At 35.5% G+C, this 288,358-nt stretch overlaps 21 protein-coding genes and 2 long non-coding RNA genes across 29 annotated transcripts; 15 read left to right on the forward strand and 8 right to left on the reverse strand.

Moving 5' to 3' along the window:
- Positions 1-4,069: 4,069 nt before the first annotated feature.
- On the forward strand, positions 4,070-10,314 carry LOC136797672 (N-acetylgalactosaminyltransferase 7-like). The gene is made up of 6 exons (XM_067054260.1): positions 4,070-4,393; positions 4,704-4,890; positions 6,809-6,993; positions 8,104-8,274; positions 8,844-9,005; positions 9,448-10,314. The coding sequence occupies exons 1-6, from the start codon at positions 4,099-4,101 to the stop codon at positions 10,248-10,250; spliced, it is 1,803 nt and encodes a 600-aa protein (XP_066910361.1). The 5' UTR covers positions 4,070-4,098; the 3' UTR covers positions 10,251-10,314.
- A 6,444-nt stretch (positions 10,315-16,758) lies between these two features.
- Positions 16,759-56,309, reverse strand: LOC136797671 (regulator of telomere elongation helicase 1-like). The gene is made up of 30 exons (XM_067054259.1): positions 56,147-56,309; positions 55,302-55,509; positions 55,028-55,118; positions 54,530-54,611; positions 54,136-54,196; positions 53,413-53,482; positions 52,992-53,076; positions 52,684-52,749; positions 51,916-52,045; positions 51,530-51,574; positions 51,033-51,105; positions 50,722-50,822; positions 50,251-50,309; positions 49,469-49,546; positions 46,587-46,680; positions 44,147-44,282; positions 42,970-43,210; positions 41,607-41,762; positions 40,177-40,263; positions 39,281-39,441; positions 38,180-38,303; positions 31,488-31,919; positions 30,008-30,097; positions 29,371-29,436; positions 28,648-28,729; positions 21,998-22,066; positions 20,319-20,419; positions 19,129-19,246; positions 18,340-18,380; positions 16,759-17,394 (listed from the first exon to the last, which is right to left on the reverse strand). Coding segments are annotated over exons 1-29 (3,210 nt in total). The 5' UTR covers positions 56,249-56,309; the 3' UTR covers positions 16,759-17,394; positions 18,340-18,378.
- A 411-nt stretch (positions 56,310-56,720) lies between these two features.
- Positions 56,721-58,190, reverse strand: LOC136797676 (phosphatidate cytidylyltransferase, mitochondrial-like). Its single transcript, XM_067054263.1, has one exon. The coding sequence runs from the start codon at positions 58,101-58,103 to the stop codon at positions 57,111-57,113; it is 993 nt and encodes a 330-aa protein (XP_066910364.1). The 5' UTR covers positions 58,104-58,190; the 3' UTR covers positions 56,721-57,110.
- A 1,049-nt stretch (positions 58,191-59,239) lies between these two features.
- Positions 59,240-73,087, reverse strand: LOC136797677 (PITH domain-containing protein GA19395-like). Its single transcript, XM_067054264.1, has 3 exons — positions 72,861-73,087; positions 59,932-59,975; positions 59,240-59,750 (listed from the first exon to the last, which is right to left on the reverse strand). The coding sequence occupies exons 1-3, from the start codon at positions 73,035-73,037 to the stop codon at positions 59,357-59,359; spliced, it is 615 nt and encodes a 204-aa protein (XP_066910365.1). The 5' UTR covers positions 73,038-73,087; the 3' UTR covers positions 59,240-59,356.
- On the forward strand, positions 68,184-69,764 carry LOC136797675 (uncharacterized). Its single transcript, XM_067054262.1, has 2 exons — positions 68,184-69,428; positions 69,723-69,764. Exon 1 carries the CDS (start codon positions 68,231-68,233, stop codon positions 68,951-68,953), a length of 723 nt encoding a protein of 240 aa, XP_066910363.1. The 5' UTR covers positions 68,184-68,230; the 3' UTR covers positions 68,954-69,428; positions 69,723-69,764.
- Positions 73,088-75,457: 2,370 nt separating the features above from the next.
- On the forward strand, positions 75,458-77,509 carry LOC136797678 (dolichol-phosphate mannosyltransferase subunit 3-like). The gene is made up of 4 exons (XM_067054265.1): positions 75,458-75,619; positions 76,058-76,087; positions 76,486-76,563; positions 77,250-77,509. The coding sequence occupies exons 1-4, from the start codon at positions 75,500-75,502 to the stop codon at positions 77,301-77,303; spliced, it is 282 nt and encodes a 93-aa protein (XP_066910366.1). The 5' UTR covers positions 75,458-75,499; the 3' UTR covers positions 77,304-77,509.
- Positions 77,510-80,515: 3,006 nt separating this feature from the next.
- On the reverse strand, positions 80,516-135,580 carry LOC136797681 (beta-1,3-galactosyltransferase 6-like). Of its 7 annotated transcripts, XR_010845283.1 has the most exons (8): positions 135,318-135,580; positions 128,580-128,779; positions 126,847-126,893; positions 122,187-122,309; positions 119,370-119,500; positions 116,062-116,142; positions 114,501-114,631; positions 105,338-105,418 (listed from the first exon to the last, which is right to left on the reverse strand). XR_010845283.1 is itself a non-coding variant. In XM_067054267.1 (2 exons), exons 1-2 carry the CDS (start codon positions 106,008-106,010, stop codon positions 104,579-104,581), a joined length of 1,230 nt encoding a protein of 409 aa, XP_066910368.1. In that variant the 5' UTR covers positions 106,011-106,092; the 3' UTR covers positions 104,247-104,578. The 7 variants fall into 7 exon arrangements, 1 of the variants encoding a protein (XP_066910368.1); XR_010845281.1 differs by lacking the exons at positions 105,338-105,418; positions 128,580-128,779; positions 135,318-135,580 and adding exons at positions 80,516-82,067; positions 127,329-127,418; XR_010845280.1 differs by lacking the exons at positions 128,580-128,779; positions 135,318-135,580 and adding an exon at positions 127,329-127,418.
- LOC136797622 (uncharacterized) lies at positions 108,962-110,812 on the forward strand. Its single transcript, XM_067054209.1, has 2 exons — positions 108,962-109,469; positions 109,719-110,812. Exons 1-2 carry the CDS (start codon positions 109,080-109,082, stop codon positions 109,860-109,862), a joined length of 534 nt encoding a protein of 177 aa, XP_066910310.1. The 5' UTR covers positions 108,962-109,079; the 3' UTR covers positions 109,863-110,812.
- LOC136797680 (uncharacterized) lies at positions 127,146-133,654 on the forward strand. The gene is made up of 2 exons (XM_067054266.1): positions 127,146-128,997; positions 132,926-133,654. Exons 1-2 carry the CDS (start codon positions 127,216-127,218, stop codon positions 133,016-133,018), a joined length of 1,875 nt encoding a protein of 624 aa, XP_066910367.1. The 5' UTR covers positions 127,146-127,215; the 3' UTR covers positions 133,019-133,654.
- Positions 135,581-136,772: 1,192 nt separating the features above from the next.
- On the reverse strand, positions 136,773-153,832 carry LOC136797682 (zinc finger C3H1 domain-containing protein-like). The gene is made up of 28 exons (XM_067054268.1): positions 153,691-153,832; positions 153,155-153,295; positions 152,509-152,971; positions 152,197-152,328; positions 151,754-151,905; positions 151,499-151,579; positions 151,263-151,327; positions 150,984-151,125; positions 150,674-150,783; positions 149,595-149,762; positions 149,064-149,168; positions 148,707-148,734; positions 148,342-148,414; positions 147,896-148,070; positions 147,581-147,692; positions 147,303-147,436; positions 146,299-146,571; positions 145,851-146,080; positions 143,452-144,024; positions 142,446-143,233; positions 141,318-141,613; positions 140,528-140,733; positions 139,930-140,221; positions 139,225-139,325; positions 138,777-138,878; positions 138,468-138,507; positions 138,067-138,129; positions 136,773-137,766 (listed from the first exon to the last, which is right to left on the reverse strand). Exons 1-28 carry the CDS (start codon positions 153,812-153,814, stop codon positions 137,632-137,634), a joined length of 5,304 nt encoding a protein of 1,767 aa, XP_066910369.1. The 5' UTR covers positions 153,815-153,832; the 3' UTR covers positions 136,773-137,631.
- Positions 153,833-159,634: 5,802 nt separating this feature from the next.
- On the forward strand, positions 159,635-179,498 carry LOC136797685 (eukaryotic translation elongation factor 1 epsilon-1-like). Its single transcript, XM_067054270.1, has 5 exons — positions 159,635-159,801; positions 167,983-168,162; positions 168,596-168,691; positions 169,127-169,186; positions 179,366-179,498. Exons 1-5 carry the CDS (start codon positions 159,685-159,687, stop codon positions 179,429-179,431), a joined length of 519 nt encoding a protein of 172 aa, XP_066910371.1. The 5' UTR covers positions 159,635-159,684; the 3' UTR covers positions 179,432-179,498.
- An 83-nt stretch (positions 179,499-179,581) lies between these two features.
- On the forward strand, positions 179,582-182,812 carry LOC136797683 (angiopoietin-2-like). Its single transcript, XM_067054269.1, has 2 exons — positions 179,582-180,779; positions 181,868-182,812. The coding sequence occupies exons 1-2, from the start codon at positions 180,413-180,415 to the stop codon at positions 182,476-182,478; spliced, it is 978 nt and encodes a 325-aa protein (XP_066910370.1). The 5' UTR covers positions 179,582-180,412; the 3' UTR covers positions 182,479-182,812.
- A 2,181-nt stretch (positions 182,813-184,993) lies between these two features.
- On the reverse strand, positions 184,994-190,401 carry LOC136797686 (transaldolase-like). Its single transcript, XM_067054271.1, has 9 exons — positions 190,260-190,401; positions 189,706-189,829; positions 189,227-189,266; positions 188,974-189,041; positions 188,542-188,673; positions 187,462-187,522; positions 186,700-186,944; positions 186,415-186,482; positions 184,994-185,524 (listed from the first exon to the last, which is right to left on the reverse strand). The coding sequence occupies exons 1-9, from the start codon at positions 190,324-190,326 to the stop codon at positions 185,355-185,357; spliced, it is 975 nt and encodes a 324-aa protein (XP_066910372.1). The 5' UTR covers positions 190,327-190,401; the 3' UTR covers positions 184,994-185,354.
- A 3,218-nt stretch (positions 190,402-193,619) lies between these two features.
- On the reverse strand, positions 193,620-195,029 carry LOC136797634 (cyclic GMP-AMP synthase-like receptor). The gene has a single exon (XM_067054219.1). It carries the CDS (start codon positions 195,027-195,029, stop codon positions 193,620-193,622), a length of 1,410 nt encoding a protein of 469 aa, XP_066910320.1.
- A 1,397-nt stretch (positions 195,030-196,426) lies between these two features.
- LOC136797687 (ubiquitin carboxyl-terminal hydrolase 47-like) lies at positions 196,427-214,064 on the reverse strand. The gene is made up of 33 exons (XM_067054272.1): positions 213,651-214,064; positions 213,246-213,420; positions 212,898-212,994; positions 212,710-212,788; positions 212,185-212,251; positions 211,835-211,914; positions 211,531-211,590; positions 211,245-211,334; positions 210,957-211,010; positions 210,730-210,771; positions 210,363-210,460; positions 210,100-210,148; positions 209,866-209,961; positions 209,602-209,681; positions 209,178-209,229; positions 208,935-209,008; positions 208,482-208,650; positions 207,251-207,355; positions 206,781-206,879; positions 206,177-206,285; positions 205,265-205,380; positions 204,880-204,999; positions 204,156-204,333; positions 203,547-203,638; positions 202,718-202,801; positions 202,255-202,335; positions 201,351-201,466; positions 199,949-200,067; positions 198,972-199,108; positions 198,415-198,462; positions 197,997-198,127; positions 197,540-197,611; positions 196,427-197,008 (listed from the first exon to the last, which is right to left on the reverse strand). Exons 1-33 carry the CDS (start codon positions 214,032-214,034, stop codon positions 196,933-196,935), a joined length of 3,429 nt encoding a protein of 1,142 aa, XP_066910373.1. The 5' UTR covers positions 214,035-214,064; the 3' UTR covers positions 196,427-196,932.
- A 7,952-nt stretch (positions 214,065-222,016) lies between these two features.
- Positions 222,017-223,789, forward strand: LOC136797688 (uncharacterized). The gene is made up of 4 exons (XM_067054274.1): positions 222,017-222,439; positions 222,684-222,850; positions 222,991-223,088; positions 223,343-223,789. Exons 1-4 carry the CDS (start codon positions 222,111-222,113, stop codon positions 223,568-223,570), a joined length of 822 nt encoding a protein of 273 aa, XP_066910375.1. The 5' UTR covers positions 222,017-222,110; the 3' UTR covers positions 223,571-223,789.
- Positions 223,790-226,757: 2,968 nt separating this feature from the next.
- Positions 226,758-228,740, forward strand: LOC136797689 (uncharacterized). Its single transcript, XR_010845287.1, has 3 exons — positions 226,758-226,873; positions 228,081-228,179; positions 228,381-228,740. It is a non-coding gene; the product is annotated as an uncharacterized lncRNA (long non-coding RNA).
- A 6,191-nt stretch (positions 228,741-234,931) lies between these two features.
- LOC136797635 (sepiapterin reductase-like) lies at positions 234,932-235,564 on the forward strand. Its single transcript, XM_067054220.1, has one exon. It carries the CDS (start codon positions 234,932-234,934, stop codon positions 235,562-235,564), a length of 633 nt encoding a protein of 210 aa, XP_066910321.1.
- On the forward strand, positions 235,563-237,662 carry LOC136797690 (sepiapterin reductase-like). Its single transcript, XM_067054275.1, has one exon. The coding sequence runs from the start codon at positions 236,526-236,528 to the stop codon at positions 237,333-237,335; it is 810 nt and encodes a 269-aa protein (XP_066910376.1). The 5' UTR covers positions 235,563-236,525; the 3' UTR covers positions 237,336-237,662.
- Positions 237,663-238,015: 353 nt separating this feature from the next.
- On the forward strand, positions 238,016-246,725 carry LOC136797719 (prostatic acid phosphatase-like). Its single transcript, XM_067054304.1, has 13 exons — positions 238,016-238,166; positions 238,420-238,515; positions 240,469-240,561; positions 240,846-240,932; positions 241,328-241,402; positions 241,633-241,731; positions 242,208-242,297; positions 242,659-242,782; positions 242,943-243,034; positions 243,239-243,342; positions 243,461-243,571; positions 244,460-244,533; positions 245,814-246,725. The coding sequence occupies exons 1-13, from the start codon at positions 238,062-238,064 to the stop codon at positions 246,050-246,052; spliced, it is 1,389 nt and encodes a 462-aa protein (XP_066910405.1). The 5' UTR covers positions 238,016-238,061; the 3' UTR covers positions 246,053-246,725.
- Positions 246,726-247,065: 340 nt separating this feature from the next.
- Positions 247,066-256,493, forward strand: LOC136797720 (lysosomal acid phosphatase-like). The gene is made up of 12 exons (XM_067054305.1): positions 247,066-247,221; positions 247,898-247,990; positions 248,438-248,530; positions 248,762-248,848; positions 249,377-249,451; positions 252,686-252,790; positions 253,371-253,457; positions 253,743-253,878; positions 254,120-254,217; positions 254,847-254,953; positions 255,264-255,433; positions 256,028-256,493. The coding sequence occupies exons 1-12, from the start codon at positions 247,123-247,125 to the stop codon at positions 256,174-256,176; spliced, it is 1,299 nt and encodes a 432-aa protein (XP_066910406.1). The 5' UTR covers positions 247,066-247,122; the 3' UTR covers positions 256,177-256,493.
- A 3,327-nt stretch (positions 256,494-259,820) lies between these two features.
- Positions 259,821-263,927, forward strand: LOC136797721 (testicular acid phosphatase homolog). Its single transcript, XM_067054306.1, has 7 exons — positions 259,821-259,941; positions 260,963-261,058; positions 261,714-261,806; positions 262,263-262,349; positions 262,645-262,719; positions 262,956-263,063; positions 263,805-263,927. Exons 1-7 carry the CDS (start codon positions 259,846-259,848, stop codon positions 263,910-263,912), a joined length of 663 nt encoding a protein of 220 aa, XP_066910407.1. The 5' UTR covers positions 259,821-259,845; the 3' UTR covers positions 263,913-263,927.
- Positions 263,928-283,149: 19,222 nt separating this feature from the next.
- On the forward strand, positions 283,150-286,067 carry LOC136797623 (uncharacterized). Its single transcript, XR_010845276.1, has 3 exons — positions 283,150-283,239; positions 283,813-284,010; positions 285,863-286,067. It is a non-coding gene; the product is annotated as an uncharacterized lncRNA (long non-coding RNA).
- Positions 286,068-288,358: the final 2,291 nt, after the last annotated feature.

Here is a 288,358-nt window from a genome sequence, read left to right on the forward strand (position 1 = left end):
CAAATTTGAGCGAAAAATCGACGGTGCATTTTCTTGTAATTTTTTACCATTTTCAGGCACAATTTGGTCAGATTTTTGACAATTTACACCTTTAGAGTGAAATTTTTCTCGTATTTGCTGATTTCGACTCTTACAGTTCCCTTTGGGAAGCTTGGAAAATATACCGTTAAGGGTCGCACGTATGGTATGTCATTTCTTGAGTATCCCCAGTAATCTATTGTCAAGTTTTAATTTCTTCTTACTTTTTAGTAATTTTATACAGTTTCAGTTCAACTTTTTCGCACTAATTATAATATAGTACTTTCTACTAAAGTGATTCTTTAATTTAATTGTAATAATTTTTTTTCCTTTCACTATTTCCAATAATAGATATTTTAGGTATCATTCCCCAAATAAATTATAAATTTCTAACAAAATTTTCTGATCAAATAAACCTGACTTTACCTGATTAGACTGTTTTGTTTTTTTTCATTTTTGGGACTAAAAGGAGTTTTTTTTACCAAGCAGAATATTATTATAGTTTTTGTACAGCCAAAATTTTTGTAGAATTATTCCTGACTCCATTGCAATCAATCTGAGGAGCCTCTCTGTCTGTAATTGTTGTATGTACTTAATGAGATTTAATTATTTAATTGTTTTTCGTACTTAACGACTTCCTATGGTCATCAATGACGACACACTGAGAGATATTCAAAACTTCTTTTAAATGTCAATTTTGTAAACGTGGAACGGATTTGTTTACATTTCGTGTTAAATGTCTGGATCTAAACAGACGAAGTAAGATTTTGATTTCTAGGTTGATTTTGGTTATATGTTTTGATAATTTAAAAGTTTTTAAAAGTTTTTGTTTTTGTTTTTCACGAGCTTTTTCACATTGGGTTGACACGGATGTGCAGCAAGATTGGTCAAAAAGAGGAAAAGAACAAACATTTTTTGCTTATATCAGCATAATATAACAATAGCAAGACACTGTCTTGATATGAAATATATGTCTGATATGAAACGGAACACTAATGTAAAAATAAAACCTATTGCAGAGTTTTAAAATCTGGATTTATATAAGAACTGTTTGGCTTTACATACTTTGCTATATTCTGCTGCTGGTATTTTCTAAACATTTTATAGCCGATAGTTTTCATATTTGTGTCTTATCCTTGCTGTCTTAAAACGTTAAACAAGCCATCCAACGCTGAAATGACCATTGATGTTTATTACGTTTTATAAGCATTCAAAACGAGTATTAAAAGTTCACGACATTCATATAATGTCCATAACTTCCATAAAAAGTTAATGGGTTTTAATTTCTGACAAAATATCTAAAATATCTCCTAAAGTCTGTCTCGAAATAATTTGCAGCTGGAGAAAAAAATGGCTGTAACTTTTGATAGAATTCGAATCAAGTTGTGATTTTGTGCTCGTTAAAAAGATATTCGTTAGTGGAATATTATCAAGTAAAAAATTTGAGAAAAAAAAAGGAAAATGAAAATGAAAAATGAAGAAGAAAAAAATCAATTTCTTGTAGAAATGTGCTATAATTACCATTTTCACAGGAGTGATTCTTCAATCTTAAATCATCATCACTGTCAAAAAGTTTTTCAAAAATATTAATTCAATCAGAAGATATCAAACAAAGTTTATTGCTGGTTGACTCTATAAACACTATAAAGTAGTAAAAAACGACAAAAAAACAGCCTTTTGTCGATCAACCAGCAATAAACTTTGTTTGATATCATTTGATTGAATGAATATTTTTGAAAAATCTTTTCACACTGATGATGATCTAAGATTGAAGAGTCACTCCTGTGAAAATGGTACAGCACCTGACCCCGAGAATGTAGGTGAAATTTGAATCAGACCTGAAAGATGTAGATTTGAATTTTTAAAAACAATGAATGTTTTCAATGAAATTTTGAACCTCCAAAATTCTTTCCCAGGGGTTAGTTTCATTACTTTTGATAGATAGGCTAATTTTTTTGGTCCTTGAAGTTGACTCCCATTTTCGTTATAACCCCCAGAATGTAGGTTTGGTTTTATGGCTTTAAATCTAGTAATAGTAAAATGTTGATATTTTTTCAAATGGATTAATTATAACAGCAAGTTTTAGAAATATTTTGTGCCAAAACAATATTCTAAAGAGCTTTTTGTTATTTTGAAAAATGGATTTTTTCGCTTTTTAACCCCCAGAATGTAGGTGAAAAGATTTGGTTGTTGAGAGCAGAATTTCAGTATTCATCAGAAATTATTAATTTCTAAGAGAAATTCATACTTTAGAAGTATACTCTGACAAAAATTTAACAAAGATATTAATTTTATGTGCTACAAATGAGAGAAAAGTAAAGTAAAAGAAAGAGAAGAAAGAAGAAGAAGAGACAAGAAAGTTGTTTTTTATTTTGTAGGTTGAAAATTTTTGTTTTAAATATGTGGAATAATGTAACTACTAACCCCTGCCTCATAGCCCCGTTGTGAAACTTTCTCACAACGGGGACAAAGATTTCTACTAAAGTCCCAATGTGGATAGAAATTCTATTGTTCCGAACTTAGGCAAGTTTTCTAATTGGGGTTGGGTCCCAGCGGGTCTGGGATACGTCGAAAAAGCTCAAAATGTCAACATCGATCATCTCTCAGGCAGTACTTTCATGTTATGAAAGTACAACAAATAAGTTTTACATAATTTGACAAACTTTTTGTGTCGGATTATGAAGGCCCAAAATTGAAGGTCAACTAACCCCAAAAAGTAGGTCAAACATTTTCGTCAAAATATCTGACTTAGAACAATAAATTTTGAAATGGACTGTTTTTCCCATTTCCTTTGTTCATTAGGAGTAAGAAAATACCCTATCATCATAACTTAATTCCAATAGATTTCGATTTAGAGAAGATTTATTTAAAAAATGCCTCAATTCAGGTTGTATCCGATCAACTTTGATTCAGATTTCCGTTGGAAAAAGCTAATTCAAGTCTAAATTTTATGTCTATAAATTATAAGTAATATGTAACAGCAGGCTCTGATACAACTTTTTATGAAGTTGAACTATCGTTAGGGCTACAACGCTAAAAAATGAGAAACCTACATTCTCGGGGTTTGCTACATTCTTGGGGTCAGGTGCTGTAATTATACCACATTTCTACAAGAAGTTGATTTTTTTCTTCTTCATTTTTCATTTTCATTTTCCTTTTTTTTCTCAAATCTTTTACTTCATAATATTCCACTCACGAATATCTTTTTAACGAGCACAAAATCGCAACTTAATTCGAATTCTATCAAAAGTTACAGCCATTTTTATCTCCAGCTGCAAATTATTTCGAGACAGACTTTAAGTTGACATCCGTGAAGAATTTTATATTTATATTTATTTTTTAGAGAAGTCAGGAAGAAAAGACACTTTTTTTTTATTCTGCTACTGGCAGTTTCATGCCACTTTGGTCAGGCAACTATATAGGGGGGGGGGGGGGGGGGTGTTAGGACTAATTTTTTAAGCCCATTTGTCAAAAGTTGCCTTTGGGTATAAAAAGAAGAAAAATTCATGTAAAAATCCTGTGCTTTCAAATGAGGGGTCACTTCACTATGTTTTGAAAAATTTTGAAATTTCGATTTTGCTGGCGGAGCCACGGTGGCACCCTGCCCGTGGCAACCTTGAAAAGGGTACCACAGGGTTTTAACATAATTTTTTCTTCTTTTTATAACCAAAGGCAACTTTTGACAAATGGGCTAAGAATTTATGCTATTTTTGCAAAATAAACACCCCCCCCTACAACTAAACTTGATTAACATTTAACTTTCTTCCTGACTGACATAGCCTTACTTATGTATCGAGCACTTCAAAAAAACTGAAGAAATACTTAAGGACTACTTAGACTACACAATATATTGGTGAGCAATATTCGTTTTCGGACCGTAATGTACGGAGTGAACAACATGGCCTCTATTATAAAAAGAGATTTTCTTTCTGTAAACAATCCTCCTTATTGTTGGAATATTGCAAATCTAGCTGACAATATATTGCAGACACCTTTTCAATATATTGCCGGCATTCAGCGATATATTATCAATATATTGTGTAGTGTATTTAGGCCTTTACATATATTTTTTAGAGAATAATGAGAACAGTTTACATAACATGGCGGAGAGTTCTCCCCGCGGTTTGTTTTGTTTTGTTCATAATAATCCTCTGTATCGAATATCGATCAACCACTGTTGAACCTCACGACCTTATTGTCCGAAAAAGCAATCATTTTCCCGGACAGTTGACGATGAAACAAAAAACAACTTTTAATGAGGACGGCCAGTTTGGGAATTTTGAAGTTGATGAGAAACGACGGAAGGGACCTGGTGAAGCCGGTAAACCTCATCGCTTAAGACCTGATCAAGAAACTGAAGAAAACCGACTTAAAGGTACCTTACAATTTAATTATCAATCTATCCTCATAAAATTAATCTTAACAAATTGTTAATTTGAAAGGGTTTCTTCGAGGTATGGTAGACTAAATTTCTCTTACCCAAACAAAATCCGTTGAAATACGGAAGAGATTAAAAAGGTAAATTCTATCAACAAATCCTAAATTAGCTATCACAATAGACCTTATGCATTGTGGGATTGTTTCGGGAGTATTACAATAGAATTCCCTCGAGGAATTTCTAAGAGATTTCTATTGTTGAGTCTTCAAACAAAAGCTATTTGACTTATTCAGCATCTCTATTTCAGGTGTTTACGGTTTCAACCAGTTGGTTTCTGACGAAATTTCATTGGATAGAAGTGTACCTGACATGCGCGAAAAAGAATGTAAACATTGGAATTATCCCATAGACCTTCCAACGGCTTCTGTCATTTTCATTTTCCATAACGAGGGATGGAGTACTTTATTGAGATCTGTACATTCCGTTATTAACAGGTATAATGTCAAGAAATCTTCTATCATAGCAGTGTTACAATAGAGTCACACGTCACATCTACTAACACTACGAGTTTCAAGCTGAATAATGTTCAAGCATGCCAGTGCGTCCAACCCCACAGTGTAGCCTAGAAATCTAAGCTAGTTTGATTCAGTCACCAGGATAAATCTGATGGTATACCACAGATTTTCGCTTATTCCCCGCTGCTTCCTGCGAGTTCCCTCGATTCCCCTCGGATTTATGTTTCTCTTGTCAGAGATCTTCCGCCGCCGCCTGCGGGTTTATTAGGTTTTCCTGCGGGTTCCCTCGATTCCCCTCGGATTTATGTTTCTCTTGTCAGAGATCTCCCGCCGCCGCGTGCGGGTTTATTAGGTTTTCTTGCGGGTTCCCTCGATTCCCCTCGGATTTATGTTTCTCTTGTCAGAGATCTCCCGCCGCCGCCTGCGGGTTTATTAGGTTTTCCTGCGGGTTCCCTTGATTCCCCTCGGATTTATGTTTCTCTTGTCAGAGATCTCCCGCCGCCGCCTGCGGGTTTATTAGGTTTTACTGCGGGTTCCCTCGATTCCCCTTGGATTTATGTTTCTCTTGTCAGAGATCTCCCGCCGCCGCCTGCGGGTTTATTAGTTTTTCCTGCGAGTTCCCTCGATTCCCCTCGGATTTATGTTTCTCTTGTCAGAGATCTCCCGCCACCGCCTGCGGGTTTATTAGGTTTTCCTGCGGGCTCCCTCGATTCCCCTCGGATTTATGTTTCTCTTGTCAGAGATCTCCCGCCGCCGCCTGCGGGTTTATTAGGTTTTCCTGCGGGTTCCCTCGTTTCCCCTCGGATTTAAGTTTCTCTTGTCAGAGATCTCCCTCCGCCGCCTGCGGGTTTATTAGGTTTTCCTGCGGGTTCCCTCGATTCCCCTCGGATTTAAGTTTCTTTTGTCAGAGATCTCCCGCCGCGTTATTGTTAATACGTGATTGTAGATATTATCATAGAATGTTATTTAATTTATATTTTAAGGAATTTCATGAAAAAAAATTAAACAACTGTTACAGTATTTAATTTCATTTATATTTTCAGAAGTATTATATTTTTGTTCTGGAAGTTTGATTATGCATTAGAGACTTTGAATAGTCAAAATACAAACGCATCAAGATTTGAGTGTCCAAACAGTTTACTGAAATTCATTAATTTCTGATATTTCGATAATTAAAGATTTATAAATTACCCGCAGTGAATCTGCAGTGAAATTTGGAAACCCGCAGGCGGCGGCGGGATTCGAGGTTTTGATAACTAAAGATTTATAAATTACCCGCAGGGAACCCGCAGTGAGATTTGGAAACCCGCAGGCGGCGGCGGGATTCGAGGTTTCGATAACTAAAGATTTATAAATTATCCGCAGGGAACCCGCAGTGAGATTTGGAAACCCGCAGGCGGCGGCGGGATTCGAGGTTTTGATAACTAAAGATTTATAAATTACCCGCAGGGAACCCGCAGTGAGATTTGGAAACCCGCAGGCGGCGGCGGGATTCGAGGTTTTGATAACTAAAGATTTATAAATTACCCGCAGGGAACCCGCAGTGAGATTTGGAAACCCGCAGGCGGCGGCGGGATTCGAGGTTTTGATAACTAAAGATTCGAAAAGTTGCTATAGCATATTTTAAGTCAATCCGCAGGGCTCTGCGGGAAATATTGGACTATCTGTGCCTAAGTGAAGTTGTGACTGAATAACTATTCCAAGGCAAACTTAAAATCCGTAAATATGAAAAAATCTTTAAAGCGCCGAAAATGCTATATTGTCATTAGCCGTGTGTCCTAGCCTTGTGAATACGGGCTTAGTTAACTAGGCTACATACAGTGATGTATTTTACGTCACTTGACCTTGTATAGCACTTTGGGTATTAGAACTCTAACTATGTTTCTTTATCTTTCAGAACACCTGCTCAGTTTTTACACGAAATTGTTTTGGTGGATGACAAATCCGAAATGCAACATTTACACGAACCGTTAGATGAAGAATTACAAAAACCTTTTTATCAATCGAAAGTGAAAGTGGTTCGCAACAACGAACGTGAAGGGTTGATCAGAGCCAGAAATAATGGAGCAGTTATCGCTTCAGGTTTCATTTTTTTTACTTTTGCTCTATACTTTCATGAGGAAACATGCTAAAGCTGGCTTATCATAGTATACTGTTATACTCTAGCACTCTTCAAAAATCCTTAAAGTGCTCAGCCATTCAGAAAAGGAAAACGATAGTTCACCTGAAGTAGACTATAATCACTTAAAAGTGAGCGGGCTGGCACTTGAAACCTTTGAGTAACTTGCGAAATTTATACTTTAATCGTAGAAATTTTAGCGAGATTAATTTTAGCGCATATTAGCGAGTCAGGAAAATCTTGATTTTTTTTGGATTTATTTTAGCGAATCACGATTTCAAAAAATTTCGCGTGGATAAATTTTAGCGAATACTCGTCTGACAAAAATTTCGCGTGGATTAATTTTAGCGAGGGCAATGATTTTGAGGAAAAAATAATGTGTTTTAATACAAAAATCAATATAGTCACATGTCTTTGTAACACAATTCTTGACTAAGAACAGAAAAACTTGGAAATTTACGCCCATATTACTAGTTTTTGAAAAAAATATGAAAATGATAACAAAATGATAAAAAATGAAAGAAAAAACATACTGGATTTATTTTAGCGAATCAGCTTTTCAAAAAATTTCGCGCGGATGAATTTTAGCGATCTGTCAATTCGGTGCGTTTTAGCGAGATTTATTTTAGCGAAAATAGGGAAAACTCGCTAAAACGCTAAAATTAGTCTCGCTAAAATTTCTACGATTAAAGTAACCCTTTTTGTCTTTTTTGCGAGTATCGATCCCAAATTTCAGGGGAAAATCATATCAATCCCGGTTATTGTTTGACTGGTAATTAAGATAAGTTCTCGCAAGCTAAATATAATTAAATTGGAGGATTTTTTGGAGGCAAATAGGATGGACACTCAATAAGGCAAAAATGGGTCAGGGATGTGCAGCTGTAAGTCCCAGTAAGGTTACCAATAAAAAAGCTTTTCTTAAGGGCAAAAAACCGGCATCAATTGTGTTTTGTTTTTTAAAGCAATTTTTCTACATAATGAGCTAGAATCCTAGGCAACCCCAGGGATGACCCAGAAATTGGAGCTGCTTATAAAAAAATGTGTAATTCATTATATGTATTCTTATTTTTCAGGTGAAGTTTTAGTGTTCCTTGATGCGCACATAGAAGTTGGCTTGAACTGGCTGCCACCTTTACTAGGACCAATATATGAAAATCCAAGAACTCTTTCCGTTCCCATTATCGATGGGATCAGATGGGATGATTTTGCTTTGTACTCAAACTATGGAAATGGATATTCCAGAGGTATCATCGTAATTTCGAATTTCGGAACAGGAAAAACACTCACTAACGAATTACGAATCCTAAGCGAAAGCTAAAGAATATTATCTATAATTATCTACGGCTCTTGAAAGCATTTTTGGTCATTTCGAGATAAATGTGACATGGTAACTATTCCCAGGTCACTGTAGTCTGTACACAGACCCGATGTCTACGGCTAACTTCAAAATTCATTGCCGTGAAGATGGTCTGTTGTCATTGTCTTTTCTGATTTGAGATTTTTCAAACCGACCGCTGCGAAGGAGTGTTGGTAAGAGAGGGGAGACGACGAGAGAAGCGTTGCTATTAACAAATCTTACTTCATCGCAAAGGTTTCCATTTTTCCACGGGGATTTTTTTATCAAACAGACAATGCGTACAGAGTGTACTACAACGATAAGCGTGAGATACACTCTGGATCTGGTACAGAGTAAATTCACTGCCACTGTTTCTTTGCTCTTATGGTGGAAACCTAAATTATGTTTTTATAGATCAAGAATGTTTGCTTTCATATAATACTGGGCTAAAGTTTTTCCTATTATTGTTGTTTTTAGGATTATTCGAGTGGGGCATGTTATACAAAGAGGGTCCATTACCTGAAAAGGAGAAAAACAAAAGACAGCGAAAAAGCGAACCTTTCGATTCGCCAACACATGCAGGTGGCTTGTTCGCTATTCGTAGAGATTGGTTCAAAGAGTTGGGATGGTATGATCCAGGTAATTCCATTCACTTTTTGACCTTTTACCGATAATTTCCATACTGCAGACAGCTAGAATTTCTTTGAATAAATAGTTTTTTTTATGTATACAAAAATCCAAAAGTTGGCTCGGAAATGCTTAGATGGAGAGATTTACAAAGCTGAAAAATGCTTTGAGGGGTGCGAAATCCTAATCAAAATTTTAGAGAAATTTCGAAAATCCAACCAAAAACAAACAAATTCTGAAAATGAAGGCTCAAAGTAATGTTTAGCATATGCTTAAATTTTTGCCATATATGAGCCTAGATATGCTTATCAGCGCAATGCTTATAAAAAAAACATGTACATGATCAGGGGTTCCACTTGGGGCCTTCATCAGGGACAATGTTAAAGATGCTGGACCATGTAAATGTTTTCTTTACTCTCAATACTTTTGTTCAACGTTTTGTATTTTCTTTCAGGTTTACTGATTTGGGGTGGAGAGAACTACGAGTTGGCTTTCAAGCTATGGCAATGTGGAGGACGTTCAGTGTGGGTGCCCTGCTCACGCATAGGTCACGTTTATCGTGGTCATTCATGCTCTTCGTGTCATTCAGGTGATTTGGGTAAAAAATGGGGAAATTACCCTCTGGCATTACGTAATTATAAGCGTTTGATCGAAGTTTGGTTTGATGATAAATATAAGGAATTTTTCTACACGCGTGAACCCTTGGCACGATTTATCGATCACGGAGATATTTCTGAACAGTTAGCTTTGAAGAAACGAATGAATTGTAAATCTTTCACTTGGTTCATGAAAGAAGTTGCATATGATGTTTTATTCAAGTTTCCCGAACTGCCTCCGAACAAACACTGGGGTGAAATCAAAAACGCTGAAAACGGCCAATGTATCGATACTCAAAATCATGCACCACCTGGTGAAATTGGAACATCTGGTTGTCACGGTCTTGGTGGACCGCAATTGTTCCGGCTGAACACAAAAGGACAACTCACTTCAGGAGAATGGTGCATTGTCCATGCTCCAAATTTCCAAAAAGGACATAAGGAATTCCACCTGATTGTGAGTCGCTGTAAATATGGTTCTGTTAACGGTCCGTGGTCATACGATGAAGAAACGCTTTTCTTGAAGAATAATGAAGAGAATAAATGTGTAGCTGTAGACAGTGTGACCAGGAAACTTGTTATGGAGCGCTGTAATCACCAAAAGATCAATCAACAATGGAAATTTAGCGAAATTAAACCACATCGGAAAACTAATTTCTAATAATTGGTTGCGCGGTAGCAGCAAACAGGGGTGGTTGGTTAGATCAAACTCTCTAAAAAGGTCAAATATTCTTGGACCTCCTGCTAGAATTTCTCATTTGGGAACACCTCGAAATGTTTGTCCAACCCCATGGATAGATATGCAATGCCCCATTTGTAGCCTTTGAAAACTGAAACTCAGGTTATATTTGTATCATCGAAACGTTGCGGAAAATCAGGTATTACTTTTAAATATACAAAGTTGAAATTTCGATGAGGAGCTTAAGTAAGATCACCCTTAAATTGGAAGTATCAAAAAAGTTGTGAGCAAATCTGTGACTTTGATGAACGAAGTTCTTCAAAAATTTTTGAAAATCTTTCTCAAAAAATGCAACCTGGTGATTCTAACATATTTTTGCGATCCTAGCCAGTACTGTACCGCAGTTTATTTATTGTCGAATCTGTAGGTATTTATTTATCGTTTTTTTATATTTAGGGTAATTTTTGATAAAAAATCTAATTACAGTATTTAAATGCGTAATGTTAGAAAAATCCACCATCTAGTATAAATGAAAGTTACCTATAACGTCAAAAGCCTTTAGTTCCATTGAGAAATTTTTAGCAGGCAGGGAGAAAATTAGGGGGATAGAAAAAATTCTCTTATTTGGGATTTAGGCCCAGTGAAACAATTATCTTTTTATTCTAATTTAAGATTTTAATGGTAATGTTCTAGTAGTTTTATAGTTAAGAAGTAAAATTCTTCAACAGCTTTTGAGTGATTTTGAATACATCTATGTTTTCCGTCTAATGATCATTTCAAATCATAACACAAAGATATAAGCAGTTTGTGAAAAAGCTCCATAAACATAATCACATCTATAATGAAGATTTTTTGATTGTCCGACATTACTACAACCATAACCGTCTTTACAACTCGTTACACCGACCCCGATTGCATAATCGTCGGGAAAACAAGTCGGCGTAGCATCACCGATACACCCGATACGAACAATATGAGTTGTAGTCGGTGGTTTCTCGTTCGGGTTTGCTTTCTTAGCATTACAAACGTCCCCTAAATTTAAGCCGCACCAGCTCATTCTCTGCTTTGAGAGATCACACGATTTACCGATCGCTTTTAAGAACGTCGCCATCGTGTATTGTTCTTCGACAACCACACCAAAATGGTCTTGAAATAATTTCCGTAAGTTCGTATCTTTCCCATGAGTCATAGGAGCACAATGAGAATCGTGTCCAGAAAAACACAATAAAAGTACATTACTTTTGATTAAATTCCAACCAATGTTTTTCATAGATACTGTGGCCTTTTTGTCGGCGGCAGTATTTTCGTTTAATGTCTCATCGCTAGACCAAAGGTCGGAAACAGGGGACCATTCTGTAGCTTGCCCCTTGACACGGGCTACCAGAGTCCAGCCTCCAGCCAGCGGAGGCCTATCATCATCACTGTCTCCTCCCCCTTTGATGAAACGACACCACGTCTAAGATGGAGAGCAGATATGAATGAATAAAAATGTAGTCTGTTACAAGATGTTTCTTGAGTGGACCCTGGCAGCCCGGTATGGTCTACTGGCACAGCAACGACTTTGCATTCTCGTTATAATCTTCTTCACCACAAACTGTAGGCAAACCGTCTCATCAATACACATATATGAAAGCTGTTTGATCGAAAGCTCCGTAATTTGGCGGACAACTCCAATGCATACTCGGCGTTTTCGGTCCAACTCGGTCGCACCCGTATCCATCTTGACAACTCGTAACTCCAATACCTAAAGCAAAATCAGCCGGGCTACAAGTTCTTGTTTCAGCTCCTATACAACCGATTCGGACGATATGATTAGTCGGATTCAAATTCGGATTCATATCCTCAGGATGACAAATATTTGCCAAGTTTAGTCCACACCATTCTTTTTTCATATTAGAAGTATCGCATGCTTTACCGAAAGCTTGTAATAAATTTTCGAATTTCCAACGTTGTTCCGTCACAATCCCATACTCCTTTGCGAAAAGTTCGTTAAGGCGCATGCCCAGATTGTGCGAAAAGATGGCGCAATCCTTATCAGGACCGTTATAACAAAGTCTAATAGCATTTGTAGTCAGTAAGAACCAACCGTGGTTTTTCATAGAAGAACGTTCACACGTATCAGCAGCTGTATCGTGATTTATAACACTGGTATCGGCCCATGCGTTTGAGACGGCCGTAAAGTCGTTGCTAGTGCCATTAACACGTGCCACCAGGGTCCAGCCACGTTTGGCATTATTATCAAAGTCACAATATGTCTAAGAGAAGGGTGAATGTTAAAAACATACTTTGATAGAAGAAGGGTTTCATTAAATAAAACTACACAAAAATCATGGTTTAAAAAAAGCCAAGAAATGTTTAGAGACAATTTCAGGATTTATGTTCCCTCCGTAACCGGAAACTCTCAAAAAAGCACAAACTCATACGAATTACTTTAGGCGTACAAACTTTCGCGAACAGAAACTTTCACGAATTTTCGCCTTTTTCGCGAAAGTAAATGTCTTTGCAAAAGTTTCTGCTCGCGAAAGATTGTGCACCTAAAGTATAGAGAATTCGAGCCGCAGATTTCTTTAGAGGGTTAAGCAAACTGAAAAAAGGATGTTCGATTTAGAGAGTGTAATATATCATCACCCCTTTCTAACCTTAAACTTTACACCGTTGACCATCAACCAGTAAGGTCCACTTCGTGAATTTGGATCCTTTTCATAAACTGCTTGACAACTAGGTAATGGATTGCCTTCACTGAAGAAAAGAAATAGAGGTTTTTCATAATTTACTATGTGGCGTAATTTCCGCCATTATGGAAGCAAAAAGTTCGAATCTGCGAAGGTCGGTTACAAAAGCGTCAAAAAGTTTTCGCTCATGTCGCACGAAAATGGAGACCGGCCTTAACTCTCAATGCATAGGTCTATTTCTCGCAAATATTACAAAATCATTAGTTTGAGGTCAGGTTTTGTCAATATGATTTAAATTTAAACATTTAAACAAAATAACCATTAAAATTTCAAAACTTACGTTCCGGCCACGCCAATTGGTTTGAAGGGCGGGGGTGGTGCTTTCTAAAAATGAAAAGAAAAAAGATATTGGTTAGTGGTGCCCTTATTGTATTGTCCGGTTTGTGTAAAGATCGAAATAAAAATAGAATTAATAAAAATAGCATCTCTTCTCGACCGCTTTTTATGGCTTTTTTGGACTAATTCATGATATCAATGTCTAAAAAGTCTGTCCACAAATAAGCATGCATAAATTTTCAAGGTCCTTGTAAATATCCCCTTGAGGGACAAAATATTGTGACAACTATTTAGGAAATAAAAATTGAAGGTATTGATATCACGTATCGATCCAAAAGATTTTCGAAATACTTTACAGACCGGAAATACTGGGCACATCTGTTCGGTAAAATACAACGGTGTTACTTCAATAAAATAAAGATAAAATATAAACAAGGTTTTAATAAGGGTCTATTTACATGTTAAAAAAATATTGAAGAGCCACAGCATTTCCATGAAAGAAAATTTAAAGAGAAGATGAATTTTCGGTATTTTAGTATTTCTAGCAAACAATAAAAATCACAAACTGTACAAAAATAAATCAGATCGTTAGAAGCAAACTAAACTAAAAATTAAACGAGCACGTATGACCTTTATTCACGGGGAGTAAAAGACCTGTGTAAAACAGGCGTTGAACCAAAACAAAAATCTGATTCAAAGTTTCAATATCCTTCTTGGCTGGGGTTAAGCTCAGCCAAAATATTTCACCGTCAACATTTTTTTATTTTAAATTGTTCAAGACTCCTTCTTCTGCTTTTTTAACTCTGTCCATTAGATCTAACGTCGCGAATTTCAATTTATCGCGGACACTCAATATCGACTTCAGCGACTCCAAAGTAGCCGGGTCGACGTTCACCAAAGCCTGTTGTTGGGTAGGTTGCCTAGACAACGACTTATTTTTCAAAAACGAAGTCAGAGAGAATTTCTTCTCCGCACTATCATCGGCTGCCGTTTGTTTCTTCAAATCCATTTCTTTATTATCACCCATAACGGCCGCGTGGTTTTCAGGCGGGCTAGGAGCGGCCGCTGCGTTTGAAACACCATTATTAGATATCTGTGATGTAGGATTAGTATTAGTTAAAGGGCGTTGTCGAGAAGAGGAACGTTTTTTAGATTGTTCTACCTTTTGACAAATCTTCTCCAGATAATCAATTCTGTTTGATAGTGTGTCCAACATGTCAGGAGTACATTCGAAAAGCCCGTTCACCTATGGAAAAACAAGGTAGATAACAATCGAATTCTTTCTCTAATTCAAACTAATTCCAATAATTTTGAACTACTGCCCTCACGGGGAATCACTCCTAAAATACTCTCTATAATCCGAACGAATTAGAATTTGGCGTTTGAGTTCGATTTAGCGAGATTAACTGTCCGTCGTAGAGCGTCCGTCATTCTCACCTTAGATTAAGGATATTTAATATAATCTTCCAGCTAGTATAGCTCTGTAATTAATAACGGACTTTTAGTGCCAACAAGACCTTTGAATAATGGATAGAGTTTGATCATACAAACCCCCATTTGATGGAAGTGCTACGTCACTTGTAAACAGAAGTAATAATACCTGCGCGGAACACGTTCCTGGATCACCTTTAGCTCCTTGTGGTCCAGGTTGACCTTTCGGTCCAACTGGACCCATCGGACCCTAAATAAATAAAACATATCAGAATATGAAAAAGGAAGCTCTGTAAATGAGCCACCGGTGGTTATACGGGATATGCATCACTAAAGTGTCCTCTAACATTACGTCACTTTTACAATAGCTGATTAGTTGCAAGTTGCACATTGGAAAGTTAGGCACATAATTTAGGTGGAGTCACTGCAGTGGTGCATATCCTGAATAGGCATTTCTATGAAAACGAAAACACACACGAAATGAAGAGAACATTTCGTTTGTCCAACCAACAAATCTCAACGTAGATTGTACATTTTTACAGTTTAGAGCTATAGTATATTTTCGCAACATATAATTTTACAAGTTAAAAAAAAAATTCGTCAATCAGCGTTGTGAAAACTTTTTCAAAGTTAAAAGTAGTAAATGGTAAATTCAGCGTATATTTTTACACTGGAAATTAGTCTGAATCGTAGCAGACGACCTCTGAAAAGGTGCCTTGATAATTCACTTGATCATAATGATACCCAGGGGGACTCAATTTGCTTTTTAATTGTTTTTGTACCCCTTTGAGAGACTTTCGAGGGTGCGAAAACGGGACCCTCATAGCTCGCACATACCCGGCACCCATTGTGCCGAAGTAATGACCGGGTAATGATAGCAAAAATGTTTAAGCAAACAAGATGGCGAGACAGTCAAATATAAAGATTACCTTGTTTCCAGCCTTGCCGTCCTTTCCATCTTTGCCTTTCAAATGAAGATGAAGTGTGTTGTGGTCGGATGGAAACGGACTGTACAATGCTTGTGACTAAAAGAACAAAAAAAAATTATATACAAAGGTATCCTTTTTGTTTACAACCAAGCCAAAAGTCAGTGGTCAAAGCAACATTGTCTGGCTTAGACAGAAATGGACACAAACAACAAAATAGGCAATATTCTTCAATTTCAGGACGAAAAGCCTCTCTTTGTTCCTCGCTTCGACGGAAATCTGTCTACAGATTGTACACTGAAAAGTAACTCCTAAAGAACACTGATCATTTACCGATGAAGGGAAGGTCAATCTCTTAGTAAGTAAAACCAGGTGCCCCCGACTCCCCATGGTTAAAAAAGCTTGAAATATGTGAAATTTTGTTAAACACGCGAGATCACCCACAAAGCCCATAGTGTGCAAGGGGGTTCCAGGTCCCACCTAAAAATTTAGGTCCCACCTAACCCTAAAATTCCCACCTTCAATCCAAACTCCCAGATCCCAGCTAAAAATGCTATCCCCACGAAAATTATACTAATTCGATTAACTAAACAAAAATTCTTACTGTTTAAAAATAAAAAGGAGAAAAGTTTAGTATATTAAAAGAATTATTTATAGAATATGAAATTTAAAAAAAATTATAATTAAATTGGAAATAAGAAAAAACTAACATGAACTTTTATCAAAACACCAAAAATCCCACCTAAAGAAATTAATCCCCACCTTAACTTGTTTCTCCCACCTAAAACCTGAAAATTTCCAAATCCCACCTGGAAATTTCCGACCCAAAACACCAACCCCCCCCCACTATTCTGGGGGGGGGGGGTGCACACTATGAAGCCGCTGTTCAAATGATCATGTTTATTACTCGAAGCCTCATAACTAAAAAATGTGATTACTAAATTTCCATTCAACCAAAGCAAGGGAAGAAACCTTGGTGACTTGCCGGAACTACCCAGAATTAAATTCCCAGCAAAAACTCATTTTAAATAACAAGATTATCAAAAAACGTACCAATGTTGTCAGCTGCATTTGTTGTCGGTTATTGCCTTTCTCTTCAGAACGTGTTTTTGGTTGAAGTAATTCAAATTTATTACCGTTGGCCTGAGTAGCTCCATCAACGACTGGAACAAGATTCAAATTACCGTCCACTCCTTTCATCAGCGTATAATACGTCGCTCTCTTACCGGCCGCTTCAAGTTCAACTTTCTCTCGGCCGACATTAAATTCCTCTTTAACTAAATTTGGTTCATTATTATTATTATCATTATTATTACTACGTTGCTTAGATACTATATTTGCTAATTCGTTTATATCGAACGCATTCGATTTTGATTGTTCCGGTGTTTCAACTGTACCTCTGTTTAACAAACCAGATAAATCAGGGACATTGTAATTTCCATTTTTATCCTGTTCCAAATCTAAATCAAGTGGTTTATGATAGTTCTGTACGGTGGGTTTATTTTGGTTAGATTGGATTGCTGTTAGTAGGGACTGTATGTCCACGCCTTGTGATCTTGCATTGCTATTGGCTGAATTGTCTGTATCAGAGGTCGCATGACCTCCACTGAATAAATCCTGTAATGTGAAACGCTTACTACGCTCTGTATTATATATGTTTTGTCGTTTGCCATGAGAGGTTGATAGATTGTAGACAAGTGTTGGTAGAATGATAGCTATGAACAGCTTGGTTAGCCTTTTGATGTACATAATTTAATTGACCTAAGGAAAATGAACATATATATGTTTACGGTGACATAACGTAACGTAGTTTGGGACCGCAGTCGAGGGCGACCCGAAGGCTCCCTTTTCGTATAGCTGTCTACCCGAAGGTAGGGGAGGGCGCCACTCTTTTCCCTGGATTTCTCCACTTACCCTTGATCCGTCTCTTTAGTTGCTGAGCATCAAGCAGAGAGGTACCAAGTACCATTTTGGGAATCTTTGGTATGACCCGGCTGGGGATCGAACCCACAACCTTGCGCACCGTAGCTGGATGCTCTACTTTAATGTTACGGTCGCTAACGTAAATATCTTATAAATGTTTATAGTAGAGTATCAACATTAGCTTCAATCTTAGGTTTGTGCATGTCTAGCAGCTTATTTTTGCACTGATCATAAAATCCACAGATTGTTTTGGTGAATTTACAAGGCTATTTTACGCCTTAGATTCATCCAAAGTCTGAGAATGACTAAAATTTGAAACCAAAGTTGTGTCACTTAAGTTATAATGCCAACCAATATTTGATCATAAGGTTAAATTTTATCTCTACAATCAAGGTCATAATATTTGAGAAAAAAGGGAAATCCACCGGGAAGTTTTTGAACCACAATCAATTTGTAAGTGCTCTAAAGTAGGTTGGAAGGGTAGAGTTTTAACTCTGAGTTTTAACATGAGACTTAAGACTTCCAAAAGTTCAAAAATAGTCCAATAAGACTCAGAATATAGCCTGGAAGTTTGCCAACCCCTCCCAAATTGAAATATTCGATTAAATTAAAAAGATAGCCAAAAATCGACTTTCTCGCCAGAACTTTAAATCTTGAAAAACGTTAAAATAACCAAAATTCTCAATATATTATGACCTTGATTGTAGATTTCCGAAAGGGGAATACCCCAATTACAGATACTTCCTTTGAAGATGAAAAAGGGGAAATGAACGAAAAACGTACCTTAAAATCATAACGACAACTTTCTACCAAATCCATTCATTCTAAAAAATGATTAAAATCGAATGTTTAAAAAATATATTTAAATCAAAGTTAACATCGAATTTTAATAAAATATTTTTCTCGCGTAAAAAATCTTTAAAAATCAAGCGGTCACACACTATAATGCTCATTTTGAGTATAAGGCGAAAATTTATTCTTAACGGTTGATTAATTTTTAAAAATGGTTGAAACCGTTCGAGCGAGTCCTTGCGAACAAAAACGAACTCTTTTGTTTGCCGAACAATTACTTTTATGTTTTCTTTTGTTCAGATATAATCAAACAATTAAAGGACAACGGTGAAATTAAATCTTGGTAGACATATTTTTTTATAAGAATATCCAAAATTTTTAAAGCCTTGGGATGTTCTTAACTTTCTGAGTTTTAACCCTAAAAATGTTCTTAAAAATTTCACCATTATGTGAGTATTTTTGTCCATTTTGCTAAGAAATCTTTAAAATGTTCTTAACATATTGGCCACCGAAGCCTCAAAAAACAGCGAAAATAAGAACATGTCAAAAACATTTTTTAGGCTTAAAACTCAAAAAGTTAAGAACATCCGAAGGCTTTAAAAAATTTTGGATGTTCTTATAAAAAAGATGTGTATACTATTAACTGTTATTTGGAGGTGAAAAATTCAAACGGATAGCCCATCCAAACCTTGCTATTCATTTCGCTATCAGTAAATAAAGAAGAAAGTATATCTGCTTTGTTAAAGCGAATGAACCATTAAATAATTCGAAAAAGCTTACATAATTTGAATTGTGTAATATCAACACCATAAAGTCCAACTTGACCTTCCATAAAGCATTTCTGTAAGTTCTTCCATGAGAATTCAACACCACATTTTGGACAGGAGAGTTCCTCTTCCTGAAAAAATTAAATACCCACTGACCTTTATATATCCCTGGACCAAGTTACTCAATGCCGGCCAAGCAAAATATTATGATAAATATTAGGTTGGTACCCGCGGAGAGAGCACTAGTTTCTTATTTCACTTGCCCACTAACGAAGTAGCGCCGTTTGTCGGTAAGCAAAGTATCAAACACTAATGACTTCTTTACGGGTAGTAACTTTCAAAAAACTTCGATCAAAGATAGCGGATAGAACTTGGTCCAGGGATATATAAAGGTCAGTGTAAATACCGCACAAGGGAAATGTCACCAACAAGCAGACGAGAATGAATGTTTTTTATATTACAACATTGTTTCGAACAACATTAATCTTCTTGGCCATGAATACACCTTTTCGACCGTAGCCGCCAATTGCCGCGCGGGCATTTTCTTGTCCGCTTTATCCCACTAAACTTGATCCAATCCTTTTTTGACACACGTTTCTATTGTCTATAGGTGCGAAAAAAGGTTTTAGTGGGATAAAGCGGACAAAAAAATGCCCGCGCGTCAATTTGTGGCTACGGTCGAAAGGTGTATTCAGAGCATATACTTGAGAATATGCTAGCTAAGACCATGAAATCTCACGCGAAATGACACAAACTTTACCGTATAATGCTGTAATAATGATAACATTTTAAAGATTATCTATCAGGTAACTTTACCCCCCCCCCTTGGGCACCCGATCTGTAAACCAACGTATTGCGGAAAAAAAGTTTGTGCTTCAAAATTTACAGCTTACATTGCAAAGAAGATTTAACAAAATTTTATACCCTATCTGATGGTAACGATACACCTTTTCGACCGTAACCGCCAATAGCCGCGCGGGCATTCTTTGTCCGTTTTACCACCCTAAAACCGTCCCAGTCTTTTTTTCGCACCTATACGCAATAAAAAAAAGGTGTAAAAAAAGGATTGGGTCGAGTTTAGGGTGGTAAATTAAATAATAAATTGGCACGCGCCTGACCGCGCGACTAAGAGTTGAAAGTCCACAAAATTAACCCCTGCAAAAAATCTCATACAGTGAAGTTGAGTAATTCAAAACTTCATACCTTTTTGAGAGCGTACCAACAAGGATAACAAGCCATATGGGAGCACGTTGCTATCGTGTATGGACGATAAGCTTCTTTTAAACAGATTACACATTGTGCACCTAAGCAATGTGGATTGAAATGGGCTCTTCCAGAAAATGTCCGTACATGGGGGGGGGGATGGAGGATATAGTGTCCGGGGAGTAGTGAAAAATCTACAAAATTTGACTTGTCCGGGGGTAACCATGCTCTATTTTTTGGTATCTTTGTTGCTCTCTTTGAGTGTAATTTTGAATGTCCAGGGGGTCAACTGATGCTTGTCCGGGGGGTTACACCTGCTGTCCGGGGGGGGGTCAAAAGTCACAATGTCCGGGGGCAAATTTCCAAAAAATGTTATATCCTCCACCCTCCATCCACCATATTCAATTTTTTTCTGGAAGAGCACAATGTGGATAACACTCCAAGTGGAGAATCTTTTAAAATAATATAATCTTTCATCTGCGATTTCAATTTACCAATGAAAAAGATACTAAAGTTTGTCTCAATAAATATATGCAACGGAGATAAAATAGGCTTTAACTTTTGATAGAATTCGAATTAGACATTGATGCGTATTAGCAATGCCCCAAAAAATTATATATGAAGCAACTAAACAGGAGATACTGCCGCTGCAGTTCAATCAAGCAGAATGGCTAAGATTCAATATAATCAGCAAGGGAAATTAGATAGCGGTTTTGTGCTCGTTGAAAAGATAAACAGGAGTGGAATATTATCAAAAAGAAGAATTACAAAGAAAAAAAATATTTTGTCTCCACTGTAAATTATATTGAGACAGACTTCAGAATATACTTTAATTGGAGTAAATTCAGCGAGATTGGAATTTAAGATTTCGTAAATTTTAACATGTTTAACAAGTCTTTTCGCCAAATTAAAATGTTTCAAAAATTTTTCAACTGTAAGGGAATTTTCAAATCCGAATTTGTAATCTGGAACTCTAATCCAATCAAGGTAAAGATTCGTTGAGTGACGATAGCGAGTTTATGTATTTGCACTTTTGAGGACGGCAGAGTGACTGAAGCGATTCCTTTAGTTTTAAGCCGCGAAATCGAGGACGGTAAAAGTGCTTCTTAACCGCCGTCCTCAGTTGATCAGGATCTAGACAAATCAGAAACTAACCGTCTCCGTCGCAAAAACACACGTTTTTTTTATAAGAACATCCAACATTTTTAAAGCCTTGGGATGTTCTTAACTTTTTGAGTTTCAAGCCTAAAAATGTTCTTAACATGTTCTTATTTTCGTCATGTTTTTTAGTATTTTTGTCCAAATTCGATGTTCTAGAGTCTCCAAAGCCTTAAAACTTGTTCTTAACATTTTGACCTTCGAATCCTTATGTTCTTCTATAGTTTGTTCTTATATAAAAAACATGTACATAAACTCGCTAATGTTTTGACGATGAACAGCTGGAACAATATGGCATTAAAATATATTTACCAAAGAAAGAAAGTCAAGTCAAGGCAATTATCATCTGAATATCATTTATATTATTTACAGCCATCATTTTATAAAAAAAATTATTAAAAATAATCAAAAGTGACAGAAAACAGAACATAAAACTAAAGATATCGATACAAAAATATACAAAAGGTTTTGCAAAAAAAATTGACACAGCTGGAAAAATATTTTTAACAATTTTTATTTACCTGTAAAATTCTTGCATGTTTCTACGAACATTTTTTTGTCATTTTCTTTGCGAACAAAGCAGCTAAACCCTAAAAAAGAAGAAAGTTTCATCAACCTTGTGTAATAGGAAGCCTCGCTCCTTATAGAGGTTTTCTCAGTTAATTTCTGCCATTGTGGAAATATTCGAATCTGTAGAAGCGTTCCTCTACGCAAATCGAACGTTTGCTTCAATAAAATAGCGAAAGTTAGTTAACTTGAAAAACATGAAAAACCTATATCAGCCCTTACCGGCGCGGTCAGCATTTGAAGAGATTGGTAATGAATTTATTTCCACTCCACCTCAGTGATTCAGGGAAATGCATTGTATCTTACAATGAACAAAGTATTAGCGAGAATTTGCTTTTTGAGGCAGCCTAAAAATGCCGTGCGCCGAAAAAGGTTTTTCTTGTAAGTCCACCACTAGTTTCTTCAAACGTAAACCGCGCTGTTATTTATAATATAAGGGTTGATATGTGTATAGTCCTGGAGTCGTTTATAATTCGTGTAATACAGTAATATAAGTGTTAATTGATAATACGATAATTGTTACCGGATAATTTATAGTTTGTATATAGACTAAATATCAATTATTACAAGAGGTTCGGCTTAACACCTAACAAAGTTGAACGGGGCTTGACTTGGGTGAAAAACCTTTGTCCTCTAAAGATTTTTTAATAAACTTTGCATATTTCCCACCGGAAAACCTCTTTTTCGTAACTAGATTTAGTTTCGTCTGTAAAAATAACATTAAAACGGAAATACCAAAAATATTGGAGATCTCGAGAAAAAAACTAAACTTGCTCAAACAAGCAAAGGTTTAAACCCACGGAACATGTCACAGATTTTCTCACACAAATCATACAATACAGTATGATAAATCTTTTTATAAGAACAATTTTATAAGAATAACAACAGACCAAAATTTGTTGGAACAGAACTAAGAGCAGATTAAGAACATTTTGAGCAAGCGACTTTTACTGATTTTATATTTAGGTTCTAGTAAAGTATCTTAAAAAAAATATCTTTTATCAAAAAAAAAATCAAAAGAAATATGATTTAACAGGTAAGAGAAGAGTGAGTCAAAATTCATCGTTCCTTAGAAAACTTGTAAAAGAGGAAAATTTAGCCAGGATAAGCGTAGGAGTCAGGTCATTTTCTCTTCCTACACTTTTATTGACATGTTTGAAAAAATAATCTTTTGATTTCTGTTGACCAACCCATAGAAAACCCTTAAAGGTGTCTAAACATTTACTTAAACAATCCGAAAGATGCACCATAGTAGATTATTTGCTGAAAATTCTGAGAAAACTATGAAAGCCACCATTTTATATAGTGTCATGTTGCATGGTATATAAATAAGAATTTCTGATCAATTGCTGAGTTAAGAATCATTGATTATTATATTGGTGCATTTCTACACATGTGAAGATTTATTACACGTGGATAGATGGCTGCTGTCAATCGTTTCCACTTGCCAAGTAATGTACTGATGCTTCTATTGATATTATTACATATCCAACCAATTCTCAACCAAAAACTGCAATTGAATATCTTAGGGCTGTTTACTACCACTGGCTGCTCACCAGGCAATGAATTCGAATGTCAAAACGCGTTATCCAATCAAAATTCAATGATAGAAGTCCACCGGCGTCAAACATTTTGGTTTGACGCACCTCTTTGCTTTAAAGATATTCAAAACAGGTCCGACTTGTTAATAGACACTGTTTTACCGCTCACAACAGATGAAAAACAGCATTACGTCATCAAAGATTGCGTTAACAAAAATGGTAGCTTCGTCAGGTCGAGTGACAGGATCGTGATCCTGACCTACCTCTCATTTCAGCTTACAAAACTGGTAAGCTCTTTAATTCTACCTTTAAACTCAATGGATATGGTGCTTGTCAGTATTACAGACAGGCCGATGTACCCGTCCTACTATATCGACCACCCGTTGGCTATCTATACCTATGAGGCGGGGTTTGGCGTTGAAATGCATAATCTACACTCCGATACTAAAACAAAGTTAAACGTTTCCTACTCGGCGATCATCAATCTACACTCAGGGGAAAGTCCAAGTCACATCGTAAACCCCAAGGGTGAAAACCCTTGTAAAGGAAACCCCTCTTCGTCTGCATTTTGTCTTTACACAAACATAAACCCGACCGATTGTTACAAGGAATTAACGATCAATGTTAATAATAAGTCCGCAATCGAAGAATCACGCAATCTGACTCAAGAATATGGACTATCATTTGTTATTTTGGCCGGCGATTCCCGGTCTATTATTCGCTATCAGAAGAAAGTCGATGGACACAGGGTGAAAATGAACGGAACATTTTATCTCCCATACATTACTCAATTCAAAAATATTGACATCTATCAAAAAGATGTTGAAGATTTATCTTACCGTGAAAATAATCTACTTAGTAACTTTCCAGGATCTTTAGCGTTGAATTCGTTCATGTACGACGCGCTAGATTTTCCAAATGCGCTATTGCGTGATTTAAGGAATCAAAGATCGAACAGAGTTCTGTGGAAGCGTTTACTCAAAAACCAACATTTTTACTTCTTTTGGAGAATGTGGTTAAGATATGATAAAATTAAAATTTATGTACAAAGTTATGAACGTGGGGATGAAATAACATTAGATCTACTTTTAAAGATCTATCGACGGTCTTGGTTGTTAGAAGATGGCTTTAAATATTTGATGCGTCAAAAAGAAATGATATCACCTTTGACAGATTTCTGGAAAAAGACTTATTATATCGAAAATGTGAGCCCGCAAAAACTTTTATCCCAATGGTCATATAACCCGAGCAAGGCACTGGAATCGAGACCGTACTGCGATGAAAAAATACCAAACTGTACAGCAGGTTATGAACTCGTTCACTCATATTATAAAGAACAAGATTGGAGTCAAAGTTATGGCTGGCACTGTGTTCAATGCAAACCAAATTTCTACAAGCCAGTTGCCAACAACAACCAAAAATGCAAACAATGTTCCTATCCATATACTGTTAATAAAAACCATACTGAATGTTACAACCCTTTCAATGACGTCACTCTTCAAATAACCAATCAAACGATGATGTTTATCATTGCTCCTGCTGGGATTTTTACATTAATGACTTTACTTGCAATGGTACTGTTCTTGATCAAACGAGAATCCCCGATAGTGAAACTAGCAAATCGTAAAATGACTATGATTCAATTAACCACCCATTTTCTGTTGTTCACTTTACCCATTTTTCTTCACACGCACGCCCTATCACAACCTATATGCATAGGGCGTCAGTTGTTCCTTGGTATAGCTTTTAGCATCACGCTTTCAATCAACATATCAAAATCTCAAAAACTATACATGATTGTGACCAGTAAAGTTAGAATGTCCAAATCGGAGGTTCTGATGACGAACGCGTCAGAATGGATTATCATATTGGTTGCCTTGGTGATAAACATTCTTTTTCAAGTGTTATATTTCATGCAAAATGGTTTCAAAGGTGTGACCGTAGTCAGCAAGTACTTTGATTTGAGTGTCACCAAGGAATTATACTGTAGCAACCAGAATATGATTTATGTACAACTTCTCATGGCTACAATCCTCTCGCTTTGTAACGGAGTCCAAGGCTTCAGAGCACGGAATTTACCGTCTCGTTTCCAGGAGGCCAACCATGTGATCTATTCCTCATTCATCTCCGGTATCGTTTTTATAGCAGCTACCCCCGTATTTTTCACACAGCAATCGATGGTCGACCGTAGCTTTTTGATGTTGTTGATTACGACAATTTTCAATGTAACTCATTTTGTGTTGCTATACGGCTATAAAATGTTTGTCATGGTGTTCAGACCACACTTGAACACTAAAAAGGCTATCAACAAACAACGGATTCAAGTAATCGAAAACAAGAACGCATGTTAAACTGGATTATTAGTTTATCACTGATTGTTTTTATTTTTTCATTTTTTCACCTATCACCATAATACTTTAACGATTTTTTCGGCGACCCAAAAAATATCTGCAATCTGATTGGTTATACAGAGTACAATATATCTTGTATTTCACATGTACAAAATATAAATGGACAAGTTGCATTGTAGCGGTAGAAGCAATCTAACGTCAATTTGCTACAAAAGTGTCCTGTGCTTTTTTCCAACATAAAAAGTGCATTTTTTAGGTCACCAATAAACCAGTTATCAACCATTTGCTCGTACAATACAGAAATATTTCACTCGTTCCGGATTTTCCGTATATTTTCCTCGCCTTTATTATACGGAAAAAACTCGTAAAATATTTCTCATATTGCACTCGCAACTGTCCGATAACTATTACTTAACATATTTTCATTCTCTCAATCGAGCAATCGTCTAAGTATTATTTCTTCTGTTTTCCGATTGCTTTTTAAAATTGAGTTTAAGAAAATTTTCCATTTGTACATAACGATTCTCAATGAATTCGTCTTAATAAAAAAGAGGAATAAATTTCAAGAAACCCAGCATACCCTAAAGAACGATATAGTAATATTCTAAAATATGAGGCTTTGAAAATTAATGTACTTCATTGGTGCTCCACCTAAGCATTCGCTTTTCCAGGTCTGGAGCAAATAGAAAAAGGGATAGACTCCCTCACTCCTGGCTCCACCGACAGCCACTCATAGGCGTAGCGAGAGATACCCCGCTAAATTTATGAGGGAGTGCAGACGGTTATGACATACCCATTATCTTTTGATATAACAAAGACAATAATTATAGTGTCGTAAAAACTGCTCTCACAGGGGGGGGGGGGGGGTGAAGCAGTTAGTACAAGACATCATGCCTACTAACTGCTTTCTCGGAAGAAGTTAGTAACACCACCACCTTGGTACACTTAGTACAGTTAGTACTAACTGAATTTAGCCTTGAAAAAGGCTTTTGACCTTCATAAATTCAATAAAATCAAATAAAATAAAATTTAATATCTTAAAAATGATTCAATTTTCCATAGCTTTCAATAGGAAAAAACAAAATTTTAGAAAATCAAATTTCTATTGCAACCAGCAAATTGTTTTTAAGATTTAAAAAATTTTTTTTTGGTAAAATATGGTCCTTTTTTTTAATTTTCTCACAAAATCCTATTTTTACACAGTTAGTACCAAAATTTGGCAAATTTTTAGCAGGGGACCACCCTTTTTTGCAGTTAGTACACCTGAGTACTAAGTGATTTTATCCAATTCATATGGCACACCACCACGGTACTAACCGGCATGATGTCTTGTACTAACTGCTTCACCCCCCTGGCTCTCATCCATAAATTTTGCAGGGTATCTCGCTACGCCTATGGCCCACCATATGAATATACTTACTTACTTTCTTATTTTATTCTTATTTTGTTTGTAATTAATCGGTATGCTTGATTACTTTACAGAATGAGAAATTATAATGATTTTAACTTTCTTTATACAAAATTATTTCGAAATATTCATTCTAGCCACGATGGTGAATTTACTCCAAACAAAACAATAGTTTTACAAAATACTCTTGATTCTGGTAGATTTTAGAAATGCTAAGTGCTTCTTTCCTTGCAAGTAGATTAAAAAATGGCAGTTTCGATTCGATTTGTTTTCAGAATAAATACCATTAAAATAAATACCATTTTTTACCTCTTTTTCTTGTAGTAGCAAAAAATTTCTTGAAACATACACGCTTTTTTTATAAGAATAGTGTACTTTGGATGAGAGTCAAGTATTCTTAAGAAATTGCCCAAATTGAGGGTAAAATATTCTTAACGTATTCTTACTTTTTTAGACTTAACTTCTATACAAACACGAGAAATGATAAATTTGAGAGTTTGAGACTTTTGATTACACATTGGGAGCGAAAATTATATTTAAACATCAAAGTTTAACGTCTAACGAAAGAAACAGTTATTTCTGTTAACCAAATACAAAATGACTGTATTCTTATCAAACTCTGTGAAACTCTAGAGGGTATTCTTAGATTTGGCCAATTTTCACACTGATATTCTTATAGAAGATATCTTATACAAAAAGTGTGTATCAAAATCGTCTTATGTAATTTTCCTTTGAAAATACAAGATTGTATTGTTCCAAATTTACAAAAATTTACCAAACCAACCAAATTAAAAAAAATTATACTTCAAAATTTAAGCTAGACTATCCTTTATCTAATAAAAGTATTTTCAGGGCCGTTCAAGAATTCATTCGGTCTCAAGAAGCCAACAAACGTGCGAACTTTTTTTGGATCACCCGGTTGAACGTTGTTTAAGGTAATCATTTTTAAAATACATTTTCCTCTACATAATTTCCCTCGGAAAATACAGGGAAATGTTTAAATTATGTTCCATGTGTTGTACAAGAAAATATATCATTGCTGATTTTTCTTGGAAAATACAAGAAATCGTTTATATATTTATATTAAGTTAAAAAAATACATTTGATTTGCCAAAATGACAGCGAGAGAAGCGAGCTTAATTATCATGGTAAAGAGTCGCCTCGGACGACACCGGGACGGCTAGTTTTTTTATAATTCGCCCTAAATCTCAGTCATATTATTTTTCGGTAAATAATTTTTTTGCGGTAATTCAAGAGATTACTTTTTATATAAAACGATGTATTCAAGAAAAAATGATCATTACCTTTGAGTATGGAGACGTGTTCTAAGTTTTCACGATCCAACAAGTCTTTTAGTTTATCCAATAAAATTTTGATGTTTCCGCTCTATGGAAAAGGAAAATATGGTAACACAGAATTCTAAAAAACAGACTGGAATTGAGGACTACTTGAATCAGATTAATTTTAGCGAGATTCCATTATTCTTGCGAATGAAAATTTTCGCTTGGCTTTAATTTCCTAAATTAGCCAAAAATTGATTGAAAGTGGCCCTGAAAATGTAAAAAAAAGATTAGCATATTTACAGTATATCTTACGCTAAAAATATGATTATATGAAAATCTTTCACGGATTTCATTTCGCAAGTCAGAGATCTCACGCCATTTTGCGAATTTTATTTTCGCAAAAATGGCAAAAATTTGCGAAAACGCGAAATTAAATCCAAACATTAAGAATAGGTAAGTTAAGAACATTAAGGACTCTAAAACACTCAAGGAAAACACAAAAAAAGTCACAAAAGGTGAAAATGAGAATATTTAATACTTCAAGAACATTTTTAGGCTTAACTCTCAAAAGGCTTTCGAAGGCTTCTTTTGAATATTCTTTAAAAACCTGTATGGCCAGTGAAGCGAAAATCATGCATTAAGGATCTTTGAACAAGAAACGTGACTTTGAGTGTTTTTCTATATTCTATAACAATAGACTAATAATTGTTTTGTGTAGAAAAGTATACTATGGGAAATACTTACCTCTTTATAAAGTTTGAGGGCATGACCGAATTTTTCGTACCTCCCATGGTCAAGCACTGTTTTAACCTGAAAGAAAAGGTTAGATAAAAATGGTTTTTCATGGGATAAGATAAGATAACAAGACCTTAGAAGGAAAGCGCATGTTTACAGCGGTCAAAGCAAGAGACGGGGAATGGTTTTTAAACAGCAAATTAGCACCATATTCTTGAAACTTTCGAGAATTATGGAGAATTTTGAGACGGAGAAGTCTCTTTATATACTTCGCTGAGACGCAAATCCGTTTGAGACACAAGAACTTTTAACACTGTGTATACTATCTTAAGGGCAGAAATTTTAGCGGGAAGAAATTTTCGCGGAATTTAACTTAGCGCCTCACAGCTCAATATTCAAAAGTTTCGCGGGAATTTAATTTCGCGGTTTTGTTTAAAATATGGCCTTTCTTGCCCTTAAAAGACCAATTTTATGGATGATTTTCGAAATCTTGAGGATATTTGTGCTTTGCGGAATTTATTTCGCGGTGGTAGATAGATAAATAGAATTGTTGTCAAAAAAGCTGTTACGACTGATAAGAGACCGGGGAGATTGGAAAGGGCGCAAATAAATCAAATCCTAAAGCGTTAAACATAGAACAGTATACTTTTCGGAGGTATTGTTTTGCATCAGTTACTGTCTCTGGTACCGTTACCGATGTTGTTTTGGTTACTTTTGATGCACCATCTTTCGGCTTCTAAGAAAGAAAATATCAATACTTTTGAAAAAATCTACAAGATACTGTTATGAAATGAAATGCACCTTTCGACCGTAGTCGCGCGGTCAGACACGTGCCACTTAATTATTCAATTATCTCCCTAAACTCGATCCAATCCTTTTTTGACATTTTTTTCTTTTATAAAGGACTGGAATGGTTTTAGTGGGATAAAGCGGAAAAAAAAATGCCTACGCGGCTATTGGCGGCTATTGACGACTATGGTCGAAAAGGTGTATTAGGTGGCACGTCCTGTGCGTCCTAGGAAATTATTAAGAAAACAGTACTAGTATAAGTTGGTGCTGTCAATGCTTTGGATAAAAAAACCAAACGTACTGAAACCATTACGATATCTTACACAAAGAACTTTTTACTCCTAAAAATTAGAAAAATAAGAACAACCATATCTCAGTCAAAATATATTGATTCTTATATAGTCGAACGTGCTCAACGCACTGGGCTCAACTTCAGTGGCTACAAATTATTCATAGGCCCAATTGTAGACCCCCAGATATTCACCCAAGGAACAAGTGTGGAAAATTTCAGCCAAATCCGACCATTTTTGAAGTCTCCAGGCTGCCTCAAAGTTTTAGCCTCGTCCCCAGGCCCCAAAAATCAAAATTTTTAAAAAATGAAAAAAAAAACCCAGATATTCACCCAAGGAACAAGTGTGCCAAATTTCAGCCAAATCCAAGCATTTTTGAAGTCTCCAGGCTGCCCTAAAGTTTTTGTGACAGACAGACAGACACAGACACACAGACATTGCCAGATTGTAGCTCAACTGAAGTTGAGAATACACACCTGTCTCACATCCCCGGTGGAACTTTTTTCCTCAGTGGGGATAAAAATTCCTATTGAAATCCCTATGGGGATAGAAATTTCATTGTTCCAAGGTTATAAAATCCTGTGGGGATGGGTTCGGAGTGCAATTTTTAAACATGGAATTTCGAATGAGGACCAAATCAAAGTCAATTTCCAGTGGGGCTGAAATCACAGGGTTTTTTTCCCACTGGGGAGGAAATTTTTGTCAAACTTTCCAGTGGGTCTGTGACAAAAGGGTGTTTATATAAAAAGCGTTTAGTGTCTTTTGTATTTGAAAGGAAAGGAACAATAGGCCTCAAGACTGATTGTACCCTTATAACGGCGTCTCGTAAGACCTAAAAACCGCCAATTTTTAAACCCATTCAAAGCCGTTAACAGAGCGCGGTGGTCCTGATTACCCTGTTCTGATCGCAGACTTCTACAAAACCGCAGGGAATATAAGGAGCACGAATCTGTTAGTGGATGCTAGAAGCCTATGATTACCCACGATTCCTTTCGACCGTGAAATAGCCTACAAGACAAAGAAAAAAAAATACTGGGTCCTACTTACATTTCCAACGATTTTATATTTTTTCGTTTTCACCACAGTACTGTTGGTAGTTGCTCCCGTGGAAAGATTTGTACTACTTGTTTGCAGCGTGGAAAAATATGTGTTATTTTTATTCGCCGTTACTGCTCTATTGTTATTATTCGTTGTAGATGTTGTATTAAGCGAGTCAAAAATACTTGATTTTCCTTCCTTTTGATCAGATAATAACATCAAAGAGGTCGAAGCACTTCCCTGGTGCTGTCCAGCTTTGTTCGGTAGATTCCCAAAGAAACTGTTAGAAGTATTGTTGGTTGATTTATTGAATCTCGGTAGTTTTGGTTTTTGGTTCATACAGCAATCATCGTTGTTGCCACAATTGTCAGTATTTCCGGACGCTGTTTGGATATCGTCATGTTTGCGCTTTTGTTTCCCACAAGGCTCTAAAAGACCCATCTGAAATGGAGAATAAAATTTTTACCAGCAGAGTAACAACAGCTTCTTAGAGGAATTAAGGCTGAAAATAGCCAATAAATTAAGCCATCACTGCATTTTTCTTTTAGTTTTTGTAGCACGTGATAGTTCAGTAGAATATGGTTTCACCTTGAAAAAAAAGTTACTGAACTTGAAAGAGTTAATTTTCAAGTTTTCAAGACCCTCTAATTCAAAACCGAAAAACGACGATGACAATTGTGACGTCAATAAAAGAAATTTATAAAAATTGACGTCAAATAATAAGTTAGAAAAACAAAAACATCCAAAACTGCAGGTGGAGTTCAAACATACTCTTTCACAGCAAAAACTGTGCTTGCAATGCAATTTTCATTCTTCTTTTACTTGACTCATTTTCGAGGAGGACCTCAAAGTAGAGGCTTTCGGAAGAAGAAAAGGGGACAGAGGTGGGTAAAGTGAGTGAGTTTAAAAATACTCTTTCACAGCAAAAAGCGTTCGTACACATCAATTTTGGTTAGTCTTTTCTTCTCCCTCTTAAGTAGTTTGAAAGGAAGACCTGAGAAGACAGAGTCGTAAGAACTGCAAGAGCGAGAAGAAAAGGGGACAGAGGTGGCTAAAGTGAGTGAGTTCAAATATACTGTTTCATATCAAAAAACCGTGCTTACAATGAAATTTTGGATGGCTTTTCTTCTTTCTTGTACTCGACTCATTTTCGAGGAGGGCCTCAAAGTAGAGGCTTTCGGAAGAAGAAAAGGGGACAAAGTGGGTAAAGTGAGAGAGTGTAAACATACTCTTTCACAGCAAAAAGCGTGCTTGCACATCAATTTTGGTTAGTCTTTTCTTCTCTCTCTTAAGTAGTTTGAAAGGAAGACCTGAGAAGACAGAGGTCGTAAGAACTGCGAGAAGGAGGAGAAAACGGGACAGAGCTGGCTAAAGTGAGTGAGTTCAAATATACTGTTTCAAAGCAAAAAGCTTTCGTGCACATCAATTATGGTTAGTCTTTTCTTCTCCCTCTTAAGTAGTTTGAAAGGAAGACCTGGGAAGACAGAGGTCGTAAGAACTGCGAGAAGGAGGAGAAAAGGGGGCAGATGTGGATGAAGTGAGTGAGTTCAAATACAATCTTTCACAGAAAAAAGCGTTCGTGAACATCAATTTTGGTTAGTCTTTTCTTCTCCCTCTTAAGTAGTTTGAAAGGAAGACCTGGGAAGACAGAGGTCGTAATAACTGCGAGAAGGAGGAGAAAAGGGGGGGGGGTAGAGGTGGGTAAAGTGGGTGAGTTTAAAAATACTCTTTCACAGAAAAAAGCTTTCGTGCACATCAATTTTGGTTAGTCTTTTCTTCTCCCTCTTTAGCAGTTTGAAAGGAAGACCTGAGAAGACAGAGGTCGTAATAACTGTAAGAAAAAGGAGAAAAGGGGGCAGAGGTGGGTAAAGTGAAAGAGTTTAAAAATACTCTTTCAAAGCAAAAAGCTTTCGTGCACATCAATTTTGGTTAGTCTTTTCTTCTCCCTCTTAAGTAGTTTGAAAGGAAGACCTGAGAAGACAGAGGCCGTAAGAACTGCAAGAGGGAGAAGAAAAGGGGGCGGAGGTGGGTAAAGTGAAGTGAAAGAGCTCAAAATTACTCTTCAAGAGGGAGAAGAAAAGGGACTCAGCAGTGGTGGTCTAGTGAAGGGGGAGGGGGATCAACTGAATCCTTTCACAGCTAAAAGTTTAGATTAGCCTGACCTCTGAGTGTTACTAAAACTAAAGTATGTCCAGATATAATTGGCAGTGGAAACAAGAAGGCCTGTAACTTTTGAAAGTCAAATATAATTATGGAATTTTTATTTGCTTGTTTCAGAGAATCAAAAGCGCTATATTTGAATGTATTTTTGGTTGAAAAATTCGCGATTTTCAGCGGTTAAATTTGCGATTGCAAAAATTGAGCTTTTTTTCTACTTATGCTATAACGTTTATTTTTACACCAGTGGTAGTTCAACCTTAGGTTAAGAATTTTTTTTAATTTCAAGGCGAACAGAATAGTCCTTCGGAAGATATGGGACCCGAAATACCCCTTGGTAGCACTTTTCTGTGAAATATCGTATCTCCAACTTATTACTAAAAACGGGGGTTATGTTATCTTTTTTGAACAGTGCAATTAAAAGTTGGAAAGTGTTGGTGCATTGGTATTATTGGTATCATTGATTATTTCAAAACTAAGTGAAATCACAGTATAATTGTTTTTATTGAAAAGATAAGCATGAACTTATATTGCCTTTGCTATTTTTAAGGTATTAAAGGACTTTGCTAATTCCCGAAACACTAAACACAGTTTGGCTATGAGGTCATTAAAGAGATCGTTAAATGTGTTATGATCGAAAAACTGTTTTATCATGTCACTACCCCCGTTTTAGTAATAAGTTGGAGATTTGATATTTCACAGAAAAGTGCTACCAAGGGGTATTTCGGGTTCCATATCTTCCGCAGGACTTCTTTGTTCGCCTTGAAATTTAACAAACTTCTAAACCTAAGGTAGAACTACCACTGGTGTAAAAATGAACGTTATAGCATAGGTAGAAAAAAAGCTCAATTTTTGCAATCGCAAAGTTAACCGCTAAAAATCGCGAATTTTTCAACCAAAAATACATTCTAATATAGCGCTTTTGATTCTCTGAAACAAGCAAAAAAAAAAGTTACAGGCATTCTTGTTTCCACTGCCAATTATATCTGGACAGACTTTAGCCACACATGGGTCAAATTCCGTTTTTTTTTCGGTTTCCGATATGAAAAATGACGTGATTTTGACCCTACGCATACCAAGAATACGTATAAAAATTAATTTTAAAAACAAATGGTTTTTTCGAAAATTCCCTTTGAACGTTTAATGTTAGACACTTGTATAAGTATTTTAAGGGCAATTCACCACCACATCACGCAGTTTGTTTTTGTTTTCATTTGCCTTAGTTATTCAGACAAAATCGCACGGATTTGCCTCGGTGTTACGCGCATGTTGTTTGTGCCTTCTCTCTCATCAGTTCTCATAAGTTTGAATTAATTTTTTTTCCAGTCGAGGTCACGTGATACTCTTTATCTCGATCACTCCACCTCAATTGGAAATTCCCGTATGCACCCTAGTAATCGAAGTTTTAGAAAAACAATAAAAAACCGTGTTATGTAAAGAACGACAAATTTCATAAAAAACGACAAATTTCACCATCCACAACACCGACCGAAAGTGACTGTACCACCCTACGTATTCATTCCTCTTTGTTTACCACGGGAATTAACTACATGGTTAAAAAAAAACATATCAATGCAGTATTCTTTAGAGGAACAGACTGTGTAGTGACAAATTACCCCTTTAAGATACGCTTTACGAAAGATAAAGGTATATTATTATGAGCTGAAATGCCAAATTTCGTATGACAAAATTTAAGATTTCTTAACTTTTTGTGTTTTAAGCCTAACATGTTCCAATTTTCACCATTTTGTGAGTATTTTTGTACATTTTTCTAAAATAATACACGTTTTTTTATTAGAACCCAGTTTATAAGAGCATTTAGGCTGAAATTCGTCGAAAAATTAAGAACATTGTAAGAACAGCCTCAGTTTGGAAAAAAGTGACAAGAAACTACAATGTTTTCCTCTTTTCAAGCAGTTTAACCGAACTTAGGCATGGATTTTCTAAAATCGAGAGTCAAATATTTAGGCAAATTTTAGGTGTTCTAATAAAAACAAGTAATACTTTAATGGACCTACCTATTTATAAAACGAATAGTTAGAATTTAATGGAAGTAATGTATAATTTTAAATTTCGATTTATATATCTATTGGAACGGAGAAAGCAATTAAGAAACGCATCGATGTTTAACGGTGAAAGAAAAATAATATCGACACTTTAATCAATCATTCAGAGAAAATTAAAACTGAGAAAATCTCAAAAAACCGCTTTTTTCGGGACATTTCCGGTTCTAGCGGCCGGAAAAATTTCTTTTTCGAAAATTGGGGCTCTGTCACATTTTGGGCATTGCCATTTTACATCATTGTGCAAAAAATCATGAAAATCTGTCGAGTATAAGTTGAAAAAATGAAGGAAAACGTTTTACACGGTTTTCGGCTGTTTCCGGCGATTTTTAAGGAGTTCCGGATTCAAAGGATGATTTTTTTTGGAAATCAAACGATGCTAAGTTTTTGGGCATCATCATAAAGAACATTTTTCTGTAAAGAAACAATTAAATAAGTTGAAAAAATGTGACGGAAATGTGAAAAACGACGATTCCGGCACATTTCCGGTTCTACAGACCTGAAAAAATTTTTTTTCGGCAAACGGTTTTCGACACCTTTTCGGCAGTACTAATGTGCATCTATGTGCAAAAAATCGCAAAAAACTAATGATAAAATCTCGAGAAAATCTCAAAAAACGCTTTTTTCGGGACATTTCCGGTTCTACCGGCCGGAAAAATTTTTTTTTCGAAAATTGGGCTCTGTCACATTTTGGGCATTGCCATTTTACATCATTGTGCAAAAAATCATGAAAATCTGTCGAGTATAAGTTGAAAAAAATGAAAACGAACGAAAACGGAAAACCGTTTTACGCCGGTTTTCGCCTGTTCCGGCGATTTTTAAGGAGTTCCGATTCAAAGGATGATTTTTTTGGAAATCAAACAATGCTAAGTTTTGGGCATCGTCATAAAGAACATTTTTCTGTAAAGAAACAATTAAATAAGTTGAAAAAATGTGACGGAAATGTGAAAAAAACGACGATTTCCGGCACATTTCCGGTTCTACGACCGGAAAAATTTTTTTTTTTCGGCAAACGGTTTTTCGACACCTTTTCGGCAGTACTAATGTGCATCTATGTGCAAAAAATCGCAAAAAACTAATGATAAAATCTCGAGAAAATCTCAAAAAACCGCTTTTTTCGGGACATTTCCGGTTCTACCGGCCGGAAAAAAATTTTTTTCGAAAATCGGGCTCCGTCACATTCGAGGGTTTATAGTAATGCACCTTTGTGCAAAAAATCAGAAAAATTGAATGAGCCAATCTCGAGAAAAGTTGGTAACTAACTAACTAACGAACACGGGTTAATTTATAGGACCTCCACCCCACCGGGGTAGGTCCAAAAAACGTGTAGTTGTTTTAGGGTCCACAAAGCCTAATATTTTGGCCATCCAAGCCTTAGGTTCTTATTTAGTTTTTTGTTATAAAGAACGCGTACAGTACTGTAATTACGAGAGTTTCTTTTAAGTGGAATTCAGTTAATTCAATGGAATTCAGTTAATTCAAAGTTAATTTAAGCAAATTTGGCTGATCTGTTCAATTCTGGTTACTGGTTATGTTCTTATGATGTTCTTATAAAAAAACATGGAAAGCGCACTTACTTCCTTCAAAATCTAATACATTAATCGAATAAACAACTTGTTTAAAATGAAAGAAATGAGAAAGTCAACTTTTTACCACAAAATGTACTTTTGTAATGCAAGCGATATTGATACTGTTATCAAAATTGTCAACCACAACAAGTAATTTCCTTTCGGTTTAAACCACAAGTAGAAGTTTGTTAAAAATTGTTCAGATGTACTCAGTTCAGATTCAGAATAAATTATTGTGTACTTATCAAAAGTCTAGAGCAGTTGACTGCTTGCACTAGGCAGACTCGGAGTACTAGCTTGAGAAATTTAGCTAGTAGCCCTGTCTGTCTAGTGCCTGTAGTCAATTGTGAAGGATGATACTCTAATAAGTCGATTGTGAGAAAAGCAAGGGTGGCGATTCCGATACTCCCCCTGTAAGGGGTGGGGGTATCGGTCTGGCAATTCGTGTTTTGCCTTTTTTTCTTAAAGGTTTTGTAAACCCTACTTCATACTACATATTTTATCAAATAAAAATTTTCAGCTTCCATTGTGATTCAAGTAGGCATATAGTAATCTGGGCAACTCTAATCTAATTTTTCCACCATTTCACAAAGATAACAAGTGAAGTTCATAATTCTATCCCACATGGGTATTTGTACAGGGATATCCTGCGGGTCAATACAGTATAACATTTCTTCATTAATACTTTTTCCGTTAGTCAAAAGTAAAAAAAGAAAGAAAAAAACTGACACAGGTTAAATTGTCAACGGAAATCGGGACAACCCTTCCTATCCGTAACGTCAGTGCCTAGTACGATAACTGGCATACCATATACCCATGGGTTTTGTAGCGGGAAATCAGACTTCTTTAAAAGCTTTAGCGTGGGCGGCCACCACCCCACCGTCAGAATATCAGATAACCAACTTTAACTTACCTTTGAAGGAATATCTTTGAAAAAGAAAACCAAATCACGTTGCGCTTGACCGAAATCTTTATATTCACGTATCTGTTTCTTGATCCATGTCGGTAAGTGGGCTTTGGAGTCTGCGTATTTAAACCTGAATGTATGAAGGACGAGGAAAGAATATTTTCAACCGAAAGTCTACAAGCCAATCTAATACAAATTTTTCTATAGGCTGCTGGTAAGTTACAAACTTAACTCAATGAGGTTGAGCAAAATCTTCAGGGTTCAGCTAAATTTAAAATTCCAAATCATTCGAGTATATTAATTTACTGTATATCATCATCGGCACCGTGTGTTACGAATACGAGGTAACAGTGTCAGGTATCCTACAATCAAAGTCATAATATTTGAGAAAAAAGGGAAATTCCCACGATATCTTACAATGACAAACGATTTGGAAGCACTCTAAATTAGGTTGGACGGGTAGAGTTTTAACTCTGAGTTTTAACGCTAGACTTAAGACTTAATACTTAAAGTCCAAGAATGGTCCAATAGGGCTCAGAATATAGCCTGGAAGTCTATAAACCCCTCCCAAATTGAAATATTCGAATAAACTTATCAATTTGCCAAAAAACGATATATATTTTGACCTAGCCTGGAGATCCATGCTATGATTTCTTATTATTCTATATACTGATGGCGAAATATATAGCATGGTATGGGCTGAGAAATTGAAGTTTATAGATCCTAATAATGATTGAAATGACAGCCAATAAAATTTTGTTATTGTTTTACTGGTCACACTTTCTTAGAGAAAGCACAAATTCCGAAATTTGGATTTTATTTTAGTAAGTGAGGACAGCGCTAAATTCGAATTTCTCACTGTATTTCCCACAGGTCATACCCGTCCTGCATACATCAGATTATAGAAATACAGGACGTGTCTCCTGTCTAATTTTGAACGAGATTGCATCATAGGATAGAAAGTAATGTCCTAATAGGGGCCTTTTTCAGAAAGGCTCTTTATATTTCCTTCTAACTTGGAAAGAATTCTCTTCATATCCCTACGCTTCCTTCAATACCTTTTCTGCCAAGTCAAATTCAAAGTGTAGTAATAGAGTTCAAAAATACCTTTCATCACAGAGCAGGATTGCACCATAATCATTGCGATGTCTTATAACACGACCGATAGCTTGGTTGACAGCTCTCGAAGCTTGTTGTTTGTACCATTCACGTCCTTTGATGCAAACTCCTTCTTTCTGCTCGTCCAAATATTGCATCTTCAAAACAACCTGACCAATAGCGCAAAGTACTATTAGTGAATTCCAACCTCGTCCCCGTGTATCCCGGGCTATATTTACGTTACTGATTGACGCCAGAGAATTATATAGCACTATCAGTAAGCATCAAAAAGCTGATAATACACAGGGAACGAGGTTGAGTGCATTCAACAAATCCACAGTTCTTAATGGCCTGTGTTCACTTGCGTTATTTTTATGATCACGAATGCTCATCGTAATACTATTAAGGTGATTTCTCACAAATAGTTGTACTTCGTAAATCATTTGCACTATAATCTTTGGCGATTGCGCTTTTAAACACAAGGTATCGACGCTATTTGTAAAGAATTGAGGCAATTTCATTTGTCTAATCCAGCGTAACGGTTGAAAAAAAAGTTGAAGTACACTCAACATTTCTTTTCAAGCGTGCGCGATTTTGTAAAATTATGACGTAATCTTTTCTACAGAAGCTAAAGTCAAAAGTATGATTGCTAGAGCAAGCTTATAGAGTACTTAGAATACACCTTTTCGACCGTAGCCGCCAATTTCCGCGCGGGCATTTATTTGTCCGCTTTATCCCACTAAAGCCGTCCCAGTCCTTTTTTCGCACCTACAGACATAGAAAAATGCGTCAAAAAAGGATTGGATCGAGTTTAGGACGATAATTAGATAATTAAGTGGCACGCGCTTGACCGCGCGACTACAGTCGAAAAGGTGTATACAGGAAACAATTTTTCACACAAATACCTTGGGATCATGTGATGGTGGGAAAGGGAGGCCGGTTATTATGACACCACGCCCATTCGAATCTGCAAAATCAAGACCTTCGCTAACCTATGAATATAAAATGATGAAGAGCAAGATTTCAAAATTGTCATGGTTCAGATTACACGCTTGGGGACACGAGCAGTTTTTTTCGCGTTGGTGCAATGCAACATGCTCCATCCCACCAACCTGAAACGCTTTCTCGTGTCTCCAGCCCATTTTTCTTTCTACCAATAAAAGTTAAATCTCACTTTTGTCTCAGGGACAAAATCAGCGTGTCTTTTGGGCATTTCCCTCACTTTTTGTCCCATGAAACAAAAAAAGAAACCATGGGACACACACTTCTTTTCTTGTGTTGGTGGGATAGGCCATGTTGCTTGCACCAACGCGAAAAAGCTTCTCGTGTCCCCAAGCCTTAATAGCTTTTCTATCTTGCAAATTTCCCACTAGAAACCGGCCAAATTCGCATAAACACCCTGAAAAAGGAGTTGTACAAAACCCTTATAAGAATTCTGCATTACACTTTAAAAGGAGGCTGGACAAAAAAAGATCTGTCTTTCGCACCCCTTGGGAATTAATTGTCCTCTAGCTCTTCAAAATTTAGCGAACTTTGTAATTGACGCCCACTGGCAAATTTTCAGAATTGGTACTTTACGTCATTTTATGAAGAAGGGTAGCATAGTGCGGAAAGGGGTCTGACCCCCCCCCCTCGTGGCATCCCCCTAACCTAGAAAAAAGCCTATCCCCCAAGGATTTTGAACAAATATAGCTAACAAATATATGGTGAAATATCTTTAGACAGAGAAAGCGAAATAGTAAAAACTTCTTTCTTCTTTTTGACTCAGACTACTCTAACAGAAAACTTGCTTTCATGAAGACCAACTTTCATAACAGTGATCATAATCTACAACATATATGTAAGCCCCCCTTCTTTTCCCTTCCTTGGTTGCTATCCCCCCTTTTTGATGAAAATTTCTGAACCCCCTTCTTCATTCTTTCGGAAGGTGTTATCCCTCCTTAAGAAGGGGGGGGTCCGAACTATGGTATTGTACAGGCTTAATGAACAAAAAGTGGAAAAGAACAACCTTTTCATCGACGGACTACGAAGGGGCTGTTCCAGAAAAAAACCGTTCATGGGGGGTGGAGGATGAATTGTCCAGGGGTATTGAAAAAATACCAAAAAATTGCAATGTCCAGGGGGTAAATTCCAATGTCCAGGGGTAATTTTTTGTGTCCTCAGGGTTGATTTGATGTTTGTCCAGGGGTATAACCAGTGTCCAGGGGGTTAAAAATCAAAATGTCCAGGGGTAATTCATGAAAAAAATAATATATCCTCCACCCCCCATGAACGGATTTTTTCTGGAAGAGCCCAATGTATGGTACATGCCAAGTGAATGAAACAAGGATCAAACCTTTCCACGGCAAACAGCAAAGAAGATAGCTCCTTTCAACGAAGGGTCTTGAACTTTCTGATAGAATTCTTCCATCGTATCACTCAGACCTTGTTTCCGCCTCGGCTCAATAAATAAACCTTTACTTTGGCTCAATCGGTTCCAGATGCCAGCTTCCTGGAATGAAACAAATGAAACTTGAAATAAAAAGTAATCAAAAATGATATTGATAATTTGTATCGGCAAAAAAAATAGCTTTTGAGCACTGTGGATCGGTGGGTTGCTAAAGTGAAATACAGTGGAACCTCAAATTAGCGGACAACATCAGGGAAAAGGATTAGTGTCCGCTAACTAGAAGCTTTTTAGAAACTTTTTAATTATGGCTATAAATTTGGAATAAGGTTCTATTAAGGGGTTAAGTATGTAGTAAACTTTTCTAGAGACCTTTGAACATGGAAGAACAAGAGAATGATAATTTACATGCAACAATTTAGTTTTTATGAATCATAGTAGTCTTGAGATTCCTGTAATTTATCACTTCTACGACGTAAGCAAATTTAACGACTGGATAAAGAGAGTGCTCCAAACGTCTATAAGCAATTTGTTCAATGAAACTTTGAAGTGTTTAAGAAATAAGTAGTTTGGATAAATCAATCTTGTCTGTGACCAGTTTGACCGTCGATGTCAGCTAATTAGAGAGGGAAAAAAAGTAGGGTTTTGGTCATTTCATGCAAAAAATTTTGTCCCCTAATTGTAATTGAGCGTCCGCCTTTTGGAAACTTTTTTATGAGGATATGACTAGGAAATGGCCGGGGAAAATATTGTCCGCTAATCAGAAATGTCCACCTTTTAGAGTGTCCGTTAATTGGAGGTTTTATCGTAATTTTTAAAAAGAAGACCCAGTAATGAGTGTTCCTAATTTTGTTTGACAACGTGCATTCTTTAGGTTACTAATACAAACAGAAAATATACTTAGAATGGTTGTTTTTGTGCAAAAACCATTCAGGAAAGATTTTTTGAGATGACCAAGATGTATACAAACATTTAGATTGAATCTTTTCCGAAATCATTAATTCCGAGGAAGATTTCAAATTTTGAGCTCCATTCTGGGGCCAGTTATATATAAAATAAGAAATTGATAAAAAAAATGTGAAAGAAGCACTAAGTTAGCCTGGGAATCCAAGCGTTAAAATTTTTCCACAGTCTAGCTTATGATATTTTTGCTGCTTGTTTAACGCTTGGCGTAGGTAACGCGCCTGCAGGGGGATTTTTCCCTGCAATGCAGGTTCAATCTGATTGGCCAGAGCTTTGCGAGGTAAGGTGTTTTTTGTTTTTTCTAAAATTATGAGCTTGGATTCCCAGGCTAGCACTAAGTATATAATACCTGCCATTTGGCAATTACCATGTCCATCACTGGGTAGGATGGGAAAAACACCAACAATCCATGCGGTATAATGCGCGATAAGTTGACAACCGTATTGCCAAGACTCAATTGATATTCTGGCGTTGAACGAAATTTGTATGAAGAGTTAAGTTTCTTTCCGTCTGGTCCTTGAGGAATTATACCAACAAACACTTGATGTTGTTTTATGACATGGTCATTTTCAAGTTCAACGTTGAAAGGGCTAAGATATTAAACATATATAAGATATAAGAATTAAACGCTTTTTTTATAAGAATTTTTTTTCATTTCATCATGGATATTCTTAACTTTTTTTGGGTTTATTAAGAAACTTTTTCTTTTCTTTGATGCGTATAAGAAGCGTAAAAGTCGACAAAAAACAAGCAAAAAAGGGCTATGAAAATTTTTTCTCTGCGTACGTACATTTTCCTTTGACCCCTCCCCTCCTCCTCCCCCTCCCCCTGTACGCAAGCATACGCTTTTAAGAAGACCCCCTCCCCCCTTAGTGCGTACGTACTATGTGGACGGCCCCCTGGTGCGCCTCGAGCGACACTCTCAAATTTTATTGATATGACGTTCTAGCCTCTCGTTTATGTACGTCATCAAAAGTAAAAAAAATATTTGTTCTTTAAGAAGGGCTCCTATAGATTCTTCCCGATGACCCAGAATTTTAAGTTTGCCTTTCCTCTTTACAATGACAAAAGAATTCATCGAAAGTTCACATTATTTTGGACCATCAAACCGTTATACTTTTTTCTGGGTCACCCGGTATATTTCGAAAATGACCTCACTCAGGGTCAAGAGAATGAATTTTGATTTGAGTATTAAAAAAGTATTTAAAACACAATTTTTAATCTCCAAGCATATGCTCAAACATCAGTTTTTTCAACTCTTCTCGTGCCGCACGAGCACAAATGTTGAGTGATTCTTTTGTTTATTTGGCTTATCAGCAGCAGAAGCACGCTTCCTTAATATATCATATTAAAAGACATAAAAGACGACTCTTTTCATCATGAAAATTAAAAGTATTCTTTGAGCTATAGTATTTTGAAAAACTTTCAGAAAATTGCCCACAAATTATCCCATGAGCTGTCTTTAAAATGCCTTTGGCAGCAAGCTCCTTTAATATATCATAAAAAAACTAACTTCTGTTACTTACACTTGAAGTTCGTATTTGAAGGAAGGAATTGGGGAAAGTGTACCACTGGTCAAAATCAACGATCTTACTCCTTGATCCATCAAATCTCGCATTGTTAACCCAGGGTTGAAACACCAATAACTTAATGTGCGAGCCGCTAGAAAAAAAAGACAAAATAAAACGAAAATATATCTCCTATTAGACGCGATCTATCACTTGCTAAAAGAGAATAATATATGAAGCGCCCACTTCTGGCTGAGCTTTCCTTATTGATGACGCTGAGTCCAGTCTATTAAAAAGCCTTAAGTGGACCTCGGGCTAGATAATTCTAAAAAAATGGTTGAGCCTGGAATAGGTGAAATAGGCATTGTTTGAAGCGTTAACAGTGTTTGTCTCAAACTCTACCGCTGCTCACTTTTCCATGTACTGCCAGAACCCGTGTTTACATATTCCCGTGATTAGTTTTAAACAGATTCCGCAATAATAACAATGACAATGGTTCAAATGTTTATAGACTATTAGTGCATAAAGCAGTGTCTAATGTATTTAAGTTTTACTGGTAAATGTTACTTTTAGGGTACTAACTGCTATGAGGGATGGTTTCAAGTCAGTCAAATGTTACTATTAGGGTACTAACTGCTAAAAAAGCTGGTCTTCTCCAAGTCAATAAGCTTTTAAGAGGCTACAAAATCAGGTTAACTCTTTAATTCATCATGATTTTCGTTATGTTACGCTCGTCAGCAGCTTATTGTTTTTAGTTTCGCAGCATTGCAACGTCTTCTCAAGCTTTGTACCCAGTCGTTTGTCAAACGATGCAAAAAATTTTATTTTAAATTCGCTTTTATTTCTTGGGCTTTATTTAGACCTAATATGTTGAGCAGACTTTTAATTTACATGTTGGGCTTTGTATTTGTTATAAAATCAAATAGAAAAAAATTAGAAAGGTTAGTGTCTAGGGTACTAACAGGTTTCAAATAGTGATTAACTTGCGTGGCAGCCACTCAAATCCACTAAACAGGGCAGAATAGGGGGGGGGGGTGTCAACCTGTGAATAGCCAAATGCAATTAGTACTGCGGGGTACTAAGTGCAAATAGGGGTGGTGTCAACCAGTGTCAACCTACCAGTAGTCAAATGCACTTAGTACTGCGGGGCACTAAATGCAAATAGGGGTGGTGTCAACCTGTAAATAGCCAAATGCACTTTATACTTTTGGGTACTAACTGCTAAGGAGTGGTGTGTGTACTCTCAAATTTTCAATTTTGCAGTTAGTCATCATGATGTCTGGTACTAATTGTATGACCCCCCCTCCATTTTCGATTTTCAAGTAACACTGAACCGACATAAATAATTAAACGCAAACAAGCTAGATGCTGAATGGACCTACCTGATGATGAAAGTTAGATAGCAATGCAAGGAGAAAAATGAAAAAAAATCAGTCAGAAAACATAGCGTTTAGCGAAAATGCATAACACAAGAAATTCATCATTGATTGATGGTAGGGGGAGAGGGAAGGGTTGTAGGGAAAAAATAAATAGAAAGTTCTGGTCGCAAAAATCAGTTTTATTGACAATTGAATCATGCTTGATGGTGAGCATTGTTATCAATAATGTTTTTGTGTGAAAAACATTATAGAAATATAAGGAAAAAATCCAACGAAAATCTGCAAAAACGGCGATTTCCGGAATTTTCAACCGGAAAAAAATTTTTCTCAAAAATCGAACTCGGCCATGTTTTGAGCATTGCAAATAAGCATCTTTCTGCAAAAAATCAGAAAAACTATTGACAATTGAATCATGCTTGATCGTGGACATTGCTATTAATAATGTTTTTGTGTGAAAAACAACGAAATATAAGGAAAAAGTCCGATGAAAATCTGCAAATACGGCGATTCCCGGCATATTTCCGGCATTTTCGACCGGAAAAGATTTTTTCTCAAAAATCGGACTCGGCCAAGTTTTGGGCATTGCTAATACGCATCTTTGTGCAAAAAATCAGAAAAAACTAATGATGAAATCTTGAGAAAATTCCAAAAAACCGGTTTTTCCGACATATTTCCGGCATTTTCGGCCGGAAATGATTTTTCGAAAATCGGGCTCCGTCACATTTTGGCCATTGCTATTTTGCATCTTTGTGCAAAAAATCAGAAAAAACTACACGCTTTTTCTTTTATAAGAATAACTTCTATAAGAATATCAGGGTGAGATTTCGGGTTTAAAACAATAGGCCTATTGTTTAGAACAATAGAAAAATAAGAATAATGCTTACCCTCAACCAAAGTACGCTATTCTTATAAAAAAAAAGCGTGTAATGAGCCAATCTCGAGAAAAGCTGGTAACAGACGAACGGACGGACGAACGAACGAACAGAGAGAGGTTAATTCATAGGACCTCCACCGGGGCACCCGGAGGAAGGTCCAAAAAATAAATCGTAGGATGAATTGTACAAATGCTGTCCGCTTACAATCTGATCCAGTAGTATATTTACTGCTCGTCCAAACATTTACTGTTTTTTGTTTTGATTTCTCCTCTTTCTTCTTTTCAACCTGTATATGAACCTAAAATGGCGAAAATATACATTTTTTACTTTCCCTCAATTCACGGTATCTGGCACCCAGATGGTGAAATTTTCATCCGACACGCTAATACTCTGAAGGTCGGGAAAATATTCAACATCTGGAAGGTTCAGGAAGGTTTAGATTACGGAATTTCGTAATACCGTGTCAAGGATTTTGCAGTCTGGTAACCAAGCCCTCGTTTTCGGGGATTGGCCTGTCCAACCAAAATATTTTTAGGTTAACGCGCAAGGGTAGTTGAACCCGACTGGGGATGCGGAACATCAAAGGTCGACTATCATTCCTCACCGATGGGTCAGAATAACAGACAATTTTCAGTCTGTCTTCACAACATGGGGTGCTGACGAATTGTATAAATATATTCCAAAATAATTGTTTTATAAAATCCTATATGAAAACCTATATATAAGTATAAAGGACCTTCTGTAAAAAAAACAGAATGCTTATTATTCGTATTACCATTGAAAGTACATAAAAACAGAATGCTTATTATACTTATTACCATTGAAAGTACATTTACACATTTACACGTTAAATATAGATTCTGAAAAGAATTTTGCCGCCTGATTCGTTTTTATTGGAATAGTTTTATTGAGAGGCTTTTGAGCTGACAAAACACATTGACGCTTCTTTCAAGGTTGTGTTTCTTCAAAAACACCAGCTGCGTAAGGTCGCACTTATCATTTCATCTCTCCGTTCACTGCGTTCTAGAAACAAGGTTCTCACATCTCTATGGAGTAGATGGACTACATTAGCCTTTTTTTTTAATCTTTAACCGGGGTATTCTCATTGCTTCGCCCTTAATAAGTCTTAAAATATCATAATATTTTTGATAAATGGCTCTGACATTTTCTTTTCTCTACAATAGACAACGGAAACAACATCTTGCAGGCGTTTCTAGGCAAAACAATACGAAATAACAAAAGGAAACTAGAAAAGCTGCATTTTAGGCTACGTGGAAAAAATGATAAGTGTTAAATGAGGAGATAAAGCGAATAAAAGAAACAACAGAAGGCACTAAAAATACCAACTCTTTTAGTATTGGTATTGGTATAAGAAAGCACTTTCTTACAGCTGATTACTTTATTTCAGCCTTTCGGTTTGATAAGATAAACATGAAGTGTTCATTTGATGAAGGCATGATAACAAACAAATTCAAAGACCAGAATGATACAATTTCACGCGACATTCAAATGCTATGGAAGCCTCATATAGTGTACATGTCAACATTGCACATCCTAATTGGCATATTTCTTCTCCTTTCAAATGCAGCTGCCATCGTTGGTATCATCAAAACAAATCGTCCTATCAAAGTTCCTCAAAAGATCTTCGTGTGTAACTCAATATGTGGCTTGCTGACAGGGATCACCGTTCCTGCTTTCTTCTTCACAAGTGTCCTGGTGCAGAACCAATGTTTCATTGAATCCATCGTTGAGATTATCTACAACACTGTCATGGTGTCCGAAACTAAATTCTTAATCACCTTTTCAGTGGCACGTCTTATCGGCGTGAAACGCCCTTTCTACCAAATCACCCATGAAGCAATCAACAAAATTGTGGGCGTTCAACTCACAATAGCCTGCTTGGCAGTACCTGCAATATCTTTATTCTTAAATGAGAACTCTACAATCTATTGGGTCATACATGGTTTCATGACACTGGCACCACTCGGCATTCTCACCATTTTAGCGTCGCTTTTAATAGTCGGTTTGATGGCCAGACAAAGGATGTCCACAGCAAATAATAATAACATTGCCAACAACGCTATTAATAACTCAAATCAGGTCGACTATCATAGAGTCAAGAAGCCCGTTCTAAGAGCCCTTTCCATCCAGATAGCATACATTGTTTGTAAACTACCAATGACTCTCTTTTTATTCACAATGACGGCACACCTGCCCGAAAACGACCAATCAAAACTTTCCACGCAAATACAAAAAGAAGAGTCAGTTCGAGCAGAGATTGTTGCGCTATTCTTCTATATGCTTTCTGAGTTTTATAATGGATTAAACTCTTGTCTATACATGATCCAAAGTAAGGATATTCGTCGGTATTATTACAACTTGTGTTTGAGAGTTCAACGGAATCGAGTTCATCCATTTAACAATCAAGCAAGTGCTTCATAATAGTTTTAATATCAAATATCAAAGAAGGACCTAGCCTGGGGACCACTTCGATAACCTGGACGGGACTGATATATGGTTCGGTGTAATATGGCAGACTTTATTTTTTAACTTTGCCTGAGCACGCAGCAAATACATACCACTAGATCCAGGTCCTTTTTGGAACAAAACAAAACAGAAAACCATGACGAATTGACCAATTTTTTGCAATTTAAGATGATTTATTTAAAGTTTTTATCATAATATCGAAAATTTTGAAGGGGTTTGGAAATATATTCTATTGTTTTGGTGGTGGTTTACGCGCAAGGGTAGTTGAACCCGACTGGGGATGATGGTATCCGATGGTATATTGGTCCGCTCCTTTAGAGCTTTAGCGTGGGCGGCCGCTAATCAGCCATAGGAATATCAGATAACAACTCAAGCATATACTACCTGATATAAGACCTTTTAAAGGGAATGCATATTGGTAGGAAGGTACACTGCAATACAGTGCATTTACTGACGATTGGGTTAGCATGAAACAGCATGTAGCGTTTGTCTGTTAAATCATTATTTCAAGATATTTCACTCGAATTTATTGTAATATTTCTTGAGCATTTTGTAATTTTATTTATTTCAATGTATTACGTTGCATAATGTCGTCGTACCTTATAAAATTTTCTGGTCGTGGATAGATCGTTGTTAGATTTCGAGATATCTGCATCAGTAGAGCGAGAAAACATCGTCTAAACAGAAAAACAGAAATGAAAAATTGAGCAGTAATCACTGACCTTTTTATACCCTGGACCAAGTTTCTCAATGGCAGCACTACTCAATAACGGTGTAAATGCATCGAGAGCGCTAGATCTACTTTCCCTCGAAAACTTTTGATGATGTAGCGCCGTTATACGTTAATTCTTAACAGTGCAATGGCTTCTTTACAGGTACCATTTCAAAAAAAACTTCAATCAAAGATGGCAGATATAGCTTGGTCTAGGGATATATAAAGGTCAGTGGCAGTAATCCTTTGTGGTAGTCGGGTAGTGAAATGGTACTCAGTCTAGACTTACTTGACAACCAAGACGATAGAAAAGAACAAGACGACAAAAGAACATCGAGTTTAAAGGCCCTAGTCCTTTCAGGCGTCATTTTTTGAAATATTGCGATAGATTTTACTTTCAATCTGGCGTTTGTGTGCAAACTACACGGCTCACGCGTAAGAAATAAGTGGTTTCATTTCCCTAGTCCCTTCGGGGCTTTCAACTCAACAACAAGGAAGAGGTTAGGAGCATTATAATCTACCTTCACGATCGTTAACGAGTTTCATTTCATACTTGATTAGTAATAAAATAGAACAAATGGAAACGTATAAACCTTTTCTTATCAATTAACCAGAGGGGTAGTAAAAATTGATATTGACAGGCTATAATGAGAAAGGTTTACAATTTACCCTTAGAACAGTTCCAAACTTATCCAACGCATAATTCTTCCCTTTAAAAGCTTTCGATTCTAAAAATAGTAGATGGGAAAGGTTGAAAGTGATGACGAGATATGAATTCTCAATCCTGATCATCTTCCTTTACTTACTAGGATAATCTCATAGACTGACAAGTATGCCATGGCCTTGAAATTATGGGTAATTGGAGATGATTTGTAAAATATTTCACTGACCAGAATGAAACTTTTGATAAAATCACATATTGACCGATTGGCTCGTTCAATTTGACTGAGATTTGTCCTTGAGGGCTGATTTGTCAAATAAAAGTAGCTAGTAACAGCAAAAAAAATTTGGTCATATAAGTATTTACTACTCAAAAATTTTCGTCGTTTAGGGAATGATGATGGACAAAGGGTTAAAAGAGATGTTTTAACACTTTTAAACACATAGATAACTTTATGCTTAACATTGTTTGAACTATACTTGTTCCTGTTAATACACCAGTGATTTTGTCAAGCGAATCCAGAATCTGGTCTTTAGATTGTTCGTTGACTTTCAGTTTGCTCAGCTCATCAAAGAGAAATCTAAAAAGTTAAGAACCTCATTATTCTATAGTGACATGTGGGTCTGAAAACCTTGCAAAAGTTGGAGTGAAAGAACTACTTCTACCTAACCATTTTAAGAATTTGTACAAGACACTTTCTTTGAATAGATTATGTATTGCTTTCGGACATTAAATCAATCAGATGCAAAAATGTGGAAAACAACCTGTTCAATAAAAAAACAATGCTTACGTTGCACTTTTAGTGGCACTGCCATCTTTCAGAGGAACATTCAATATCATTGTTTCGATTTTCAAAAATATTGCTGAAATTTTGAAAATAAAACACACAAGAATTAAAAAAACTCTTGCTGAAGTCACCAAAAACTATATACCGTAAACGTTGATCGTATTATATACCTTCGTTAAAAAAAAACAAAAAGCGATCTCAATATCCAACAAATGAGGAAAGTGAGTTCTCTATTCATCTACAATCTGTGATTAAAATTCTGACCATTTCTTAGAAAATCCCCCCTAAAAACTTGTTGATGAGAGGATTTTGTGGGTCCGGTGGCATGCTTCAGACCTGTCAACATTGATATTAGGGGGGGGGTATCTGCCACAATATTTAATCAGGAAATGCAGATGGGTACGATGCAAAAAAAATGCGCTCTCTTTAAATCAATTTAAATCAAGTGTTGGCAAAATAAAAATGTTTATGGGAATTTGTTGGTAAAAAAAACAACTTACATTTCATATGTGAAGCATCTTCGGCTGTCAAATCAGTTACCGATGCTACAAAAAGAATTGAAAATTAACACTACAAAGCGAAAAGAAAGTTTACAATTCTTAGAGGGATTTTCTAAGAGGTGCATTCTATACCCATTAAAAAATGATGGGGAAGCTATAAAGAGGCAGTTACCTTGGTAATCGTTTTGAGACAAAAGGAAGGGCTCATTCATGACATAAGCATTTTATTAAAAGATACATTCAGCAGGGAAATCATTACAGTGTTTCCGAAATAAGTGCTCGGGCGCTCTTTGGAAGGCGCTCATTGGGGAGTGGCGCAAAATGGATGAAATATGAGAATTATTGGGAAGTTTTCATCAATGTTCCCTTCAACCCCTTCATGGTACCTTCATCTAACACTGTGTTATCTTCTTCAGCTTGCATTAGTAATTCAACACATTGTTGGCAATCTTCGATACAACTCGCCAAATCAAATGATGTCAGATCAAAAGAAGCATTCGACTCACACACACCTTCCTATGGGATGAAAGATTATCAAAAGTGAATCTTATGATTTTGAGTAATTTGTCAGCATTAGTGAACTAATGGGTTAAAAATTATATCCATTTTAAAATAATAAATCTCTGACTATACACCGATTTAGAGGCTTGAATCCAGGCCCATAGTGTGGAAAGGGGTCAGATCCCCCTTCTTAAATGACCCCCCCCCCTTTCTTGGCACCCCCCTAACCTTTAAAAATGCCTATCCCCCAAGGATTTTGGACAAATATAACTAACAAATATATGGTGAAATATCTTAGAGAGAAAGCGAAATAATAAACTTCTTTCTTCTTTTTGACTCAGACTACTCTAATAGAAAACTTCCTTTCATGAAGACCAAATTTCATAACCTGTGCTTGAAAATAATCTACAACATACATGTATGCCCCCCTTCTTAAACTATCCACCCTTTCCTTGCTATCCCCTCCTTTTTCATGAAAATTTCTGTGCCCCCCTTCTTAAACTTTTCGGAAGGTGTCACCCCCCCCCCCCCTCTTAAGAAAGGGGGGGCGAAAGGGGGTGCGAAAAGGGGGAACGAACTATGAGACCAGGTCTTCTATTAAAAGCATTATTAGGGTTATAACTTGAGAATTGTCAAAAATAAAAACAACGTACGACATTATGTGCTTCGTCTAACAAGATGATGGTATTTGTGAGGTCAATACTGTGCGCTGATCTTGCCTAAGTAAAGAATGGAAACAAAACATTTATCATATGCATGAAGGTATACAATGTGTAAATATGTTCATGCAGGTTCATGTTTCAATTTTTGATTATCTCTACTTTTCAAAACCTTCAAAGAACTAGAACTAGGTTTCTTCAAAAAAAAAGGATCCACTAGAAAGGGATTGTCAGCACCACTTTTTCCGTGGATGATGACGAGAGCAGAAAATAAAATAAAAAGACAATGTAGATATTTTAACCTTGAAATCTAAGACGTAGTTATAAGGCATGAAAATGAGATCTGCTTCTTTCCTCAATTCTCGTGACATGTAATATGGACAAAATCTGAATGAAAAATCAAAAGAAGATAAATTACTGTTATGTATATAAATTGCGAGGAAATTATTTTTATCATTTTGGACTACATTCTGTACAACTATGCATTAACATGTTAAAGGGACATAAAAGTAGCAAAATTTAAACATTGCGCGATTCAAGGTGTCATTAAAGAGAACAATTAAAATCATGTGTACAAAACAAACTTGTAAAACAATTGAAACAATCAAAATCAGCCATATTTGTTTTGATTTTGTATCCCGCTGCATACGGTTTGTTTACAAATTTCGTCAGTACTTTTATGTCCCTTTAAGAAAAGAAATGATTAAGTTATGGGAGACAAACCGTTTTTCATTGCCCAGGTTAACCAAATCTTCTATATCCATAATTTCGTTTGGAATGACAGTTTTGGAAGCTAAAGAGAGAAGATAATATAGTTGGATGAGAACTTTTGCATACCATATAATATATGGGGCCGTCCATATAGTAAAATGTCGAAAACCGAGTACCCCCTCCCCCCTGTACGCAAATAACTATACCCCCTAAGTACGTATTTTTTCATTCAAACCCTCCCCCTCGGTTGAAGAAAATTTCGAATTCAAATTGTTTTGTTCGGACCTTTACTTCACATATGAAACCCAATGTTTATTAAGAAACTTTTTCTTTTCCTTGATGCGTATAAGAAGCGTAAAAGTCAACAAAAAAAAAGCTAAAGAGGGCTATGAAAATTTTTTCTCTGCGTTCGCACATTTTCCTTTTACCCCTCCCCCCCCTTAGTGTGTGCGTACGCCCCTATAAACAAATTACAAAATGGATAAAATTTATCAAGCGCGCTAGGACAAAAATAAAGCAAATTGGAGGTTTTAAGAGGGTATCTAGAAGGACAATTTCAAGTCCCCTGACATTTAGGCCCCCCCTCCTTAATCAAAATTTGAAGAGTTTTCCCTTGTTCATCCCAATCAACCCGCCTTTTTTATTAGACACCTGAGAATATTGACTCATAACAGTGTGTTTCTGGGTATAACAATAAATTGGCTGGAAAATAAATTAAAATTTCTGAATCCTCACCTTCAATATTGTTATAGTAAAAACATGTTTTGTTTGAAACTTTTGACCTGCACATGTGTACCTTAAAAGTGACCAAAAATTTCATATTGTAAAACGGACATCAGAATATTTTTGAAATAAAATAAGTTTTTGACTACATCAATTATAATGGAAAGTGACTAAAAGAGGGTAAAAGAGAGAGAACCTCACCCTTAATTTCAATTTTCAAATCTTCCTTTTTGGGGGCTGAAAGAGTGACATGGTTATATGATTATGTGCCTGACAAACTGGTCAATTTTTAGTCAAATGCTAGAATTCTTTCGACTTTTTGGTGAGGTGTTTGAAACTTCTATGGATTCTTTGACTGAAGAGCTTGGATAATCTAGCCTAATGCTTTACCTCTACAGAGTCTTACTTTTCCATTGTGGTTTTCTTCTTTCATCACTTCAGAATTGATGCACATCTGATCACGTGACCCAAGTACACAAATCTTTGGTCTAGGGTAACAAAATTGGTTACATTTAAAAGTAAAGTATATTACAATTTTTTTTAATTCAACTTCAATCGTGCTAGGCTATAATATAAACCAACATAAAGAAAATTAATTATGATGGATTTTCCTGCCTTTATAGTGTAAAACCTGTGGATTTTTACATTTTTTGAAAAATATTTAAGGTTTAAATCATAATTATTCCAACGAGATATTATTTTGAAATATTACATTTTTCCTCGAAAGTAATGCTGTTTAAATAGAACTAAGAGCCAAATTTTTTAAACTTCACTGTTCGAAAGATATGAAATAGTTTATTGGGTTATTCCAGAAGTAATTTGTACACCCTTTCTTGAGAAGTTCTATTTTGGGGGTCACACCTCCTCAATATAGGGGGTACAGACTATTTCTGGATTATCATACGTATATCTTGTATTTTTGAGTTCAGAAACAGCTTGTGAAATCTGTGAGTGAGTGCGTGATGCATAAATGATCTTTGGAATATCTGCAAAGCCTGTAAAGTTAGAAAACAAAAGTATGAAAAGATTCAAAAAAAGTAATTTGCATTAAGTTCCGTTCTGCTTTGATTGTAAATCTATTAAAATGCAAGGAAAATAATAACTTTACAAGAAGAAGTAGCCAAATATTCTGCACTAACACCAGGCCATCAGCTAAAATACAAACAAAATTAAAAAACCTCTCGTCCATGATCCTTCAGGATTCAATCCTCCAGCTGCATCATTCAACAGTGATCCTAATTCCTGTTCAAAAGCTTTGTTTTTAATGGTCCCAACTCTCTCCAATTGCAACCTTGCAGCATAAGTTTCTCTCCAGGCAAGTGTGGCACATAGTAAACAAAGTGTTTTTCCAGTACCAGTGGGTGACTCCAAAACACCATTGAACCCCTATGTAATACATATAGACCTTTTCATAAATTACGTCACAAACATCACTTGCCTCGTTTTGAAATTATTGCCTTATTGCCATCAAATTTTATTGCAACTACTTTCTATTCATATAAAAATCATTTAATGTCTCAAGGGATTTGATCACCTTGGAAATTGTTTGAATACGAGGTAAGTGATGTTCGTGATGTAATTTATGAAAAGGTCTATATACAAAACACAATTAATAAAATTTGTAAAGGCTTGTTACCAGGCCCAGTATTTATAGTACAACAATTTATCAAGGACCATATTTTTATAAGATTCCTATCCAACATATTAAAACTTATTCAATTATAAATCAGTAATATCATGGGAAAAAGGTGTACCAATAATTTGAAAATATAAATGTTTGGGTAGATAACTCTAATATGCATAATGCTACCTGAGAATGTTCACTTATCCTAAAACATGTTTTATTGCACTATATTGAAAGGAAAAAGGATTTTCATGTTTGGGTAAGTTACGCAATTTTCGTCATTATAGGCGAACATTCAAATCTGTAGAGGCAATCCTTTACGCAAATAAAACGTTTACTTCTATAATTATGTAACTCGAGACTTACATACCTTATTGGATACAAGTGAAAATGAATTACCTTTTGTAAGCATTGAATGACTTTTTCCATGTATTTCTTTTGACAATCGTAGGGTTCAAATGGAAAATCGACATCAATACCACAAATATCAACATTCACCATTTTTTCCTAATTATTCCAAATCTGCGTTAATTTCAATTAATTATATCAATTTGTATTTTCTAAATAAAATTGACAGGTATTCGACTTTAAAGTGTTTGAAATTCAAATGCAAAGTATTAGATTTTAAGATAAGATTAGAATTTTTAGCTTTGTTATTTTGCCTTCTGAGTGACTCAAAAAAACTTCAAAAGTTTGATGTATAGCTGTGTACCTGTGATGTGAATTAAATTTTATTTCATTTTTATTAAAAACTGTTGTTTTCATTATTTCAAGGACTTCTATGGTAAAATTAATGATCCAGGCTGAATTATATAGGTATTAGATGGAAAGTAAAAGATCAGTAAATCTAAAAAATGTAATTAGTGTAAAATGTTAGAAATGCTCAATTTGACACCCCCTCTTTGATGTACTTTGGAATCAATTTTGACTTTAAAAGCTGAACTTTTGAGCCATTGAAAGATTTAAAAAGATATAAGCCAAGTTTGCCTTTCTTCTTCTGTAAAATGTAAAATATTGTAGAAAATGAGGCACACCTATCAAACTCTTAATCAAATACCTAATTACTCAATTTTCTCAATCTCATATATTTTGGAACATTTCCATCATCAAAGTATAATTTCCAATATAACCGAGTCTAATATTAAAATTGAGTCTTGTATGCAAGTTTTTTAGATTGTGTAGAAAAGTTAAAGTAAAAACATATCGAAATATTCAATGAATAAATAAGGAATTTTGAAGAGCTTGGTCCATTACCAGCTGACGTAAGTGTAAAAAAAGCATTCAAAATTATTCTAATTTATATAACAAAATAATTACAAAATCTTTGTTTAAAGCATTCTCCTTAAAATTATATCATCAACAATCATTTTCTAATCAATCCTTTGAACATCTTTTTCATTTTCTGGCCACCGTAATAAAGTGATTTTTGGACACCGGCCGTAGTTGAGTTTTTGATAGTCTGTGTTGTACTTGAACTTCTGACAATATCACTAACAGCTTTGGCAAATGATTCTTTGATTTTCTCATTTGACAAATCAATAAATCGTTTCTGAAAGTCCTTTGCTTTGTTATTTAGATTCAAGTTTCTAAGAACTAATGTATTCAAATTCTTAGGAAGTTCTTGTAAAAGCTCAAATCTTTGAAGTGGGTCCATATCTTGTATGATAGAAGAATTGTTCACATTAATATTAGATATATTTTTCAAAATAGGGTCGTAGAGAGTATGAAATTTTTCTATGTTAGGGGTCACAATGTTTCTCACTTTTCCTTTATCTTCTCCCACAATCATCCTTGGATCACCCGTGTAGGAGAGACTGGCAATCTTGATGAATAACTCTTCCATTGAACATTTCTCATCCAATAAGAATATGGAGGTCAAAACAGCTGATTTAAGATTTGCTGAAAACGGTTTTTCAATAAGAGGGTTATCCAAACCTTTCAAAGTGTAAACTGGTTTGTGAAGCCTACCAGCTATATACAGGTCTTTCCATTCCAGTAAATCATCAACAAACATTTCCATATCAATGATACCATACTTAATTAAGCGATCATCAAATTCAACACATGTATTAAAAAATACACCAGCTCCAAAACTTCTTTGATAATCAGAAAGCCCTTTTGGTCCAAGGCGTTTGACTATGGAATAATGGTCAGGGTATTTTTTCAGGGTTTGTTGGTGCCATGAAAATGCATCATTTACAACAAATATGAAATCAATCATATTATCTTTGATAGACTGGTGCCCACTTTGTTTGAATACACCTGATCCATATGCACAAGCATAACGTATACCAGGAGAGAATGCAGATACAACATTTGAAAGATAATTTTTGGTTTCTGAATCTACAATACTCATTTTTCTAACCTGAAGGAAAAAATAAAATTATCATTTTTTGCCCTACAGAATCGAAAAATGAATTTTGACTTGATGCTTTTAACTATGGTTCAAATTTAAACAAGCAACATGCTGAACGGACCTACCTGGTGATCAAAATCAGATAACAATAGGACAAATAGCAAGAGAGTAAGAAAGTGTAATGAGCAGCTTGAATATAGGCACTTTTCTGCCCAAATTTGCTCAAAAAATTATTTTTTCGAAAATCAAGCTCCATCAGAAATTAAATATTACCATTTATAGCACTATGCAAAAAATAAGAAAAAAACACCAAGCCAATCTCGAGAAATGCTCATTTTCCCTAAATAGGACAAAAGGGAGTTTCCCCAAATAAGAAAATCCGATTTTTACAGCCAAAAAATTATTTCCGGAAAAAACAGCTTGAGTTACGTTTTAGAGATACTTGCCTTTTATCTTTGTCCAAAAAAATTTGAAAAAACTAATGAAGCAATTTCACACCAGAAAACCCCATTTTTAGGCACATTTTGGCCCAAATTTGCGCCAAAAAAATTATTTTTTGAAAATCGGACTTCATCAGATTTTAAATATTACCACATTACATCAAAGTACAAAAAATCAGAAAAAAATATCGATCCAATCGCCAGAAACGCTCTTTTTCCCTAAAAATGACATAAGGGAATTTCCCCAAATAAGAACAACAGATTTTTACGGCCAAAAAAAATTTCCCGAAAAAAACTGCTTCAGTCACTTTTTAGAGAATCTTGCTCTCCATCTTTCTGCCAAAAATCAGGAAAAACTAATGAAGCAATTTTGCACAAAGTCCAAAAAACCTTATTTTAGGTAGTTTTTGGCCCAAATCAGCCCAAATTTGCCCCCAACATTTTTTTTTCAAAAATCGGGCTCCGTCACTTTTAAGGCATTGCTATTTTGTATCATTGTGCAAAAAATAAAAAAAAACTAATGAGCCAATCCCGAGAAAAGCTTGTAACAGACGAACGGACAACGGTCAAATTAAAGGACCTCCCGGTAGGTCCAAAAAGAATACATCAGATATCATATCGACTTGCTAGATATCAAACCTTTATACACTCTAATAGAGTGCGGGTCACCCAATATAAAAAATTTCAAAATATAAATAAATTTTCCAAACAAGGAATATGCCCCAAAGCTGGGCATCACAACACAGCTGAAGACTGTAATAAAGCATTTACTGTAAGTACAAAACAAAAAATCCAGATGTAATAAATAAATCCCTAATTTACAGAATGAGAGGCTGGGTTATAATCAGCAGATTTGTGATCAGCTGGATTTGCTTTAGCCTCGTAATTACATATTGTTACACCATGTTTATGTGCTTTCATGAAGTCTCCTTTTAATCCTATATAATAAACTTTTGATGTCTCTTCGCCAAAATTAGTAGGAAAGTGAATGCTCAAATGTTCTACATTAGCAAACCTTGCAATAGTTGGTATATATTCCAAAACACCTTTATGATCAGGTTGCATGTCAAATTCTTGGTCCGCTTTTCCACTAGCATCATCAAAAGTCATGTTTGGTCTGTTTTTGAAAATTCTCATTTTTGATGGATGATAGGAATCTTCGCCACCCACGACAATGATTCCTTTCAGCTTCACTGATCCTGTAAAACTATTCATAAAATTTAAAAATGTAAACAAGATTGGAAAAATTTTTTTTGATACAACAAATTAGATTGAAAGATAAAAGACAATTTGTTACGTCAAAGAATCAATTTGACAAATAATTTGAATTTGAACATTATGCTTTTTTGAAATTCATAAATGAAGCACTTACAGAAATAAAAACTTACGGAATATTGAAAAGTAGTTCCTCATCACAGTCACTCTCAACAAGCTAAAAGTAAAAAATAATGCCATGTATTTATTGTATGTTATGATTGGTTCAAATAAAAATAATACAAAGTTATCAGTATCTCTATATATAAATTTAATTCTAAACTCTAAAGATAAGATGATCATATCCTGCATTGTGAAAGTACTAATATGGGAATTAAATCAAAAGTAAAATTAACAGTATCCCTATGACTTACCAATAATTAGTATATTATTACATAATAACTCGTACAATTCGAAAATTGCACTCGTGATTTTTTTGGTTCGAATTTTCCTCGTCCTTTTGGGCTCGGAAAATTAACAACAAAAAAATCACTATTGCAATTATTTTCAAATTGCACTCGTTATCATGTGATTACGAGCTAATCGCACAATGTGTTTCACTACTTTTCCCCGTTAGAAATGTAAATTACACTGAAAGTTTTATATTTTTCTCTTCTCTTTATGTTTTTCTTTTATTGTTGTTTATGGATTTTCTTTCTCACAAAATTAATTATAAACGTTCGATAAAAAAACACATTAAAATCAACATTGGCGCGGTATTGAAGAGTGTGATTAACGATTAATTGCTCTCTACAGGATGCAATTAACGATTAATTGCTCTTTTTGAAGACGCGCCAAATAAGAAAAAATAACTCATCGTGCTATTACTGTTATTATCATTAGTTGTAAAACCTTTTTCATTTATAATAATTAATGATTTTACTCAGACATGACAGTTCATTGAATAACAAATTACTAACGGTATAATTACTTGCGTCTACAAATGGGATAAAATTTCTCACAATGGGCTTTTTTAAACCCCTCTGGAATTTTGAATTTTAGAAGGATTTAAAAAGGTACACCCATGGAATTCCAGTTATTTTTGTATCTCCCTATGGAATTCTGCCACATATCAAACCTTACCCCTTTGGAACGGAAATGGGCCTCCTCAACAGGGGGTATACGGTTTTTTTCTGGAAAAGTCCAATGAGAGGTTTTAAATTTGACTACGCTTTCTAAATTCTGATGCCCTAGATAACTGCTATTGGAAAAATCCAAGGTTTACAATATTCCCCATCAAAGTTGAACAAAACAAATCATTGAAAGGACAACAAGAATGCAATTTAACAATCACTTCTTTTGAAAAAAGATACTGTTATCCGACTTTAAAGGGCAATTCGTCGCCAAATAAATAACACTGTCTGTTATTGTTTTTCTAAAACTCAATTACTTTTAAGGGTGCATAGTGAAAATTCAATTGAAGCGGGTAATTGCGATAAAGAATATCACATGAGCTTTGACGGGAATAACTAAAAACAAACTTATTAGAACTGATGAGAGGGAACAAAAAATAATTTTCCTTTTTACAGAAACAAGCATCATCAGTGCTGCAAATAATGCCTGGTGACCGGTAAATACCGGTCATTTCGTAGTTTCTACCATTTGCCATTCTGAAGCTCAGTTTTTTCATATTGTCCGGTTAAAATTTGAAGACTAGAGGCTTAGATAAATGCTTAATAGCTCTTCAAATTAATAAGGTAATAGATTTTGAATTAAAATAGGTTTTTAGCCAATCTAAAGGTTATTTTAGACAAAATTTTCTAAATGCTCAAATCATTCTCTATGCTCAAAAAATTACCGGCCAAATGAAATTTCCTTATTTGCAACACTGACCATGCTGAATGGACCTACTAGATATAGCTAGTTGGAAACATGCTGAGTCAAAATCAAAATGCTTTAAAAATAAAAAAGAAAAGATAACAGCATAGCATAGAGATGTGTAAGCTTGAAAACATGATGCAACTTGTTTCACGTTGAAAGATAAACTTGAATGAAACAACTTCCACAAATCCAAAATTGGCCCAAATTTGCTTAAATGTTAAAACTTTTTTCTTTTGAAAATCTTGAATTCTCACATTTTAAGGATCTGTAAGGATTACCAATTTGCATAATTATTTAAAAAATCAGAAAAAACTTGTAAAGTGACTTTTATCAAAATATATTTCTAAAACAAAAATAAAAAGTACAAAATTTAATTTATAAATCATGAAACAAAAAATTTGTTGCACCTTGGAAATAGTGTTTATTTATTATATACTCACTGTAACTTATCTCATTGTGCCATTAGGCTAGGCTAGCTAGACTAGGCTATATTTATTCATTTATTTTATTTTAGTATGTTAGGCACACCTGGTTTCCATGGCCTCATTTTCAGTATCATGTCACAGTGTGAACTCAGTCTATTTAAGGCCTCACTTCAGTCACACCTCAGAGCTACCATTTTGTGTCATGTCATGCTGACTGACCATAATGGCATCATAATTCATAAGGCTCTAACCTTAAAGTAAATTTCAATTCAATGTGTCAATGTTCAACTCAAGTCAATCAATAGTCAATTCATTCACAGCATTTTTATATTGGCTACCTGGTAGGTTTCATTTCTTGTTCTTGTTCTTTGGCAGCCATCTTGTTTTTGCTTTTAGGCAGCCATTTTGTTTTGTTCTTTCAGTTCACACTGATAGATTAGGGCCTTGCCTTGACATGATTCATAGGTTCAGTATTTCATTCAAGCCTTTATTTTCATTTTTCAATCAGACTTATACTTTTTCATTTTTCAATCAGACTTATACTTTTTCATTGAATTCAGACATTTTCATTTTTGAACTTAGACTTATTTTTATAAACACAACACTCATAGACCTTTGTTATTTATTTCTACAGTTTGAACACATCACATCAAAAATCAATCAAAGATTACAAACAAAGTTACAAACAGCGTCAATTCCTGTAACGCCACATTCAAACAGAACGCATTGAACAGTTACCAACGTTTCAACGATTTACATGTCAACCAACCGGTCAAGACGCACTATCAAGCGCATTGACTACTCACAACTCAACTCAACCGGTCAAAGAGTCTATTTGACGCCAACTTCAAACGACGAAATGTCTCAACCCGATGAGTCGTCTAACCCAAACACAAGTTCTCAATCAATTAATCAATCGTCTCGTTCCATAGAAGATACAGAACTAGATGCACACGTTTTAATGCATGAAGCACTTGACCTGATCGATGAAAATCCCATCATTGCCGAAAATGCAGATCACATCTCAGTCACCATCCAGCGACTTCAAGCCCTACGAAATAAATTATACCGTCTTGATGGGATCTTGAAGAAAGCCAAAAGCAACCCTGAATTATTACATGAGATTAATGCCACCCTACTTGCAATCAAGGAATACTTCAAGGATTCAAAGAACCTCAAACCAGATATCAAATCAATTCAACCCACTCTGGACGTCACCAATTTCAAGGAGCAATCCAGACGTTTTGCAATCAGTGAGTTGAAAAGAACTATAAATGAACTTAAAAAGGATTTTGATATTACCTTTAATGATTTAACTGACAATGAACTTATCCAGTTAAAAGCTGAACTATCATCAAAAGCTGAGAAAGTCGACAAAGCTGCAGAGAGGTATGAATCTATTCTTCAAACACCAGTCTCAGAAACCAAGGACGTAACTGAAATTAAGGACCTTGGTGAACAATACGATTCATTGCTGAAATCCAAGTCAAGCTACACCACTCAACTTCTCAAACTTGTGAAAGACCGTGACGTCTACAAAGTCAAGTCTTTTACTGAATCAAAACTGAACATTCGCCTCGAAAAATTTTCCGGCTCAAGTGATTCCAGTATCGATTTTTATACGTTCAAATCAAACTTTGTTAAGCTTCATGAGAGATCTACACCTCGACATTTGCTACCTGACTTGCTCAAAAACAACTATCTCAAAGACCCTGCTCTGAGCATGGTCAAAAGTCTTACCGATATCGAGAGTATCTGGGGACAACTTCAATTTGCCTACGGAGACGTTAAACATCTACTGACTAGGAAGTTGAATCAACTCAACACCATCGACAATATTTCAAAGATCAAGGGCGCAGACAATATTGCGTTCGCATTGAGCAAAGTCATCAACCTCATCAAAGATCTCATTCTCATCGCAGATACTCACAACATCCAGGAATACCTCTACTATGGGGACGGTATTCAACGCATCTACGCACTACTCGGAGATTCTCGCCTATCAAGATGGTTATCAACAATGGATGAAAGCACCTCACCTCACGTCATATGGAAGAGATTGGTCGAATTCCTAGAGAAAGAACTGAAGCTACAACAACAAAAGGTGATCATCATGGGTCCATCAGAATCCTCGTCAAAAAGACCACCATCAGACCAATCAAAGTCTAAGCAAGATTCATCCAAAACAAATCGACGAGGAGGATACAATTCCAACCCGCCATCACCATCAATCACAACATGCACCATCTGCAACTCAGCCGATGGATCAACAGATCACATATCAACATCTGGACCAAAAGGAACACGACTCATCCAGTACCACACCTGCAAGCAATTCGTGGAACTGACACCAGCCAAACGTCTTTCACTACTCAAAGGGAAAGGCTACTGCTTCCAATGCCTCTATCCAGGGGCTGACATATCAACTGGCAAACACAAAGAGGGACGCTGCCAACACGATTTTGTTTGTCCACATCAATCCCACGACAATGACATCCCAAGAAGACATGTTCTTGTATGCGAAGAACATAAGGACACTCAAGCCAACAAAGATGTTTTGCAGAAGTACAAGGAACGTTGCACTAGAAGTCTGCGGCTACCAACATTTGCCAAGGAGATCAGCCTGTCATTCATGAATGCCTGCTTCAAATCAAACCCAATAAATGATGTTGACGTTCCTCAAGGTATCTTCTTATTTCAATCAATCCTGATCAACAATCGTCAATATACAATCTTCTTCGACAATGGCTGCTTTGATTTCATTGTCAAGCACTCTGCAGTGAAATCTCTCGGACCGCTGGCTATTCAAGAATCATCTCGATCCATCGAAATCAGTGGTGTTGGTAACACCACAACTCACTCGACCTATGGTACGTACAATGTCAAGATACCCATGCACAATGGTCAAATGGCATCAATGTCTGGCACATGTATGGAAGAAATCACTGCTGTCTTCCCACACTACACACTCGATGAACCATTTCAAGACATCCAAAGATCATATCAAACCTCTGGTCGAGATTCAAAGACACTTCCCATCCCATCATCAGTAGTTGGAGGAGAAGTGCACCTCATGATCGGTATGCGTTATTTACGTTATCACCCTAAGATGATACATCAACTTCATTCTGGCTTAGCAATTTACGAATCTCCATTCAAGAACGTCAACGGTGGTAGAGGAGTGATAGGAGGTCCGCATCCTATCTTTACCAGCATCCATCGGTGTTTCTTTGCTGACAAACCAGGAGCTTCAGCATTCTTCACCAGCCAACTCCGATTGTACAACTCTGGTTCAAATTTTGATCCTGACGTATCATTATCTGTCCTGCCTTCTCATCCAGGAAAGCATTTTGACACATCAGAATCAGTTGGCTCAGAAATAACCTATCGTTGTGTCAATTGTAGAAGCTGCAAGGACTGCAAGCAATCAAGCCATCAAGAAGCAATCAGCATCAGGGAGGAGATAGAACAAGAAATCATCAATTCTTCCATCACAATTGATACCAACAATCAGACCATCACAGCAAAACTGCCATTCATCGAAGAGGCTGATGTCAAGCTCACCCCAAACAAATCAATCGCACAGAAGATCTACTACCAGCAGCTGAGGAAACTTGACCGCAACTCTAAAGACAAGGAAGATATCCTGAAGTCTGAAGCAAAGCTACAGAGCATGGGCTTTGTGGATTATGTCAGCAACTTATCAGAAGACATCCGTCAATCACTTCACGCAAACTCAATTCAAAACTTCATCCCATGGCGTGCAGTTTGGAAATCAACTTCGCTCAGCACACCATGTCGTATTGTATTCGATGCTTCCTTCCCTACTGCATCTGGTTACAGCTTAAACGACTGCCTTGCCAAAGGAAGCAACAATCTAAACAAGCTGCAAGAAGTACTTCTACGCTGGTCAACTCATAAAATTGGCATACATACCGATGTATGCAAGATGTACAACACCATCCACCTCAACCCAGACCATTGGTGCTATCAGCGTTATATTTGGCACCAAGAACTTGACTCATCAAAGACACCAATGGAAAAAGTGATCAAAACACTAATCTATGGAATCAGATCCAGCGGAAATCAAGCGGAGCGAGGACTTCGTCAGATTGCCTACTTATTTCAAGATCAATATCCTGAAGTTTATCGCATCGTCAATGAAGATGTTTATGTCGATGATTGTCTAACAGGAGAAGAATCAATCAAGATCGCCCATCAGCGTGCAGATGAATTTGAATATGTCATCGGTCATGGAGGCTTCCGTCTCAAAGGAGTCACTTTCACTGGCGAAGATCCGCTACCAGACCTCACTGATGATGGTGAATCAATTATCGTTGGAGGATTGAAATGGTATCCAAAGACAGATGAGGTATCACTTAACATTTCTGAACTGAACTTCTCCAAAAAGACAAGAGGCAAGAAGAATCAAGATCGATTGAATATCATTCCTGAAAAACTCACACGCCGTCAATGTATCTCAAAGGTTGCAGAGATCTACGACCTCACTGGCAAGATCGCACCTCTTGTGGCTGCAATGAAGTTAGACCTCCAACAACTAAACCTACGACAACTTCAATGGGATGATGTCCTGCCCAACGAGCTGCGACAAGTATGGCTCAATCATTTTGAAACAATGCAAGAAATTGGATCCATCCGCTTCAAACGATCAATCGTACCCAAGGATGCTGTCGATATGCAAATCGAAACTCTGGATTTTGGGGATGCAAGTCAAAGCTTGGTATGTGTTAGTATCTATGCACGATTCGGTCTCAAAGATGGCTCTCATTCCTGTCAACTTGTCTTCTCACGCACAAGAACTGTTCAAAAGACATCATTACCAAGAGCTGAGTTGTATGCTGCGTTATTGAATGCATACACAAGTGAAATCGTCAAAAGATCATTCAAAGGACTTGTTGTATCATCCAAGAAGTTTACAGACAGTCAAATCGCATTACATTGGATCAGTAACGATCAAAAGCCATTGAAGGAATGGGTCCGGAACCGTGTCATTGAAATCAATCGTTTTTCATCAAAGGACCAGTGGGCCTACATTCAATCGAACGACAACATTGCTGATCTTGGTACAAGACCAGGAGCTCAAATCAAGGATGTTGACCAATCTTCAAATTGGATCAATGGATTACCATGGATGCGGTTGCCATCATCTCAATTTCCAACACAATCTGCTGACCAGTTGAAGCTAACAGCCCAGCAACAATCAGAAGTTCAAAAGGAGAAGTCATTCCATTATGTCTCCTTCACATCCGAAAGCATTCTCAATGAAATGAAGAAACGGTATGAATATTCCATGTACCTTCTGGATCCAATGAAACACAAATTTACAGTTGTTATCAGAATCATGGCTTACGTTATCCGTTTTGTAAGAAATTTTGTCAAGCGAGCTCGAGACAAATCAGAGATTGTATCATCACAGAATGTATCATCACAGAAGAACAGCATTATTCTGACCAATGAAGAAATCACAGATGCTGAGATGTACTACTACAGAAAGGGATCAGATGAAGTACGTCATTTCACTTCCAAATCAAAGTATGAGAAGATTTCAACCGACAAAAATGGGATCTTAATCTACACAGGCAGAATTCTTCCAAGCAAAGGTGTATCGATTGTTGGCGCATTCACAGATATTATGAAGGATCTATCAACCGATTCATTTTGTGTACCATTGCTGGATAGATATTCACCAATTGCGTATAGCATCTCAATGGATATCCACTGGAATCATTCCACCGTCAAGCATTCCGGCATCGAAACAACCCATCGGTATGTTCTGAAGAAAGTTCATGTCATCGAAGGGAGATTGCTCATCAAACACATCAAGAGAAATTGCCATAGATGTCGATACCTCGCTAAACGCACTGTGGAGATGGCAATGGGACCAGTATCATCCTTCAATCTAACCATTGCTCCCTCATTTTACTACACACAGTTAGATCTGTCTGGACCGTATCAGTCATTTTCACCAAGTCACAAACGTACTACCGTCAAAATATGGCTTATAGTATTTTGCTGTTGTGCTACATCTGCAATCAAAATAAAAGTCATGGACGATTATTCAACCACCTCTTTCATACAAGCATTCACGAGATTTTCATGCGACCATGGCTATCCAAAATGCCTATTGTGCGATGAGGGTAGTCAACTTCTGAAGGGATGCAAGGAGATGCGTATCAATCTCCATGACCTGAGATCCAAGTTGATGCAGAACCTACACATTGATTTTGATGCATGCCCTGTTCAAGGACACAACATGCACGGAAAGGTTGAACGTAAAATCAAGGAGTTCAATCAATCAATTGAGAAGAGCCTTCAAAATCATCGCCTATCTATACTACAATGGGAAACACTCAGCTCAAGTATCGCAAATCAAATCAATAATCTTCCTATTGCCATCGGTGACATTACAGGAGATTTCGAATGTCTAGATTTGATCACCCCGAATCGTCTCTTGTTGGGTCGTAATAACGAACGATGCCCTGACAACACCATTTTCTGCGACAATCCAACCAGAATAATGAAGGAAAATCAAAAAATCTACAACTCATGGTTCGAAGTTTGGTTGCTAGTTCATGTGCCCAAACTTATGAAACAGTCAAAATGGTTCAACAGTGATAAAATCAATATCGGTGATGTTGTAATTTTCACCAAACGAGAGTCAACGTTAACAAATCAATATACCTATGGAATCATCAAAAGCCTGGAGTTCGGTGATGACATGCTTCCGAGAAAAGCAGTTATTCAATACAGAAACGAAAACGAGGATATCATGCGAGAAACGAATCGTTCAGTACGTGGTCTTGTTATTATTCACCCTATTGATGAATGTGATTTTATGGTCGAGCTTGGCGAAATGGCTAAGAATGTGGACATGAAATTTGTCAATTAAATTTTTCCCTTTTTGGTGGGGAATGTAAAGTGACTTTTATCAAAATATATTTCTAAAACAAAAATAAAAAGTACAAAATTTAATTTATAAATCATGAAACAAAAAATTTGTTGCACCTTGGAAATAGTGTTTATTTATTATATACTCACTGTAACTTATCTCATTGTGCCATTAGGCTAGGCTAGCTAGACTAGGCTATATTTATTCATTTATTTTATTTTAGTATGTTAGGCACACCTGGTTTCCATGGCCTCATTTTCAGTATCATGTCACAGTGTGAACTCAGTCTATTTAAGGCCTCACTTCAGTCACACCTCAGAGCTACCATTTTGTGTCATGTCATGCTGACTGACCATAATGGCATCATAATTCATAAGGCTCTAACCTTAAAGTAAATTTCAATTCAATGTGTCAATGTTCAACTCAAGTCAATCAATAGTCAATTCATTCACAGCATTTTTATATTGGCTACCTGGTAGGTTTCATTTCTTGTTCTTGTTCTTTGGCAGCCATCTTGTTTTTGCTTTTAGGCAGCCATTTTGTTTTGTTCTTTCAGTTCACACTGCTAGATTAGGGCCTTGCCTTGACATGATTCATAGGTTCAGTATTTCATTCAAGCCTTTATTTTCATTTTTCAATCAGACTTATACTTTTTCATTTTTCAATCAGACTTATACTTTTTCATTGAATTCAGACATTTTCATTTTTGAACTTAGACTTATTTTTTATAAACACAACACTCATAGACCTTTGTTATTTATTTCTACAGTTTGAACACATCACATCAACAAAAATATCAATCAAAGATTACAAACAAAGTTACAAACAGCGTCAATTCCTGTAACGCCACAAAACTAATGAAGCAATTTCACACAAAGTCAAGAAAACTCCATTTTTAGGCATTTTTGGCCCAAATTTGCCCATAATATTATTTTTTCAACGGGCTCCATCAGATTTTGAACATTACCATTTTACATCATTGTGCAAAAAATCAGAAAAAAATACCAAGGCAATCACGAGAAATGCTAATTTTCCCTAAAAATGATAAAAGGGAATTTCCCCAAATAAGAAAATCTGAAGTCTACGGCTAAAAAAATTTTCCTGAAAGACCTTTGCCTTCTATCTTTATGCAAAAAATCTGAAAAACTATTGAAGCAATCTCACACAAAGTCCAATAAAACCCTAGCTATTTTTAGGCACTTTTTGGCACAAATTTGCTCAAAATTCTTTTTTTATATACGCCTTTCCCAGCAATTAGTGGAAGTACCTCATTTTAAGCATGTTCTTTTTACTACCAAACGAGCGAGAACAAGTCATAAAACTTAAATATTGTTAAGATAAAATGACATACTTTTTAACAACTTTTTTCTACATCATCTTTTTGAAGCCTCTCTGCAGGAGAATGTGTCTTTCTATAAGGAATTTTATAACATTTCATGGCAGATTAAAAAGACGATCAGAAAACGAAACCTTCTTCATTTTTTATTTTTGCATTTATGCCAGTTTGCAGTGTGTTTGCTCAAAATCTCGGAAAAAGTCGAGTGCATGTGCAAAATTTGAGATTTTTAGGTGCAAGTGAAGACAGGCTTTTAACCCCAAGGGCAGAGTTCCGCTATTTTCTCCTCAAGTGCAGCTAATTTTAGCAATTTTTTGTCATTTTGGGCCAAATTCCAAGGTATAGGTGCACGTTGTTTGGACCAAAGTTTATCAGTTGTGCTCTTCCAGTGCGGAACTTGGTATTTCTGAATTTTTCCTCGAGTGCAGCCTTGCATACTCTGCAAACTGGCATTTATGGGTAAGAATAAAATTTTCGGAAGATGCTTTATTTGATATGAGGATACCCATTTCCGTAAAATTGCGTTTCCCCATGGTTGCGAAATGGTGGCTAAGGGTAATTCTTTTGTTCATTTGCTATTTTCTTTTGTTCTATGTGACATAAAGATGCTTCAAAAATCAAAGTACTTCCACTAACTGTCCGTAATTGGCAAAAAAGATGCATGCGAATTATTTTGGTGCTCTTCACCGTTTGGTCTCTGGAGGTAAACAAACCCATTTTTGCCTGTGTTTCCAGGAAAGTTATACCAGGCTTTGTCACTTTTTGGGAACTGTTGGTTTGCATCACTTTGCAAAGTGTTTGGGTAAACGAGACAAAACTCAAAAAAGAGGGGGGAGAAAGTGCCTACTTCACAACATTAAAAAAGAACGACTAATTTTACCATCCACAACCCCACCCGACCGAAAGTGATTGTACCACCCCCTACCTACCGTCAACTGCTCTAACTTGAGACCATTGGCTGAAACATGGGACTGGATATCTGGCCTGTATTTTCACTTACTGTTAAATCTCTTTGACAACAAATTTGTTTTGATAACTCCACCAAGTTTATCAATCATACTTTCTGTCATAACATGTCACAATAAATCTGGTTGAAAACCTTCTGTCAGGTTTCATTCCGTACGTATTTTATCCACGTGGTGAACCGGTTTCCCCGATTTCCTGATAATTAAAAATTGGAACTTTCCAGTGGGCGCGATTGGGCGTACCACCATCGCGAAATATTTTTCGTGAAAATTTACCGTATTCTGTAATGCTAATATAATCTAGATAGGAAACAAATATTAAATTTGATTCTTTTTTTGTTCGTATTTCTAAATTTCAAGATAAAAAGAACTATCTACGAATTATTTTCTTTAACGGGCGTTGAATCGACATTGACATATTTAATGATGTCATAATCAATGCCGTGCATATTTTGTCAGCGCCGTGCATATTTTGTCAGCGCCGTGCATATTTTGTCAACATCCTTTTCATTGGATAAATACCACTAAAGTATACAAGATAAGTAAACATAAATTTATCGCCCGCGAGCACGGCCTAGCTAAGCACACCTCTCTTATTCATTATCTAAGAATTGAAGTGGGCAAAGATTACCGCGCGGGCTGATAGCGGACAAAGGTTTTTTGAAGATATTTTCAGTTACAATCCAAGGTAGAACAAACTAAACATAGAAAGGGGGTATTTTTAAGTGCTCTATACGATGATCGGTATTTTTTTTGAATTCTATGTTCAGATTTTCTACCCAGCCCTGTTGCTATGTCCGCGCGCCCTGTTGCTAAGACCTTTGCTTGAAATCGAAAGCGAAACCAAGATTATTTAGCGCACACTGCTGTTTACGTAATATCGATAAAGTGAAATGAGGTCCTGACTGAGCGCGCCATTTTTTGTTTTCATTCAAAATGACCGGATGACGCCGATTGGGGAATTAGAGAACGCCCGCTGTCTATCGCTAGATGGGATTAACAAATAACAAGTGTGTAAGTTGCGGTGCGAGTGACGTCAAATGCTCCATCGTTTTGCCACTAATTTGGTCTTCTTCGTTCCGGACATTTGCGTGTGTGTTCCACTACGGAACAACTTTCATATTTCAATTTAAAAGCCTACTCGGTGCAAAAGAGAAATATTGTGTATTTTTTAATACGTCGTTCATTAACTCAAATCAAATGACTTTGGAGGTTCAGTGAAATGGTGGCCGAATTGCTGTCCAATGTTTTTTGTCAGATAGTCCCAAGTTAGAGCAGTTGTCGGTACGTGTATTCATTCTCTTTGTGTTTTGCGTATAATATGAATAACGACTAACAGTTTATGAAATAAAAATATACGCATGCGTTTTAACTTTGTTTTGAAAATGAAACAATAGAAGCAAAGTAGACACTTTCTCTATAGTGAAAAGCTGGTGTTTTGATGCGCTTACGTGCGATCAATATATTGCACTTTGTGTGTTTACAGTATAAATAGTAAATGTTGGAAAGTAAGCATAGAACAAAGATATGTACATATCGGACAACTTGTATAAAAAATTTTTTTTTCAAAGTTCAAATTATTTTATTTCAAAAACTAAAGAAATACCTGTGTTGTATCTAGTCTCTTGTCCCATGGTTTGAAAACCACTCTTCCCGATCCCTCTGAGCATTCATTCAAGCATTGTACTCTTTCCAAATCAATCTTAGTGAAAAGAGTGTAGAGATTTCCAAGTTCGTCTGGTTTGGTTTCATGGCGATGATCATGCCCACATTTCCCCGCCATGTTGAATTCGAGTGGAGAAAAGCTGGGAAAAATTCACCGAAGAAATAAGATTTTCGATTTTGCTCGAAGTTGATTTTTAAGAATCTTTCTCAGCTTTTTAAAATCTGTCTTATGGGAAATTCCCTTGATAAATTTTTTCTTCCGCGGAAACCGGTCTCTTGGAAACGATGACCGCTTTTCAAATTTTCTCCTTTTCTAAACCTCTGATAAAAACTGAATCATGGTACACAAAACAAATTTGAACGTGGTGGAATTTCTACTTGAAATTGAGTGGGATCAGACAGTCAGATTGGTATATGAAATTCGAGGCAGACTCTTTTCGAGAAGAAGCAAAGGTATCTCTGCTTATTTTGAACATTTGAACTTATCTTTTTATCTTTGTTTTACCAAGATCAGAACTGGATTTCAGAGGAATTGTTGTTGTTAACTATCTATATTTTATTGCTTTTCACTTTTCGCCACTTCTTTTTTTACCCTCCTAAAAGTGCCTAGTTAGGGTCCCTAGCTAAAAAAATCCAACTCTGACTCTTTGTCTTTGTAGGTAGTATACAGTACAGTAGAAGAAGATTCCGTAAAAATGGATTGCCCGTTAAACCATGCCTTCGCCCGAATTAGAGAATTCTGAACCCCTTGAAATCCCTAAGCAATTTCAACCGGGGCGGGGAGCGGGCGTAAATTATAACCATGCAATTGCGCGCTTACGCCCTCGGAACATAAGCGTGCAATTGAGAGGATTTCCCAGACTGTCAAAGTTGCCACGCGTAACGGGAAAAGACCGTTTACTTTCAAAACATACCTACCCACCTCCTTTATAACGGTCTTTCATGATTTGACCAAAAGTTTACCAAAGTTTCCATTCCCGCTAAAATCAAAACAAACCGCCGGCTATAAAGGTCGCCATTTTCGGAGGTTTACAACGGCCGAATTCCATCACAATTTTTAAACGGTATTTGTTTTTAAAACTTTAAAACTCCCAAGGCAAGAATGTTATACTCTGAAATCACCCCTAAATATTGCTCAGGAAAGGATTTTGGATAGCGTGCTAAAGGAAAAAGCGAAGAAGTGAGAGCTACCGTAAGCGGTCTTTGATTTTTTCCTTGGAATTTTTAGTGAAATTTCATTTTGGTCATCAATGTCAAAGCTAACTCTCAACATTCTGATATACCTACCCATTAACGGTCTTTTCCCGTTTCGCATGGCGACTTTGAATATGGACGTCGCCCCTAAATAATAATAATATACTCAAAAGCAATAATACCTCAAAAATAATAATACAATTCTATTTCCTTTATGTATGATGAAACAGGTTATATTATGGCAGCAGAGCTGAAGTACTACACCTTAATTTAAACTTCCCACAGAAATGGCCCTAGAAAATGTGCGCTCCACCATCCACAGTTGTGTATAAAATTGTTTGGGAGGTAAATAAACGCGTTTTTACCTGTGAGGGGTTAGGAAGAGTGGGTTTTCAGCTTTTAACTTTTGATGATAGAGATCCACCGAATCAAATTAAACGATGATCAATGGTATAAACATAATTATGCATGACATCACTTTTATGATTAGGAGATATACCGTGAAATCGGGTAACTTGCATCAGTGGAGGCTAACATGCATAGCCCGCAAATCCATGACCTGGCTGGTCATTAAAATACAAAGTTAAATCAAAACAAACCTGATTTACAAAATTTGCAGGCTGTAAAATGTATCGTGAAGTTGGGTAACTTGCATCAGTGGAGGCTAACATGCATAGCCCTCAAATGAATGATCTGGCTGGTCCTTAAAAAATACAAAGTTAAATCAAAACAAAAATGGTAGAGTAGAGCTGTGAGCTGAGCTGCGTAATTCATTTGTTTTGAAATTTTGCTGCTTTGATTGGTCAGGCCCTCACTGTATCTTTTTTTGGCAAAATAATATATAAAAAATATATGCTATTATCGAATGAAGTTAACGTGTTTTATTTCAATACTAATAGTTTCACGCTGTGGAGACAATCATCAGTTGAAAATAAAATTTTAAAAAACTAGAGTTCGTTTTAAATGTTTACAAACAACAATGTACTGGCTTCTTTTGACAACAATTGATGTCAGTCTTTCAAGTCGTGTTGTTTTAGTGTGAACTTGTTCACGTGGCGAAGTTCACGCGGCGGCAATTCAAAATTAGTTTGTTTCTGGAATTCAACAGCTTTAGAAAGAAACCTTCCAGACTAGGGTTTTTCTCCTGCATGGCGACAGCAAAAAATAAGATGTGCTGATGTGATTAGGGGTGTTGCTTGGGAGGGGGGAGGGCTCTTAAAAAGAGGTATTTCTGTCTCAAAATTTAATCAATAAGATATATACCAAGGAAGTTTCCTTTAAAATTTTGTGTACAATCTCTCTTAGAAGATAGACTTTGCTTTGGTCACGTTTAAAGGATTTAATAAGTATGCTTCTTTTTTTTTCTTCAGAGAAAAATAAATAAAAATGACTAAGTTAATGCAATGGTTATTTTTGTTATCAATCTATGGAATTTTCTATGTCACAGCTCTCACAGAAACATTACCATTAAGTCTTACTGAAAATGGAAAATTTGTTGTAGCTATTGTAAGTATTATGATTTTTTTTTAAATATTTTTATTTTTCTTGAATCTGCTGCAATAATGACTTTTGGGTATCTAAAGTAATATAATAAGTTTAATTATTTCTGCACAAGGCCCGTTCAGTGTGTCAGTCTAGAAAAAAGTGGAATAGATTTTTTTTATGTCAAATTTCTGAAAACTCGATACTCATCGGAGCTTAGAATAGTAAGTCCGATTGCATAAAATTGATTTTGTTTATCAATATATATTAAATTCCCAGGGTAATCAAAATTAGTTTTTAAATGGAAATATTAAGTAATTAGGTCATAAATTTTCATGTAAATGACGAGGATTTTGATTTGTATAAGTTTTGTTTTGTTCCGCTTTTTCCATGCACATTCCATGCAGTATAGTATAGTTCAAATAGAACATTTTCTAATCAATTCATTTTTTCTCTTTTCAGTCTCCAATTATCCTTGTTGGATTATTTGGTGTAAGTAATTTTCAAAAAACTTTACGTGGATTAATTTTCGCGATTTTCGTGAAATTTAGTTCCTCGCGAAATATTTAAAATCTGAGTATTTGTCAAAAACCCCTAGGAAAATGAAAGGAAATTAGGTAAAATAGAGGCTAATTTGCGAACTTTAATCCACGCGCGAAAATTTTAGATTCTCAATTTGCGAAAGAAGTGCACGCGAAAATTAATTTGATCCATTTAACGCTTTAACTTTGAAACTATAATTTCACTGAATCAATCTCAGCGTATATTAAATCGTGATGTATATTCTTTAATAAAGTACAAGTGCTAACAATTTTTATTCTAAAAAATCTTAGATGTAACGTGAAGACATAATTGAATTATCTGTAAATGTTTTTCTCTACCTCTTTTAGATCTATTCAGTGTTTGTGATTTTATATCGAGTTGCAACTTTCAATGATTGTGAAAAAGCGGCAGAAGAACTCAAAAAGGTTAGAAATTGAATATGAACCCTTTTAAATTTCAAGTGATCAATTTTGAATGAATTTTTGGTCAGAATTCTTAATATTGCTTCATCTTGAAATTTCTTAATACTGATTCCCTTGAGGACGCTACGGACCGAGTCTGAAACATGTCGGGAAAAATCAAAATATAATAGCCGCATTCTTTTTCACCGTCCAGCATACTGTTTCATCTTGTTAATATTTTGAATTTATTTTTTCCCCATGGACTTTGTTTGAAACATTTTCGTTTTGGTTTTGGTAAATGTGATAAATGCCTCCCCCTCCGTTTGTTAATTTTCGACTTTTTCCAACTACAAGTTTTTTTTTTATTAGAACATCTAACATTTTTGAAGCCTTCGGATGTTTGTAACTTTTTGAGTTTCAAGCCTAAAAATGTTCTTAACGTGTTCTTATTTTCCCCATCTTTTATGTATTTTTTTCCATTTTCCTAAGAAATTGACTGTTTTAGAGTCTGCAAAGCGTTAAAATGTTCTTAACTTGTTCTTAACATTTTTTCCATCGAAGTCTTATGTGAAAAACGTGTACGGTACATTTGTGTACGTGTACGGCATTTGGTATATATAGGTTCTGTTCCGCTATTTTCAGGATACGCTATATTTTACCAACGTTTATTAGATACTCAAGACCATATTCCTTTTTCTTTCATTTTTTAGCAAATCGTAGAAGCAAAGAAAGACTTATCATCGAAAGGACTTAAATTCGACTAAACTTTTCTCGATTGGTCATCTTTAACATTATTACTATATTATTATAGCTACAATTTTTCAATTTTGTATATAACCAGTATAAGTATAAATAGGGTCATTTTAGGAGTTTTTTTTGTCATTTTTTTACGTTTTTGGTGCAATTTTTTTTTTACTGTTTAAGATTTCCTAGAAATTGATGTCAAAATAAATACATTAGTTAAATTCTATTTACAATTTTAGTCTTCGGTCTGAATGTCGTCCAAATAAATATCGGCAGTGTAACCTTGATTTTGATTTTTGCCCGATATTTGCTGCTTTGTAGAGTTGATATCTTGAAGTGCTTTAAACTTCCGACTGTGAGCGGTAGGTTCCTGGAAATTCGAACTGGTGTCGAATAGGTTTAGGTGCAAAGAAAATATTATGATAGTACTCTCGAATTCTCCGACAATTTACAATATAAATCAAAGAATTTAATCCAAAGAAAACCATACCAATACCAAAAATCCAATCTGAGATAATCAAATATTTAAGATATTCATTTGAGTCACTTTCAATATCTCTTGTACTCAAATTGGTAGCAATATAAAAACAAAATACACATGTAGGTAAAAAGCATACAATGTAAGTGATTTGTAGTAAAGTCACTCTTTTGATAGGTTTCCATTTCCGTTCTTGGTCAACAATGTTCCCAGAATTGACTTTCCTTGATCTTTGAAATAAGGTGATTACAAGAATAATTGTTAATATAGACCCCACTATAATAATAAAGCCACTATTGCAACCAGTGGCTAACCAAAAAGCCTCATCTGTATTGACACCTCCATAGTAAACGACACAAAGTTCTGCAGCTGGTACAATAATTGAGATTGTAATCTCAAAAAGAATTATGATATTCATAATCTTTGTTTTGATCTGTGTTAAAGGGTATTTTACGGAAATGAGCCGAGTGAATGCTAGTGTGATTAGAAAAATTGAATCTGCTAGCGCCAGAATTTCCAGTATGGTAACAACGATAAATTCAGCCATGCAGTTGTCGTTGTTAAAAATCTTAAAGTAAGCATAGATAGGTAGAGTCATACCAAACAATAATCCACAAACTGACGAATGTAAAAACAACTTTTGAGGGATTGGAAAGTTTCTTCTTGTTTTGTAAAATCCGTAAATGACAATAATGTTTGATATGATGAGAAATATACAGAGGAATAAATAAAATGTAAATAAAAATCCTCTTTGCTGTTTCCAGAGCTTTTGATTATCTCTATGTCCAAAAGTATCATTATGTATATGAAACAAGTTGACTAATTGTCCATCCACTATTGTACACTTCATTTTAAAAATCGTAGTTCAACTTTAATGTGTGTAGTGGTAATTCCTATCTTCCTGAACTTTTACTTTACATTATAATTTTTCTCCTTATCAATTCTTACACTTTGAGGTTAACTCATATTTCAAAATTTTATGAATTGACTAAAATTACAATTTCATACTTCAGAACACTGACTGAAAATTAAATTATTGATATTTCATTTTCGCCAAATCTTACCTTGATTTATTTATACTTGAATGAATTATTGAAAAATAAAATAAATGAAAGAAATTTTTGTTTGAAAGTTTTGTATCATTCTTTAATGAATTCAATGTGGAAATTCTATAAATTTTATATATTTTGTTTATATTTTGTTTACAAATTAATCTGAAGATATTAAGAAATACCGACATCAAACTTTTTCAACTCTGATATAGTTGTCGACCATCGAAAAATTGAAGTAAATGAGTAATTTTTATTTTACAAAACACCCCTGTTTCACAGAACAGCTGGAAAATTTAGCACAAATTTCGTCCCCGGTGGGGAATACCCTGGAATCTCATAGAACAATAGAATTTCTATCCCCATTGGGATTCTTATCCCCACAACAATGCATTTATTGTTCAATAGTTTTAAAGTCTGTCTCAAAAGTTTGTAGACACTTAAGTTTTTTGACATTTTCTCAGCACCCATTCATGCTATGTTAGAAAGTTATACACCGTTGGAAAGATATTTCCAATAATTGTATTTCAAAGATTGCCTGATTGCATGACCTACGGATTTTAAAGTCTGTCTCAAAAGTGTCCACATACTTTAAAAGCCGTTGATGGTCTTGCAATCAGATTAATTCTTTAATATTTCTGAGAAAAATTGTATCTAAAAATATTTTTTCTGTCTTAGAAATAAATCATTTTAAAACATTTTTTGACTAATGTTCTAAGTCTGTATAACCAGCGGCTAGTTCGAAACACGGGTCACGGGTCCGGGTCACGGGGCACGGGTTACGGGTCACGGGGTGACGGGGCAGCTCAGATCAAAGTAATTCAAACAGAAAATGTTTTAAAAACACTAAAAATTATCGAAAAAATCAATTTTGAGGTATTTTATCCACGTATGACTATTTAAAACGCTAAAACCTAACCACGTGCTTTCCACGTGCTTTCGAAGTTTGCATCGTGTATAATGCAGACCAGAAAACACCGCAACATATTACATACATATAATAAGCTTATATTATCAATAATACACTTTTAGTGTTATATGCATGTTATATGTTATACGTAAGTAATATACATATTACAATTCCCATCGCCTGAAAAGCGAGCTTTCTCAAGAAAATGATAGTACGGCTATTGTTAAATCATATCTCATTATATCCCCTCCATCACCTTGAGTATGAATATAATTTTAATGGATAATAACGTAGAAATTATAGTATTTTATAAATGTGTCAATATTTTTCACCTACCATTATGAATTTTTAATAAAAATGACGTAATTATACTCATATCTCTAAAACCACTATCTTGCAGCATCTAATCGTTTTAAAACATGTCAATCTATATCCAGTCACATGATTAGCATCCTATTGAGTATGAAAAAACATTTTGCTGTAAATTGGTTCAGAGGCCTTATATTTCATGATTTTGACAATATTTTTGTCATTCAATATCATTTTGTCAAAATTTGTGGGTGACATATTATTTAAAAATTTTCATGATAATACTATTCGTATATAATTGTTTCAGACATACTATACTAGTAGTATTATGTGTTATGTAGTACACGTGTTATGAATTATACGTCATGATATCGTTATATTTTTTCCGGTCTGTAAATTGTATGCCCCGTGCCCCATGCCCCGTGACCCGTACCCCGTGCCCCGTAACCCGTGACCCGTGACCCGTGTTTCGAACTAGCCGTATAACCAGTGTCATTACATGTCATTGCAGCCGATCTAACCAATGGACTGGAATTTTCGTTCATGCATTGTACTGTACGCAAACTTATAAAATGTGCAACTCATATTCTAATCCATCAATCAGCAAAACTGAAGTTTTGTTGGTGTTGGGTACAAGATGTACATGCTACCCATTTTCTGGTGGCGTTTGAACGGAATTTCTCGTAAAACATTTCCTACAACAAACAGTCAGCTGTTTCTTGATAAATGCTAATATCTTATCGTCCCATATGATATACACCAACGAATTAAAACCACTGTACGCAATACAAATCGAATAAAACGCACTAAAAGTTAACAATTTTCTCGATAATTCACTTTGGGTTGGATAATTCGTCAAGCTACCGAGGCTAAAACACATATTACACATTGGTACGTTAAAACAAACATACAGAAAATTTAGCAGCAATAACCGTTTTACTGCTTTTCGGTTCCGATTTAAATGCGCTTGATTTTCGGGAAACGATTGTATTTTGTAACGTAGGGTATACCATAGTATAGCCATGAGCATTACACAACATAACATGCATAAAGATAGAAATATCCCTAAAGAAAGCCAGTGTATGCGATAATAGAAGGACGAGAAAGTTCCATGATACAGATAAAAAAATGTAGCTCCGGTTGCTAAGGAGATACCAAGCCCAACAACCAACATGGTATATATGAAGCGCGGATTCGGTTTTTTTAACGGAACACTTAAACACATATAGCGCACTATACCAATTACGAGTAGAATGGAAAAATCGAATGTTAATAGGAATATTAAGATTGAGTCAGTGATAGATTCGTTTAAACAATGTTTTGTGAACAGCCCGATACAGGAGTTGACTGGCGATATCGCACTGGTGCAGATTCCAACACAGGACGAATAGATAAACAAACGTCTTGGCATAGAAATCACGCTGCTCGTTTTTCGTATCCCAATAATAATTAACGAATTCGTGATTAAAAGAAAGACTGAAATTATGATTCGAAATGGTCGCTGTAAATTTTGTTGATGTGTCCATGATTTTCGATGCGCTACAAGCGCTAGATGTTCATCATGTGGCTCTTGTGTTGAGATATTGAAGAAAGCGTGCATCAGTTTGTCACTTAGACAGCGCATTGTATTTGTGATGGTGAATGAATAGTAATAACGAGGAAATTGTTCTTCTTTTGCTCGTGTCTGTTGGTTTCAAGTAAACTGTTATTTGAAATCGTGCTGTTGATGTTGCATTTGCTTTAAGTTTGGTTTTCGAGCTTCTGATGCTTGAAATGTTTGATAAAACAATGATTCATAAACAGAAGCACAGCATTAACATAGCCACCACTGTATCCTTGATATTCGAGAAAAAAATGAAGTATAGGCGTCACCCCTGCATCACAAAGTCGTATTTATCAATTGTTGAAGATTGATTCCAGTATTGTCCCCAGTTTCGGATATTTTCTCGGTTTCCAACGGTGAATAACATTAATTTTTTGTTTTGATTCCAACTGATAGTGAATTGTAATTGATCTGTTCTCCCTTGCTTCACCTGCCCTATAAAAATGAAATGGAAGATATCCTGAAACTTCTAGAAATAAATACGTCCCTTGTAGCCAGCATCAAACAATTTTCTAATTTTAGTGGTGAATATTCTTGGACGGAAAGGTGGTGTTCGGTGTACTGTACTGGCTATATCATATGAGAAGTTTACCAAAAATCGAATATCGATGAAAATAATATACTTAGCGTGAAATAAATTCATCAAAAATATGATCTAGAAGAAAACTTTAAATTGAATAATACACGCTTTTTTTATAAGAATGGTTTTTTTCCATCTCATCATGGATATTCTTAACTTTTTAATAAATACACACCTGAAGCCTTACTGGGGAAAAACTGACAATTTACAGTTAAAATTGCTCTGTAAATGGCATTCTTAGATTTTGTTGTCTAATTCGATGATGGTGATATTCTTACGATATTCTTAACTTTTGGCCATTGTCATCATTATTCTTATAAAGTGTATTCTTATAAAAAAACGTGTATTGTCATTTCCATGTGAAAATTACTTTCTTTGGATTCCCTTTTTCTAATTAACGTATATTTCATTTTACAATATAATTCTAAGCCAAATAATTTTTATTTTTATCGTCTGAGTGCTAACTGTTAAAGGCGTGGTTGGAAATAAAAAGTTATGAAATGGGGGGATTGTAGTACCCCTATCATTTAATTTAGAACCAGCTGAAAATTTAGAAATCATTAGCTAAATTAATGGAAAGAAAGACACTTTACTAGGATACTAGGAAAATGAAAATATGATATTTTTTTAGGACTGTATCACAAGCAATATCACTGTCTTATTTTTACATGAAGATTGTACATCTTATATCAATTTTCCAAAGCAGAATTCAGGACATTATTTGACTACAAAATAACTGAAATCAGTTCCATAGATTTTCAGAATTAATCCTCAAAGGATAAAAGTCTGTCTCAATATAATCTGCGCTTGTTGAAAAGATAATCAGGAGTGAAATATTATCAAATAGAAAAAAATTCGAAAAGAATTTAGAAAATGAAGATAAAAAATGCAAAACGAAAAAGTAATTTCGTGCTTGATCGTGCATAATATGAATCGTGATAGGATCACTATTTTCATGTGAAAGAATTCCCAAAGTTTAAAATTCCAAAGTATTTTATTCAGTCAAAAAATACAGCGAAAAACTTTTGTCTTAATTATGAAAAGTGCTCTCTTTTACTGCTTTTCTATTGATACAGACTTAAGTAAAGGTGCCCAATTTCTAAGAAATTTCAAATACACCGTTTCGACCGTTGTTGTGCGGGCACTTTTTTGTCCGCTTTATCCCACTAAAACCATCCCAATCCTTTTTTGACGCATTTTTCTATTGTCTATTGATGCGAAAAAAGGACTGGGACGGTTTTAGTGGGATAAAGCGGACAAAAAATGCCCGCGCGGTAATTGGTGGCTACGGTCGAAAAGATGTATAGCCTAAGGAAATGAGAGTAAAAAACAACCAACTAAAAACCAAGACACAAATTTTTTTCCTCATTTAAAAAAATTCACACGAGAAAAAATAAGTACAAACTAACTTGTGTAATATTTGAAGCCGTTTTCAAGGGCAATCTAAGAGAAATCCAAGTTAAGCTTATTATTCTTTTGGCACGAAAAGGCTTTTTGGAGGGAAAGGAAGGATGGAGTCAAATTTCTAAAGAAAAAACAAACTATCTGAAAAATGTTATACATTGCATCTCTATGTGTTATGTTATGCCCCTGTCTCGAATATTGCTTTCCTCTCCGACCCAAGAGTAAGAATTTTATCCCCAACTGACAGCCAGAAGGTTAAATGAAAGGATTAATGAGATGAGGGTGTTAGTGCCCATCTTTTCAAACATAACCATCAGATTTCGAAATTTCAAATGTTCGTATCCTTAATACTCATATTATGAGGAACACCAATAAATTGATGACTGAAGAAAGAAATTTCTCTTCTGAAATGTTGTGGCAAGCCTCACTGACGTTTCAAACCAATTTTATTCAGGTAGTACTTTTTGATGTCTTTTGAGAGATACATGTAAATCATGGAGTTCACTGCACAGTTACAACTGCTTAGAGGAAACAGCCAACAAGCTAGGATGGTTTCATTTACCACAGATTTCAAATTCAGATGCAATGGATCTAGAATGCCGAAACCATGATAGAAACAAAAACCAGCTAACGGTAAATTGGTGATTATATATACAAAATGAATCAAGCATATTCTTTTAACTGCTTTTCCATGCCTACCAACTGATCTCTGGTTTTTGAATTTTTGGTGTTGTCTACGTAATGTAAAAATCAAAACGACAAAAAGAGCTGACCCAATGGTAATACATATTGAATAAAAACTTCCAAAAGAAAACCAATAAATTTGGAAAATCTCGATAGGTGAAGATATTGAGGAAAATGAGTAGTTTCCAAAAGTAGCCATCACGGATGCGATTAAAAATTCAAATAGAAGTATAATGAAGACTAATTTTCCGCTGATTCTTGTTAAAGGTGATGTGATTGAGATAAATCGAAAGATTCCAATCGTAGCTAGTAACATGAAATCGTAATTTAGGAAAGTCATCAAAATAGCATCTCCGATAACTTCGTGTAGACACTTTCGAGGTAGAAATTCGGACATTGCATAGTAAAGTTGAGTTAAACCTGTAGCCAACCCGCAACACGATGAAATCAAAAACATTTTTTGAGGAAGTCGTAAAGTTTTGTTAGCCTTCAAAATACCCCAAATTACTAACAAGTTTGATGTCAGGATAAGGCAAGTGTTCATAAAGTAAAATATCTTGATGTAGATTCGCTGGTCGTTCCATTTCTTATTTATTGCGTTCGATTCATTGGAAGTTAGGTTGAACAAAGTATGGATTGAATTATGATAATAACAAGCCATTCTAATTCATAGATTCATAAACAGTCAGAGCTGAGTAAAAATTTAAATTTCAGCCCCTATTTTTGCTAATGTCTAAAAAACGAATCTTAAAATTAATTTTTGAAAGACGCATAGATGGGTTGGGCTGAAAAAGCAGAATGTATTTATTATAGGGAAAAGATCGATATAATGAAAATTACTGAGTTTGTGTTTTCATATCGTTCATTTGAATATTTTCGTTAATTCAAAATTCAGAAATTGATTTTATTTAAACACTCGCAACTTTTTCCGTTCATAGTTATTTTCTAATAGACGATATCGGCTTAATGTGAAAACTTAGATTTGACCTCCGAAAATTGCCCACAATGCTTTGCGCGGAAAAAAGTTTCACGGTGAAATTTTTCCGCACAAAGCATTGTGGGGAATTCTCGGGGGTCAAATCTGAGTTTTCATGTAAAGCCGATATCGTCTATTCGTACCCCAAACGAAAATAACATATTTATTTCAACACCAAATTTCGTATATTTTATAAAAACATTCTATAAATGTTTTACAAATAGATAAAGCATAACGTTGATCTAGTGATAAGCTGTAAAGAAAACTTTCTAAATAATTCTTTTGTTTTTAAAAAGATTTTGATTTCCCAAAGGAATTAGTAAGGTTGAAAAACGTTCACAAAGCTGTTCCTTAGAGACAAGTAGTTAAAAGATAATTGGAGGTTGAAACGTAGAATTCCCATGAGGTCTCGTCATTACCATATTCTTATGAGTATTGAAATAAATTTATCAAATATGCGAACACTAACAAGGGCGACCTGAAGGCTTACTCTTTTTTTAGCTGTATAAAAAGGTGAGGGAAAGGTATCACTCGGGGAGGGGGGGGGTACTACTGCCTTTTTTGGAAAATTTGGGGGAATAGCTAGAAAATTTGAGAACATTTTGGAATTTCAGTTCCATTCAGGGTTACTTTTTTCTCAAATTTCGGCAAAATATTTGAAAAAACGAGTCACACGTAGGGTCCATTTTTCGAACCTCAGCGGAGCACCCCCGTCGGTCGGCAAGGGTAGTATCACTCCTTTCCATGTATTTATCCACTTACCTTTGATCAGTTTTTTTAGTTGCTGAGCATCAAGCATAGAGGCGTCAAGTACCATTTCGGGAATCTTTGGAGATCGAAAACACAGCCTTGCACACAGTTAGCTGGATGCTCTACCTGTCATGCTGCTGCCACAATTTCCATAAAAATTATTAAAAATAGATACACATTTTTTATAGCAACCAGGTTGCTAAAGGCTCGAGCCCTGAAATTAGCCATTTTTCCACTATCTCGTAAAGTAAAAGCTTTTCAGATAGTCTGAGCATGACAAACGACAGCCCTTGACCCAATAATAATTTCGTAATAATATTAGACTTAGTCAAAGCAAATTTTTCAGAAAATGAGCTAGAATAATAAGGAATCCCAGCCCTGACCAGAAAACTGGAGTTGCTTATAAAAAAAATTGTATATCTTCACTACAAATGATTGAATTGAAATTTTCTCAATCACATTTTCAAAAATGGGAGAAATTAGATATGAAGGCTTTACCAAACTACCAATAGCTGGCTTATTATGTTTATATTTTGGTCAATACATGTCAAACATATCTAGGCTGCATGCATCCCCAAATTAGTTTTTCCTGACTGTTTTATGAAGTATGGGAAAACCGTCGAAGAATTTTTACATATTTTCAAATTGTGAAATTGAAATTGTTTCTTGTGTATTGTATGTGTGTTTGTTTGTTTGTTTTTTCTTGTTTTGTTTTTGTTTTTTTTTTTTTTTTTTTTTTTTTTTTTTTTTTTTTTTTCTTTTCTGTCTAAAGAATTAGCATTAGCATCGGAGGTATTCATTTCCTACTTTTCTTTGCCCTGTGCAGTCCTCCCGTCGCGGCACGCCGAACCGGGTTCTCGACCAACTTACGATACTATTCTTTTCAGTTTTTGTGTGATTTTTTCTATTTTTATGTAAGATTGTGTTTGTTACAAATGTTTGTTTCACCTGTAGTGTACGTGGGATAGTTGGTACAGTGTGTCTTTCTGCCCTTTTACACTGTATTTTGTTGTAGTGTCTGTTTGTTGTCTGTTATTTATTTGGAAGCTGCTGGTCAGTTCCTTTTTACTATGTTTTCCGAAGGCGACTGAGTGTGGGCCCTTAAACACGTGGAAAGTCACTATGCCAGTCACAAGTCTGGGACTTCGGGTTTTGTTTTGTTTATGTATCTTTTTTTTTTTTTTTTTTTTTAATTTATTTGATGTGTTTGCTTTTGTATTTGTCCCCATTTTGTATGTATTTTGATGAACTTACGGAAGTGTGTTTATCAAAAAGGTTTTTTGCAATTCATTGTTTCTCCACCATTTACTTCTATCTTCATTTGGATTAGGTTTTTCTTTCACATACCACTATTTAAATTCCCTTTAACTTTTTGCTAAATTACCCTCTGTTTCGGAATGATTAAAAAATAAAAAATACCAAAAAAATCGTAAATATACACAATTAACAAAAATATTCTTAACTTTTTTTCCTTTTTATCAGTTTGAGTTATTTATATATCAATACTTTTCTTTTTCTAAAATGACAGATATTACATATCTTCACTATATATATATATATAATATCAAAACTTATCAGAGGGGATGTGTGCAGCCTAAAACATATCTAACTTGAATTTTCCAATAAGTAGCATCATTGTGGAGTGAACTAATTGACCTTAATTTGCGCCTCTTTTGGCTACGCTACCATTTTCAAAAGACATCCCGAGTTTAAAACTTAAGCAAATTGAGGGGTGCTGAGAGGACTGGGGAGAACCAAGATAAGACTACTGAGAATGGACCAATGAGATAAGGAATCAGCTTAAACGCTATATTAGCATGGGCTGAATCAGTTATTGACTTCTGGCATATCTAAGCGCAGTAGACGATGCTATCGTCCGTTAGAGGGTCAGTAAACGCGGGTCAGAGCTGTTTACGGGAAAAAATCAGCGGTAGAGTTTGCAACTGTACACACCTCCGCCACTGCTTACTCCGCCCCTGCCTAACCGCCGTTTTAAAATTCATCCCGCCTCTTAAAACTTCAACAAAGATACTTTTTTCCAAGGTATCCTTTCCCGAACCTTAGAAAATGAAAATCTAAACTTTGAGGCCAAAACGGCCATTGTAATGCAAAACCCATTTCAGTAGGGGTTCCACAAGGATCCATCCTTGGGCCATTACTTTTCAACATATACCTAAGAGATCTTTTCTATTTTCTAAATGATGCGGTTCTAAATTATGCTGATGATACAACACATTTTTCAGTAGCAGACTCATGGGAAGAAGTTGAGGAAGAACTAAATACATCTGCCTCCATTATATTTGAATGGTTATCACATAATCAAATGAAAGGAAATGCCGAGAAAACCGAATTCATTGCTAATGTGAGGTTGATGATGATGAATAGTAAACGATAATGAATAATGCAAAGGAGGTTGGGACTGAGCCAACACGATGTTAATGAACTGAAAAATGAATAGACATCAATAGAGTGGGGCTCAGGCCCTCGAGCTCAGACCTCTGAATAGGGCGAGAGATTATGAGTGAGAAAAGGAAAGAAATCAGGGACTTGAAAAGGGGAAGTCGAAGGAAAAGGACTTGAAAAAGGAGAACTTGAAGGAGAAGGACTTGAACAGAGACTATCGTTAATTACATGCCAGAGTTACTAAGTTATTTGATGTTATTTACGTTACGCTCATTTGATATTTATTGCTTAATTGAAGAAACAGAATTGATGTTGATTGAAATCTATTAGCGTACCTTTACTACGTGTCCATAGACTTATCCCCAATAAGGGATACCCTGATCGAAGGAACAGTTAAGTGATCTGAGAGGTCCCCTCAATACCTAAAGGGAGACCCCAATCGCCTAACTTCCCTTCGTCACACTGGAGGTGAACCAGAAGAACTCGCTTCGCAAGAATCAAAGGTCCAAAAGGAGAGAGCTACATTACACCAAGAAACGAGAACAGTAAGAGATTGTAGTAGAGTACTACTTAATTACACCACAGAAACTGAACTATTGTTGATTGGTAGTTTGGTTGATTTCACGATTAATAAGGACACGTTATTTTGAAAAAGGACACAAGAAATTTTACATCAGGGAATATCAAAAACTATCAAAACGAGAATTTTACACAAAATCAAATATTTAGAATTGATCGAGGAGAGAAATATAAACATTAAATCCTCGCTTGGCATCAATTATTCAAGGACCTGAAGGAAAGTTGGAAAGAACTGTTAATCAAGCATCTTTGATTACATTTGATTCAAGTCAAACAAGATACGAACACTTGCATAATTAAAAGATTTACGGCGGTTGAAGAAGAAACAAACTTTTCATTGAAGTGCCATCAAACAGAAGTTGAATGCATAAATAGAAATCAGGAAAGTACAACAACTGCAGGTAATACTTTTATTCAACCGATAAATCTGAAGAACGAGAAGAGGAGCGGTGAAAGAAAAGCAAGATGGCGAACGTGAGGAGAAGACTCAATAACACGCCGGTGCCAATCGACAGAACAACGCCAAGACTGCCAGCTCCGCTGCGTCGAGCACATCGAGACATCCTCGACACCTCTTCTTCGAGTGACGAACACATTTACGAAGAGCCATACGCAACCAGCTCGAACGACAGCGTTGCCCCAAGTGGAAATGGAAGAGCAGTAACCCACGTTTTCAAGATGAATGGCCTCCAAGTGACCTTGGACAAAATACCTCAATTCAACGGGACGAGCAACGAGAACATCAAGACGTACCTACAAAAGTTCGAGAACATTGCGACCCTTGGCAAATGGAACTACCAAGAACGCCTAGATGCACTAACGGGTTACGGTTTGCAAGGTCACGCCAAGCACTTTTACAGTGCACTGTCAGACGACGTGAAAACATCGTACCAACGGATAAAGGATGCGATGCTGGACTATTTCTCGTCGCCTGACACGAGAATGTCAAAGAAAGCGGAATTGGCCAACTTGAAGCAAGAAGGATGCTCGACTCTAGACGCATATATAGACCGTGTTGAAGATCTAACGTATCAACTGGATTACAACGGAGAGCAGAAGCTGGATGCCCTCATCGCCGGACTGAAGGACGACTTGCGAACGTCAGTAACACTACAAAGATTTAAGACCTTCAGCGATGCAGTGGCCTACGTTAGACTGGAAAACGCAATCAAACCAAAGGATAAAGGCGATTCTGCCAAGCTAATCAAAGAATTGACTGAGAAAATCGACAAATTAACAGCAGGCACAGCTGACAAAGTATGTACCGTCCAATCTGCCAATGCACCACGAAAACGAGTATCGTTTGATGACTACCCCGATGACGGAAGAGACTTGGACGATAAAATCTCCGAACTGCTCGAACAGAAGCTACAAATGGTGGTACCTCAGCCAATCAACACATTTGGCCATCCAAACTTTGCATCAACAACAGACGCAATGAGGGAGATCGAACGAATGAAGAATGAAATCAAGGACCTCAAGCGACGACGAAACAGACCCCCTCAAGATAGGAGAATTGGCTTCAAAACCAAATATGAGAGAACGGTGGATGGGCAGCCAATTTGCAACCAGTGTAGGAGAGTTGGTCACATAAGCAAATATTGCCAAGAAATTCAAGGAGGAGGACCAAGACAGTATGATCGGAGGTACGATTATCAACAGTATACCGACTATCGAGGCGGACGATATGGCAACCATAATTATACCGGGAACAACAACAACAACAACAACAATAATAACAACAACAACAGCAACGCCCTTATGTACAGACAGGATAGTGGAGGTCGAGACCCAAGGATCCCGATCACTGACGGGCGCCGTTACATGGCAACCCGAACGCCAGCAATAACAGGTCCAACACCTCAGCAACAGCACCATCAGCAGCGCCAACAAGTCCAATACCTGAGAAATGAGGCAAATGGTAAGAGTATCACATACCCTAGGAAGAGAGATTCATTCAACTTGATGGGGCAGCTGCAAGCAGCCGATCGAGATCACCAGATGGATGCGCCGCCACCAATGAATTTCAACCAAGCAGCCATTCCCGATCTAAATGCACCTATCTCTCCTGAGGACGCAATTAACTATGGTAGTGAGGAAATCCCTATGTTTAGTGACGAGGAGCCCAGCGTAGACATGCTGAAAGAATTCCAAACTCTTCGGGAAGTCGACGTATTACCAAACCTCGACGTTAATGAAATTGCTGTCTGCATAGAGGAAACCCATATGACCCCAGGAAATAATAATGATTCCCTTCCCGGTCTAACTTCTGATAGCGATGACTCCCTTCCTAACCTTAGTGGTCCCCACATTACATCCCAACTCGTTGAGTACCTACCCCCTGAAACAGCTCTAATGGACATTGGTACACCTCCAAACCTTAGTGGTCCCCACGAACCTTCCAGAAGTTATGAAAGAGACACAATCCCTGGGCTCTGCTCCAACTCCTGTTCCACTGAGGGATCCCTGCATAACTCATTTGCGGAGATATTAATAAACGACGACAATGGAATGAAACGAATCATGGCTCCATGGAAAGAGGTACCGTTAGACGAACCTTTCATCCCAAAAGACATGTCGGAGAGGAGGAACGAAGAAGATATTAGTACACCACAGTCGGTCCTCAACGTAGTTCGGGGAACAGAAAGGACAAATTCATTCCAGACAGGAGGTCCTGCTCAACCAGAAGAGAAGAATTCAGACAAAAAGAAAGACGGTTGTCGAGAAGAGCCACCATGCGGTGAAAAGACATCAAAGTCACAGGTGACAGTTACGTTTGCAAGTGGCACAGCGACGTCAGTCCGCATTTGGGGAAAGCTCTTGGGACGATCATGCCAATTCTTAATTGACAGTGGTGCAGCGATCAGCGCTATGAGCAACGACCTATGGAAAGATATCAAACAGTATGTACCGATGAAACTTTCATCGCAGGATCTTCCGAATCTGGTCACAGCCAACCAAGGAACACTAGAAATACTCGGAAGCATCTCTTTACCCTTGGAAATTGAAAAGGAACTTTACCTAACAAAGATGTATGTCATTAATGGTTTAAGCTATAATGTGGTGTTAGGACACGACTTCCTTGATGAAAACAACGGCACAATCAACTACAAAGACCGGAACCTGACATTGGAGATCAATGGGCCCGAAAAGGCGGGAGGTAACAACAAATACGAGCCCCTGCCAATACGAATGTTAACCAGCAAACCTCAAGAAATTGAAGTATTTTCGAGAAAGAAGAAGACTATACCGGCTTGGTCAGAAACAATTTGGCAATTCAGACACCACTTCCCGACGGGCGATGATTACATTTTTGAGCAATCAGAAGAGCTGAAAGTAAAGACGTCGATTTCGATCCAGCCAGCCATTCTCAGAGGAGAAAGCGGGATCATCACATTGAGAGTGATAAGTACCAACCGAGATCCAGTGGTCATACCAGAAGGATCGTTGCTGGGTACGATGTCAAAAATCAAGACAATTGCGCCGATGATTCAGATGGATGGTGATGAAGAGGAGGAAGACACATTGGACGAGGACGCAACACAGAGAGGAATGGGCAATAAAGAACAAGAAATGGGAGATCGAGGACAAGGAGATGACAACACGTCCAGAGCTTCCAAAGTGAAGATAAATCCCGAACTCAACCCGGAGCAAAAGCAAAGACTTCAGAAATTGATGAACCGATACGAAGACACGTTCGCTTCTACTATCCAGGAAATAGGGATCACGCCGATGGTTAAGCATATTATTCACACAGGTGATGCGGCTGCTGTTAGACAAAGACCGTATCGAGTGACGCCGAAGCAGCGAGAAGTGATTGATAAAGAGCTGGATCAAATGCTGGAACGAGGATTGATCCGCAAGAGTGTCAGTCCCTGGGCGTCAGGATTAATTGTTGTGCCAAAACCTTCAGGAGGAGTAAGAGTATGCTTCGATTATCGAGCAGTAAATAAAGTTACGACGCCAGACAGTCACCCCCTACCCCGAGTGGATGACTTATTGGATCACCTCCAAGGTGCAAAATACTTCACGAAGATCGACTTGAAAGCAGGATACTGGCAAGTCCCAATGGAAGAATCCTCCATCCCGAAGACCGCTTTTTGTTGTCATCGTGGTCTTTTTGAGTGTTTGGTGATGCCTATGGGAGTTAGAAACGGAAGTGCGACTTTTCAAAGACTCGTAGAGGCAGTGATGGCAGACGAATTATGGCACTTTGTATTGGCTTACCTGGATGACATCATCATTTTTAGTGCAACCTTCGAGGAGCACGTCGAACATCTACAACGTGCATTTGATAAACTCGCCAACGCAAACCTCAAAGCTAACCCTGGAAAATGCGACCTAGCAGAGACGGAGATTGCGTTCCTTGGCCATATCGTAACTCATGATGGGGTGAGACCAAATGAAGAAAATACCAAGAAGGTGAAAGAATTCCCTCGACCGAAGAATGCGAAGCAGATGAAAAGCTTTTTAGGCCTATGTAGTTACTATCGCCGCTTTGTGCCGAAATTCGCAGACTTATCGGCACCACTGTTTCATCTCACCAAACTAGGAGTCAAGTATGAATGGACACACGAATGCGAGAAAGCCTTCCAACACTTAAAAGACATCCTAACGTCTGATCCGGTTGTCGCTATGCCAGATTTTACAAAAAGGTTTTATCTTCAAACAGATGCATCCAACACTGGAATCGGATGGACTCTTAGTCAGAAGCATGATGGAATGGATAGAGCTGTGCACTACGGAGGAAGAGCGTTAAAGCCAGCGGAAAAGAATTATCCAGTAATCGAGAAAGAAGGTCTAGCCATAGTAGCAGCGGTGAAAAACTTGCATAATTACCTGGCAAACGATCAATTTACTATCCTGACCGATCACCAGCCCTTAGAATACATGCTGAAGACACGGGACCGATTCAATAAGATGATTCGATGGGTTCTTTACCTACAAGCCTATGATTTCGTTATTGAATACCGCCCCGGAAAGGCAAACGGAAATGCAGACGCTCTATCAAGAATCCCATGGGAACAACTTCAAGCTGAAGCAGCAAAAGATCCTATTCAAGAAAAGAAGTCTACCAAAAATAGGAAAAAAACGGAACAACCAGAATCAAAAATAGAAAAGGAAGAGGTATTTTTCACCCCAAATACAACGGTGGAAGGAGAAGATGAATCAAACGTCATGAAATATGAATCAGAAGCATTCAAGGAGAGAAGCAAACTCGAGCTCGACGAGAGAAATTTGAATAATTCATCTCCATGCATTATAGATGAACAGAAAGGAGAGAAACAGAAGTTCTCGGCAATCACAGAGAGCCCCTTTGATAAGGAATCGATAATCAGGCATCAAAAGGCCGACCCACAGCTACTAGGAAAAATGGAATACCTCGCAGACAAAGTTCTACCCGAGGACTCAAAAGAAAAGAAGGAAATTCTTCGCGATATCGATAACTACCTCATTGATGATGGCGTGTTATATCACGTATTTAGTCCAAAGATTGCAACAACAGAAGGGACATGGAAACAACTGGTTATCCCAAAGAAGTATCGTGCACAAATTCTGCAACTCAACCATGATGAACCGGCCTCTGCCCATTTTGGATTTGCAAAGACAGCAGATAAAATCCGCAGACGATATTACTGGCCCAATATGCTGACAGATATCCAGACTTGGGTGAACACATGTATTATTTGCCAACAAGACAAAGGAACAACCAAAAAGAATGCACCTTTGTATCCAATCGCGACAGGAGAAGTTTTTGAAGCCCTTCATTGCGACGTTGTCGGACCATTTCCAAGAACGGATGCCGGTAACAGGTACGTAGTCGTATTTATCGAGCGCTTGACAGCCTGGCCCGAAGCGTTTGCAGTGGCATCAACCGAGGCAAACGTAATAGCAGAGCTGCTGCTTCACCACATCATATTTAGATTCGGAGTACCGAGGCATTTCGTGACAGATCAAGGAAAGAATTTTCTTTCGAACCTGATGGCAGAAGTCTGTAATATGCTGAACATTAAACAAATAAAGACCACTCCTTACCACCCCCAATCCAATGGTATCGTAGAGCGCCTCAATGGAACGTTGGTAAAAGGAATCTCACACTTTGTAGCCTCCAGACAAAACGACTGGGATCAATATCTGCCATCAGTGCTTTTCGCTTACCGAACGAGCGTCAATGAATCGAGAAAGGAGTCCCCATACTACCTGATGTTTGGGAGAGAAGCAACCTTACCATCTGACTTACAGTTCAATCCGGGTAAGAAGCTATCACCTCAAGTGGAGGATCATCGAGCTCGAATAGTCGGTCAAGTGCAGATGGCGCAAAGGATAGCCAACGAAAATCTGAAGAAAGCTCAACGCAAGAACAAGCATTACTACGACCAGAACGTGAAAGGTAAAGAGTTCAAAGTAGGAGACGAAGTATGGTTACACAACAAGGCCAGACAGAAGGGACTGAGTCCAAAATTGATGGCGAAATGGATTGGACCATTCAGAATCACAAAGAAGTTGTCGGAGGTAAACTACGAATTATCTGATCCGCTCAACAAAAGAAAGCCAACAGCAGTTCACGTGAATAGATTGAAATCATTCAAAGATCCTAACTTCCGAGTGATGGAAGATGAAGATAAAAGCAGTGACGAATCCGAGGATATTGAAGGCTCAGAAGACATAGGAGGGGAACCAGAAGAGGAGAAAGACGACTCAAGTGAAAACAGTTCCAATCAAGAGAACCAAAACGGTGGAACCGAAGAACACGAACAAGGAAACAGTAGTCAAAATCCGGACCAAGATGGTGCAAACGGAAGAATTAGCCAATCTCTCGATCCAAACGATGACGAGAAAGGAGAACAAGAGGAAGAAAAGATGTATATGGTCGAGAGAATACTGAAAATGAAGATGAAAAGAAGCAAGAGATACTTCTTAATCAAATGGCAGGATTTTCCCGAAGAGGAGAATACATGGGAACCAGAAGAGCATCTAGACAGAATTTTGGTCGAGCAATACCTCGAATCTCAAACGCAAATGAATGCAATAGCAGTTACAAGGAATCGAATTAGAGGACCGAGACCCTACATGAGATGGTCAATAATCATGTTATTGGCAATACTGCCCATAGTATTCGGATCCAGACTAGGTAACCTGTACGACTGCACAGCAACGACACCGATGGGAGTATACGAATTTCCAACAATTCCAGATTGTACCCATTCAATGAACAAAGATTCGAAATTGATCACCAAAGAAATGGAAGTATTCAAATATTCCCCCAACATAACGCACTTCCAAATACACTATTGCTCTCTATATGAGACCACCTCAATTTGTGATTGGAAACCTGTCGTAGCATGGAGCAGAAAAAGGGCATCAAAAAAGGAATCTGAAGAATCCGAAGAGACATTCATTAGCCCAGCGGCATGCATCCAAGCGTACAACAGCCGCAGCTTCAATGGAAACCCCCTGGAAAGAAGAAGTGGGAGCCGATTGGTCAGCACTCACCCGAATGGAAAAACCGCAACTTGCAGATATTGGAGAAAAGTCACGTTGGAAATCAAAGAACTGACGATCCGATCATTCCCAGCACAAGTGGTTGGAAGATCAAAATACATCGAACAACATTTGACGCAAACAAGATGTCCCAGTAAGATACCAAAAGGGCAAACCTATGGGGTTTGTCACATGAAAGACGCTACGAAAGCTGCGTTGGTATGGAATGATCCGCATCATCCCGCCCAGGATTGGCATTCTCTCGGGAAACACGAGATCAACCAGATGGAGGACAACATCGTTATACCATCCCTCAGGATTGGAGGATCAATACAGAACACGTACGGTGAAACCGACTCGACGTTGCTATTGGATAACGGTCTGCTACTAAAAGACCCTATCATGAAAGAAAACATGTTCGAAGCACTGAAAAATATTGTCACGGACTACGCGAAACGAATGTCATCAGATGTACTTGGTCCCATACTACAAGCCCACATCATGCGAACCTTGATCAACCAGAAACAAGATATCATAGCGGAATGGGAAAGGACGTGCTTCATACAGCAAGAAGTCACGAGAATTCAACAATGGATGATTGAAGTATTTCCAACAACAGCCGCGCGATGGATTCACCAGGAACGAGGGGTGATGGTACACCTCATTGGTGAGGCAATGCAAGTTCACAGATGTTTGAAGATCTCGAATTACCGGTTAATAACAAGCCGCAGAATAGGAAATTCGTGCTATCATGACATTCCAGTGAAAGCACCTTATCACGAAAAGATAAAATTCTTGCGACTAATTGACCGCCACGTAGTTGAAAAGTCCCACAAGATCAATTGCTCTGAAAGACCACCAGTCACTTATCTCCGAAACGAGGAAGGATCATACGACGTAATTGACAAGGAAGGAAACATAACCAAGGTGATCCCAAAGAAACAATTCAAAGGAAGGAACTTCGTGAAACTACCTAAGATAAGAGGATGGGATCCGAGGATGATACGAAAACCACCACAACATTTGGCACCCTACTCTATGCTGAATATATTCTCAGAGATACATGACGCAATGGAAGAGGTGAAGCAACTTCAAATGCAACATGGGAATGGAGACTTATTAACTGGCATTGGAGTCGGTTTAGGAGGAATCCTTGAAGGTGCTGCAAGTGGGACTAGTCAAATCATTGGAGCACTAGGAAGTGGCATACAAGGAGTGTTAACAGGAGTAGGTAATCTAGATGAGAAGATAGTCACTTCCCTAGGTTCAGCGGCTAGCAACATCATCACATCAACTGGCGACGCTGTTGAATCTGCCGGAAAAGGGATCGGAAACCTGTTCAATGTATTTGGAGGAGTCAGTGGTACAATCAAGTGGATTATTATTCTATTCCTCATTGCAGGATTTGCGTACTTAAACAGAGATTCGTTAATAAAGATCTTTAAAAGAAATGTCAAACAGAAATTTACACCCGAAGAAAGCAAAGCAGGCGAACCAAAACGACTCCATCATGAGGACAATCAAAGAAGACATCGCGAGAGACGCTCCCATCACAGACATCACCACGCGAGACGATTGATGACGGAGACTGTCAACAGACAGGAAGACGGAAGTGCAAACGAAGAAGAACCGTCACAGAGAGATGTATTCACGTACGTGCATCATAACAAGAAACGTGGACACTCTCATAAAAACAGAGCAAGGCGAGGACACGTACTTGCGGTGTCAAGCCAATCAAAAGGAGATGAAGAAAAGAAACATGGAATCACAACCAGAGTTTACCTGTCAATAGAAGGTGAGACAAAACCATACATGGCACTAATCGACACTGGATCAACACACTCACTTCTAAACAAAGATATCTGGGACGCTGCAGAAATAGCACCATTTCTAACACACGTTACCGACACAACGTTGAATTCCATAACTGGAGAAGAAATAGAAACCACAGGAAGTGTAATCATTCCAACGAGCATTGTAGATCCGAAATCACTAAAGAATCAAAACTTCCTGGTAGTCCCCGGTATCGAAGAAGAAGCGATAATTGGGACAGACATCTTAAGTGCTGAGAAAGCCATCATCAATTTTCAGGAGAAGACCATTACAAGCGGCAACAAGAAAACAATTTTCCAGAAAAGTAGCAATCGAGAAGGAGTATCAAAATGCTGGATTGGCCTGGGAATTTTAGCTGCGATAGCGATTACGGCCTTGGGTACCGTTTACGGGTTGACCTTTATGAAACAAAATGTACACGAAGGAAAGGAAATTGACGGAAATCTCACACGAAACTTTGTAGAAGTCCCAACTACCCTCATGATCAAAACCGGAAAAGTATTATCAAAATGGACCAAGCACGTGGTTGTGCTTGAATTCCCGCTGCCCAAAATACTATACCCTTTCCTGAAGAAGACAGACACGAGAATGGTATTGGGAATAATTGTAGGTAGCGGACAAAGGGTTAACGCAACGGAAGAGTTCCAGAGGCTCAATGCAAAATGCCGTTTGCGGATACTCCATTGAATAAAAGAAGCAACGAAGAAAATGTAAATAGATGTAAATAACCTTAATGTTTTGATGTTCGAAATTGTGTTTCAAACTACAAACTAAACCGCACTTATATCACTATGGTAAAGACTCATTAATTTTAAAAGAGTTGCAATCATGGTAACCGAAGTACCGCAAAAGTTTGTACTATATGTATTGTGACGAAACAAAGGAAGCGGTGGAGGAAAGGAAATAACAAACGAAATTTTTGTGAAGTATATAAAAGAAACAAAAAATCATTATATTTCACGGTTCAACATTCTGATGGTTGGCAAGATGGTGCTGCGATTGTCCACGCTCAGCTTTCAAGCACTTCTGGCGACAGGACGAGTAAATCTAGAAATCAAAATGGATAAAATTATGTCACAGAAGCAACAGGCCATGCTGTTAAAGAAAATACTAGTCGACCTCATGATGAGCGATCAATCAAGAAAGAAGGAAAGATGGTTGAACTACACCATCACAAGAATTCGCTTTCAACTTATACAGCTGAAGATAGCGCCCTGTATCGAACTGCAAAGGGATATAATAAACACAAAACCCCAACTTATTCTTTCGTATTTTGGAAGGATGCACAGTGAGATAATCTTGACAAGACTTAGAAGAAGATCACCCAAAGAAGCAAGCAGTATCAGGGAAGAAGACCGCCGACTAGATATCTTAATACGTTTGACAACAGAAGAATACAGAGCTGATTATCTTCGACGAATGGGATTGAGGAAAGAAAAATTCGGAGCGTTTACGGTGTGGAGATATGAGAAACCGCCTCCACCACTGCAACGAGGAGCTCCCGTACATGAGCAATGGCCGGAAGTATTGCAAACAAAGGAAAACTTACCGAGCTACTCAATCACTTCGGCTGAATCCGACAATTCCAAACAATTCAATTCGTCATCCCAATCGGGCTCTTCTTGCTCAGCTTTAATCTGAGCCCAACGCTCGGACGGACTTACGGGGTTGTTCTTCAGTTTATTCCCTGAAAAGTAATGAAAAGAAACCATCAGGAACTGTAACAAGAATGTTATTAGTGAATCATAAAATGAAGATTTGTATATAAAATTTGATTAGAATTTTTCGATTAAAATTTTTTTTGTAGTATTTTATTTATTTGGTTCAATGATCTGGTATCAGAGAACTTTAGGACGTTTTAATATTTAATATTTGATTGTAAATTAATATAGAATTTTTCCACTTACGTTCGATGTTGTCTTCCTTATTATAGGATTTCCGAGGTGGCAACCCATCCCAAGGAAGCACTGGCCAAAATGATGACGGTCGCACAACCTCGGGCTCCGTGGGGAAGCACGGCGCACGGAAAGGCTCGTAGGAATCGGGGAATTCCAGAATCAAGGTGAAACCTATTATTGTCTCGACGACCGGCCGCGGAAGATTGATACCGGAGAGGACACTGCGCATCTCCTGCAACCGCAACGCCAATCCACCAGTAACTAAAGAATTCGTTCCCGTGGCCAGTCGCAGCGTCGAATAAATCATCCCCTCATCCATCCAGCTAGCCTTGTCCTCCGTGGCCGCGATCCACGATCGATGGGATATCTCTTCGGTGAAGAATAACTGCCGGGGAGTTCGTTTCCTCTTGATGGTAGGGAACGACAGCGCAACAAAAAAAAGGTAGAACATTTTGAAAAACGATTGATAAATTATAAAATCGAGTCCAAACGAACGATTAAAAACTCAAGAAGCAAATGAAGCTCACTCAAACAAAACGAACTTATCATCCCAAGTGAACGGATGAAGACTCAACCAACGTTGAATAGTCAACACTCACGGACGCGCAAGAATGGCGTCTTATCAAAATCATCACAATCCGACAATTGAAATGGTAAATTTAACGGTAGTGCACTACGTATCAAAAATAACTTTTGAATTCAAAATTAAAGAATGGATAATTGAAATACACATTCAGCATAATGAAGAATGAAATGCTGTTTATAGCGAACAGCTGAAATTATAACCTGGATCCAGAGACTATTTTCGAAGAAATCACGTTCGGCCGGCTTAAGGGCGTGATTTCCGATTGAAACATGCATATGGTAGATATGAATTATAGTATTATGAATTGTTTAAACTGCAGTATTATGAATGAATTATTATGAATTACCGAACTATGAAAAACTTATGAATTTTTACAATGCGCATTGAAAGAAATAATAAAGAGACTGAAAAACTATCTTACGTTGGTAGATCATTAACTATCAACAAATTGACAAAAATTTTTTAAAGTGACGAGGACGTCACTTGTCGAACGTCGGAGATGTGAGGTTGATGATGATGAATAGTAAACGATAATGAATAATGCAAAGGAGGTTGGGACTGAGCCAACACGATGTTAATGAACTGAAAAATGAATAGACATCAATAGAGTGGGGCTCAGGCCCTCGAGCTCAGACCTCTGAATAGGGCGAGAGATTATGAGTGAGAAAAGGAAAGAAATCAGGGACTTGAAAAGGGGAAGTCGAAGGAAAAGGACTTGAAAAGGAGAACTTGAAGGAGAAGGACTTGAAAGAGAACTATCGTTAATTACATGCCAGAGTTACTAAGTTATTTGATGTTATTTATGTTACGCTTATTTGATATTTATTGCTTAATTGAAGAAACAGAATTGATGTTGATTGAAATCTATTAGCGTACCTTTACTACGTGTCCATAGACTTATCCCCAATAAGGGATACCCTGATCGAAGGAACAGTTAAGTGATCTGAGAGGTCCCCTCAATACCTAAAGGGAGACCCCAATCGCCTAACTTCCCTTCGTCACACTAACAACATCGATAACGAATTAAGTATAGCAATTCAAGATCAGTGGGTTTCAAATAGCAACACATCTAAGATATTAGGAATGACTTTTGACAACCATCTCACATTCGAAAATTACATCGATGCTGTAAAAAGGCAAGTCAAAAAATAAGTGCTCTAGCGAGAATAGTCCCTCATATGAATCAAGCTAAACGACAAAAACTAATGAATGCATTTTTCAAAAGTCAGTTTAACTATTGTCCGTTAGTTTGGATGTTTCATAACCGCCGCCTAGAAAATAAGATAAACCATCTGCATGAACGATGCTTAAGACTAGTCTTCCCTGAAGAACTTCTAGAGAAAGAAAATTCAGTAGCTTTCCACCATCGTAATATTCAGCTTCGGGCAACAGAGCTATTCAAATGCAAATCAAACATTTCAAAGCTAAATGAGGGAATATTTGTTCATAATAAAAAGTCTACGAACACACGACATCAAATGTTTTTCAAACCTAGAAACATCAGAACAGTGTTCCATGGTGAGGAGTCTCTATCTTATCAAGGCCCAAAAATATGGGAATTAGTTCCCCAAGAATTTCGACATCTTAATGACCTTAAGGAATTTAAAGATAGAATTACAAGCATTGGAAACCAACGTTATGTCCATGTAGAATATGTAAAGTGTACATTGATGGTGTCGGCTTTATTTAAGAACTATATAAGTTGTAAATAGGTTGACTTGTATTAGCCTAGTAGCTACAGTCGACGCTCTCTAATTCGATCTTCGAGGGGAATTGGATTTTCATCGAATAAGGGAACTTATCGAGTAAGGGAGCGTCGTTTATGAGAGTTTCTTGTTGACGGGGACTTTAAATTTCATCGAATAAGGGAGCCTATCGAATAGTAGAACGTCGAATTAGAGAGTGTCAACTGTATTTGTTTTTATGTCAACGATAAATAACAATTACAAACAAACAAACAAACAAACAAACAAACAAACAAACAAACAAACAAACAAACAAACAAAGTAGTCTTATTGTGTAGCCGATAGGATCGTCTATAAACGCAGCGGCTCAAACTCAAACCAAAGAAATGGAAGATTCAAGTGGTGATATTACGAATGATTGAATAAATGAACGAATGTAAACGAATTTCTTCTTTTATTTTTAAAACATATCGTTTATACCCATGCACTTTTACATCACATACTAAAACCTAGATTTCACAAAAAACTATTTCATATTAGAAGTACACTTTGATCATACAGTGTGTGGCCCCCAAAACGGCGATCAAATTTGAAATTTCTCTCAAATCTAGAGGAAAAGAGATGTTACAAAACTTTTTGCTGCATGAAAACCTTTAACATCTCTACTTTATTTCCTGGAAGTTCTTTTTCAAAATTTTCAATTTCAACAATATCTTTCAATCGCTTAAAGATAGGTAGCTTTTTTCTAATGGCCCCCAAAACGGAGGTTTGAAATTTTAGCGATTTCTCGAGATATCTTTAAGATATGAATACAAAATTTTGACCATAGTTTTGAAATATGATTTAGAGGGTTTTGGGCATAAATTTATTTGATAAAATTTTTACAGTATACCCCTGTTTGTCAAAATGCAGGTTTGGGGCCCCCAAAACGGAGGTGTAGTCAAAATCAAATTATTAGGCCCAGTGGTAATAGCGGGGAAAACTATGAACATATTTGTGTTTTCCCTTAAATTTACGACCCGATGGATGTAAAAGTTATGATTTTTATGAAATATTTCAAGATTTTCGATATTGCAAAGTCCAAACTGAAAAATTAGAAATTTTCAAATTGACAATTTTGATTTAACGACGTCTTAATTAAGTTTTTGAAACAAATCTCTTTTGAAAATAGTTCCATTCATGTATGGAATAAGCTGTGAAAATTTTAGAAAAAAAGCTTAGCTAAAACTGAAAATATTAAGCTTTAAAGATATTTTTCTCCTATATTTTGCAAAAAAATGACAGAATTTGCCGTTTTTGCTATCTCAGCGAAAATTTTTATATATAATGTTAATTTTTTGTTATAAACTATTAACTCAAGGTGATAGGAATAGAATTCCAAGATTTTTTGCTTTTTCTCACATTTAGAATTTTCGGTTTTGTCAATGCTGATTCTAGGGCTCCAAAATACTGGTTGACCTTCAAGATGCTATATCTTTTACCCAGCCTCTAAAGTCACAGATGTATTTGCATTTTCTGAACGGCATTAGGTGTAGAAAGTTTCCTATACCCCGTTTTCATAACTTATTTTCAATATCCAAGGAGCTAGAGTGAGTTATATGCAATTGTTATCTAATTTTAGTGTTGAAATATTTCCTTTAGACGCAAATATGTTATTTTGAATCCGTCTCAAACCATCAAAAACATGCTCATTTTTAGTATAACCATCATTCTTTCAAAATAAACAAAAATCGTTTAATTCTGATAAATCTACAAGTCAGAATCTTCATTTTAATGAAAACCTCCGTTTTGGGGGCTGTCTCCGTTTTGGGGGCTGTCTCCGTTTTGGGGGCCATATACTGTAGTGATTTTTTTTCACATGTCTGAAAATCCGAGATTCATCTTCTCCGATCAACACAATTTTAAACAAATTTAAACAAATCTTTAAGGTTTCTAGGGGCCGTATGGTACGGGCAGTAAAGGGGAGAGAGGGTTTAGCGAAAGCGTACGTCTATTGTTTAAATGACGTCATTTTTATTGTACTCTGCGTACAGATATTTGGAAAATCTTTGCGTACGTACTATATGGATGACCCCGTACGAGAGGCTTAAACGGCTTTGATATAAACTTTTTTTAAAGGTTTATTATTCTTTTTCTGAGCTTTATTGAATGAAGACCCAAGACGTCCGACATACATTCCATCTTTAGTCTGATGTTTTCTAGTATTCCAAACCGGTTTTGTTATACATTTTTTGGGTCTGTATTGCCAAATTCCCAAACTGTTCCAATCAAAAGAGAATGTCGAAGGACAACTTCTTGTTAATCGATCAATCGAGTATAAGTCTTTGGGGCCTAAATCACTTTTGGTTTTCCAAAAATTTAAAACATCTTTAGGACTTGACCCGTGTATCGCTAAGTAATCTCTACAAACGTAACGACGATCTTTTAAAGTTGGCATTTCTTGAACAACTGGATGATGGTGTATCCGGTAATCATGACGTAATATATGACCCATATCGAGTGCTTCAAGCCACATGGCAATCATTTGGTCTGCAAATGGATGACACCATAATTTGTTTGGTTTTTGGTTTAGAAAGTCTTTTATGACGTCATAAGAAAACATGATAACACTCTCCTCAGGTCGTGTTAAGAATTTTTCACAATGTATCCAACCCCAGTGAAATCGTTGTAACGGCACAGGAGGTAATTGCGTGAGAAATTCGGACAAACAGAAGAATACATCATCATCCATTCGAATGACGTAATCAAAATAGTAGTTGTTAATAGCGTAAAGCATGTGGTAAATAAACCGGTATCCGAATTCGACTCCACCAGAAAGAGGCTGGAATAAAATGTCGCCATGGTGTTTTCGTTCACGTTGCAATTGTAAATGGAATTTAGACTGGTTGTTGCCGGCGTCAGTGATGAAGAAACAGGCTAGTGTGATCTAAAAAGAGAGAAAAAAGAATCATTGGTCTTGGTAGTTCCTAAGAAATTAGAAATTTTTTCAATCCCCCCCTAACAAAAATAACTAAAAAAGAGAGATAGGTTTTCTACGAGTGCATAGATTCCTCTGAATGTACTTGAAAAACAACACTTCAGCGTAACCCTATCCTAAACTTTCTCGTCGCTTTGACACTACTTAATACCTTTTCGCTGCTGAAACATTCTTTCCACCACGTCTTTCTAATAGCATCTCTACGTTGGACACGACCAGGGCCTGAGCTCACCAACAAAAACAAATTGACACGTCTCAAAACCGCATCAACATGTTCCACATTAAAACGTCTGTATATTGGATTGGATTTAGTCATATTACGAATCTCTCCTGTCATGAACGCTAAATCTGTCTCAGTAATAACAGTTCTAATGTCAGAAATTTTGTCACTCCTCAAAGTCCAAGATTGGATCGTTGAAACATGTTTTTGAAATGTTGAAATGACATGATTTTGGAATATTGTAGAAACAATGAATAGTATGAGGCATTGTACTACCACGAGAAATACCACAAAACGACAGAGTACTGATATCTCTACCATTTGGTAACTTTGTGGAGATAAAACTCTCCAACAAAAAAAAGGTTTTACTCAATGTAAAAAAATACTGCAAATCCTTCCAGACTCAAACCCTCAAACTAAAAAGAGAAAACCAAACCCCCAGTATTCTTTGTTGAATCAGCCATTTTCTTTTCTTTCATTCAATTTTCAACGAAATCCGATTCATATAATTCAAACGACGAAATTTCAATAATTTATCCCGATTCAACTGTCAGGGGACTGACATGGTAATATTGAATACATATGATAGAGTTATAATATTTGTATGCGGGTGTGCCAACACATGGCTAGCCTTAAAAAGTATCATACCGCATGTAAGGGATTGTAGAAAGCTCAGTCTTCTAGCATCGCCAGTCGGCCACTCCACCTTACGATACACACTATTTTTTATAAGAATATCTTCTAGAAAGAATATTAGGGTGAAAATTGGTCAAATCGTAAGGATACCCTAACAATACACTCTAGGGTGAATTTCACAGAATTTGATAAGAATACAGTCATTTTGTATTTGGTTAACAGAAAAAACTGCTTCCTTTGTGCTTCCGTTGTTAGAGATAAATTGAAGCTTTGAGGAAGAAATGTAATTTTAACCCAAATGTTCACTCAAAAGTCCAAAACTCTCAAATTGATCATTTCTCATGTTTGTAAAAAAGTCCAGTCTAAAAAAGTAAGAATACGTTAAGAATATTTCACCCTCAATTTTGGCAATTTCTTAAGAATACTTGACCTTCATCCAAAGTACACTATTCTTATAAAAAAAGCTTACATACAGGGTGTCCGGAAAAAAGTATCGAGTTCGAACATTACATATATACCAACAAAATAATTGTTTTTACAACAGTCATTATGATTAAAAAGAATTAACTTTCTTTACAATTTTCATGACGTTAACCCTTAGCCCACGCGGGACGCACATGTGCGTCCGCGCCTATATACGAGGGACGCGTATACGCGTCTTTTATATGTATGGTCATTTAAGCAATGATATTTAGTTTTCTGTTGTTGTGAGAATCAAATGGTTATGATATTTGAAAAGAGCGATAAATTTCCATTCCGGAAAGTATAGGTTTCAAAGGGTTAGGATGAAGTGCGCAATCAAAACAAACATTTGAAAAACGTTCAAATTCAAGATGGAGGCGGTGAAATGACTGTTATGAAAGTTAGAGGTAAGGATTTGAGATTTCTTCAAGTATTTTGGCAGTTTTAGTGCAGAATTTTTTTATCCTTCAACACATCAATGTCTTCTACTGCTGTTCTGTAAGTTTTTTATTTGTTTTTCACTAAAATAGCTTTTGAAAAAATAGATTTTCATTGGCCCATATTTTGCACTTTTTTTCGGTGTCGTAAAATGTAGTGTTGAACCTTTTGAAACTTTGACTGAGATAAAATGCAGTATAGGAGTTATGTTATGGCTCAGAAGAAAGCAGATAAATTTTCCTTTTCAAAGATATATAACTTTTTAGCTGAAGTTGTTTTGTTTAAAAGTTATACCGGTTTGCGTAAAAGGTGACTTTTTATGAAAAACCACTGCGCGCTGTAGAGTCAAAAACAGCGGTCGACAGCGGAGTCAAAGGGTTAAAGCTATTGAGAATTGTTTTTTTTTGTTACAAAAGTTATTTAAAAAAAAAGATGTCTCATGACCAGAGAGAGAAACTTTGATAAACATTGCAACTCTAGTGAAACACACACAAAAACTTCTTCCAATGGAAGTGGTACGACTCGATACTTTTTTTTCGGGACACCCTGTAAAGTGGCATAAACTCTTATAATAGAAAGCCAAACAAGTCTCCGTAACTCGTATTCTTCATACAACAATAGACGATATCAGCTTTCCGAATTCTCCCCGAATGATTACCCATGATGCATTGCACAAAAAAATTCACGGACAATATTGACTTACTGAATTTTTTTGCGCAATACATCATGGGTAATCATTCGGGGAGAATTCGGAAAGCCGATATCGTCTATTTAGCATTCTCCTGTCATGATCAATTTCGGGAAATGTCTAGTGTAAGCGCTATGGGTCTAGGAGGGACATGGAACAAGCTTTATCAAAGTCTGTCTGAAAATTATGTGGACAATTTATTTTTTAACAGTTTCTTAGCAGCCATACATATATGCTGTGTTAAAAAAATTAAACACCGTTGGAAAGATATTCTCAAGAAGAATTATCTAATTGATCGAGAAAAAAAATTAATCGAAATTGATGAAGAACATCGAGATAAAAAATAAATTTTTTCTACTGGTTCAAAAATCATGATATGCCCTTTTTTATGTTACAGTATTTGAACCTCGCTGATTTCAGATTTGTGTCAGGAACCAACTGACTTGAGAATCAACTACTGACTTCGATATACTTTGTGTATAATTTTTACACTCTAAGACTTTGATCTTTCATAATAATTTCTCTCTTCGTGTGCGTGTAAATAACTTCTATTGCTTTACTTTGGCTTCTAACACTGTTTCACTGAATTAAACTATAAAACTTTGATGCATGATCTTTACACTTGTGGAGTTTTATTTACTACCGTATCCTTGAGTATAATTGATAACAAACAATCATTGCAAGTTTGATCTTTACATATGTACACGTTTTTTTATAAGAACATCCAAAAATTTTGAAACCTTGGGATGCTCTTAACTTTTTTAGTTTTAAGCCTAAAAATTTTCTTCATATATTCTTATTTTCGCCATTTTTTGAGTATTTTGTCAATTTCCCTATGAAAATCAGGTGTTTCAGAGCCTGCAAAGCCTTAAAATGTTCTGAACTTTGTTCTTAATATTTTGGCCATCGAAACCTTATGTTCTTATAAAAAAACGTGTAATTTCAGCAGATAATAATCACGATCGGAATATCATAATTCTCGATAAAGCTTTGGCTTATATTGAATTTTAACAGATAATAACCAAGGGCCAGAGAAGGTGTTACAATATTGATATTGATGAAATTTTGCGTTTGACAAACTTTGATGGTTAAAAAGCGCTGAGAAATTTTGCTGCTGGGTATTCTGAAACAGTTTGGGAATTTCATTCCACGCTATTATACATGCAATGTCTCTTTTACGTGGAAATAAAGTGGTTCGAACGGTTACAAATTGCTACATCCTTTGTAGGATTGCCAGATTTCTGGTATGTGGTGCCATGATTTTAATCACAGTTTCAACAATTTTTAAAACACAATCCATATCAAGTATCTCTATAGAAATTAATATCATGAATGAGTCCAAAATGACTCTAAAAAATCCTTTAACCTCCTTAACTCATGAGATTCGTAACATGACTAAATCCAATCCAATATACAGACGTTTTAATGTGGAACATGTTGATGCGGTTTTGAGACGCGTGGATTTGTTTTTGTTGGTGAGCTCAGGCCCTGGTCGTGTCGAACGAAGAGATGCTATTAGAAAGACGTGGTGGAAAGAATGTGTTAATACAAAAAGGGTAATTGATAAACAATCCTCATTTTACTTAGCCAGTCCTTATTGTGTATCCCTGCTCTTTTGATGATATGAACCCTCCACACCACTACGCCGTGCTCTTTTAGCCAATAATAATTAATTTGGAAATTTGGTGACACGGATGGTAACAACTGGTTGCTTCCTTTCATAAAAAGTCATTATGGAACTAAATATTTCACAAATCCGATAAAAAGCTCAAGAGCTCAGTAGTTCATATCTTCTTCACTTTTAGATCACACTAGCCTGTTTCTTCGTCACTGACGCAGTCAACAACCAGTCTAAATTCCATTTACAATTACAACGTGAACGAAAGTACCATGGCGACATTTTATTCCAGCCTCTCTCTGGTGGAGTCGAATTCGGATACCGCTGTTAACAACTACCATTTTGATTACGTCATTCGAATGGATGATGATATATTCTTCTGTTTGTCCGAATTTCTCACGCAATTACCTCCTGTGCCGTTACAACGATTTCATTGGGGTTGGGTACATTGCATACCAGCAATAACACGTCCAGAGGAAATGTTTATGATGTTCTCTTATGATATTATAAGAGATTTTCTAAACCAAAACCCAAACAAATTATGGTGTCACCCCTATGCAGACCAAATGATAGCATTGTGGATTGAAGAACTCGATATGGGTCACATATTACGTCATGATTCACGTATACACCATCATCCAGTCGTTGAACAACTACCGAATTTGAGAAATCGTAGTAAAATTTGTGGAGATTATCTTGCAATACACGGATCAAGCCCAGAGAATATTATACATTTCGGAAATACAAAAGGTCCAATGACACTGCAAAAAGACATAAAATCGATAGACCAGTTCTCGAGAAGTTGCTTAACAAATACATCGTTCGATTGGCAAAATTTCGCAGATTATTGGAAATACAAGCCGAAGAAATGTATAGAACAACCAATTTGGAACACAACCAAAACAAAGACACAAGATGGAATGTATGCTGGTCGGCTTAAAGGTGCTCCATAAAACAACCCTCTCTCTCAGTGAAATTATTATGAAGAAGAAACATGAAAAGGGCGTACTGAAATTCAATTTCGTCTGGTTACGTGCTCTAAAATTTGACTTATTCTGGGAAGACTCGTGAACGATTATTGGTTGGTTACGAGTTTATGAGATGTTCAAATATGTCTGACAGGAAATGACATGTCAAATGGGTCATTATTGACAACAAAAAATCTGGGATAAATACTTGATAAGTACAATATCATGTGTGTACTAAAGTTTTAAAGATTATTCTATAGTAATTTTTTGTAGTAATTAATACAAACTATTAAATCTCAGTGCCGTAGCAACTGGGGGGCAGGGGGGGGGGGGCTATGCATTATTTGCATTTTTTCAACATGACGCAAACTTTGTTACATTTCTCGAAGATAAAAAGATTTCTGTGAATGAGATTCTGTGGAAATACACTAGGGTAGTTTGTCTTTATGAAAGTTAAAAAAAAGTTTGGTAGTTTTCTCCCATTTGAAAATTGAAAAAGTGTTCGCAATTACCCGTCGGTCGCAATTAGCCGACTCTATTCCTGCTTAAATGTTCCCCTGTGATGTTTTATAAACAGTTTTATCAAATTTATGGCGCCTTTTCACCGGGGGTGATCCTTTTAGTGAGCAGGGGGGGGGGCTTGAAACGGAGTAGTACTTTACCTCCTGCTTCAGAGCATAACACAAGGTTTCTCCTCAATAGACCTTTTCATAAATTACGTCACCAACATCACTTGCCTCGGTTTGAAATTATTGCTATTGTATTAACTCCCAGCGGATTTTATCAAAACTAACATAATTACTGTTTGAATACGAGGCAAGCGATGTTCGTGACGTAATTTATGAAAAGGTCTATTAATTGCCACGGTGTATTTTCCTTGCCATGTCAAGATATATTACGTCATGATTCACGCTTCCACCTCAATTCACTTGTCTAAGATGCAACCAACATTGAAAAACTATTCTCAAAATTCTCAGATATGTAGAGGATAAGAATCAAGCCCAGAATATCATTTCTAGATTTCAAAAGGGTTAGTGACAATCAAAAACGAAATGAACACAATCGCTGCTCAAAAAATTGCCTTTCAGCAAATATCATGACGTTTTATTGGAAAAACTTTGACAATTGTGGTTTTGTGTAGCCTGTAATTCAGCTAGAACCAACCTTAAAAAAGTCCCTTATGTTGTCTACTAGCTTTTACAAAACTCTTCCTTACAGGAAAAGAAACGCATTATCGCCTCTCCCAGGGGGCGGGGGTACTTAGGCAAAAATGGGTCCTGGGTATGTTCGGGTTTTTCAACTTTCAAAGTCTCTCTAAGGGTTGGGAAAATCTGAAAGTTTTAAATTAGTCTCTCTAAGGGTCGGAAAATTCACGATCTTTAGGAAAAATTTTTAATTTCGAGAGAAAACATTGTAAAAAGTCTCTCTAAGGGTCACCTTTTCCGGAAAAATCAGTCTTTCTAAGGGTCGGTTTTCGGAGGTCCCGTCCGCACATACCCCTCATTCGCCAACCCCCCCCGGGTCGCCTCTACGATGGCGTTATCTTCTATTTTCAGCATTTGAACTTCTTCAACTACATAAGTGACGTTACTTTGCCCGCCTCAATTCAATGGTATCTTTCGCTTTTTCAAAAAAGAACTCTTGAGCACTTGTTTTTCAATTTAGTACCAGAAAAAAGTAAAAATCACCCTCGTTAGGGGTGAACAGGCTAGTTCTCTATCTACTTAGAAGAGATTAATATTCTAGGGTAGATTCATATATTCGTGAGATTGTATTTTCGTGACTTGCTTTCAAGCAAAAATTATGTAATACTGTGTTTTGTCGGTCACGAATATGTACGAGAACACTAGTTTTATAAGAAAACGAATTTGGCATAAACGTTAAGAGAAATTTGAGGCCAAGATTTTAGAAATACCAAATTTCTGACTTTCCTAAACACTAAGTATAGCACGTTAAAATATCGTTCATTCGAGCCAGAAAAATCATGAAAAATGAGAAAGCGGTCAGGGTAAAACAAGAATTTTATTGGCTTTTATAAAAAAAATTCTATGGCAAAAAGTGGGCTGGTCAAGCTCCAAACAACAAATTCAATTGATTATATAAGTATTAAATGTGGTTTAAAATATCGTAAAATATTTAAATCCATTCATCCAGTCATTAAATCAGAAACTTAGTTCCGAATGCAAAAACATAACCCTTTAAATGGGGAAACCAATTTTTCAACAAACACATATATGACAACAAATCATCATGATGGAAATGACGAAGTATTCGAAGTAAGAGTAAGGGTGAAAAACCAGCAAACCATACAGAAAAATAAAACACAAGGAGACTGGGCTAGAATTTACCAGGAATAAACGACAAATGTCTGAAATCGTTGCATAGATTTTTTTCAGATATATAATCTTTGGTGTAGTTGTATGACTGACTTTAAATTCAAACGAGTGCTCAATACCCTGGTAGAGCGTTATCATAGTTCATAAATCTTAGTGTACATAAAGAAAATGATCTGCTTTTACCAAGCACTTGTCTTTACTTTCTTTCCAAATCTTACCAGAGAAGATCAAAGCTTTATATTACGAAGATACGAACTCCAACATGGTTACTGGAGGATATTTAATGTGCTGATAGCTATATTTTTAATCATTGCAAATTTGACTGTCATTGTTGGTATCTTTAAGACAAGGCGAATGCAACATATACATTTGCCACATAAATTGTTTCTAATGTCGTCAGGAGTTAGTATGGCGGCTGGGGTTGTTCTATTATACCAAACAATGACAGATTTAATGGTGAAAGGGAGCTGTCAGTTGGAATCTTATGGTGATACAATATTAACTCTTTGCTTGATATTAGATTTCGAATTCTTGTTGACCATGTGTATTGTACGTTTCATATCCATCAAAGCTCCGTTGAGAAGAATCAAACCAAAGACTGTTTACGTTGTCATAGTTTTCGAAGTCATAATAGCATTAGTAGCATGTGCTTTTAACTATGCTGCTTTTTTCTACATTCCATCTCCCGTAGAACTGTTCCAAATCTATTGGTTAGCTTTAGGGATCTCCCTACTCATTTGTGTTAGTATTGGTATTATAATAATCATCTCACTTATCAACATACTAAGGAATCAACAGTCGAAATTCAAAGACCAGAAAACACAAACAGACAGCCATCAAAAGGCGGTTAACAGACTGGTAGCCTTACAAACAATATACGTAGTCATGAATCTACCCCTTGTTCTCATATCACTTTACTTCGGTTGGATTATTATGGAGCCTTCAGATCTGGAGCCTATATCATTTTCCAGGGATGCTATCATCATGTCCTGGGCTTTCCCATTGAGTACGTGTTATTGTGGTTTCAACGCGTTGACTTATATTTATCACAGTAAGAACATTCAACGATATTACTTCAAAAAGTTTATACGTAATGACGATCGATCAGCAGATGAGGTGAAATCTGCTTACAGTATAACAGAGATGTAATAGCAGTATTACAGGAATGTAATGGCGGTATAACAGTGATATAATGGCAGTATCACAGGAATGTAATGACGGTATTACAGAGGTATAATGCATGTATAACAGTGATGTAATAGCAGTATTACAGGAATGTAATGGCGGTATTACAGAGGTATAATACCTGTATAACAGTGATATAATAGCAGTATTACAAGAATGTAATGGCGGTATTATAGAGGTATAATGCCTGTATGACAGTGATGTAATGGTAGTATTCTGGCGATGGAATTGCAGTATGAGGATGTAATAAATATACTAAAGTGTATTGGCAGATTGAAATGTATTGACAAAACTACAGACGGTATTTTGTCATTATTTTCGGTAAAAATATGGGTATATATATTTAAGAGGTATAATGCCAGCGAACGAAAGTAGGTCTACTTTTTAGGTAGAGTGCCAGCTACATACCATAAGGAGAGTGTTTGATATTTTAAATTAAATCAAGTTAAAGTTAAAAGACAAAATACAACAAGTTCTTACGTTTTTTTCTTGTCACGTGGTCTTTTCCCTGAGCACTGTCATCCATCTTGAAAGATTACGTCATTTGAAACAAACGGTCGCAAAAAAACATGCTCTTGACGTTTGGTCGGCCTGAGTAGAGTAGCTCCATTCTATAAACAAACAGAGATTAATTTGGATTGAAAAGGGTCCATTTGGTAAAATGCAGGGTCAAGGACGTCAAGTGGCTGTTTCAAAATCAGCGAGGGTTTTTTCACGATTCCAATTCCTTTTTTTTTAATACACGTTTTTTATAAAAACAAAAGATATAAGAACATAAGACTTTGATGGCAAGTCACCAGATACCTTAAGAAAAATCCGTTGACCAGGGAGATAATCTTTTCCCACAAGTTACAGTTGGAGTGTAGAGACTAAGCATAAAAACAGTCAACTTAAAAAGGACAAATCTTTAAGGGTTACTAGTTTTGCCTGTGTACCAAAATTTCCTAAATTTGATACAATATTATTAAACCCATTTGCAGTAACAGGTCTATTTGAGCAGAGCCTTTACACTTTTATTGGAAGTCTCAAATCCCCAGGGGGGCTAGGGTTGCAAGCTGACGGGGGGGGGGGGGTTGCCGCCCGATTTTCGATCCTTGGATTCTTACCGGGACTAAAAAGGAAAAATCAAAGGAAAATTTTGTGAATTTTACGACCCTTATTGGGACAAATTTTGACCAATTTGACCAATTTTGACCAAATTTGATCTTTGGAGGGTAAAAATTGAAATTTTACGATTCTCCGACCCTTAGTGGACTGAAATTTGACTTTCTGATTTTTACGACCCTTCGCGGGACTTTTTTTTGCCTAAGTACCCCCACCCCCCCGGTCTCAAATCGTTGAAATAACAAATCAGTTTTCAAGGTTTCTCGTCATTGACTGCTTGTCTTAAATCGTTGGAAATTTCTGACTTTGACCAGATGGCGTGACTAAACTTGTTTAAATAAGGTGTTTTGAACGCGCTCGCGAGGGCGGAAAATTACCGCCATTTTAAAATAACTTGTTGCTACAATGTCAAAATTAGTAAATCAAGCGTTACCATGACTGTAGGTCCTAAGGCTAAACAATACATTGAGATTACATTTTGACGTCAAACGTGTTGAAATAGTTTTATTTGACGTCAATTTCACATTATTTCTGAAAAAAACTCTTTAAAACAAAATGGATACTTGACAGTGTCTCACTTAAAAACAAACTCTCAATCTCAACACTTTCCAGTCAAAACAGAACAACATTGCTGCACAGGCGACTGAGGTTCGATTCCCACTCGCAGCGGTTCACTTGGTAAGTGATCGAACCTTTGCCCGGGTTAAACAATGCCATTGGAGGGAAATTAGGAAGTCGTTAGCGAGTTTCTGTATTTGCACTTTTGAGGACGGCCAGAATGCAATCTCCCAATTAAGCCGAAGAAATTGGTTATCTAGTTTATCTGAACAGAATTATACCCAGTAAATGAACTTGTTCGTAGCTTATAATATGGTTTTCCATTGATTTTCAGAATGTAAATGGTTCAAATATAATAATGCAATGGAAGACTTCTTACCTTAGATAATTCAACATATCATGTATAGCTTCATTAGCATACTCAATCATTGAGATGTCTCTCGGTGGTGGTGATTGAAATCTAAAAACGTATCAAGATAAAACATTATAAACAACCTGCACCAGAAGTTACAGACTTACCCAATGAACTTCAGAGTTTTCGAAACATTCTTCCATAATAATTGATGCGAGATGGAATTAAAAAAACAACTTAAAAGGCTGAAAATATTCAGTAGATTTCTTACACATTGTATTTCTAAATTTTTTCTATACCGTTAAAATTGGTAAAATCCTTTATTTAGTTTATTTGAACAGAATTATACCCAGTAAATGAACTTGTTCGTAGCTTATAACATGGTTCTCCATTGATTTTCAGAATGTAACAACAACCATCTCCAGGTGTCTCAACGGGAACTGTGCTGCTTTGGACAGCACAGTTCCTGTTGAGACGCCTGGCGCTGTTGAAAGCCAGGTTATCGAAAAATCAAATCGAATCCGTTATCGAATTACCTGTAGAAGGTAACAATATATAGACCGCTTTGAGGCTGAATCTAGCAGCAACAACAACAGCAGCCCCAATCATTCCACAGAATCCTTATTCTAGTAATAATGATTCTTTGGAATGATCAAGGCTGCTGTCGCAAGAAAATCACAAAACATTTGAACCAGATAATGCTACAACTAAAAAAGAAGTCTTTAAGATACCTGAAACATCAAAAAAAGTGGACGACAAATGATTTTAGTTCTTCCACCCTCACTTTAAGACAAGAAATTTTTCCAAGGGTTCTTTTGCAAATTTTGTCTTTTTCCAGGGGGTATCTACACTTTTCCAAGAAATTTGTTTTTACTTGAAAAGGTTCGTCCATGCCCCTGTATGGAAATTTTATGGAACAGCCCAATGTCAACAATGACGCTGGCACTGTTATCACAGCAAAAAGCACTATAGTTGCTACCACTGACCAAATATCATATGAAGATATATCATACCAAGATCTTGACGATAATATCAATATTATGATAGATGAGGACGTTAACAGTGATGTCATAACCCAAAGGTACGTTCAATTTTGCTAGGAATTTGTAAGTAAGCAAGTTTGTGACAACAGTCGAGGATGACCTGAAGGCTCCTTTTACCTCAGCTACCTGGAATTCTCCACTTGCCCTTGACCCATCTCCTTAGTTGCTGAACATCAAATAGTGATGCATCAAGAACCAGTTTGGAATTTTTTGTATCTGACTGAGATTCTAACCCAAAACTTTGCGCACATTAGCCACATACTCTACCTCCATGTTACGAATCTGCCATGACAAATGTCATGAAAACTTCACTGTGTAACAATTCAATTTATTTTTCTACAGTCAAGAAGCTGATGAGCAGCCAAAGGCGGAACACCAACACAAAAACGTCCCCATTTTACACCCACCGCATTATGCATATTGATGCTGGTCTCATCCTTCTCGATTTTATTGGCCGTGGAACTCATTACGTATAGCTCTCATCTTACCTTTGATAGCTAAACGTAATCAGTTCCACGGCCAATAAAGGTTTAGCTTTTGCTAATTGCCCCGAAGTAGACTTGAGCCCTCTAGAATACGTAAATTTTCGAACTTTAGAAGGCGTGGCACTTTCTACGAAAAAGTTGGTAAAATTTAAGTTTTTAAATAGTCAATGCGTCAATATTTTTAATCACTGCAAATTTGACTGTCATTGTTGGTATCTTTAAGACAAGGCGAATGCAACATGAGTTAGTATGGCAGCTGGGGTTGTTCTATTATACCAAACAATGACAGATTTAATGGTGAAAGGGAGCTGTCAGTTGGAATCTTATGGTGACACAATATTAACTCTTTGCTTGATATTAGATTTCGAGTTCTTGTTGACCATGTGTATTGTACGTTTCATATCCATCAAAGCTCCGTTGAGAAGAATCAAACCAAAGACTGTTTACGTTGTCATAGTTTTCGAAGTCATAATAGCATTAGTAGCATGTGCTTTTAACTATGCTGCTTTTTTCTACATTCCATCTCCCGTAGAACTGTTCCAAATCTATTGGTTAGCTTTAGGGATCTCCCTACTCATTTGTGTTAGTATTGGTATTATAATAATCATCTCACTTATCAACATACTAAGGAATCAACAGTCGAAATTCAAAGACCAGAAAACACAAACAGACAGTCATCAAAAGGCAGTTAACAGACTGGTAGCCTTACAAACAATATACGTAGTCATGAATCTACCCCTTGTTCTCATATCACTTTACTTCGGTTGGATTATTATGGAGCCTTCGGATCTGGAGCCTATATCATTTTCCAGGGATGCTATCATCATGTCCTGGGCTTTCCCATTGAGTACGTGTTATTGTGGTTTCAACGCGTTGACTTATATTTATCACAGTAAGAACATTCAACGATATTACTTCAAAAAGTTTATACGTAATGACGATCGATCAGCAGATGAGGTGAAATCTGCTTACAGTATTACAGAGATGTAATGGCGGTATTACAAAGGTATAAGGCCAATAGTACATAAATGTAATGTCTGTATTACAGAGATATAGCCTGTATAACAGTGATGTAATGGCAGTACCACAGGAATGTAATGGCAGTATCACAGGAATGTAATGGCTGTATTACATAGGTTTAATGGCAGTGTTAAAGTGATGTATTATTAGAGGAATGTAATTGCGGTATTACAGAGGTGTAATGTCTGTATAACAGTGATGTAATAGCATTATCACAGGAATGTAATGGCGGTATTACAAAGGTATAATACCTGTATAACAGTGATGTAAAAGCAGTATCACAGGAATGTAATGGCGGTATTACAGAGGTATAATGCCTGTATAACAGTTTAATGGCAGTATCACAGGAATGTAATGGCTGTATTACAAAGGTATAATGCCTGTATAACGGTGATGTAATAGCAGTATTACAGGAATGAAATGGCGGTATTACAGAGGTTTAATGACAGTGTTACAGTGATGTAATAGCAGTATTACAGGAATGTAATGGCGGTATTATAGAGGTATAATGCCTGTATGACAGTGATGTAATGGTAGTATTCTGGCAATGCAATTGCAGTATGGGGGTGTAATAAATATACTAAAGTGTATTGACAAAACTACAGAGGGTATTTTGTCATTATTTTGGGTAAAAATATGGGTATATATATTTAAGAGGTATAATGCCAGCGAACGAAGGTAGGTCTACTTTTTAGGTAGAGTGCCAGCTACATACCATAAGGAGAGTGTTTGATATTGTAAATTAAATCAAGTTAAAGTTAAAAGACAAAATTCAACAAGTTCTTACGTTTGTTTCTTGTCACGTGGTCTTTTCCCTGAGCACTGTCATCCATCTTGAAAGATTACGTCATTTGAAACAAAAGGTCGCAAAAAAACATGCTCTTGACGTTTGGTCGGCCTAAGTAGAGTAGCTCCATTCTATAAACAAACAGAGATTAATTTGGATTGAAAAGGGTCTATTTGGTAAAATGCAGAGTCAAGGACGTCAAGTGCCTGTTTCAGAATCAGCGAGGGTTTTTTCACGATTCCAATTCCTTTTTTTTAAATACACCTTTTTTATAAAAACAAAAGATATAAGAACATAAGACTTTGATGGCTAGTGATAGGTATCTGACCTTAAGAAAAATCCGTTGACCAGGGAGATTTTTTTCCCACAAGTTACAGTTGGAGTGTAGAGACTAAGCATAAAAACAGTCAAATTAAAAAGGACAAATCTTTAAGGGTTACTAGTTTTGCCTGTGTACCAAAATTTCCTAAATTTGATACAATATTATTAAACCCATTTGCAGTAACAGGTCTATTTGAGCAGAGCCTTTACACTTTTATTGGAAGTCTCAAATCCCCAGGGGGGCTAGGGTTGCAAGCTGGGGGGGGGGGGGGGTGCCGCCCGATTTTCGATCCTTGGATTCTTACCGGGACTAAAAAGGAAAAATCAAAGGAAAATTTTGTGAATTTTACGACCCTTATTGGGACAAATTTGACCAATTTTGACCAAATTTTGATCTTTGAGGGGGTAAAAAGTTGAAATTTTACGATTTCTCCGACCCTTAGTGGGACTGAAATTTGACTTTCTGATTTTTACGACCCTTCGCAGGACTTTTTTTTGCCTAAGTACCCCCACCCCCCCGGTCTCAAATCGTTGAAATAACAAATCAGTTTTCAAGGTTTCTCGTCATTGACTGCTTGTCTTAAATCGTTGGAAATTTCTGACTTTGACCAGATGGCGTGACTAAACTTGTTTAAATAAGGTGTTTTGAACGCGCTCGAGGGCGAAAAATTACCGCCATTTTAAAATAACTTGTTGCTACAATGTCAAAATTAGTAAATCAAGCGTTACCATGACTGTAGTTCCTAAGGCTAAACAATACATTGAGATTACATTTTGACGTCAATCGTGTTGAAATAGTTTTATTTGACGTCAATTTCACATTATTTCTGAAAAAAACCTCTTTAAAACAAAATGGATAATTGACAGTGTCTGACTTAAAAACAAACTCTCAATCTCAACACTTTCCAGTCAAAACAGAACAACATTGCTGCACAGGCGACTGAGGTTCGATTCCCACTCGCAGCGGTTCACTTGGTAAGTGATCGAACCTTTGCCCGGGTTAAACAATGCCATTGGAGGGAAATTAGGAAGTCGTTAGCGAGTTTCTGTATTTGCACTTTTGAGGACGGCCAGAATGCAATCTCCCAATTAAGCCGAAGAAATTGGTTATCTAGTTTATCTGAACAGAATTATACCCAGTAAATGAACTTGTTCGTAGCTTATAACATGGTTTTCCATTGATTTTCAGAATGTAAATGGTTCAAATATAATAATGCAATGGAAGACTTCTTCCCTTAGATAATTCAACATATCATGTATAGCTTCATTAGCATACTCAATCATTGAGATGTCTCTCGGTGGTGGTGATTGAAATCTAAAAACGTATCAAGATAAAACATTATAAACAACCTGCCACCAGAAGTTACAGACTTACCCAAGGAACTTCAGAGTTTTCGAAACATTCTTCAATAATAATTGATGCGAGATGGAATTAAAAAAACAAAGGCTGAAAATATTCAGTAGATTTCTGATACATTGTATTTCTTAATTTTTTCTATACCGTGAAAATTGGTAAAATCCTTTATTTAGTTTATTTGAACAGAATTATACCCATTAAATGAACTTGTTTGTAGCTTATAACATGGTTTGCCATTGATTTTCAGAATGTAACAACAACCATCGCCAGAAGTCTCAACGGGAACTGTGCTGCTTTGGACAGCACAGTTCCTGTTGAGACGCCTGGCGCTGTTGAAAGCCAGGTTATCGAAAAATCAAATCGAATCCGTTATCGAATTACCTGTAGAAGGTAACAATATATAGACCGCTTTGAGGCTGAATCTAGCAGCAACAACAACAGCAGCCCCAATCATTCCACGGAATCGATATTCTAGTAATAATGATTCTTTGGAATGATCAAGGCTGCTGTCGCAAGAAAATCACAAAACAATTGAACCAGATAATGCTACAACTAAAATAGAAGTCTTTAAGATACCTGAAACATGAAAACAAAAGGACGACAACTGATTTTATTTCTTCCACCCTCACTTTAAGACAAGGTAAAATCTGCTTACAGTATTACAGAGATGTAATGGTGGTATTACAGAGGTATAATGCCTGTATAACAATGATGTAATAGCAGTATTACAGGAATGTAATAGCGGTATTACAGAGGTATAATGCCTGTATAACAGTGATATAATGACAGTATCACAGTGAACACGCAGTGATGCATTTGCAGTATTACAGAGATGTAATAGCAGTAATATAAGGATATAATGAGAGTATTCCGGCGATGCAATTGCAGTATGGGGATGTAATAAATATACTAAAGTGTATTGGCAGATTGAAATGTATTGGCAATATACAGAGGGTATTTTATCATTATTTTGGGTAAAAATATGAGGATATATATTTAAGAGGTATAATGCCAGCGAACGAAGGTAGGTCTACTTTCTAGAGGTAGAGTGCCAGCTACATACCATAAGGTATGGTACAGTGTTTTGATATTGTAAAGTAAATCAAGTTAAAGTTAAAAAGATAAAATTCAATTCTTACGTTTGTTTCTTGCCACGTGGTCCTTTTCCCTGAGCACTGTCATCCATCTTGAAAGATTACGTCATTTGAAACAAACGGTTGCAAAAAAACATACTCTTGACGTTTGGTCGGCCTAAGTAGATTCTATAAACAAACAAAGATTAATTTGGATTGAAAATTGAAAAGGGCCCATTTGGTAAAATACAGGGTCAAGGACGTCGAGTGCCTGTTTCAAAATCATCGAGGGTTTTTTAACCCTTTAAGTGCCACGGTCATTTTTTTTCTAAGTTTTTAAAAGAAAATCGCTAGTTCAAACTTTAAAGGCTTATATCTCCGGATCTAGAAGGAGTTAGAAGCTCGCTCATAGCTCGTTGGATAGCTGAGTCTCCTCTTTTTTAGACGCCTTCGGCGCCGCCGGATTTAGGAAAAGTGGGGTGGGCGGCAGCTAAGGGGGGGGGGGTAGGTAAGGGAATTTAAAGCCCGCTGCATGGACCTGCTTGAATGATAGAAAGGTACCCAGTGGTAAAACTTCAAATCAATTCGCTGGAAGACAGAACCAAGTAAAGCAGGACCAAATTTGGAGGTTCTTGGATCACTCGTTGACCAAAAATGGTCAAAAAACGGTCAAATCTGAAAAAAGAGGATTTTTGTCAAAATTTTGCATTTTTTTGACTTTTTGACTTAAAATCTCGTTGGATAGACTCACTTTTTATTGTTTTTTTGCTTGACCATGAAGCCCAGTCCAATTCCTTCGAGTTAGACCAAAAATGATTTCTAACTCAAACTGGGCATTACAGGAGGGCGAAGCCCTCCTACATAGCCCATGTCTAATATACGACATTGGCACTTAAAATATTAAGATACATGTTTTTTATAAGAACAAAATATATAAGAACATAGGGCTTTGATGGCCAAAATATTAAGAACAAGGTAAGAACATTTAGACTTTAAAAAACCCTAGGAGAATAGGCAAAAATAGAAACAAACATGGGAAGAACATTTTTAGGCTTAAAACTTTAGTTAAGAACAATCGAAGGGTTCAAAAATTTTGAATTTTCTCCTAGTCCTCAATAACAGCTATCAAGCACAGGGAAGGTAATTTTTGAGGCTTTAAAATGAGAAATGATGGATAAAAAAGATGAGGTTCGAGCGTTTGATTATCATTTAAGAAAGGGCCGTAATACGATATGATTAAACTCTATAAAAATGGTTTTTTGAAGAAAATTAGGCTGACAAAATTAAGCTGTAAAAGCAAATTCGAACCTCCGGAATTCAATAATGAAAGTTTTTCGCCTTATTTAAACTTTTTTTGAAAAGTAATGTTTGAGCATTTAGGCCATAACTTTTTATCTACAATCAGTGCCATAACATATTGGCACTTTTGGCTAATTTACCATTTTTCGAAAATTGAAGTTCAAGCGAGAATGTCAATTTCAGGCCTTCAACTTGATTTCAACGATTATTTCGATCTGGGAGGGATTTCTAGGCTATATTTCAAGCCCTACTGGACCATTTTTGAACTTTTAAAACTCTACCCTTCGAACCTACTTTAGAGCACTTGCAAATCGATTGTGGTTTCAAAACACCCCGGTGGATTTCCTTTTTGTGCCATAAGTATTTCGTGACCGATTGTAGTTGTAATTTTATCCGTCCTCTTTTCAATGTAAATGGATTGATTCTTTAAGAGTTCATGGAACGCGAGAAAATTCACTTCAAAAAAGAGGATTTTTCTTCTGGGACACCCGGTAGCATAAGTTTTAATCACTTTCAAAATTCTAGGAAAAAAAAAGGAAAAGTATTTTACGAGAAAAGCAGATATTGCAGACCATAAGGAGACATATTGACATTACTTATGATTACAACTTTTTATAACGAAACAATACAAAAGAAAAAGTGTGAAGAATGAAGAATGAAAAGTGAAGAAAGTCGCACTATAACGGAAGAAATCTGTCGACCTCATTTTCATGTGATCTTCCTTTTGAGAGTGTAACAGAGTCTTAACAGATTGCGGTTGTAAATTTAGTCGCAGTTGTTTTCAATAGATTTATGATAAAATCCAAGAAAGCATAACCAACTTTTGTAGGAGACTGTGATAATGTTTATGATTCTTTTTTTCAACCAAAAAAGTAGATTTGACTGAGATTTACTTTCTTCACAAAAGCCCACGAAACTGTAATCATCTTCACCACTTCAAATTAAAGTATGCACGTTTTTTTATAAGAATATCCAAGATTTTTGAAGCATTCGGATGTTCTTAACTTTATTGAGTTTTAAGTCTATTAGAGACGAAAATTTTTTTCTATTAAAAGGTCAAAAAGTTTTTGAGGTCTTCGGATGTTCTTAGCGTTGAGTTTTAAGCCTAAAAAATGCCCTCTTATTGTCTTCTTATTTTGGTCTAATTCCCCGAGAAATGTCCCCAGATTTTCTTAAAAGTTTAAAAGAAGGCTCGTGTTCTGCGTAAAAAATGTGTAAATAAACCTTAAGTATAATTTTGGTATAAGTTTTTGGCTTGCAGTTCCCTTTTCTAAGAAAATCATAATATTTTTTACTGATATATTTTTGAGGATCAAGAACATTTTTTTCAAAATCGAGATATGTTGAAGAACAGGCTATATAAGAACATAAGGCTTCGATGGCCAAAATGCTAAGAACAAGCTAAGAATATTTTAAGGCTTTGCAGACTCGAAAACACCCGATTTTTTAGGAAAATTGGTAAAAATGGTCACAAAATTGAGAAAATAAAACATTTTAAGAACAGTTTTAGGCTTAAAACCCAAAAAGTTAAGAACATCCGAAGACTTCAAAAATTTTGGTTGTTCTTATAGAAAAAACGTGAACAACTAGTGTAATACTGAAATTTAGCTCTTTGTTTAAATTTATCTGTTCTTATAAAATTGTTCCTATAGAAAAAAATTAGAAAGTTGTTTCTTGCGAAAAATCTTCTCGTTTATCAATCAAAGATTTTAGGACAAGCTTGAGATATTTAATTATCAAACCATCTGGTGCAGGGGAAAAATCTAATTACGAAAGAAAACAATAGTACGAAACACTTATGAAACAAAAGAGGATTTTTTATTCATGGTGTAGATTTAATCAGACGTATGTCGTAAGATGATACATGTGGTATAAAACTGGCGAAGGTCCAGGATCAAACGAACAGAGAAAGTCTTTTCTTTGCCTAATTTATTTGTCTCGTTAATACCGTCTCGATCATCTCATTTGAGCAGCGCATGCCCAAGTTGACAATTTAGGTGTTATAAAAAAATCCCAGGAAAAAATTTACTTGCTATACATATGAGGTGTAGGATCGTTTTTATTTGGCTTAGTAGAAATCACTTTACCGACGAAAAAACTCCCTTGGTTATTATGAATTCAGACAACGACATTATCTACAACATTCAAGATTTATACTCATTAATGCTCTCTAAAACACCTACCCCTATAGGGCTACATACACTACACAATATATTGTCAGGCAATATATTGATGATATATTGCTGAATGTCGACAATAAATTGAAAAGGTGTCCGCAATATATTGTCAGCTCGATTTGCAATATTCCAACAATAAAGGGGGATTCTTTACAGAAAGAAAATTCCTTTTTATAATAGAGTACCAGTTGTTTACTACGGTTTACTTTTACATTACGGTCCGCAAACTATATTGTCGAATATTGTTCGTCAATATATTGCGTAGTCTAAGTAGCCCTTATCAGTGACTTGGTCATATAGACCGGTGAATTTAGACAAAATTTGCCAAAATTAGTTCTCGCAAAAATTAAATATTTTGCTCACTCGCCAAAATAAGTTCTCGCCAAAATTAGTTCCCGCTAAAATAAGTTCCCTTAAGGTAATAGAATTTGTTTCCCTTTGTTAAAAATGAGTTAAAAGTTCTCATCCCAGTAAGTTTTTGAGATCTCAAATTCAAACCCGGTGAAATTAGTTTTACCTTTTCATAAGGGCTACTTAGACTACGCAATATATTGACGAACAATATTCGACAATATAGTTTGCGGACCGTAATGTAAAAGTAAACCGTAGTAAACAACTGGTACTCTATTATAAAAAGGAATTTTCTTTCTGTAAAGAATCCCCCTTTATTGTTGGAATATTGCAAATCGAGCTGACAATATATTGCGGACACCTTTTCAATTTATTGTCGACATTCAGCAATATATCATCAATATATTGCCTGACAATATATTGTGTAGTGTATGTAGCCCTATAGCTACCCCTGCGGATTTCAAAAAAACTTCACCGGGTCACTGAGACAGGGGTGTTCGTTCCAAAGTAAATTTCTTAATTTTTCAGTGGAGCCTAAATGAAAAAGGGTCGAGTTTAAAAATCGATGGTGGAAAAGTTTTCAGTCTACCGTTATTTCCTTTAGCAAAAAATAAGTGTAGAATACGCTATTTATGGCTAAGCAACACAGGATAGATGACTGATATTAGCTCAGCTTTCTGGTTGGTTTAGCAGTGTTAACAGAAAACATGGAAATGTTCGAAATAAAATGAAAATAGGAAAAAACAGTGTATAGAAAAAAAGGGAGAAATGGAAAAACAGAACAGAGAGTGGTTGATAAAAAAGGGGATATAGATAATTTATTACCCTTCTAAAAAACAGTGAATAGCTTTAAGGGGTTTTGCTGTTATCTCAAATTCTGGTCTGTAAAATAGACTTACTTTTTTTATTGATCTATTGTTCCCCATTGTCTTCTTCTTGAGGGTTTCTTGAACAAAAAGACAATAGAATAATAAATGAGCTATAATTATTTCTTTTTTTTTGTTCTATTTTAGTGTGTTTTGAAAACACAAAGAGAAGAATAGGTGTTGAGAATTTCAGTTTTCACCAATACAAAACATAGAGACAAAAATATAATGAAAAAAAATTGACGATGAAAAAAAAATAGAAGAAGAAAAGAGAAAAAAGAAGATAATAAGAAAAAAAAGTTCGTCTCTCTCACGGGGAAAATTTTTTTTATGACAAGTACATAAAAAGTTGGGAAAAAATTTTCTCAAAAAAAAAACAAAACAACAACACACAAAAAAAATATGAAGGCTGTAGTAGAAAATATAAAGAAAGCCAGTTCGAAACGAAAATCTGATACTAATAATAATCATGATGAACTTAAAACGAAATACGGTAAAAACAATATTGTACGTACCGCAGCTGAATTCTTCGGGAACGCTACATTGCTACCCACTACCATATCCTACGATTCTACCATTCTACCGGACGCTATCTTCCTTACAAACGCATCCGGCCAGCTGATCACTACACCTGTTAATTCAATACCAACATCCATCTTACAAGAGAAAACTAACACCACATCAACCGAACAACAACCTGCAACAAGCGAAGAAAGTTTGAATTTGAATAATGTGATGAAGAAACAACATAAGAATAATAACAAGACAGAATTGTTGAAAAATGCAGCTGCAACCTCTTCTTCTTCAGCGACGAACAAGAAGAAAAGTAAAGTAAAACCATCTGCATCTCTTCAACTATCATCCTCTTCTACATCAACACAACAATTTCTTCAACTTATCCCTTCTTCAGGGCAGGCAGATGATTTTCCTATTAAAGTAACTCAACCAAAAACAAAAACACAGAAGAATCGGAAACACTCAAATAACAACGCTACCACTAAAAAGAAGAAAAAAGCTTCTTCAAAATCAACAGCCCCACCGACTACGACTATACCACCACAAACAATTATCAAAGGATTACCATCACTTAGTCATTTTACAAATATCGCAACTTTACCGGCCATACACGAAGCTGTCAAATTAAAATCACCTCTTGGAAACGGGATCACATTGAGACTAGCAGCGTCGCCACCACCTCCACCACCACCGCTATCGGGCACCACAGATCTGATCCCAGCCACAGCAACCTCCTTTGACAGTGAAGAAGAAACCAAGCTACCAGAGTCTCCAACACAATTATTACCAGAGACTATCCACACACCATCAACTATTTCCCCACCCTCCACGCCAAACCTAATAACCACTCAACTGCTCCCATCGCCACCCACGCCGCCCGCACTCACCACATCGGCGTTCGTATTCACTAATGGTATCACACAAAAAGACAATAATACATTCATAGCGTCAGCAGAAACACCTCAAACTTTCAGTGGAGCTACATTCGCTAATTTTCCACTAATCGCCTCAGGTTTAACTGCTGGTAGTCTAGCCGGATTTGCAGCTCAAACCAATTTTACAACTTTCAGTCTACAGGCTCCTCTTTTAGCACCTGGACTTACCATACCTCTTTACAATTCTTTGCTAACTGTATCAACAAAGGAAGGACTTTTACCAGCCTTGAATAAAGAGATTATACCAGCCACTAAGCCTGTAACCCAGCCTACACCAAAAGCAACTAAAACAAGCAAAAAGAAAAACAATCTTACAACAAATTTAACGTCATCCGGAACCCAAAACGGTAACGATATGACGACGTCGCGTGGTAGAAAACGTACAGCTCAATCACGTCTTCCAGCTAAATTGAAAGAGCCGGCTGCCGTTGCACGACGCAACGCTCGAGAACGTCGACGTGTCAAAATGGTTAATGACGGATTTTTGAGACTTAGACGTCACGTCCCAACTGACCCTAAAAATAAGAAATTATCAAAAGTCAAAACTCTAAGATTAGCAATAGAATATATACACCATTTACAAGACTTATTACAATCAGATTCAACAACAAAGCAAACACAACAGAGTATTATGACAAGTTTTACAGCACAAGTCTCAGAGGCGGATTATGATGACCTTGAAGTAGACGGAGATGATATTGAGGCTGAAAGTTGGTTACAATCTAACTCACTGGTAAGTTTTTTCTCATTAGTTTTCTTTCAATTTCTTCAAGACCACAGAACGTTTATCAAAATTCTTAACAGGATCTTGCAATACACGTTTTTTTTAATAATGAACATCCAAAATTTTTAAAGCCTTTGGATGTTCTTAACTTTTTGGGTTTTAAACCTTAAAATGTTCTCAACATCATGTTTTTATTTTCACCATTTTTGTCCATTTTCCTAAGAAGCATTTCAGAGTCTACAAAACCGTAAAATGTTCTTAACTTGTTCAGCATTTTGACCATTGAATCCTTATGTTCTTATAAAGTTAGTTTTATAAATTAACGCATATCTTGTGATATGTCAGATCTTGCAAGGTCGTGCCTACTAGTGTACAGTCCCATGCTTTTTTCAGTCTTCAGATTTTTTAGGTATACTTTGGTCTTGGGTTTCATAAGTAACAAAGTGTTGCTAATAGAAATTTTCCTTGACCTATAGCTTGAACTTAAGTGATGTATCATGTGGGTGGGATTGGCAAAATTCACGGTATGTTATTCTAGCGTCCTCTTAAAGGAAAACTACGGGAAACTCTCGCTAATTGGAAACTTCTATTATTCGAATAGTTCAATAATTGGGACAAGAAATTCTCAGTTCCCGTAAAAGAGAAACACTCTTTTTATAATTCGAATCTCTCTGTAGTTTTCCTGTTAAAGTTCGAGTAAGTAAGCATCAATTCTACACAAAAAAGCATTTTCATCATTTGACATACACGTTTTTTTTTATAAGAACAAACTATATAAGAGAACATAAGGCTTCGGGGCCCAAAAATTTAAGAACATTCTAAGAACATACTAAGGCTTTGGATACTTAAAAACATGCAATTTCTTAAGAAATTACATCAAAATGCTCAAAAAATGCTGAAAATAAGAACATTTTAAGAACATTTTTAGGCTTCAAATCCAAAAAACAAAGAACATCCGAAGGCTTCGAAAATTTTTGACGTTCTTATAAAAAAAAACGTGTAAGCTTTTATTTAAGGTCGAATAAACATGTTTCATGGTAAGGTCTTGCGTAAAGCTAAAGGCAGGGTACCAGTGGTCAATCAGATAGAGAAAGTATGAGGAACTTTGTTTGTGAGTGGAAGCTTCTAAGCTTTTTTGCTGGTGTCCTTGAGTATGACTTTAAGGGCTGATAGAAAAATACAGTGGAAACGGGGGAAAATTGAAAAAGGTGTTAATAATGACTCTTTTCATAAATTTGTCTTGGAAAGATTTGTCGGTAAACTGAGATTCAAACAGCAGTAAAAATAATGGTCCTATGAAGAAAACCGTAATTGATACCAAATGTTAATTAGAAACATTAGATAGGAAACATAAAAGAAAAAAAATACAGACAAGTAAGACTGGGAAAAAAAGAAATGAAAAAAATATGGGATAAGAAAAGAAAAAAAAGAGGATAAAAAATACACACAACAAAAAAGAAAGAAATGAGAGTGCTTCAAGATGGCACTTATTACCAAGAGTTTCTTCTTGTGATAGTGTGTTAAGTTGAGACCTGGTGCAAGATATTACCATTTTTCTCATGATTATTAATTTGAAAAAAATAATACACAATTCCCTTTGCAATAAACATTTTCAAAAAAAGTTAGATTTTCCCAAGCTTCGCCCCAAAGTTTTTATTGTTTCTCACCATGAGAATTGACTAAGAATGTTACCGGCACCCCCCCAAATTTTCATATGAGAGAATGACCTACGTTTAATTAAAGAGAATCAAATTCTTTGTGACAATGATCAATCTTTATGTAGAAAACCTTTTGGCTGTGAATCCTTGCTTTTTGTGGAGGTTTCTAGGTTTCAACATAATTTAATTTGGAAAAAAAGGTTGAATTTTTCTCCTTAAACAGTGGAATTTTGCGATATTAGGTCAGTCTTCTACTCAATGATAGATACATTAGGGAATAAGGGGCATATTTTAAGAAAACAAGAAAGAAGGCGAAAAAAAACATCATGGCACATTTTCCTTTCCCAAGATCACTCTACGATGTTAAAAAAAGTTGAACATTTTTGATGAAAAAAGTGAAGTCATAAGAAAAACATGTCATTATATCTCTCTGCTGACATTTGTTGTTATTTTCAAAAAATAATTTAAAAAATATATATGCGGCATATTTAACTCTAAACATTATCTTTGTCCAGAATATTTCAAAGTAAAATATGCTCTAGAGCATATTTCTAGGGAGAGAAAAATAGCAAAATAATTTAAATTTTTCAATTTCTAGTTTTAAAATTCAGGTCTCTTTCTTGATATTTCAAGGCCAATTTATAAAAAAATACCCTCTAGAAATACAGTGCGTTTTTTAGAACTATTTAATTATAATCAATGAAAATGGATATTATGACCTGTGGGAGTTACAAACAAAATTAAGGAAATAGGAAATCGATTCTGACGCTTTTAGCACAAAAGGGTTTGGGTAGTTTGATTACTATTCGAGAAATTTCTTCATTTTCCAAAATCGAGCAATCAATATTTATTAATGGAAACTTAGCTAATAAACAACACAAATATTTGCATAATTAATTTAGAAGGATAAAGTTTGAAAAAAGTTTTTAAGGTAAAACACGTTTAAGACTCATGTTTACTTATATCATTTCAATGTGTTCTTTTTCATGATTGTGATGAAAAGTGTGTAACTAATTATCGGTTTGAATATTACAACGTGTAAATGGATAGTTGAGGAACAAAAAGGGAAGCATTCTTTTTGAGTTTCTAATGAGTATAATGTAATGTACTAAATAGTATTTATAAATAATTGAATTAATTAATCATAATCATAAGTCCAATCTTCTCACCCAAAGTTATGTAGAGTATTAAATGAAAACATGACTGCAGTAAATTGAAAAATAGTTGTATAGTGAAAATACTCTTAAAAATTGATCCTCAAAGATAAGAATAAACACGTTAATTTCTATAAGAACAACATATATAAGAACCTCGAGGACTCTAGAACAAGTATTGTTTTAGAAAATTAAATAATCAAAGGAATTGCTTAAACTGAAAGCATCTTTGAAATATTTTCAGGCTTAGAACCCAAAATTACAAACAAATCTTTTGACGTTCTTATAAAAAATTAACGTGCACACGTTTTTTATAAGAACATCTACAATTTTTGAAACCCCATCTTAACTTTTTGAGTTTTAAGCCTAAAAATGTTCTTAACATGTTCTTATTTTCACCATGTTTTGAGTATCTTTGTCCATTTTCCTAAGAAATAGAGAACTGCTAGAGAACTAGAGACCGCGATGCCTTAAAATGTTCTCAACTTGTTCTTAATATTTTGGCCATCGAAGGCTTATGTTCTTATATAGTTTGCTCTTATTAAAAAAACGTGTATTTGAATCCATCTTTGGTGACAGTTCAGTAGTATCGTATCAGTATGATTGGGAAAATCATTAAGAATTTTTTAAAGTGAGAGAGGGTGTGTTTTTACTGTTATGTCATCATAGTCTAATTTTGAGTTCCGTGATTTGATTTGAAAACCAAAATATATCATATATGGCTTAGGTTGTTGAGCAAAATATTTTTAACTGGTTTACAGTTTCAGAAAATTTTGAAAAATATTTTTTCCATATTTCTACACAGATGATGCAAAACATGTTTCACAATAGTTTCAAAAATAAAATATATGAGCATTATGTTTCATAGCTTTTGAGGTGCCGAACAAAAAAAAAACGTGAGAAACAAAAAGGTCGAAAAAAGGGCTAAAAAAGGGGGACCAGACCACACACTAAATTCGATTATGATTGTAAATCTTTGTTAAAAGTATTTCTATTCTGTTGATTCTTTTTTTGATCAATTTTGGCTCATAATAAATAATTTAAAACACAGACGATCAAAAAGTGAAAAAAAAGAAGACTCTGTTCTTTGCTTTTTCATCTTATTCTCTGTTTTTCTCATTTTAGAACCGAGTCGATCAGGAACTTGATGAAGATATTTTCACGGCGGTAGATCCTGCACGATTGCGTACCACATATACAGAATTTGTCACTCGATGAAAATGTGACGAAAAATTAACTTTGATTGAAACGATTCTATTTTGGATAACGTAAACTTTTGAGAATAGCGTAAACTTTTGAGAATAGTAATAATCATAATATCAATAATTTAAGAAATGATCGAACTTAAACTACAAACTTAAAAAACCTCTTCTTTCAAGCATGCTCCTAGAAAGTTTTTTTTTGAATTTAATAAAGAAATTCAAAGTTTCGTAAAGTTTCCAGAAGTAGAAAATTAAATGTAATTTTGAATACGCCTTCTTGAGTTAAAATAAATCTGGTCTTAAAAGATACTTGCATCAGCTGATATTCCGAAGTAGCATCAAATGTTTAATATAAGCTTGCAACTTCGAAACAAACTCCGGCCCTAAAATAATTTTTTGCATCTCGTGAAGAGTGTATTACGACAAACAAATTTTATAGACAAATAAATTATATTTCAAAATTTTAACATGAATCTTTTAACTTATGATTTATATAATGAGAATTCTAACTTCCAAGATTTTTTGTTAATGTTATTATTATATACCTATAAATTCTTGTAATAATATTTAAAACACCCAAAACATTTTAGAAAAGAAAAATCAAATTTGTACATAAAGATTGGAGATTAATACAATTATCAGAATTTTTGTAGTTGATAGTAACAATGAATTTTTTCCTAAAATTTCTCAATAAAAACTCTTTTTCTTGAAAGCAAGTAAATTTTTAACGAGGCTAGGCTGTATTTATTGTTTTAGTGCTTTTGGCATGAAAATTGTTCTTATACGTTTCTAATTTTTAGGGCAAAGGCTGGTGTAATATAAGTTTCATACCCTAAATTTTTACTAATTTTGACCTCTAATTTGCTGAAGATTCAGCCATTCCAGACTGAGCATTGTTCTTAAATTGTTCTTATTGTTCGGAATTTATAAAAACTATTATACAACTGTTTTTATGAATTAGTAAATTTCTGACAAGTTTATTTTAGAAAAAATATTTCATGAAAATTTAAAAATCTTGAGCATTTAAAATTTCGCGCATTTAAAATTTTAGAATATTTTTTTAAAAGGTTTTAGATACCAGGCCTGTTCCTCTGATCAATAATATTATGAAAATTTTCATCATAAATAATGAGAATTTAGAAAAAAATCATTTTTAAAGAATTATGAAAGTTTTTGAAGGTCTTAATTTTTGTTAATGCGAACGTTGTTCTACAGGTGTCTTCTATAGGAAATAATCTCTTAAAAAAAGCGTGTTTAACCTTCTAATCTGAAATAGTTGTTTCAGGGAAAAAATATTTGTTCTAGTTATTGGGCCCCTAGTTATTAGTTTGAACAAGTTGAATAAACCTATAGCTTTCTATGATAATCGCAAACAGACTTCAAGAGGAAAAGTTTTCATTTTGAGGCTAAGAACCTTGAATAATACAGGGAGTTTTCTTCTCTTAAAAAAATTAATTTTCAGGACTTGAACCCAGTGACCAGCCCAAAATTTTAGTGAGAAAGTTCCCCTTAGCCCCTTAGAAGAGCTTTTTTTCTCTCGAGATTATAAAAAATTTCCTAAAAGTCGTAAATTTTCCGACCCTTAGAGGGAGTAATTTTGAAATTTTCTGATTTTTATAACCCCTATTGTCCGCACATACCCAGCACCCATTTCCACCTAAGTATCCCGGGGAACAGGAATCAGGATGAAAGGAGAGTAACAAGCTAGATGCTGAATGGACCTACCTGATGATGAAAATTAGATAGCAATAAGGAGAAAAATGAAAACCATCAGTCAGAAAATATAGCGTTTAGCGAAATTGCATAACGCATTAAATTTTTATGATTGATTGTTTATTGGGGGAGAGGGAAGGGGAGTAGGGAAAAAAATAGAAAGTTCCGGTTGCAAAAATCAGTTTTATTGACAATTGAATCATGCTTGATAGTGGGCATTATTATCAAATTTGTGTGAAAAACAAAACAAAAAAATATGAGGAAAAAGTCCAATGAAAATCTGAAAAAACGACGATTTTCGGCCGGGAAAAAAATTTGCTCAAAAATCCGAATAGGCCATAGAAAAAACTAATGATAAAATCTCGAGAAATGCCAAAAAACCGGCTTTTCCGGCATATTTCCAGTATTTTCCAAAAAATTTTCTCAAAAAATCGGACTCGACTATGTTTTGGGCATTGTTAATATGCATCTTTGAGCAAAAAATCAGAAAAAACTAATGATAAAATCTCGAGAAAAGCTGGTAACAGACGGACGGACAAAGGTTAAATTAAAGGACCTCCGAGGTAGGTCCAAAAAGTTTAAAATTGAGAGTGCATTCTTACCATAATGATTTTATTGACTTTTGAAAAAATCCTGAAGTACGAAAAATAGGAGATTTTTTATGGTCAATCACGAAAATTTCAACGAATTATAAAACCACAATGATAAGACATAACAAACACACAATTCTAATAAGTTTGTAAAGATATGTAGTAACAAAATTAATGGTTACGGCATAAAATATTCAAATATGATACTATGTGGTGGTGATATTTCATTGATGACATCCTGAAATTCGAGGAAAGAAGATTACAGTACATCGAAAATACCAGTTAAATTGTCAAGAACTCTACAAAACAAAACGGTTCAACAAATCACAATAAATGATCAATAAGTCTTGATTCATATAAATGGAACTAAGAAATTATGAAACCAACTGAAAATCTGACAAAAAGAATTGTACGTCGTGAATATTGAGTAAGAGCATATTTTTGAAATAAAATAGGAAAATCATACCAATATGTACCGTCTGGTTACGTGAGATGTATTTTGTGGTCCTGCAAAAAAATATTACATGAATTAAGCGTTGTCAAAGTCGTCACATTGTGGTGTCCACTGAAGGTCTTAGGTCTAATTTAAATGGTCGACCCTCTGTATCTTCTACAGGGTGACCCAGAAAAAAGTATAAAGGTTTGGAGAGTATCTGTGAAAAATGTCAAAAATCATCAAACCCTTATACTTTTTTTCTGGGTCACCCGGTAGACACTTAGCTCTTCGGATTTTTGTGAAGGTTGACTGACTAAAATGAATACAATGACTTGTTTTGAAGTCAATGTTTTTAAAATAATATTTTAAAATAACCAAAAAAGCTCAATTAGCAGTGCTCATTAGCAAAATAGACTTTTTAAAGATTAAAAAAAAATTATTAAAATAAGGGTCAAATAACAATTTCTATATAATTTCTGAAGAATGACTTACAACCAACCCAATCATGCTTTAACCATTTACTTATTTTTTTATCATTATTTTTTCAATACTTAGAGTAATCTAAAATGGAAGAGTATTAATTTGGTTATGATAAACAGTAAGAAGATGTAGACGGCTTGAAACGTAAATAAAGGTAGTACTAGTAGATTGGTATCTAATTTTTAAATTGAAAATCGGTATTTGAAGTGATTTACACAACTAGGTCAAAACTTACAGACCAGTAAGTATAATACGAGACACAAAATAGCAAAACAAAGCCGATTTCAATTCTAGCTAATCGATCAAATGAGTTCACACTATAGACTTGTTATACATTTTTAGGTGTCCACTTTCTTTTTCGGACACTGGTGTATTTTAAAGAACAGAAAAAAATAACCGAAAATTTATTAAAGTTTCGAAGAAAAAAATCCCTTCAACAATTCCTTCTCCAAATATTTTTAGGTCAAGGTATTTTTACCAAGACACTGCAATCAGAATACGATCCAAACCAAAGCATCAGAAAGAGATCAGAAAAAAACGACTCAGACAAATTTAACAACAAATCTCATAACAAGAATTTTATTAGAACAAACAACAGTAAATAATTGTATAAAATTTCATAAAATGCATAAAATGATTTAAACACAAGAAAAAATTTAAGACATCCAATTATAAGAATAACATAATCTCTGAATATAAAAGTATAAAATTTTACAGTTATAAGAATACATTTTTTCAATTTTCCCTAAAATTATTCTAAAATGAATACAAAATTGTGAAAGCAAAATTTAAACAAAATTGTGCGCTAAAACTACTTTAAATTTATTCATGTAATGTATTGGTTAACAGTAAAATAAACTGTAAAGTATATTAGTTAAACAATACCACAAATCAATGCATCCAAGGTCTCCGTCATCTATACCAGTAATTTATTTCAAATGCAATAATTAATCCATTCGCTGTACTTTCATTTAATTGACTTAATTGTTCACAATCTCTCTAAAGTTTCATAGCAAGTTTTTGTCTGTTGACAATCTGCTTTGATCTCATTTGAATAGTTCACCAGTAGAAATGAATAATAGCCCAGTTCAATTTTATGATGATTTAGTTCAACTGTAATAAAATTACTTCGTTGTTCTTTACTTCTCCAGTTTCCCATATAGAAACAACTTAATTTATGTTGGATAAGATGAAAAAGATCTCCCAAGTGAAATCTTTCCAGAATCCAAATGACCATGGAATATTAACATACATAATATTCCACTCATAGTAAAGAGTACTCACTATACTCTTACTGCTCCACGTAACTTACCTGACAAAGATCTGTCAATTTTACCTGATATTACCTGACGAATATCTCTCCTCCTTCTTCTTTAGTGGTGCACGCCACGGACAAATTGTTTGATTCTTCTAGCCACCAGGTGATAGGGTACGTAGGTAATCAGCTATCTTGATCTCGTACTTAAGTGCTCTTTCAGTGATGTTTTTGAGTGATTCTTCAAGTTTGGTTAGGTCATTTGTGTAGGCGATTTCGAAGCAAGAATACTGCGCAGGGTACAAGAGAAAACGAAAAAAACGCTCTCAAAAGTTGTTGAGCATGAGGAGAGAGATGAAGTTCTTTTAAAAATGAAACACAAAGCAGCACAAATGTGTTAGAAAAATAATCTAAAAATGAGTTGATTCTTTGTTTTTAATATGGGTCAGAATAGTATACTGTTTAAAAGGTCGTTGATTTGAAAGTGTTTATGCATACTTTAGAAATGAAAGGTTGAATGAATAAATGAATGAATGAATGAATAGCAGAAAGAACGATCAAGATCTAGTTGAGCTGATAAGATAACTGACTTCTCTCCACAAGACAGCAGAATATGGATTGTATTTGATCGTCTCTTCGTATAACCAGCGTGCCTGAAATTCAAAATGGGGAAGAATTCCGACTCGACTGAAGGGGTGGATACCAATAGGACACTGAATATGACCTTTGACTACAAAATTTCAAATTCAATCGATTTCTAAAAAGATATATAAAGATAAAACAAACATATACGTACCAATGTTTGACAGTTTGATGCAAATCCAATCTTTAAAGTCTTCTGTCAATTGTTATTTTAGGGGGTGTAGTGGGGACCAGGGAGGGGAAGGTGAGGAAAGATTGTAGAAGTTTCAAAAAATTAAAGGATGCAATCTGACGCAATTAGTGTTATAAAAGCAGAACATTTTTGGTTTCGTCTAGATTTTGACCTTACCTCTCTGATTGAGTTAGATTTACATTCGACTTTGATTGCCCTTAAGGTGAAAGAAAAAGGGAGTAGTAGTTGTAGTGCCATGAAGGGAAAACACCTTCATCATTCGAAGTTTGTTAGAATGTGCAAACTACGTGCTCATTCAAACATCGTGAGATGAAGTTATATATAGATTTGTATAAGGAATCCATTTGTGCTTAAAGTTTTCAGTTCAAATTCAAAAAGTATAGCATAAGGCGGTTAATTTGATGGATTGATTTTGAATTTAGAGGGATTTTTAGTAAGAATACGGTCTTTTCCTAATTTACTCACATGAGCCACAATGGTATATAATGTGGGTTTTGATGCAGTACTCCACCACATATGGAGCGCACTTGTTGGTAATTACCCAGCGAAAATTCGTGCACACAAATCCTGAAATAACGAAGGAATGGAAACAGGGCAGAAACAGACTAGGGATGTGTAAAAATCATTGCGATTAGAAATTTATATTATACAGTGGAGCCTCTATAACACTGGGAATACAAATTTGTTCGAGTTCAGGTAATTACGAGTTATGGAGATTGGTTTATAAGGTTTTGCTAACTGAAGAGACCATAAAACTTGTTCGAGTTAAGGAGACTTTTGAGTTATAGAGGTTCGAGTTAGAGAGACTCTAATTAAAATGCAAGATCATCATCATTCTCTAGCATCTAATCTCATCTACATCCTCAGTCAGCAGTTTTTTCAATTCAAAGAGATTTTTAGTTTCTTTGTTCACCTGTGGGCAAGCTCGACATTGTCTGGCATGATATCAATCAATTTGTGATAAACCACTGAACGTCTGTTTTCCGGAACACATCTGATACACTTGTCTACCATCTAGAGTAGGAGAATGAAAAACCAGACGTCTTTTTCTTAAGTGTTCTCAATATTTCAAATGGCCAGAAAACATACCCTTACACGTTTTACACGTAAGAAAATGCAAAATTTTTGAAGCCTTCGGTGGTCCTTCACTTTTCGAGTCTTAAGCCTAAAATTGTTTTTATTTTGACCATTTTGTGAGTATTTTTGACCATTTTCCTAAGAAATAGGGGTGTTTTTGAGTCTACAAAGCCTTAAAATGTTCTTAGCTTGTTTTTAACATTTTGAATATTGAAGCCTTATGTTCTTATATAGTTCGTTCTTATAAAGAAAACGTGTTTTTTGTGAAACTTAACAGGTGTGATTAACTAACTGAAGGTTGGGTAATTCTATAATTTCGACATTAAAGAATTATCATAAAAAATAACTAAAACAATTTACTTTTTTCGCGAACATTTTCTGCGCGAAAATAAATTAAAAAGGGGGCGAAAACTACCCACATATTGCTTCAGGCTCAGTGACCCTACCCTTGATGAAGCCGATCTAGAAGACTTCAAGCAGAAACTTAAGATTCAAAAACGATTAAATGGGAGTTTAAATAAAGCAACTCAAAATGATATACCTTATTTTGGAACGCATAATCTTTCCATGACACCAGCTTATTTTCTTTGACATTCACACCAGACGGAATCGCCATGATACATCTCAAAAGCAGATCGATCAGTTGGTTACACATTTTGGTAGAGATTTCAATACCATCGTACGAGGCTAATTTGTGTTCGATGTAAGATGCCCAGATCTTTTTGGTGTTTTCACGATTTGTGTATTGGTGTACAGCGCTCTCCAAAGCTTCGTCAATGGCAGACGAGTATAGTGTTATGGTGGGTGGAATTTGACGAATCTTCAACAGTAAACTGTACGGGGAAAAGAATGGGAATAATTGATAGTTCACGAAATGAAAATTAAACCCAACAACTCAATACTGCATGATAATGAAAATTGTAAAATTAAGAGGTCCACGAGAAAAAACACATAACTTTATTGTTTATCAAACACAAAGATCTCACCCGGTATTTTAACATTGGAGTTTAAGCCTAGAGGCTAGTTTGAGTTTTAAATGGACCTTTCCTTTCCTTCCTAGGAACATCATTAAGGGCATCACCAACAGCCTCTACGTTAAAATGGTAAGTGGAATAATAGATTAAGAATTATTGTCTTACCAATAACATTGCCAATAGAACAATTTGAGATGTTCCGAAGGCTTCGGTAAATACACCGGTAAAGTGACGTCATATGGTAGGTCAAGACCAAGAACTGCTTTGTACAAATACAACACGTCTGTTGTGTTCTCTGGGTCGTCCGGTTCAAGTTGGAAGTAGGTTTGAATACATTTGGCTAACTTGTCTAATGCAAGATTCGGCATGCCCTAACAAAAATTGAAATTCAATAATTTTTAAGTGTTTTGATTTTGCTCGAGTTGAGTATTTACGTGTGTCCATCACGAATAATGAATCCTGAGGGTTACTTACATAAAGAATTTTATCAATGGCAATTGAAAGCTTGATTAAACTTTGGTAAACAACTGGAAATTTGTAAATTGATAAAAAGCACCTACAGCCCCTATTATTACAGTTAAGGCCGGTCTCCACTTGCGCGCACTTCCATCGCACTTTTTCGAGCAATGCTTCCACGCTATTGGTCAAAAGAAGAATGAAGCAATTCCATTGGGGCGATTTGACGTAACCGTTGAAAAAAGTTGAAATGTGCTCAACTATTTTTTCGAGCGCGCGCTACATTTTTATGACGTTATCTTTTTTCCAAACGCCAAAATGATTGAAGCCAAAAGGTGAGATCGCAGCGCGCGTAAGTGGAGACCGGCCTTTAAACCTGATCATTTCGTGTCCCAATAAGATTGTTGATCTGATACTGACAGGACCTACTTCGATGCAACTTGGAAACTTGGGAGCAGAACTTTTTTACATAGGGTTATAGGAACTAAAAACGACCAACCTTTCGGTGAAGCCATTCCGAGTAGATGTAGACAATCACAACATCATTGTCACACTTATGCATCGCATCTTCTGATATCTTGACAACCGTATCCATGGAAGAATGCTTGAAAAACAAACTCAAGAATAGTACCCAACCCTCTACGAATGAACTCTCCACCGTTACCAAGGAACGGAATATTTCACCGGCAACGTGAATGTTTCCGTTTGCCAATTCAAAAGCTGCCAAGTTCTCATATAAAATCATGATGGATTTGATATCGTCCAATGTCAAGTTTGGGAAACATTTGAACGCCTCTGTAAAAATAAAAGAAACAATATAACAATTAAAGTCAACTGTGACACACTACCGAGGATGAAACTTTTTTTAAAGTAAGTAAGTAGGCGACTGCAGTCGAGGGCGACCCAAACGCCCCCTTTTCTCTAGCTGTCCACCCAAAATGTAGGGGAGGGCGCCACACCTTTTCCTGGATTTATCCACTTAACCTTCTTGATCCGAATCTCTAGTTGCTGAACATCAAGCAGAGAGACAAAACATAGCGTCAGCCTAGGTTTAGGTCCCAGACAAAAATTAGGTCCTCACTGAGTTTTAAGTCCTCCCAAAGACTCATGAAATTATTGGTAGCCCCCAGGGCTTTCAACAATCGACACTTTTGAAGTTTGTTCCGTAAAAAAGGGTTATTCAATGTAAATTGTGTTGGAGTTCCAAGGTTTAAGATAAAATATTTTGCTCATTTTTGCAGGTGATAATTTTTCAGCTTCATGAGCTTTTTATTTGAGTAATTGAAGCCAACCATTAAGATGAAGTATTCAGCCCCACCGTTAAATTATGATTTTCAGCTCCCCCAAGTACATTAGGTCCCCGAAGAACATTAGGTCCCCCAAGAACATTAGGTCACCCCCAAATATTTGAGACATTTTTTGCCCCAAATTTTTATAGGGCTTTTTGGAGGGTGTAATTCCTCCCTCAACTAGCAGGGGACTGACGCTTATGCATAAAGTACCGTTTTGGGAATCTTAACATTAGGCCAAAACTGGTAAAAATTTAAGAACAAATATTAATTAGAGTAGCCGAGGCTGAATCGATGTTTACTAAGTTCTTATAAAAACAATAACATCACATACATACCATGAAAGGAAGATCGTGCCTCATCCACCGTGATCAGCATCTTCTTAGAGGACCAATCAAGTACAAATTTCTCTTTATTAACCAATCGGCTTGGCCCAAACTGGTCAGGTGCAAACATGTTGGTCGGCAAACAATTAAAACATTTCATTGACAAAAAGCAAATCCACAAGAGCGACAAGTCGTACTTCGTTAAATGAGATTTCATGTTATCAATACAGATTTTTTGAGCTTCATCTTCGATCATTCCATTCCCAAGAGCTGCTAACAGACAATGATAGATAAGTTTATGGTGCTCCCTGCTCTCTAGTAGCCGACACAAGTAGAGTAGTGTCTCAATCAGAGCATGCGATTTGACTTCATAGTCTTCCTCGTAATCAGTGATAAATTTGATCATTTCGGTGCAAATCTCCTGCTTGCCAAGGACCATCTTCTCTAATTCTAGACAAGTCCACCATACATTATAAGTAGCAGCGTACATAACAGCTTGGTAGCTCAACTCTCTCAACTCATCAGCAGTGGAGTTTTTAGCAAATAGTTTCAGATATTCGATCCATAGGTCTTCAGAATCACGATTGGCTTCAAGGCTTCTGGACAGAACATTGAGAGCTTTCTCTAAAGCTGTTTTGTTGTTGTTGTCACTTTCGCCAGCATTCGCAATCTCTTTGTGTTCTTTCATATGAAATCTAGCTAAAGATAACCACAGTTTGATGTCGGTAGGATTAGATTCTAAAGACTTCTCCATAATTTCGACGGTTTGGTAAACGTTAGAAAAGTAACGAATTTCTTGGCTAGAAAAAAGAAGTTTTTTATTTTCATTATTTGGATTAGTTTCAAATAGTTTCAAATAATTCAGCTCCGAGATCAGCCGGGTGGCCAAGCGCCAGTTCTGCCCTGTTGGTAAAAACTTGTTGTAAGCAATTTCAACTTAGAGTCTACGACTAACACCTTAAACAATTGCAATTCAAATACATTGTGGAGACGTTTGGATATCTTACACTGTGCTTACCTTTCAGAGAGCTGGCTGACTTTGTCCACCCGTTTAGTTGCTTTGTTTTTCACTCGATAAAACGTTTCATTAAACTGTTTCGATTTGAAACCAATCGATTCAGAATTTTCACCATCAGCAATACCATCCTTAGCCTGTGCGTTATTATTAGTATTCAAGGGTAGATCACGTTTCTCAAAACTGACACACTCGTAGACAGGCAGCTTGCTCGCTTTCCGCCTCTCCTTCATTTTATTCCATAAAATCAATAAATGTTCGTCAGTAGAAATCTTGCTGTTGCTACTGTATTGGTTGATGAATTGTTGAGTGAAGGAGTGTAAGAGTTTTAGTTTAATATCCATGCTCATTTGATCAGTCGCGTCGAAAAACGAAGAATCATAAGTCACCAGACTCTCAATAAGTTCTTCAACGTTCAATTCACAAGAGTCGTTGAAATGCCAGTACCGACACTTTTCGTCGTTACAAGAGCCGAGAAGATCGTATTTACACATTGTCTTGCGAGCGTTGATTGTGTTGGCGAAGGTGGGTGAGTTGATGTTGTTCTTAGCCTGTGTTCGGAAATATGGATTCAGCCTAGTGAGAAATTTATTGTAAACAAGTGATACTTTTATGGACCTACCTGTTTATGCATTTAACACATATAATTGATATCTACGTGAGAATGAACGTTAAACAATCATTCAGAACACAAATAGTGACGATTTATTAAAATTAGTCGTTTGTTTCTTATAAAAAAAACGTTTAGAAACCAAAATTTCATGCTCTTGAAATATTCTTTCATATTCAAGACTTCGTGAGCATATAAAAAATCTCTATCTCATCAAAAAATTGAGTAATTTGGCTAAGAACATTGATGTATGCTTGTTAATAGTGATTCTTATATATAAAGATAAAGATAAAGATAAAGATGCGTTTTTTGAGCTGAAAAGTTTTTTTACAAAAATCTGCTTGACCCATCTTTTACCTACTTTCATGCAAAAAATCAGAAAAAAAACAACGATCCAATATAACCCTTTTTTTAGCCGTTTTTTGGCCCAAATTTGTCCATAAACATTTTTTTTCGAAAATCGGGCTCAGTCACATTCGAGGGTTTACAGTTATGCATCTTTGTGCAAAAAATCATAAAGAATGAAAGAGCCAATCTCGAGAAAAGCTAATACATAGGTAATTGATAATGTGCTTATAAAAAAATATCGAATTTGGCCAGTTTTTCTATAAAAACACGCCAAGCAACCAAAATTTCATGTCTAAACACACATATGCTTCAAAAGTAAGCCCTCGTGAGCAAAAAAACATCTATCTCATAAAAAAATTGAGTAATTTGACTAAGAACATTAATGTATGCTTATTAATAGTGATTCTTATAGATAAACATGCGTTTTTTGAGCCAACAAATCTTTTTGCAAAAATCTCCCTGAGCCATCTTTTACCTATGATGGTACCCCACTTCCATGCAAAAAATCAGAAAAAATCAATGATCCAATTTTTCACAAAGTCCAAAAAACCCACTTTTTAGCCGTTTTTTGGCCCAAATTTGCCCTAAAACATTTTTTTTTTCGAAAATTGGCCTCCGTCACATTCGAGGGTTCATAGTTATGCATCTTTGTGCAAAAAGTCTTAAAGAATGAAAGAGCCAATCTCGAGAAAAGCTAATACCTAAGTAATTGATAATGTGTGCTTATAAAAAATATTGAACTTGGCCAGTTTTTTCTATAAAAACACGCCAAGCAACCAAAATTTCATGTCTAAACACACATATTCTTCAAAAGTAAGTCCTCATGAGCAAAAAAAACTTTTATCTCAAAAGAAATTGAGTAATTTCACTAAGAACATTGATGTATGCTTATTAATAGTGATTCTTATAGATAAACATGCGTTTTTCAAGCCAAATAAATTTTTTTGCAAAAATCTGCTTTAGCCATCTTTTACCTATGATGGTACCCTACTTTCATGCAAAAAATCAAAAAAATTTAATGATCCAATTTTTCACAAAGTCCAAAAAACCCGTTTTTTAGCCGTTTTTTGGCCCAAATTTGCCCAAAAAAATTTTTTTTAGAAAATCGGGCTCCGTCACATTTTGGCCACCACCGTTTTGCACCTTTGTACCGAAAATCAAATGATTCCTATGATTCAATCTCGAGAAAAGCTGGTAACGAACGGACGGACGGACAGAGGTGAATTTATAGGACCTTCACCCCACCGGGGTAGGTCCAAAAAGTTTGTGTGTATAAAAGAACTCAAAGAGGGTAAGTAAAAGAACATGTTTATAAAAGTTTATTACGTGTAGTTTCTGAGAGGTTGTGTATCAAAGAATCCCCTTAATCAACGGTGCTCAGTAGTACGGTCCAGATCGAGAGATTTGTAATTTAATATTACAAAAAAACTTGAAAAATAGTTACCTGTACGATTTGAAGCGTAAAAGAGGGCTGTTATATTTCAAAGTCACTTCATCCGAGTCGTTTGACGTTTCTTCTGTATCAACAAATTTGTGACTTCGAACTGTTGAGTTTTCCATAAACTCTTTGGTGAATTTGATATCGGTTGCAGTCTGAACATTTTGTAGTTCTTCCAGCAGATTCAAATGGCTTCCATTTTGTATGGATGAAGGATCACATTTCAATATAGTTTCCTAAAGAAAATTAGTTTTTCCTCAATCAGCCTGTTATGGCTATCACGAATCACCAGAGAAAGAAAAATCTTCTCTAGCTAAGCAATGGTTGCCATCTGCACAATCTCGAAAAATTAAATATATTAATAAAAAAAAATTGATATGAAATAAAAAACAGATAACTACATAAATTGAAAAGAATTAATCGAACCAACCAAAAAAACTATTCGAATTTATACCTTCAACTTGTTGAGATCTCGTTTATTAGCTACACTTGGTAAATGAGTGATTTCCACTTTAGTGTTCTTTTCTTCTTCATCAAGTTCTCTTTGTTTGATCTTGTCATCTTTCTTCTTTTTGAAACTGATCAACTTCTCACGCAGTTGTAACTCTAACCTTGAGAGGTCTTCTTTACTCATACTTTTCACACTGGCAGCTGTGCGTTGGAGTTCGTTTTTGTTGGTAGGTTTTTTGTTATCGTTTTCTGAGGCTGAGCTTGTTGTTGTAGTGACCTGAAAGAAGAGAAATATGCTAACCTTTCTCATTATGGAAGGAGTGTGTTTTTTCAGGAGTGATTTTTATCACTTATTTGGTGAAAGGTTTAATAAAGAACTTTTAAATGATGTCGGAATCAGTTACCCTCTCACCCTCTACCCTCCCCATTACTCCCTTTACATTAGTTCTGCTCCCAGATAAAAGAAATGGAATTACATATAATTTTTTACACGACGTCAGACAACACTACATCGCCAATATCTGACAAAAATAAATCCAGTGCTCTAAAGTATCCACACAATATTTTCGAAAACTTCTTCATTTGATAATTTGAAACATGAAGGTAATCTTTGTTGTGCAAAGTGCTCTATACCAGGAAAACAAGTAGAGCTGATTTAGAATTAAACATTTATTTGTCAACAACTGTCAGTTTCACCCGAAGGATTATCAAATGTAAAAAAATGATTAACTTCTACTTCGAAAAAATTTCTCAATGTACACATAAAATCTATTGGGATCATTTGATAATTAGAGATTGTATTAAATTTATGAGACCTCTATATTCATGATGCATCACTCTGAGAGAGTCGTCTGAGAACTTTAAAATTTTTCACCTAAAACGTCACTTAAACAATAGAAAAAGTGACGTTATTGGGTGGAACAAAAACAGAAAAATTGCATAATCTCGCAAAGTCATTGCAGTGGTTGCATATCGTGAATTAAAAAATTGAACGAAATGGATACTCACATTATCTTCGTCTTGTGAAGTTTCACTCAAATGTTGTTGGGCTTCTTTTTCCATTTGCGTCATTCGTTGAAAAGAGTGGCGAAAAGTCTCCGAAAAATCGATGATCTGATCACGAACCTTCATGTTCAATTGAGCTAAAAGCAATAAAAAAGATTAACCAAAGTGTCATTTACACATGATTCAGCAATAGACAAACACATTCGTGATGCAATATTCAGATTTATTCTATTCTACTGTTGTGGGCAGTTTTGTGATACAGATTTGTATGTGAATCGTACCATTTTCTGAAATTTTCTGTACATTGACCACTGCTTTTGCTTTGATGACGTCATCCTCGACCTTCTTACGAAGTGTGATCTTCTCTTTCAGCGATTGTTTGACATCCAAAAGCTAAAAAGAGAAAAGTACTTGTATGTAAATGTGCAAATATAACGCGGGTCTTACTTGCCTATAACGGTCTCTGAGAACAAAATTGTCCATTTTTGCAGATTTTTGTAGTCAATATTACTTATGAAAATGAATAACCTGCCGAAAAAAGGATATAGTAACAATTTCAATTCTAAAAAAATAGTGAATAATAAAGAGATGGTCACCATTGAATGCATTTTAGTGTGAGCCTTCTTTGTGTTTGTTTTTTCACGTAATGCAGCCTGAAGTTTAGCTTGCAGTGTCTTGATTTCATCAGATTGCTTCTTGAAAAGAATTTTCTTCTCCGCTAGTTCATTGTTCAATTTTTTGTATTCCACTTGGTCTTTTTGAATGAGAATGCTACAACAAAGGGGTTGAGATTTGAGTTTGCCTTTCCCTCTTTGAAATCAAAAACGTTATTCATCAAACCCTAAATTCTTTTTTGTGGGCCATATAGCAATATACATGTTAAGAATGCAGTATTCAATTACTATCATCATCACCAACGTTATAAAAATCAAACAGTTGGTTAAAACATTCTTCGGACAATTCATATCCATTCCTTCGTTTGTATAACAATAGGTTTTAATGTTGATAAAAATTGAATGAACATGAATAAAAATAAATCTACCTGTGAGTTTTGACTTTTGATTGAGCTCGATCAGTGTAAAGGCGGAGTTCAGTTAACAATTCCTCATCAGTTGCTAGAGAGGTAATAAAGATAAACAAGCTGTTATTCAATGAATGTCGATTACTTAACCTTAATGATTGTTGTATAAAGATGGGAGAATAATCTCTCAAAACGTAGCCAAACATAAATCTCGTGAACCAAGCCACTAAAAACACTTCCAGATAATATAAAGGACTAGAGTTCTGATTTTATGCTCATTTGGGAATGGGTTTTTCGATTATTGGGAGTCTTAATAGGAGGCTTACTGATTAAACACCTAAAAATATAATCATAAATCAAATCAATGTAAATAGCTAAATATATACCTGACGCTCGACGCTGCTGTACTTTAGCCTAACGAGACAAAAAAAATCATAAATATATTACACATGGGTAAAAAGGAAAATACATAAAACATTTTTATTAACAAAAAATAGAAAACCACAATATAAAGAGTATAATGACAACATTGGTGAAAAATTTTGGTGGAGTGTAGAAAATTTCTTTTTACGTTCTCAGTCAAAAATTATAATTACAGCTAAAAAACCTGAGTTTCTAAGCTATTTCTTGATGACCCATCTACCGAATTTAAGTTATTTTCATTATGAAGACAGTAGAAATGTTGGCGGCAATCAAAAAAAATATAATTATAATCATTTGAAGAAAGGAACAAGCAATCTTACTCTGGCAGCTACTGTAGGTCTAACAACAATAACTTTGTCCTCTTCTTCATCAGATTCAAAATCATCTTTTCCAAGCTGTATGATCACTTGTGGGTGGACAGGGGGCTAATGAAATTGAAAAGAGAATATAATTTTTTGGAAAAGCAACAATTCAATTAATTCATATTCCAAGGTTCAGACATTCAGACAATCTGTTCAATCTGTTGCTATAACTGAAAAATAATAGTCATCCTTTGCTTTGATATATATTTGTCGATAAAAGTCTTTCCATTATACGTTTGGTGATCAAATCAACACAGGAAATGCTCAATACCAAAAATAGAGCTCCCATTAAATCAGAACATCAGGCCCAGCGGAAGCGAGGAGACTGGGGAAACTTCAGCCTCCCCACTTTTGAGCAAATGAGAAATTTTATCTCATTTTGAGCCTCCAGCATCCTGCTTTAAACGGTTATTCTGCCAAGCCTGACTGGTGATTACTTGGAGCAATGAGTAATGTAAATTTCTAACAATAGTTTTGGTAAGTACTTACCTTGAATTTGGCTATCAGCGCATTGACTTTTATTGGAATTGAAGTAATTTGGTTTGAAGGCACTGTTGAAACTGTATGTGTGCTTGGTTTAGGACTTGGAAGAGGTGATAGGTTTAGTATGTCTTTTGAAATTGTTTCCGTTTTTGAAACCAGGGGTGCTTTCTTTTCCTAAACGTGAAAAATCATCATAAAAAATTATTACAATGCCCTCTGATAATTAGTGCAGTGAGGTAAGGTCAATTGAGTATATACTGAAACAACCAAACATATTTATTTCGATAACATTTCACTTTTATCTCCAGTCCAGACTATTCATTTCACCATTCATCACCTTCGTTGTTAGGCAAAAAAACAAAAAAGTCTTGTTTCCAGAAACGCGGGTGACGAAAAAAAACTCACCCGGTTTTTTTTTTCATTTTTTGGATTTTGGAGGGGGGGGGGGTGAGAAATTAAGAAACAACAAGAATGTGTGATTTGTTTTATTTCCTTTGCAGAAAAAAAACTTTTTATGCGTTTCCAAAGACAAAAATCATAAAATTTTTGAGCGTAAAATATGCTATTGTAAAATACGAAATACTAGAAAAAAAATAGCCCAGCTTATATCTAAATCAAATACGAGGAGTTTCAACTTTCACTTCTTCATGCTTTCACTCTCTTCCTCTTTTATCAAAATATCTGCGATCAAACGTCTTTGTGAAATATAAACAAAAAGTATTTTTTTAAACACAAAGAAAAGAAAATAAAAAAGAAAGGAAAAATCTATTACTTACGTCTTTTATTTATATACATGTTATTCTACTCTTTTACACAAAAGAGGTCTTTAATTGATGAACAGGAACTTCAGTTTTCGTTTAGTTGTTTGAAATCTTTAGTTAAAAAAATTTTTTTCCTCAACTCCAACCCAAAAACTAAGCGGCCGGGTGACTCTCAAAAAAAAGTTCACCTGGTCCATTTCCGGAAACAAAACTTTTTTTTTGGCCTTAATTTAAATTTTTAAATCAATTTAGTTTATGTTTATGTACATAAATTAAGATTTATAAAGTTAAAAGTGGACAACTCGAAATCAAATTAAATAATACCTTTTTAGCCATTTTAACTTTAGATGCTCTTTTACATGCCAATGACTTCAACGCTTGAGCTCGTAATGCCCAGACTTCTTTCTCGTCAATATCTTTTGCCTTTTCTTTTTCTATAATATAATAAATACAACGGTAAAGAGCCAAGTTCTGTATGGTTTCATTGTATTGATGTAGAAAATGGCACACTACCTGACACTACTGGAAAACCTTGATGTAAATAGCAATGCCTAAATTTAATTTACCAGACAATCAAAAACATTGTACTACAATCAATCTAATTTAAACTATGGACCAAAAAATATATATTTACCTTCAACTTTCACTTTTCCTTTAGCTATAACAGGTTCATTTGTTACAGGTTCAGTGTTTGTTGGCTTTGGATCAAAATTGGGTTTTTGCACATAACTATTATCTGGTTCCAATTGTTCAACATAGCCTGGCATCCAAGCAACCTTGAAGATTTATAAATTGGACTTAACGTAGAAACCCTTGCATGGTCTTACTCTAGCACTGAGACAAGAAATAACTTAATGATCAAAGCAAAAACAAACCAAAGCATGAAGAATCCAATTAAAGAGAAAACACATACATTTGTAGTGGTCATTGAAAGACCCATTCGATCCTCCACTGGTTGAAATGTATCCAAAAACAACCCTATTGAAAAGATATCATATCAATTAACAAAGTAAAGTTGTGAAACAAAAAATCGAAATTATATAGAATCAGAATAAAAATTCCAATTGAATGAAATGTTTTCAGTATGAATATAAAGTAAGTTACGTGGTAGACAATATAAACTCTACACTATAAAAAGTATTAACGTACCAGTATTGGGGAGTGGTAGTGGTGGTGGAGGTGGTGGCTGAGTGATTGGTGTATCAATCAATGGTAGTGGAGCTGTAATCACTAAAAAGAAGAACTCTTTGAAGATCTGGCATTTTTCAGTCTCATTGATTGGAATCAGAAGGCTTTTAAATTTCAATATTTACTTGTTATATATATGATGAAAAAACTTTGCACCCTTTGGCAAGTTTTTGTTAGAAATGTTTTTGACACTTAAAAAGTGATGATAACACTTACAATCATCATCGTTGTCAATATCCATTGGGACAGTGTTGTAATTATCAAACGCAATGGCTTGTTGTTGTTGAAGGATTGCTAATTCTTTTTGTTGCTGTTCCTTTTGTTGTGCTCTGTATGCAAGATATTTAGCTCGCTTACCACCTCTTCGCCTGAAAATGAATGCTAACTGTTGATATTCACCTTTTTACAGTAGCAGTAGCCAATATGTGACTCCCTAGTAAGCAAACTCATAATAACCTGGAAATTTGAATGCTCTTGGTACAAAAGTAAAGCAGTCTAGCCACTCATTTAAACCAGTCCTGACCCATTTTATCATTCCATTTGTCTGTTAGTAGCAATACCATGAAAACATAAAATAAAAACTGGTAGCCTTTAAGAAACATTTTACCGACCATTTACAGGTGGACCTGATTTTCAGATACTGAAAACTACATGGCTACCTTTTCTTTTTGGTGCTTTTGGGTGTTGTTAGACTTGGTTGAAGTTGTTGCAGTGGTCCAATTGTTTGAATAGGTTGCTTCTTGGCAACTTTGTTTGATCCAGTAGATAATTTTCTCCGTTTTGTATTAGGCCTATATAAAGGAATATAAAGTTCTTTAATTAATTTACAGAAAGCTGTTTTTTTCAAGATTTCTTTCGTTTATTTAAATGGATTATAGGCTTGGGCAAAAGAAGACAAATGCTACATAAAATAAGTCAGGTCTTTGGAGTGTGATAAAAACATTGATGGTTAAAATATTAAATCAGCTTACATTGTTTCCCCTGGAACTGTGATGTCTGGTGTTTTGCTTATATTCAGGACTGGAATCACTTTTTGTTTCATTTTCTGTTCGTTTTCATCATTTATAACAGTCAAGTCGATGATTGGAGGGTTTTGAATTTTCTTCTTTATTGCAGATTTTGTTTTAACTTCTTTTGGAGTTTTGAGGTCTGGCTCCTTTTCAACAGACGTTTGATTTTCAGTTGACTTGATTGGTGATATTAAATTCTTTTTAGAAGCAGTCTGTTCTAAAAGTGCTTTCCGCATTTGAAGTAGCTCCAGCTCTTCATTGTCCATTGTATCTGATGTTGCTGAAGTTTGAGATTCCTTTGATTCTTTTGAATTTTGTCTCTTAGGTGCCTTTTTATTCTCATTGTTGTTCTTCTGCTCTTCAGAGAGTGGTGTTGAAGATTCTTTTGAGGGTTCATTCATAAGTTTAGGTGACAACTCCTTTTCTACATTTTATTCAAAATAAGATTTTTATATAGGTAACAGATTGGTATCTCAATTCCATGCTTGAAAAATAAATTCTTAAAGGTTCTACAGTGATCACCTTCACAACTTAAAATTAAGTACAAGACTTATCCTTATCATTGATAAAAGATTTGCCAGAAAAAATGAAAACAAGTCTGTTTTACCTTTAACCTTTTGTAACTGTTGTTGAATGAGTTGATGGCGTGCTAATAAAAGCTCATAATCATCCATTTCAAAGTCAGAATTTGTTTTTGCAGTTGTTGTAGCATTTTCAGTTTGTTTTTTGGAAGCAGCAAGCTTCTTAGCTGTTCGCAAAACGAATTGTTAAGCACAACATAGTCATCATTAAATTTGTAAAAACCCATGGTGTATAATCAAAATACAAAAATTAAAAAAAAACAGAAATAATTTATTACATATAAAGACAAGATGAGCCCTTTATTATCAATGAAGCAAAATTTAAAAATGTTTGAGTATTATAAAAATATCAGGGTAAAAATCAATCTTATCAAGAGGGAACTATCAAATCAAAAGGAACTAAGATCTAAATTCCAAAAAAGCTCTCTTGAATATTTTATAGGAAAACTTTTATGAAAAATAAGAATATCTTCAATTTTGAAAAATTAGAATACTTCACCCTCAGCTAAAACAAGGAAACATCCCAAATATGCTACCTGACAAAATTATTATGAAAAGATACACATTTTAGTTGTCTTCTTTCTAATATTTTCTTCAACTTCTTGGAGAAATTGTCCATCATCTTCAATTTCCCCATCTTCAAGTTCCGCTTGACTACTTTCAGCTTGACTGCTTTCTGTTTCCATTTTTTTTGCTACAACTTTATTTCTGTAAATTACAAAACCCACAAATTATATGTATGATAAAAATTCAATTAAAAATCAGTAAACAAGGTTTTTAAGATATAAGTCTAAAGCTGGGTGTTCACTGGAAAAATAAGTTTTTTACAAATTTATATGTCTGGAATTAAAATGTATAGCAATGTGCCCTCCCTCCTAGACTTATGTCTGGAATTAAAAATCTATCATTTAATTTGCAACATGGCAAAAAGAGACGTTTTCATTCTATATACATCACTTATTACTTTTTGTTCAGTCACAGAAAAGAACAACAGATTTTTAATTCCAGACATTTTTCTTCACACAAAAGTGTGCTGTGGTTGGTTAGGTAGGAAATTCTACCTAAGTCGCATGAAGCTTTGCAAGTTTTCGAAAACAATAACAGCAATATTTTTTCTGATACTCACTTTCTTTACCTGTGACTGCCTGTGATATGGCTTAAAGCACAACATCTAGCCCTTCAGGCTTTGTATCTATGGAGGAAACCCAGGACGAAGGCACACAAAATTGCGTGGAAATAAGGGGGTCAATCTTATGGCTGGCGCTTCTTTTTGTGCTTTGGTTTTAGGTCAATGTTTTTGGTTTTTCTTAAAGATATATCATAGTAATTGGTTATCAAAGTAATCAATAACAATCAAAGTTTATACTCAAACATAGTCTTTGAAGGGTTGTTAAGAAAGTAATTGAATACTCAAAATCTTTTTGAAATTTTGATATATACTTGAAATTTGATTGTTAATCGATACCGTAAGTTGTTCTAATCTCGACATCAGTCTTCTAATTTCGACACCCTTCTTTAGAGATAGGAATAATATGAAAGTCGGAATCTGTGATTGAAAAAATATTCATCCTCCCTTACTTCTAAGCAAATAAACACCCTAGAAAAGGGTGTCGAATTACGACCCACGGCATGGCCCGAACATGTTCTGGCCTGTTCGGACCATGCTCGGGCCACAAAAAAGTATTATTGAATCGGCCCGAACATTTTGTTCGGACCATGTTCGGGGCATGTATTTACAATTGATACAGATTTTATTTACCTTTCCTGGTTTATCATCATCCATTGTTAAATATTTTCATTAGACAAATTCAAAGTTCCAAATACCAGTTTGATTCACAAAGTTGTATAACAGTACAAAAAACGATCCAGAAAAATTCTGCTTCGAATAGGAGAAGACCACGAGAAAAGGGAACGGGATAAAGAATAAAAAGAAGACCATATTATGTAAGATTCAAATCATCATTTTTAATAATAATTTTCCTAACTTTGGAAAATAGATGATTAACTTTTATATTTGAACAATATATATTTGAATAAAGATGAAGATTTTTACATTTGTTTGCTAAAATAAGGAATTTAAAATATAAATATTGGGTCCTGAAATTACACACGCTATCGTAGCAAGTTTTCGAAAATCTGGCCCAAACATGGTCTGAAGCTGCGCAGGCCCGCACGCGCAGGCCATTTTTAAAAAGTATTAATCAAGCATGGCCCCCGCCACCGGGGGGGCCAGGGGGGCCATGGCCCCCCCAATATTTTGCAAAGTAATTTTTTTTACTTTAAAAGATCTTACATATACCGTTTAGAGGGGTGAAATAAGGGTGAAAAGTCGAAAATTTTCTTCGTCGCCCAACCATGGTGGGCGACATATTTTTTTGGCCCCCTCAATTCCATTCGCACGCCGGGGGCCATGTCAAGAGGCCCGAACATGTTCGGGCCATGTCGTGGGTCGTGTCGAATTTAGAGGAGGGATGTCGACATTAGACCAAGTTACGGTAAGTGGTTGTTCGATTACTTTGATCATTATCGATCGATCACTTTGATAATCAAATTTATTGATTAGAACCATCTGGCCATAAACAACTATATATGCAAAAGGATTTTGAGATAAATAATTAAATTTAACTTACCCCTAGCCTGGGAATTCAAGCTCATAATCTTAGAAAAAAACAAAAAATACCTCACCTCACAAAGTTCTAAGATTATAGAGCTTGGTGCAGGTAGAATAGTCTGACCAGAGGAATGTAAAGAGATGGAAAAACAGCTTCTTGAAAACAATGGAAAAACAGCTCGTCATATACAGTCCAGTGGCGTTGTGGGAAAATTTTTCTAGAGGGGCCAAAGTCAATATTTTTAAAATGGCGCCCCCCCCCCCCAATTTTCAAAAGTGGTGCCCTCACCCACCAGTTTCTAAACTTTTACTAATTCATTTGCCTAGGCATAATGAGTGGAGAAGAGTAGATATATCTTTGATTAATGAAAAAGGGAAAAACAGGCCCATCATGGTTGGGGCCGACTAGAAAATTTTTAAAAAACGACTACCAAGATACCCAAAATCACTAAATAAAAATAGACAAATTTGACACTTGCTAGAGTGAAAAGAAACTTAAAGAAACAATGTGTAATGCGAGCGAAGGGAGCGGAAAAATTGTTGGTTTATGATTTCAATATTGTTATCAGCAAATTAGTCTTGGGGCGCAGTTAGATTTTAATTTAATAATGCTATATTGTACACAAAAAAACTTGTAAAATAGCTAGATTTCAAAGAAGTTACCAATTAACTTAATTGCGAGCGAAGCGAGCGAAAAAAATGCAAGTATTTTAAAATTATCTCAGTAAAATTGGTCCTGGGCGCAATTTAAGGCGCATAAAGTATGATTTTTAAGATTGGGGCGTTAAAAAAATCTTTTTTGGCGCCCCTTGCTCTTTGGCGCCCCTTCAAAAAAGCTCCGCTGGGGGGCCATGGCCCCCCAGCCCCCCCTGCCACAACGCCACTGGTCATATACCAGGTCTCTTGCCCTTAAGGGAGTTTATGTCGAGTAAATAGGTTTCTTTTGTTGTCGCTATAAAAAATCTGCATAATTAGCGTGTTGTGACAAAATTCTTTTGTTTCAAGCCTGATTATGCGCAAACTTTTAGGGCTTATATTTTGGGTACACCTCTCCTATACGAAAACGTACCTATATCTTCTTGCTCAGAATTCCCTAGCGATTCTACTGATATAACCACATCATGACCGCACCATAATATGTAGCCTGAGAATCCAAGCTCATAATCTTAGAAAAAACCAAAAAGACCTCACCTCACAAAGTTCTAAAATTATAGAGCTTGGTGCAGGTAGATTAGTCTGACACAGAATGTTATAAACAGTCTGTGTATGAACCCTCGTTGACAGACTTTCTGAACTTTGGAAACCCAAAAAATCTCCCTGCAGGCGAGTTACCTGCACCAAGCATTAAACAAGCAGCAAAAATATCATAAACTGAATGTGAAAAAAGTTAAACGCTTGGATTCCCAGGCTACATAATATGGAATGCTAGAGCTCAAGAAAATTATAACTTCATCTTGATTTTACTCGACTTCTGACAGTTTTACAAGAACCAATTTAATATCATTGCATTAAGAATTTTTTTTGCTATACATTGGTAAAAATATTGCTCCTTATTCTTAAAAATTGAACTAGTAATCGGCAAAAAAGGAAAAACAAATTTTCGAATCATGTAGAAACCGTCCGATTTGTATGGCGAGCCGTCTTTTCTGGACTTTCATTTTATAATGACCTAATCAACGTTTTTACAATAGAGTTTTCAATAGAAGTGATCGTTGAACTTTGAGTAAAGCGGCAATCGCAAATATGTTCATTTCGCGTCCTCGTTGGGTCTAAAAAGTGAGTTGGTCGGTCGGTCGGTCGGTCATAAAAGATTTCGGGTTTCCATTTTTCCATCCATTTTTGGAGTGCATTCTTGGAGTAAACTGCCAGCCAGCCAGCAGCCAAAACAACCGCGTGTAATGGGTGGTTTAAAAATTATGACCTTTGAAAACTTGTGACCTCCGATCCCCCAAAATGGCCCATGTAATGATAAACAAAGTCAAAATGCTGCGAATGCGCAGAAATTGCTCGCAAAAAATCGACAACAATAAAATTTTTGAATGAAGGAAAGGTCATGATAGAAAAAGTCCAACAAATTTACAGACTCACCGACTCAATTTTACTCAATTTTCGAGAGTCGGTCGGGCGACGCGAAACGAAGATATTTGTGATTACCGCCTAATCAGAAAAGCTGTTTTTCCATCTCTTTACATTCCTCTGGGCAAACACACATAATCAACTTACCATAAAAACTCTTCCACAAGCTCTAAAGACTTTCAAAAATACTATAAACCACACCAAAGAATCAGCCACATGTATTTAGACTTCCAGCCAACAGCCATTTTGTTTCTAAATGAATCTATGTTTTCATTTTCATTTGTTTTCCTTTTTTCTGCAGAGTCAGCTTTTTCCATAAATCATGCGCACGCATCCAAATCATCAAAATGCGCGCGAAAGTACTGCTAAGTAATACGCCGAAAGCTGGCCAATCAGGTCGAACCTGCATCATTGCAGGGAAAAATCTCCCTGCAGGCGAGTTACCTGTGCCACCAAGCATTAAACAAGCAGATATAATATCATAAACTAGACTGTGAACAAAGTTTGGATTCCCAGGCTAACTTACCCCTTGCCTTTTAATCCTTAATAAATTATTAAATTCTTCTAGCTACAGGACCCTGCCGACGCACTGGACTGTCCGGTGTATTTGTCCGGTGGCAAAAGTATCCTCTCGCTACACCGGACGCAATAAGTCTGGTGTCAGTCCGGTGTTGCATACAGGGAATTTTGGACGCCGGACATTTATGAAACAAAAAATTAAGAAACACCGGATGTACCAGACTGGTCATGTCCGTTGTTTTGATTGTCCGGGTGGGAAAAAATATCCTTCTCCGACACCGGACATCCGACTCCCTTAAGTCCGGTGTAGAAGTTGTCCGGTGGTAAAAAAAAAACTTATTTTACACCGGACTTTCGCGTGTCCGGTGCTCGTTAAGTCCGGTGCGTCGGCAGGGTCCTCTAGCTACTGACTTCTAGAAGAACTTACAAATCAAAAAAAGACAAAAACAAAAGTGAAAGTTAACCCTTCTGTAAAGCTTCGCAAGTGCTTCTCTCTTGGAATCATCGATAATAGGTTCCTGAGTATTTTGAAAACTCAGATGGTGTCTTTGAATCTCTGATATCAATAGAGAAATTGTGAAAGAAAAATTTGTAGAGTTTCTTCCTGTCCGGCTCGGTTTCATGCTGTTGAAAAAGTGGCAAGTTTCTTCCCCCTGGGAAAGTGATATATACTATCCGTAGATCTAACACGATTTTTTTTCCTATCCGTAATTTCGTTTTCAGGGGGTATTGGGTCATTAACAGTTAGGTAGGGTCAGGGTTGCTAGTAACGGCTTGTCACTGTGCCGGGTGCATACTCGGCGCCTTGAGCCCCGCAGGGTTGCTAGTAACGGCTCGAATTTCAGTCAGGTTAAAAAAGGGGTACTTTTACCCATATTATAATAACATTACCCCCGTCTTTTTTGTCATTCTATAAGTATTTCCAAATTTTGTGTTCTGCTGTGCGAGTGTGGCTCAACGGATAGCGTGATGGTTTCCGAATCTGAAGGTCTTTCTTTAGTGGTGGTTCGAATCCGACCCGGTGCGATGATTTGATTGGTCGAAAAATGATTGACAGGTATCAAAACTTAGTCAGAAATGAGAAACTAAGTCTCAAACAGTCAGTAGAAGCAAAGATACAGAAGAAAGATAGGAAAGGAAAATGAGTAGAAGGAGTGTTAGATATACGGATAGTAGTTATCACCTACCTTCCCCCTGGGGGACTTTTGCCCCCGTATAGCTTAAAGTATAATTTTTTTCTCCAAAGAAACATGGAACGCGTTCCACTGAATCCGAAAAGTCAGACAGATAAAGTTTCCGCGTAGCGTAGTTAGTTTGAATTAGCTTAGAGGAAGGTAATCCCGATTCAAGATGGCTGCCACTGAAGTTGTTCACCTGAACGGTTCCAAACAATTAGACTGCCTCATTCGGCAACTAGACATCAATTCAATCAAAATCGACAAGAAAAAATGTACTTCGTTGAATGAAGTAAGTTTTTGCTTATTTTACTTTGTTATTTGTTCTCTTTGTGTCAAAGAAATCACAAGGAGACCTCCAGATTGCATTATTGGTAGGGTGCGCACTCGTCGGGATTTTTTGCGCGGAACGAGGAAGAATTTACAAAAATGAACTTCAAGGCATTAGTACTTACCTTTAAATCATCCAAATGTGTTCATTCTTTTTTTCAAATCAATCAGGAATTATCAGGGAAACAAGTAAAAAAAACTGCATCAAGGTATCTATTTTCTTTCCAAAGATATTCATGTTTTTCGACGTCAAGTTGAAAACGCGATTTAGCGCTGACCACGGCACCGGAAAATTCTCGACCCACATTGAAACAAATGGCTGTCGCTATTGAGCTGGTGCATCTTTTCAATCGCGGTTTTTTTAGTAAACCCAGGGTAAGATTAGGCTACAATCTATCACAACGTGCTTTATTTGAAAATCTACAGGCCGTCTGGAATTTCGAAAAATAAGAAGAAATTGCGATTTTTTAACAAGATTGCGGATTTTTTCATTTAAGCACCTTACACCATCTGAAAGCTGAGGATTTCAGCTTTCTAGTGGTAAATTTGTTTTTAGCTATCATTTCCAGCTCATTAGCGATAAGCTAAAGTTTAACAGTCACCGGGCCGATTTTCAGACCGCGCCAGCTAAACTCCTCACGCCCCGCCACGCGGAAGACTAGATTTCATCCGCCATTTTTGGCGCGATTTTGGTGCTTCCGAAAATTATTTCTTGCTGGCGTGGTGTAAGGAGGCGATTCTTTGAAAAGGTGGTTTTTTTGTGGTTTGAAAATGGAATAACTTTGGAACTACTCAACCAATTTTAACAAATGACCCCTCATTTTTCTCACAAAGGTAAGGACTTTCAAATAAAATTAGTTTGGTTTCTAAAAATTGAGGGGAAAATTTTGGCCTGTCCACCCTATTATTGGTGATTAGTAGTAGCAACTCCAGAAGATTTTTCAAGTTTTAATTTTTTTTAAAAAATCTATCCTATCTTGTAGAGCTTTGAAAAAGAACGAAAATGAGGGGTCATAGGCCTCCAGAGGATAAGTGGTTGTAAAGATATTCAAATTTTAGTGTCAAAATTTTGACTAAAAATGTCAAAAAAAGGTTAGGAAAATAGGGGTTACGACACTTCTTGGATCCCCAAAATGGAACACCTTTATGGACCCTCTTATGGACCCCATTATGGACCCCATTATGGACCCGTTACGATTGCGTAATATTCAAGAAACATGATGTAATTCTTTATACGGAATAAGTATTCGAGAATAAATTTAAAGGGATAATCCAAAAAAAGTTCGAAGTTGGGAGGGGAATGAAAAATCTTTCGTGTAATTCTCCTGTAATTTCTTCTGTCTTGTATCATACTTATATGAAGGAAATTTTCTGTTTTGCTATGCCAAAATTGATTCACAAATGTAAATACTACACAAGAGTTTTTCTATACACAAAGAGATTGTGAGATGAGAAGATATATAAACAGTTCTTTTTTGTTTTCCTGTGTTCTTTGTGTTTCATCAAGAGCAGATGAACAAAATAACAAATAGTAAATATGAAAAATAACAAATAGTAAATATAAAAAATAACATCACATTACAAAATTCCTGTATATACATTTGGATTTTGAAAACTATATAAAGTATTTACAAATTCTTTATGGCTTCACTTTTATCAAGAGTGATGCAAAAGTATTTGAATAATAATATGACCTCCTCTTTGAAGTTGCCTTCCAAAATATTTCTTTCCATTCAAAATTAATTCTCAATTAAAGCACCCTCAGAATTTTTCACACAGTAGCACTTCATAGGGAGTTGCCTAGTAAATAAAATTTTGTCAAAACTGTTGGTAAAAAATACTTCCTTTTTTTAGCAGAAAATGTTTTTAATATCTTAAAATTTTATCATTGAGTATATGTATTTGTCGTCACTTCATACAACATCAGTCACAATATTCCACATTCACTTCAAGTTAACAACGTAAATAAAATGTAAACAGTTCTTCTTACAGCAGCATATCCATACCACTGTAAAAAATGCAGCTATGTCCATCCATCACGAAACAAACTGGTACATGAAAAATATGTTCAACTGTTCCCAAATCATAGCATGTATGAGGACTTTCAAAAAGGGTGCAGAGATATGTAGCTTCAGAGTCGAACCATGCCAGAAGCACAAGAAGACAAAGTGGTTTGATCATAATTTTCAATGATAGTCACAGGATTTTAAATTTAATCAAATCAATGTGTCCTACTGCTACTTCCTCTACATTATTTCATTAAATTCCAAATCAGTACAATATGATGCTGAGAACCAGAGTTTTTCGTTCATCGTAGAGTTACTTTTCACTTCATTTTATTTGGTTCGTGCAAAATCTCATGATACAGTGCATTTATCAAGAAAATAATATCCGCGTTCCATGATTCTATCGAAGTATTCTGAAGTTATGTAGACTACAGTCTCCAGAGTTGATTTTTCAAGTCATTGGATGAACAAAAATATCCCATATTTTGAAGTACGAACCATGAAAATCTTCTTTGAACAAGGCTTTCTTGTCTTGATGAGTTTCATTCACTTCTCAGATCCATATATGCACACTTTCGAGAGATGAACAAGAGTCTTTCTTGTCTTGTTGATGAGTTTCATTTCACTTCTCACATCCATATGCACACTTTCGAGAGAAAATAGAAATCTCTTTCTCCTCTTGAGTGTTCAAAATTGACTACATTGTTATTTAACTGAAAGAGCAAGAGAGAAGAGATAGTTTTTCTGTATAAATTGGTTAGCAAAAGAATTCATTAAATATTCTTGTATCTTCAGCATCATAGAAAAATAAACATTGAAACTTTGCACAAAGATAGTTGAATAAAAACACTTTATGATTTTGATAATATTAACATGTTATAGACACCTAAAAAGTATAGGTTAATCAGTGGTAAAAATATAAAACATTTCACTGATCAAATTATTTCGCTTCCATTTTGAAAGCTTCGAAGCTTCTGGTGCTAGTCTATCTCAACTTCATTTCTCTCGCAATTCCCGCACAAACTTTACGTGAATCGTTTTTAAGTTTGCTGGATAAAATGAAACAAGTTTATTTGCTAGCGTCTTTTGTTCTAGTATTGGATTATCCCTCGGAAAATCGGAAAAACGGCTATTCAAATCGTCGTTTCGGCTGACGTAATTATCGGCTCGGCTGCCGTATATTTTGGTGTTCCATAATGGGGTCCATAATGGGGTCCATAAGAGGGTCCATAAAGGTGTTCCATTTTGGGGATCCAAGAAGTGTCGTAACCCGGAAAATAGCTTGGAAAAATTCGAAAAATGTGTCAAAAAAGAAAAAAAAGAAATTTTCCAGTCATGCTTCTTAAATTTTGCATATCTCTTTTTCTAGGGTAGCTAGAGACCTCAAATTTGGAGGGAGAACTCTTTGATGGTGTTTAAAAATATTATTATATAAAAATATTTGTAAAATATTTAGTATATTTATCAAAATAACGAAAGATATATCTTTTTTTTGAAAAAAGAAGACATTGCATTGTTTTATTTTTGTTTTTGAAGAAAATAGCTTGGAAAAGGTTGAAATGAGTCAAAAAGGTGGTAGGACCCATTTTCAGGGGCCTCTGGAAATGGAGGAACAAAAACTTATGAGTAGAGAATAAGTTTTTCTGAAAGTAGAAACCCCAAATGAAAAGAAAATCCATTTCGGCAGAAATAAAAACTTTTTTTTGGGACATTCCCATGCTAAAGAAGCAAAAAAGTTAAAAAAAAACTACATGAAAATGAAAAAGAACTAGAATTAGCGAATGTGATTTTTGAATTCCTCACCCTTTTTCTGATAAACATACAAAGTTTCAGCCTCCAATTACTTTTTCCTCCGTTTCCAGACACATTTATTCTTTGAAAGTTGCAAATTTCTTTTCTCCCGTCGGCAAACAATTTTCAAAATGTTGCAAAACGTTCGGCATTTTACCAATTTGCCATCTAGTCCGTGTCCACAGTGTTATATACCGCTGGAAAGCTAAGATCACGGGCTTTCTTTTAGTAAAAACCGGAACGCTTTAGCTTACATAGAAGAAAAGTTAGAAGGGTTCAAAGTTCACGGAAAAATGAAACAGTTGGTTTGACGTCAACGATAGTTGCGTGACTTCTGGAGTCGCTATTAGTAGAGTCAGTTCGCCAGTGCACGAACGGCCCCAGTGCACGGTCTTTGAACTTTAAAAAAAAACTTCTATAGAACTTCCTTTGTGCAACAGAATCCTCAAACTATCCCTTGCAATCTCTCCAAAAATTAAAATAAACGGAGGACTAGAACAACACCAAACCAATTTTGAACGAGGCCAAGAAAAAAAATCACGAAATTCCGGATTTTTGTAAAAATGGCTGAAAATGGCTGATCGCGAGAGGAAATTTTTTTTGTAAGAAAATTTGCGCAAAAAGAGTTCTGAAAATGACTTTCCTCTTTTAAAAACCTGTTATCTTCCATCACAAAAATTTCATCATTGAAACTAAACTAGCTCATTAATCCTGGATAGAAACATATCACCAGTAGTTGATATATAAAAGGTTCCAGTCCGCAAACGATCCGAACACCATATTCAAAATGAAGACATTGCAACGTCAAAACATTCGACAGCGCTGGGTGGCGCTGGGCATCTCAATCAAAAAAGAAGACACAACATTGCCGCGCTTTTCGATGAGAGCAAAACTTGAAAAAGAAAACAAAAAAATGGACGACAAGAAAATATTTACAAAAACAAACATGTTAGTAAAACGCTAAAGTTCTTATAAAAAAATGCTTTTTTAGTGAAAAAGCGGGTGGTTTTGAAACGTTCAAATACCCCTGTATCATCTCGGGAGAGAGTTAAAGTATTACCTGCGAGCGGAGCTCTAATTTTTTCTTTCAAAGGATAGTTCGCGCACTGGTTCCTCGTTCGCGCACTGGGTCTGAATAGCTTGGAATAATATTATTCCAAGAAGAAGCCTTCAAATAAAGTGAAAACAAACTGAAAGAACGACTTCAAGCTTGTTTACGAGATGGTCAAAAAGGATTTATGTAAAAATCAAAAGTAGGTGAGAAAAGAGAAAAATAAGTTTGCCGTTTGTGCACTGGGCACCCCCTGTACAGTTTGAGTTAGGCTTAAACTTGTATATCAAGATTATGGGATTTCGAGTAGTACGGGTCAATTTTTTGTTTGTTTGTTTGTTTTATTTTTGATTTCAAGCCAACATCTTAGGGTGCTCGCACATTACAGGGGTTTGTCTAGCCTGGGGGAATCCAAGCGTTAAACTTTTTCCACAGTCTTGTTTATGATATTATTGCTGCTTGTTTAACGCTTGGCGCATTTTGTGTGTATTACTTAGCAGTACTTTCGTGCGTATTTTGATAATTTCAATATGAGCGCGCATAATTTATGGAAAAAGCTGACTCTGTAGAAAAAAGGAAAACAAATGAAAATGAAAACATAGATTCATTTTGAAACAAAATGGCTGTTGGCTGGAAGTTCAAATACATGTAGCTGATGTTTTGATGCGGTTTTTGAATAGTTTTGAAAGTCTTAAGAGCTTGTGAAAGAGTTTTTTTGGTAAATTGATTATATGTGTTTGCCTGGGTTTCCAAAGTTCAGAAAGTCTGTCAACAAGGGCTCACACACAGACTGTTTATAACATTCTGAGGGGCACTTCGCCCTATATTGTGAGTCTCGAGTCCAACCCTGACCGTAACTGGTAATGACCCAATACCCCCTGAATCACGGAATGATGGATAGGAAAAATTATCGGGGAAAAAAATTGCTCGTCACGCTCTGAGCATTTAGCGAAATTTAAAATTTTCCAAATTCCCCATTTCGATTTTTAATGCATATTGAAAAATGAAACTTTTCTTTGTTTAAAGGGAAGCAATCAGTAGAAGAAACCACTTTTGTTTTTGTTAAAGATTTCAATATAAACTTCTCTCAGGGATTACTTGTCAATGTGTTGTGTTTTAACTTGTCAGCATTGTATTGTTTTAAAGGGAAAGAGAAAAGGTAAGACTAGCCTAGTTACTAATCCTGATATAGGAGTTTGAGCTTAGACTCATGCGGGTTCCAAAAGGCAAAACAATGGAAATGCATCAATCCGTTCAGCTGACCAAAATGGCCTGTCAAGACTTTTTAATATCTTTTTGTTTTGTAAAGCAATCAATCTCAAATAAAAATCTTGACAAGAAATATAAAAGTCCAATTTCAGCCATTTTCAGCCAAATCAAGCTTTTGTTCTTGCTGGTGCTTCATGGAAACTTATCCTGTCCCTGTGTAAACATTCCCGTATGTTTCCATCAATTCAACTCCTGTTTATCCTCAAACCTCCATGGTGATATAAATCGCGCATTTTCATTAGACGTTGGAAATTTATTATTTGTCACTCAGACTTCACATTTAAAAAAAATAAAATGGCGAAAGGACGTGTTTTCAATGTATATGGATTATGGAAAGAATTCAGTTGATTTAAAGGTTTTAATAATTTCTTTTTCTTTTGCCATGTGTACTAAAAGATTATTCAATGTTTGGGGAACTCAAATATCTAAAAGTTTTTCTATTATTCATGGAAAAATGAGCTATAAAGGCAATTTCTTTGCTTAAAGTTTGTTTTTTTCTTCTTGAATTTTCATCTTCAATCTTTATTTAAAGATTGGATATTTTATCAATTATCTTGGTTTTTTCAGGTTTTTTTCTAGAAACTATTTAGGAGTCTAGAGAGTTTTTTACAAATATTAAAAAGGTTCACTAGTTCTTTAGATATAGTCAAAGGTTTAGACATTGGTAAAAACTTATTTCTTTGACCGAACATTGACACACACTATTCCAAAGCAGACACACGTGACTGCCTTACTCAACATCTGTTTTAGTCCAGAGGTTCACTTTCGCTCCACAACTTCTTCTAATTTTTGCATAGAAATGTGTCTGCCATTTTTGTTTCATTTCTTTCTGCTCACTCGACTTTTTCTAAATTAATATTTCCAATCTTCCAAATCAAAACGCAGAATTTAGATAATGTGATTACATAGTTTCGATCTTCTAATTAAAAGTCTGGATTTTTGATCACGTAACTGGATGCCTTCAACGTCATTGAATTGTCGTGCGCTAGAAATTCAAAGATAGTGGCAAAATGGTGTATATGGAAGCTTTTATAGCAATTTCAGATGATGGAACTGGGAAATTTTAAAAGAAAACAAAATAATGAATTTCTATTGAAATAATGAACTTTTTAAGCGACAGCAGTAAACCCGTTCATTAATTCCCCTTGCCTTAGTCCATGGCCAGCAGATTGTAACTTGATGACAGATTGTGTACTTTCTGGCCAAGTACGCTGAAGCTCTAAAGATGTGGACGAGACTATACAATCTGAAGAATATGGTCTCGTGCCTGTAGACTGATTGAAGCAATAGAAGAAACACTAAAAATTCATCCCCTGGCTGGAAAAAAATTAGATTGTTTCATTTTGTTCCATCGTAAACACTTGTAAAAGTGTCAAATATTTTGTTATCCAATCACCGTGATATCGGTTGTTTTATTTTGCCCAATTAATCAAAAGAACACTTTTGTTTGAGAACTATCATAAGCTGGTTTGATGTCAACATCCCTCTTCTAATTTTGACACCCTTCTTTAGAGATATAGGAATAATAGGAAGGTAGGAATCACTGATTGAAACTATATTTCTTTGCTTAGTGATCAGAGAGGGAAAAATCTTTTAACTATCAGTGATTCCAACCTTCCTATTATTCCTATCTCTAAAGAAAGGGTCGAAATTAGAAGAGGGATTTTGACATTAGAATAAACCTATGTTATGTTATTTAAGGATGAGAAAAAATCAAACCCTTAAAATCAACAATCAAAAGCTATTAGACCGCTTGTCATCCAAGGCACCGAAAAGCCATTAGCGCCAAAATTAAAACCTTTACATTTGGAAGAAGTGTTTTAAGTAAACCTCTCCCGTTCATGAGTATCCTCAAAACGCATACCCTGGTTGATAAGGGTAAATTCAAAATCAGAAAACCCAGAATGGCTGGGGATTATGAAGATGTTGCTGAGAAACAATGTCATATGCCATTTGAAAATAGTGGATTTAGCCCATTCGTCTTTATTTGTACAATTATTACTGTACCATATTTTACTTTTTTCAGGGACCTGTTTTCCAAAGCAATTCAAGTGTATCAGGATTAGCTGCAGTTGCAAGAGCATTGACAAAGAAATCATCACAAAGCTCTTTACTCGGTACTGATGTTTTGGAGCAAGCTGAAGTGGATCAATGGCTACATTATTGTGTATCCCAATATGCAATTGACAAATCTGCTGCTTGGAAGGTATAATTTTCTTCCATTACTTTCTATTTAAAAAAATTAAAAAAAAATAAAATCTTCCTGAGTTTAAATGTAGCGGTTGAAAATGAGAAACATTCATACGAGTTAGGGCTGGTGAGATTAATTAAAAAAGCAGAATAAATCTTTTTACCTAATTATTGTCCCTTAAGTTAAAATATCTTGAATCTGAGTATCTACTCTACATTAGAAAAGTATGACCAGACTTTATAAACCGTTCAGAAATAATTAAATTTCAACATCACGAAAGGCTCCTTTTTCTTAAGCCATCTACCCAAAGGTAAGGAGGGCACCACTCCTTTCCCTGAAGTTCTCCACTTACCCACTGTAACATACTATAATGCTGCGACTGCTTATTATTTACATAAATTCTGTCCTGCTTTTCCCGTACACACTGTATATCTTATTTTATTTTCAGGCCATGAATGACTATTTGAATGATAAAGTATACTTTATCAACAATAAACTGACATTGGCTGATATTTTCGTCTACACTTTCCTGGAAAGGGATTTGGTGAGTGCCACTAAGTTGTACTTTAACATTTGAAGAAATTGAAAGCGATGATAATCGTTTAAGTCAAGGCTTATTTTATGATCTTTAAAGGGGGGGGACCTCTAAAAGATAAAATACTGAAATTGTATAAGTGGAAGCTTTTAAGTGTTCTATAAAATTGACGAAAGATTTAGCGTTTTACCCAGGTTTTATTTTATAGTTATTTTCCTCTAGAGGATTTTAAAAGTTCTCTAATTATCAAAATGACTTGGATTTGTATTAACTAAAGTCATTGTGTGTTGTTGAAGTTATTCTTAGCAACGTTATCTGTGTGTTATGATGCCCAGTGGTATTTACTTTATTAAGGGGACTTACCGTTAATTAAACCCACAGTGAAAGTATAAAACCAACCTTTATTAATAGAAAGGATTTCCTTTATTTTGGTTTGTTTTTTAGGAACACTTTACAGCTGCGGATAAAGAATCACATTCTAATCTTCTACGATGGTTTGATTTGGTAAGCTCTTCTTCTTTTTAAATTCACTATCCATTTAGTATTGCGTCATAATGCATAGTTTTGGCTGCTGAAGAAATTCTATATTCTGTATTAATAAATCATTGCCATGAAGATCATACTGAAGAGTGCTCGATGATAAACAAACAAGATACCAGAGCCAAGTAAAATTGAAAAATAGTTTTCTTTCAATAAAAGTACATGACTTAAAGTTTCTTGCTTCTGCACTATCTAAATTATCTACCGGGTGCTCCACAAAAAAGTTTATCTCTTTCAAGTGAAGAATTTTCTCAAGGTCTGATATTTTTTTAAGAACCAACCCATTCTCATTTGAAAAAAGATCAACTAGGTTGATTTTTCGGGCACTTTCTGGAAGTAACTTTTTTATTCAATAATTGATCATAACTTTTGATCTAACCAAAATCAATAAATGACCCATTAAAATTTAAGTTCCAAGATCTTTCTTCTTTCCAGTGATAAAGGTTTGGTTTCCAAAAAATATTCAGACCTCAAGAAAATCCACTTGAAGAAAGAAACTTTTTTTGTGGCGCACCTGGTATTTTTTATGAATTAGTAAATGCAATGCATCTTTCCCGTAATTCAAACTTGCTGGAAAAAATGTGCGCTCCGCCGTTGTGTATAAAATTGTTTTGGAGGTAAACGAACGCGTTATTGCCTGCGAGGGGTTTAGGGAAAGTTGATTTTCAGCTTCTAACTTTTGATAGCGATATTTTTTTGGGAAAAGAATTTCAGGGTGGTATAATATTAGTACTAGTAATCTCATGGTTATAAGGGAAATTCGGGATAAATTTCCCGAGGTCAATTTTGAAATTTTTTGAAATTTCCCGAGTGCAACGAGGGAAATTTAAAACATTTCAAAATTTGACCGAGGGTAATTTATCCAGAATTTCACGAAAACAAGGGATTCCTGGTTAATCTCATGGTTTGGATTGAAATTCTAACAATTCTGAAAGACGTCAATTTAACACTGGAAATCAATCTGAAAATTTAAAAAGAGGTAAAAAAGTCATAAAAACGCGAATCGAGTTTTAATTGGATAGTATTCCATTTACTTAAGCCTTCGAAGTTAGTAAGAAAGTCGAAAAAGGTGATGAATTTCCAAACGATGAAAATTTCACTTTTGCGGGAAATTACAAAATCTAGGAGGGAAATTACAAAAGCTAGGAGGGAAATTACAAGTTCGCGGGAAATTACAAATTAACGTAAGCAAAAACGTCAATCGAATTTCAATCAACCATGAGATTACAATTTATTATGATCTTCAAGCAGCTGCAATTATATCGACTTCATTTGTCTTCGAGAAGAATCCCAAGCTTTCTTCAATTTTTTGGAAGATGCTACCCCCATCCCCCGCTTAGGAGGGGGGGGGGGGTACTCTTTTTTGCACGATCTAAACATCAGCATTAAACATCTCACATTATAAGGAATAAAATGTTATTTCGAAATCATTTTGAAAATTATTTAAAAGCGAACACCGATTTATGAAATTCTTTTTGGTATTTGGCATTTAATTCCATCGTGTTTGTTATTTAACTTGATTGGTCGATTTTAGTCCTTTTTAGCAGTTTCTGAATTTCGTATAGTCATTCTTTCGGACAAAACTTTTGTTCTACTTGATCAAAGTGACCTCTTAAATTTAAGGTAAATTTTTCCTCTTTCCAATGGAAATCGATTTCTTCAATACGCCCAAATGAGAATTGATTACTTTAATACGCCCATAACCCGAATGAAGAGCAGAACCATGAAGGAGCTTTAAATATTCTTGTAAGATTCTCTGTAAAGAGCAGCAAAATTTGTGTTATGCGAAATTTTAAGTTATAAAGTAAGGGACCAACACTTAAAATCAGTAGCATCTTTCGTTGGATACAACCGCATGTGATTGGCTCGAAAGTAGATTTTGAGCCTTCTTTGAGAGGGGGCCGCGAATTAGGCGTGGCCAACTATTTTAATGGGTAAAATCTGACGTTACGGTGTCCCTTACTTATAGAGACTCGAATTTATTTCTAAAAATGAAGAAAATTCAATAAATTCAAATTATAATACTCGCGTAAACCCGTTTTGTATTTCTGACTGTATTTAAAAAGTTCCTATCTTCGAAGAAAAGTTTTTTCTTTCTTCAAATGAAAAAAATAAGGTAGCGTGTAACAGGGGCTATATTCCTGTAAATTGTCTCATAAAATCATCAGATTTTCATATATATTCGCGTGCTACTTAGCCTGGATATCCAGGCTGTAACTATTTCACAGTCTAGTTTTTTATATTTTATGTTCTGGTTTACAGCCTGGTCTCCCTAGAGCAATTTGCATTCTCCATTTGCACTTTCATTCTCTAGGGAGACCAAGCTCTATAACTTTTATGTTGAGGTAAATTTTGTTTTTTCTAAAATTTTGATCCAGGCTACGTGCTACTCTGCTACTTGAAATGCTTAAAGATAGAACTTTGTGGATCTCGTGAAAGGCTGGCTGTGAGTGGAGGACGAATAAGTTTTGAATAATTTGACTGGTCCAAATATCTCAGCTTCCATGGAAAAAATGGAACCTTATTTAAGGAAATCTAACAGAAAATAGACAACAAAAAATGTAAAAGGCAAACACCAATTCTTGAACTTAAACAAACCTAAAATGCTACAATACCACAAAGAACTGAAATAAGACGACAACATATATAGTAAATTAAACTTTACTAAAACGCACCTCTCACACACAAGACACTCACTCACGTCACTCAGCGTTGAACTGATTTCTATGTACAAAATTACAGTTAATAAGAATATCCTAATTTCCCTAGAGGAATTACAAATGACATATTAAATGCAATTTGGGAATACAAAAGACACTCAAAATAAAGAGGACACTAAGCAAAAGAGACACATGTAAACTAAAAGACTCCACAGGGAATACCAATTAAAACATAGAGACATAAACAACACGGGCAATTAAATGTTCATTACGATGGAGCAGTTTTCTCCATCAACACTGACCAAAGGCCTAGATTACTAGAATATCATTATAAAATAGCAACTCTATCTTCTATTTACTGTAAGATTTATATCGTTTGTCCCTTCTTACGCTGTGTCTTTTTTCAACTGAAATTTTGCTTTCTGATAGCTTTGATTGAGCTCAGTCCAATGAAATAGACTAGAGGATTCTGCAATCTTGGAATTTTTCACTTTTGTTTACAAAAATTACAAAGAAAAACACCAAAACAATGGAATATATTTCCAAACCCCTTCAAAATTTTCCATATTATAATAAAAACTTTAAATAAATCATCTTAAATTTCAAAAATTGGTTAATTTGTCATGGTTTTCTGTTTTGTTTTGTTCCAAAAAGGACCTGGATCTAGTGGTATGTATTTACTGCGTGCTCAGGCAAAGTTAGAAAATAAAGTCTGCCATATTACACCGAACCTAGACTAGTAAACCACGTCGTTGTATTTCGCTGCAGATTAAACTTTCAATGGGATCTCCCGCGACAATTTCTATTTTTTATAAGAACTCTTTATTATAAGCACTATTCCTGCGTTTATGTGTCCAAGGAAAGACAGACGCTTGCTAGTCTACACCGAACCATATATCAGCCCCGTCGCCCCGTCCAGTTTATCAAAGTGGTCCCCAGGCTAGGTCCTATTTTGATATTTGATATTAAAACTATTATGAAGCACTTGCTTAATTGTTAAATGGATGAACTCGATTCCATTGAACTCTCAAACACAAGTTGTAATAGTACCGACGAATATCCTTACTTTGGATCATGTAAAGACAAGAGTTTAATCCATTATAAAACTCAGAAAGCATATAGAAGAATAGCGCAACAATCTCTGCTCGAACTGACTCTTCTTTTTGTATTTGCGTAGAAAGTTTTGATTGGTCGTTTTCGGGCAGGTGTGCCGTCATTGTGAATAAAAAGAGAGTCATTGGTAGTTTACAAACAATGTATGCTATCTGGATGGAAAGGGCTCTTAGAACGGGCTTCTTGACTCTATGATAGTCGACCTGATTTGAGTTATTAATGGCGTTGTTGGCGATGTTATTATTATTTGCTGTGGACATCCTTTGTCTGGCCATCAAACCGACTATTAAAAGCGACGCTAAAATGGTGAGAATGCCGAGTGGTGCCAGTGTCATGAAACCATGAATGGCCCAATAGATTGTAGAGTTCTCATTTAAGAATAAAGATATTGCAGGTACTGCCAAGCAGACTATTGTGAGTTGAACGCCGATAATTTTGTTGATTGCTTCATGGGTGATTTGGTAGAAAGGGCGTTTCACGCTGATAAGGCGTATCACTGAAAAGGTGATTAAGAAATTAGTTTCGGACACCATGACAGTGTCGTAGATAATCTCAACGATGGATTCAATGAAACATTGGTTCTGCACCAGGACACTTGTGAAGAAGGAGGCAGGAACGGTGATCCCTGTCAGCAAGCCACATATTGAGTTACACACGAAGATCTTTTGAGGAACTTTGATAGGACGATTTGTTTTGATGATACCAAAGATGACAGCTGCATTTGAAATGAGAAGAAATACACCAATTAGGATGTGCAATGTTGACATGTACACTATATGAGGCTTCCATAGCACTTGAATGTCGCGTGAAATTGTATCATTCTGGTCTTTGAATTTGTTTGTTATCATACCTTCATCAAATGAACACTTCATGTTTAGCTTATCAAACCGGAAGGGTGAAATAAAGTTATCAGCTATAAGAAAGTACTTTCCCGTACCAATACCAATACTACCAATACCAAAAAAATTTCCATCACATTTTCATTACGAGATATTAATCAGCATTTCAACAAGCTTATCTACATAACCTTTTTAAACAAAAAGACAAAGTGAAATTTTGAAGCTATGTTGAAAAAACACAAGAAAACCTTTTCCTGTGGAAACCAATCCATACCAATACCAATAACAAAATAGTTGGTATTTTTAGTGCCTTCTGTTGTTCCTTCTATTCGCTTTATCTCCTCATTTAACAATTAAAATGTAGCTTTTCTAGTTTCCTTTTGCTATTTTGTACTGTTTTGCCTAGAAACGCCTGCAAGATGTTGTTTCCGTTCAGTTTTTACATGTAGTATCTATTGTAGACTAGTCTAGCAAGCTAGACGACTAATTCATACATAGTAGAAATAAAGCAAAAAGTAATAAAGGGAACAATTTTAGTCGTCTAGAAACCTTTGTGCACTAACTCCAAACAAAAGAAAAGTGTCAATATTTGCAATTATAACTTTTTCCCGCTCAAAATAATTCTTGAGAAAAACATGTGTGTGGATTTGTGTATTGAAAGTTTTTCATTTGAGTTGATTTTGTTTTGAGAGTTTGTTATTGCTTGATAAATTGTTTTCTCGCTACGCAAGATTCTGCGTAGCAAGCCGGGGTATCTATAAGGCTGGAACACCGGATTCTTCCAGTCGTTTATACAAACTAAATCCCGTATTATTATTATTAGTATTGGTATTATTAGTATTACACGCATTATAAACGACTCCAGTCTAATTGTAGACTAGTAAACCACGTCTTTGTATTTCGCTGCAGATTAAACTTACAATAGGATCTATTTTTCCATATGTTCACTGAATACAACGAGTGTTCCAAAAGGCACTATTTACTAAATAAACGGTGGAGTGCTTTTACTACCGCGGCGGAGTGCTCACTAAAAACAGCGCACTCACTCTCTCTCTCACGGATTAGAATAAAAAAGTAAACAGAACTCGTCAACAAACAAATTTCGTCACCTACAGGCATTTTCGTCACTTTCCCCCGACCAAAATTTCAAATTCGTTACTTTTCCCCGACGAAATTTACAATTTTATTACTTTCAACTAAATGGTCCAAATAAAATGGTTTCCTTCACTAGCTCGAAAAAAGATCTTGTAATTCGACGTTTAAAGCACTAATTTCGGTTAATAAGGGGTGTAAAAAATTTAGATTTTAATTTTGGTTGGGGTTTAAAAAATTGGGTAAAAGTTTTGGTCGGGGATAAAAAAATCAGGTAAAAGTTTTGGTCGGGTGATAAAATATCGGGGAAAAAATTCGTCGGGGAAAAATTTCGTCACCCCTTCAAAATTTTCGTCACTTTCCCCCGACATTTTTTTCCCTGATAAGGTATACAATTCAATTCACTCAAATCAAAACAAACTCACATCCTGATTATTTTTTTGATTTTAATGTATGAGTACAATGGAATATCAGTCAATTTAGAAGCTTTTTTATTTTGAAAAAATTGAAAGTACTTGAAAGTTCTTTCTTCCTTAATTCATGCATAAATGCACCAACAAGATACCAACAACAAGGCAAGGAGTTAAATGAAACTATTCACGAAAAGTATGAACTGGTTCAACAACACCATGGGACAACAAAAAATTACAAGGTAGAAGTCTGCCTGGAGGGGGCCACTGACCTTGACGACCGACGGGGACGTGCCGCGCTGGAGTTTGAAAAGTGGACCCTGTAAGATATGAATGTTTGGTAAGTTTGGGACCCTTTCAGAACGAAAAATGATTCGATAAAAAAAATGAGTTAAAGTAGACGAAAAATTCAAATTTTTTCTAATTTCCATCCTATAAATTGTCTAAAATGACGAAAAATCGACCCAGTCAGGTCTACTTAAAATTAGTAAATTTGGGACCCTATCAGATAATTGTAGAGTCTGAAAAAGGGACCCTGATCAGCGGCATGTCCCCGTATTTAATTTTGCCTAAGTGCCCCCCCCCCTGGAAGTCTGTCAGTAGTTAAAACCCAAAACATCCTCGTACATCTAACATTTAGAGTCAAGGTAGCGAAATCCAGCTAAACGACGGGCATCCGAAAACCCAGAAAACCAGTCATCTCAATGCAAAATGTTGTTATTTTCATTCACAAATAGAACCAAGATGTGTCTCAGTGGTCAGCTTGTCAGAATATTGTTTCCGTATAAAAAGCATTTAATTTTTAGATTCCAAAATTTCACTTTTCATCATGTCCACACCATATTGATTGGTGCACCGAGTAAGCCTACAATCTCGGACAAAAGGTCTGTAGACTTTTCGAAGATTCCTCAATAGTGCCAAGAAAAGCCTTTTTAACACCTGGGAACTTTGCAAGTGATTATTTGGCAGAAGATACCTACAGGCTTGCTATCAGTTCTTATGGCTTTATTTAGTCCTTGTGATTTTTAGCCTTCCATAGACTTCAAAAGACTGAGAACGGGTGAACTTTAGTCACACAAGTGGTGGGTACACCAGAGAGCCCTGAAAAGTTGTTTATAATTGATTAAACCATCTCAAATATGTTCTAATAGATGTCTTCTCGAAAAATTTGAAGAGCAAAACTCATTGAACCTTCAACCTCAGTAGGCCATGGCCAGTGGATTGTTATTGTTTCGAAAATAAAAAAAAAATTCAAAATGTCGGTGAATAAACTTTTGATATCTTTCTTGGTCAATTTGAGGGTGCTGATTCGGAATTTGAATGTTACCAAGCTTGAAAACCCGCAGTTTTTACGTAATTTGCGATTTTTTGCGTTTTTAGGCAAAATTGTAAGCCCTGAAAATTTGTGATTTTTGGGGGGTCTTCAAAATCAAAAAAGACCCATACCACGTGATAGAACTCTTCAAACTGAGCAAAAAAATGTATTATATCAAAGTCAATTTTTTAGATCAAAAGTTATAGACGATTTTATGGTCAAAAATTGATTGAAAACAGGGAATTTCCCCACAATCTGCATAATTTATGCAAAATTATAGCACTTTTTTAACACAAAGATACCCATAACTTTTGATTAAGAAAAGTTGAGACTTTGATATAATACATTTTTTTGCTCAGTTTGAAGAGCTCTAACACGTGGTATAGGTCTTTTTTGATTTTGAAGACCCCCCCAAAATCATGAATTTTCAGGGCTTACAAATTACAATTTTGCCTAAAAACGCAAAGAATCGCAAATTACGTAAAAACTGCGGGTTTTCAAGCTTGGTAACATTCAAATTCCGAATCAGCACCCTCAAATTGACCAAGAAAGATATTAAAAGTTTATTCACCGACATTTTGAAAAAAAGTGAAACGTTTTGAGGTACCTGGCCATGGTCTACAGACAAAAAAATAGCCTGAAGACTTTGCAAAAATTCATTTCCTTCAATATCAAGTGGATTTGGCATCTGGAATTGTCATCTTAACTCTCCAAATCCAATAAAAATAACATTGGCACTGGTAAAAATGGGGTTTCAGAGCTTATTTTGAAATTTTTTGTGCATTTTTTAAAAGTCTTTAGCCTTTTGTCCGAGATTGCAGCTCTGAATCGAGGAGTAGGTGAACCGATTGAGCCCAGCGCTGAATCGAGGTGAACCAGGTAAGCCCAAATTGACGTGTCCAAGCAAGCCCAAAGTGGGTTTCAAAGATCTTAGCTAATTCGAAGAATGAAACTTACAGAGTTTACCTCTTCACCGTGGAGATGTGTAGACAGCAACCAATTCAAAATAAAAAATATCTTTATTTCACTTTTAATTGTGCTACCAACCATAAAAAGCTTGCTCCATCTATTTTGATGAGTGAACTAGTAATTAATTCTAAATTTCGTTAAATCCCATATTCAATAGGAACCAACATCAAAAAATTGCGCCATAACTTTATCGATTTTTTTAGCTTCTTCGACGTGTCTTCTTTGTTGCTCTTTCCTCCATCAAAGTCAATTTATATATTAAATTTAAATATTAAACAATATTTTGAAAGTGCAATGAATCCTGATCGTAGAAGCTTGGTTGACTGTCAGCTCCCCGGTTCACCTTTTTCTAATTACGCATCTGTGCGTCCATGGAGATGATGGAGCGGAGGAGAAAGGTTCTAGGCTTTTTGCTACATATGATAAAGGATATACGTATATACACGCTTTTTTGTATAAGAAGAAGGCTGAAAATCGGCCTAACCTAAGAACAAATTAAGAACAATCTGAGCCTCAGTACTATGTAAAGTACTATGAAAGCGCTGATTTTAAAAGATTTTTAGAGTCGATATTCAACGTGGATAACCCAGTAATCTACGACTTTTAGGCAGTCTTTCGAGTTTTTTGACGGGTTCACGGCCCAGCCGGCTCAGAACTGAAAGGAACATTGGAAGGAGCGGGAATTCGAACCGCGAATTTCTGGTTTGAAACGCCTTTGACCACTTGGCCATCGCTCCTTATCTTTAACATTTTCAACCCATTTTCAGTTTTAAGTAAAGAAGCTAAGTGTATTAAAAATAATGTAAGAACATTTAAGCCTGAAAATTTCAAAAGATTAAGAACAGCCAAAAATTTACTGGTTCTTATTAAAAAACGTGTATTACATCTGTTGTATGTAAACGTATAAAGCACTTATCAACTTCTTAATAGCATTCTCTTTCATTTATAAGCCCTGGGGTACTAAATTTGCGGGATGACGGGTATGTACCGCCTGACTTTTGGCGGCCGGGCCCTTACGGAGACCAAAACGGACCATGAGAAATCGAGGAAAAACCCAAATTTTCGTATATCATATGATCCTTATCGGGACTATTTAACTTAAAATTTAGGCTTTTGAGGGTCACGATATAGAATTTGAGCTGTTTTTACAACCCTTATAAGATCTGAAAGGGACTGTAATGGCGATTGTTTAGAAGAAAAAAAAGAAAACTTTTTGAGTAATCCGCCAAATTTATTCATTTAAGGTACATCTAAAGTCTGTCCAGATATAATTGGCAGTGGAAACAAGAATGCCTGTAACTTTTGATAGTCAAATATAATTATGGAAATTTTTTTTTGCTTGTTTTGGAGAATCAAAAGCGCTATATTTGAATCTATTTTTGGTTGAAAAATTCGCGATTTTTAGCGGTTAAATTTGCGATTGCAAAAATTGAGCTTTTTTTCTACTTATGCTATAACGTTCATTTTTACACCAGTGGTAGTTCAACCTTAGGTTAAGAAGTTTGTTAAATTTCAAGGCAAACAGAAAAGTCCTTCGGAAGATATGTGACCCGAAATACCCCTTGGTAGCACTTTTCTGTGACATATCAAATCTCCAACTTATTACTAAAAACGGGATAGCCCCATTCACTGTTTTCTTACAATTGTTACAAGGAAAAGAGCTTTTGCCCGATAACATTTTAAAATTATTATTTCTGTTGATCATTATAATTTCTCATTTTGTCTATGTTCCTCTTCATTTACAGATTCAACGGACGTCAAAAGTTCGCCAAAAGCCACCACTCTTATTGCAAAGAACTCCTTTGTATTAAGTTGTTTTTAATATGTATTGATCAGAAAAATATTTTTTACGAAATACAGTATTTATTTAAATTCAAATCTTGTGAATTATACTTAGTAAATTTTCAGTAATTTATCGTCCTGCATGTGACTTTTATGACTTTTATAATTTTATCCCTTAGGATAAATACAAATAGACTGCGGAGTGAGGATGGAATCGATTTAGAAATACAATGACACGATTTCTCTTGATTTTATCACGGTTTCTAGTGTATGTTGTCCTAAGCGTCGAATGCTGTTTTTAAAATATTTTAAATAGCTGTCTCTAAAAAGGTATTTTTTGATCGAAAATTTCGTGTCATTTTCAAACTTTAGTGAATTTGCGAGCCTCCGTTATTTTTAGTGGTAAAAAAACGTAATCCAACTGCCGACACCCTCCCACACCACATTTTACTAAAAATAAATCGTTTTATGAATAGTTCGGAGAAGATGATGGTGAATTTCATTCAAAATGATGAATACTAATTTCTATAAATGAATAAGTAGGCAATCACACTGCGTATTGTTCATTTTTTACAATCTTGATTTTTGATTGGCTACACGTTTTTTTTTTTTAAGAAACACACTTTTAAGAAACATGAGGCTCAGAATGCCTAAAAACTAAGAAACATCTAAGGAACATGCTGAGGCTGAGAATGAGAAAATAACATTTTTTAATTCGGTCTTTTTAAGAACCTTCCAATTCAGCCTTTCATAAGGCTGGTTATGTCAAAAAGTTTAGAAACATTTAAGGCTCAAAAGGCCAATTTCTTAAGAAACATTGAGGCTGCTTGGTAAAACTAGTTTCTTAAAAAAAAAAAACGTGTACTTTAAAATTATGATATTAAAATTAAATGTTTTTGCGGTTATTTACCTTTCCCACAAAGTAAAATAAAATATTTTTTTATTATAATTTTTTCAGTTTTTTTCTTCAGTGCTTTATTTGTGTTGCGTAGGTAGAAAAGTGTTAAAAAATGAGAAAAGGACGAGCTTATTTATACTTTCTTCTTGCTTTAACATTACATGTCATAATTATCGAGACAAAGACTCTCAACCGAATCGCATACAACAAAAAACCAACTTCTGACCCATTCAAGGTCATTGAAGTTGAAGAATTTCCAAATCAACGGTGTTTCAGTAGTTGCCATTATCAATTGAAATGTATGTCATTGCTTATTGAAAAACTGATCGATGGTACCTTCAGATGTAGTCTGTATGACCGCACTATTCGATACATGAGTTTGATAGCGTCCGACGCAGTAGAGGCAGTTTTTCATTCTATAGTTGTACAAGTTTTCAATGACTGTGTGGATTGGTACAATGTAGGAGCCAGGACAACAGGTAAGTACTTTTTATTGGTCTATTTCATAGGATTCGTGTTCTTAGTACATGATATTTTGTTACGTCATTACATTAATCAATTTTATGATCTATTTTAATGGGATAAACTTTCGCGGAGATCAAATTTCGCGGATTTGAGTGTCATCCGCAAAAATCCGTGAAATTAAGTCCCGCGGAATATTTCTCAATAAAACTCAAAATATGTCAAATAAATACTATTTGAATGGTTACATGCATCAAAGAGGCGCAAATAATGTGTATTTAAACAACCAACATGCATGATTTGACAGTCTTAAAAGTCACAAAATTGTGAAAATATTTTCACCTTATAATACCACCCGCGAAATTAAGTTCCAGAGAAATTTTTTAATGAATTAAAATAATCCGGATTGTAACTAGCGTTTCTTTTGTTTTGGAGGACTACATTTTTTGAAATCTATAGCGATAAATTTTAGTTCAATCCGGCGTTTGTGTAAAAACTACGCACCGGCGTTCTGGATGGGAAATCAGTGGTTTCATTTCCCATTTAGTAGTCTCGCTTCTAGTCCTTCGGGCTTGAAACTCAATGTTGTGATACCCCTATGATACAGGTTTTAGTAGGGGGAAATTTGTTCGTTTTTTTGAGGTCGCTCGACTTTTTTAGTCAAAGCACTTGTTATTTTTGGAAAGCTAAGGGGTAGGGGAGTCAAAATAATTTGGGTGCCAATTTTTTTTCGGACACTTTGGTGTGATTTTCGGACAAATACGACGGTCTCAGGCAAAAATCATAGGGTGAAAAATTAATGAAAATTTTAGCTGGAGAAAACGGAGACCTGTTGTATATTTTTGGAAAGCTCTCAAAAAATCAAGATTAGTGATATATTGCGAGTATAGGTGATTTCTTTACCTAACTCGAGATATTAATCCTTAAAAACAGTGTTTTTCAGTGTTTTTCAGCCAGAAACAGCTGTTTTGTCCAGTTTTTGCGCTTTCGGAAGCTCAATATCTCGATTTCTTCCCTTAAGGTATTTGTTTTAAGAGAAAAGGTTGACAGTACATTTTTCAATTTCTTTAAACTAAATTACACACAATTTCTTATCACCCAATAGGCGTTTACGAGATCACTCTTTCGAATGGAGAATCAAAAAAGGTTCGGTGTAATATGCAAATAGATGGTGGTGGTTGGCTTGTCTTCCAGCACCGTTTCAATGGAGGTGTTGATTTCAATAACGATTGGGATGAATATAAGAACGGATTTGGATCGGTGGACGGTGAACATTGGCTTGGCAACCAATACTTAAATCTTATCACCACGGTAACAAAACACGAATTATACCTTCATGCTGGTCGCTTTAATAATGGTGGAAGGAAATATTCAAAATTTGATTATTTTGAAATCGAGAATGAAAATTTGAAGTATCGATTAAAATCGGGAGCCAATCGAGTTGGAGGAATCGAATCAATGAGTGAGAACTTTGGTATGAATTTCACGACCAATGATCAAGATAACGACAAATTCACAGGGCATTGCTCGCTCCCATTTAAGCGTGGTGGTTTCTGGTACAACGCATGTGCAAGTATTTTATTCAATGGTGTTTATTACAAGACTGAAGTGAGTGATCCATATTGGGGTCTAAACTGGCGTAATCATTGGTTAAGTTCAACACAATCTTTGCAATGGACCGAGATGATGATTCGTAGAGTCAACAGGGATCCGTGAATTCGAAAGTTTATTTTTTTTATTCATTCTTCTAAGCACGTTTCTGACACTTTTTGATTAAAGGAATAATCATTTGGTTTGAGATCTTTGGCTGCAAATTTTTATTCAATTCCATCAAAAATAAAAAAATCTAATTTTAAGCTTTTAGCACCATTGATATGGAAGACTTTTCCACACGAATATTGTTGATTTCTCCACTGAACGCAAGTTACAAGTTACTCCACCAAGAAATGGACCAAAAAGACCAAAAAAGCTGTAACTTTATTGACAAGTCTCGTAGTCGTAAATTTCCTTATTTAATTATTATTATCATTATTATCATCATTAATTGTATTTCAGGCACTTCCATACATCTCAATGGCTGGCTGTCCGTCCTGTCCGTCCTATTTATGATAAGTAAACTAAATAAATAAATTATTATATAAAAAATAATTTTAAATTTGCAAAAATATACGTACGACCAAGATGTTTATTAGCTCGATTGAGATCAAAATTATCGATTGAAACTTAGATAAAAGTGTACAGTTGCCCTATCTGGGTAAGGTTGAATACTAGAGCTATATATCTCTTCAGCGAGGCCTATTCACTTCTGAAAGCTCTCTAAGCTCTTTTTTGCAGGCCAAGGCTTGAAAACTCGGAGAAATATGATATAAAATAATATATACCTTCCAACAGCACAACCTGCAGCCTGTATAAGACATACTTTAGTTTTCTGTAGCTTTTTAAGATGAAAACAAAAGTTTGTAACGCCGAAATCGACTTCAAATTCGCACATCAAGCTTCTACACGCTTTTTTTATAAGAGGTTTTTTTTCCATTTCATCATGAATATTTTTAACTTTTTGGGAAAGTTGGCTAAAATATTCTTACGGTATTCCTACATTAGGATCTAAGCTAGCCTAATTCTAGCATGTAGTACATACCTCAGGAAGAGATTTGACATTTTTGTGAAAGCTTTTAGCATTGCTGAGGGTATAATTGGCAATTTACAGGAAAAACTCGTTTACAAATTGGCATTTTTAGGTTCAGTTGCTCAATTACATAATGGTGTTATTCTTAGCATATTCTTAATATTTTGGCAAATTTCATCATGAATATTCTTATTAAAAAAACGTGTACTCGTGGATTTCTTGTCAACAAGCATAAACTGCTACTGTGTCTAATTCGAAAAACCGCTTTTTTGTTATCGCTGCACATTATGGATTAGTTTGACAGTTTGTTCCTTTATAGAATCCTGCATTGTAACACGCATGCGTAATTTGTCGTTCTTTTTAAACCACATGTAGACTAGCAAGCGTCTGTCTTTCCTTGGACACAGGAACTCGGGAATAGTGCTTATAATAAAGAGTTCTTATAAAAAAATAGAAATTGCCGCGGGAGAGTGGATTGGAAAGACAATTGTATTCAGTGAACATATAGACATCGAGCCCATTGCAAGTTTAATCTGCAGCAAAATACAACGACGTGGTTTACTAGTCTAAACGACATGCAGTGAATTCCCGTGAAAAATAGACTAGAGTCTACTTTTGGCTGAACTTTGCTTTTTGATATTTTTTATGACGCTGAGTCCAGTGAAGTAGACTAGGAGCGTTTGGCGAGGTCGCCATTTTGAAAAAGAATGTTGAAAATCCAAATAAGAATAAAACTACTTGGAGTTGAAAGATATGATCAAAAATCAGAAACAAACACGATTAACCGATTTGCAATCCCTTATTCTCAAATAAAAACATTGCTTCATACTGTTTTTACCTTCCAAAAACAACTTAAATCTGGCGGACTGTTTTACAGTCCGCCTAGGCAAAAGCATATTACCATATGCTACCCACAGATATCTGTAAAGCCCGAAGGGCTAGATAGGCAACTTTAAGCTTTCTCCAGCAAAAAAAAGTGAAGCAAAAATTTGACTTTTTAAATTTCGTGCCGATGGATAGGATCTAGCATTTTAATTGTTTTCGGAGCGCGAGATAAAAAAAAGTAGACGGCAAACGCTATTTCACATCTCTCAAACCGGTGAAATTGCATATTTTAGTCACGTGACTCTGGTAGGAAATCCTTCCAAAGATGAGCTTCACTTTTTGACCAAGGCCGCAAATCTAGCCCTTCAGGCTTTACAGATCTGTGATGCTACTGGGCCACTTAATCGCGCCATCCAGTCTATGAAAAAAACTTTAAGTGGACCCCGGGCTACGTGATAAACAAAGAGGAATGATCGGTGGTTCAGTCACTTTCGGTCGGGGTTTTGGACGGCAAAAAATGTCGTTCTTTATGAAATTTGTTGTTTTTTTGTCTATTTTTAGTAATACAGGATTCTTTAGATAAACCCCTTCTGAGACAAACTTTGGCTGGGCATTACAACAGGCTATGTAGATGCATAAATTTGGTTTATGCAAACCCTGGGTTATGCGACCTTAGTATTTCAATACTTGACTTGAAATGTCAAAAAGAACTTTCAAGCATCATTTATAACTTATTGTCAATTTAACCATATAGTTTTTAGGAAACGACGACAAAATGCATTTTTAAATTACTTCAAAATATATTCCATGTAAAATAAATAAAAAAGTAAATAAATCAAAATAAAAAAAAGAAAGCTATCAAAATGATTACTAGACCGAGAGCATCAATTATAAATATGCAAATAAATGAACCTCAGATAACATTAGGTAAAGACGTATAAGTTCTAAGTTTGACAAGATGAAAAGAAGCTTAAATATCCTGGCAAGATACTGACAAGAAACTCTCATCGAGATCCAAGACTTCGCAATGAGTTAGAATAATCAAAACAAAAGCTAGTAAGTAAGAGAAAAATCACCCCCTAAAATTGATTTAACCATAGTATAGCTTTCTTATACTATGATTTAACAGTGCTGTTCGAGTTTATTTGCTTTCTTGAATCAATTTTCGTAAGAAGTTTTCTAATTTGACAGCATCTTCAGCGAACTTTCGGATTCCTTCAGCTAATTTTTCGGTTGCCATGGGATCCTCATTGAGAAGCCATCGGAATTGTTTCTCGTCCAATGATACTTTCTCCAAATCAAGACCTTGCGCTGTGAGTAGAAACGAAATATTGTTAATACTTTGATCGGATTTAGTTTCGCGAGTCAGAGTTTTGAAAAATTTCGCGTGGATTTAATTTCGCGAATAAGCGTGAACAGCTGAAAAATAGCAATTTTTTGCCACAACTGCAGACTTTAGAAGTGTTTTTCCGCCGAAAATGTGATTTTAAAAATTTCACGGTGGATTTAATTTCGCGAGTCAGGAATCTAACGCGTTTTCGCGAGTTTTAATTTAGCGAAAATGGCAAAAATTCGCAAAATCGCGAGATTTAATCTATCTTGCGAAAGTTAATCCGATTAAAGTACTATATCCCTGAATTATTGTGAAATATTTGAAAAATAAGTTGATTCCTGTCCCCATTGGGTATTGCCCTATTCTCGACTAACACTGAAACAGGGGTGTAACATTAATTTCAAAGTGCTGAAAAATTTGTACTTTTTTGAGGTGGGCAGAAGTTACCTTAAATGGATAAATTTTGGCGAGGATTAAATTTGGCAAATTAAATCCTCGCCAAAATTTCAAAATTCGGCAATTCGCCAAATTAAATCCCCGCCAAATTTAACAAAAAGAGAATTATGTAAAAATTCACAACTTTTTAGTATATTTTTGAGTAATTTTCACCCATTTCAATGTGACAAAATTTCCATTTCAATGTGACAGAATTTCCGTTTCGCCAAATTAAATCCCCGCCAATTTTACGAAATTGATCTATCGCCAAATTAAATCCCCCAAAAAAATTGTATTTTGGCCAATTGCCAAATTAAGTCCACGCCAAAATTTATCCACTTAAGGTAATAATTCGACCAACTCAAGATTATTAAAGACATTTCGTTCCCAAATCATAGAAAGTCAGATGAAAGAACAATCTTAACAAATTTACCAGTTTCTGCAGATAGGGCTTTTTCCAAATTATCAGTCGATTGCGTCAATTGATCCAAAAGTTTTGGTCTAAAGAAACAAAGACAGAAAAAAACGATTTCGTTAAGCACCGCATCTAAATTCCTTGGAACTTCCCCTGAAAATGAGAACTTTGCCTTTATAAAGTGCATTTTAACATTAATTTTCCAGTTGTCCAAGTTTAACCGAACGTTAAAACGCGGATCAATATCAAAATATTCTCTCCAGAAACTACCAACCACTTTTCACTAACCAAATCTATACTTACGAAATGGTCAAGTTATCGCATCCAGCAAGGGCTTTAATTTGATCTGTATTTCTGAAAGAGGCGCCCATCACAATGGTCTTGTATCCAAACTTTTTGTAATAATTGTAAATCTTGGCGACGCTTTTCACTCCTGGATCTTCTTTGGGTTCGAACGTTTTTTGACCAGTATTCTTAACAAACCAATCGTAAATACGACCCACAAAAGGTGAAATAAGGTTGACATTGGCTTCAGCGCAAGCAACAGCCTGTAGGGAGAGAAAAAATCGTCAAGTCAGGGCCTACACCATGAAATTGAAAGTGGGGGGGGGGGGCAATGAATATAGAGTCTAAGGAGGCGAAAAAAAGTGAAAAATATTCCTTAAATCCAATGAAGACAGTTGCTCTTCGACTTTATTTATAAGGATTTCGAGGTTTTATAGATTTCCTATTTTTTTGAGAATTTTTCGCGAGATTAAACTTTCGCGAATTGCCCTGATAAGAATTTTCAAAGACATTCTTTCGCGAAAAAGGCCGAAATTTGCGAAAATCGGGAAAGTTTCTGCTCGCAAAAGTTTGTACGCCTAAAGGATTTTTTATTGCGACATCAAATCCGCCGGAATCATTTCAAAATTCCTTTTTCTATTTCATTGTGTTTTAAATCCATTTCGATTAAACTTTTCACAACCCAACGAAATAAGGCACACCTATGGTAAAAAAATAAATTCGTATACTGTATACTTTGTCTCAGTTTAATGGACCATAACAAAGAAAAATAAAACATACTTGTGCAAAACAGAACAACAAAGTCAAATTGCATGTGATTCCATGTTCAGCCTCCAAAACTCTAAAATTAAAAGTATTAGAAGAATACTGATGAAAGACTTAAAAATTAATCACATACAAAACGGGGCATTATACCAATAACCATATAAACTTATATCATAAAGCATGCCGATCAAATGGTAAAACATTTGAAGTGATACATTTCCATAACTAAACCACTTTCCTGATACTCTTAGGTTCCAAATAAACAAGTCCCCCGCTTGTTGATTTTTCGAAAATTTTCCAACCCCCCCGGACCTAATTAGGACCCCCCGTTTATTAATTTTTAAGAATATTTTCAGTTGGCAAAAAAGAAGGCACCTTATTTTGCTCCAAAAAGTCTCATTTTATCCTATATTTACCTTAGCTCTAGTTTAGACGGCCGACTTTCTGCCCTGCCTATTCTAATTGTTAGAGTTAGCAGAAAGAGGGCACAAAGTTAGTAGGTTGTTAAAATCTTCGCTTGGAAAGGTTTGAACGAAGACATTAGACAGTCCACTTTATGCCCTCTTTAATTCACAATTAGAATAGGCAGGGCAAAAAGTGGGCTGTCTAAACTAGAGCTTATTCTTGGATTTTCAGAAGTACAATCCCCCCCTCGTCAGTTTAGTAAAAATTCGAAAACTCCCCGTTTATTCGACCCCCCCCCCGTTTATTTGGAATCTAAGAGTACATATGTTACCGTTAAGAGGCCTTCGCACTTCTCGTTGTGTTTCGATTATCAAATAAAATTGGGACATGGTGTTATAGCCTTACATTGGTTTTGAAAGGGGAAATCACCATTTTGTTAAGAGAACTCTCACTGTACGAGGATATGAGGAATCAAGCAATGGGTTTTTCCAGAAAAAAATTGAATATGGGGGGTGGAGGATATAACAGATTTCAGTGATTTACCGGGGGGTAAATTTTGGATGGACGGACAAGGCAAATTTTGATGATTTTTCGCTACCCCTCGGACAGTTATATCCTCCACCCCCCCCCTGTACGGACATTTTCTGGAAGAGCCCAATATAAGGACAATGCCAATATTCTTTTCCTTACTTAGCCGCTTGAATTCCTTCCCATGTGGAGCTGAGTTTGATGAGAACGCGTTTCTTGTCAATTCCCTCTTTCTCGTACATTTCGATTAAACGTTTGGCTTTGGCAATTTGTCCTTCCTTGTCAAAGGATAACCTGCGTGATAAAGATGAAATTAATTTATTAAAAATGGAAAAATTTTCGCGAGTTATGCTATCCTTCACTGCGCGCATCCAATCTGATATATTTTGATGAATCTTTACCAATCTCGGAATTACGCGTAGCTTGGTACCATGATTAATGCTAACTGATTTTCAACCATGATAAATAAGTAACCACCCTGTCTCCTCTTCCCAGTGTTTATAGACTTAAAAGCTATTAAAGTGAAAAAAATAGCTCAAAGTCGTTATTTTAAAATGTTCATAGCTCATTACAGAAAAAAGAAAATTAGCAAACCTTGCGTCGACCTCAGTTGAGACACGTCCAGGTACCGTATCCAAGATCTTCAATCCAAATTTGACAAACTAAAAGATCAAATATGATTGCATAAAAATCAGGGCAAAAATGGACAAAGAACAAAAAAGTCACGGAATTTGTATTTTTCACTTTATTAGAACAAAACACACGTGTCTAACGAACAATTACGACAAACACTACAAATATATATAATAGTCCCTCCCCCCGCTCATAATGTTTTAATAGGACATACCAATTTATCCATAGCCAAACTGATTTGCTCATTTTCATCGCTGAAAAAGATATGATATTTGAACACTATTAGAACAAAATAGAAAATTTACTAGTAACAAAGTTCGAGTCAGCGTTTGAAAATTTTGTTAAAAGCAATATGTTTTCAGATAACCAAATTTTAATCAGTATAGCTTATTACACAAATATTACTAGGCAATTATTCAACGACCTTGAAATTAACACACAAAAAATAACACGAATTTTATTTGCTTTTTCGTAGACACCACGGCTGGTTTTAATTAACACGAAATATACGATATCCAGGGAGTTAAGCATATTTTTAAGAGTGGATATTAATGTTTCTACTAATAAAGTATCCAGGGGGTTCGATACTTCAAAAAATCAATATCCTCAACAGAAGGGGTAAAATCTTTTTCTGGAAAAGCTCATTACACCCATGGGTTAGAGAATAGAGACGATGATCATACGAATACAAACCTTTCTTCAGCGATGGCAGATTTGACGATTTCTTTGACTAGATCTTGATATTGGTCCATTTGAGCAGCTTGTAGAATAAGTGAGGGGTTGGTTGTGGCATCCGTCGGTTTGTATTGTGCAATGGCTGCAAAAACGTTAAAAAAATGACATTGTAAACACAAAAATACCTGTGTCACAGACACGGTGGGACCAAAGGTCTACTGAAAAATTTGGTCAAAATTTCGTCCTGTTGGAAAAAATACCCTACAATTTCAGCGCCACTGGAAAATTGACTTTTATTTCATTTTTCCCCCGCGAAAAATATGATTTCTATCCCCATTTGGAGTTTGATAGACATTTTTTCCCTCGATGTAGAAAAAAGTTCCATTGGGGCTATGGGACTAGTCTACAAAATGCCCAGCTCCATTGTTCCCGTGTTGAGGAGCGAAGACCTTAAATGTAGTCTACTCCTGGGTAACGTCTTTTGCTAATTCTTAAAAGTTCACGAAAGATACCAACCACAAAATTTAATCTACTAAAGAATGAAATAAAAGACGATGATATAAAATTGATACCTTCAAAGTTGCCAGTATCAGCCACAACTGTAGTGAAATTTTTCAATTGTTCCAATGTATTTGCCATGATGCTTTATTGATTTATTTTGCTTGGTAAGCTAGGACTTTTTTTTTAATGAGCTGTAAATGAGAATAAAATTTGATAAATTCAAAAATCCTCAGATGACACTGACTTTCACCACGGTACTTTGATTAATTGGACGCTTCTATTCTATAAAATTTGGACCCTTGTAAACGAAACTTGGATCCTTTTAACAGAAAAATGATACAACAAGCTTTTCTAATAGTTGTTTGGGAGAACGCGACTGTCTTTTGAATAACTAATTACTCCACAGCAGTTACCTAGAGACAAGATAATTTATCGCGTTTTTACCGGCTGAGGGAAAGTAATGTATGTGGAGTAATTTGTTATTCAATAGACTGTCGCGTTCTCCTAAACAACTATTTTCACTGTGAAAAATGGAAAAGTATCAAATGAATTTTTGTAATTTTGCGACTGAAAAAAGAATCATCCTCGTACGTATTTTTCCCTGAATCAATTTTCTGAAAAAGTTATCCAATTTTTTTTCATCATAATCTCTCTTTTAATCATAAAGTGAACTTAAGATGTTTCTTTCTGCTAAACTTGAAGAGTTTTGATGTTTGAAAGCTACTAAGCTTGTTTGAAGCCCATTGATACTTCGGTCATTAGCCGTTTAGATAGCCCATTATCCAAAATATCACTTCCTCATTCCAACTAATATCTTGAATTAAAAAATGGATCACTTTTATGAGTTTTGTAGTAAACAAAAACCAAAACACAAAATAAACACAACCGCTGTTATATTCGTATTTAAAATCACATCATAAAATGTTTAGGAACATTATCTCATAAAAACTCAAGCCAAAATAAAAATCCATGTTAGAGCTCTTGTAAGAACTCAGTCAAAACAAGTCCTATGAAATTACCAATACTAGAGTAGAAAAGTGCAAATTTCAATAAAGAAAAAAATTGTTCAACCTTAAAAAGTTAATCTTTAAACTTTCAATAAGCCCTTTTAAGTCCATTAGGTCTCAATATAATGATCATGGATGCAAGACTTGTAAGATAAAAAATCTTTCATTACAAACAGATCAACAAAACACAGGCCATTTTCTCATAAAAATTCAAATCAAAACAAAGTCCTTGAATAAAAAAGTACAAACCTTCGACAGAGAAAAAATATATCCCAGCTCAGAAAACTTAAAACTTAAACGCCTCCAAAAGCTTGTTAAAGAAATTTCAATAACACAGCTCTCTCTCTCTTCTCTCTGCTATTTACAAATAGTGTTATATGCTTACTTTTAGAATTATACCTCTGCTTTTTATAACTGACAGAACAATGATAACATTACAACAATTCAAAAGGAATGCATCGTCATTAATAGGTCAGCTATAAAATAATGATAATAAAAATGCGTGGATTGCTCCACAATTACGTCATATATTGAAAAGTTGTCAATCAAACGATTTATTGTAAAGGCTTGGAGACAGGACAAGTTTTTTTCGCGTTGGTGCAATGCAACATGATTTCTTTCTTTGTTTCATGGGACAAAAAGTGAGGGGAATACCCAAAAGACACGCTGATTTTGTTCCTGGGACAATGGAGCAAATTGATTCGAATCAATTTTGCTCTCATTGTCCCATGGACAAAAATGAGATTTCACTTTTATTGGTAGAAAGAAAAAAATGGAGTGGAGACACGAGAAAGCGTTTCAGGTTGGTGGGGGTGGATCATGTTAGATTGCACCAACGCGGAAAAAGCTTTTCGTGTCCCTAAGCCTTAAGAGTTCAATCAATTTTAGTTTGAGTAAAGCGGGAGCAGAAACTTTCGCCTTGTACCCTGATAAGATAAAGCGTTTTCTTCCATAATCGTATTAAAACGATCAACCTGCAGATTTTCTAGGTTGTTGTTCAAGTGCCAGTTTAATGATACAGAAACTTCACACCCCCTCTAGAAAAATAGATACGCATAATAAATAGAGTAAAAAATACTTCTGAGAAAATTTCAAAAACTTGCTGACAATCCATAGTAAGTTGAGATTAGAAAGTGAAATGATACCCACACAATAAAATCATCATTTCTGAGCAAAATTGAAGAAAGAATCCCCTTTTAGCTAAGGCAAGTAAATAAGTCTTAGCCTTACTAAATTATGATTTTTTAAATACTGAGAAATATTATTAAAGAAATTAAATATATAATATAAATTATAACTGATAAAAACTACACCTGTGTCATCTAAAAAGTTTACAAATTTCGTCCTAGCAGCGACGATAGAAAAATCAATCGTAAAAATTATTGTTTTAAACCCGACAATCGTTTCGAAACGATACGAAATCTATAAAAACGATACTATAGATACATTACACCAAGATGCATGATGTTGAAATGTCATTTTTAGAAAATTGGCCTCGTAGATACTGTTGGATTTCATTCCTTTCTATTCTATTCCATACCATTTTATCTCTTTTAGGATATTAGAACTCCTAGAATTCTATGGATCTTTTGCGAGGCGCGAGATCATGTTGAATAATTCAAAGCTCAAGCATCGAAACAACGAAATGAAAATATTTAGTACACGGGTTTACTACTCGTGCTTTCATGGAGTAATTGTTGTGATACTGGAGTTTTAAATTATTCAACATGCCATCGTGCCAAGCAAATGGTCTATAGAATTCTAGGAGTTCTAACATCCCAGAAAAGATGAAATGGTAGGGAATGGAATAGAAAGGAATTGAATCTAATAGTATCTGTCATGTCATGAACCATTACAGATATAAGTTGGATCTGACTCAACCTTCTTTATCATTTCTTTCCAGTGAACATACAACTTCGGTCAAGGTTGCTGACTTAAGATTTTCGAAAAAATTGTGGTCAGGATCATGTTTAGATGGAAGAAACCCAATTTTAAGATACAACACAAAATTATTTTCATCGTTCCACTCTTGGTGTTCATGATTCCGGACCACCATTTTGATGTGATGAATGACCAGCATCTAATTCGTAGTGTCTCGTAAACGCTTTAAATACTTGATGTCTTTTTTAGCTTCGGTAGACTCTCGCTTATTCGAATCTTTTTAAATACCGAACTTATTTTCATTTCCTGTCGTAAATATAGGCGGTTTTAGAGCATGTCGAACACGAGATTTATAATTGTCTTTTAACGAGCGTTGCACTCCTTCGCATGTTCCTGACGTACTTTCTCTATTGTGTTAAACACGCCAGTGCGTATTTAAATACTTTCTATAATTTAAAGTTTAAAATGAAAATTAAATCACGAGACAATTGATTTACAGATTATATCTTTAAAAAAACAATGACTCGGTACCTTATAAAATCATCACTTTCTAATTGCTAAATTCCCCAAAAAGGCACCTGCGAGTGTTGACAGAGCCACCACTGCCTTTTGGTCATCGGTGAGATTTTCTCCCTCCTTTTTAAAACATTTGTAGGCGATCGCTCCACCGGTCGCTGCTCCTGCAGCAGTAGCGGCAGCTTGTAATATTTCACTCCCTCCAATTTCTTCATCATCATATTCAGAATCAGAAGATTGGTCATAATAACATTCAGCTGTGCTGCTTCTAGACACATCCTTCGACTGGTTGCCACGGCTACCATTTTGAACTGCTTTCAAGTATACGTAGAGCTTATCAGGATCGGCTTGCACCTCTCGAATTATTCTGGATAAACGATCAGCAATTTTATCCAATGATACATTTTTAATATGACCGAAAAGGTTATGCCTGTGATCATGTTTCATAGGTAGATAATGTTCTCTGAGGTGAAACTCGAGACTCTGAGCTGCATTGTTTAAATAATTGGCCAATTGATTTTCTTCTTTCCAGGTCTTGAAATTGAGATTCATAACAATAGTCTTTAAATGGTAGCTGACTAGAAACCAGTTCTGCGAATCTCTTAAGAGCTTTAAAAATTTGATGACCGTTTTAGCATTTTTCTGATTATCCAACATCAAGCGCTCCTTAGGGGCATAGGAAATTCTGAAAATATGATCGACATTTTCTGACTGAAACTGATCCAAATCCTTAGGCTTCTTTGGAACGAGATATTTAGACTTTGTACGCTCAACTAAGAGGTCTTCAAAGTTAGGATCCTCAAATTCGAAAACGGGGACTAAATCAACATCAAAAACTAGTACATTGTCTTCCATGCGAAAGACGTGTAAAGTGTGCGCCGGACCAGATTGGTTCTTGACAGAGTATTTCAGCTTATAGGTCCGGTCTTTGAAATAGATGAACTCCAACCGCTCAAGAGCTTTACCCAAGACACCTATAAACCATTGATGGATAGAAAGAGCGTTAAATTTCCTTGGCTCATGTTTGTCCAGAAAATATTTCTTGATATCTTTACATCTTGCATAATCGCCACGATTCGGATGCCAAAGCCGATCAAAATCATCATTCAACGATATAGTGCCATAGGTTTTTGTTAATTCGTCCAAAATAAGGTCTTCCTCATAGTTGAAAGGTAAGTCAAAGATCAAATTAATGTCAAATTCAGTTGGAGCTGAAATTCTCAGTCCTTCATATGTAGACCCCGTATAATATGGACATTCATACAAAGACTCGAATAAGACATCTTTTTTCAGCTCTGGAAGAATTTTTTGTTCCAGAATATACCCCAAAATTTCTTTGTTTTCTCTGACCAAATCTTTATCCATGTTGATACGTTGTTTTTGTATGTTATCCAGAACAACATTGTATTTCCTGATCTCTGATTGGCTGTTTCCCATAGTGACCAATTGTTCCTTTCTTTTGTTTTTGTTTTATTATTTTTTTATTATTTAGTTCACTAAAACGAAAAAAAACGAAAAAATGAAATGCAAATTTACATTTTTAAAAAGTTAAAGTTTTCCAAAGTATAATAACGTGTAATGGCATCAAACAATAATGAAACCCCAAAAGAAGCTTATTATAATTCATGATTAAACGAAGCAAGAAAAATTACGAAACACAAAAACAATTAAAAAACTTTCGATTTTATGATAATATCTTAGAATTTCACTGCGTAGAAAAAAATTCTAAATTTGATTTTCTTTTGAATCTAAGATTTAGAAAATTGGTGTGCGTTTTCTTTTAAGTGACATTACAGCAGCTAGAAAATGTAAACATGTTAGTAGCAAACAATCACGTGTTATGTAATAGGTAATAGTTATCGGACAGTTGCGAGTACAATATGAGAAATATTTTACGAGTTCACTTTTTGTGTTGGAAAAAAGCGCAGGGCACTTTTGTAACAAAGCGACGTTAGATTTCTTCTACCGCTACAATGCAACAACATCTTTTCGTCAATTTATATTTTGTACATGTAAAATACGAGATATATTTTACTCTTTTTAACCAATCAGATTGCAAATATTTTTTGGATCGCCGATAAGGCCACAGATATCTTATATAAAACACTAGATAGAGCTACTCTGTATTTCCCAAGCAACGGCACTGGTGAAGCAAAATAATGCGCTATCTTATCGAAAGTAGGTCACAGTAGAAACCTTGTTTTTCACTGTTGAAACTTTTTTGACACTGTAATGACTTCAACGATCTCGCAAGCTAAATTGTGATGTCACCTTATCCAAGATGGCGAATTATTTTGCATCAAATAGGGTAGGAAAAGCTCCATCTAGTGTTTTATATTTTTATATGTGTGTTGTATATAATATTTGTGGTTATGACCAGTCAAATCAAAATCTTCATAACCATTTGCTTTGATTATAACTGATACTGTAATGTCACTATCAGCCTAAAGTGTACATATAAAGATTTCTATTTTTGCAACAATTAACAATAACAATACTAATTATCTAAGTCCAAAAAAAAAAAATCAAAGAAAATTTTAATATTTTACTAAAGGATTCAAAATATAATAAATCGTGTTTGTGGTGTAACATAAAATTAATGATTTAGGTCTTCAAGACCTTTTTAAATGTCTTTATAATTAGATCTAGTTGAGCAAGAGTTTCTAGACTTACGATATGTCCTAACTCATTTGTAATGGACTTTTTTGGCGAAGACATTTTTAATAGCCAAGTTTTCTAGGACTGATTAAGACCATAGGGTAGATTGATTAGAAGACTTGTAAAAACTCTTTCTAAAATGATATAAAAATAATAGATTACATAATTTATTTTCATCAACATTCTTCTGTTGCTGAGATCGAATCTTGATTCGTCGTTATATGTTTTACGGTAATGTATTCGTCACACATCATCCACGTAGCCTAAGAGGTATTGCAATGAATGTCGACCAATCGAACTGGTAATAGCTAATCCAGTATATAAATTTCACGAGAATCTGCTGCGTGGAATTACAAACAAAACAAACTCCAATTATATTGATCATGGCCAAATTTAAAGGGTCATGATTTGATTTTTTGCAATGTGCCGAACCGTTATCACTTACTCATAAAACGTTTACTTTTACCCAACGTGAACAGCAATATTTTTCTTTTTTATATTTCTCGATGAAAAAGAATCTATCGGATAGAAAACCCCACTCATAGAGCTAACTTCCACTTGTATATCAAACTGCTCGAATGGTTTCCCTTCACTGCCAATGAGATGGGGCCATTACGTCACGTGATCATCAGATGTCATTGAGACTTCTCCTCGTCCAATCAAATTGGATCATTGCTCTGTGTTACCTTTTGTCACCATTGGTGTAAATCTTCAGTGCTTTCTCTTTGCGATATATCTTGGTAACTGTATGGCCAGAACTGGAGCAGAAGAAAAATAAAACAGAGTTTGAAGAATCTCGTGAAAAAAAAATTCTTCCTTATAGGATAACTCCATAAGAAATCATTTCATGATATTCATGACGTAATGTTTTATAATGAAGCACCTAAAAAATCCCGGGCATTTGCCACTAGTTTAATTGTTTAAATTCAAAGTAGCAAACACCCGGTCTTTTTTGGGTGCTTCTGTATGAAACATTACGTTATGAAAAATCTGAATGGAAGTAAGGCTTTAGGAATTGCGAGCCAAAATGAAATACATTTCCACGAGAAATAAGTTTCAGATGCACATATTGTTCACGTTCTTTCATAAGAACATGTAAAATTTTTGAAGCCTTCAGATGTTCTTAGCTTGTTGAGTTTCACGCCTAAAAATATTCTTAACTTGTTCTAAATATTTTAGTCATTGAAGCCTTTATGTTCTTATAAAAAATGTGTTGAGCATTTTCAAAATTCAAGATAAAGAAGGAAAACATATCAAACTAATTTTTTTTTTAATTGTAGATGTCATACGTCTCCCTTTCTTTGCTTCTAATTTCTTTTCGTTCTTCATCCGACAATTTCTTTGGTTTTTCTCTTGCATCCCTAAGAAGAACACAGCACAGAAAAAAATATTGAACAAAAATTTCACCAACAAACTCAAAAAAGTAAACCCTCTTCACATGCAAATATCAAGTAAAGACGAATGTTTTGATGAGAAATGATAATTCAGTTCCACGAATAAGAAAAGAATTTTGAAGTCTAAATTAAATAAAACCTTGACAACAAAATGTTTGTAAGCTTTTAGGAAAGAAAAACATTGAAAAGGGATGAATGGTGGATTCAAGTTGAATGCAAATATTTGAAAGATTATTACAAAAACAACACTAGAGAGTCTGTTATAAAAAAAGCAAAATATATATAGATCTTGTCGTAAAGGAGATAATTTAGACAGTAGTATCTACTTCATAGAGAGAAAAGTAAAGTTTACTTGTAGTAGATGACTCCTCCATCTTCTTTCATGCTTAGAGGGTAGTCTGTGATTCGATTTGAGATTGGATTCCAGTCTAGTTCGTGTTGGATATCCAGCACAGAGCAAGTGCAAGGGAACATTCCACGACCCTGTTTCAAAGGGAATGAAGGATATTTGTAATATACTACTAACTTTAAACGGCTCCTGCCGTTTCCTAGCAATTGAAGGAAAAGAATACAGTTTAAAGAAGAAAACATTGAAAATATATTAGAGTTGATTTTGTCTACTGACTCATGTCCGAAAGAAACTTTAGATCAGAATATCATATGAATTAAACCAAAATTTCAAACAAATCTATGCAGAGAACGACTTTAAAACACTTTAAAGCAACAACAAAAAGTCAAAAGGAGAAAAGTCAATATCCCACATTTCCTACCTTTGCTATTTGTACAGAATCGACAGGAATACCACTTTTCTCTTCAATCTAAAAATACAAAAATATCCAATTTTCTTTGAGGTAAAGATCTAAAAACGGGATGAAACGTTAAAAATGTTGTATATAGAAACAAATTATTTGGAACAGTAAGAAAATACTCGAATTTTGGATTGACACCTTACTTTGAGGATTAAGTGTGAGAGTTGATATTTTACGTGGATAGCCCAGTAATCTTGGACTTTTAGACAATCACTTGACAGTTTTCACCGTCCACGGCCAGCCGGCTCGACTATCTATGAACAGGACGAAACATTCGAAGGAACGGGGATTTCAGCCACAAACCCCTGGTTTAAGACGCTGACGCCTTGATCACTTGGCCATCACTCCTCATTTCGAGTACAGAAGAATGAGTGACATATTTTTCTGATATTAAAGGATAGTTGCTTTCGTTGTATTATACTCAAAACTATATTAAGCTTAGAAAATATAAAGCCTAGATCAATAGCAGATTGGAACCGCCATTTCAGTTTTCTAGATCTAGAACTTAAGGTTCAAACCTTCTTTTTTAGATTTTCAACAGAGGCATCGTTTATCAATAGGACGGCTTCTTCGAAAGGATCAATGGAGACTGCTTCACAATTCCAACGTCTCATGTAGATGCTGATGTAATCGTTATTCACAACTTCTTCGTCATCTAATAGATTGAATGGATTTGAGTTATCTTAATGTAACTAATTTTCGTTTTTCGCGTTTTTTTGGCAAAACCACGAAAGTTTGAACCCGCGAAATACAATTTTTTCCAATTTCATCGAAAAATTTGAATAATCCCTAGGAAAAGGAAAGAAATTTGTCCAAAAAATGGCAAAACTGCGAAAACTAAAACCCGCGAAATACAATTTTTCCGATTTCTTTTCTTCGACCGCAAATATTAGTTCCCGCGAAAATTAGTTCCAATAAGGTACACGTTGATGTTCTTACCTTTTTGAGTTTTAAGTCTAAAGATGTTCTTATTTTGAACTTAGTTTGTGAGTATTTTTGTGCTATAGTTTGTTTTCGTTAAAAAGAACGTGTACTAACATCGATAAATAAAGATATTACGGCGTGTGTACAGAATTTAAAAGCGTGTAAATACATCAAACGAGATGTATCGATCTCTACTAGGTAAAATCTGATGGTTTGTAAATGTGGCTGGTACCAGTTTAGCAAGGTAAAGTCCAAAACCCGTAAGTATGTCTAAAGCGCCGACGTTGCTATATTAGTGAGTTTATGTATTTGCACTTTTGAGGACGGTAGAGTGACTGAAGCGATTTGGAATAACCCGCAATTGTGACCCGCAAAATCGAGTACGGTAAAAGTGCTGATTTACCGCCGTTTTCAGCTGGTCATGATCTAGTCAAACTAGAACCTTACCGTCTCCGTCGCAGAAAAACACATATATATAAACTCGGTATTGTCGTATCCTGACCGGGAACTAGGGTGAAAATCTAAGAAATGTTTTCAGTCACCCACCCAGTTGTTAGGCCTTATAACTTACGATCTAGTAGTTCAAGGAACAATTCGGCTGAATAACTCAACACAAAATCTTCTTCGAATTTGAAATGATCAGGGTATATGTTTGCAGGGTTCTTGTAAGATTTCTTTCGTATCCTCACCCTTGAAAATAAAAGAAGAAACCATGTAAAAAAGTGATATGAGAGAGAGGTGATTTTTTTGTCATAGGGTTAAGTCCATTCGTTTTAAGTTTACACTCTTTTTCGCTACCATACGGAAACCATGTCATCGTACTTTAGATTAATTCCATTGAGATTGGTTTCCACAAGATGGAAGGAAAAAGTACACAATTAAAGCGAATCAACTTCTATAACATTAACTAACGAGTGTAGATGTTCGTAATCTAATAAACCTGTTTATTTTTAACATTGTAAAAGCAAGTGTTTTACAGTGTAAAAATAATACCTTATTACACTCTAAAACTACTCAAGCTAATAATGCGATTTAGTTACCCTCGCGTTAAATACAGCCGTTTAATAAAATTTGAGCTGATATAACTTTCGAAAACCATACTTTTCGCGTAAATAAATTGTCGCACTCATTTTCCCACGTTAAATACTTTTGATTAGTTATATACCTTATTGCATGAATATTACTAGTCATGTTATTGACACGAATTGAAAAATTTCGTGTTAATAAAAACCCCCCTTAATCAAAACCAGCCATGGTGTTCTTGTAAAAGTAATAAAATTCGTGTTAATTTTTGGCGTGTTAATTTCAAGGCCGTTGAATACTTGCCTAGTAATATTCGTGTAATAAGGTAAGTGTAATAATATAACAATAGCGTTCAGTTTGAGGTCGTTGTTGTTATTTTCTGCCCGCGCAGTTTGATTATTCGCCCGATAGTGTCATTTGGGCCCGACGCAAAGCGGAGGGCGCAAATAGCACTAGAGGGCTAATAATCAAACTGCAAGGGCAGAATTAATGACAGCAACGAACGAAAACTGAACGCTATTACTATTATAATTCATATCAGACATTCAAACAACGTTTTTTTCTAGCGTCAACCAAGTCTTTTCGCTTCAATGCAACTCTCCAACTAATTTTTAGTACCTTGCGAGCGGGCCGCAAATGACCAAAGAGTGTTTTTTTCTGACGTTATTTTAGTCTCTTCGCTTCAATGCAACGACTTCAATCCAATTTCGAGCGGGCCGCAAATGACGTTATTGCCCTATACCCGGGCGGTTAATGATATTTCAGCCCTCTGAAGCCTGGCGCTTTAGTTTCCTCAGCGCGGGTATGACAATTTGAATCACAAAACCTTTCAATACCGCCCGCCGATTGAACCTTTAATGGCTTACTTAATGACCGCTATATGAATAATAATATAGTTTAACAATGTCAATTGAACTCTTTTGAGGACCTCCTTTCAGTGAATATGATACCTTTCCCTAACGAATGTGATTTGCTCTTTCTCCAATTGTGCGAATATTTGTTCTTCTTTCAATTCTTGTATGGTCATCCCTTTCTTAACGATACCGTCCAGTAGATATTTACTGTGCTGTAAAGTAAACGAAAGCAGGAATTTAGTTAAAAAGGTCCGATCCAGTTAAGAGCATTTCTCATTTTTGGCGTCAGAAAGGAAAAGACTTGTTCATTTATAAATGTCCTTAAACTTCAATATTTCAACACTATATGTCTGAGCTATAAACCTCAAATTTCACACATATACCAGGAAATGAGTGCTTAGATTTTATGGCTATACAAGGAAATAACATAAAAAGTCAAGGGGTTTACTTTTTTTTGGAATCACCCTGTAGTTTATGATGTCTCGAAGAAACAAATAAAGGTGATAAAATATTTTATGCCATGAAAACTTTTAAATAGTTTTGAGACTTACGGATATGAGGCATAAAATAATCATTTACAAATTTAAAAATCAATATGGATGCTGAAATGATTTGTCAAGAAAAAAGGTATTACAAGTAAATTAAAAAGAAAAGTTCTAGACTCGGCGCCAGTTTGCAGAGTATGACAAGGCTGCACTCGAGGAAATATTCGGAAATACCAAGTTCCGGACTGGAAGAGTGCACCTGATAAATTATGGTCCAGACAAGGTGCACCGGAAATTGGCCCAAAAAGGCAAAAAATTGCTAAAATTAGCTGCACTTGTGGTTAAAAAACCGTCTGCACTTGCACCTGAAAACCTCAAATTTTGCACCTGCACTCGACTTTTTCAGAGTTGTGCACTCGAGATCGATCAAACGGGCCACACACTGCAAACTTCTAGACTCGGGATATTTGGAGGCATAATCAATATATTGAAGAGCTCCTTGGTTGACAACTTACCTCTTTCTCGTTGGGTAGAAGGTGGAAGAACTTTACACGAGTTTCACCCGGATATAATGCACGTCCATGTTTCACTATGATCTGAAAAATTCACCAGACAGTAAAATGAAAGCAGCTGGGTTTCGAATTCCATATGTTCGAATGACACCAAAATCACCATCGGACATATTAAATTCATCAAACATGGTAACGATATTACAAATTTACTTGAGCGGACGGTAAAGGAGCTACTACATTAATTGACTCTCCCTAACTTAATCTTTAAGGGAATACATGGAAAATTCTAATTCTGAAAAAGTTCTCGCGGTAAAGGAACAAATTTTTCAGTTCGAGTTAGGTACAAAATGAGGTTACAAAGGTTCGAAATTAGAAAGAGTTGATTGTATATTTCTTCATCTTTTCGGGATTTCTGTTTTGATATCTGAAAAAAAGATGCTCAAAAGCATTCTTTTCGTCGACAAACCTGCGTTCCATCGGAATAGGAGTGAAGTTGATCATCAAGACGTGTACATTCATATTCTTGGCTGTTTGAATATAATCGAAAAACCTGAAAAAAGGGAAGATAAAATAACGGGAAGAATACGAGCATGTATTCCAAAAAAGGAAGAAAATTTGATACTGCATATTTCAGAGTTTAAGAGTGGTTTACTAGTGCAGCTGCTCAACTGACTGAGCTATCAAGTCCACACTGGAAACACATTCGGGAACAGCATAGATTTATAAAGGCCGAAGGGCTAGATGTCGTGCTTTGGTTGAAAAGTGTGCCGAGGTTAGGTAGGAAACCCTACCTAGGTTACGTGACATAACAATAGAATTTCAGCGCTTGATCAATAAGAAGCTTCGCACCAAACAATAGCACTAATATTTTTTTGCGATATTCACTTTTTTTTTTTTGCTTGGAAGAGCTTAAAGCACGACATCTAGCCATTCGGGCTTTACAGAAATCTGTGAAACAGCGTCAGATTTTGGACTCGATCACTCCAGTAACCACTTGTAGCGCGAGATGAATAACATCATCGCATTCGAGTGGTTTTGAATGCAACTTTGAATCATGAGATATAAAAAACAATTTTCTTTGTAAAAATGGGAAAGGGTTAATTCAAAGGAACTCCGAGGTAGGTCCAAAAAAAGCCAGGAACTGATTTCAATTAAGATCTATCCTAACTTATTCTCAGCGACCTCTACTATTGATAAAATTTGGATTTCTCATCGACATAAAACTGGAAGATTGAAGTTGACAAACAAATGGACTTAGGTATAAAGTAGTGTTGTTTTTAATAATGGAAACATACTCTAAAATAATGCGGGTCAAGGCCAATCTTTTTACTAATGATATCTTTCAGTTCTTTCAACGTGATACGTTTGTCGATCAAGAGAGACAGTTCTGAAATGAAAAAAAAAGCAAAGCATTACATGGTACAGGGAGTGTGCTTCTAGAGTGGATAGATTTTTGTTGATAGGAAAAAATGAAACAAAAAAATTATCACCAAAACAACGACAAAAAATAAAAATTGAAAGCCAAAGTCTCTGACCAGGCTAAAACTCATTACTACGATGTTTCAAAATTTCTTGATCTATTCTTTGTTTATTCACCTCCAATAACAAAGATTTGTTCTGTTTTGCAGCACGTTTTAAACAATTATAAAGATTCTTAAACTTGTTGCCGAATGGGAGGGGGTTTATCTAAAGAATCCTACATTTACTAAAAATATACAAAAAGCAACAAATTTCGCCGTCCACAACCCAGACCCGGTTAGTTCATCCACCCTTTACGAATTAATTCCTTTTTGTTTATCACGGGAAATAACTACATATGGCTTAAAGAACGACAAATTACGCATGCGTGTTACAATGCAGGATTCTTTAGAGGAACAGATATCATAATCAAACGAAACAAAAACCTTTTGTCTTTTCTTTTTGGTCTGCGTCGTTCTTTTTATCATCAGGGGTATCATTTTCGGTTGCCGGTAAAAAGATTTTGACGTTGATTGAATTGCTGAAGACTTCTAAGCGCTGCAGAAATTTGGATTCCTTGAAAGGTACTTCTCGGTCTTCCTCTGATAAACCCTCGATAAAAATCTGGAAAAAAATATTTCAAAGGGAAATATACTTTATTAACTTTGATATGAGAAAACGGGAAAATCGGAATTACAGTACCAATTAGCCTATACTAGACATTATCCCCTTTTTTCTACGCCGCACATCGCCGCAGAATGAAAAGTCCCGGTTATTGGCGAGCTACTCGCTAAGTACGAATCGAAAAAGAGAAAGATTTTGAAGAGAGTCTCACTTTGGCAAGGACTTGTTTAAAATTAACTCTGGATTATCCAATTTTGTAAAATAGGAAGTTCGAATGCCACTGTCTGTCAATAGACCTTATCGGAGTTTTTTATTTTTCTAAAACATTGATGCATTGTGGGATTGTTTCGGGGGTATTACAATAGAATTCCCTCGAGGAATTTCTAAGAGATTTCTATTGTAATACCCCCGAAATAATCTCACAAGGCATCGGTTTTTTAGAAAAATCAAAAACTCCAATAAGGTCTATTATTAGAGACACTTCCTTTTAAAAGCTTTTCAATCAGATAGTTTTTGATTGTGGTTGCAATTGGGTTAATGACTTACTTTGCCACTTTTGTAGAAACCTTCACTTTTGAGTGTTCTGGTCTCTTTCTCAAACAAATAGTAACCGTTGACCTCCTTGTAATACGCAACTCTCATTTGTTCAGCACTTAGGCCTGTTTCCTAAAAAATAAGAGTGAAACATTTACATACCAGCATACTTTCCGCCCCTATTTATCACATTAGAGTGGAGAACAATATTATCTATTATTAAAATAAAAATCGAGTACGGTCAAAGTGTTTTTTCTACCGTCGTACTCAGTTGATTAGGATCTAGACAAATCAGAAGCTAACCGTCTCCGCCGCAAAAAAACACATACATAAACTCGCTAAATATCTAGGTGATAATTTTGAATGGTGAAAGCATTATTCTTAAAAGGTTGCTTACTTTTTCAAGAATTTCTTTTAGTTCAGCAAAGGTGATTGATAGAGGGACATGGAGGACACGAGGTTCGTCGAAACCACACTCTTCCAAGTCTACCATATAAACTTTCAATGTCGTTCCTACAGAAAAGAGCGTGGCATTTCATTACATCTCGAAGTAACACTTAATATTTCACTTCCAGAAGAAATTTACTTTTCGATAATTCAGTGTGCTTAAAGGGACATTATAGTAGTAAAATGTAAACATTGCGCAAACCACGTGTCATTAAAAAGAACAATTAAAATCACGTGTCCAAAACAAACTTGTAAAACAATTGAACAATCAAAATTCGCCATATTTGGTTTGATTTTTTATTTTGACATGTGACATTTGTTTTGATTTTGTATCCGCTGCATACAGTTTGTTTACAAATTTCGCAAGTACTGTTATGTCCCTTTAAATTGTAAACATTTAATTTTTGGAGAAAAAAAATCACTCCAAAAATCCCAAAATTACTTAAAATAATGATCCCAATTTATAGATTTCCTCCATAGTATCAACCCCTGCTTATTCCACTCACCCCTACAATAGACCTTTTCATAAAATACGTCACGAACATCACTTGCCTCGTATTCAAACAATTTCCTAGTGATCATATCCCTTGAGACATTAAATGATTTTTTTATGAATAGAAAGTAGTTGTAATAAAATCCGCTGGGAATTAATCACCATGGCAATAATTTCAAAACGAGGCAAGTGATGTTCGTGACGTAATTTATGAAAAGAGCTATTAGGCACAAAAGAGTAATATTAATCGCACTACCCAATATACAAAAAATCCTTAGTTAGCCTTGAGGCTACTGGAACACAAACTCTTAAAATTCCAACCGAAGGATTTACATTACATTTAAATCCGAAACTGTATGTGAAACTAACCTCCAGGCAGATACGTTTTGAACTCTTCATCTTTACCACGCCATTCGAGAAGCAGATCAAAGGTGTATGTTTGACGAACTTGACCGAGGATTTCCAGAACTGTCTTGTCCTAATGATAATAAAGTGTTCGGTGTTTATTCAATCACTCAAATATTCTTTAAAACTGTCTAGAGAGTTTCACGAGAACAAAGTAACCAGGAGTGGTAAATTAGAGTCGGGGGTTCACTCAGCCGAAATTGGTTTTTAGGGATGCGTTACGTATCAGGTCTCTCCTATTTTCAGGACTTAATATATCATAGATGAGGGATGAGGGGATGAGGGATGAGGGGGCGCTTATGAATCAAGTGAGCAAAAATAATGTGAGTATTGTTTCACCTGAAATCTACAGTCAAAATACGTCTCATATCAGTGTTGCAACTAGGTTTTGTGAATATGGACGGAACCTTAGGATTATATGGTCATTTGAACCAAAAACCCTCTTATTGGCAAGACGGAAATGATATTTTTGTATCTCAACTGGATGGATATCCGTCTACAGACGGAAAAGTTGCAATATAAATGAAAAAGAAGGGAAACAGGCACAGTAAGAAGAAGGCTAACTCACATCGCTGTTTTGATAAGACATTTCAAAAGATTCATTATAGTCGTCATATTTGACTAAGCGACATTGTTCCAATGGGATCACCTTCTCCATTTGAAGTAGCTAAAATAGAAGGGAAAGAAAATTCATGAGCTTTTTTGAAAAGATTTTGACATTTCGATTGCAGTGAAAAATTACAACACAACAGAAAGAAAAGAGGATTTATGAGCCGGCTAATTTTAAATTTGTTCTTGTCATTGGCGAAATTCACCGTTGGCAAAAATAAGATCTAAGATTGGTTATTCTGAGAAAAGATTATAATTTTACGTTTCGTTATGAATTTGATCCTATAATTAGTGTCAACAGGTAGTAGTAAATTATGCCTCAGAAAAAAATCTTTCAAAATCGTAAGGGTTTGATATCCTTTTTGGGGCAATTTCTATTTTCCCCTAAAGATTAAACTAGGTGAAAACGATCATAGTTCATATACAAACCTTCCAAGCAGTTACTGTCGCTTCCTTCCAGGTCGAATCTTTGTGTATTTCCAGTTTGGAGTCTAGTTTCGCTTTTGTGACTGGGTGTATTGCATACAGTTTTAGCTGAAATAATTCAAACAAATTTATGCTAATTTGAATGATTCTAGATTTTCAAAGATGTATGATGTGAGAGCTTTTAAAATAGATTACATTTAATCTATATATTAATAGCCGTAGTCTGTATGTCTGTTTGTTTTTTGTGTGTCACTTTCGTTTTCGCAAGTAATGTTTTTTTTTTGTTCTCGATAAGTTTGTTTTGATTGACAGATCGGATAGAGCCTTGTTTAGACTTTATTCAGCCTTTGTTTTGAAATTCAAGGCCCATCTACATTTTAGTAATTCTAATTTACCTTGCCCACTAAAGGTTTTTCTCTTTTCTTTTGTTTTAAATGTTTTCGAATGTGATTAACGATCGTATTTATTAATCTTGATTAATGACATTCGAATTCTTTTCAAAACATAACAAATCCCTTTTATAGAAAAGAACATTTTAAATGTAAATCAAAACATAAAAATAAAAAAGTTTGTTGAACAACAACAGCATTCAAAGGGCAATAAAAAGCAAGAGACTTTCTTCATATAAAAACATTCGAGTCGTCGTTCTACTGTTAAAAAGTGTCTACGACATTTTGCATATCTAAATTCGAAAAGTTAGATATGACAAGGGTTAAAAAAAAGCAATTCAGTATTGTTGTCTTTTTTTTTAACCTGATAAAAACATAGAGTTGCACTATTCTTTGTGGCTTTCTTTCCCGCTTTTTCCTGGACGGCATATTTAACGCGAGCAAAGCGAGACAAAAATCTACTTGCAGATTTAAAAACAAGAAATTAAGTCACGGGGATAGTACACATAAGCCACTCAGGGGAGGGCTAGAGTAAAACTTTGAAGATTTTGTATGCAGACTTTGAGATTTCTTTTTTATATTTGATCGTGCTTTTAAGCCACCTTCGACATCCAAAGTACTTTTAGTGCGTTCAGCTACAGCTTAACCGGCGTGCGACGCCGGATACCGGCTAGTAGATTATATTAAATAGACTATCTTTGTTTATTTACATATTTTACGCATTGATCATTGAACCATAAAACGATTACGCCTGAGAGCACGCCTGAGAGGACGCCTGAGAGCAGTGGGATTTGCTGGCTTTGCAAAAAGATTTTTAAGTATAACTTGCTCAGATATTGACTTACTTTGCAGACGTTTCGTTCCCATTCTTTTCGATTTTTCTCTTTGTTTTCATCGTTCAGTATATCACTACAAAGGTCTTTCAAGGATGCTGACCAATCAGATTGCTGTGTGAAGCCTCTGTTTTCTTTCCGATCTAGACGTCGGTACATCAACATGTAGGCATTGGTTGAACTAAGAAAAATGATGATATAGAAAATTCAAACCCCTAATGAAGTCATTTATACTATGCGTTATAACTATGGTTTTAACATTTTTCATCACAATTGGAGTTCTCATATAAATCGAACTGTCAATTGTGATGGAACCAAAACCTTCAAATTAGGAGCCAAGTACAATACTACACTTTGGCCAATGCATTTATATCAGGAAATTTCAGAGTGGGTCAGGGTGTGGCACTATAATTGACAAACCTTTCTTGGGATTATAATCTTTTTATAAAAGACAAAGTTTCAAACCTGGAGTAGGTGCTGGTATATCCGGAAGTCATTCCATCTCCACCATATGACTTTTGTACATCATCTTGAGAAATCTAAAAAATATACAAAACGTTTTTAGATGTTTATATTTGGTCTTGGTAAACCAAATTGTTTAGATTTCGGTCCAATTAGATGTAATGTTTTGAAAAGTAGCCAACTAAAAAGTACAATACATTTGGCTATCTATAATCATTGCAAAGGTTTATAAAAGACGAGATATACCTCAGACACATATTGATCATTGAAGCAATACCATTTGTCATCTTCGAAAGACCTATAAATACAAGAAATAAGCTTAGTTAAAAAAAAAAACCATTAAATTTTTCAAACAATAAAAATCATATACACGGCAAGCTTAAAATACTTAACTTAGCGAAGCAGACTGGGGCTCGCAACTATTTCAGAGTAGTCAAAAACTGAGTGATCGTAATCAAAACAATCTTCTCTCTTTACGGTAAGTGATAATCCCTGTTCAACTATGTTGAATGAACAAAAAAATCTTCGAGTCAGTCTCTACTGGAAAAGTCTCAGGACTGATTTTTGGATTTTTTTGGACTGGCCCAAAATATCTAAACAGACTGAAGATCTGCGCGAGATTGATTGCTTTGTTTTAAAAATACTCATCATTCATAGGAAAATAACTTACTTGATATAGGCATAATAATGGCCACCAGCTGCACTACCAGAATGGATTAATATGGAGAATAGCTCATATAGGTAAGGGTTCTATAAGGAAATTTTTAACCAGAATTATTTGGTAATTTTGATACCCATCACATTATGTATAAACAAGCTAAACTTAATATGATTGGTAATTATGATGGTCTCATTTTTCAAAATTAGCATACTATAGTGCATATACACGAAAATTAACTGTTCAATAGCTGCTGGACGTTGAGTAATTTCTTACATTAGTCTCATTCTCTTGGTTGCGTTCCTTCATTTTATTGATGTCAATCTTTTCATCAGATGCTGGTGGTCTTGCCGGTGATTCTTCAGCTTCTCCCTACAAAAGGACGTTTGAATATTTTTATTATGGAATCAAAGGAAGGCAATGAGATGAAAACACTTTGAAGAAGGTTTTGATGAATTTCTTTTTATTATAATCATGCAAATATAAATTCCATGAACATTTACTATGTACCTTATCTTTAACAAGTGAGCTCAAATCCATTGTAAAAGAAAACGTCAATCTGAAACAAAAGGATTAACAATCAATGGTTTGGTAGCTAAACCTTTATGTAGAGCATTTTCCTAAAGAGCTTAAATCTTTTTAGAAGCAGTTTTATATCTTAACTCCTGTTTCAAGATCAAAGTCCAATATGACGATTAAGACCTTCATAGGAATAAGAAATGCCTGAATATTACATGTAGTATTATCCAAAATTAGTCATTATTTCAACATACTTATCAGGTAGTTTTGTTCGCTGCAATGTGTTGAAATCAAAGGTGAATCTTTTCAGTTGTATGGTTAGCAAATATGGAAAGTTAACGAATTTCAATCCCTACAAAATTAATAAAAAAGATTCAGCCTGTATGTTTCACTCTCTCAAAGGAGTTATAAACTCAAATACCACCTTTTTTTTGGTGGACTAGAAAAAGAATTCCAACCCAACTATCTGGTTATGCTACAATCTAGTACACTACCATGAAGTATTATGTAGTAGTGTAGTAGTTTTATTGGAGTTTATTTTATGGAGAGAATCTGAAAGAAAAAGACAACAAAACTTTCTATATGTATCAGAATGATAGTTGAAGAGAGTTCAATCCTTACCTTGTGGGCATCTTGTTTGGCATCGCACTGTTCACAATGGTACTAAATTATAAAGAACAGTATAATCAAAATTAATCTGACTAAGTCTGAATTGAAACCATATGAAGCTTAGAAACTAATTTCAATCCATCCCTTCCCCTGTTTTTGTTGTTTCCTAATCGAAGCTTTAGCAAGTGAATAGCAACATGTAGAAGTATTATGAAAACATAATTTTAGAATTGACATACCTGGTTATTCCCTGAAAGTGTTTCTGGAGTAACAAAGGCTTCCAATGCTTCCTCCTTGAAAGATAGAAAGACAAAATAGTTAACTGGAAATATCTTTACTTTCAGCTCAGTGAAAACGTAGATAATAAAATGATACATATTTATTTCTAGAAGTATATATAGAAAATGTCAACATTCTTAAAAGAAGGGTACTTTTTGTAAGGCGAGCTGTTTGAAAGATTTTTGACTAACTTTGGACTACCTGATGAACACATGGAAGATCAAAACAAAATAAGCAAAGATACTTACTAAATTTTTGTAGGGTACTTTTGATCCAAAGGGTCGAATATCAACAGAGATGTCCAAATAATTGTCTTTTCTAGAGCTTTCATGATTGCACTGAGGTGATAAAGAAAATCATAAACAGTAAAGGATATTATGTGTTTGATAGGGGACCTAACAGTAGAATCTTTGACTGTCAAAGCAGTCACGGGAAGAGGTAACACACTATGGCTCAGATAAAATTGGCCTGCTTTATACTAATACTGCAGTCAACATATTGGAATATAACAATTAAAAATAATCAAAACCTTACATGTAGGCATTTCACATAGTCTTTCATTTCGCCTTGATAAAGTTGATTGATGAGATTCTCCTGAAATAATCAATAAAAAGAGTAACCCAGCTTCAACTTTTTCAGCTTACATCTTACCAAAAGGGATAAACATTTGGAAGGACTGATATTGGAAAATGAAATAAAGAGACATTTGAAATAATTTTAAGACTGCAAAGTTAAAGCATTTGGTAGGTCACCAGAAACCTTATTCTCTAGGACCTAGGTATTTATCAAAAAAAGGAAAATATATTCAAGAAATTTGGAAAGAATTGGCTGTACATACCTGATGGGTTCCCTTTAAAGTTTCTTCTAACTTGTCAAACATAACACGACATAATTCTTGAACGTCATGCTGTTGCCAAGCTATATGAGAAATGTTATTCAAAGTAATGTATATGATTTGTTAGATATTGACGAATGAAACCTTAAAAGGGTGCCTTCAGGGATGACTCTAGTACAATCTGGTAGCCTACTTAGACATAAAAAATAGTTCTTATTGTAGTTTTTGCTAGTTATCTAATTACTACCTTTCCTACTACTTTTATTATTTTCATGAAACAAACATCAGAAATGCCCTTGCTCTCCAGCAAAAGTAGCCTTACTTGTCTTGAATATGGCCTATTTTAAACATACCTTCCCCACTTTCCCATCCAAAGCTCTTGGTTAATCCTGTAGTTTCCACTGCCCGCTTGTTGCTAGTCTATAAAAAAAATCAAGAACATAAAAAAATTTGAAAGATTACCAAATTCAAAGAAATAGAAAATTGACTCTTATTACACAAATATTACTGGGCAAGTATTCAACGACCTTGAAATTAACACACAAAAAATTAACACAAATTTTATTTGCTATTTCAAGGACACCACGGCTGGTTTTATTAAGAAGGTTTTTATTAACACAAAATTTTCAATTCGTGTTAATAAAATGAGTAGTAATATTTGTATAATTTGTATAATAAGGTAATTTACTTCAACACTCATACATGGAGATTATCTTCGGAATCGAGAAAAAGCTTTAAACTCATTTTTCTCAAAATGACCAAAATGGACTTAGGCCCCTTTTGAATTAAGCCTCCAAGGACTTAGGCCCCTTTTGAATTAAGCCTATAAGGACTTAGGCCCCTTTTGAATTAAGGTAGCGAAATGGCGATAATAATACCTCAAGTTGAATGAACAGCTTTTGTAGCTGGTATGGTATTGACACGCTTTCATCTTTTAAATCCTGTTTGATTCTCAATCTACAAGAAAAAAAATTTTTTTTAGCCACATATCGATAGATTTACTTTGCAACAATTTGGAGGAAAAAAGACTCATATAAAATATTAAACAAAAATACAATATTTTTACCTGTACAATGCATTTCGAAATTCAGGTGTCATGAAAAGGGTCTGCAACAAACTGTTTAGATAACATGTCATAGCTTGATTAACAAGACCAACATAACCTAGGATAAAAAGTGATTTAAATAAATGATAATTAATTTGAATCCTAGTGTGGAAGGAGAAATATTCTAGAAGACTGGAAACGGGAACCTGGAAAATCAAGAAATGTAGTAGAGGTTTTTAGTAATTTTTGCAATAAATCAATGTAAGACAAATTTGAGTTTAATTTAAAGATTACAATTTCAAAAAACTAAACATCTTAACAATAGGGCGACGAAAGAAATAGTCAGCATAGCGACAATAACGTGTGTACCTGTTAATGATTTGAGGCTAATACCAGCAACATTGGCATACGAGTTATATGATGAACCAGAGTAGCTATAACCGCTTGAAATGGTATTGTTTTGATAAGATTCATTGCCATCCTTTTGTTCATTAGAAGAAAATAATGTACCGACATGCTCGTAATTCTCTGGCTCATGAGTAGACTAGAAGAAAATAGTCAGAAGGTTCAGCTTAGGATTAGATAATGTATAAGGTTTACAGGCCAAATGTCTAAGACTGTCTGATTACCGTCTATCTTAATCTGCTACTGGTAGCTATTATTCATGTTTTGAAGGTAGTTGCTTTTAGCTAAGAAAGTTAAAAAAAAAAATACCACTGGAACATTCTTGTGACCAAAACAGAAACTGACTAAAATTAATAATAAAATATTTACTTGGACTGCAACAGTTGTAGCTCCATTTCTTAGTTCTGGATCTTTACCATTCTTTTGCATTACAGAAAACTGGTTCTTTTTGCTAGTTGAACCAGTTAAATGTTCAGCAAGAGTTTTTGAAGATTGTGGATCAATTTCAATTTCAGTACCATAATCACCAAACTCCATGAAACCCAACAGAAAGGTTCCTTCCACGTAAGACTGTTTATCAGCTACCGTTTGATATAAAGTTTCTGTAGTGCAACTGCCATTTAATGAAAAATGAAACTTGTGTTGTTTGGTTACTTCAGATTTATCAGAAAAAATACACAAGAATTTTTTCTCTTTCATGTTTCCTTCTTCCACAGCCACAAGAGCTCCATCTGTGGTTGGATTTGGTGCCATTTATTTATTTTTTTTATTTTGTCATTGCTTTTAAGTTAAATAAGAACAAGAAAAGAGTTGAGTCTAGATATGCAGACTAGGATCTCAAGACAAACAACCCTTGAAAAAAGAGCATATTCCATTGGTAGACTTGGTTGTGCTAAAAAACATAAAGTAAAATCAACCTTTTGACCTGCTGGACACCCCTATGGTTTGAAATTCTTAAAAAAACCTCTTGTAAATTGCACAGATAAAAAACTAAAACTAAAACAAATAAAAAATAGAAGGCTAGATGAAGTAAATAGTCAAAATCATCAACGATCATTGATTGCAGGGGCAGATTTAGGATTTTTCTCCGGTAAGCTATCGCATGGCAATAACTTAAAAATTACCATAATTTTTACATCACATTTCAAAGAAAATGAACAAATATATGACTGAACATGAATAATAGATAACACATCATAATAGATAGGTAGGCTTTCATACCGCAAAAGGATCTTTGCGACGAAATATGTGGAAATGCGATCGCGCAAGCGTCCAAACACATATATAAAAAAAGTCTGTTCTTCTGCAAAAAGTTGTGAGATCTGTTAACGATACTCTGTAACTTTGACATGTCAATCAATCATGCACACTGGAAAAAAGTCTCTAAAGAAAAACAACATGAAAACAAAAAAAAAGGCGTCAAGATGTGAGCAGCGTAAATGTGATTTAAATTGTTAATTACTTCTTTAAATTATGTCCTTTTAAAATGCTTAAAGAATACAGTTATGATCATGGGATGGTAAAGTTTGATTGATAAACTTGGTATCAAAACAAACTTGTTGTCAGAGATTTAAACAGTAAGTGAAAATACAGTCTAGAAATTAACCATCCCAAGATTTAACCAATCGTCCCAAGTTAGAGCAGTTGATGGTATGGCTCAATATCTGGATAGTTTTTTTTTAATGTTTTAAAAATATCATTAAAAAATTTTGGTTGATTTTTTCATAAAACAGTTAGTCACACTAGAAAATCAAGCTTTCAGAAAAAACAACATCAGTCATCTACAGGGTGTATTTACTACAACAAGGAAAAGAGTTACCTGAGTCAAGTTCAAGTCCCCAAGACAATTAATTAAAACTTGTAAACTTAAAATGATATGTGTATCGATTTTTAAGGCCTTGTTTATACGCTAAAGTAAAAGTAATTCTGCACATATAAATGGGTCAGTATTTGAGATCCGACAAAATTCCCGGGAAATAGCCTATCCGACGGTGCACAGATCTAGGTTCTGTCTCTCCTGTCTTACCCCCTGAAAGGCTAGCTCTAAAGCTCTAAAACAGCATCTAATAATATGAAAACCAGAATAAGATTCTTCGATGGGAATCAAAACTATAAAGTGCACTTACAAACTATTATTTTTTCTATTTGGTTGAGTCGCAGGAAGCTTAGAGGCCCATTTTCGCAACTATAGTTATAGACACTTTCAATTAGCGCGCTGTCAGCACCTCGAACTGACTACCCTATTCTCCTCACATGGCATGGGTTGACCCGGGCGAAGGTTCATTCACTTGCCAAGTGAACTGCTGCGAATGGGAATTGAACCACAGTCGCCTGTGCAGCAACTAAGGTCAATGATCAATATGTCAGATCTAACAAAACTAATAAAGGCACTGTCATCATTGACAATAAAACAAAGAATTTTCTGTCAAGATCCTTTAGCTTAAGTGCAGCATAATAGGGTACAAAGTCCCCATATGTGTTTCCCATTATTTGTATGAAGAGTTGATCACAAGTGTTTCAGGACCCTGCCGGTGCACCCGACAGTCGGGTGCTGTTGTCGGGTGTTTGAAGTTAGAAATTTAAACACCCGACAGTCGGGTGCACTTTAGTCGGGTGCTACTTAAACATACTACTAAACCATATACTTTTCTGAAAGCCTATGATCAGGGCTACATGATGAGCTGGTCGTCGTTTTAATTTTCTACTGTCATTAATAATGCTGACGTCATCGAAATCGCCATTTTTTGGACTTTTTTTTATCTTGGGCGCTTTTAACAGCACCTGACATGTAACAAAGTTAGGAATTTTAGCACCCGACTGTTGGGTGAGCGTGCGTGTTTTTGCAAATTTCAGCACCCGACAAAACACCCGACAGAACCCGACTGTCGGGTGCACCGGCATGGTCCTGGTGTTTGTGTTTCAAGCAGTATTCCAACAAAGCTATATTTTGGTTTGTACAGAAATTTTTCCTGCTCAAATCAAAACAAGAAAGTGGTCAATCTCACTAAAGCAAAACATTGCGGCCATGGCATTTCCCTGGGTAAAAATTCTGGTCACGTGATTATCCGTGATTTTAGACCAATGAAAGCGCTTCATTTCCCTGGATTAAAGTTGTGTCTACACTAACACGCAGGAAATAGCAAGAAAAAGAGAAAAAACTGGGGGTCAAATTAAATTTTTCTCCCTTCTTGCAGCAAACATAAAAGACTTTAAGAGGCCATTTATTTAAGAAAGGGATGTTACATCATCAATAAATTATGTAAGTAAAGTGATATTTTAAGTAACTACCGTCAACTGCTCTAACATTCTGAGAAATCCTTCTAATTGCAGGCTTAACTTCCGCGGGCGTAAATTTGTAAATTCGCGCTTATCATAGTCCGCCCGAGTCCACCCATGTGCAATTGCACGCTTAATTTTCTGCCCTGCTTGAAGAAACCTTAAGTAATATAGTGGGGCTAACTTTTTTTTTAAACGGATGGAACCGTGGTCAAACGGACAAAAACTGATTTTTGAATTGGAATCTTCTAAAAATTTTGCGTAAAATTGACCAAGCATTCCAGATTTTTTTCTGAGAAAAGTGTTTTCATTTCTTTTCTAATAACTTGTAAATGATGTATCTCAATGTAAGCAATGATTATAACAGTGTAGCTCTAAACCTCTAAAACAGCATCTAATAACATGAAAACCAGAATATGATTCTTCAATGGGAATCAAAACTATAAAGTGCACTTACAAACATCAATATATTAGATCTAACAAAATTAATAACGGCACTGTCATCATTGATAATAAAACAAAAGATTTTCTGTCAAGAGTCTTGTTAAACATTCCAACAACTTCCATCGAAATGATCTGTTACAGCTGAGTCTACCATTTTTAACACGGTCCGAGGATTGAGCCGAGAACGCTCACAGACCGCTCGCAGACCTCTTGCAGAACTCCCGCACGGGTGAAAAATTAAATTTGTCGATCATTTTCTCAAGCAAAGAGTACGTGAAGCGATTCTAGCTTTACGATGGCGCCTCGGATCATCAGTGGATAGTATTCAATTATCATTATCCTTTTATTTTAATTTCTAGAACTTTTGCAAAAAAAAGGAAAAATAGAAAAGTTGTATTTTTTACTGCTCTATTCACATACTGAATTTGAAAGATCTTCTATGTGGCGTTTTTTTGCAAACTGCAAAAAACCGATTTTTATCCCGCTTTTCCGGGACTTCAGCTTAAGTGCTGGCGTGCAGCATAGATAGGGTGCAAAGTCCAAATATGTGTTTCCCGTAATTTTTGTATGAAGAGTTAGGTCCACACTGTATAATACTGATTCATGGCTTGGCAGCAGGTTTTAGGTGCCCCCTAAGAATTCAGGTGACCCCAAAGATTTAGGTAACCCCTGGTTGCCAAATATTTTTGGTGACCCCTAAGCCAATGACACGTCAAATTCTTTCGAAAATCCTTCTCAAACTATCAAACAAATACAACAGTTAGTTTAGCTTATTGCTAAATAGAATAAATGCCCTAAAAAATTAGAGATAAGTTAAGTACTGAAGGTTACTGCCAGATTATCAAGTCAGGATGCAGATCCCTTGCCGACAGATTTTTTTATCTAAGTAAATGCCAAATGATTAAAGAATTTTTACAGATCAGTGCCGTAGGAAGCATTTTCATATTAGGGGGCTGAAGTTTAGTGATACAGCGAGGGCCAACCATGGTTTGGCCCGAGGGGGAAAATTTTGAAAATTTGAGCTCTAGATTGCTTGAAAATGCATTCAAAGCATGCACTTGGGGCCATTTGTTTCTTACCTCAAAACTTCCACTTTTGCCATCTTTCCCCCAAATGCCACCATCGTGTGAAACAAATGGAAACCGTGTTAAAAATGTCAAAATCTACCATTTTGCGAACTCTTAGTTACGTCAATAATGGCCGCATAAATTATGTCGGAAATATAAACAAACTAACAAGAAAACGAAAGTGAAACGCATCGTAATTATGCATTCGATTATTGCCGCCATTTACAATAACATTCTTCCACTTTTGACCCAGAATGCAGAAACAAATCAATGCGAATTTCTTTTTGCTTGGAAAAGCTTGGCAAACTTCCACTTTTGACACAAAGAACACAAATGACCAATGTAAATTGAGGTGGTAAAAATGTAAGTATTTTTTAACACTTTTGAACACATTTTCATGAAACAAATGGGAAAAAGGTGGCATAAGTGGCATAAGTGGCATAAATGATGCTGAAACAAATGGACCCCTTATAAGACAATTATATATGACAAATTCAAAAAGAAAAACTTTGCAAAATAACCATTTTTGAAAAAATTATTGGGGTTATAGTCCCCCTTGCCCCCCCCCATGCTACGGCACTGCAGATAATATATTAGATACCAAATTGTCAGTTTTTGAGCATTGCTTAGATTAAAATATAAGTTGAGAAATGCCAACCTATGGTCTGGTAGGCTGCTTATAATTCAATCACCAAACATAGAATGTAGCCCCCAGGTCCATCTGAAAAAATTTAGGTGACCCCTAACATGGTTAGTCCCCCCTAGCCACAGGCTAAAATCAGGTACCAATCGCTGCTCGACCTTTTAGCCCACCCCCCCCTGCGGCCAGGGGGGGGTTCCAGCCATGTGATTTAGATTATTTGGAACATGAAATCGATAGGTAAAAACACTTTTAAAAACCTTACAATTTGATAGCCGTGCAATTACCCGTTTAAATCTTGGAATTTTAAGCGTGCAATTAGAAGGATTTCTCAGACTGTCTACCTTAAGTGGATAAATTTTCGCGTGGATTAATTTTCGCGATTTTTGCGTATTTTGGCCATTTTCGCGAAATTTTGTCCACGCGAAATTTTGTCCACGCGAAAAATTTAAAATTATGATTTTTGCCAAAACCCCTAGGAAAATGAAAGAAATTAGGTGAAAAAGAGACTGATTCGCGAAATTTAGTCCACGCGAAAATTTTAGATTTTCGATTCGCGAAAAAAAGTCCACGCGAAAATTTATCCACTTAATAACTTGGGACTATCTGACATGGGACTATGAGACGGCAATTCAGCCACCATTTCACTGAACCTCCAAAGTCATTTTATTTGAGTTAATGAATGGCGTGTTTAAAAATACACGATTTCTCTTTCGATTTTACAGTAAGTGAAAATAGAGACCAGATATATATGCAACAGTCCCATGTTCTCTCGCCTTTGAAATTTCGAATTTTGGTGAAAACTTTTGCCCTCAGAAAATCCTGGTCGGTTTGCGTAAAAGTGGACACGGGGACGGTTTGACCCACAGGAATTATAAGAGTGCTTCAATTTGTGGGTTTTTTGTTTTTATAGGTTGCTGTTAATATACAAAATCTCACTGTAAATTTTTTTCACCAGAATTTGTACCAATCTGGAAATATCGCGTTACGTACGGGACATTTTACGTTACGTACGGGACGGTTTAGAGAAAATTCCAATTTTAAAGCTCTAATTGTAACATACTCCTTTGTTGTGTGGCATCTTTTGTTGGATGATCCAATGAAGGATAGGTTGAAGTAAAATATTTTGCCTTGTTTTTATTTATAAGTGCTAGTGGGAGAAATGGGCAGAGATTTTACTTCACGGTCGAGCTTTTATGTCCCGTACGTAACAGTTTGGTTGAATGAACTGGTATTATCTTTTGTCAAACCATTATGACAAATAAATTGCATAGATTTGTTCATTGATATATGTGGGTCATAACTAAAATTTCAAATTTGCTGTAAAAACCATAGAAAAAAAGATATTTTAACTGATTCGAGCCTGATTGGAGATGGTTCTACGTGAATGTCCCGTACGTAACACCTATAAAATTAGGCATATCTCGCTGAAAATTTGGTTTCAAACTTCTTCTTTTTTAAGTTTTTTGTAAGTTTTCCACACCTCTGTCTAAAAATAATTGCAAAATTCTCTGGGTCTACATGGTTTTTCCAAAAAACTGCTTAGAAATAAAATGTGTCCCGTACGTAACTTTGTCCCGTACGTAACAGCAAAATTTCTATTAAATACCCAGTCGTTTCTAAGACTATATTTTAGTGTTTGCTTCCAATTTTATTGAAAATATGATGGCTGTTATCAATCACCTACCTTCAAGACAACTTTTTTCAGTCAGTTGAGTGATTGAGAGGGTCATTGATAGCTGTGAGGGAGTAATACAATTCAATAGGTTGCAATATAGAGTCCAGTCTATATCTGTGGCGTGACTCGCTAAACGTAACCTGAGATTTCACTGAAACCCTTTTAGTTTTTTGTCTAGCTGTTTCTCTGACTTCTTAAGTTATTGGTTTGAAATTTTAGCTGGTCCTTTTTCATGATATATATAGAGCCTCTATAGATGCGAGGAAGTGTATGTAGTATTTTGAAAGTTTGTCCCGTACGTAACAACAAGAACTTATAATTATAGGCAAACTAGTAACATATTTATTTGAGGCTAGATTAATGCTATAACATAAACAAATTTCGATAAATCTCATGTTTGTTTTTTTAGAGTAGAATAAAACAGATAATAATGAAACCAGTCAATCAACGAGTAAGAGAGCATCGGCAGCGTATGAAAGATTCATTGGGAGGTGAAGTATTTAAAGAGATGGAAAGAAAAAGGATAGAGAAGATCAGGGAAAAGCAGAAAAAACAACGATTTAAAAATGATGAGGCAAAAGAGGAGTATCGCAAGAAAGAAAGAGAGAGGAAGAGATTACAACGGGCCAGAAAAAGAGTAAGCGGGGAACAAGCATCTGAGACAATTTTACAAAGAAATAAACTAATTGGCAAGAAAAAGAGAAAGCGTAATTCTGAAAGTATGAGAAAAGAACGAGACACTTTACAAATTAAAGTTAAGCTCACATACAATGAGAACAGAAGGCTGAAAAGACAGTTGGCAAGCAATAATAAGAATGAAACCAGTCAGCCTGCAACCCCAGAGTCTGTGAACCTTGATGCATTAGTCATGAACAGTGTATCACCTCATGGCAAACGACGCGCCCTTCAAAGATTAGCCTTGAGCAATCCTCCATTAAAAGTCAGGTCTGCATTACGTCTTGATAAGGTGGAAAGTAGGCTCAAAGCCAAAGAAGACACCCGATCCCTTCTTCACGAGAAGGTTATAAATTTTATGAATCAGGACATTAACTCTGTTGTTGTTCCTGATGAAAAGAAAAGTCACAAAAATCTGCGATACAGATTGTCTTCAATAAAAACTCTGTGGCATAAGTTTGAAGCGGAAAATGATGACGAGGAAATTTCCTATGCTCAATTCTGGCGCTATGTTCCAGAAAATATCATCAAGCCGAAGCCAGAGGACTGGGGTACATGCTTATGCATGACCTGCATGAACCCTGAGTTCAAGCTGTCATGCATAAAAAAAACTCTACCAAATATCAATTTACAGAAGAATAAAAGCGGTCAAATCTGTTGTCACTCATACGGATAGCAATGCTTTAATGATAAGAATCGACTGGTCAGAAAATGCAGAGCTCTTCCAAACACATCAAGAGAAGTCACAATATTATACTTCTGTCACAGTATCAATTAATACTGCTGTGCGCTATGGCCCAGATGGTGTTCAAAGCCATGCCACAATCAGTGATGCCAAATCGCATAAAGCTGAAGCCACATGGGCTTCACTCACCGAAATTTTCAAAGCTGAAGAGTTCTCCAACATTTTTACAGTTTACATAGTGTCAGATAGCCCGAGTAGCCAATACCGAAATAAAAAGAACATTTTTTTAACCAAACAATGGGCTTTGAAACACAATATAGAAGTTTATTGGATCTATACCGAATCTGGTCATGGAAAAGGACCGATGGATGGTGTTGGATCTGCTGTCAAAACCGCCATTAAAAACACACTTGCTTTTAATCCAACCTCTTGCATCAAAAACACAGAAGAATTGTTTGATCATCTTCCCATTCTACCAAAAGTTATCATTGGATCTTACAGTGAAGAAGATGTTGATGCATTCAAAGCCCTGTACCCCTCCAATATCGACGATCTGAATATAGTTGCTCCTTCATTTGGTGTTTCAAAAATTCATGAAGTCCATTTTCCTCTTGATTCAATGGAAGCTATCAACTGGAGGATGGTATCATCTGATTCGTTTACAGCAGTAAAACTCCTATCAACTAGAACTAGGTAAATATATTCGTTCAATTGATTTTATTGAAAACAGTTCTCTCTCAATTAAAAGCATTTTACTTAAAAGTTTTGAGCTCTTGTCAAATGTAAAAGAGAAATAGCTTGCATAAAATGAAAAAAAATAAAAATGAAAAAAAATTAAGAAGAAGTTTAAGGAAATTTTAAGTATGGTAATTTTTTATTATTTCGCTTTTTAGTTTTTCAATATTATCTATTTTTCCCTTACTCGATCCTTTTTCAGCACAAAGAAGAGACAAAAGAAAAGAGATGTATCTGACAATGAAGATGTTGAAGATGTTGAAGATGTTGAAGATAGTATTGACAAAGATAACGATGATGAGTCATCTAAGCATGATGAAACTGACGATGAATTTGAAGATGAAGACGAAATTGAAAACAGATTTTCGGGTAATCATGTTGAAATAATATATTATTTTGCATTGTATTTTTAATTTTGTATCATACACTTAAAGCCTAAATTAGAAATGTATCATTAAGTATACTGCTTTTAGAGACTTTTTCAAACTTATTTGCCTTTATTTTTTCAGCTATCAAAGTTAAGCAATCCATTGGTGATGAAAAAAACAAAGGAAAATTTTATTGCATCTATTATGACAAAGGTCGATATTGGGCAAGATTGATTAAAGTAAGAGTTGGGAACTGAACCGTATAATTCTTATTATTTCCTTGTGTTGTTTACCTTTAATTCTGTAAAATCACTTCCAGAAATAAAATTTCTTTTAATTTCATTTTGCATAATATATATAATACAATTGTTAACAAATGTCTTTTGAATAGTAAGTGTAACTTATAAAAAAAATTCTTTGCCAGACATGTCAATTGAGAGTGTTTGTTTGACTGATTATATATATATTCAATACGTGTACATTGCAATTTCAGGGATTTCGACATGATAGTCAGGATGAAGTTTGCTTCCAAGCAGAAGTTTTGTTCCTGGAATACAAGTCTGGCTATTGGGAATTTCCAGTCAAGAAGAAGAGTGAGATAGTCGACACAAAGTACTTCTTTGTTGGACCGTGCACTCCTTCGGAAACCAATAAACGTGGGTACCAATTCATTGAAGACCTGAAAGCAGTACAATTGTATAAAAAGATCAAATCAGTATAAATCATTGAATTCATTGAAGAGTTTTTAAAATTAAGATTTACATTTTTAGGTATATACATAGATTTCAAAAGTTCCAAGTATTTTTTATCACTTTCTAAAATTTTTAAATTATTCATTCACCAATATTATTTATTACTAAATATATTTTAAATATATTTTTTTCATTTGTAATTCATCATTTCTATAAATTTCTCATTTATAAAATAAACACGTGTTCTAATATATTCTTCTCATAATTCATTTATTTATTCAATATTTATACCTATATATTTATAGCGTATTCTTTTTCAAAGACTTGACATTGTTCAATATTTCGATTTTTACACACTTAAAAGACCATAAGCTTGAATGCTTTCTCCAATTAAGCTGCTTTTTTTTTGAAAAGGCTGGATTTGAACCGGCATCTTTTCAAGCTCAAAGCCCTTTTTTAAACTTATCTGGATTCAAATTTTATTCATAATTTTATCTGAGAGGTAGTTTTTAGTTTGTAAGATTGACTAAGTCAAACACTCAAAATTTTGTTACGTACGGGACAAAATAAAACCTTTCAGTTTGATTCCCAAAAGTGCCCTTTGATAAAGTAATAGATTTATTATTATGTCATATTTAAATTTGATAACAATTGTTAAGAATGTCAAATTATTCAAATGATTTCAATTTATCCAAAAAAAATTTATTTTTTTTATTTCAACATCTATTTCACATTAAAAGACCTTAAGCTTGAATGCTTTCTCCAATTAAGCTACTTTTTTTTTGAAAAGGCAGGATTCGAACCGGCATCTTTTCAAGCTCAAAGTCCTTTTTCAAACTTATTTCTTGCATTTTTAATTGATTCATTTGAATTAAATGCAATTTACAGACTTCCAAGCTATTTTTAAAATTTTTGTTACGTACGGGACATTTTTAGTCACCCCCAGGGGCTTTAAAAATGCTGTTTTATATTGAGGATTACTTGACCTTACAGTGTTTTATTGTTTTTTTCTCCTCATATATAGTTGTAACTATAATTTAATGAGTTTTGGTGTTCCATGTACTTCTATTTTAGAGTTTATCATAGTTAATATGGGGTAGAATAGGATTTTCCGTTAAAAAATTCATGAATATGTTGAAAATTTTTTCCTTCTGATTCGTTCTATGTGTAAAATTTTATTGGAAATTGATGGCAACCATGTAGTAGGAGTGGAAAATATCAATAAAGGGTATTCCAGGCTTTTTAGAAAAAATTTACAGTAAATTTTAATGATTGTTACGTACGGGACAATTTTTTGGATGCCTTCAACATTGAAGTAGCCGCCATTTTCTTTCAGATCAGAATCACGTAGGACTGCTTCGGGACATGAAACTTAAATCTATAAGGTAAAGAAAAAACATCATTACAATAAAAAATTCAAACAACAGAAAAAAAAATTTTTGAACCTTTTTCATGTCCACTTTTACGCAAATCGACCTCCTGTGTCGTCCGCCCCTTGTTACAGACAAATTCTGGAATGGCCCAATCGTCCTAAGTTAGAGCCGTCAGTTCCATCCACCTTCACTTCAAGATAGGCCACCATAAAATGAACTTCCTTTTATAGGATGAACCATATTCATGTGGCTTTCAGCCTAGCACTCCATCGCACTCTAGCGCACTTCAGGCTGGTTTATTATCCTTTCCGGGGATGATACATATTAATAAAAGAGTTTGAAAATTTGTCCGTTCTTCCCCCTTCGCTGGACTTCAATGGGTCTAATCCATTCCAAGGGAGTATCCTACAAAGTTTAGGACCATTGGGAACCAGCTCAGCTCAGTGCCACCTTCTTTATTTACTTTCACTTTCGCTGCTCTGGCTGCTTTCATCATCGTGTTTTATACCGCTTGCTAAAACAAATTCTGATGATGCAAAAAAAAAGAGATACCTATGTCAAGCTGAGTGTAGATGTACAAGATTTTAGGCGAGTTAAATTCTATTGAGTAACCTGGTTGTTGATAAGTTTGGACTACCAGACTTACCACCATTCATTGCAGTCTCACTGCACTGTCACAGAAAATAAACTCATAGAATATTTAAATCCAACCTGTTAGTAATTAGAGTGAGTCCCCTACTTACGGACCCGCAATTTCGAAACCAATGCAGACCACAAGGAGCCAGTAGGCCGAAATTTCCGGGGTCCAGTCTCCTATTGAAAGAGGTTGGATAAAGTATATTACCTAAAAGCATATAGCTATTTTTTGAAGGATCATAAAGCGATACAACCTTTTACCAAGTGATCGCGTACCACACCCGGTATGTAGAGTTTTCGCATAAGTTACAATCTTATTAAAATTTATTATTTTAACTAATCACAAAAGAAGATATATACAATTAAATTTTCCTGGGTGGTTACCCGTACTGTTTTTTCTATTTATACTTTTAAATATATTGCACTATAAAAAAAAAACCCAAAAAGTGGGCCACACACACAAAAAACAACCTGAAAAGACCAGAACGACAAGAAACTGAAAAGACTCGAAAGATAAAAAGTAAAATAATAATCTATAAAATGTTTTCTGGGGTGAATATTTTTCCCCGTGATCCACGTAAACACCTTACGGTTGAACGCAAAAGTGAAAAGCAAATCAATGTTCTCAATTTATTCGTCACGATTGACTGAGGAACCTTTCGCTTGTCGGCCAACAACTCGGATAGTCGTTGATAGAAACGAATGCATTCCACGCCCATTGCACCGTTAGCCGCGAAAACGATTGGTGTGAATGTTCCATTTTCGGATTGTCGAACGCGTTCTCCGTACATACGCTTCTTCTCGTTTTCGTTCGTTTTCAAGCAGTTCTCAACTTTGGAATTGATGTGTCGCTGAGCAAAAAGGTTAAAAACCCTTACGTCAAAGAATGCTCGTTGACCATGCGTCCAAAAGTTAAGTGCGCTAATATCAAGTCTTGCTTCTCTGCTTTTGTTAGCTTGATTCGGGAGATCTTCATTACCGATGGGAAGCAAGATAGGTTCTTTTCGTACGTCGACGCAAACTTCGTTTAGCAGCTTTGCTGTGATGTCACGAATCTCGTTGTGACGCAAAGTTATGAAGCCACCCTTCTTACACGAGAGGACCCTTTTACCAAGTATGAGAATAAATATCTTATCACGTAACAAGAAGCGGTATTTTTTTAAGCGAGCGAACTTTAAAAATTTCCGAAACGACGGATATATAGACACACAGACAGACAGACAACTGGCAACCTCAAGACCTCCAAAGTGTCATTTTCAAACGAAACATACAGCAATTTTAATGACAAAGGCTTAAAAAACAGGTAACAGGAAGAATCCAAATGTAAGTATGGTGTTGTTAGTTAAATCAGAACAAATTCTCCTAATCATGAAAGTGTTTGGGGCCATTTGCCATTCAAAAAGTACGTTCGTCGCCGCGCCGAACGTCGTCGAGGAGAGGGGGGGAGGGGGTCAGTAAAAAAGCAAACGAAAACAAACAGGGGGGAGGGGGCAGAGGTGCCAACTCTCACGCATTGGACGTGAGACTCACGCATTCCAACACTGTCTCACGCAATTTTTCAAAAGTTTGATTTCTCACGCATTTTTGATCCAGACGGTACTAATCGAACGCTTCGATTACGGAAGTAATCGAAGATAATCGAAGTAATCGAATGATTATTTATCGATTACTGCTTTCGATGACAGGTAATCGAACGCATTCGATTACAATAATCGAATGCATTCGATCACTGAAATTTCGTAAATTGGGTGAGTATTCGATTACCCGTTCGATTACTTTTCAATGACCCTTCGATGACGTTCGATAACCCTTTGATGACTTCGATGACCCTTCGATGACTTCGATGACGTTCGAAAACCCTTCGATGACTTTGATAACGCTTCGATGACGTTCGATAACCCTTCAATGACTTTGATTATTGAAAATTATTCGATTATCTTCGACAGTCAGCAAATCCTTGCATTTGCACGGGGTGTGCAGTTTTCCCGACCCTGTGCAATGAGCTAGAACGCGTCAGGCAAATACGTCAATTTCAACTTTAAAGTGAAAACGGGGGAAAATGAAGATGAGCGGGGCTTTCATTTTTTCTTTACGAGATTCTTCATTCGTTAATAAAGAATTGTGTCCATTGAAAAAAGATTCCACCCATTCAATCTTTTTTAATCAAGCAAAATATTTTTGGTAAATTTGAGTATTTCTAAACGCCCGCGTCTAGATCGCGCGATTTCGCTACTCGAAAAATTTGCATATGGAACCCGCCCTTACCGGCGGCTTTCTTTTATGATGATGATGAGTGAACAGCCTTGAGGATCGTTAAAATGCGATTTTCGTATTTGCGTTAGGCCGATATAGAATACTATTCAGTGATACCTAACCCTCCTAGAAATACACCCCTGCATCAGAATCATATCCATATTTTCTTCCCAAACATTAGACTTAGCTTCACTGCTAACAAAAACGACTGATCCGATTATTCCAATACTTTGAAAGTTCAAACTCAAATAAAGTTTTTACTTTTCTTTTTATTCAGGAGAAATGGATCAAATGAAGCGGAGACGATTTGTCAATATCACAATCATTACGGAGTGCTTTCACTAAACTCAAGAAGTGACTGAAAGCCTGAGACAACGTAAGTTACATTGTTGTATGTATGAAATTGAAATCTAGATCGATTTTTGTGCTTCCCATCAATTAGTGTGCGTTACTTGTTACCGTAACTTCGGAAGTTTATCCACAGACTTTTGAGCGACAATCTAGTTTCAAGCTTAACAAAATTTACCGTACCACGGATCTTCCACAGTCATAACTTCAATCTTCATTCTTTATTTAGTGTGCTGCCACCAATGTTACCGATTGTTACCATTATGAGCTGTCCAGGGAGAGCGTGTTGCTCGAGAGTCGCGAAGAAGAAAATAAGAAGCACCTTTTTTATTAAAGTTAACGATTTATAAAATAATATACGTTACGAAATAAATACAACATTAAAAAAAGTGGCCAAAAATTAAAATGAGGCCATTGATCATTACAATCAAATTAATGGAATATAGACTGTAACTTCGTTGGTCTTTCTTTTCTTTATGGGCGTTGTTTTCATTCTCTCACGCACATACCATCACATACACCACTATCTCAGTGCCGCCCCGGTGGAGCTTTTTCCTTCAGTGTGGATGAAAATTTCTATCTGATCGTAGTGGCCAGACGATTTTTGGCTAAGTTTTCTAGTGGGGCGGGAGGCTCCACCGGATCTCTGACACGAGGGTATTCTCCAGAGGGTTTCCATCATATTCTCGCTCTCGCCAATGAATGTGTATCATTATGATATTACTACAACGTTGGAAAATGTGGAAAATACACGTCTCACCTGGATATGATCACAATTGTGTTCCCATAAAAAATGAAAACTGAAATAAAAAAGAAAAAGAAGAAACGGCGAGGGAAGAATTGTTGTAATTCACCCTATCTTGACCACTGGAGAACTAAAAATAAGTATGAAGTGGCAGGATCGGGATTCTCAAACATCGTTATCTCACAATGCCCGTATTCTAAGTTTTGTATGTTCCGCATTCGAAAATCGAAAGTATGGCCGCGCGGATAAACTCCTTCGCTACAGCCTCACGCCAGCATAAGAAGGAACGATTCTTGTTTTCCAAATCAAAATACAAAGGCAATTAAGAAGGATTACCTGGTATATCTTATTGAAAGTGATTCATCTTCTTGATATCTTACTATACTAAATGAGTTTATGAAAAATGTCTGTAACGCTAGCCCAGTAACATATGTTAAGGTTTCTAAAATTTGAACGCCGCGGCTGGAAAACCTATCCACCTTCGATACAAAAAGTCTCGCGCTAAGTTTGACAAGCGTAGAAAACTCGGATTAGAGAAGACTCTACACTGCTATTTGTAAACGAAAGAAGTTCTGACGTCAATTTCATGAAAATGTACTGCGACGTCACAAAGTTTCAAATAAAAAGGTGTGGCATTTTTGAGGTACGATTTCGAAAACGCAACAAAATCCAACATTGTTGTTTGATGTATAACTTCTAACATTATTTAAAAAGGTTTCAATGTTGGTTGCATTGCATATGCGCCGGTCTTAAGCTGTCCGCATGTGAAGCCAACAAACGGAAAAACCTTCAGTGCTCAATCGCAAAGCGCGAGCCTCTCCTTCACAACTAAAGGCCGGTCTCCACTTTCGCGCGGCGTGAGCGAAAACTTTTTGACGTTTTTGTAAGGTCATTGGTCGGTTGAAAAATGAAGCAATTCCATTGGTAGAAATTGACGTAACGGATGAAAAAAGTAGAACTTCCTTCAACTTTTTTTTTGTTTGCGCGAAACTTTTTTATGACGTAATCTTTTCTTCAGGCAAAAAAGGTTAAGAAAAAAACTGTCGCCCATTTCGCGCGAAAGTGGAGACCGGCCTTAAGGCTTTTTTCTTTCCTAGAAGCAACCCTCTCACCACCTCAGACGCCTTTGGGCGTCTGCAACGACGGGTACCCTCGATAATTTTGACAGGGTCACTATGGCATTTTATAGAACACAAACTTCCGTTATCTTAAAAAGACATATCATCGAGGCTTATACAGACACAAAATTTTGACTAATGTAGAAAGTTTAGAAGTATAATTTTTGTTATTGTGTTCGGCATTTTAAGCCAAAACGATGTCAGGCATTAACCCACATTATAGTATTTTAAAGGCTTTTGATGTGCAAGCAAAACTGTTAACCGGCGTTTGCGACGACGGGAACCGTCTAGTTGATTCTAAACAAAAAGAATGGTGTTACTGTAATTGATTGTAAAACCATTGCAAAATCTTAAATTTTCCAATTTTCCACCCCAGTGTATTTGCACCGGGTTTTCATGCTATTTTCGATTTCGACCCGTTGCAAATGCAAAGTAGCGGACCCCGTGCAAATGCAAGGATTTGCATGACTGTTCAATGACCCTTCGACAATCTTTCTTCGACTACCCTATATGCTACATTCAACTTTACCGTATTACTTCGCCCGCGGCGTTTATTTAACTTTTTCGATTTTAGGAGGGGCGTTTATTTGAGGGGCGTCTATTGAATAATTTTCCTTTTATTTTAGGAGGGGCGTTTATTCGAGGGGGCGTTTATTCGAAGTAATACGGTTTATACCGTCGTTTTACATATTTCCTTTCAGTTTCCCACACTAAGAAGAAGATTCCTGTGAAAGACCAGAACTCCGGGTAGTTAAAAAACGAGCTTCGAAAAATCACCGTTGGCAACGTAAGTACGGTAATTTTTCGAAGTACAATCCAATAGTTCCCTTAACAATTAAAAGCGCCAAAGTTGTAAAATCGTGGCTTTACCCCAGCTATCTGAATTTTTGCGATTTTGGATTGTAAGGGAACTACTGTATTGTTGAACTTATAATAGGTAAGTACGATAGTTTGTTTACTGTGTTTTCGGTGGTTGTACCTGTCAATTTCCATTCTTCTCAGTCGCTCAGTCTATATACATGCCGATACTAATGTTTTTTGAGCTACCAAGTTACCTAAAACGGAAAAAAAATATTGAAACCTTATTTTGTGTAGAAGAGATACGGGTAAGAACCCAAAAATAGCTGTTGCGTTAAGTATCGAATTAAAAAGGAGTTGAAATCATATCACGGCCCTGAAATAGACAAAGATTGTGACTCAAGTTATAGTCAAAAACCCAAGAAAAATGAAAGAATCAAGTTGAAAAACTCTAGAATCAAAACTATGACTATCATCAGGTTCGAGTCGTCGCTCAGGTCAGAACGGCAGTCACGTCGCAAAGTAAGAGTAGTGCAAAGGTGCTTCACTAGAGAACGTGGAGAAGAGTGCAGGGGTTGATTCTCAGGAAATCTTTATTCTTTATCAATTTTCTGTTTAACTTCTGTGTAATTTTTACACCTTCCTTTCAACGCAAAATTAACGCGGTCAACCAGATCAGATCCCACATTCGCAGAACGGAGCACGGGTGTGTGCAGAATGATCCGTTCCCAGCAGACACACAACGTTGTTTTAACGTCCATCTAACGTTATATGGACGTTAGATAAACGTTGAAACAACGTGCCAGCTGGGTTATTAGAGTACGATTTCGCCCTACCCAGGCTCTCCCGTGTGCACAGTACAACGTACGGCCTGGTTCGATTAAAATTTTCTGTTGAAATAAACGAGGGAATAAAGAGATCGAAGCCTTCCATGACTAGTCGAAGTAATCGAATGGTAATCGAATGGTAATCGAAGTAATCTAATAAATCTTACAAACCGATAGTATATCGAATTAATCGAAGAGTAATCGAATTAATCGAAGAGTCATCGAAGGGTCATCAAACGTTCATCGAACGGTAATCGAAGAAGATGCAGATATTCTGAGGCTGGTGAGTATTCGATTATTTCAAAATTTCGGCGTAATCGATAAGTCATCATTCGATGACGTTCGATTATATTCGATTATTATCGATTACAATCGAACGTTCGGAACATTCGATTAGTACCGTCTGGTTTGATATTTGAAAGAAATTTCCCCGATTTTCCGATGATTTTCCGAATAAATTTCCCCGATTTTCTGATTTTTGGGAAAATTTTTTTCCTGATTTTCCGATTTTCGGAATAAATTTCCCTGATTTTCCGATTTTTTGGAAAAATTTTTCTGTTTTCCGAAGTCGTAAAACCGGAAAAATTGGGCTAAGATTTTGGATTTTCCTTCGAAATTTTTATCTCATGCCAAATGCAAATGAACATCTTAAGTTGGCAGGTCTGGGGGGTCAATTCGATCTGTGTACGTTCGCTTTTGCGAGGGGGGGGTGCTTGTCACAAGCGTGACTTTTAACTTATAGTCTATGAAAAATCTTTTTCTATCTATCTCCTAATTATATACATTTTTTCTTTGAATCGATAACCGCAAAGATAATTGTTAATCCCCTAAACAATTGTGTATGTTATAATTGTTTAGCAATTATTAGATAATTAGAGAGCAAAAACTTAAGGTGCGATAAGATTAAAGAATAACGCTAAAATCATATTCTTTGAACTTGCCTTGTCTAAATTCTCCAATTACAATTATATACTGTATCTTCAATGGAAAAAGTAATTTTTTTTGAAACATTTCTTTACTAAAAAGTCGGGGGGGGGGGGGTTTGAGATAAAAACCAACGTACAAAGTGGGGGGGGGGGGGGGGTACTTTAAAACGAATGTTACCAGCTTTTCTAGAGATTGGCTCAATAGTTTTTAATGATTTTTGGCACAAAGGTGCAAAATGGCAGGTTGGTGTAATTTAAGATGCACGACCTAACGATTCACGATTCGCGATCCGTGACGCATAAAGTATGCTAATTAATCCTAATAATTATCATAAAACTTAAATTATATAACATGATTCTAAAACAATGGCATAATCTTTTCTTGCTTTTGTTTACCACGCTAAATTTATGCAACAAAAAAGAAATAAGCAAGCAATGGAAGTACAAATAATTATGACCGTAAAATTTTGAAAAAAATTAATAATGTTGATAATGAAAGTTACCTTTTCAACATAATCTTACAATAGACAGAGGGTGAAAGTTTAAACAATGCTCAACCGTCAAGAAATATTTTTGCTCTCAGTTTTAACAATTATAATCGAAAAGAACATATTGGCGAACAATATGTTTTGCGCACCATAATGTACGAAACAAAAAACGGGTGCTCTATTACGAGAAAGAATTTTCTTTTGGTAAACAATTCCCCTATTGATTCAGGTTGAAAAAGAGAGAAAGTACAGAGGCTGAATGCACGTGGCTTTCACTTTCTTTTAATCTATGTACTATGACTGAATTTAAATTGAAAAGAGAAAGGGATCATAGTATAATCAGGAAAATTGCGTAAAATATAATTTGTATAATCTTACATAAATGATTTTTTTTTTAAATAAATAAAGTTTCAGCGAATGAAAGTTTGTAAATTGCCTAAATATTTTATCATGATTAGCACAATTACGCATGAATTAATCTATTTTATGCACTTTGGATCATGAATTGTGTATCATAGATTGTTAGATCGTGCATCTTAAATTACACCAACCAGCAAAATGGCAATGCCCCAGCCATTCTAATTCGCGTCAGCATAGCCGAATGCCGACGCAAATGCCGACGCAAATGCCGACGTAAATTTGACTAAAAATTGCTGACGTAAAAGTGCTTACTGTACTATAAAACCCAGAATTTTTTGCTGACGCAAATAAATCTGAATTAGAAAGGCTGCCCAAAATATGACAAAGCTTGATTTTCCCAAAATAATTTTTGGGCAAATTTGGGCAAAAATCAGTTGTGCAAAATAGTTTCACTAAGTCTTTTTCTGATTTTTGGTAGAAAGATAGAGTTCTCTAAAAAGTGGCTGGAGTGATTTTTCCCGAAAAAAATTTACCTTGAAATACACATTTTAATTTTTTTCCTGATATGTATCTCATGTTATCTCATGATTGGAAGCTGCTATGAATCAGTCACCTGATTTACTGGTATTTTACAAACCAGAATCTATTATTTACTTCACTTACTTCTTCTGACTAGCTCGTGTTTGCAGATGCCAACATTGAGGGGTTAGGTTTCTTTTTTTCAAGACCTATGTAGAACTCGTCTGCTGACCGACCATCAAGCACGTGATCTTTGAGTGTTTTGATTGGTCGGCCTCTTTTCTTGTTACCGTTGTTGTTGAAAAACAGTCTTTTGACAATGCTGGTGTTCTTTTGTCTTGCAATATGGCCAAGAAAATTTTGCTGCTGTCATTTGACATATTGAAGGATGTCTTCAGTTATGCAAACGCGTAGAACATCTTCACTTGACATGACAAAGTGGAAAGTTTGTTCATTGTTTTCATTGATTCTTCTTTCAAAGCTGCCTATCACCATCTCATGAAGTATATTAACGTAGGTGTATCGGATTATTAAAGGGTTTTGTTTAATGCTTGATAGCTAAATCAACCTCCCAGCCTTTTTAAATAATATGACAAATTTGGGAAGTGCTATGAACTTGTTTTATTTTTCAGTCTGTTTCTTATTATTATTGTAATTTTTCATATTTTCTTATTAAATCAATCTTCAGGTAGGTCCATTCAGCATGTAGCTTGTTCTATTTGCTTTTTTAAAATTTTTAAGGTTATGTTTAATGTCAGTAATGCTGATTGCTGACTTGAAATATGAGGACTATTTGGTTTGTTTGCATTTCTTGTAGGTAAAAAAATGTTATTTGGAGGAAAAGTGCTCTGTTTTGTGACAGGTGCTAGTAGTGGATTTGGTCGCTCAATATCTAGGTTGCTTCTTTGTCAGAATGGTCTGCTATCAAAAGCTCAAGTGGGCTCTCAAATTATCCTGATGTCAAGAAATCTTGATCAATTGAAGGAGACTTAGAGGTTAATGGAAGATGGATCTACAAACAGTGAACATTTTTTAATCCAATGTGAAAAGCTGGATCTTAGCGATACAAATGCTGTTGAAATTAAATTTCCTGATCTGCTTATGTCTTTAACAGGAGAATTTGATCATGTCTTATTTTTCAATAATGCTGGTTCAATTGCTGATGTTTCTAAACCTATCTTAGACTATCAATGGAGTATACAGGATTACACAAAATATTTCAACCTATCAATTATTTCTTCCATTTACATGATTAATGCCATGATTCATAAATTTTCTCTCCATCCCTCAAAAATTGTAATTATCCAAACATCAAGTCTTGCAGCTGTTCAAGAAATGGCGTATATGCCATTATATTGTGCTGCAAAAACATCAATGGATATGTTCATAAAATGTGTTACCAAGGATCATCCCAACATTAAAACATTGAATTATGCTCCAGGACCTCTAGATACTGCAATGGGACAGGATATGAAAAACAAACATGGCTCAGATGACACGAGACAGTTTTTTAATCATTTGTTTGAATCTAGAACCATCATCAACCCTGATGATTCAGCTGGGAAACTAATGGGTTTGCTGGAAAAAATGGATTTTGAATCTGGTGCTCACATAGACTACTATGATGTATAATTTTATTTAGAAGATTAATAAAAGATTAAAGTTATATTTATATGTCAATAATTCAATTCTTATCATTTACATAAAGACTTTTCGAGGGGCACAGCAATATAAGAAGAGTCCTTTCTGGAGGAGGGACTTTAAGTTTTTTAATTTGCTGTGGTATTGTTTATCTGTTTAATTAATGATCTTCTCCTATAAAGAATAAAGAGAAAATTCCAAAATCTTATTATTAGCAATGTTGTTATAAGAAATAAGAATTTCTGTCCTACTAATAATAGTTTGGGTGGCACTCCACATTGCACTACTCATCATCTGCACTGCCTACTACTCACAGTGAATTTCCGATTTTATGGCTCAATAACTTCTACAGAATTTATTGATTGAAATTAACAGTCAAACATAGCTTCAGCCAGGTTTCTAGTCCCCCCCCCTAACAAAGTAAGGTCCCCCTAATAATTTAGCTCATCCAAAAAAATGCCTTGTGCTAGGTCCCCTTAAACACTTGGGGAAAAAACAAAAACATTGTTCTCCCGCCCCTGTAGAGAAGTCAATAAAAAATATATGCAGGTACAGTACTGATAAATGAAAACTCAATTTTACTTGTGTTAATATTTATGTTTACAAATCTTTTGGTTTTTATATTTGATTTAAAAGTAAGATAAGAGATCTTTTGAAATTAGCTGAACAGCCCCCAGAGTCTCAGTCAGATCATCTACGCCCCCCCCCCCAACAATCTAGGTCCCCCCCAAATATTTTGGTAATTTTAGCCCCCAGGCTCTTTAAAGGCCAAAATATTTCTTAGCCCCCCAAAAAAATAAGGGGGGGGCTGATGCTATGTCAAAACTAGAGAAGCCTTAGCTAGCAGCTGAATAAAGAATAAATATTTTACTATGAAATATTTTATCATCAGATTCTACATAATTCTGATTTATAAAGCTTTTTGTCAAAATTTAGATTTGTTTTCGAAATAATGACATCCCAATTTGTTGGAAAATGCTTTTGTATGATTACGGGAGCAAGTGCTGGCTTTGGTCAAGCTTTGGCGCAGTTGATGGTCAAAGAAGGGGGTCTTTTAAGTCAAGCTGTGAATGGTTCCAAAATTGTTCTTCTCTCTCGAAATGTGTCTGGAATGAAACAAACTAGAACTGCAATGGAAGAAAAAGGTTATGATATGAGTCGATTCGATGTAGAAGTTGTTTCAATTGACTTGAGTGATACAGGGAATACTGAGGGTAAAACATTGGAGTATCTTAAAAAGCAATCCAAGGAATATGACAATTTGATTTTATTTAACAATGCTGGTGTCTTAGGGGATGTTACCTCAACAGCTGTGGATAAGACCCATCCAATACAAGATTACCAAAATTTGTTCAATGTCAATATGGTGTCTCCTGTCTTTCTCATAACAAATGTATGCCAACATTTTTCAACCAGTAAACGTACCATTGTTCAAACATCCTCCATTGCTGCAAAACAGGCGTTAAATTGCATGTCAACTTATTGTTCTGCTAAAGCTGGTATGGACATGTTTATGAAGTGTTTAACCAAAGATCATCCAGACATTACAACACTTAGTTATTCACCAGGTCCTATGGACACTGCAATTGGTAATGATTTGAGATTGAATCACAAAGTTGAATCTGTACGTGAAAGCTGGGAAGAAATGAAAGAAAAAGGCACCATTGTCAATCCGTATGATTCAGCTACCAAACTGTTGGAGGTGCTTCAAACTGGCTTTAAATCTGGAGATTTTGTTGACGTCTTTGGTCGCACTGGATAATTCTTTGTATATATTATACAGTGGACCCTCACTAATTCGAATTTCTATTATTCAAATCAATCTTTAATTCGAAATAATTCTCAGTTTCTGCGTAGGATAAACCTTTATAAATTCCTGTTAAAAATCTGTTATCCGAACAGATTGGAATTCCCGTTCTAACTTCGAGTTCGAATTAGTGAGAGTTAACTGTTAAATGTCTTGTCTTGACTTATTAGGGGGAGGATCCATTATATTTACATTTTACTTACAGTCGTCTTCTTATACATTATTCCTACACAATTGACTTTTGTTGATTACATTACTATGAAAAATTATTAATTAGCTTAACTATATATTCAATCAATTTTCCTTTTGCAGATGTATGATGTATGAATGCACGTCATGAACATTCATAAAATATACGATGTCAAAATGTTGTTTTGAAAAAGTTTTTCATGATAACAAGAATAATTTGCATATCAGAGTATTACTATTAGGAATTTCAGAGATGAAATATATTTTTTATTCTAAAATTTTTATATCAAATCTAAAACAGAATTACATATATCTAAAACAAAATTATGATTATTATAAAAATTCTTTTTATGATTTCATATATTGCTTACAAGGATGAGTATTAATTGACTTAATCTCAATGGGATTGTCCGTTCTGTCTTTGGTGTCTTGATGGTTTACTTTTTTACTTCTTTGCAGAATATTATAATCAAATAAAAGCCAAATAAAAACATGTATTATCATCAAAATATGATTGGATGGTTATGTTCAGTTTTTGTGATTTTGGCATCCATCTTTCAAAACATCAATGGTGATACTTTGAAAATGTCTAATATTGTAAGCTCATCTTGTTTTCTTTGAGTCAATTTTTCTCCTGAGCTGACCAACGTTACTGTATTGGCATATAGGGAATAGGGGGTTATCACAGGTGTAGTTTTACAAAGAAATTGATCAGATAATTTTACCTTGAGAAATATTTGTAATTTATGAATGGATATTATATATAATGCAGACATGTTCGATTTTTCTGATAGGTAGAGTCTTTGAAATACATTGAACCGCCAGATGGTTATTTTCTTCTTTGATTTAGCTTTACAGACATGGAGCTCGCTCACCAACCAGATTTTACCCTACCAATCCAAATCAAGTTACCGCTTGGCCTGACGGTGCAGGTCGCCTCTCACAGGTAAAACAATGTACTAAGCTGGGTATATTTAAGGTTGTTATAGTCATAAATTACACTCTTATGGAGATACATTTTTGTTGTTACAGTGAAGTCTATTTTACTCGAACATAAATTTGTTTGAGTTGCGGAAATTTTTGTTATGAAGTAAGTTTAATAAGGCATTGTTAACTGAAGGCACAAGAATAACTTGTTGGAGTTAAGGAGGCATTCGAGATATTAAAGAGCTTTTACTGTAAAGGAATTATCTTCTTTCCGTGTATGTAAACTTAACGAGATAGCCGAGTAGTTTAACGTGTAAGCACTGTTAACCAGGGGATGTTGATTTGAATCTTTCATGTCCTGTTCAGCCTACAGCAGGAACGACGCACTGGGTACGGCACGTACAGCAGCCGCTTTATCACATTTTTCTTTAGACCATGGAGGTATAAAGAAAAACAGGAGTTGAATGTGTCGGTAATTGGTCGTTGGAGCCTTTTGATTTCTTTTATAAAATGTATCAAAAGAAATTCTAAGCTCGCCCGATGAAATAAGACTTTTAAGTAGAATTCAAGTTTGCTCTGAACATTCTAATTATCAGTATTGAAGATTCTAGCCTTTTATTAATATACGAAAATTAAATAAAATCGTCCACGACACAAGTTTATGTTCCATTTCGTTATCTGTTCAATTTTGTTTTGAAAAGATATTTTTTCAAGCCAGAAAATGAAAAGTTCTTTATAAGCACACACAATTTTAGCCTCAATTTGTAGACATAAAGTTGCAGGAGAATTTTGGAGGAAGGTATCAAGCAATAGAGTTCACCTTAAAGAAAACATTGATCGAAAAATCTTATTATTTGACGAGGGATTGCTAAGTTTACAGGCCTTTTTTTAGTCCAAATATTTTCTTACACTGATGTAGGAAACAATGAATCTCGTCTCAACTAATTTTTAAAGCTTCAATGAGCCAATAAGATTTCACCAATGGATAAAAGAGCCCATTAAAAATGCACGATATATGAGATTATGAGCATACATACATCGTAACTTTTTTAATCGTCGGGCGAGCTTGGTTACAATAGAATACTTCTCCTGTTTCTTTATACCTCCATGTTTAGACTCTCACTTTTATATCTTTTATATACCGAGAAACATTTCATAATCTGAAAGAATGTCGATAGGAAAAAATTCCCCTAACAGAAGCCATTTTATGATTTCCAAAAGCATGCTGCAAGAGCAAAAAATGTCACATACCTTAAGGGAAGAAATTTTCACGAGAATAAATTTTCGCGGAATTTAATTTCGCGAATCAGAGTTTCAAAATGGCAAATTTCGCGGAATTTAAAATTTTCGCGAATGAGCCAATTTAAAAAGTTTCACTGAATTTGATTTTGCGGTTGAGGGAATTATTTGTCTACGAAAAGCCCTATTTTACCCTAAAAAGGCCAATTTTAGGGGTGATTTTTTAAAATTGTGAGAATATTCGTGTTTTGCAGAATTGGATTTCGCGGTTTAGCCATTTTGGTGGGTTTCGCGGAATTTAATTTCGCGAATTACGCCCAAATTCGCAAAATTAAATTCCGCGAAAATTTCTTCCGCGAAAATTTCTTCTCGCGAAAATTTCTTCCCTTAAGGTAGTCGGCTTTTTTCCATATGAAACAAAAATCCAAGTATTTTTAGAAAGAAAGTACAAGAAATAAAAAAGTGTCATAGTTGAAAGGCTATCCTGTTTTAAAGGAATCATTTTGATCACCTAAGTTGTCATTGAAGGTTTCAAAGGGTCTGAGAATGTAAAAAAATTTCGAAGAAGACTGCCCCGCAGGGGGTTAAAACAGACCCCAGCTTAAAATTTACTTGCTTCGCTCGTCGTACCAGATTTGAACTGCTTCCATCGTGCCTGTATAGATAGTCGATCTGGCTAAGAAGAAAAATTATAGCACGTTTTTAAAAGAAAAATCCATCCATGCGATTTTAGGTAGGGATGAACATGGAATACCACCTCGGAAAGTTCTTGAAGGAGAGATACGTGGATACCAAGTTCATCAATCAATCATATCTTCATAAAGAGGTGAAATGGTTCGAATTTCAAAAAAGATTAATTTCTGTATCAGCACTATATACACTCTGGTATCTGTGTCCTGTGTGAATCCCTTAGGTTCTGGAAACGCTATGAAATTCTAACTTGGAAACAATTGAAATGCAACTATGTTAGTAGTAGGAAGCATACCGTTCGAAATTAAACATGGTATTGCTTTTTGTTATGAAAGGAGTGGTCTTTCAAGTCAAGTTGTATTGTTGTATAGTCAATGGGTCGCCAATGTTATCCTAACATCGTAAAACGTTTTTTGACAGGTTTCTATTCGAAGTTCGAGTGTCGATCGATGTTTACAAAGTGCACAAGCTCAACTTGCTGGACTCTATCCTCCATCTGGATGGCAGGTGCGTGCAATTCTTAGTATCTATTTAATAGAGTGAAAGGCTTTTAAAGCTGTAAAGAAGGTCTTTTTAATTTTGAGCCAGTAATTTTAGGGAAATAGCGTGTCTAGATATCCTTGGATCTTGAGGTGAGTTTCAGAGAATACAAGCTTTGGAGGCATCAATGGAGACTTTCACACCCTGATCCTTGATTGTTCCTGGAATTGGTTTTTCATTTTTTCAAAATTCTCATTCTTTAGCTACGTCCTAAAAAAAATGAAAATAACTTGAACTAACTTAGCCAAATTTTACACTTGAGTCTACGAGGCAATAGTTATTTAGTAAAAACTTTTATACCGCTCATTAAAAATAATCATTACTATTCAATAGACCTTTTTTTGAATTCCTTCTTTTTTTAGATATGGGGGAATGAGGAGCTTGGTAAACTATGGCAACCGATTCCGGTTCAAACTGTCCCTGGAGATGAAGACCCTGTAAGATTCTGAATTTTGTTTTGATTTCGTTGTGTGTTGTCTTGCTTCATTAAATTGATTTTGAAATGATTTATTAAAGTGACTTTTTATGGATTACATAAATTACTATTTGTTGACGCTATGAAGCTGTAAATAATTTTCCCTCTTCAAAAACTGTAACTGGTAATTCCACGTTGCATGTTGTAAGGATAAGGTTTATCTTAGGTATATAAAATAATTGTACTTTCCAGTTGTTACGCCCAGAAGATACAGATTGTCCACGAATCGGCGAAATTTGGTCGAGTATGACAAAAGCCAGCACTTACATTCAAAAGGCTAAAGATAACAAGGTTAGGTCCATTCTTGTCGATATCAATATCTAGTGATTTTGTTATTGTTTTTTTGAGTGATTACCCCGCGATAAACACGTCTTCTTATTCCTGCTACTACCAAAGTAGTTGACGACAGTGAGATTTGTAAATGAGTGCCAATAAATATTTCTTGAGCAACTAGACATTGTAAGTAATAAGTCTGCGCCTGCAGTCAGAGGTGACCCGAAGGCTCTTTCGATAGCTATCTACCTGAAGGTAGGGGAGGGCGCCACTCTTTAGCTCCCTGGATTTTTCCACTTACCTTTTATCTTTCTCTTAATTGCTCAGAATCAAGCAGAGAGACACACCAAGTACTATTTTGAGAATCTTTGGTATGACCCGGCTGGGGGTTTGAACCCAAGACCTTGCGCACCGTAGCCGAATACTCTAACACTGCACTACGGTCTCTAAGCATTTTATAAGGAATTGTTACTTTAGCTTTTTTTAATTTTCAGGAGTTGTTAGATTACATGACAAAGAACAGTGGTAAAAACATCACATTAAGTAATATCTTATTTGATGTTACGGATGATTTGCTCTGTGAGGTACACTTTCGTTTTACGCTTTGCAATGTAATCTCTTATACCGCATCTCTCCTTATAATTGTAACAATAACACATAACGGATATAATCTAGTAGACATTCGACCATTGTACCAGAAATTTTATTTATTGGCTTACTTGTGAAAATAATCTGCGATCAGATTCTGGTATTCTGTGCATTGTACGAATTCAGTCTAATAACCAAAGACCATGGTTCCATATAAGAGAATCTGTTAAGGTTGGCGAACCGTTTTGATCTTTTACATTCAGATTTAGAATAATATTTAAACGAGCTTTTAAGCATGGTGATTGGCTAAAGTAAATCAATCACACCATAATCAAATGTCGATCATTCGTTTTCTAGCGTGCAGAGGGATTGAAATCAGCACAATGGGCTATAGACAGATTCCCAGATATCTTAGAGCTCACTTATTGGGCATTCAATTACCTTTACCAAGGCAGTGATGAGTTGGGTCGTCTTTTAGGAGGTAACTATGATTTTTATACTAGACTTTGAGGCTTTTTAGATTATTTCAGGTCAAGTTTTTTTTATGAGACTTTATACGGCTCTATCACCAGAAGACTTTGGTTAGCTTTGTTGATTTTGTAATCGAGTGGTTTTGAAAACGTTTTTAATGTTTCTTTTAGGTGCATTATTGGGTAAAATGGTGGGCAATATGAAAACAATGGCGAGCGGAGATACTGATGATAGTCTAAGCAAGCTTAATATCTTCTCTGGGGTACGAAGTAGATTTTATTATTTATTATTTTATTTTAATTCCGCTAAAGGAATTTGTTTTCTGGTCAAGAAGAAGTACCACTCATTATCTGGTATTTCGATGGAAGATCGACGTCCGGAGTGGGCTAACTTCATTGTTTCTTGCATTCGATATGTATTGGGATCACCTACACGGTGCTATTATGTGGCTTTTTTTAATTTTTAGCACGATACGTCGATCTTATCATTCACAACAGCTTTGAATACGAAATTTCCTGTCCCTGAGTTTGCTGCTTGTATCTTGGTTGAGCTTTATGAAACACCAACAGGGTAAGTAAAAAGTCTAAAATTTCCTGAATCTTTTCGTTCCACATTTTCACATCTCTGATTTATTGTAAAGCCAAGCCCACGCTCATTCTCGCCTCACCTTTCACTCTCATTATCACAGAGACCATTATGTGACCATCAATTATCGAAATGGCTTCGGTAATATCACATTGACACCAATGAACTTAACTGGATGTGATGTTTACCAATGTCCACTCGATGATTTTGTAAGGTAAGGATAGCAATGATAAGTTTGTCTTTATTTTTCAACTTCCATTATGCATTGAATGTTGAATTAGGTTATTCTCTACACCAGGGATTTTTCTATGCACTTTTTTATGTCCGTATACCGGCCAAAATACTCAATCTAAGATTGAGTTTTTGAAAGAGAAAATTCCCTTTCAGGCATATTAGAAACTCTATCTAAGTTTATAAAAACGGCCCCAGCTTAAATTGCTTGGAAAAATCCCTGCTACACGTGAAAATAGCTTTTTACATGATTAAAACCGACGTAGTTGTTCTAACAGATCTCTATTTTAGTGGTACTCAAGATTCGCTTTTGCGTCAGCAAATCTTGAAGAGTATGGTTAAAATCGATTTCCTTTCTGAAATAATCGAATCAGGTTTTAGACGAAAAGGTTTAGCTCCCATTGTTTTAATGTCTGTTAAGCAGTGTTCTTGTTCCGTCTCGGACAAATTTCTTTTCACTGAAGTATGTTAAGAGACTTCTGTATAATCCACCATAAAATTTCAAGAAAAATGTGCTAATTTGCTGTGTAAAATCCATTTTCCATCTCATACGAAAAACCTTGCTTTGGCCACAGAATAAGACAATGTCAAACTATTATTAATGGGCTGTTTCATTAAAAAACCATACAGACTTCAAAAAAAATGGCGAAATTTGCAAAAGTACCCTTGGGAAGTGAAGGTGGACGAATTGAAATCATTCTTTTATCCCGTGGAAATTTTAGAATAACTTTTTACCCCCCTGGAAAAATAAAAAAAGACTCCCTGGAAATTTTTCTCGGATTACCCTCTGGAAATGTTCCTCCACCCCCCTGTATGGATATAAAATGGAATGGCCTAATTTATACCATCATTTTTTGTGTTATTTTTGTAGGATTACGTCGAAGAGGATACCAACCAACCGACACAAAGAATGCAACCCTGTTGAACCTTTTTTCACCAAGAAAAGTAAATCAATTTAAAATTTTCGACAACCAGCCTTCTTGAAAAGCTATAAGTTTGACAGTTGACTGACAAAATGAGAAAAGATCGATTAACAAGACAAAAAGTGTATCACACAGTTAAATTAGTGTCTCTAAGGATCGGGTTTTTTTTTTTGGAATCGCTTGACTGTTTTGTTAGAAGCACTTGTTATACATTTTTGGAAAGCTAAGGGGTAGGGGAATCGAAATTATGTTTAAATTAATGTTTCCAACTTTTTTTGGTGTGATTTTCGGTCAAATATGACGGTCTCAGGCAAAAATCATAGGGTTAAAAATTAATGAAAATTTTAGCTCGATTAAACGGAGACCTGTTGTATATTTTTGGAAAGCTCTCAAAAAATTAAGATTAGAGATAAATTGCAAGTATAGGTGATTTCTGTACCTAACTCGAAATATTAACCCTTGAAAACCGTGTTTTTCAGCCAGAAACAGCTATTTTGTCCAGTTAGTCTCGAGTTAGGTACTGAAATCACCTATACTTGCAATATATCTCTAATCCTAATTTTTTAAGAGCTTTCCAAAAATATACAACAGGTCTCTGTTTTCTCGAGCTAAAATTTTCATTAATTTTTAACCCTATGATTTTTGCCTGAGACCGTCATATTTGTCCGAAAATCACACCAAAGCGTCCGAAAAAAAAATTGGAAACATAGTAATTTCGATTCCCCTACCCCTTAGCTTTCCAAAAATGTATAACAAGTGCTTCTAACAAAACAGTCGAGCGATTTTACAAAATGCCCTCTACTAAATCAATGAAGAGTGAAAAGTCAAGAAAGTAAGAAATTTTTCAAAAGTATTGGAGAATTCTTTTTAAAAATCGAAGAATGTTTTGTTAAAATGTCTCTCTAAGTAGGGTCACCTTTATAGTAATTTTGTCTTTCTCACAGTGTCGCCTTTTCAGCAAAAATCAGTCTCTCTAAGGGTAAGGGTTCGGCGTCTAACCTAGTACCCCGCTAAATTATAGGTCGTATTTTCTGAAGGTTTCACTTTAGCGACACGGCATGAGCTCAAACTTAAGGAGAATTCAAATCAACCTTATCATCATGCTCAAATTTTTATCATCATTATCAAGAGCTTACAATCATGTGTCAAACTTACGACTTTCGTATCTCAAGTATTAGATACACTGTTTTATCGGCCAAGCCTCTATCAAAGTCCTGCTATTCAAATCTCATACAAGTCTTCGGCGCTATTCTCATTCTCAATGATGGCTACTTTTTACATTCTCTCCTCTTTCCCCGATAGATCTTACAGTCATTGCAGCCGTCCTGTTGGCCACCACCATATTCCTTTTCTTTCTCTTCATCTGGATGTTGGTGCGTTCGCGATATAGAAAGACCTACATCCGGAGCAGTTTGAAAAAGAAAGCACAACAAGACTCGGAAGATAACGAAAAGAACAAACGAAGACATGAGAGAGGAGATGAGAGTGAAAATAAAGCGATTAACGATACAGAAGATGAAAATGCAGCACTTATCGTATGATAATTGGACTGGATGTGAAATAGAATTCTTCTGGTTTGAAAAGACGAAATGATGATATACTTCAGCTTTAAGGGGGGGGGATATGCCAAGATTTTCCCAAGGACTCGACTAGTCAGGTCAATAACAATGATTTTAATGAATTTTGATTATATTAAGTATTATTCATGCAAGCAAAGAAATATCAAGGGTTGAATATCTACTGAACGGGATTTTTTCATCCAACAGATTTTAGGTCTTTAGCCTAAAACTTGCGCCAAACATTTTTACTGTTAAACTAAGTTAATTTGTGTTTCTGCCATTACGAAAGCAAAACATTCGCTTTGTTAAGGAATTCGAACGTTTAAATACCATAATTAGTGAGTTTTCCCTAAGTTGCATAACTTGGACAAACCTGAAAAGTCTCTTTATGAGTTTTAGTTTGAATTGTCACCGTTAGGTATCTAAAGAGTATTAGTCTTTATAGATAACGGCTGACTTTACTCTTCAATGTATAACATTATGACTATTAGGGCGGGACGGTTTTTTTTTTTGAAATTTGAAAATCTTGAATGATTTTATTGTTTTTTTCTACTGAGAAAATAAATTGTAAATTTTGTACGTTCTTATAAAGAGAAGTTTATACGTTATTATTATTATATGCATTTTCTTAGATTTTTATCTGTCTTTTTGTTTGTTTTTTGAATAAATTATTTGTAAACTGTTTTTCTGGTTGTTTAGTTGTTTTGTCCTGTTTTTTTGCTCCTTCTTTTGGAATTTTATGGTTATTAGAAATTATCTCTAAAATGCGGAAATGTAAGCTTTAAAATCATTGCTCTCGTAATTTTAATGCGTCCGCATTGAATGTTTGTTATTCGTTTTTAATCTTAAAGAATGAGAATCTCTACCTCTCTTTGCCAGTCAAAGATTCTAGAAACAAGGAACAGTTTAAAATATAGAAAAAATATTTCCTTACAATTTGCAAATAGTTTTGGGGGAAATGATCAGTAAGATTCCAACTAATATTTTTATATTCTAGAAAAAAAATTAAACACTGAAATAAAGAGATAAAGATCTGAAAGAAACAATACACAATGACTCATGGAACGTTGTGGATACCATTATGCACATTATGCGTGTTGTTATTGGTGACTGGTGTACAGTCCGATGATGAACTGATCATGTCCAATCTGGTAAGTCTCATTTTCTTTTGCAATTCTTATGAATTTCTTTTCTTTTCCGTTAATTTTAAAGGATCAGTCAAATGGTTTGAGGTCTTTGGCATGTAGATTCCACTTCGTAGTCCTGATGAGCAAAACCTTCGATTATTTTTATTTAAGGAGACCTAGTCGCAAAAAGTTGAGGATAACAGGGGTATATTAAATATTAGGCTCGAAATTTTGATTTTTTTTAACCTACAACACGCCTTTTTAACTAAAGGCTTGATTCTGGTAAAACTTAAGAACAATTTGAACGATCACAGCCTAAGATTTAGATTTAGAAGTTTTTAAGAAAGCATGTTAAGAACATTGTGATAAAAAATAAGAACACCTGAGCTTCAGCCCAAATTTACTGGTTCTTTAATAAAAAAGGGCGTATAGACGTTTTTTTATAAGAACATCCAAAATTGTTGAAGCCTTCGGATGTTCTTAACTTTTTGAGTTTTAAGCCTAAAAATGTTCTTAACATGTTGTTATTCTCACTGTTTTCTGACTTTTTTTGTCCATTTTTCCAAGAAATCGGGTGTTTTAGAGTCTGCGAAGCCTTGAAATGTTCTAAACTTGTTCTTAGTATTTTGGCCATCGAAGCCTCGTGTTCTTATATAGTTTGTTCTTATAAAGAAATGTATACTTTTTTTCCACCACTCAGTTATACCGACATGGTGCACGTTCACCACAATTTATTTATCCTACCGATCCTCATAAAGATCATTGGAAAGATGGTGTTGGCCGACTCACCCAGGTATTCTTATTTTGTTTAATTCAATGTCGTACAAATTGCACCAAACTTTTTGGTGCACGGGTACTTTGAAGCCACCTGAATTAAGATATAAGGTTATTCATAGTTTCCTGGGTGGTTCAACCCCCCCCCCCCCCTAAAGGCCAAACCCCCCTATATATAAATTTCTCAGACCCACCCCCTCCCCCTTAATAACCGAGGTCGTGAATACTGGGATAAAATCTTAAATGATAAATTTATTAGTTTGAAACCCCCCTATATAACCAAAAACCTCACTAAAGGCCAAACCCCCCTATTAATTGTGGGTTGTCTTACAGGGTTGTCTGAGAATTTGAAGACCCCTTCTGAATTTAGGGGGGAGGAAACTATGTTATTTTCCCCTTAATGTTCTGGTATCGAAGGTTACACCCTCTAGAAGGTAGCTCGTATAATTCTTCTTTTGCTTTGTAGAAAGGTATGAAAATGGAATATGATTTGGGAAAGTTTTTGAAAACACGTTACGTGGACACCAAATTTGTTAGCCAACACTATCTTCACACGCAGGTGAGTGGATTGAATATTTGAGCAGATTAATACCAGCTATAACTATCTTTATATTTCGTACTAAAAGATCCTAGGACCCATTATCCTTACAATAGGTAATAAAATAAGCCAGTTTTCAACCAGTACCGTGTTGGAAACTGCCCCCAGTTGTCGATACTATGGGAAGCTAATAAAAAGTTGATGTATCCTTAATTCTTATCTCATTAATCTCAAATTGCTTTTGATTTTAAGGTGACAATCAGGAGTTCCGGAGTCGACCGATGTCTTCAAAGTGCAGAAGCACAACTTGCTGCGCTCTATCCACCCTCTGACTGGCAGGTAAAAGAATTGTAATAAAGTTTTTCTGAGAGTAAGATTTCCCAGAAATTTGCACAGACAAAAGATTTACATGAAAGTGACTTCGAGAATTCTAGTTTTATTGATTTCGATGTCTAGGCGCTATTCCTCTGCATGGATCACCGTCTCTGACTTTAGACAGCTGAGTAAATTGGATCATTTTTGGAAAACCTTACCACTGGGGTGTGTGTATATAGAGAAATAATTAAAAACGTTACTATCCCAGATATCTTATATCTGAAGAAAAATAATGCGCCATTATTTTTAAAAGAAGACTACAGTTTGGTGCTGACAATTTGTTCAGTCAAGACATTATTCTCCTCGCTTCTCGTCATAAAAGTTGTTTGTTTTGAAGGAAGAATTGCCGGTACCGGTAACGAACTGTTGTCAACTAATTTTTGCATTATTTTGCTTCAACTTCCGTGGCTTTGAAAGATAGAGAAGCTGTATCTAGTATTTTACTTAAGATATCTGTGTTTTTGTTCACACTTCTATCATCTTAACTTTTAGATATGGGGAGATGAGGAGCTTGGTAAACTATGGCAACCAATTCCAATTCAAACTGTCCCTGATGATGAAGATCCTGTAAGCTTTAAATGTGTTTCTACATTCTCTGGAAAAAAGCGAAACAGAGTCAGTAGTCCGGATATAGCAAGTTCACTTAAGCGCCACCAAACACTGAAATAATAGTACCAGACTAATCATTGGCCGTTACATGAAGTCTGCAACCATTTTCCAAATATCTCGTTTTGTAACTTACTGACCAGCCAAATTATTAAGTTCACTTAAGCGACACCTGATCTGAAAATGTTTCAAAATGTAATTACATTAATTACGAGGGAGGAGAAGGTTAAAATATCTTAGGCCTGAGTGGAAAATTTAAGCTTCTTTTGCGAAAGTTATTGTGTTTAAAAAATATTATGCTCGTAAAACATTCTTTAAAATTTTACCGATTCGCGAATGTGTGTGTGGTAAATTCCGCGCTTTTCAACATCCTGCGTGCTTGCAAAATCTGAGGAACACGCTGGGAGAAAAATAATGAGGATAACAACTCATACGAGTTAGTGAAGTTGATTGTTTTTTGGACCTACCCCGGTGGGGTGGAGGTCCTATAAATTAACCCGTGTTCGTTAGTTCGTTCGTTCGTTCGTTAGTTACCAACTTTTCTCGAGATTGGCTCATTCAATTTTTCTGATTTTTTGCACAAAGGTGCATTACTATAAACCCTCGAATGTGACGGAGCCCGATTTTCGAAAAAAAAATTTTTCCGGCCGGTAGAACCGGAAATGTCCCGAAAAAAGCGGTTTTTTGAGATTTTCTCGAGATTTTATCATTAGTTTTTTGCGATTTTTTGCGCATAGATGCACATTAGTACTGCCGAAAGGTGTCGAAAACCGTTTGCCGAAAAAAAAATTTTTTCCGGTCTGTAGAACCGGAAATGTGCCGGAAATCGTCGTTTTTTTCACATTTCCGTCACATTTTTTCAACTTATTTAATTGTTTCTTTACAGAAAAATGTTCTTTATGATGATGCCCAAAACTTAGCATCGTTTGATTTCCAAAAAAATCATCCTTTAAATCCGGAACTCCTTAAAAATCGCCGGAACAGCCGAAAACCGGCGTTAAAAACGGTTTTCCTTCATTTTTACAACTTATACTCGACAGATTTTCATGATTTTTTGCACGATGATGTAAAATGGCAATGCCCAAAATGTGACAGAGCCCAATTTTCGAAAAATAAATTTTTCCGGCCGCTAGAACCGGAAATGTCCCGAAAAAAGCGGTTTTTTTGAGATTTTCTCGAGATTTTCTCATTAGTTTTTTGCGATTTTTTGCACATAGATGCACATTAGTACTGCCGAAAAGGTGTCGAAAACCGTTTGTCGAAAAAATTTTTTTTCCGGTCTGTAGAACCGGAAATGTGCCGGAAATCGTCGTTTTTTTCACATTTCCGTCACATTTTTCAAGTTATTTAATTGTTTCTTTACAGAAAAATGTTCTTTATGATGATGCCCAAAACTTAGCATTGTTTGATTTCCAAAAAAATCATCCTTTGAATCCGGAACTCCTTAAAAAATCGCCGGAATAGGCGAAACCGGCGTAAAAACGGTTTTCCTTCATTTTTTCAACTTATACTCGACAATTTTCATGATTTTTCGCACAATGATGTAAATGGCAATGCCCAAAATGTGACGGAGCCGAGTCTGATTCCTTTAAAACGGATTTTTCCGGGCGGAAATATAATCAATCTGTGATGAAATAATGAAAACTGAAAACTAAATGTTTTTTTTACTTCAGTTTTAATTTTCTCTGAATGATTGATTAAAGTGTCGATATTATTTTTCTTTCACCGTTAAACATCGATGCGTTTCTTAATTGCTTTCTCCGTTCCAATGGATATTTAAATCGAAATTTAAAATTATACATTACTTCCATTAAATTCTAATTATTCGTTTTATAAATAGGTAGGTCCATTAAAGTATTACTTGTTTATTTCAAGAATATTATATTTTCCTGGTTCACTCTACTCTGGTTATTGACATAGAACGACATTTCTACGTTTTCAAGTCTTCAAATAAATTTATCCAATTTTTGGACCTACCCCGGTGGAGGTCCTATAAATTAACCTCTGTTCGTCCGTTAGTTCGTTACCAACTTTTCTCGAGATTGGCTCATTAGTTTTTCCTGATTTTTGCCACAATGATGCAAAATAGTAATGCCCAAAACGTGACGGAGCCCGATTTTCGAAAAAAATATATTTGGGCAAATTTGGGCCAAAAACTGCCTAAAAATAGGGTTTTTTGGACTTTGTGCAAAATCCTGTCATTAGGTTTTTCTGATTTTTTGTACAAAGATGGAGGGCAAGAATCTCTAAAGAATGGCTGAAGTGGTTTTTACCGGAAAATTCTTATTCGCCTTAAATAACGGATTTTCGTATTTTGGGGAAATTCCCTTTAACCAAATAAGAAAATATAGCTTTTCTCAATGTTGACTCATTATTTTTTTTCTGATTTTTTGCACAATGATGCATAATGGCAATGCCTAAAATGTGAGGGAGCCTGATTTTCGAAAAAAATATATTTGGGCAAATTTGGGCCAAAAACTGCCTAAAAATAGGGTTTTTTGGACTGTCATTACTTTTTTCTGATTTTTTGTACAATGATGGAGGGCAAGATTCTCTAAAGAATGACTGAAGTGGTTTTTCCCGGAAAATTCTTATTCGCCTTAAAAGACGGATTTTCGTATTTTGGGGAAATTCCCTTTAACCAAATAAGAAAATATAGCTTTTCTCAATGTTGACTCATTATTTTTTTTCTGATTTTTTGCACAATGATGGAAAATGACAATACCTAAAATGTGGGGAAGCCTGATTTTCAAAAAGCATTTTTTTCCGGCCGAAAATGCTGGAAATATGCCGGAAAAACTGGTTTTTTGGCATTTTCTCAAGATTTTATCATTGGTTTTTTCTGATTTTTTGCTCAAAGATGCCCAAATGCCCAAAACATGGCCGAGTTCGATTCTTGAGAAAAAAATTTTTCCGGTTGAAAATGCCGGAAATCGCCGTGTTTGCAGATTTTCATTGGATTTTTTCCTTATCATCAAGCATGATTCAATTGTCAATAAAACTGATTTTTGCGACCAGAACTTTCTATTTATTTTTTCCCTACAACCCTTCCCTGTCCCCCATCAACAATCAATGATGAATTTATTGCGTTATGTATTTTCGCTAAACGCTATATTTTTTCATTTTTCTCCTCGTATTGCTATTTAACTTTCATCATCAGGTAGGTCCATTCAGCATCTAGCTTGTTATTTTTAGGTACTTCGCCCAGAGAGCACAAAGAATTGTCCAAGGTATCCCCAATTGATTGCTGAAATGAAAAGTAATTCTGACGAGTATCAAAAGAAAATTAAAGAGAGCCAAGTGAGTAAAGTAAACTTTTAAAGGGGTAATCAGATGGGCTGAGATATTTGACGCAGGCTCATTCACTGAATGTTCCTGAGTAAAATCTCAATTTTTTTTGTCTGATTATTTTCTAATTAGCCTAGATATTTCGGTTAAAAGTTACTTCTAAAAACAAATAGCAAACTAACATAAGAACCTTTAGTAACTTGATTCTAAATATTTTAAATGACCTTATCGGCCCTTATTGGCGTTGTTTTTTTTGTCACTAAGCAATCGGAATTAAATTAGGGGGGGCGGCGCTAAATCAGGACCGGCGTTAAAAAGGCTGATAAGCTGTGATAAGGTATCATATCTCAACTTTGAATGAAGGTTTTACTCAAGAATCTAAATGTTAATCTCAAACTATCTGATTATCCCTTTAAAGAAAGAAATAACAAGCTCTTCTCGATCTTGATTCGACTATTTGGCAAGGATGAAAAAAGTTTTTCTATGGATTAAAAGATTTAAACATTTGAACCTCTGAATTTGCAGGCACCATTGGGGGAAGATGGCAAGTGACTGCTAAATATGAAACTTCATATATGATTATATTTTGCAGGAGTTATTGAAGTATATGAGTTTGCACAGCGGAACTAAAGTCACGATGGACAACATGTGGATGATTTATGATAATTTCAAAAGCGGGGTAAATTTCACCTATTTTGTCAAGTCGCTGGTCGTATGCTTTAAAGGGACCAGCAAATTTTTCATTTTCTGATTCTTGTTCTGAGTGGTTTTGACTGACGCTATATTACCCCGGGAATTGTGACTTTTGATCAACCAAAGGCTCTACTGAACCTCTCGGAACCCCGATATATATACACCTGGGTGTATTAGTCCTCTGAAGCTTGTATTAGATATTCAGAGTTTAATTTTTACCAAGATGATGGAAGTGGTTGAGTATACTAAGCCACCGATATTTTTTTTACAGACAGAAGAAGGTCTTGAACAACCAAAATGGATTTTGGATAGGTTAGATGAAATGAGGTCATTAAGTTGGTATCTATTTCGCTTCAAATATCAAGGACAAAAAGACACGGCTGATCTTCTGGGTCGTCTGACAGGTGGTAAGTGAAGCAACAATTGAAAATGTCACTTATCCCGAAACATAAATACGACCAAAACTTTGGCCCATTCTTTCTCGCCAGTGTTCCGTTTTAGCAAAGTACGAAAATAGCCTTTTTCGTCCCTAGAATTCAGAAATATTTAGCAAGATATTGAAGATCTGGGCTTATATGACATGTTTGAGTCTATTTTCCGTCTCGGATGTAAAAAAGGCTTGCTTTAACCAAACTTTTGAAATTACAGGTAGTTTACTTGGCATCATGAATGATAATATGAAACTCTGGACATCAGGAGCACAAGATGAGAAAAAAGACCTCCACAAATTGAACATTTTCTCGGCAGTAAGTAATTGCACATCTTTCGAAATTTTTAGATTTATTTTGTCGTAATGACTAAACTTTAGTCATTCAGCCTAAAAATTGTTTCACAGCCCCGCTCAAAAAATGGTAAAACTAAATTTTTACGGCTACTCCAAAAATTAGTTATCGTAAAATCCTAGCAAATTGGGCTTTTCCAGAAAAAAACCGTGCACCCCCTGTTGAGGAGGTCCAACCTTTTGTGACCTAACCCCTTGGAATTCCAGGCAATTTTAGGATCATACCCCTCTGGAATTCCGAATTTTTACAAATTTTCAATCATTACCCCCTTGGAATTATTTTTGACGGATTTTCGTCTACCCTTATGGAATTCCACTGCATTTCAAACCTTACCCCCTTGGAACGGAAATGGACCTCCTCAACAGGGGGTGCACGATTTTTTTCTGGAAAAGCCCAATTCACTTTTACAATTTTGACACTCAAAAAAGGGAAATCAAAGTCTACGAGGTCTTTTTCCGTATTACTCTTTCCTAAAGGCACACTGTCTAAAATATTTCAATAATTTGTATCGTCTGGTAAAGGTGAAACCATATCATCAAAATCATGAAATTGTTCTCTAAAAGTTTTCTTATTTGAAATATTTTCTTCTTTAGCACGATTCCACTTTATTATCATTGTCAGCAGCCCTTCAAACGGACATCATTGATGAAATTCCTTTCTCTGCTTCCATTCTTGTGGAACTTTTCAACTCCAGTGGAAAGTAAGAAGAGATGTGTTGGCCGTTTAGTTTGTTGCTTTTCCCTAGTCCGAGACACATTCTTGCGAATGCCTTAAATGAAAAAAAACTGTTACGATTTTCACAAATTTAAAAAATTAAGTGAAATCAATATTAATAATTTTTTCTCATGCTTAATTCACAAAAGTAATATTCTTCCGAAATTTAAAGAAAATTTCGCGAATTTGCTCCTTCGTGAAAGTTAGTTTTCCGCTTAAGTTTTCCCTATTATGTATTAAGTAACACACGCTCTTTGCAGCAAATAATTATGCTAGAGTTTACTTTTCGTTTTTAGTTATTACGTCAAGATGACATATAAACACAAAGATACATTGACACCATGGAAACTTTCGGATTGTGATGAGAAATGCCCGTTAGATGATTTCATCAGCAAAACTAAAAATCGAGTACCGGAGGATCGGGACAAAGATTGCCAAACTGAATCTGAATTTTTCTCACATAAACGTAATACTTTCTTCTTTCGTGATTTGCCGATCTCTTTTTCAGACCTAATCCTAATTATATCCCAAGCTCTTATTATTTTAGCATGAGCCCCAAACCGTTCTTATTCTTCAATTGAATTATATAATCCAGTCATTCCTCTAGGTGTGTTCTTAAACTGTTCCTATTTATTGGCAATTTCATCCCTTCAATTTATTTATTTAGTCATTTAGAACATCATAAGAATAATAAGGCTCAAAATTTAAAAAAATTAAGAACACCTCTTGCTTAACAAAGATTTACTGGCTCTTTTAAAAAACTTGAGCGGCCGTAGCATGAAGGTAGAGCATCCAGCTACGGTGTGCAAGGTTGTGGGTTCGATTCCCAGCCGGGTCATACCAAAGATTCCCAAAATGGTACTTGATGCCTCTCTGCTATCAAGCTCAGCAATTAAAGAGACATATCAAGGGTAAGTGGAGAAATCCAGGGAAAGGAGTGGTGCCCTCCCCTACCTTCGGGTAGACAACTAGAGAAAAAGGAGCCTTCTGGTTGCTCTCGACTGCGATCGCAAGCTTGGTTATTATAAAAAACGTGCGTTTTCTTTTATTTCATTTGTAGGGTTGACAATGGTTTCCATTGTTTTGCTCTCCTTGTGTATCTTCTTGTTCATAGTTATCATTTTCACATGTGTACGAACGCGTCATAGAAAGAAAATGGCTGAAAAAATGGCCGCAAGGTATGGTGAGGATGTGAATCTCATTTCGTGACATGTCCAAATTCATTGCATTTGTTATCTTTTCCTATAAATGGTAAAAAAATTATTTTCCCATCATGAGGCTCAAAGCGATGCAAATAAATTCAGCTTTATTTTAATATTTTGAAATATTATTTACTTTATAATATCACACAACACTTAGATATATTTATTCAAACTTTTATTATATTTTTAGTATTTAGGTGTTTTTAAAATAATTTTTAATTGACGTTTGTAAAATATTTTTGTAAACTTTTTTTGTAGTGACTTTCTATCCACTTTCAATTTGGAAGAAATAGCGAAAATCTCGAACAAATATTTTCGTTATAAGACAGATTATTTATATTTCAAGATCATCCTAAAAATATTTCAACCTGAAAATAGGAATAGCTGAGAAACTCGTTTACACTTTTGTGGGTTTTTTCTATGAAAAGGAAATCTTGGGACAATATGGAGTTTTTACAAGCTTATATTTGATTTGGTTGGTCGTTAACCAGTAATAAAACAATTTTGTTACTTTGTCTAAAGAATGCGTCATTTTTATTACTTCAAATTACAAATTATTAAAGTATTTTATAAAAACTCCATCTCATCTGGAAATCTTGCAAACGGGGTCCTGACAGTTCCAAATCTCTGCAAAAGTAATTTCAGCTTGGTTTTTTATACGTCAATAATTAATCATTACTCCAAGTCTTTTTGTTTGAAATTGTGCAATTAAAAAGTAAGGGACTAGGACGAGACATGTTTGATTACTCTTTAGTAATTTAAAATGCGCAAGCTGTTTTGGGGTCTAATTATTCAGTCTAGTTTTAATTACATTTTGCCTCTTTTTATATTATCTGTTTTGTGGTTTAAATAATTAAGTGTAGCTTTGATTAGATTTTGCCTTTGTCATTATCTTTTTGGGGAATAATTTATCCAATCAAATTGCAATTAGATTTGCATCCATCTCTAATAAATAAGAATATATGCTAGAATCAGTAGACACATGGCTTTCATTCACGATAGGAGTGGCACTTTCTGAAGTAAGAAGCCTCTCTCTTGTAAATGGTTCTGTAAGGATTTGTGACAGTGACTTTGACTTTTTCAAATTAGATTTGTGATACTGTATATTTAAATTACACGTTTTTTATAAGAACAAACTATATAAGAACATAAGGCTTCGATAGCCAAAATGTTATAAACAAGTTAAGAACATTTTAAGGCTTTTTGGACTCTAGAACACCGAATTTCATAAGAAAATGGACACAAATACTCTAGAAATGGCGGAAATAAGAACATGTTGAGAACATTTTTAGGCTTAAAACTCAAAAAGTTAAGAACATCTCAAGGCTTCAAAAATTTTGGATGTTCTTATAAAAAAACGTGTAATCATCGATGTGTGGGCTGTAAAATCGATTTGATGGATGATCTTTGGAGGACGAAATTTTTCTTACCCCGGTTCAGTAGCAATTCTTATCTTTCAATGATATCTTTCTGGAAAAGACAGTTTTCAGTAGAATGTCAATCTATGCTTGCAAAGCACAAAAGCTCAACTTGCTTGACTTTACTTACCCTTTTTCTGGCTTTCATGAGGTAATACACGCTTCTTTTGGTGTAAATCCATTTCATCATGGATATTCTTAACTTTTTTGGGAAAATCATCCTAAAACATTCTTACAATATTCTTTGATTAGGATCCTAATTCAGACTAGATTTAACATTTAGTACATACGTCTCAAGCATAAAATGGCATTTTTGTGAAAGGAGTGAGTCTGGCTTGGGGGTAATTGACAATTTATAATTGAAAATGCTCTAAAAATGGCATTCTTAGCTTGAGTAGCAAAATTCCATGATGGTGATATTCTTAGAGTATTCTTAAATGTTTTGGCTATTTTCATCGTGAATATTCTTATAAAGTGTATTCTTATAAAGAAAAAGCGTGCAGTTGTTATTGATGGAATCCTTGGAAAGTATTTGAAGAGGTCTGTGTTTAATCGAAAAGCATCCGGCTTTTTGCATTATATATTCATTATCTTTGTTGTTATGCTTGCTGCTTTGACATTGTGTGTGTTTTTAAGCAGCACATGGTTGCTGGAATAAAAAACGTGTTTTACCCCAAATATTTTCTCAACAACAAAGAGATGAATGGCATCGATAGACAAAACCCTGTAAAGAATAAACAAACTTTTTTAAGGTTAATTAAGAGCTAACTTGTTTTAGTCTTTCAAGATCTTCGAAATTTCATTTTCAAGAGTTGTTGGACTTCTTGGCAGTAGCGGTGTAAAAAAAGATTAAAATTTACTATATGAGGTTATACTTCTGCCATTTTTTTTGAAAAAGTCGAAATGTACATTCGAGTCTCTATTCGGATATTCAAAGGAATAAGCAAAAATTCTTATGTGTCGTATCCGAGTCACACGTTTTTTTATAAGAACATCCAAAGTTTATGAAGCGTTCGGATGTTCTTAACTTTTTGAGTTTTAAGCCTAAAAATGTTCTTAACATGTTCTTATTTTCACTGTTTTGTGAGCATTTTGATCTAATTTCCTTAGAAATCTGTAGAGTCTGCAAAGGCTTAAGATGTTCTTAACTTGTTCTTAATATTTTAGCCACCGAAGCCTTATATTCTTATATAGTTTGTTCTTATAAAAAACGTGTATGGTGATTTGACTGAAACCCCTCTTACAAGCACTGCATTTTTTGACTTTTTTTAGCCCTTCAGAAACATGTTGCTTTTTATTTGATCTTTTTGACCAGAAAAATGATTTTGAGTCTTGGCGGTGAAAGAAACTTCTAAAAATGATCAAAAAAGACACAGATAATGACAACAGTACCTAAACGGAAATAATTTTGGAAGTTTCTGTGGTTTTTGAGTCTGGTAAACACAGTACAAAATCCAGCATATTTGTGGCTATATTTGTCAAAGGAAAAACTTTCTCCGATTCTCCATATATCGGATGCTAAAGAACAAAACTTAAACTATACTTTTTGATATCCGTACCGAGTTTGTTTTTGGTTTTTCTTCAACTGTGGAACTTTGCTTCTCAAAGAGAATTGCCAAAAAGCGAATGTTGATTTGCCTTCAAACGATCGGCTCACCTTAAATCCCCTACACGTATTTTTATAAGAACAAACCATATAAGAATAAAAGACTTTGATGGCTAAATTGTTAAGAACAATTTGAGAACCTTTTAAGGCTTTGCAGACCCTAGAATACTCAATTTCTTAGAAAATGGACTTACAAGATACTTACAAAAAATGATGAAAATAAGAACATGTTAAGAACTCAAAACTCAAAAAGTTAAGAACATCCGAAGGCTTTTTGGATGTTCTTATTAAAAAACGTGTATTTTAGAAGGAAAAAGCTCTCTTAATCCGGATGAAAGATAGGCTTTGATCTTTGATATCAGTTTATGGTTTTTCTGCAATTATAAGACGTCTGTTCCCCTTAAATTAAAGATCTGGCAACCTTCCCGGAATTTATTCATTCGGTTTCTAACGTGCAAAAAGGTGGTGTCATGCTTGGGATAGATTCACAGGGATCCTTTAGCTCAGTTATTGGACGTTCAATAATTTCTATCAATTATCATTTATTTAAAAGCCGGAAGATTAAAACGCAACTATGGCTTTCTCCAACTAACTATAATCTAATATTTTTTTCTACTTTTCAGCTGAAATACTAAAAAATAGAACTAACGCAATGACTTTTGGAGCGTCGTGGATACCACTGTGCACATTATGTGCGTTGTTGGTGACTGGTGTACACTCTGATGATGAACTGATCATGTCCAATCTCGTAAGTATGAAACACCACACATGTTTTTTTACAGAACACTCCTGTCTCACCTCAGTGGAACGTTTTACCTCAGTGGGAAAATAAAAACTCCTATTGAAATCCCATTATTCCAAAGTTCAAAAATCCAGTGGTGATGGGTTTGGAGTGCAATTTTTAAATATTGAATGTCGAATGGGGATGAAGTCAAAGTCAATTTCCCAGGTTGGCTAAAATTTCAGGGTATTTTGCCAAATTTTCCAGTGGGGCAGGGGTCCCAACGGGTCTGTGACACAGCACTTTTAAAAATATCTAGGCTTTTCGGAATTTCCCTGAAATTTTTCTTGATGTAAGCATCCTTCAAGCTTTTTTCAACCTTGTCATATCTTAATCTAAGCATCTCCAAATCAGTTTTTGGATTTTTTACATGCTATGCTTAGATAGAAAAGACCAAGTTTTTTTTCATAACAGTAATTGGAGTGAGTTCATTTATCTAAAACTTCATGACACAATCCCCTTGTTTCTCGCATGGTTGTCAATCAATACAGTGTAATGCTTTTAAGTAACTGTTGTTTTGTTTGAATATACTCTTAACTTCGTTCAACTGCAATGATAAATCCTGGAGGGGGCACTCGATCTGAAAACTACCATATATAAAAATTAGGATCTCAACTCAAAGTTTGTGTACCTTAAATACACGTTTTTTTAATAAGAACTTCCAAAATTTTTGTTAACTTTTTGAGTTTTAAGCCTAAAAATGTTATTAACATATTCTTATTTTAACCATTTTGTGAATACTTTTTACCATTTTCCTAAGAAATAGGGTGTTTCGGAATCTGCAAAGCCTTAAAATGTTCTTAACTTGTTCTTAACATTTTGGCCATTGAAGCCTTACGTTCTTATATAGTTTGTTCTTATAAAAAAACGTGAAGGTGCCCATCCCAGCCTCCCCCGGTTGTTGAATCAACTTTTTTTTCAATTCGTGTGAAATGAATAAGTTTGACAAAACTAAATGACTCAAACTTTAGTTTTATGCATTTTTCAGGTATACAGACACGGTGCGCGTTCACCGATAGCTGTTTACCCTACAGACCCTTATAAACATCATTGGAAAGATGGTATCGGTGGCCGACTTACACAGGTAACGTTTTGTCTTTCCATCAATATCTCCTATCAAAAAAATCGGTATCACAAAATCGACAAACTCCTCAGCTTTCTCTTAATCGCAAAACTTAATCCAGGAATTTTTCTAATCGCTTTTTTATATGTCCGTTTACCGGCCAAATTATTCAATTAGAAACTCAATCCAAAAAAGAAAATATATTTTCTAGCAAAATTAAGCTTGTTTGTTGTTTCCAAAAGTAAATAATATTATCTACATATATTCAAAATATCTTTTGGGAGCTTCGCCATCAGAACACCAACCAGACCCCCAGCTTCATCAATGTACAGTTTCGCTGACCAAATTCCCTATCAGACATTTAGAAACTCTACAAAAACGGCCGCTAGCTTCAAGTGTTTGGAAAATCCCTTTAGCTTAAGTTCAGTGAAACCCTTCTGGATCTACCGAAAGGGGAAATTTTGTCTAGCTTGAAAAGATCATAGGTATATAAAGCTGCTTGTGAGGCTTAAAAATGTTGCATTTAAAGGTTTCATTTTTACTTTACTTATCTTGCTCCACATCCGTGTCAATCCAATGTGAAAAGCTTGTGAATTAGAATTGATGAGTAAGCAAACGATATCACTCTTGTTTAAAAAGAAAAGCTTTAGTTATATCTTCTCTATTTGCTTTGTAGAGAGGCATGCAAATGGAATATGATTTGGGAAAGTTTTTAAAAACACGATACGTGGATACCAAATTTGTTAGTCCTCAATATTTACATACACAGGTGAGTTCTTGAAATCCATTATCCATTAGCTATTAGATCTACAATCAGCGCCGAAATATATTGGCAATTTTGGGGATTTTAACGTTTTTCAAAATTTAAAGCTCGTGCGAGAATTGCAGTTTTAGTACTTTCACTTTGCTTCATTTGATTTTTCGATTTGGGAGGGGTTAAGTGGCTTCCAGGCTATATTCTCAGCCTTATTGGAACATTTTTGAGCTTTTAGGTCCTGAGACCTTAAGGTCCTAAGTCTTAAGTCTAATGTTAAACTCTACTTCCAAACTGTACTTCAAAGCACTTAAAAATCACTTGCGGTTTTAAATTCCCCTTTTATGCCAAATATTTCGGCGCCGATTGTAGATGAATTTTCGCTGTACTTATTGTTAAATGGGAAACTCGTTTTAAGACGGATTTCAACTGGACATGAATTTATTTTGGACTGTACCTTCTTTTCTCTAGGTGACAATCAGAAGTTCCGGAGTCGACCGATGTCTTCAAAGTGCAGAAGCACAACTTGCTGGTCTCTACCCACCCTCTGACTGGCAGGTAATGTTGTATAAACTCTTTTGTCACACAAAGTTTTTGCAAGTCAATTGCTGACGAAATTTATGATTTTTCAATTTCATCGAAATATGAATTTGTTTTCATTCTCTCTTTGGTTTTAATTATCGCCGCGTTTGGAAAACCTGTATTTATCAGATTTATGAATAGTATAAATTACGTTCGGCTTGGTTTCTTTCAACAATGTAAATACTATCAAACTTCAAACCATATATGCCTTTAGTACCCAATCAAAATGCTGAAAATGTACCAACTGCTCTTAAATTCATTATTCTTTTAGATATGGGGAGATGACGAGCTTGGTAAAGTATGGCAACCAATTCCAATTCAAACTGTCCCTGATGATGAAGATCCTGTAAGTTGTTTGTACTTTAAAGAAAGTTTTAAAAAGCCTTTGTAAAAAAGACTCGGTAGGAACATTCCATATGCTAGGTCACCCAAATCTTAATTGGACAAAAGCTCTAATTTCTGCATATCCTAAAGACGGAGATTGGGAGAATTCATAAAAAGCTTTTACGAAAATAAGAAATTTGACCCCTAAATAAACTTACATATTTTGCCAATAAAGATAAAAAAACCAATATGTTTTAGGTGCTTCGACCAGAGAATACAAAAAATTGTCCAGGGTATGATGATTTGATGGAAGAAATGCAAAAAGATGAAGCCTACCAAGAGAGAATCAACAGCGATGAAACAAAAGTATATATTTTTCAACTAACCTTTTGTTAGATGAGAGTAGGGACCATCCATGTAGTACGTACGCAGTGAAGGGGGGGGACGGGCTTAGCAAAAGAGTACCTCTTTTGTTTAAATGACGTCATTTCTATAGTTCTCTGCGTACTTAAAGGGGATGGGGTGTCAAATAACTACAATAATTTTGCATATGTACTCTATATGGATGACCTCATAAGCAGTAATTACAGTGGAGTCTCTTTAACTCGAACCTCTATAACTCGAATGTTTCTATCTATAACACGAGCAAGTTTTATGGTCCCTTTAGTTAACAAGACCTGATAAAACCTTACTTCTCATAGCTCAATGAGAAATTCTAACTGTAATTTAAAAAATTCTAACTGGATTTTTGAGTTGAAAACAATATAATTTAGAATGTGAATGTCTGCCGATTGGTAGTGTGAAGGATTCTATCACAAACTTGTACAATGCAAGGTGTTAGAGCAACTTCTCTGTACCAGAGTGTATCTCACGTTTATCGCTTCGTAGTACACTCTGTGCGCATTGTCTGTTTGATAAAAATATTCTTATACGGAGACCTACTTCATTGTAGCGATTGGTTTGATAAATCTCAAATAAGAAAAGACAATGACAACAGGCCTTCTACGGCAATGAATTTAGAAATTAGCCGTAGAAACTGGGTCTTTGTACAGACAATAAGGTAATCCGATGATAGAGTTTCTACTCTCACTAAAATTTGTTTTGTAGGATTTGCTCAAATATATGAGTCTACACAGTGGATGGAATTTGACCGTTGATAACATGTGGATCATATATGATGCCGTCAAGAGCGAGGTAAACATACTTCTTTTTTAATATCCAGTGGAGCAGCGTTTCAACTTTTTCTTTGGTAGACAAAAATCCGCTCAAATCAATTGACATCTTTGATAATTTTGCGAAAGTTTTCATATTCTCTCGTTTTTACCACTTTGTTTTAAAGGGACTAATAGGATTTGCCTTGAATTGAAAAAAATTAAATTTTTTACCATTTTCGTGACCATTTCAATTTTAATGATTTTACATAACTGAAATTACATATTTGCGACCCTTTGAGGCTTCAAAGGTCCACAAACGCCCTTCGAAAAAGAGGAGGGTACAATGCTGGACAAAAGGTTTGTAGACTTCTGCAATATTTGCAAAATACTTCAATATCGATCAAAAACAAGTTCCCAAGAGGCTCTGGGTGCTTTCCAAACCCATTCAAAGCTGTTCAAAGTCTTTGAAAGTCACCCACTGCAGTCTAACCGCAAGGGCAAACCACAAGGGCTTGATTAACTGGCTTACACCAGTATCAAAACGCTGATTTTTTGCTTGTGGTTCCCTCAAAAGCAATTCAAAAGCAATGCAACGACTTCAAAAGTGTTTTTCTTAACTTCCATCCCCTTTCAGACACATTGAAGAGTCATTTTGCTCTATTTCTCATCATTTTTCACTGAAATTTCATTTGTCTACAACCTTTTGTCCGGCATTGTCTAATTTTTTTAGAAAAAATTGAACAGGGGTCTTCTCTGAAGTGGCAATTTTCCATCAAAGTATCTCAAATCGAACAACCAGAAGAAATTTCTAATTATTTCGACCATCACAGCAGGAATTATACCAAAAAAATAAAAAAATCAGCCATTTTCAGAAGTATTGACACCCCCCATCAAATAGACTCAAATGTGGAGCAATAGAAAATGCTGAATCAGCAAAAATAAATTTTGAGACTCAGGAATGATCCTCAACTACAATAGAGACAATTTCAATCTGAAACTGCCATTGATATTCCCAAAAATTTGAGCTGGAAAATACACTGAGTCTCAGAATTCTCAGACAATGCTGGACAAAAGGTTTGTAGACTTCTGCAATATTTGCAAAATACTTCAATATCGATCAAAAACAAGTTCCCAAGAGGCTCTGGGTGCTTTCCAAACCCATTCAAAGCTGTTCAAAGTCTTTGAAAGTCACCCACTGCAGTCTAACCGCAAGGGCAAACCACAAGGGCTTGATTAACTGGCTTACACCAGTATCAAAACGCTGATTTTTTGCTTGTGGTTCCCTCAAAAGCAATTCAAAAGCAATGCAACGACTTCAAAAGTGTTTTTCTTAACTTCCATCCCCTTTCAGACACATTGAAGAGTCATTTTGCTCTATTTCTCATCATTTTTCACTGAAATTTCATTTGTCTACAACCTTTTGTCCGGCATTGTCTGAATTTTTAAGAAAAAATTGAACAGGGGTCTACTCTGAAGTGGCAATTTTCCATCAAAGTATCTCAAATCGAACAACCAGAAGAAATTTCTAATTATTTCGACCATCACAGCAGGAATTATACCAAAAAAATAAAAAAATCAGCCATTTTCAGAAGTATTGACACCCCCCATCAAATAGACTCAAATGTGGAGCAATAGAAAATGCTGAATCAGCAAAAATAAATTTTGAGACTCAGGAATGATCCTCAACTACAATAGAGACAATTTCAATCTGAAACTGCCATTGATATTCCCAAAAATTTGAGCTGGAAAATACACTGAGTCTCAGAATTCTCAGACAATGCTGGACAAAAGGTTTGTAGACTTCTGCAATATTTGCAAAATACTTCAATATCGATCAAAAACAAGTTCCCAAGAGGCTCTGGGTGCTTTCCAAACCCATTCAAACCCATTCAAAGCTGTTCAAAGTCTTTGAAAGTCACCCACTGCAGTCTAACCGCAAGGGCAAACCACAAGGGCTTGATTAACTGGCTTACACCAGTATCAAAACGCTGATTTTTTGCTTGTGGTTCCCTCAAAAGCAATTCAAAAGCAATGCAACGACTTCAAAAGTGTTTTTCTTAACTTCCATCCCCTTTCAGACACATTGAAGAGTCATTTTGCTCTATTTCTCATCATTTTTCACTGAAATTTCATTTGTCTACAACCTTTTGTCCGGCATTGTCTGAATTTTTAAGAAAAAATTGAACAGGGGTCTACTCTGAAGTGGCAATTTTCCATCAAAGTATCTCAAATCGAACAACCAGAAGAAATTTCTAATTATTTCGACCATCACAGCAGGAATTATACCAAAAAAATAAAAAAATCAGCCATTTTCAGAAGTATTGACACCCCCCATCAAATAGACTCAAATGTGGAGCAATAGAAAATGCTGAATCAGCAAAAATAAATTTTTGAGACTCAGGAATGATCCTCAACTACAATAGAGACAATTTCAATCTGAAACTACCATTGATATTCCCAAAAATTTGAGCTGGAAAATACACTGAGTCTCAGAATTCTCAGACAATGCTGGACAAAAGGTTGTAGACTTCTGCAATATTTGCAAAATACTTCAATATCGATCAAAACAAGTTCCCAAGAGGCTCTGGGTGCTTTCCAAACCCATTCAAAGCTGTTCAAAGTCTTTGAAAGTCACCCACTGCAGTCTAACCGCAAGGGCAAACCACAAGGGCTTGATTAACTGGCTTACACCAGTATCAAAACGCTGATTTTTGCTTGTGGTTCCCTCAAAAGCAATTCAAAAGCAATGCAACGACTTCAAAAGTGTTTTCTTAACTTCCATCCCCTTTCAGACACATAGAAGAGTCATTTTGCTCTATTTCTCATCATTTTTCACTGAAATTTCATTTGTCTACAACCTTTTGTCCGGCATTGTCTAATTTTTTTAGAAAAAATTGAACAGGGGTCTTCTCTGAAGTGGCAATTTTCCATCAAAGTATCTCAAATCGAACAACCAGAAGAAATTTCTAATTATTTCGACCATCACAGCAGGAATTATACCAAAAAAATAAAAAAATCAGCCATTTTCAGAAGTATTGACACCCCCCATCAAATAGACTCAAATGTGGAGCAATAGAAAATGCTGAATCAGCAAAAATAAATTTTGAGACTCAGGAATGATCCTCAACTACAATAGAGACAATTTCAATCTGAAACTGCCATTGATATTCCCAAAAATTTGAGCTGGAAAATACACTGAGTCTCAGAATTCTCAGACAATGCTGGACAAAAGGTTTGTAGACTTCTGCAATATTTGCAAAATACTTCAATATCGATCAAAAACAAGTTCCCAAGAGGCTCTGGGTGCTTTCCAAACCCATTCAAAGCTGTTCAAAGTCTTTGAAAGTCACCCACTGCAGTCTAACCGCAAGGGCAAACCACAAGGGCTTGATTAACTGGCTTACACCAGTATCAAAACGCTGATTTTTTGCTTGTGGTTCCCTCAAAAGCAATTCAAAAGCAATGCAAAACGACTTCAAAAGTGTTTTTTCTTAACTTCCATCCCCTTTCAGACACATTGAAGAGTCATTTTGCTCTATTTCTCATCATTTTTCACTGAAATTTCATTTGTCTACAACCTTTTGTCCGGCATTGTCTGAATTTTTAAGAAAAAATTGAACAGGGGTCTACTCTGAAGTGGCAATTTTCCATCAAAGTATCTCAAATCGAACAACCAGAAGAAATTTCTAATTATTTCGACCATCACAGCAGGAATTATACCAAAAAAATAAAAAAATCAGCCATTTTCAGAAGTATTGACACCCCCCATCAAATAGACTCAAATGTGGAGCAATAGAAAATGCTGAATCAGCAAAAATAAATTTTGAGACTCAGGAATGATCCTCAACTACAATAGAGACAATTTCAATCTGAAACTGCCATTGATATTCCCAAAAATTTGAGCTGGAAAATACACTGAGTCTCAGAATTCTCAGACAATGCTGGACAAAAGGTTGGTAGACTTCTGCAATATTTGCAAAATACTTCAATATCGATCAAAAACAAGTTCCCAAGAGGCTCTGGGTGCTTTCCAAACCCATTCAAAGCTGTTCAAAGTCTTTGAAAGTCACCCACTGCAGTCTAACCGCAAGGGCAAACCACAAGGGCTTGATTAACTGGCTTACACCAGTATCAAAACGCTGATTTTTTGCTTGTGGTTCCCTCAAAAGCAATTCAAAAGCAATGCAACGACTTCAAAAGTGTTTTTCTTAACTTCCATCCCCTTTCAGACACATTGAAGAGTCATTTTGCTCTATTTCTCATCATTTTTCACTGAAATTTCATTTGTCTACAACCTTTTGTCCGGCATTGTCTGAATTTTTAAGAAAAAATTGAACAGGGGTCTACTCTGAAGTGGCAATTTTCCATCAAAGTATCTCAAATCGAACAACCAGAAGAAATTTCTAATTATTTCGACCATCACAGCAGGAATTATACCAAAAAAATAAAAAAATCAGCCATTTTCAGAAGTATTGACACCCCCCCCATCAAATAGACTCAAATGTGTGGAGCAATAGAAAATGCTGAATCAGCAAAAATAAATTTTGAGACTCAGGAATGATCCTCAACTACAATAGAGACAATTTCAATCTGAAACTACCATTGATATTCCCAAAAATTTGAGCTGGAAAATACACTGAGTCTCAGAATTCTCAGACAATGCTGGACAAAAGGTTGGTAGACTTCTGCAATATTTGCAAAATACTTCAATATCGATCAAAAACAAGTTCCCAAGAGGCTCTGGGTGCTTTCCAAACCCATTCAAAGCTGTTCAAAGTCTTTGAAAGTCACCCACTGCAGTCTAACCGCAAGGGCAAACCACAAGGGCTTGATTAACTGGCTTACACCAGTATCAAAAACGCTGATTTTTTTGCTTGTGGTTCCCTCAAAAGCAATTCAAAAGCAATGCAACGACTTCAAAAGTGTTTTTTCTTAACTTCCATCCCCTTTCAGACACATTGAAGAGTCATTTTGCTCTATTTCTCATCATTTTTCACTGAAATTTCATTTGTCTACAACCTTTTGTCCGGCATTGTCTAATTTTTTTAGAAAAAATTGAACAGGGGTCTTCTCTGAAGTGGCAATTTTCCATCAAAGTATCTCAAATCGAACAACCAGAAGAAATTTCTAATTATTTCGACCATCACAGCAGGAATTATACCAAAAAAATCAAAAAATCAGCCATTTTCAGAAGTATTGACACCCCCCCCTCAAATAGACTCAAATGTGGAGCAATAGAAAATGCTGAATCAGCAAAAATAAATTTTGAGACTCAGGAATGATCCTCAACTACAATAGAGACAATTTCAATCTGAAACTGCCATTGATATTCCCAAAAATTTGAGCTGGAAAATACACTGAGTCTCAGAATTCTCAGACAATGCTGGACAAAAGGTTTGTAGACTTCTGCAATATTTGCAAAATACTTCAATATCGATCAAAAACAAGTTCCCAAGAGGCTCTGGGTGCTTTCCAAACCCATTCAAAGCTGTTCAAAGTCTTTGAAAGTCACCCACTGCAGTCTAACCGCAAGGGCAAACCACAAGGGCTTGATTAACTGGCTTACACCAGTATCAAAACGCTGATTTTTTGCTTGTGGTTCCCTCAAAAGCAATTCAAAAGCAATGCAACGACTTCAAAAGTGTTTTTTCTTTAACTTCCATCCCCTTTCAGACACATTGAAGAGTCATTTTGCTCTATTTCTCATCATTTTTCACTGAAATTTCATTTGTCTACAACCTTTTGTCCGGCATTGTCTGAATTTTTAAGAAAAAATTGAACAGGGGTCTACTCTGAAGTGGCAATTTTCCATCAAAGTATCTCAAATCGAACAACCAGAAGAAATTTCTAATTATTTCGACCATCACAGCAGGAATTATACCAAAAAAATAAAAAAATCAGCCATTTTCAGAAGTATTGACCCCCCCCCCCTCAAATAGACTCAAATGTGGAGCAATAGAAAATGCTGAATCAGCAAAAATAAATTTTGAGACTCAGGAATGATCCTCAACTACAATAGAGACAATTTCAATCTGAAACTGCCATTGATATTCCCAAAAATTTGAGCTGGAAAATACACTGAGTCTCAGAATTCTCAGACAATGCTGGACAAAAGGTTGTAGACTTCTGCAATATTTGCAAAATACTTCAATATCGATCAAAAACAAGTTCCCAAGAGGCTCTGGGTGCTTTCCAAACCCATTCAAAGCTGTTCAAAGTCTTTGAAAGTCACCCACTGCAGTCTAACCGCAAGGGCAAACCACAAGGGCTTGATTAACTGGCTTACACCAGTATCAAAACGCTGATTTTTTGCTTGTGGTTCCCTCAAAAGCAATTCAAAAGCAATGCAACGACTTCAAAAGTGTTTTTTTCTTAACTTCCATCCCCTTTCAGACACATTGAAGAGTCATTTTGCTCTATTTCTCATCATTTTTCACCGAAATTTCATTTGTCTACAACCTTTTGTCCGGCATTGTCTGAATTTTTAAGAAAAAATTGAACAGGGGTCTACTCTGAAGTGGCAATTTTCCATCAAAGTATCTCAAATCGAACAACCAGAAGAAATTTCTAATTATTTCGACCATCACAGCAGGAATTATACCAAAAAATAAAAAAAATCAGCCATTTTCAGAAGTATTGACACCCCCCCCATCAAAATAGACTCAAATGTGGAGCAATAGAAAATGCTGAATCAGCAAAAATAAATTTTGAGACTCAGGAATGATCCTCAACTACAATAGAGACAATTTCAATCTGAAACTGCCATTGATATTCCCAAAAATTTGAGCTGGAAAATACACTGAGTCTCAGAATTCTCAGACAATGCTGGACAAAAGGTTTTTGTAGACTTCTGCAATATTTGCAAAATACTTCAATATCGATCAAAAACAAGTTCCCAAGAGGCTCTGGGTGCTTTCCAAACCCATTCAAAGCTGTTCAAAGTCTTTGAAAGTCACCCACTGCAGTCTAACCGCAAGGGCAAACCACAAGGGCTTGATTAACTGGCTTACACCAGTATCAAAACGCTGATTTTTTGCTTGTGGTTCCCTCAAAAGCAATTCAAAAGCAATGCAACGACTTCAAAAGTGTTTTTCTTAACTTCCATCCCCTTTCAGACACATTGAAGAGTCATTTTGCTCTATTTCTCATCATTTTTCACTGAAATTTCATTTGTCTACAACCTTTTGTCCGGCATTGTCTGAATTTTTAAGAAAAAATTGAACAGGGGTCTTACTCTGAAGTGGCAATTTTCCATCAAAGTATCTCAAATCGAACAACCAGAAGAAATTTCTAATTATTTCGACCATCACAGCAGGAATTATACCAAAAAAAAATCAAAAAATCAGCCATTTTCAGAAGTATTGACACCCCCCCCCTCAAATAGACTCAAATGTGGAGCAATAGAAAATGCTGAATCAGCAAAAATAAATTTTGAGACTCAGGAATGATCCTCAACTACAATAGAGACAATTTCAATCTGAAACTACCATTGATATTCCCAAAAATTTGAGCTGGAAAATACACTGAGTCTCAGAATTCTCAGACAATGCTGGACAAAAGGTTTGTAGACTTCTGCAATATTTGCAAAATACTTCAATATCGATCAAAAACAAGTTCCCAAGAGGCTCTGGGTGCTTTCCAAACCCATTCAAAGCTGTTCAAAGTCTTTGAAAGTCACCCACTGCAGTCTAACCGCAAGGGCAAACCACAAGGGCTTGATTAACTGGCTTACACCAGTATCAAAACGCTGATTTTTGCTTGTGGTTCCCTCAAAAGCAATTCAAAAGCAATGCAACGACTTCAAAAGTGTTTTTCTTAACTTCCATCCCCTTTCAGACACATTGAAGAGTCATTTTGCTCTATTTCTCATCATTTTTCACTGAAATTTCATTTGTCTACAACCTTTTGTCCGGCATTGTCTAAATTTTTAAGAAAAAATTGAACAGGGGTCTTCTCTGAAGTGGCAATTTTCCATCAAAGTATCTCAAATCGAACAACCAGAAGAAATTTCTAATTATTTCGACCATCACAGCAGGAATTATACCAAAAAAATCAAAAAATCAGCCATTTTCAGAAGTATTGACACCCCCCCTCAAATAGACTCAAATGTGGAGCAATAGAAAATGCTGAATCAGCAAAAATAAATTTTGAGACTCAGGAATGATCCTCAACTACAATAGAGACAATTTCAATCTGAAACTGCCATTGATATTCCCAAAAATTTGAGCTGGAAAATACACTGAGTCTCAGAATTCTCAGACAATGCTGGACAAAAGGTTGGTAGACTTCTGCAATATTTGCAAAATACTTCAATATCGATCAAAAACAAGTTCCCAAGAGGCTCTGGGTGCTTTCCAAACCCATTCAAAGCTGTTCAAAGTCTTTGAAAGTCACCCACTGCAGTCTAACCGCAAGGGCAAACCACAAGGGCTTGATTAACTGGCTTACACCAGTATCAAAACGCTGATTTTTTGCTTGTGGTTCCCTCAAAAGCAATTCAAAAGCAATGCAACGACTTCAAAAGTGTTTTTCTTAACTTCCATCCCCTTTCAGACACATTGAAGAGTCATTTTGCTCTATTTCTCATCATTTTTCACTGAAATTTCATTTGTCTACAACCTTTTGTCCGGCATTGTCTGAATTTTTAAGAAAAAATTGAACAGGGGTCTACTCTGAAGTGGCAATTTTCCATCAAAGTATCTCAAATCGAACAACCAGAAGAAATTTCTAATTATTTCGACCATCACAGCAGGAATTATACCAAAAAAATCAAAAAATCAGCCATTTTCAGAAGTATTGACCCCCCCCCCTCAAATAGACTCAAATGTGGAGCAATAGAAAATGCTGAATCAGCAAAAATAAATTTTGAGACTCAGGAATGATCCTCAACTACAATAGAGACAATTTCAATCTGAAACTGCCATTGATATTCCCAAAAATTTGAGCTGGAAAATACACTGAGTCTCAGAATTCTCAGACAATGCTGGACAAAAGGTTTGTAGACTTCTGCAATATTTGCAAAATACTTCAATATCGATCAAAAACAAGTTCCCAAGAGGCTCTGGGTGCTTTCCAAACCCATTCAAAGCTGTTCAAAGTCTTTGAAAGTCACCCACTGCAGTCTAACCGCAAGGGCAAACCACAAGGGCTTGATTAACTGGCTTACACCAGTATCAAAACGCTGATTTTTTGCTTGTGGTTCCCTCAAAAGCAATTCAAAAGCAATGCAACGACTTCAAAAGTGTTTTTCTTAACTTCCATCCCCTTTCAGACACATTGAAGAGTCATTTTGCTCTATTTCTCATCATTTTTCACTGAAATTTCATTTGTCTACAACCTTTTGTCCGGCATTGTCTGAATTTTTAAGAAAAAATTGAACAGGGGTCTACTCTGAAGTGGCAATTTTCCATCAAAGTATCTCAAATCGAACAACCAGAAGAAATTTCTAATTATTTCGACCATCACAGCAGGAATTATACCAAAAAAATCAAAAAAATCAGCCATTTTCAGAAGTATTGACACCCCCCCCTCAAATAGACTCAAATGTGGAGCAATAGAAAATGCTGAATCAGCAAAAATAAATTTTGAGACTCAGGAATGATCCTCAACTACAATAGAGACAATTTCAATCTGAAACTGCCATTGATATTCCCAAAAATTTGAGCTGGAAAATACACTGAGTCTCAGAATTCTCAGACAATGCTGGACAAAAGGTTTGTAGACTTCTGCAATATTTGCAAAATACTTCAATATCGATCAAAAACAAGTTCCCAAGAGGCTCTGGGTGCTTTCCAAACCCATTCAAAGCTGTTCAAAGTCTTTGAAAGTCACCCACTGCAGTCTAACCGCAAGGGCAAACCACAAGGGCTTGATTAACTGGCTTACACCAGTATCAAAACGCTGATTTTTTGCTTGTGGTTCCCTCAAAAGCAATTCAAAAGCAATGCAACGACTTCAAAAGTGTTTTTTCTTAACCTCCATCCCCTTTCAGACACATTGGAAGAGTCATTTTGCTCTATTTCTCATCATTTTTCACTGAAATTTCATTTGTCTACAACCTTTTGTCCGGCATTGTCTGAATTTTTAAGAAAAAATTGAACAGGGGTCTTACTCTGAAGTGGCAATTTTCCATCAAAGTATCTCAAATCGAACAACCAGAAGAAATTTCTAATTATTTCGACCATCACAGCAGGAATTATACCAAAAAAATCAAAAAATCAGCCATTTTCAGAAGTATTGACACCCCCCCCTCAAATAGACTCAAATGTGGAGCAATAGAAAATGCTGAATCAGCAAAAATAAATTTTGAGACTCAGGAATGATCCTCAACTACAATAGAGACAATTTCAATCTGAAACTGCCATTGATATTCCCAAAAATTTGAGCTGGAAAATACACTGAGTCTCAGAATTCTCAGACAATGCTGGACAAAAGGTTTGTAGACTTCTGCAATATTTGCAAAATACTTCAATATCGATCAAAAACAAGTTCCCAAGAGGCTCTGGGTGCTTTCCAAACCCATTCAAAGCTGTTCAAAGTCTTTGAAAGTCACCCACTGCAGTCTAACCGCAAGGGCAAACCACAAGGGCTTGATTAACTGGCTTACACCAGTATCAAAACGCTGATTTTTTGCTTGTGGTTCCCTCAAAAGCAATTCAAAAGCAATGCAACGACTTCAAAAGTGTTTTTCTTAACTTCCATCCCCTTTCAGACACATTGAAGAGTCATTTTGCTCTATTTCTCATCATTTTTCACTGAAATTTCATTTGTCTACAACCTTTTGTCCGGCATTGTCTGAATTTTTAAGAAAAAATTGAACAGGGGTCTTCTCTGAAGTGGCAATTTTCCATCAAAGTATCTCAAATCGAACAACCAGAAGAAATTTCTAATTATTTCGACCATCACAGCAGGAATTATACCAAAAAAATCAAAAAAATCAGCCATTTTCAGAAGTATTGACACCCCCCCCCTCAAATAGACTCAAATGTGGAGCAATAGAAAATGCTGAATCAGCAAAAATAAATTTTGAGACTCAGGAATGATCCTCAACTACAATAGAGACAATTTCAATCTGAAACTGCCATTGATATTCCCAAAAATTTGAGCTGGAAAATACACTGAGTCTCAGAATTCTCAGACAATGCTGGACAAAAGGTTTGTAGACTTCTGCAATATTTGCAAAATACTTCAATATCGATCAAAAACAAGTTCCCAAGAGGCTCTGGGTGCTTTCCAAACCCATTCAAAGCTGTTCAAAGTCTTTGAAAGTCACCCACTGCAGTCTAACCGCAAGGGCAAACCACAAGGGCTTGATTAACTGGCTTACACCAGTATCAAAAACGCTGATTTTTTGCTTGTGGTTCCCTCAAAAGCAATTCAAAAGCAATGCAACGACTTCAAAAGTGGGTTTTTCTTAACTTCCATCCCCTTTCAGACACATTGAAGAGTCATTTTGCTCTATTTCTCATCATTTTTCACTGAAATTTCATTTGTCTACAACCTTTTGTCCGGCATTGTCTGAATTTTTAAGAAAAAATTGAACAGGGGTCTACTCTGAAGTGGCAATTTTCCATCAAAGTATCTCAAATCGAACAACCAGAAGAAATTTTCTAATTATTTCGACCATCACAGCAGGAATTATACCAAAAAAAAATCAAAAAATCAGCCATTTTCAGAAGTATTGACCCCCCCCCCCTCAAATAGACTCAAATGTGGAGCAATAGAAAATGCTGAATCAGCAAAAATAAATTTTGAGACTCAGGAATGATCCTCAACTACAATAGAGACAATTTCAATCTGAAACTGCCATTGATATTCCCAAAAATTTGAGCTGGAAAATACACTGAGTCTCAGAATTCTCAGACAATGCTGGACAAAAGGTTTGTAGACTTCTGCAATATTTGCAAAATACTTCAATATCGATCAAAAACAAGTTCCCAAGAGGCTCTGGGTGCTTTCCAAACCCATTCAAAGCTGTTCAAAGTCTTTGAAAGTCACCCACTGCAGTCTAACCGCAAGGGCAAACCACAAAGGGCTTGATTAACTGGCTTACACCAGTATCAAAACGCTGATTTTTTGCTTGTGGTTCCCTCAAAAGCAATTCAAAAGCAATGCAACGACTTCAAAAGTGTTTTTCTTAACTTCCATCCCCTTTCAGACACATTGAAGAGTCATTTTGCTCTATTTCTCATCATTTTTCACCGAAATTTCATTTGTCTACAACCTTTTGTCCGGCATTGTCTGAATTTTTAAGAAAAAATTGAACAGGGGTCTACTCTGAAGTGGCAATTTTCCATCAAAGTATCTCAAATCGAACAACCAGAAGAAATTTCTAATTATTTCGACCATCACAGCAGGAATTATACCAAAAAAATCAAAAAATCAGCCATTTTCAGAAGTATTGAGACCCCCCCCCTCAAATAGACTCAAATGTGGAGCAATAGAAAATGCTGAATCAGCAAAAATAAATTTTGAGACTCAGGAATGATCCTCAACTACAATAGAGACAATTTCAATCTGAAACTGCCATTGATATTCCCAAAAATTTGAGCTGGAAAATACACTGAGTCTCAGAATTCTCAGACAATGCTGGACAAAAGGTTGGTAGACTTCTGCAATATTTGCAAAATACTTCAATATCGATCAAAAACAAGTTCCCAAGAGGCTCTGGGTGCTTTCCAAACCCATTCAAAGCTGTTCAAAGTCTTTGAAAGTCACCCACTGCAGTCTAACCGCAAGGGCAAACCACAAGGGCTTGATTAACTGGCTTACACCAGTATCAAAACGCTGATTTTTTGCTTGTGGTTCCCTCAAAAGCAATTCAAAAGCAATGCAACGACTTCAAAAGTGTTTTTCTTAACTTCCATCCCCTTTCAGACACATTGAAGAGTCATTTTGCTCTATTTCTCATCATTTTTCACTGAAATTTCATTTGTCTACAACCTTTTGTCCGGCATTGTCTGAATTTTTAAGAAAAAATTGAACAGGGGTCTACTCTGAAGTGGCAATTTTCCATCAAAGTATCTCAAATCGAACAACCAGAAGAAATTTCTAATTATTTCGACCATCACAGCAGGAATTATACCAAAAAAATAAAAAAAAAAATCAGCCATTTTCAGAAGTATTGACACCCCCCCCCTCAAATAGACTCAAATGTGGAGCAATAGAAAATGCTGAATCAGCAAAAATAAATTTTTGAGACTCAGGAATGATCCTCAACTACAATAGAGACAATTTCAATCTGAAACTGCCATTGATATTCCCAAAAATTTGAGCTGGAAAATACACTGAGTCTCAGAATTCTCAGACAATGCTGGACAAAAGGTTTGTAGACTTCTGCAATATTTGCAAAATACTTCAATATCGATCAAAAACAAGTTCCCAAGAGGCTCTGGGTGCTTTCCAAACCCATTCAAAGTCTATCAAAGTCTTTGAAAGTCACCCACTGCAGTCTAACCGCAAGGGCAAACCACAAGGGCTTGATTAACTGGCTTACACCAGTATCAAAACGCTGATTTTTTGCTTGTGGTTCCCTCAAAAGCAATTCAAAAGCAATGCAACGACTTCAAAAGTGTTTTTCTTAACTTCCATCCCCTTTCAGACACATTGAAGAGTCATTTTGCTCTATTTCTCATCATTTTTCACTGAAATTTCATTTGTCTACAACCTTTTGTCCGGCATTGTCTGAATTTTTAAGAAAAAATTGAACAGGGGTCTTCTCTGAAGTGGCAATTTTCCATCAAAGTATCTCAAATCGAACAACCAGAAGAAATTTCTAATTATTTCGACCATCACAGCAGGAGTTATACCAAAAAAATCAAAAAATCAGCCATTTTCAGAAGTATTGACACCCCCCCCCCTCAAATAGACTCAAATGTGGAGCAATAGAAAATGCTGAATCAGCAAAAATAAATTTTGAGACTCAGGAATGATCCTCAACTACAATAGAGACAATTTCAATCTGAAACTACCATTGATATTCCCAAAAATTTGAGCTGGAAAATACACTGAGTCTCAGAATTCTCAGACAATGCTGGACAAAAGGTTGGTAGACTTCTGCAATATTTGCAAAATACTTCAATATCGATCAAAAACAAGTTCCCAAGAGGCTCTGGGTGCTTTCCAAACCCATTCAAAGCTGTTCAAAGTCTTTGAAAGTCACCCACTGCAGTCTAACCGCAAGGGCAAACCACAAGGGCTTGATTAACTGGCTTACACCAGTATCAAAACGCTGATTTTTTGCTTGTGGTTCCCTCAAAAGCAATTCAAAAGCAATGCAACGACTTCAAAAGTGTTTTTCTTAACTTCCATCCCCTTTCAGACACATTGAAGAGTCATTTTTCTCTATTTCTCATCATTTTTCACTGAAATTTCATTTGTCTACAACCTTTCGTCCGGCATTGTCTGAATTTTTAAGAAAAAATTGAACAGGGGTCTTCTCTGAAGTGGCAATTTTCCATCAAAGTATCTCAAATGGAACAACCAGAAGAAATTTCTAATTATTTCGACCATCACAGCAGGAATTATACCAAAAAAATCAAAAAATCAGCCATTTTCAGAAGTATTGACACCCCCCCCTCAAATAGACTCAAATGTGGAGCAATAGAAAATGCTGAATCAGCAAAAATAAATTTTGAGACTCAGGAATGATCCTCAACTACAATAGAGAAATTCAATCTGAAACTGCCATTGATATTCCCAAAATTTGAGCTGGAAATACACTGAGTCTCAGAATTCTCAGACAATGCTGGACAAAAGGTTTTTGTAGACTTCTGCATATTTGCAAAATACTTCAATATCGATCAAAAACAAGTTCCCAAGAGGCTCTGGGTGCTTTCCAAACCCATTCAAAGCTGTTCAAAGTCTTTGAAAGTCACCCACTGCAGTCTAACCGCAAGGGCAAACCACAAGGGCTTGATTAACTGGCTTACACCAGTATCAAAACGCTGATTTTTTGCTTGTGGTTCCCTCAAAAGCAATTCAAAAGCAATGCAACGACTTCAAAAGTGTTTTTTTCTTAACTTCCATCCCCTTTCAGACACATAGAAGAGTCATTTTGCTCTATTTCTCATCATTTTTCACTGAAATTTCATTTGTCTACAACCTTTTGTCCGGCATTGTCTAAATTTTTAAGAAAAAATTGAACAGGGGTCTTCTCTGAAGTGGCAATTTTCCATCAAAGTATCTCAAATCGAACAACCAGAAGAAATTTCTAATTATTTCGACCATCACAGCAGGATTATACCAAAAAAATAAAAATCAGCCATTTTCAAGTATTGACCCCCCCCTCAATAGACTCAAATGTGGAGCAATAGAAAATGCGAATCGCAAAATAAATTTTGGACTCAGGAGGATCCTCAACTACAATAGAGACAATTTCAATCTGAAACTGCATTGATTCCAAAAAATTTGAGCTGGAAAACATGAGTCCAGTTCTCAGATCAGAATTCTCAGACAATGCTGGACAAAAGGTTTGTAGACTTCTGCAATATTTGCAAAATACTTCAATATCGATCAAAAACAAGTTCCCAAGAGGCTCTGGGTGCTTTCCAAACCCATTCAAAGCTGTTCAAAGTCTTTGAAAGTCACCCACTGCAGTCTAACCGCAAGGGCAAACCACAAGGGCTTGATTAACTGGCTTACACCAGTATCAAAACGCTGATTTTTTGCTTGTGGTTCCCTCAAAAGCAATTCAAAAGCAATGCAACGACTTCAAAAGTGTTTTTCTTAACTTCCATCCCCTTTCAGACACATTGAAGAGTCATTTTGCTCTATTTCTCATCATTTTTCACTGAAATTTCATTTGTCTACAACCTTTTGTCCGGCATTGTCTGAATTTTTAAGAAAAAATTGAACAGGGGTCTTCTCTGAAGTGGCAATTTTCCATCAAAGTATCTCAAATCGAACAACCAGAAGAAATTTCTAATTATTTCGACCATCACAGCAGGAATTATACCAAAAAAATCAAAAAATCAGCCATTTTCAGAAGTATTGACACCCCCCCCCTCAAATAGACTCAAATGTGGAGCAATAGAAAATGCTGAATCAGCAAAAATAAATTTTGAGACTCAGGAATGATCCTCAACTACAATAGAGACAATTTCAATCTGAAACTACCATTGATATTCCCAAAAATTTGAGCTGGAAAATACACTGAGTCTCAGAATTCTCAGACAATGCTGGACAAAAGGTTGGTAGACTTCTGCAATATTTGCAAAATACTTCAATATCGATCAAAAACAAGTTCCCAAGAGGCTCTGGGTGCTTTCCAAACCCATTCAAAGCTGTTCAAAGTCTTTGAAAGTCACCCACTGCAGTCTAACCGCAAGGGCAAACCACAAGGGCTTGATTAACTGGCTTACACCAGTATCAAAACGCTGATTTTTTGCTTGTGGTTCCCTCAAAAGCAATTCAAAAGCAATGCAACGACTTCAAAAGTGTTTTTCTTAACCTCCATCCCCTTTCAGACACATAGAAGAGTCACTTTGCTCTATTTCTCATCATTTTTCACTGAAATTTCATTTGTCTACAACCTTTTGTCCGGCATTGCAATCGAAAATGTCCAGCAAGAGCGAAGAGCGACAAGACTTGTAAGAGGTTACAGGAACCATCCATATGAAAAACATCTACGAATTTTGAATCTACCGAGTTTTAAAACAAACGTGAAATCGCGGACATGGTGGAAATATAAAAACATCTAACCAGGAGCTACGAAGGAACTTTGCCAATTATGGAATGAGAGGATATCAAATTAACTCACTTTATTACCGAGGAATCGATGTGGAATAGTTTAGGCGTCAAAGTTGTGAATGCCCCATCTGTCAGTAAATTCAAGGAAGAACTTGCAATGGAATGAGAAAATAAGCTTTATAAATTGTAATTATAAAAGATTGTTTCATAGAGGTCAATAGACCTGAGAAATATACTTCTAAATGAATAAATAAATTTCATTGCTCTGATTGTTTTATATGATAACTTGATAAACTAATATTTCTATAGAAATTGAATTTACTGTATCGCTTCTAGCATAGTTCATTACTTTTTGAGTGTAATTCATACTTTTCATATGTATATAAAATAGAAAGCTGATGATGAAAACTGCTTGGAGAATCGAATAGCCGCTTTTGGTATCTCATGTTTGTATATCATATTTTGGGTGTCTTTCCATATCGTGTTATTTGTAAATGACTTTGAATTAGGTAGCGGTAAGCCGGCAATAGCTTATGCGCAAGTTTTCGGTTCCTTCAACGCCCTTATTGATGTTTGTATTTATATTTTGTTGATCAATGAAAGGAGGCTAGTTTTCCTTAAACACTTTCAAATTTGATAAACAAATACCTAACGGTTAGTTTAGCTGCAGGGCTTTGGATGGATCTGATTGAGGATTGTGTTTGATTCATTGAATCAGTGATGTGAAATGGCCATAAGGGACAAAGGAACCAAGCCAGCATCGGTCGGAACATGGATTATCGATGAAATCACCCAACATTCAATCAGATAGTGTTTATATGGAAAAAGGGAATTCCTTCGACTTTGATCGATGCAAAAAATCAGTGTTTATTCATAACCCTGAGGTACCTAGGCAAAAATGGGTGCTGGGATATGTTGGGAGAATAAGGGTCGGTTTTTTCACCTTCGAAAGTCTTTCTGATTTCATTAAAAAAATTGAAGTGAAGTCTCTCCAAGGATAAGAAATATTTCAAAAATTGAAGAATAAATTTTTCAAAAAAGGGGCATTTTTTCACTAAAAATTGGTCTCTTTTAGGGTCGGTTTTGGAGGTCCATCCTCAACCGTCAAACCTAGTACCCCGCACCCAGAATTCATACCCTTTGAAAGGAATCGTTGAGTTGAACGAACTTATGTCGCATATGTCTAAGTATCATTACTATCTAAAATACGGTTTGCATGACGAGTGCATGTGAGATTGCTGTTAAAACATTTGTACCTGCTAAAATAATCTTATCCTAAGAATCTCAATCTACCATTACAAGTTCTTTTTCATAAGAATATTCAAAAATTTTAAAGTCTTCGGATGTTCTTGATTGTACCCTGAGTATCAGAGGTTGAGTCTTCAAAGAATATAATCTCCATCACTGACTCTTTTTGAAAAGCATTGATGACATTTTAAAGTTGTGTTTTCAACGACGGGAATAAAAATATCAACTTTGAACTTCATCCAAGATATTGGATGGTCGTCATGGTTACTTTTCTCTGTGTTGATTGCGTGCTGAATAGAATGTTGATTGGTCGGCACAGGTCAATATATAATTTTGGCCTGTGTTTTTCACGGTACTAAAACTGTTCTTGAAATGCTCTTATTTTCACTATTATTCCGGCTGTTTTAGAGTCGGCAAAGCCTTAAAATCTTCTTAACTTGTTAACATTTCGACCATCGAAGCCTAATTCTTATATAGATTGTTCTTATTAAAAAAACGTACAGCCCGATGGCGTATGGAGCTCTTCAATGACTGATCTCTCAACCAAAAACAATATTCGAATTGGTAGCTCGAGACTTATTCAAAAGCCATTTCTCAATTTGAGAGCACCAAAATTTGATGTATTGATTTATTTACTATATTTTAGTCAGATTTTTCAATGTAAATACCTACTACTGTAACTGTTAAAGGAACCTTTAAGTCTTTAAGATATTGAAATTCTTAAACAAAGTTGAAATCAACCAAAATAGTTTGTCCTGCATATATATTCATTAATTTTTTCACCAGCAGAGAGTATTTTACTTTCAATGTTGAAACAGTTGCAATTGATCAAATATTACCCTATTATCAAACACCACGACAGAATCCAAGCTGTATTTAGTTAAAAACAGATGGATCAACATACCTTCAACTATTAGAAAACGACTGATCATCGGACTGATATAATACCCATCAACCTCATACGGTTTTTATCATACTCCTTTAGACTGAAATGCAAAGAAGATGAAATTGTTTTCAACAAAAACTCTAAAGATTTTCTTTTTTCTTGGCGTGGTATCTTTGGTAACCTCTAAAGGTAATGAAATATGTATTTTCTTATTTCATACCAATTTAATTCAATATTACACCCCTGTCGGACAGCCCAAGTGGAGCTTTTTTTTCACGACGGTGATAACAGTGTCTAAGTTAACAACTCAATATTAATGATACCGAAACTGGTATCATGTCCGGGAAACATAGTTAAAGAGATAATTAAAGGCAGATCCGGATATTTTGGAACCGACCGGTATATATAGACAACTGTGGAAAGACATGCTTAACAATCATCCCTAATACATCAAGTGGTTTTAGGCTTTTGGTTGATTCAATCCATACCGTTCGTTATATAGCAATAGATCCATCTGGAAACAGTAATGAAGAATGTGTTTTCACTGTTGAAGTCAAAAGAAAAGGTACTCGAAAAGACTAAGGCTTTAAGATCTAATTTCCTTGCCATCAAAGTAATGGAGACTTATAAAAATATTTAGACAGTTGGAAAGATGGATGTGTTTGAGGAGAATAAACTATCTTTGACGCATGTTGATTCGATTATTAATGGGAATCGGATTTTCATCGAATAAGGGAACGTATGGAATAGTAGTGTGTCTTTTGTGAGAGTTTTTCGTTGACGATGACTTTCAATATCATCAAATAATGTAGTGCATCGAATGTAAAACTTTTTGGGCTGTTCCATTAAAACAACGTACAGAGGGGGGGGGGGGCTGGAAGAACGTTTCAAGTAAAAAAAAATGTCTCAAAAAATTGCAAAAATATGGGAAAAAAATTTTCATACCTTAAAGTGAGGGTAGACGAACTACAATCAGCCTTTTACACCCTGGAAACTTTAGAATAAATATTTACACCCTCTCTGGAAACTTTCTCGGATTACCTTCTCCTTCGTCCACCCCTTGTATGGATATCAAATAGAATGGCCAATTAGAGCGTCAATTGTAATAATGATTTCCTTTTCTTTATGCTACTACTAGTTCATGCTTGTCCACCGTTAAAAGCTCCACTGAATGGTGCTGTTGTATACAACAATAAGATGAGCCTTGCACAGGTTTATGGCAGACAAGGATTCTACCCAGTTAGAAAAATTGCATTTCTGTATGTTTGTATAAATGGTCAATGGAAAGACGTAATACCAACCAACCCAGCATTAATACCGTTCCCAGATTACCTTTGTAAGTAAACATGCGGTGGGCGTTTTTGTCGAAAAAAGTCAAAATGAAACTTTTTGAAAAAAGTCAAATGAAAATTCAAAAAAGCAGAAAGTATCCTACATCTATTTTCAAGTGATTTCTTCTTGTTCCCAACATTTAAAGGACTCTATGTACGTTCAGCAACATCTAAACTAAACTGGCGTGCGGCCAGCTAGTTGGATTTAATACAAAAAAACAAACTGGGTTGATCTTTTTCCGGATTTCCCAGCTGTTTCTTACAGACATCTCCTTCTCACAGACACCGTATAGAATATTTTTTCAGCCAGCGGAGATACGAAAAACGAACCAAAACTCGATGGGGATTGATGTTGATATTGATATTTTTTTATGGCTGGTGATTTCAATTATTAATTTCGCCTAGCGAAAGTATTACGATAGCCTTTCGCGGCGGCGGTGGCGGTGTTGGTGTCATCGGAAAAAAAAACGAAAGTACTCGATACGGTGGACAAACTCGCTAAATTTAATTTGTTTTTCTACCTTTCCTCGGTCACACTCACCATGCATAAATATTGTGGTCGTTTTTTTTTCAAAAAGAAAAATAATAAATATAAGACGTACAATTTTGAAACAATTCAAATATCATTAATATTATTTGCTCATCATCATTGTACTTTAAACAAACAACTTTGTTCTTTTTTTTTTTTCTTATGAATGTTCTACTGGACATGCGTAAATGAAAAACAGAGAGTGGTTATTATGCGTTCAAAATAAAGAGGATTTGGTTGAAAAGCTTTGTAGTTAGATCGGGTATATTAGTTCCTACAAAGTAAACAAAGGATGGCATAATATGCGGGAACATTTTATTTATCATATAGACATCTACCTTATAATAATCTAATCAATAACATTTAAAACACGGTGATATACCTTTCGGTAATTACTCTCGAGCATATTTATTTTTCTTATAAGCATTTACTATATAAAAATTAAATCAATAACTTTTGATAGCTGGGGATATACTTTTAGGTAATTAGTTCTTACAAGGTAGACAGGGGACTACACTGGTTGCAGCAGTTTTAATATGATTCAGCCTCGCTTATTCATTTTAAAAAATGACCGTGTCCGAATCATTTCTCATTTCTCACTCGACCTAAACCTTTTTTTCTAATCCACCTCGTAATTTTTTAACAGCTTTTTCAGAGCCAGTATTTTAGCATACACTCATGGACAAAAGGTTTGTAGACTTCTGCAATATTTGCAAAATACTTCAATATCGATCCAAAACAAGTTCCCAAGAGGTTCTGGGTGCTTTCCAAACCCATTCAAAGTCTTTGAAAGTCACCCACTGCAGTCTAACCACTGCAGTCTAACCACTGCAGTCTAACCACTGCAGTCTAACCACAAGGGCTTGATTAACTGGCTTACACCAGTATCAAAACGCTGATTTTTTGCTTGTGGTTGCCTCAAAAGCAATTCAAAAGCAATGCAACGACTTCGAAAGTGTTTTTTTTTAACTTCCCTCCTTTTTCAGACGCATTGAAGAGTCATTTTGCTCTATTTCTCACCATTTTTCACTGAAATTTCATTTGTCTACAACCTTTTGTCCATGATTGTACTCTATGCAAATATTTGGCGAAATTTTCGACTTCAAGTCGTCTTGTTTTGTTTTCAAGCCAGAAATATCAGTGGGCATTGGAAAAATAGCATAATATTTCAGTGAGGTTTGGTTTATTTGATTATTTTCAGTTGGAACAAAATTTGGAGGATAATTTTCCACCGGGGAGGAAATTTTTTCATTGGGAAGGGGTCCTAGTGGGTCTGTGAGAAGGGGGTGTATATACAGGACACAAATAAGAATTTTGTTTTGTTTTAGCACGAACTCCTGTGGATATGGCATCACTAGGTTTTGTGATGTTACTTTCGTTCAACGGGGATTGCAACCAGCCTGCCGTCAAACAAAGTATCATATCCAGTTTTTCAAGAAATATTGGTGCAAAACCAACTGACCTTATCCATAACGTCTTCGTATGTAGACAAGTGGCAGGCAAGTAAAAATAAAGTATTGTTGGGTATTTCAAGATTTGTTTTTTATCATACAGTTCTAAAATTTTCTTAAATATAAATGATTGATTACATTTTGGCATTGCGTTTATTTATTTAAATCTGTCTACTCTTTCCAGGGATATGTTATAGCGGAGCTGGGTGAAGAACGAGAATTTCTTAGCGGATTGCTTCTTTGTCTTTTCTATTGTAAACTGTTGATAATAGAAATCCATCTCTGTCCCCTTGAGTGTTCTGTTTTTATAAGAAAAATGAAGCAGACAAAGTATTCATGCAGTACGTTTGCACATATTTTGCTATGATGTTCCCGCTTTTCATCAAAATAATATTTGTAGATACGTCGAGACCCTTGAAATGCGCTGTAAGGGTGATAGAGTGCACTAAAAGACACACCTGCCTCTGTGACCCAGTTGGATCCACCCTACTGGCCACCCCAGTGAGTTTTTTTTTCAAAAATGGCTCATTTTTCAGCCGCACTGGACAAATCACTCACCCCAGTGGAATGTTGTAGTAGAAAGACACTACCCTGAGTATCAGAGGTTAAGTTTTCAAAGAATATATGAACCTCTGAAGACCAACAATATAAGTTTTATCGCGCATGTGTCAATCTAATCACTGTAGAAAGAATCAAAGATGAAGAGCAAATATTACCTTATTAATGTCTAGCAGACTGTATCAGTATGCAGTTTACTATTTACGAATTCCCCAGAAACCTCCAAGTGTAATCGAAGTGAGTTTCTTTCGAAAGAAATCTTTTACATGATCCCCAAATGTATAACAGTAATTGCTAAACTATTAATTATGGAAATGGCACTTTTAATTGAATCAAAATAATAGACAGACTTTATGTTATGATTCTCTATCACTGACTCTTTTTAAAAAGCATTGATGATATTTTTTTCGTTGTGTTTTTAACGACGGGAATAAAAATATTAAATTTGAACTTCATCCAAGATCTTGGATGGTCGTTATGGTTACTTTTGTCTTCGTTGATTACGCGATGAATAAAATCTCGATTCGTCGGCACAGCGTCAATATATGATTTTGACCTGTGCTTTTCACGGTAAAAAAACACCCGATTGAAAATGATAAAAAGTTTACACATACCCCACTCGAAAAGCCCTTATTTTAACGTACCCCAGTAGAACTTTTCTTTTAAAAAATCGCCCCATTAGAATTTTCTCCTTCCCCTTCTTTAAAGGTGAAATATCCGAACAAGCCAAAAAAAAATTTGCTTGCTTCGCTCGTTCGCCATCAAATGTCCCACTTAAATATATTTACTGTATTTAACCCTACTCATACGGTCATTTTGAAACGTGGAAAGTGCCAAACGAGAGTGGTTGAAAATCAAAAATGTCTCTGTCAGCGCAAACCACGGTTGTACTTTCTTTAAAGCTAAAATATTGATAGGCCAAAAGAGTATTCTTTGTTTGTCTTTCAGACACAGAAAAACCGAAACTGGTATCATGTCCGGGAAACATAGCTAAGGAGATAACTACAGGCAGCATCCGGATATTTTGGAACCAACCGGTATATACGGACAACTGTGGAAAGACATGCTTAACAATCATCCCTGATACATCTAGTGGTTCAAGGTTTTTGGTTGATTCAATCCATACCGTTCGTTATATAGCAAAAGATCCATCTGGAAACAGAAATGAAGAATGTGTTTTCACTGTTGAAGTCAAAAGAAAAGGTACTCGAAAAGACTAAGGCTTTTAAGATCTCAGGTCCTTGCTATTCAGGTAATGGAGACTTATAAAAATCTTTAGACAATTGAAAAGATGGATGTGTTTGAAAAAAATTAACTACAGTTGACGCTTGTTGATTCGATAATCAATGGGAATCGGATTTTCATCGAATAAGGGAGAGTTTACTATTGACGGTGACTTTCAATATCATCAAATAATGGAGAGCATCAAATAATAGAACGTTTTGGGCTGTTCAATTAAAACACCATACAGGGGGGGGTGCTGGACGAACGTTTCAAGTCAAAAAAATATATTGAAAAATTGCAAAAATATTGAATTTTTTTTTCATACCTTAAAGTGAGGGTAGACGAACTACAATCAGCCTCCCCCCCCCCTGGAAATTTTAGAATAAATTTTTACTCTCTTGGAAAAATGAGAAAAACACCCCCTGGAAACTTTCTCGGATTATTTTCTCCTTCGTCCACCCCTTGTATGGATATAAAATAGAATAGCGAATTAGAGCGTCAATTGTAATAATGATTTCCCTTTCTTTATGCCACTATCTAGTGCAAGCTTGTTCACCTTTAAAACCTCCACGAAATGGTGCTGTTGTATAC

Source organism: Clytia hemisphaerica, unplaced genomic scaffold, assembly GCF_902728285.1.
Source record: "Clytia hemisphaerica strain Z4C2 unplaced genomic scaffold, Clytia hemisphaerica genome assembly, whole genome shotgun sequence".
NCBI lineage: Eukaryota > Metazoa > Cnidaria > Hydrozoa > Leptothecata > Clytiidae > Clytia > Clytia hemisphaerica.

Coding starts and splice junctions, on each gene's coding strand:
- LOC136797672 (XM_067054260.1), top strand. CDS start 4,099: ATGAGAACAGTTTACATAACATGGCGGAGAGTTCTCCCCGCGGTTTGT. Junction 4,394..4,703: donor TGAAGAAAACCGACTTAAAG/GTACCTTACAAT, acceptor TCTCTATTTCAG/GTGTTTACGGTTTCAACCAG. Junction 8,275..8,843: donor TGGAAATGGATATTCCAGAG/GTATCATCGTAA, acceptor TGTTGTTTTTAG/GATTATTCGAGTGGGGCATG.
- LOC136797671 (XM_067054259.1), bottom strand. CDS start 56,248: ATGGTGAATGTTGATATTTGTGGTATTGATGTCGATTTTCCATTTGAA. Junction 53,077..53,412: donor AACCTGGGCAATGAAAAACG/GTTTGTCTCCCA, acceptor TTTTTCATTCAG/ATTTTGTCCATATTACATGT. Junction 28,730..29,370: donor CCCTCAAACTTTATAAAGAG/GTAAGTATTTCC, acceptor CCTTTTCCATAG/AGCGGAAACATCAAAATTTT.
- LOC136797676 (XM_067054263.1), bottom strand. CDS start 58,103: ATGAGTATTGTAGATTCAGAAACCAAAAATTATCTTTCAAATGTTGTA.
- LOC136797675 (XM_067054262.1), top strand. CDS start 68,231: ATGCGTATCAATCTCCATGACCTGAGATCCAAGTTGATGCAGAACCTA.
- LOC136797677 (XM_067054264.1), bottom strand. CDS start 73,037: ATGGCGGGGAAATGTGGGCATGATCATCGCCATGAAACCAAACCAGAC. Junction 59,976..72,860: donor AGAGACTAGATACAACACAG/GTATTTCTTTAG, acceptor TTTTACTTTTAG/CTTGTTGAGAGTGACTGTGA. Junction 59,751..59,931: donor GAACTACTTTTCAATATTCC/GTAAGTTTTTAT, acceptor TTTTATGAATAG/TTTTACAGGATCAGTGAAGC.
- LOC136797678 (XM_067054265.1), top strand. CDS start 75,500: ATGACTAAGTTAATGCAATGGTTATTTTTGTTATCAATCTATGGAATT. Junction 76,088..76,485: donor TCCTTGTTGGATTATTTGGT/GTAAGTAATTTT, acceptor TACCTCTTTTAG/ATCTATTCAGTGTTTGTGAT. Junction 76,564..77,249: donor CGGCAGAAGAACTCAAAAAG/GTTAGAAATTGA, acceptor TTCATTTTTTAG/CAAATCGTAGAAGCAAAGAA.
- LOC136797681 (XM_067054267.1), bottom strand. CDS start 106,010: ATGGTAGAGATATCAGTACTCTGTCGTTTTGTGGTATTTCTCGTGGTA. Junction 105,419..105,620: donor AATGTTTCAGCAGCGAAAAG/GTATTAAGTAGT, acceptor CTCTCTTTTTAG/ATCACACTAGCCTGTTTCTT.
- LOC136797622 (XM_067054209.1), top strand. CDS start 109,080: ATGTCTCTTTTACGTGGAAATAAAGTGGTTCGAACGGTTACAAATTGC. Junction 109,470..109,718: donor AATGTGTTAATACAAAAAGG/GTAATTGATAAA, acceptor CTTCACTTTTAG/ATCACACTAGCCTGTTTCTT.
- LOC136797680 (XM_067054266.1), top strand. CDS start 127,216: ATGAAGGCTGTAGTAGAAAATATAAAGAAAGCCAGTTCGAAACGAAAA. Junction 128,998..132,925: donor GGTTACAATCTAACTCACTG/GTAAGTTTTTTC, acceptor TTCTCATTTTAG/AACCGAGTCGATCAGGAACT.
- LOC136797682 (XM_067054268.1), bottom strand. CDS start 153,814: ATGGAAACAGAAAGCAGTCAAGCTGAAAGTAGTCAAGCGGAACTTGAA. Junction 151,126..151,262: donor TTTCAATGACCACTACAAAT/GTATGTGTTTTC, acceptor TAAATCTTCAAG/GTTGCTTGGATGCCAGGCTA. Junction 137,767..138,066: donor CTGCTGTCTTGTGGAGAGAA/GTCAGTTATCTT, acceptor TACCCTGCGCAG/TATTCTTGCTTCGAAATCGC.
- LOC136797685 (XM_067054270.1), top strand. CDS start 159,685: ATGGCTGCCACTGAAGTTGTTCACCTGAACGGTTCCAAACAATTAGAC. Junction 159,802..167,982: donor AATGTACTTCGTTGAATGAA/GTAAGTTTTTGC, acceptor TACTTTTTTCAG/GGACCTGTTTTCCAAAGCAA. Junction 169,187..179,365: donor TTCTACGATGGTTTGATTTG/GTAAGCTCTTCT, acceptor CTTCATTTACAG/ATTCAACGGACGTCAAAAGT.
- LOC136797683 (XM_067054269.1), top strand. CDS start 180,413: ATGAGAAAAGGACGAGCTTATTTATACTTTCTTCTTGCTTTAACATTA. Junction 180,780..181,867: donor TGTAGGAGCCAGGACAACAG/GTAAGTACTTTT, acceptor ATCACCCAATAG/GCGTTTACGAGATCACTCTT.
- LOC136797686 (XM_067054271.1), bottom strand. CDS start 190,326: ATGGCAAATACATTGGAACAATTGAAAAATTTCACTACAGTTGTGGCT. Junction 189,267..189,705: donor TCTGCCATCGCTGAAGAAAG/GTTTGTATTCGT, acceptor TATCTTTTTCAG/CGATGAAAATGAGCAAATCA. Junction 185,525..186,414: donor AGCCCTATCTGCAGAAACTG/GTAAATTTGTTA, acceptor TTCTACTCACAG/CGCAAGGTCTTGATTTGGAG.
- LOC136797634 (XM_067054219.1), bottom strand. CDS start 195,029: ATGGGAAACAGCCAATCAGAGATCAGGAAATACAATGTTGTTCTGGAT.
- LOC136797687 (XM_067054272.1), bottom strand. CDS start 214,034: ATGGCACCAAATCCAACCACAGATGGAGCTCTTGTGGCTGTGGAAGAA. Junction 209,682..209,865: donor ACCAAGAGAATGAGACTAAT/GTAAGAAATTAC, acceptor ATTTCCTTATAG/AACCCTTACCTATATGAGCT. Junction 206,286..206,780: donor TGTCTTATCAAAACAGCGAT/GTGAGTTAGCCT, acceptor TATTATCATTAG/GACAAGACAGTTCTGGAAAT.
- LOC136797688 (XM_067054274.1), top strand. CDS start 222,111: ATGGATGGTGTTGGATCTGCTGTCAAAACCGCCATTAAAAACACACTT. Junction 222,851..222,990: donor AATTGAAAACAGATTTTCGG/GTAATCATGTTG, acceptor TTATTTTTTCAG/CTATCAAAGTTAAGCAATCC. Junction 223,089..223,342: donor ATTGGGCAAGATTGATTAAA/GTAAGAGTTGGG, acceptor TTGCAATTTCAG/GGATTTCGACATGATAGTCA.
- LOC136797635 (XM_067054220.1), top strand. CDS start 234,932: ATGGAAGATGGATCTACAAACAGTGAACATTTTTTAATCCAATGTGAA.
- LOC136797690 (XM_067054275.1), top strand. CDS start 236,526: ATGACATCCCAATTTGTTGGAAAATGCTTTTGTATGATTACGGGAGCA.
- LOC136797719 (XM_067054304.1), top strand. CDS start 238,062: ATGTATTATCATCAAAATATGATTGGATGGTTATGTTCAGTTTTTGTG. Junction 238,516..240,468: donor GTGCAGGTCGCCTCTCACAG/GTAAAACAATGT, acceptor ATGCGATTTTAG/GTAGGGATGAACATGGAATA. Junction 243,035..243,238: donor AGCTTAATATCTTCTCTGGG/GTACGAAGTAGA, acceptor TTTAATTTTTAG/CACGATACGTCGATCTTATC.
- LOC136797720 (XM_067054305.1), top strand. CDS start 247,123: ATGACTCATGGAACGTTGTGGATACCATTATGCACATTATGCGTGTTG. Junction 247,222..247,897: donor AACTGATCATGTCCAATCTG/GTAAGTCTCATT, acceptor TCCACCACTCAG/TTATACCGACATGGTGCACG. Junction 249,452..252,685: donor TCCCTGATGATGAAGATCCT/GTAAGCTTTAAA, acceptor TGTTATTTTTAG/GTACTTCGCCCAGAGAGCAC.
- LOC136797721 (XM_067054306.1), top strand. CDS start 259,846: ATGACTTTTGGAGCGTCGTGGATACCACTGTGCACATTATGTGCGTTG. Junction 262,350..262,644: donor ACCCACCCTCTGACTGGCAG/GTAATGTTGTAT, acceptor TTATTCTTTTAG/ATATGGGGAGATGACGAGCT. Junction 263,064..263,804: donor TCAACAGCGATGAAACAAAA/GTATATATTTTT, acceptor TTTGTTTTGTAG/GATTTGCTCAAATATATGAG.